Source organism: Thunnus maccoyii, chromosome 3, assembly GCF_910596095.1.
Source record: "Thunnus maccoyii chromosome 3, fThuMac1.1, whole genome shotgun sequence".
NCBI classification, from domain to species: domain Eukaryota; kingdom Metazoa; phylum Chordata; class Actinopteri; order Scombriformes; family Scombridae; genus Thunnus; species Thunnus maccoyii.
In genome coordinates, this window is record NC_056535.1 from 16,718,194 (window position 1) to 16,958,402 (window position 240,209).

Genomic DNA, 240,209 nt, shown 5'->3' on the forward strand with positions numbered 1-240,209 from the left:
AGATGAAGAAAAACACGTACCAGGATTTAAATAATAGCACTCTGACTTAGTAGGCTTGCACTGTAAATAATGTGGGGAAAAACACAAATGCAGAAATTATGTCAGGTGTCAGTAAAATGTGTATTTTTGTATTTACCATGGTTGGAAAATTAATTTTAATAAAGTTGAATAGAAATTTCAGATTATCTCTAGTTTTCACACATTGTTTAAATTTTTGCTGCAAATCACAATGTGCATTTTCTAACTTTGCTATATCTCTAGCTTTTGAGTTTCTTTGATAAATGATACCAATTATAGTTAACATTTTGTGCAATCAGATTATCATCTTGTTATTGCTCCCACATCTGCTTTTCACTCATGACTGATCATGTCGCAAATTGAATTGCACTCAATAAAAAGCTCTACTGAAGTCATTATTGAGAGGATTCTCCCAGTTTGTCATCCTTAAGTTAATCAAATTTCTACTGACCCGCTCATCAAATTTAATCCCTCTGCCAGCATTTGCTTGGTTTTAGCCTTGCTGGAAAACCATGGTTTGTAGTCCTGGTATGACCATGAAACACTCACAAAAAAGAATCTCCTGCCACATAAATTAACTCTGCTATGTATAGAAATATAACAAAACATAAGAAAGAAAGATAGTTGCAATATAAGTGTTATGTTTGTTAAGAAGACTAAACTGTGCATAAACCTAAAATCTCTAAAGAAATGTGTCTCTCCAATGGGAGAAGTATCTTGAATATTTTTGGAATAATAATAAAATAATAAAGTAGAAATACCTCATTTTATGAATGCTAAGATTTAATAATACAGTATATCTAAACTGTCTCTAAATGAACGTGTGGATCATGAGTTCCTCAGTTATTGAATTCAGTTGTCTTCTGTTTGGACAGCTGGCCACAGTTTTAAACAGCTTGCCTGCATGAGACAAGTGTATCACCAGTGTGGTTTCTTGTCTTTGTCATGCATTTGTTCAGAGTATAGTCTTAGATGTATTTCCTTTTAGATCCCCAAGGAAAGGAACACAAACATTTCAGATGGAGACAAACACAACACTGCACAGTGTGTGCTTTGGATCAGTGCGACTTCACCACAATCAGCCTGACAGCATGGTGCACAAAGTCTCCCTGTTTAAACTGATATGATTTACTTAATTTACAACTGTTTGTGCACGTAAACAATGAATAGAGATTTTCCATTGAATATATACTCTCTCTTAAAAGAAAAATGCACGTCCATGCCAAAAAAGTGTAGGCTCTGATGATATCTCCTTATTATAGGCTGAGCAGGGTCAGCAGGTAACACTAAAGATTCAGCCCTACATCACAGCAGCAAGGCTTGAATTACAGCCTGGACTATGCACTTTGGAGGAAACAAGAAGATGCACATGTAACAAAATGCTGTGTTAAGAACTATTTCAAATTATGTGAAATCATGGGTCATTGTGATATTGGATGACAAACAGAGATTCTTTGACCTTTTATACTGTAATGCCATGTAATGCAATTTTCTTACATGTCATTATGTCCCTCTTTTTTATAAAACTTGTATATTCACACACAATATCTTAGTGGCTCAGTTCTTGTTTTTAGCCTACATTTTCCACTTCACTTTACTTTTTGTCATGTATAATTCTATTTACAGTACTGTGACTTGGAAAGAAAACAAAGAATCCTGCACACTGTGGACTGGTGTGCAAGAACTTTGCTTGAATTACATGATATTATCATAGGGTGCAGTTCAGGGATGATTTTATATTTATTCAGATTCTCATGCTCTGGTTTCAAACACATTATTTCCTCTGACTACACAGAAAACTATAATAAAGTCTAGATATAATTTAAAGGACAGGTTCACAATTTTTCAATTCTGTCCTAAAACAATAGTCACTTTTTTCTGGCTGTAATCATTCCTCCTGTTCATACTGGCCATAATTGTTACAATCCGTCCATTGCAGCTGAACAGGAAAACACTGTTTGTTGAAATGCAAAGAGGGAATTTTTTACTAAAAAGACTAATTCTGGGAAATATCCACTTTATTTGATTAACTCAGACTGTTGAAGATTATGTTCAGATAAACCTTTAAATACATTTTTGCTTAAAACGAGGACTGTGGATTTTGTCCCCCATCACTTACATTGTAAGTGCATTTGGAAGAGATCCTCTAACGGTAAGTATGAACAGGAGGAATGATTACAGAATGATTTTGGCTCCTGACTCTTGTTTTAAGACAGAAATGAAAAACTGTTGTTTAAGCCACTTGAGTTTTGTGTTTCATTCAGAAAGCTTTTGTTTAGCTTATAGTTAGGGCCGACCAGGCTCGCCTTGGATCAGCCCTTAGTTATGCTGCTATAGGCCTAGACTGCTGGGGGACTTCCATCTGTATGCATTCATGTAACATCAATGCATGTCAATAATTTTGCTTCTTCCCCGGAGTTTTTTGTGCTTTCTCATCTCACAGGAATCCCTGGGTTCTGGGCCGAGCCTTTGCGGTCCTTCACAGTCCTGATGGCATCCTTCCCTGGCTATTGATGCTTATACTTATTGTTATTGTTATGATTGTTGTTCTTCTGTCCCCCCTCCCCCTTTCCCTCTCTCTTTCTCTCTCTCAACCCAACCAGTCAAAGCAGATGGCCGCCCACCAAGAGCCGGGTTCTGCTTGAGGTTTCTACCCGTTAAAGGGGAGTTTTTCCTTACCGCTGTCACCAAGTGCTGCTCATGGGGAAATTGTTGGGTCTCTGTAAATTAAAGAGTACGGTCTCGACCTCCTCTATGTGAGTCAAGTGCCTTGAGATGACTTTTGTTGTGATATGGCGCTATATAAATAAAAATTGATTGATTGATTGATTGATAGTTGCTCTGCAGTCTGCTGTAGTTAGTGAAATGTTTAAAAAGTAATGTTACTTTATAAGGCAAAATCCATTATATAGGCCATCTCACCTCCAAAGTGGCACAGTAAAAGATGACAACAGTGAGGATTTCAGGTTTGTTCAAGCTGTAACTAATAACCGTGCCTCTTCAGACAGGCGTGCATGGGCCTCTTTCAAGATAATACTGTTTCTAGGACATAAATAGCAGAAATCCTATTAACATCACATTCTCTATACATTTGGGACATGATGTACGTATGCCAATCCCATTCCCAGCAATTTTATTCAGCACAAGTGTGGTTATGCAAAACGGCTTAGTCAACTGACACAGATTCTGATAAGCTGAGCCAGTGCCATGCTGAAAACTGAGTAGGCATTCACAAGTGTCCCAATGAGACAGCAAGCACAGTTCATTTTGTGCAGCTGTATTAATCAACAGGGAGATCAAAGCTGTCATTCTGTCACTACAGGGTCAGTTAATCTGCGCTGTTTGGTTGTCACTCAAGAGGATATCTTGGTGAGATCTGGCATCCTTTCCTTTCCATGCCACCTGGAATGACGCATAAAATCCTGATTGTAGCAATAAGGAAGGATTTCTTCACATAAAACAAGTGGAAATACATCAAATTAACCTATAGCTGCACCGCTGTGATTGCTGCATTATGGCCCGATACCAGTTGATGTTACATTTTATGACAAAACTGATATTTTACTACTCCTTTTTGGTAAACTTTTTTTTGTCATTTTTATCATGTTCATCATTTTTTTTTTTTGTCATGTTTATCATGTTTTATCATGATTAGTTGAAGCAGTTCCTACTATAACTGACACTGCCCCCTAGTGATCAGAATGAGACGAATTTTTGCACTTAAAACTACGGAGGTCGAGAACGGCCATGCTTATTTTTTTAATGCTGAGATTACAAGATAATTTATTCGTGATCTTGAGATGATTTTTTTGTGAGATAATAACTCAAGATATATCAAGATAATGACTTTTATTTTCTCAAGATCACGGGATAATTATGGAGAACTTAAAAATTAGTGTGTGGTTCATTAGATCAAACCTGATTTCAGCTTTCAAGATCACTGTCAGGACTGTCAGGGAGGATTCATCACTAATTCATCAAAGAGTTTATAAAAGTAGTAAGAGGTTAATATAAGCCTTTATAACAAATGACTACTTATCTCCATATATGTTTGTACATCCATGCAGACAATTTTTTGGTAAATAACCTTTATTGAATAAAATATGACAGAAAACATCAAACAGATGACAGCCATGAGTTTAGATATATTTTGTCTGTTTCATGACGTCTTGCCCTGAATCCTAACATATAAAAGCAATGTCAAAGTTGCCTTGCAGATGTCGCCATTTTGACTGCATCAAATGCTTTGAAACAGTGAACCATTTTCAACACAATTGCTTCATATAATTCGCTGCTTCGAAAAAACTTTATTTCTCCCATCACTAATGCTGGTGTGACACTCCTGATCTCTGATAAACATTATAAGTAATAAGAGGAAACAACCTTTTGTTTTCTTGTGAAAACGGGTTGATTATCTGGTTATCTTGAAATAACAAAGCTTGTTTTCTTGAGATAACTAAATAATTAACTTGTGATCTCGAGATAGCGGCATTAAAAAATAATTGCAAGCATGGCCTCAGTATAAAACACCTGAAAATACACACCACATTTAAAAAGGCAGATACTGGATATACTGTATATTGTCCCTACAGTTAAAGGTAAATATAGTGGCATCTTAGCAGGAGAGACTTGGCAGAAATGGAATATAATATTCATAAGTATGCTTTAATTAGTGTATAATCACCTGAAAATAAGAGTCATTGTGTTTTTGTTACCTCAGAATGAGCCCTTTATATCTACATAGGGAGCAGGTCCTCTTCCAGGTTTACACAGTAGCCCAAAATGGACAAACCAAACACTGACTCTAGTGAGGGCTTTTTGCATTTTTTGCAAGTTTCATGGCCACTGTAGGTTCTCCTACACGCTTGGAAGACGAGGGGGAGGGGTATTCAGTTGATTGCAATCTGCAACCTCATTGCTGGATACCACTAAATCCTACACACAGGTTCTTTAAGCCTTTCAACCTCTACTGAAACCTGACTGAATGTTGGAATATCACCAAAAATTACTTAATAGGAATTCTTCTTTCACACAGCATCTTGACAGTCTATCCGAAAGCATTTTCTCAGTTCTTCCAGGAAATAACAGAGAGATGGAAACCAACATAGCAAAGATTCTGCAGGGCATCGTCAAAAACACTGGCAGGTGCAACATGACAGCCATTAAACCCCAGGAAAGAAGATATGAAAGCAGCCAAAGATGGTCTGGCAGAAATAATGGACAGCATGTCTAGTGGTGGTTGAGAGAGACTTAGCAGAACAAGGGAAGATTTTTCTACATGTATGATGGTGTAGAAGTCTCAGAGCTATCTAACACATCATTCTTATGATGAGTCTTGTGTGTCAAGCTGAATCAGGACTGTGACATACAGTAGGTCAGACTAGAGAGTCACCAGGTGGTACAAGGACTGTGAAATCAACCACTCAGAAAGGAGAATATGAACACCACACCAATGTGTAACAGCTAAACCATAGCTTAAATCTGTTATTACTTTGTCCTGATAACTAAATGTTATATTTGGCAACTTGCATCAATATTCTGAACTATAAAATAAACATGTGTTATATGATTATATAAGAATACATGGGAATGGCTGTGCTAGACTAGCCTATACAGCAATCAGACATTGAAGATTGGAGGAAACAAGCACAGAGAACAAGAAGTTCCAGGCTGGAAAATCAAGTCACTATGTTTGCATTTTATCTATTTTGATATCTCAGTAAAACCCGGTTACTGTGAATGATTTTCTAAAAGCATGGATTTATGGGACATACTGTACAACAAAGCCATAGCTGAGACTGAAGCTGTACAGCTCAGAGATACTTAAAGGGAGTTTAAGAAGATGACGTCTCAAATTAACTCTCCACTTTGAGCCTATATCCAAGTCATGATAGAAGCAGACTCAACCGGCAGATTCCAACTGCAACTCTTATGCCACATAAAAGGTGTGGAAGCATAAAAAGATATTGGAGGAATAGAAACTTAATAACAATCACCAGGCACTGTCAGGTCTCCTGGAAGAATGACAGCTTGCTCTTAAGTTCTCAGACCACTATGACCTTTTGATATTGATCTTAGAGATCATTAACGCCAGTCACAGAAGTAGCTCAGTAATTATGACAAAGCCTTTGTGTATCCCTCATGTACATCAACCATAGTAAGGTACTATGAAAATTTTTCACCACATACCACATAACCATTTGTAACCATAAAAAGTTGCATGCCACTCAATCATTTGCATATGTGATAAATTGTACATTTTATATTATGTTATTTTTCTTATGACAGGACATTCTTTTTTAAAAGGGAGAAAACATTTTGCAGACACGTATTTTTGAGCCCATCAGGTTTAATTATCATATTGATTCTTTTGGATTCTCACAGAAACACAACCTCAGAAAGTACACATAATCTTATGTACAAACAATATACAAAATGTACATGTTCATTCGACTGAAAAAAAAACAATGATGGATGATGAAACACTGTATCTAGTTTACATACATATACACACACATATAAAAAAACCTGTATTTTATATACATATTACGGTTTGAAATTGTACATGGTTCTTTTCACTGTGATCATTTGGCCACGAAATTAAATCTTCAGAGTTCAGTGGGGTTACTTTTCCGTCTCCAGTTCACTCTATCTCAGTGAAGCGTGCAAACATGGCCTTACGAACGGCATCCTTGTAGGTGTCAGATGCGGAGAGTTCATATGAGCTTCCTTTAATACCCAGGCCTGTGCCCTTGGTCCTTAATGAAGCCTGTGGGGAGATGTGAAGACAGTTATTAGAGGAGACAGATTGGATACAGGTAGCCCTCGGGTAACAGTGCTAATTGCTCTTTGAGTGAAAAAGAGCACGTTCACATGCATATTCCATCTGTTAGGAGGTGCTGGGGAAATGAGAGTGTTATCTTGAAGAAAACTGTCAAAAGTGCTGTGAACTGTTGTCGAGTTCCTCACCGAGATGGGAGCAGTGATGCCCTGCTGGTGGCGTCCCAGACCTTTGCCTTCTTGCCAGCCCATTGCTTGCAGCATTTTGTTCCCAATGTTATCACTTGTTAGACCATCTTTGGTGGGCTGTTCGTAGTTTCTGATGGAGGTGGATGAGAGGACATTTTAAAAATGTAAAAAGATTTTTAAAAATTAAAATCACAGGTGGTTTGCAGTGCGTGATTAAACTATTACACTTACACTGTTGGGGTTGGAGGTTGATAGAACTTCCTCTTAGGTGCAGGAGGTTCAGGAACACCATACTTCTCTCTTCTCTCTGCAGCTCTGTCTCTGTATTTCAGCTGTTAAGATGAATATGAAACCTTATTCACTCTTCACTTATTAAAAAAAATATACTGAAGGGGGAAAAACTGGTATTACTTTTAACAAAATACCTCAGTCTCTTTTCTCTCCAGCTCCTCCAGCTCAGCTTCTGAGAGTTTTGAACGTCGCTGAATTTCCAAGTTTTGCTAAAAACAATTGAAAGCAAATTAAATCACCAAATCATGGCAAATAAAATACCCCATTTACATGTATATTTAAGACAGTCCAAGATCTATAATTTATGTTCCATTTCGTATTGAAGCTTTATACATTGAACAGATGGCAGTGCCCAGAATATTCATTATGAAACACCTGTGGTTTTATCATCCTCACCTTGTGTAGGTCAGAGAGCTGCTGGTGACGCACAAGAGCCTCTTTGGTGGGGAACTGCCGTCGACACAGAAGGCAAACCATCTTCTTCCAGTCTGTTATTTTTCCTTCGTCGTCTGCTGCTCTATCTAAGATGCCCTCCTCTTGGTCGCTGTCCCCGTTGTAAGCAGGGACCAGATCACTCTGTAATATGAAACATGAAAATGGATAAAGGTGGAGTGTAATGGGATTTGTTTTTATCATTAACTTTGGAGTGTGGAAATAACAACAAATGCACAAACAAACCTTAACTGAAGTCTCCTGCTCAGTGATTTTGAACTGTTCGGTCATAAGGGACGGCATCTCAAAGCCTCCAATTTGCTGAAAGGAAGGAATGAATTTAATCAACAAATAATAAGCTATACAATAATAAGACTGTTCATAACAAGAAGGAGAGTATCTCTTTTTATGTACATTATTATTAAAAAGCTCTGTCAATCCATATTTGTAGTGTTTCGAGTATGCAATGACACTAATCACATACAAAACATACTTGTGCCTACAAAATACCTTCTTTTCGAAGAGGAAGAAACCTGCATCTGCAGCTGCAGACTCTCTCCTCTCCTCTTCCCTGGATGGTCCAAAGGCTTGGAAACTGCTCTTAAAACTTTCTTTTTGCTTGTTTAAGCTTTTCGCCCAACGCTCCATGTCCTTCGCAATCTGCAATTTGATTAACAGTCAATAAATACATCATTTCAAAGACGAGAGCAACACACACACAAAAAACATTTTTTTTAGAAGTAGAGTTTACCTGCTGTGCAGACTTGCTTTTGGGTTTGTCTTTCTTCTCTTTAGGCTCTTTACTGCTTGTGGTGGCTGAGGAACCAGCAGTGCTGTTAGCTGTGGACGTCTGTTCTGTGCTTGTGTCTGATGCTGCTGGCGCAGGAACATATGTCTGCTTCTCACTGTCCCAGTAGAGGTACTGCTGAGTCTCTGAGTTATAGTAGTACTAATAATAACAACAAGAGAAGAGGAACTGAATTGGTTTTGGATGACATGAATGACATAAAAATCCACCATGTTTGGCTTTATATACATACAGTGAGATCACTGGGTACATACTTGGCTGTTGGGATCATAGTACAGGCCAGTCTGTGGATCGTAATAGTAACCTGAGGACTCATCATACTGGTATGTGGAAGTGTCAGGGACAGCTAAAGATACAAAAAGAAGCAAATATGAAACAAATGGTGCTTTCCACATGGCATAAATTGGGCTGGTCTATTCATGCACATACAGAGGGGCTATTCCATTGCAGACTCATCTCACCTGATGTGTTAGCAGTGGGGGCAGCACAGACAGCAGTTGTAACGGTGGAGGCTGTTGGTGTTACCAGTGATGCAGTGCAAATACTAGCAGCCTGTTGTGAAGCATCGGCCGGTCTCACTAATTGATGTGACTGAGAGTGGAGGAGAAAAAAAGTCACAATAAGTTTTGGATTCGCCATGCAATACCCGAGTGTTAAATTATAAATGAGTACTCATGTTTGCAGTACATAAATACCATGTTGATACTCTGCGTACCTGTATGGCAGGCTGCCCGATGATGACGGGTTGGTAAACTTGAGCCGTCTGACATATGACCACACCTGTGGGTGCAGGGATCGCAGTCTTCATTCCTGGAGCAGCTGGAGACAGTTGGCAATGATAAAATTAGCAATCTCAGCCTTAGCATAAAAATCAACCGAAATATCAAAATGACTAACACCTCTTATTACCTCCAAGTAATCCATCGCCAATGACAGGAGCCAATCCTTCAGGCTGCTGCTGCCATACTTGATAATTCTGTCCCTACAGAGGGAAAAACTCAAAGTGAACCCTTGGTCTTTTTGGTTTAAGTCACATTAAAGTACACTGGACTGACCTGTGCTTGCTGTGCGTAGCTCTCTGAAAGAGTCATGTAGTCAGAGGTGGTAGCTGAACCTTGCTGTAACTAAAGGATAAAAACAGGTATGAGAGCAAAGTCAGTGGCAACATACAAGAACCCCAATTAAAAACATGCCAAGAGCAGTAGTATATGAACCAATATTTTGCAAATGTATGTATAAAATGTCCCAAATTCAGTAGCTCTTTTACTATAGCTTATGGGAAAAATGTCCAAAACAATGAATCAAATGATTCTATGTTAAGTCAACAGTTTCTAATATTAACAATCCAACTGAGAATCAACACCCCACTGCAAGCTCTTTGACGATTTCTGGTCCTTTCATCTCGTTATTTTGATTCACAAGTCCCTCCGGCCCCCATATAAAACCGAGCACACAATCTTATATGTGCCAGTTGTACGCTTCCTGTCCAGTGTGAAAAGGAGGATAGCTTAAGTAAGTGGAGGACAAACATCAACCAAGGTGAAGTGATCCGACTATTTTTTCAAGAGTCGCTAATTCTGATTTTGCTATACCACTGAAAACATTAGAAATTTAAAAAGCACAAATATATCTGCATGCTCTTGTCATAACATTTAATTCATTCAGAAACCTAAAATGCTTCTTATCTAGTAGTAAATGGTTGTTCACACATTTATACGCATAAAACCTTTCAGCAAAATCAGGCCACAAGTGTTCTTTGCCTTATTTTAAATATCACACCTCTTATTCGTGGTGATTTTGGGTCAGTGATTGACTGGGACAGAAATTGAAATTATTTAGAAACACAAAAACAGTAGTAGTAGTAGTGGTGGTAGTAGTAGTAGTAGTAGTAAATCCATGTTACCTGGCTGGATGACCACTGAGCAGCAGCGATGGCCGTGCTGGCAACAGAGAGAGCACTGGCTCTGATCCCATCAGGCTGTGCTGAGTCTCTGTAAAACGGCCATGGAGCCATTAGTTACACCTTAATTTTGCAGCACATGCAGGATAAAAATGCCTCCCTTATTTCCTTTAACAATCCTTGCATTTAAATTCTGTCCAGCACCAGAATCTGATCCTGAATTTAAATTTTAGTATAGCTGAACCACTTTTTTATTTAATTCAAGGTGCAGAACAGAAACACATTTTGAAGAAAACAGTGTGTATAGCATATGTGGATTACACTTCCCACATGATGCAGTCCACACTGTGTAGATCCAAAAGATCTTTTATGTACTATATTCTATTCATAGAAAGCTGAGGATGGACTCAAATTGTGCATGTGTGTTTGTGTGATGACTCACTTCCGAGCGCTCTTGGCATAATCCACGCCGATCGTTTTCCCATCCAGTTTTAGAGGTGGCTGAAGGCTCTGGAGAATGGTGAGTAGCTGAGAAGCCTCCTATACAATAAGTGAAAATACAAGATTGTCACATGTGTGTACACTCCCAAAAGAAACAATAGAGTTACATTTTACTATATAAATAACATACCAAGGGAGATGAGAGCTGAACAAAGGCAAAGCCTCTGTTCTGTCCCGTTTGCTTGTCTTTGATGAGGCGGATGTTGCCTGTGGATAAGTTGGCGTAGGGGGCCAATATGTTCATAATACCGTCGACAGTTGAAAGAGGGGCGATGTTCCTCAAAATGATTGCTGTAAACAAAATAAGTAGTCAAAAATGTATGCAGAATATGTGCATTGGAGGATTGTAATATTTAAATATGTGAGGAAAATCACACTCACTGTCCCCATTGTAATCTCCAGTCTGTTGAGACTCTGCATTTAAACCAATTACTCCTGATGACTCCCCATCTATACTCAGCAATGACAAAGTACATTAACACATAGGTTGTCATGAGTCGGTACAAACCACTAATGCAGAACAGGAAAAGGTGGAAGTAAAAACTCACCAACTTTAGCTGCTCCACACCTGAAACACTTCAGCCTCTTCCGGAAATTGTACAAACCACACTGTGATAAACCAGTGACAATGTTTTATTTTTGTTAAAAGCCAAAGCAACACCAATTAAAGCTAAATATGAAATATGCTGGAATCACAGTGTCTTTGGGAATTACACTCACAGCATTGCAAAGCCAGTTTTCAAACTTCTGTCTCCTGTTGCTGTAGTGCACCGCAATGCTTTTCCCCTGGATCACCAGCTTGTTCTGTGAAGTCAAAAGCCACCAGTTATTTCAAATTTTGACATGTTTCGGCCAAAGAAGGCAGGTGAGATCCTGCCGCTAACCCACTCCATGAGTGAGCACAGCTGGAACGGGAAAAGAGTGGCTATGCTTACACTCGCTGCTTAGGTAGAGTGGCTCAGGGATTAAAAAGGCAACAGAGACAGGAAGAGAAGTTCAGAGAGAGAGAGAGAGCTGTAGTTCTTGTGTACAAGGGAATGAGTTCTCATTCAAAATGATTCTAAGTGTTTGGGACCGGAGTGCTGCCAGCTCATTCCTGTCTCACTCCAGTCTTCGGGGGTTAAATGGAGATGAGAAAATATCCAAGTGACTGAGCTGGAGCAGAATGTGCTCTGAAACCACATGGCAGTCAGAACTAAACAAGACCACTTGGGCCATTCTGTTAACGGAATGGCCTAACTGCTCATTAGAAGAGGCAAAAGGTGTATTTAGCTAACATTTTCTGCATTGTGTCCTTGTTCATAATCTAAAAAGATTTCATTGCATTTCCAAAAGCAAAAGTGATTCACAACATCTGTAAACTAAGCAGCTGAGAGACTTTTGTTTTGGCTGAAAAAGTTGCTGTATACTTAGCAAATTAATCAACCAAGTGTGTGATATCAAAAGATATTTACCTCTGATATCACAGTTATACATAATCGAGTTTATGATACATTTCTAAATATAAACATATTTCAGTTTCAACTGTTATCATCAACAAGGTATCGTTTAATTGGGGCTCTAATCTCCAAGAATATATTCTAGACTTGGTGATTGTTGAGGCAACCTGATTGGTCTCCATCCATCGGGTAGAATCTTGCAAGTGATAAAACTCCACGAAGGCGAAACCTCGGCTTATACCTAGAGACAGCATTCAAATATAGACGGGAGGCGTGTTAGTTAGAATGCTTTGGTGCAACATTCAAACTCACAATGGGCTTGTACAGTCCAATTCAAAGTCAAACGGAGGGAGGAGAGTGCTTACAAGGTCAAAGGGATGGTGGTGGATTTTGTATACTATAGCATGGAATGTCTGTATAATAATAATCGGTATAGTACATACAGTTACCTCCTTACCTGGCCACGTCATCGCACCAGACTATTCAATGTGAAACAAATCCTCTGACAGTTGTAATATGACACTTTTTTTTTTTTCAGGGATAGCGGTAAGGGAGGCAAAGGAGGGTTGTCAGACAAGAGACGTGAAGGTGAATGTGAGAGCCTCCACTGAACAGCGACACTCACCTGTCCTTTTCTTCATCAAGCGGATGTCCACGGGCTGCGGCCCCTGCAGCTGCTCAAGGGCTGAGCGGATCTGGAATACGGAGCACAGGGGGTCAAATGAATACAATTGTCCTTCTTTCTCATTATTTTGTGTATCATTTACAAAAAACAAAGCTGTTGATTTTACACACAGACAGCTTCAAAAAAAAAAAAAAGAACACTACTTGATCAAATGCTATTTCTTCATTGTCATAAATTGTATGCCGCCTCAGTCAGCCAGATCATAAAAAAAGCAGCCAACATCAGATGAATTACTTTGACAAATTCAATTTTACAAAGTGCTCTACTCTGTCTTAAAGAAGATTGGGACAGCTTTCCAAAGAAGCTGCTGGCCTTTTAAAAAAAAACACTGTTAGCTTGGGGTTTGAATAGGAAGGATAATCTAAAAATGACCTCAGGACATCAGGGTAAAGCCAGACCAAATGCACCAAAGCTGCCAGGTACTGCACAAACCTCCCATAATCAGCTGCTTGATGGTGGGCCAATTGAATTGTGGTGTTAAATCAAATGCAGTTTCCTACTTGCGTCCATGGTTGTTGTATTTTAGGTGCACAAGTGAAACAGATCAGTGGAGGAGCTGTTTTCTCCAGGGCTAAAATGACAGGTTAACCCTGCATTTTCATTTGTTTTGATTAGACGAGGATTCCAGATTTGACTGGTTACTACTTTGTAATTTTCCACCTTTTCAAAGTTCAACAATTCTGTGCCAACCAGGTACGACACTCACACATGCCTATTTATAGAAAACAAACAAGAAATCAGTAACTCTGCCAAGCTCGCAGCTTTTGGTGAAGCTTTACCCTTAAAAAGCATGAGTAAGATCTGTGAGCATACATCATCCTCTGTGACATGGAGAGAGAGACCCCTGAGCATAATAGTCTTGCTCTCCTCTTCCTGCTCCATTTTGTAGTCCTGCTCTGGATAATCTCCATCGTATTCATCATCCGATCTGTCACTGTTGTGACGTTTTCGACCCCTCTGTTGCAAACAAAGAAGAAATAATGCTGCAGTTATCAAATTTGGAAGCAGAGTGTTTTTTGTATTAGTCTACTAACATGCGCGCTTGCAAATAAATTCCTATTGGCTTACCTCTGGACTTTCTCTGTGCTCATCAAAGCGCTCTCTGTGTCTATCGTCACCCCAGCGTCGATCATAATCTCGCTCTACGTTTCTACTTCGTCTTTCGTGCCAGTCTGGATCATCTCTCCTCCCGTCTGAACCGTATCTCCCACTGCGCTCACCCCGACTGAGCCTGAAATAAAAGATTCAAGAGCTTTTATTGTCACAGGCGCAGCAACACAGCGGGTGGCGAGCTCTAGTTCCAATTAGATTATGAAACAGATATTTACAACTGTAAAAAAAAAAAAAAAAAAAGGAGAAATAGAGAGAGAGAGGAGAAAGATAAGCCAGATGAAATAAAGAATATACAAACAAATATACATTGTATTGCAGTATTGCACATGGGTGATGAATAGATTAATAGCATATTGCACATAAGTGATATGTGATAAATACTTCTGGTAAAATATATATATTGCCTAGTAGGGAAGAGTGTGTGTGTGTTTGTTGGGGGGTTGAGTTAGTGTGTAGAAGAGGAAGAGAGAGAGAGAGACTGTGTCTGTGTGTGTGTGTGTCTGTCAGAGGATACTTGGGGACAAATTTCAGACTAAAGACCAGTTAATTGGGGATGGCTTGTCCAACTGGGGGACAAAAGCTGTGTCCCCATTAGGTAAAACACTGATTTTTGGGTCAGTGGTTAAGGTTAGGGTTAGACAAGCAGTGGTTAGGGTTAGAGTAAGTCTCCAGAAAGTGAATGTAAGTCTACATAATGTCCCCAGAGGTGAACCAGGTCAACATGTTTACAAAGTCCCAGAGTTCAACAGTCTGACGGCATAAGAACATAGAGTGACACTCATATAAATTAGATAAATGCACTGAAACTGTGCCACTCCTGCATTGGATTATTCATTTTACCTTTTATCAGCTCCCATAGTTTAGTGTAGAGGATACACGTTCGATCAAAGGACTCTATAAGAAAATCAAAAGAATCTCTCAGCCATTGAATCACTATTAAGAAGGTGTTTGAGGTCAGCTAGGGAAAACATCAGAGAGCATAACACTGGAACACACACCTTGATGTGTTTTTACTGTGTGTAACGACATCTAGATGAGTCACAAAGCAGATGTGTCATGAACATTTCCTAATGTTAATCCACTCAAAGACATAAAATGATAAAACCTGAAGGCAAGATGTTTTGATGCCTCGCTTCACCACGCCAAAAATCACGTGACCACCCCAAAGAAGCTCACACTCGAATCAGAGAGGTGTGGCGCTGGTTTTTCGATACAGGTTGTGCTGGAGTTGGAACCTACATTCTTTGTTAACGGAATAAATATTAAAAGTCACATTTGTACTAATAAACATGTAAGAAATTATTTCTACAGCAAAAAGGAAAATTACTCCACGTGGGAAAATTTGTATGGAACTCCCATTTTTCTAACATTCAATGGGAAACAAACAATATAGCTTCTCCCAGACACATTTGTTATCCCCAACAAACCGAAAGAAGTACATTACAAAGTTGTGCATAATATACTGTATACTCCACCAATAAATTTGTCTCAAAATTTGTGGATATCAATAACAAATGTGAATTTTGTAAAAATGAAGAAACAACTAAACATCTATTTTTTATGAATGTCAGTACACATCAGGATTCTGGGAGAAAATTTAAGATGACTTTGACACTTAAACTAACCATTCAATTAAGCTGGAAGCCAAGGATGTAATAGGCTACTATACTATGAATACCATAAATCCAAGTTCTCACCCATCATTTGAACTTTTCATGATTGATTTTAGAAAGTATTTTGAGTCTCCAACTTGTTAACAACAAGAAATATGCAGATACAGTTACTATGCTCCAAGATTTTTTTTAAAAGAAATTTGATTGTATTTACTACCTTTTCTGTTAAATTATTATTATTATTATTATTGTTACCCTATGTCCTGTTACCATGGTGAATGCATCAATGTGGTAACAGGACAAAGCTAATATGTTAACTTTATTTCATTATGATCCCTGAGTGTTTTCAATTATTGTCTTAATGTCACACATGATATCTAAAAACAGAGCGTAGACTCTTTTAAAAGTGATCCGTTTTAATAATATAGACTGTAATGAACAAAATGACAACAATGAAAGCTGTAAAACCACTTATGATCTGACTGTTTCATCTCGGTCTCAGATTTCGTTCAGCCATTCTAGTGTAATGCCAACAGCTGTCCAGCAGATGTCGCCATTTTGAATGTATCAAATGCTCCGAAACAGTAAACTATTTTCATGCAATTGTTTCATATTTGTCTCGGTGCTCCAGAAAGCTTCGTTTCCTTATCACTACACTAACGCATTGACTGTATTACTCAAAAAGGCTGACATTTCTGCAGTGACATTATATTCAGTTCAGGCCTGATTTGAAACGACTGACAGACACTTAATACTGCTTCAAACGGTTAACTTAGCTATAACGTTATGCTAAGGTAACCGATGCACGGATCGATCAGTTAACGTTAAATTCTGACTGCAGATTGTTCAGAGACATCCTGGCTAAAACAAGCCCCGGGCCTTTGTTAACACAGGAGTAAAGAGGCCACTGGAGATATATGTGGTTGGCTTTAGCTTTAACGTTTGATGGATGTCGTATGGATCACTTAGTGTAACGGTAAATATTTTAGCTTACGTTAGCCGAACGAAGAAACACAGTCCCAAGTCGTTTAGTGTTAACGAAACGTGTTAAAACAGCTCGTTATATCTGATATTCTGGACGTTTTTTCCAGCTCGTCCGATCCGGAGCTGCTTCTTCTTCTTCTTCGGGTTTATTGGCGGTTTCTTACGGGAGCATTACTGCCACCTACTGGACTGGAAGGTGCAGTATGTATATATATATGTGTGTGTGTGTGTATATATATATATATACACACACACACACACTCACCGGCCACTCTGTTAGGTACACCTGTGCAATCTAATGCAATCCAGCACAACAGCTCTGCCATAAATCTGCCATAAATCCTCATGTCCTGTTGACATAGTCAGAAAGGTGATGATTCTACTTTGACTACTACTTTGACGTTTATTACTGAGGTCGTAGTGGGTGGTGGTGGTGTAGTGGAGTGTATTATATTGAAAAGTGTTCATAATATTTTGCCCCCCTCATGTTTTTTTTTAATGAAAATAAATAACTAAACGGTCTGTCTATGTCAGGATGTGTCATAGCAGAATAAGAATCTCATCTATGATAATACTGTGTAACAAATATTCTTGTATTTTTTTCCTGGGTAGTAAGTGTTATTTCCTAATTGCTCATGCCTAAAAAAGTATAGAAAATGGCTATTATACAGTTCTAACTTTGTTTTTGTGACCAGGTCAGTGATATTTTTAAATTTACTTATATACTGATTTACTTATATATAACGGGAAAACTGGTGAATTTTCACATTTTCATTCACGTAAAGTAAGAAGAAACAACATATGAATCACCAGATACGATGATGGGACACTATATTTTAGGGCTGATTTGTGAAAGTGATTTACAGTAAAATCGCAAATCTCGAAAAACTATTCACTTCTAAATATTTTGTGGTGATTTTTGTATAACTTTAGTATAAATACATATTTCATATTCATATGTTGTTTTTATGACTTTATGTGAATGAAAATGTGTAAATTCGCCTGTTTTCCCATTGGATTTCAAACTATCATTGTCCAGGCCACAAAAGCAAAGCTTGAAGGAAATAATAGCCATTTTCTTAGGAAATAACACAGATAGCTACTGCCACCTACTGATCAGGGTGATTGACAATGAGACGATGTTTAAGTGTAGTCTGGCTAAAAACAAAATCCAACACAGTGGACAAACATACAAACAAATGAATGAGTACTCTAGCAGGAATATAATAACTAAGGATAAAATGATTTACATTACTTGACAACTTAATGTCATATCCTATATTGTGGCTGTGCTATCCATGTGCAATAAATCTGTATCCCTGTGAAATAACTTGGTCAAGACTCAAAACATATACTGTGCTTAAAAATGATGTATATTACCGTTTAATATACAATTGTGCAACGTCATGCATGTTATCTATTACTGTCAAATGTAAATGTATGTACTGTACATCTACTGAGTGTCCATATAGAAACTTATTATATTACAGTATTTATTCCAGCACTTTCTTGCACTATTTCTCACTTTCAGCTTACAGTAGTTCGACCTGTATATCAACATTGTGTGTAGTTGTCAATTGTTGCTTAATTACTGTATATGGATCTATTTTTGCCTGTACATAATAGGTCTGTTTTTATTTTCTTATCTCTTTTTAGCTTTGTCGTCCTTGTTGTAGCTTCATGTTTATGTATATGTTCTTGTACATTGTTCTTGGCACTGTGTGTTACTGTAAGTACATTGAGAGACACTGGAAACCAGAGTGAAATCCATTGTATGTCTAAACATCCTTGGCATATAGAGCTATATAAATAAATTCTCGTTCTTTTGGAGAGAAAATTGTTAAAATGTGTATCAATTTTCCTAAAAATGGTCATATAAGTAAGGCTACTGTTGGCCTTCCATTTCTGAAACAGACATGTTTCTATGTTGTTTGCAGTCTGTTTCAGTGTGACATAACCCTTTAGCCTCTGCATTGTTAATATCCACCACTCCTGCTCTTTATTGCCTTCAATTATTCATAAATGGGTATCCATGAAACTATAATACAAGTGCTCTGAATTCTACACAATGGTATTAATTTCAAACAAGCTTTCACTTTATCTAAAATTCAGAAACAACTAAAAACACATTTTTCATGTCTTTAGCTGCCCAGGAGGATTATTGCCATCCTATATTATTAACTCTATGCTGTTCGCCCCTGGTACTGCCATGAACCAGACATCCTGCCACACTTGAGACATAATTGACAGGATTAGGAGTCTTTTCTTTGTGTGGATATCACCATGTCACTGCTGGGATTCTTTTCCTCAAACACTTTGATTGTAAAAAAAAAAATCATATACAGAACAGCTAAACGTCTGCATTAATCTTTTTTTGTGCACCAAAATTGTAATTAATGTAATAAAACAAATGTACAAGACTTTATTAAGTACATTTCCTCACTGCATCTTTCCACAGACACTTTCCGCAGACACTTCCTCCATCACCGCGGGGTGGCGCTGCAGTCCCGGTGAGTGAGATGCGGATGAGCTGCAGAAGCAGAAATCTGCTCTCATCATCCCTGGATTCAACCACCACAACGCAATGGCCGCGGCAGTGGATGCGAATTGTTAAATATTGTTTAATTTATTTAACTACCTCACGGAGCGCATGATTTGAGTCTCTCGCAGCTGAGAAAAAGAAAACATTGCAAGTTGTCTTCGCTGCGGTGAGACGCCTGCTCCAACACAACTGCGACCCGGGGATCAGGAAGGAAGGAAGGTAGCCAGCTGGCTAATGTTAACATTAGCGCACCACTAGCGTCACTTGTGTTCATCTGTAGCAGTTTCAAACATCATTTGTTCTTGCCTATGAAAAAACAGATCGTTTCAACTTTGTGACGTTGAGCTAAAATGGGTTGTTTCACGCTGGTTAGCTAGCTTGATACTTATGCTACTACCGCTGCTTGCTAGCTAAATGCACTGACAGCCCATCCCTCTGTAACGTTTAATTAGCTTTTGCAGCGTTTTAGTCATTTACCTAGTAATTACAAATAAGCAAGTCTCACATTAATGAGCGCGTTATCTCAGTATTGTGGACGGACTGAAGTTGTGTTAAAACTTGCCTGCTGATAGTCGCTTTTTCTCACGCTGTGTCTTTGATTCTGCAGCCAAGCTACCAGGCTTATGGCTGAGCCGGAGCTTCTGCTGGACTCTAATATTCGACTATGGGTTGTGTTGCCCATTGTCTTCATCACCTTTTTTGTTGGGGTGATTCGGCATTATGTCTCCATCCTTCTTCAAAGTGACAAGAAGTTGACGTTAGAACAGGTTTCTGACAGGTAAGTAGTCTCTAATTGTGAGTGATGTATGAATGATTATGAATGAATTATGAATGAGTTGTTAAAGTTTAATTTGTGTCATGCCAAACATTTGGTTCGTCCCACATGTGATTCCAAGACACCACTATTTTACAAAACATGCATCTACCCAGTGATACATATACAAAGCATATAGAGAACTATGTAGAAAAAGAAAATAAACACAAGCAAACAAATGAAACAATACAAAACAAAAATCCCAAATGAGCTGGTCACAGAAAATAAATTTAAGTCAATAGTCAGTATCTATTTTTATCTTACTAAACAAAGCATTGCACAGTTCCCAACAGAAAGTAGAAAACATCATTTAGATAGCACATTTGACAAATCTGCTTTTCTTCTTCTAGATTTAAATACCATCCAGTTTCAACTGTCAGTGTTAAAATACCAGATCTCAGCTGAGCACATAGAGATCTTTGCTTTTTAGACAAATCATATACAATATAATTCTCAGTGCCATATTCAGTTTTTATCATCATAAATATGAGCAGTTTTGGTTTAGTCCATATATCATCAGCCCATTGCCCTTTGTTCTGATGAATGATTACGTCTGCCATTCCAGCCAGGTTCTTATTCGGAGCAGAATTCTCAGAGAAAATGGAAAATACATTCCCAAACAGGTAGATAATTGAGTTTATGTTGTTTCATTCGTACATTTTAAACCTCTAGTCTTGGTGTTTATTTGTGGCAACTACAGTGTGTGAGACAATAATACTAAAATTCTCTCTTATGTTTTAGTCATTTTTGATGAGAAAGTTCTACTTCAATAATCAAGAAGATGGATTTTTCAAGAAGACCAAAAGAAAGGTTGTTCCACCCTCTCCAATGACCGGTAATCCCTCTGAAGTATTTACCAATATACAGAATGTGATTATGCAATGTCCCGTGTTATAATCCTCAGTGGTCATTTATGAATAAGCTTGTCTAAATGTTAAAAAATGTTAATGAAACAATTCAATATGAATATATGAAAATATTAATAGATAAACTAACTTAACTGAAGAGAAAACATGCCAAATGCAGTGTTAAAAAAGTGATAAAATGATAATACGATGATTGGACAGAATATTGTTACAGAATCTTTTCCTGTGGATACCATCATGCCACTGCTGGATTTCTTTTCTTCAAACACTCTGACTGACTATAAAAAATGCATATACAGAACAGCTAAAAGTCTGTATTACAAAAAGAATTGTTAATGTAACATATCTACATTTTTCGTGCAGCAGACTCACTGCACAGTTGTTATTAACTGTAATAAAACAAATATACAAGACAAATTCATTGTATTTGCTTACTGCATCTTTTCACAGATCCCAGCATGCTGACAGACATGATGAAAGGAAATGTCACCAATGTGCTTCCCATGATCCTCATTGGAGGCTGGATAAACTGGACCTTTTCAGGATTTGTAACAAGTAACGATCTCACTCATCACAGATCTTGCATTATGTGGCTTGCACAAAAATGACTTAGTTTGTCTTCCTACCAGATAAGAAATTGTTTTACGTGGAAATTCTACACTGAATTCCTCTGTACTCTATTTCACACAGCTAAGGTTCCCTTCCCTCTCACTCTGCGCTTCAAGCCCATGCTGCAGCAAGGAATAGAGCTGCTTTCACTGGATGCTTCCTGGTAAACTAATAAAACAAGACCTGTTGCAATATAATATGTTACTCATTACTGATGTCGAAATGCTGAAGATAATGTGTAACCTTTTTGTCATTTGTTCTCTTGTTTGTTTCTATGTGTATCCACCGTCTAGGGTGAGCTCAGCGTCATGGTATTTTCTGAATGTGTTTGGACTACGAAGCATGTACTCATTAATCTTAGGCCAAGATAATGGTAATTTTTTGTTAATTTCAATTATTTTTTGCTTATTAGAATGTAAAGTTTGATAATAAAACAAAACAAAAATGTCTGCACCTGTTACACGAGCAACAAACTGAAAGTTACATAAACAAACTTTAATCACTAGGGGATAGAAAGACTGCAAACATATTCATAGCAACAGAACCATAAAATTTAAGCGTCCACTTGCCAAGGAACTCTTGGCACACTCTTTAGCGTTGGTAACCTGAAGCACCAGATGGTTTGTTACACAGAACCATTTGAGAAGTCGTCTTTGGAAACTATTTGGAAAAGGGCAGGCACTTTCAAAAAAATACTTGGCAGGTGATTGGATGAACCATCTGTCTATCACCGTCTTACCTTGCGAGGCAGCCAGATTCGCGAGATCACGTAAGAATCCTCATTGGATGCTGATCGGTCCGAACCACCGGTGGTTCGGACACAAGTGCATAACTTTAAGAATGACAAGATGGATTCTTGCGAGATTCTTGCAGGATTCTCGCGTGATCTTGCGAATTCAGCTGCCTCACAAGGTAAGTGTGTTGGTGCACGTTGTTTTAAAATGGTAGGTCTGTGAGAGCGGTTAAGGCTCAACCATATGAACCAAAAGCTGCATAGAACTGCATAGGGAGCTGTTGATTCTAAGTGGGATCAGCAGTACTAGAAACCCTTTTCTATAAGTTGTCATTTGATTCAGTGTTAATGATATTGCTAACTATGAACAAGAACAAACTAACTAAATTGTTCAGTTCACACAGTCTGGGTGTTTTGGTTTTACGTTTTAGCAACAGATGAATGAAAAGCATGTGACTTTGGTGAAGCCCATGCTATAGCTTGCATTCAGATAATTATCTTTACATTCCAGGATGCTGATTGTGTTTATGTGATGCAATCCCCACAGGTGCAGATCAGTCGAGGATCATGCAGGAGCAGATGAGTGGTGCCGCCATGGCCATGCCCGCAGATACAAATAAAGCTTTCAAGGTACATATAGCGTCAGCAGGGTTGATAATGAGGTTCGGGCTTTCATTGTTTGTTCATGTGATGTTTGTCCTTTATTTCAGGCTGAGTGGGAGGCACTGGAACTGACTGACCATCAGTGGGCGCTGGAGAGTGTAGAGGAGGAGCTGATGAGCAGGGAGCTGGACTTTGATGGCATGTTTAGCAAGGAGCTACCAACTGGTATCTTCTGATGGCCTGGTCATTTCTACTGGGAGCCTTCACTTTGAATTTTTGATCATTGCAGGGATTTGTTTTTAGTTAAAAACACAGAGATGGGACAAATCCCTTCATGTTATGCAAAGTTTACATTCCCTTATTTGAGGTTCTTGTCACATGTATTACCTTTCCATTCCTGGCGGGGAGAAATTAAGTGGCTTTTCGCTTACTGAAATGCATTATTATTAGCTTGCAACTGTATGTCATCATAATGCCATTAGGTAATAGAGTATGAACTACCTAGTGTGTATTTTTTCTTAGGTCATGCACAGCTAGCGTTGCTGTACTCATTATCACATGTACCATCATGTTTAAATAATAGGATTAAATACCATTTTACAGGTTTGAATGATGTTTATCTAATTATAATTTAATAATCTTTAACACTCCTTTGTGAGATCATAGATAGATCATCTTAATGTCAGCTGCCTGAAGTTGGAAGTAGATCCAGAACTGATTAGGTATTGGCAGAGAATATGTTTTTGTGATTGAAATGTTGTGTTTTTGAAGTATGTAGACGGTTTATTTTGTATTGTAATTCTCCTGTGTTTTGTACAGAATAAAGCCTGTTTTGACTAAATACCTGTACTGATTTGTTGCAGTGCACCCAAACACATGATTCGTTTTTGCAAACTAGTAATTACCAATTTTTTAGTCAGCCCTTAGCGATCATACAGTGTCATTTAGTGCTGATTTTAATGATACCCTAGGAGAAACACAGCAGAACATGGGTCTATTTAAAAAACCCTTTTGGTACACTGTTGGTTATGGATAGTACTTTGCGGATTTGATATTTAGCATCTGGCTGTCCTGTGACTAGCCGGTTTGGTGGACGTGATGACAGAACAGCCACACTGGAGAGCAACAGCACATCTCTCCTCGACTGTGCACTGATCGTAGAGGAAGAGCGTCTCCCTCGCCCAACCGCTCCTCTTCCATCCGCGCGTTCACGATACCGGCGGCACACTCACTGCATGATGGCCGAGGGAGGCGGACCCGAGTCGGGTGGCGCGGCGGACTCCGACTCGGAGCCGGTAGCCGCACAAATGCCAACCCCTTCAACTGAAAGTCAAAAACAGACTATTGGGTCACTTTTGAAAACAACTCTAAGAAAGGGCGACGAATGGTAAGAATCGGCAATATTTCAGCTAGCTAACGCTAGCTGGAGAGAAACAGGAAATGCTAACATGCTAAAGCAACTCTGAAACCCAAAGCTGCTGAGCTAGCACTGATCTTTTTAGCCAGTTAATGTTTAACAAGTTAGCACGCTAGCTGCTAAACAGCCTGAGTTTATAAATTCTTTTAAAAGCAGTGCCTGTAGTAATCGTTATTAGCGTTAGTCGTAAACAATCAAACAAACGAACTAGGCGGCTCAATTGTACGGTATTTAAACGTTAACAAGCTAACGCTAGCTGGCGGTTGCTAACGTTAGTCGGTTGTTAAAATAGGCCCCGGCTTCAGATGGTTCAATCAAACCGGTTCCTTTCTGGATCAGCTGTGATCAGGAAATGGGCCTGTTGACAAGAACATTATGTGATGTCGTTACCTGCTTGTAGGGACATGCCAGTTGAAGTTGTCTGACAAGCTTCTTAACCTGGCTAGCTACTTGTGTTAGCTAACATTGTTTCAGATGTTAAAAGACTATCCAGGCCTGGACATAAATGCAACCGAATTATTAAAGAAGCCTCACCTCAGCCAAACACTAAATCAGTTACAAAATGTCAGATGAGCAGAGGCAATTTTGTTGGCTTCTCTGTTAAGAGGAAGTGAGCACCAACTGAAGAGCAGGCTACATGTAATATGTCAGCTTCCCAGCGAACATATTTCATGACACTGTTGATAACAAACGAACCATTACTTCTTCATCAAATTATATTCAAGCTGAAATGTGTGGTTTTCCATAAGTACAGGCATAAGTCACATAGATTCAGGGAATTAGCTTCAGGTTTAAAGGGCATAGATACACCTTACTTTGTTTGAGACACCTTCATTTTCGTTTTCACGTTAATGAAAGTGAAAATGAACTGCCGTCTTACTATGTGGATTCTTGTTAACAAGCCTATTAACTAAAGGAGATTCTCGCTTGGGATGAGATTAAGTTTAAACTAGCTTGCTGTTACTATATCTGCAAATGCTAAGGCAGTTTGGTGTTGCATAATGTTCTAAGTTGTCATAAGGCTAAGTGCAATGTCTTACCAAACAAACCCCATGTATTTTATCATCTCTTGACCCTTTGCTTGATATCCATATCAGATTACCAAAAATCCTTAATGAAGAATGAGCCTTCAAAGCTCAGGAGAAACTGTTGGAGTGTCACTAGCAAAGAGGGTTATGTTTTCCATGCACTATTACAAGGAGTTTTTTTTTTGTTTGTTTGTTTGTTTGTTTTTTTATAGGTATCTGATAGACAGCCGCTGGTTCAAACAGTGGAAGAAGTATGTGGGGTTCGACAGCTGGGACATGTACAATGTTGGAGAACGTAGCCTCTATCCAGGACCAATTGATAACTCTGGGCTGTTCTCAGGTAAAACTGACATTTTGAGAGAAACATTTATTGTGTGTTAGTTTCTATTACTCTTGAGAAAAGTACAAAACTAACACAAAGTTGGAAGAAGCTTTTCATTCTCAGCCTGTTATCATCTTTTTTTTTTCCTTTTAAAGACCAGGAGACTCAAGCCTTGAAAGAGCACCTTATAGATGAGCTGGACTATGTCCTTGTACCCACTGAAGCATGGAATAAGCTTGTCAGCTGGTACGGCTGCCTTGAGGGCCAGAGACCCATTGTCAGAAAGGTAAATCTCTTAAATGTTTTTTTTGTTGTTGTTGTTTTTTTTTTAAACCATTCACTTATGTACAGGTTCTTACATTATTTATTGATATGTTTATTTTTGTCTAGGTTGTCGAACATGGCATGTTTGTCAAGCACTGTAAGGTGGAGGTCTATCTGCTGGAGCTGAACTTGTGTGAGAATGACAACATGGAAAATGTAGTCACGCGTCATTTCAGTAAAGCTGATACTATAGGTGAGGATCTACTACAATCTACATGGATTCAGCATGTAAATAACCTGATGACTGGCTTCATAACACACAGAAAAATTTGACTGATATCCATTTTTATTTATGAAGTGCATTTCCCCCCTTTTTTTCAGATACTATAGAGAAAGAGATGAGGACACTGTTCAATATCCCATCAGAGAAGGAGACAAGGCTCTGGAACAAATACATGAGCAACACCTACGAGCAGCTGAACAAGCCAGACAGCACTGTACAGGATGCAGGTCTCTTCCAGGGGCAGGTAACGTTGAGCTGTATTATTCAAATAACCTTCAGATCACAGACAAGATTCTCTTCCTCATTTCTATTAAAGAACACCACATCTCTGTAACATACTGGAACTCACTGTGTTTACATAATTCTTTTGCAGGCACTGTATAAACTAACTGGAAAGTCTGAGAGTCGAATGCAGTACAATATAATAACAATAAAATATATATTGTTAAGCTTATAATAATATTACCAACTGTATGGTAATTTTGGATTTTTTAATGGTGTTGTATTGGATGATATTGTAAGGGATTACTAATATTTTTTGTCCCCTTTACATTGGGCATTGCATTAGACTTAACATGTGTTCTTAATCTGTTTTTAACTATTTCTTGCAATTCTAATTGCACATAGAAGTATGGGCTGTTGATAGACCTACTTGCAGCTGCTAAAGCTTGGCAGCATCTGGCGCACGTACAGTATTAAATTCAAGCCTGGGACATGATAGCTCTGACATGAAGGTCAGTCAGTTGTGCCTGCTTGGCTTTCATTCAGCTTGTTTTCCCACAGGTGCTTGTGATTGAGCGCAAGAATGAGGATGGCACGTGGCCCAGACAAGCCTCTCATCCCAAGTAAGGAAATACCTTGTTGTTGTTGTTGTTGTTGTTGTTGTTTTTCAGGAAAAGGAGATCAGCTGTATCCTTGTTCAGAAGTTTTTAGACTATTTGGGGAGACAGCAAATTTACACAGCATTGAATGTTAGAGGTAATTTGTAGAAATGTGCTTCTCTGAAACATGTTCTTGCTCTTGCTCACCAGATCTAGTACAACCCCATCCAGGAATTTCACTACCTCCCCAAAACTGTCCTCCAACTCATCAGCCAGTATCTCCTCAACAGTAACCAATGGAGACAGCAGCTGTAGCCCTGGCTACGCACTTAACAACAGCACGTCCTCTGGCAACAGGCAAGAGTTTGTTTCTAAAATATATCCCCTTTTCTCTGTTTTCCTGCCATACACACACTACTGTCCTTATCCTCTCTTAGGCATTTACTGTATTGTTTATGTGGCACAGGACTGATTTTCTTTGGTTGTCCTTTTCAGCCACGACCACATGGGTTTGTTCCAAACCCATAACAACAACCAGCAGTTACCCTAACTAAATCTGCTTGTGTACTTAGCTCCTGTAGTTTCCAGTTGTTAGGTCTCTAGGGACTCCTAGAGTTTGTACAGTGTTCTAGGACATAATAGAAACAAATAGAGAAAAAAAGTAGTGCTGACACGCATCCTCTACATAAGGTCAGACTATTACTGTATCCAGACACAGGACATTAAACTCTAAAAGGAAAGAAGATTTAATTGCAGACATCTGAATTCAATACAGACTTGGTGAAATGGCTGCACAACAAAAGGCTTTGATGTTCTTTTGTTGCCTTAAATCTTAAAAACTTCAAGTAGCAGTAATATTTTCAGTCAGTTTGAACTGCAGTCTAAGTAGAGTAGTACCATGATTAGTTCATTGCTGAATAGTGCCGTGTGCGCCTGCTAGAGACACAATTGAATATTACACAAAATATAAAATAAAATATGGCAAATTTGACAACTGGTTTAAATAGACAAAAAGCAAATCTGTTATTTAACATGTTATATTAACTGCCCAGGACATCTGGGGTTATATATTTCTTCAGGATTTACATGGCTGAGCTAGTTTTGTTCTGTGCCAGTAGCTTAGCCGATATCAGTTGTTGACAGTTCACAGAGGTATGCATGATAACTGGTTAACATGTTCTCTTGAAGTTGTATTCTGTTTGTCACTCTTGATGTTGAATCTGTGTACCATATTTGAATGTTGTGTTTAAACACATGCCTGAAGTATTAGTTTTATATCAGTACAGGATCTCAACAGTAACAGATCTGCTTTTCCAACAGATTTGGGGGCTATAATTCATACAGCTCCTCCTACAACTACAGAGAGTCACAGTCGCAGCCTGGCCTGTGTGGTCTCAGTAATTTGGGCAACACATGCTTCATGAACTCTGCCCTCCAGGTAAAAAATAATATTTAAGTCATAACTTGTGCCCAACAGTTGAGTTGAAGAGAAAAGGCGAAAATGTGTTTGAATCCTAACATGTTTTTGGGTATTATCTTCACACAATCCACTTTTGTTCCTTCTTCTCCCAGTGCCTGAGCAATGCATCTCCACTCACAGAATACTTCCTCAATGACCAGTATGAGGCAGAGATTAACCGAGAGAATCCACTAGGAATGAGGGGCGAGATTGCAGAGGCCTATGCTGATCTAGTAAAGCAAATGTGGTTGAGCCGCAGCAGTTATGTGGCCCCACGCACCTTCAAAGTGAGTCTTGTCCACCAACCCTGTGTTTGGTTCCAGCCATAATCTTCAAGCTGCAGACAGAGTTTATAACGCCTGTGTTTTTATCTCCAGACCCAGGTTGGACGCTTTGCTCCCCAGTTTTCAGGCTATCAGCAGCAGGACTCCCAAGAGCTGTTGGCCTTCCTGCTGGACGGGCTCCATGAAGATCTGAATCGTGTCAAGAAGAAGCCTTATCTGGCCCTGAGGGATGCAGAGGGCCGTCCGGATGAGGTATAGTACATAAATAGAAATGATTCTGGATTTCAAACAGTGGTCTTTTATGATATAGTTTTTCAGAGGCATTGTATGTCTCAAAAAGATAAGTAATAACGGTATTCAAAGTGAAAGTGAAATCTGTTTTAATTTTTGAGAGACTTACAGAGCTGCAAGGACCACTAGTTTGTGACAAGAAGTTTAGAAGAATTGTTTTAATACTATCAAATGTGTATATAAACCATATATAACAGACACATTTATAATGAAGTTCATTAAGGTGGAATCTAATGGTTTTTTTTTCTCATTGGTTGCGGCACTGCAGATTGTTGCCAAGGAAGCCTGGACGAACCATCGCTTGCGCAATGACTCCATTATAGTTGATATTTTCCACGGCCTCTTCAAATCCACTTTAGTGTGCCCAGAGTGTTCCAAGGTGTCTGTAACCTTTGACCCGTTCTGCTACCTCACACTGCCTCTGCCCATGAAGAAGGATCGTACCATGGAGGTTTTCCTGGTGCGATCAGACCCTCAGTCCAGACCCACACAGGTGAGCCAGAAATCAGCTCCAGGGTTATTCTTCTAGACTTAAACCTACAAATGAATGAGCTCATACTAACTCATGCCAGCATTCCAAACCAAACAAGGCTGTCTTTGTGTCGTATTTAACAAACTGACCAAGATCTTAATGTTGCATTTTTCTCGTTGTTTGACAGTATCGAGTGGTGGTCCCCAAACTGGGTACAGTGACAGACCTGTGCAGCGCCTTGTCCAGACTCTGTGGAATCCCTCCAGAAAACGTTAGACATGTTTTTACACTAGTAGAACAAAGTCAAGTATACTGCATACTTTCAACTTTATTATTTGTGTTTTAGGTTGAAATGGAAGTAATATCTGCTAACTTTACGACCCGCTTCTGTCTTTTTAGATGGTGGTTGCTGACGTTTACAATCACAGGTTCCATAAAATTTATAGACGGGATGACGGCCTCAACCAAATCATGGAAAAAGATGACATCTTTGTGTAAGATTTGTTGTTGACCAAAAAATTAGTTGTCTCATGTAAGTCACTGTGGCTGCTGCTTTTATACAGTACGCGTGTGTTTGTGTCGATGCTCTCTGCAGGTATGAGGTACAGGAGGAGGACAGTGAGAGGATGAACCTGCCTGTATATTTTAGGGAGCGACACTCCAAACATGCCGGAAGCTCCACAAGCACCATGCTGTTTGGCCAGCCTTTACTCATCAATGTGCCCAGACAAAACCTCATAGCAGACGTTCTTTATGACAAGATCATAGAGAGGATTGGGTGAGAACATACCGTGTGGACAGCAAGAATCAAAACTGCATGACAGTGTAGTAACAACGTGTTTACAGCCAGTGTGAAGAGACAGAGGGGGGAAACAAATGCAGAAGCAGATTTAAATGAATGAATATTTGCTTTTTAACTTCTCTCCTCTATTCCCTGTTTCAGACGGTATGTAAAACACTCGCAGAGCCCCAGTAGTGAAAGCAGAGCGTCAGCCTCAGCCACGTTTGCCAGCTGCAGCCAGGCTCCTGAATGTTCCACATCGTCCAGCCTGGGTGGCTGCGGCAGCCCCTTGTCGGACGGGGCCTCCTGCAGCGCCAGCTCCAGTAATGGCAGCAACCACTCAGGGACCTGCAATGAAACTAATGGGCTATATGATGGTAAGCAGCTAACATTATCACAGGAGGTCCCTACAAAACAGTTTTTTATTCTGATGTTAGACACGAAACACCTTTTAAAAATGCAGCTGTGCAACAACATGAACATGATGAGATTTCATGGTTGTCTGTCTGTTCAGGTGAAGAGGAGGCCATGGACCACCAGGTGAGTCCAGAGCCAGAGAATGGTCAGTCTGAAGAGGAGGAAGAGGAGACCTCTGACTTGGAAAATGGGTCTAAAGGAGATGCGGCCAAGCTGTGCTCTTCACCAGTCAAGCTCTTCACTTTCAGCATAGTCAACTCTTACGGAACAGCCAACATCAGCCCGCTGCCTTGCGATGGAAATGTCCTCAAACTCAATCGTCAGTGTTCTTTTAAACTTGAAATTGCATTGATTTGCATTTATGTTTCAAAGCCACTCTGTTTTAACGCAGCCTTCTTCCATCTCTTCTCTCTGCAGCACATTCCACAGTGGCGATCGACTGGGACACAGAGTCAAAGAAACTGTGTTACGATGAACAAGAAGCAGAGGTCAGTAGATTTATATTCATCAGACAGTCCTGTGACAGGATGTGCAAACAGTCTGTTTATCTTTGTGTAAATATTTTTTTTATGTAGGCCTATGAGAAGCATGAGAGCATGCTCCAGCCCCAAAAAAAGAAAGCCACCGTGGCTCTGAGGGAATGCATTGAGCTCTTCACAACCATGGAGACACTTGGAGAACACGATCCATGGTAAGGGTTCACAACTTCAGCCTAACCTGAGTGTCAAATCTCCTTTTTTCCCCCCCTACTATTGTCATATAAACCCACAAATTTTTTTCATGCAGGTATTGTCCCACATGTAAGAAACACCAACAGGCCACAAAAAAGTTTGACTTGTGGTCACTGCCTCGCATTCTGGTAGTTCACCTAAAGCGTTTCTCCTACAACCGATGCTGGAGGGACAAACTGGACACAGTGGTGGACTTTCCCATCAGGTATGCAGGCAGGATTTGTCATTGAGAGTATAGTCAAGGAGTTTAAGGACAGTTATGAGGGAAAACAAGTTCAATATCAAGAGAATGTGGTGAGATCAGTCAACTTTGGTCTGTACAGTCCCACACAGTCCCGAGAAGAGGTCTCATCAGGCAAAAGTGAAACATTTATGTGTGACAGTTGGCTGGAATATTTTCCATGTTTTACATGGAAATTGTGATCACACATTTTATTCTGTATAAAAACAATGAAAAACCATATTCTGTTGAGACAAAATGAGCTATTGAGGCACATTATTTCACTCCATCTTGAGACTAATATTTGTTATGTGGATGTGGTTGTAAAAGAAGCGTGAGAAGCTGCAGTAACAGTGGGACTTTTACACTAGAGGGAGCTGCAGTATGAAACTCACAGAACTGATCAGAGGTCTGAATGAGGAAATATTATTGCACTTTCGAAAAATAGATTCTTGTCTGAGATAACTGATACCACGTTACAAAGAACAGTAACGTCTGTGTCCTCATCTGTTTTGGTTGTGTAATTCAAGCAACTAAATAAAGCAGCTTTTGAACTCTGTATGAGTCAGTAACTTTTTTTTTGCAGCTGGCTTAGTGCAAATTTTACTATGAGTTTTAAAATGGATAAGTAGCATCAGGATTGTGGCGCAACGGCCACCTGCCTCCTCCTTCGCACTGTGTGTGACCTCTGTTGAGGAACTTGATCCTCTGGAAACTAAGAAGCGTTAATCAAATCCTGCTTTGAAAAAAAAAAAAGGCTGACTCATGCTTACTCAGATTGACTTTAACAGGAACTCATCTGTTGTGTCCTTCATTTTAAGTGTGACAGGAATATAGTTTTTATTTCTTGACTGTTGTAAGTTTCCATTGTGGCCAGTTTGTCTGCTGCAACTGATGGTATCTTTTATTTGTCAGGGATCTGAACATGTCCGAGTTTGTGTGTGACCCGAAGGCCGGTCCCTACATATACGACCTCATTGCCGTGTCAAACCACTATGGAGGAATGGGAGGAGGTCACTGTAAGTCACTGTTCGTTTTTTCCCTCCAACACTTTGTTTTCTTCTCGAATGGAAAGCACGAGCCTTAATTACTCCACATAAACAGCTGATAAAAGGTTCCATTAACATTAAACCATTTTCTTTTCCGCTGTTAATAAAAGTTCTCTCTAGTTCTTGTGCAAACAGAGTTTGTTTAGTCTTTAAACACAATGAGTCAACAGATGGTGAATGCTGAATGACTACTGTCTCCATGGACACTGTAGTGGGTTAAATTTTAATGTGCCAAAGTGGCTCACACATAATTGTTCTCTGTTGATTCGAGTCAGTTTATTTTTTTGTATTTGCTTTGTCCATTCATAGTGAACTGGTCCTACAAGATTTTAATCTCTTCCTGGAGTAAATAAACGGCCTGAATATTTATTTAACACTTTGCTTCCTTCTGTCTGACAGACACAGCTTATGGCAAGAATAAAGTGGATGGAAAGTGGTATTACTTTGATGACAGCAGTGTTTCGTCTGCCTCGGAGGACCAGATTGTGGTGAGCTTTCATTCTTCAATGTTCATAAATCTACGTATCCTGTAGTTGAAAGCCCTCGGAGATACAGTATTTGTTTGGTCCCCATGTCCGTTTTTTTTATCTGATGATGGTACCTGATAAGATCCTCTACCTTTTTGGCTCTCTGTCCTTGGTGTTGAGTTTCCCTGTTTTTATAGAGTAACCCTATCCTTGCCGTCTCTTTGCAGACTAAAGCAGCCTACGTGCTGTTCTATCAACGCAGAGACGAGGAAGCCCCCTCCAAACCTCAGCCTTCGGCCTCGCTGGGAGGAGCCCCCGAGGCAGCCGACGACCACATGGACACAAACTGAGGAGCCCAGACGTGAGGGACACGCATCAAAACGCATACGGCAAATAGAGACACTCGGACGCACACACAAAGCTACTTTAGTGACAGAGGACTCCACAGACTTTAACATTATTAACCCCACCTTCCCCCGTATTTTATTTGATTTTTGTCTCATATGTTGTCAACTAGAGCCAACAGCCTTGTCAGAAGAGCGACCTGAGAGACTTCCTCCCTGCAGCAGGTGGCCTACTGATTTCTGAACATAGTTTACTAGTCGGGAACTAAGAGGAATATAAATGGATATAGATCCTCTCACTGGATGAACAGAATGTTAGAAGTGCCCTCAAATGCGTAGATAAACAAATGTTTCTGCCCACAAAGAACAGTCAGAAATATTAAGAAAAAAAAAAAGCCAAATGCACATCTTGTTTCAACCAAAGCATTTCAAGGTATTTAAAATAAAATGTACCAACTGTTAAGACATTAGCAGGATACTGGCATCGTGCCTCGATTTATCTCTGATAATCTTGCTGTGCTGAGGTGAATGCAAATTCTTACAGTGCGTTATGCAAGCAGAACAATGCATGCCATGCTTATTGAAAGAATCCTGTGACCTTATGCCACTTGTGTAGTGTGGATCCATTACTGACGGGGATCTTGCAGCTGCAGGCTAGCTGTGGCAGTTGTGCTCCTGGGCTGCTTGGTCTGTGTTGCAATCTAAACCACAGAGGGGGGATATCTGATTTCAAGGTTTTAACATCTGGGTCTCGACATGAGTTGTGGCAGAAGCTGTTTTTTTTGTTGTTTTGGTTTTTTTGGCCTCGCTCTTGTTCAGCCATCACTTCTTTTTTTTTGACACACAGCATGGGCTCTGCTGTCTCTCGGACCCTAAACTTATGAGAGGAGTCTCACCCTGCTAACATTGTCCCCCCCCCTTTTTTTTTTTTGTAATCACAATGCAAAAGCGGCCTTTTGATTCCTGCAACCTGACTAAAAAGGAGGCACTTTGAATTCTCCATGAATACATTATCTACCTGCTTCTGGTGTATTTAGACATTACAGAAATGTATGCTTCGGCCTTAGCGTTAAGGGTTATGGTCTGTCATACACTTCCAGATCATTTTAATGTGTCTTTTAAGCATATTTTGCTGCCTGATTGGACCCCTAGCTCACCTGCAATGGCTTGTCCTTATTAGTCTTGTACATTAATGCAGCTCTGTATTGAAATGGCTATGTTATTTGATATCTTCAAAAGCACACTGGGTGAAGAAAAATAAACTAGTATAAAAGTGGTGCTTTATTCATGAAACTTGAACTTGCTCCTAGTCATGAGGAACAATCTACATGTGTCATCAGATGGGGGCAGGACAGCAGTACCTACACTTCTCATCTGTTAGGTAAAAAAAAAAAAGGCAAAATTGTTTCTGTTGAAAGCATTAAAAAAAATCCATTAGATTTATCTCATTATAGTCTTTACCAACAAAAAAATGATCCCAGTAAGCACAGTTATAACAGGTGTCTTGTACGAGTGTGACTGAGTATAAAACATTTACTTATACTCTGATCAGATGGCAGATCGCACTGAATGGCTCCATTTACTAGAAGAAAAGATATCTTGTTCTGTGGCATAAATTCAGCACTTTGCATAACAGCATGTTGATATGTTGGTCCTGCCATCATCATGTCGTTCAGAGTACTATTATACTACCTAATCATTTATGCCTATGACTAGAAAAGCTTTATGTCATATCTGTAATCTTAGATACTTAGTTGAAAACAAAATTCAGCTGCCAAATGCAATGAGTCTTGTTTTCTCCCCCCCCACCCCCACCCCCGACCCCCACCCCAAATCATGACAGCAATTCAAAAATAACCGAAGAGATGTAAATAATCACACTATTTTAAATAGGTGTATAAATTCTTGTCCTCATATTTATCTTGCCGATATCTACAGTATTTGTTTTTAACTGAAAAATATTTGAATTCAAAGTACAATAAAGACTGGAAGCCTCAAAAAGGTGGTTTGTTTGGACTAATTGCATGCAGAAAAAAAAGGGTGATGTGAAGTGTGTTTGTCTTATTTCTATACTGAAATCCAACAGCGGAACTGTGATACTCTTAATGTCAGAGGTTGTTAGGAAATATTCTTTTCGGCATTACAAAATTTCTTCCATTTGCAGGTGATGCAACCTTTCTTGCATGCCATTCATGCACTGGCTGGTTACAAAATGGATTATTATCTGTAGTTATGTGTAGGCGGTAGTGGTTAAGTAAACAATGTGAAATCTCAGTGAGAGGCAGTAAGGGGAAGCTTTGAAAAAAAAACATTTATTGGTCCACTTAACACATCAAACCACAGCTGTGCTTTACATGCACTCAATGGAGCTGAAACGTTAAGCCTTTTACATTTCATCAGATACCCCCCTCACAACTAGCTTGGTTTCAGAGGATGCCTTCATTTAGTAAAAGAACAGAACACAGTCATCGTGTACAAGAGAGCACAGGTGGTTGTGAAAAGTGTCACACACCATCTACTGAAGCTGAGGAGTATTCATGGACACGCACACACACTGGCGTAGTGCTGTGGAAGCTGTATGATGGTCGGACAACGTTTTGGATTAGTTTGCCTGGTTGAGGAGCTTCTGGATGTCTCCGTCGATGTCACTGGTGAGGAACCTCCTGCTGTAACGCTTGAACGGCACTCCGTCTGACCCGATAAGGAACTTCTCAAAGTTCCAGGCCACGTCGTTCCTGCAGACCGGGCTCCAGATGATCAACGTTGGGTCGTTCAAAAAAGTGTGTGGCTCATCACTGGGGGATGGGAGACTTTGCTTCAGGAACGCGAACAGGGGATGGGTATTCTTCCCGTTCACATCCACTTTCTCCAGGAGCTGAAACTTTGGCTCAAAGCCGTTTCCAGGACGGACATACTTCAGAGACAAGAGGATTTCTTCGTTCTTGCAGTTCTCCTGCATGAGTTGATGACATTATGTTAAGTCTTGTGATACATGCTTTTGCCTCATCTTAAAAAAAGGAACACCATACAAATGTTACAGCAAAATGAAATCATTAAGAGCAGACAGGTTCAGGTCACTGTAAAAAGGTTCAGAGTCTACCCCAGCTTTGTGATCCTATAGACGTTTATTACTGCAATATAACGGTGTTTTCAGAGGGAATTGAACACCAGATACTGATATGGAAAAGAAAAGTCACAACCTGTGACTAGCACCACTTAAATGGGTTGAAATGTTGACAGTCTGACTTTCTCCAGTCCAGCATTACAATTTCAGCTCCACTTTCCATTAACTCATATTTACAAAAGGTTTATGCTGTCAAGAACAATGTAATTAAATGGGTAATAGATAATTTAATGCTTTACAAACCAGTAATCTGATCAATAAGCCATAATGCACAAACATTTCGGTTACCAGGTTGTGGGACATTATTATGGCATTGATTATGTATATCTTTTGTCAAAGGTGATTGATTTGGATTTTTTTATGTGACTTTTTAGTAATCAGGAAGAACCCCTCCTTTGTAAACTGTTTGACTTCCTACTTCCTGATAGAAGCTTACTGATCATCTGTGCCAGCCTGGTGACATATTAATTACTAACTAATATAGTTACAATGAACAATAAATTACTAACTGACCTAATGTGTATTGCTTGCATCATGGTCGTTAAAGCAATAACCCTCCCCTAACAATCTCAGAACTTACATTATCTGTTAAGTATAACCCGCAAACCCTGCTGCAGGTTCCTCTTTCCTACATATGCAACAATGTTAAAACCGCTTACAATTGTAACATGTAAAATCGAACCTACACTTAAAGGTGTACTTACTTATATAACCATTACACTAGCAATTATAATAAATTAATTGGATTACTGTCCTTGGCTGAGCTTAAAACATGTTAGTAAACTTGGAAACGAGTTGAATGTATAAAGCAGGCCTAAAGTAGCAACATTACTTAAAAAATGTAAAACTGGAATATTATTTCTCAACTAGCAATAGTTCAAAATACATGAATTGTTTCAATTTGAATCGGGACAATTAAAAAACGATGTTAGGAGTTGAGTAAAAGCAATAAAAACACGAAAATACAATGTAATACAAAAAAATAAAGAAAAAAAATAAATAAATAATAGAGCACAAGTGGATATAACTTTAAGTTCCTCACCTGATGGCCGAACTGATTGCAGGGCACTCCCAGAATCACGAGCCCCTTGCCGGCGTACCGCTCGTGGAGCTCGTTCATCTGGGTGTAATCCCTGGTGGTCGTACCTCAGAGAGACGCCACATTCACAATGAGGACAACTTTGCCCTGCAGTGTGGAGAAATTAAACGTTTCTCCCGTTAAGAGTTTGGCCTCGAAGTCGTAAATTTTTTTAGCCATTATTGTGCCACCTATTTCCCTTTCTCAAGAGTAGCGGAGATACCTGTGTTTTCAACGGAGACACCGGACGTAATTGACGTTCACTGTCTCCTTCAGTTACTAAAACCTATTCTTGAGGTATGGACAAAGAGCTTGAATCTAAGTGGACAAGATAGTTCACGCCCTGTAACCTGTGGGACGCCCCAATTGGACGCCTCACTGTACCGTCATATTAGTAAGTATGCCTATATGGAAGCTAATTTCAGCCAGAAAAAAAAGAAAGGCATGATGAAAATAAAAATACTCATAGTAAGTCCAAATGATGACATACTAATTCAAATGTTTGACTTAAGTCAAAATAAAATTATCAACAGAGTTGGAGTGGCAATAATTATTTGCAAGTCAGAGCAGCAATTTTTTGAGAAGGGTGTATCTACAGTCTTGCCGACCTACACGACAGACCCCCCAGACCCCTAACCCTAATCCTAACCATCTCGCTGCTCATGCCTAAACCTAACCAAGTAGGTGTGTCATGTAGTAAAGTGTGTGTGTGGAGGTACTGCGATAGACCGCAGATAGACCTAGTTGAATTTTTTTTTTCACTTATTGCTCTCACTGGCCAAGGGGAAGAGTAAATGTCCATAGTTGTGTAATAACATCTTTGCAGACCAGAAGCCAACACTGCATGGACTGGTTCCAGTTCACACCCTGCAAATCTGTCATTAAATGACATTAAATCCAAAATGTATGCATAGGACTACAAAACAATAGCACATGAAAGCAGCCCACAGCTATAATACATATGACACCCTGCACATGTCCAGGCCAATCATGTTATATGTGTTGTTGACAAAAGGTATGTCAGCAGCACTAACCAGTGCACATTTCTTAAAGGCTGTCATTCATGGCAGCATTAGAGATGAAATGATGGTTGATCATTTTATCAGTTTTCGAGACCATCCCAAACTCAATCTTTTGTTGTTGAATATGATTGGCTGAGGGAGAGAGGGAGACCTGGAGATAGACATGAGTAAGATGAAAGCCATAGAACCACAAGGGAAAGACCTTCGAAGTCCTAATAGCCTGAATGATACTGGATTTTTGAGGTGGAATATCAATATTGATATTTGAGAGTTTGAAAAATTTATTTTTTTTATATAAACACATAATTTTTGATAAGGATTTCTTAATTATTACTTTTTAAAGAATTGTGAGCAAGATATTTAGCAGGACATTTTACAGCTGAAAATTAAACATGTCAGTGCTCTCTGGTGGAAAAACTATTTAATGGAGAGACTGGAATTACCTCAGACATATTTTTGGCATTGTGCTGCAATTTCTTGTTACTTATTGCCCGACATATACACTAATACCCATTTATCTGCAATGAAGCTAATATCAACCAATATATTGGCCCATAGCCCCTAACAAATTACTATATGATTCAAAATTTTGACTTAATATCTAATTCGGATTTAATAAATCTAATAATTTTAACTAAGCAAGGCGAAATCTTGATTTAACATTTCATAATTTTGATTTAATAAATTCCACCTATTTAATCTATTTCATTTTTTCATGTTGGCATTGGCCTCCGTACATTTTAAATGCAGTGAGACATGCAGGGTAATACAGAGAACAATAAGCAATGAATAACAGAAAAAGTAACGATTTATAAAAGAAACAAATTAAAGAACAACAAATGCACTAATACCATGAGTTAATATTGTAAAATATTGCTGCTGTAGGTCAAATGTGGAAAGTAACTGAGGGGACACAGATTTATTTCAGCAGTACCTACTGATAACTGTTTATTTCAGGGCAGGCACAGTTCATTCATTTTGCTGAAAATTATGCTACAACACGTTAGTTTGGGAAGAATATCCTGTTTTCTTGGAAAACAAAATTGTTCGTTAACTTCGTAAATCAAGACGTTGGTAAGTAAACCAGTAGTTATTAGTCAATAAACTAACGTTAGTAAGGCGAAGACGGAGGCAGGAATCAGTGAAGCATCTTGATCAACTGTACTCTCCGACGTGAGTGCACAGGTACAACGCTCTGGGGTTGTGCATGTTTACTGACACGGCGTATACCGGAAAGACTCTGTATATTATTAGCAAGTCCAGGAAGACCTAACCCCGCCCAACAACGGGCAAGTTGTTTAAAAAAAACACGCAGGCCTGAGGCTAGAAACTTAGAGACCGTCTAAAACATGTTGTAACGTTGAACGAAGCGCCCCTTTTAACAGCACAAGAGTGAAACCAGTTATCAGAGTCACCTATAAAGGAGCTACATACAAACCCCATATTTGATTTCTTCGATATTCTCAGACGTATGGGGCATTTATTTCTAGCTGCCATCCTTGTTAGCTTGCTAAACTAAATGAAGAGGATCCCTTACTGCGGTTGATGACGTGCGCAGCACATTGGCGCGGAATTACGTTTTGTAACTGCTGACTGAGGGTGAAGTGAAGTCGTCTGTGGACTCGTCTACCTATAAAAAGTATGTCTCACTCTTATCCTTCTGAATGATCTGGACAGTCAAACAACAGAACCTCGATATAGCACTAACTGTTACATATAAGGGATGTCATGTTATTGTAATTGAATTACTGAGCTAACTAGCTACTGTATGTTTGCTGTATACGTAACATTATGAAGTGACTCGTTACTTATTGAACGTGCAACAACACGTTCGCTTGTTACTGTGGATGCTAACCTTGTCCTTCAATTAAAGTTTTGACCTTTATAATCCATCAGATGATGCGCAAAAAGCGACGCTCATCTGTGGATAAGGGCGAGGGAGCAGCTGCTACAACCACTAGTAAGTTTTATGTCACATCACATTGTTTTGATTTTTTGCCAGTAACGTACAGGGTCTAAGTGATGTCCATCATCTAGCCCACCAGAAACGTTATGTCTAAATGCAAATTAGATATTTCAGGAGCATGACATAGTGTGACAGGAACACTGCATGTTTCATAACTCAGCGATTCTCAAAGTGGGGTCAGGGGACCCCCAGGGGTCTTTGAGGGGGTTCCATTGGGTCCCCAGTAAAAGGGGAATAATTTATTTTCACTATAATTCCATCCATAAGTAACACAATGACAGAATGTATGACGACTTTGGTCATGGGTTTCATACACTTTCTGTAATAAAACATTTAAAGCAAATGTCTTATCAGATGGGGGAACCTGGGACAAAACCTTATCAAATGGGTGTCCGTGGTCTAATTTGTGTCAGTTTAGGGATCCTTGACATGAAAAAGAACCATTGTGACAACTCACTGAGATTAACTTAACAACCAACTTGACAACAACAACACCTCATCCCATTCCTTTCATGAAACATCAACATCCTGGCTAACTAATTTCTTACATGAGAAGCCATGTAGTTGATTTCCACTTGATACTGTTTTTTTGTGAAGGGTTTATTCTCTTCTCTACATAGAAGTAAAGAAGAGTCGCAGTGCTGGTGGGAAGCAGAAGGAAGCTGTTGCAGAAGAGACTAATGAAAGTGTATTTGGCGTGTTTCTGCGAGGGGCAGGTGTCACCTTGAAACAAGGTGCCACATCCAACGAGATTGGTAAATGCCGTCAGTCCAAGTTTTAAAACACACCAGGCCAGTAAATAAAATCAGCCATTCACTTGCATCTGTATCTTTTCCCCCTCTAGCTGTCGATCAAGTAGTTTTCCAAAAAAGGATACAGCAACAACTACAGAAGAGTCCCCGATACCCTGGTGTGAGTATATGCACCATCCCATGAATTTGTTATTCAGTTACTTGAGTTTCATTGCCATTTCATTGCTCAGATTGTACAAGAATTCATCAGCGGTTTGGAGTCTCATATTGAGGATCCTGAGAGGTTTAGAAATTGCCTCCTCCCATGTGTTCCACGATTGCCTGATGGAGACTCCAGGTAACTGTTATAAAGAAAGGCAATCTCTTGCCATACTAAGCTCATGCTAGGAGTTTGTATTGTTTAACAAACTGACATATTTTCCTCTGTGTTGTAGTTGTGTCAGCTCATTTCAGGAAAGTCTGCTCCGCATGCTGTTGGGGATTGAAATGCTACAGGTATGATTGTCTTCATAGATTCTGCTGAACATAACTGCATTGCCGTGTCACAAAGGATGCTTTCTGCTATACAGCATACACGTGTTTTGTGCAAAGTAAAAAAAATTCCACACACATTACATCTGTATCTCAAATCCTTAATCATCTGCTTTTCTCTTTTATGTAGACTTTGATAATTAACACCTTGCTTGAGAAACTCCCTGAATTTATGTTGGATGGGTCAGTATTTCATGAGTTTATTTGACCTTTTTTTTTTTTTTACACAAGTTTTTCCATTGGGTTATTTTTCTAAAGGTGATCTTGTTCTGTCTCTCCTAGTGCTGGCGATGGCGGTCTCAGTGTTCCTTGCATAATTATTAACCAGCTGAAATGGCTAGACAGAGTTGTGGACAGCAAGGTAGTCATTTCTGTGATGATGGGGTTTGTTGCATGTACAGTAGTCACAAACACGACAAGGTGTTTTTATTTTTGCTGATCTGTCACATTTAGCTCTGTAATTATGTATTTCTTCTTCAAATCAGTCACCACCAAATTGTTTATGGTGGTGTGCTTGTTTATTTTCTTTGTGTCCTGTTAATTGCAGGAGTTGGCAGCTAAGCTCATGGAGCTGGTGTCTGTTGCACCGGTGGAGGTTCAGCGTGACATCATCACCAGTCTGCCAGAGATACTGGAGGACTCCCAGCACAATGACATAGCCAGGGAGCTCAAGTATGTACAGTAAACCTTTACTACAGATCTGCAGCTGCCTGTTATCTGTGGTTTCAACGTTGCTGAATATACCATCATTATCTCACATCACATCATATTCTCTGTAGCTCTTTACTCCAGGAGAACACTCAGTTGACTGTGCCCATCCTGGATGCCCTCTCTAGTCTGAACCTCAGCTCCTCATTACTGACAGAGGTAGCTCACACACTCTTACACTCATGTTTGATGAAATATTGAAGGCGTCATGGATGTTACTGTGCTGTCTTAGAACAACTGTCTAGTCTGTTAATTGTGGAAATTAAGGCGTGTTTAATCAAACTTTCTTGCATTTTATATTTCCCCCTGACTGTGGTGCTTAAGAACTAATAATAATAATAATGCACTTGTAACTGATATCTCAGGTTCGTGGAGCAGTTATGACCACTTTGGCTGCTGTGCAACTGGAAGACCTGCCTGTGGTGGTCAAATTCATCCTGCACTCTGTCTCAACCTCTGATGCGTATGAGGTCAGAGCTCCGAGTCATGTCCACAGCATTTTGCATTTAAAAAAACATAACCTATCAATTGGTGTTTTTCTACTGCCTGTTTATATTTTGAAGTCAAGAAGTTTGGTGTTTTCTTGTTGGCAGGTGGTGTGTAACCTTCGTAAGAAGCTGGAGCTGGAGCATTGTGTTCTCCCTCCCGTGCTGCAGGCATCCCAGAGCCGTCTGAAGAACAAAGGAGCGGCAGTGTAAGATGACAGAGATTCTAGTTGTCTCACAGCTATACGTCAATACATGTTGTGGGGAATCTACAGTGTTTTGAAGTAGGCCAGCAGGTTCTGTGATCTAATAAGTCTGGTTTTGTAACAGGTCGGCTTCTACACCAGCAGCTTGCAGCAGCCAGGACAGTATTACATTGATATTGGACGGCATCAAGTCAGCTGTGCGATTCCAGAAAACCATATCTGAAGCTTGGCTCAAGGTGGGAAATTGATTAGTTTTTAAGCCCTCTTTCTTTAATTGATCAATAGATGCTGACACTTTTGAATTTTAGAGAGACCAACAGTCTCAGTTGTAGTGTTGCTGACTATACTTTTACTGTTCTTAATAGGCAATAGAGTCTGTGGATGATGTGGAGGACCATAAGGTGAGTGGCGTCTCCTCTGTTCAGGGTATCCCATAAGAAATGGGTTATTGTAGGTGCTTAGATTCCATTGTGGATGGATGTTTCCACAGTGGTTTATAAAATTTTAAAACATTTTGGCTATTGTGCAGGAAGTGTGGATACTTACAGGAAAATACTGTCTTTCACTTCTCATCCACATAGACATTTGGATTTGATGATGAAAGAATCATTTATTATATGTAGACACACCCAGTTAACAGTTTTATTTCTCAGCCCTTATTGGCATACATCACACTGTACACTGACTACTGTTTTCAGATTTATTCACAAAGTTTGGACTTGGAGAAAATTTGACATTTGAAGATCAAAAAGATGTAGAAAACCTTTTTAATGTATCACATTTGTGTGTATCTGTATATCTACATCTCTTTTTAAAATGTTCTCTGCCATGTCAGGTAATAGATCTGCTGGTGCTGTTCATCCTCCACTCCACCAATGCCAACCAGAGCCGGCGAGGGGCAGAGAGGGTGCTGAAGGTCAAAGTGAGGACTGGACAGATCCAGGAGGCGCTTCTACAAAAGACCTTCAGGGACTACATTCAGGTGGGTTACTCTGCTGACATACAAGGTTATGAGTTTGTGTGAACAGTGAAGTGCAGTACGCTATATTGTTTTACTGATGTGATGATTCTTTGTCGTTACTTATGGTACCGTAGGTCATGCGAGGGTATTTCCCCTCTATCCTGGCCCTGGCTCAGAGTTTGTTGCACTCCCCTGACCCCTGCGTGGTACCTTTTGGTGGACACATGTACCGACACTCATTCACTGCGTTTGACTCTTACTGCCAACAGGTAAGTTTGGGATACATTTTTGAACATGCATAAGTGTGTCTATCTGTTTTTTGGATATTTAAATGTATCTAGGTCATTTTCATAGCATCCTGTGCAATCATTTAGGAGGTGGTGGGCTCTTTGGTGACTCATGTGTGCAGCGGTGTGGGTGGGGAGGTGGACATGGCCCTGGAGCTGCTCTCTGGCCTGGTTACAGAAAAACCCTCAGAAATGGCACTGTATGCTGTTTTTGTCAAGGTAAGGAGGTGATCACTTACCTTTATCCCACATGATTGTCATAATAAGGTGCAGTATCATACCATTGTGTTTGGATTAGTTTTTAGCTGACCTTTATATTTGATACAGGGAATCTTGGACTACATGGACAACCTCACGCCACAGCAGATCCGCAGACTCTTCCACCTTCTGAGCAGATTGGCATTTGGGCAACAGCAGCAGGGAGCTCACATCCAGGTGCACAGTCACACTGTCTTTTTATTCAAACACTGTTCAGGCCTTTTCTTGTCATCATTCCACCTCTGACCCACCTCTGTCATTCATTTCCTCCCCTCAGGATGACATGCACATAGTCATCCGCAAACAGCTCTCCAGCACCGTGCCCAAATACAAGCGCATTGGCATCATCGGTGCCGTCATGATAGTAGGCAGCATGGGGGCCCTCAGGTAAGGACTTTTTCTCACAGGCATTAGATAAACAAGTATTTCTCATGTTTCAATTTAACTCTCTGTCTCCTCCCAGGCCTAAAGCTGAGTCACAGAACGGGTCGTTACCCCAGGAAACACTGAGACAGGTACGTATTAGATGTTAAAATGATCCGAATAAAAAATGTATACGTAGCAGGATCATTTTAGGTATATTTTTAGGAGTTTTTATTTGTACTTTGTTTTATACTTTTATTTCAGTATAATATTCCTTTGAGATTTCAATTGGGATTTTACTTACAGCTGATATCCATAACTTTTGCTACATTCAGGTATTTCATGAACATATTACTAAAAGAATTTCAGAACAGGTTACTCTATTATTGTAATCTGTATTGTCCAATAAAAGATTAAGTTATATTCATTCTTTTCAGATTTTCAATGAACCTGAGTAAGACTGAAAACCTACCTGCCTGTAAATAAAAAAATCAATTTCAAAACAATAGGATTTATAAGAAGACAAGATGGCTTTCTTTCACTTTTTTGCCAATAATATTTTTTATAACTTTGATAATAATGTTTATATGATTTACATTTGCTACCGAGGGGGGTTGGGGTAGGATCAGTGCACCTCAGGGTATATAGTAAGTAAAGAAATAACCCTCAGTTGATGGATGTGGACATGTGTTCAAGCACCTGTATCAACACATATCCATCCTGCTTAAGTACAGAGTCATCAGATACTAGAACACCAGTTGTTCAACCATTGCTGAACCTGCGCTTTGACTTCCCTGCAAAAAAAGGAATTTCCATGTTGCAAATTTCAAAATGTCACATTGTTATTATTAATTGAGCTAAGGTTTGAGGAAAATTATCTCCATTCTAGTTATTGAACACCGTATGATTGCAACTGCAAGTTCCTGGTAGATAAACACATACGTGTGTTGTTTGTTGTAGGTGACGGCCCTGTTGGAACTGGTGCAGTCGAGCAGTGAAAGCTCACCTGAGGCTGCAGCTCTGTACTATGATGAACTGGCCAACCTAATACTGACCTCTATGCTGGACCCACAGGTGCAGGTGTGTCTCAAACTAACATTCATCATGCTTCTTATCTGAAGGCTCTTTTAATCTCTTGTTTTATAACTGCGTGTCTACTAAATTTTTCAATTGAATATAGATACCATTACTGATATGCTGTCAGCTTTACAATATGCAGCTTTACAACTACTGCATGATTAAGCATTTTGGTCCTGTTATCTTCCTCATGCCAACAGGAAATGATTGGAAAGAGTGTCTTGGATGACTTCCAAGAAGACTTTGTGGTGGATCTAGGACCAGACATAACAGGGTTAGTGATGGGCAGCTTGCAGTATTAGAAGTTACTTGTTTCAACGTGCTAATTACTATGAATAGCGTCATTAATTTTTCCTGTCTGTTTGTCTCAGTTCCTTCCCATTCCCAGTCCGTTTGATGTACAACCTGGATGAGGACGAGAGTCAGGGAGGCATTGCCATCAACCTGATGCCTCTACTGGCCAAAGACCTCCAGAACAAAGGAGAGCAGCAGAGTCAAATCAAGAAGGCACACAAGTCAGTCGCCCCACTCCCACCTCCTTTAGCAAGTTTATGTAATCAGGGGGATTAGATTTGTTTCTCACTGTATTTTCTCTCTGCAGGCGAGTGTCACCTCTCTGTCTGTCTCCGTTTTTTCGTCTCCTGAGGCTGTGTGAGGAGAAACGGCACCAGGGAGACCTAGAGGAAATTGATGCCCTGCTTGGTGAGGAAGTTGCACATTTCTCATTGGAAACCAGTTTGTTCTCATTTCTGTGGCTGTAAAATGATATCTGCCTGTGTGTTTGCATTTTCTGGATCACAGGCTGCTCTCTGGTCCTGACAGACATGGATATAGTAGAAAAAATAGAGAGCCTGTCAAAAGCTGAGAGGGATTTCCTCTGTACTTTGCTCTTTCACACCATCAACTGGTTCAGAGAGGTAACTTTGTATGTTTGATTTGTACAAAAATTTGCATAAAAGTAATTTGTGTTGAGAGCTGTGTTTTACTGGTGTGTTGTGATAGGTCATAAACGCCTTCTGTCGGCAAAAAGAAACTGAGATGAAGATGAAAGTGATGACTCGTCTGCAGAACATCACCTACCTTCAGTCACTGTTGGAGAGGGCTCTGGCAGGTGTGTATTTAATCCACCTTAATAATACCTTGAGGTCTCAAAATCTTCCCATTATGCTCTGTGCCCCTGCTAAGAGTTTTAAAATGAAATACTTTGTATACATTTGTGTTTCAGGAACACCTGGCTATGTTCCACCTCTTGCTAACTTTGATGGAGAAAGCACAGATGGGATTATACTTAGTTCCACTGCTCCTGTGAATAAGGCAAAGAAAGGTAACCATAAACCATAGAGGATATTTTATCCTATTTTCCTTATAAAACCAAATACTCTGGATAAGGAAAAAAGCACTAACATAACTGTCTAACTCACATGTGTTGTTAAGATGGCTCAGGAAAGAAGAGGAAGGCTCCTGGTAAGAATTCCTCAGGTAACAACTCTCAACTTGAGGAGGGGATGGAGGCAGATGAAACCCAGCAGGTAAACTTTGACCTCTCACTTTAATCTGTGTCTAATGTTCATTTAACTGAACGGAAAAAGCTGATTGTGCTTGTTCTGAAGGAGCAGCCAGAGAAGGAGAAGGAGAAGGAGAAGGAGGTCCGGCAGGGGGTCAGTCTGGTGTCCTACCGGCAATTTTTCAGGGAGCTGGACATGGAAGTGCTTAGTGTGCTGCAGTGTGGCTTGCTGTCCCGCTCGCTTCTGGACTCTGAGCTCAACACCAAGGTAAGACAAGATTAGTTTTTTCCTGATTAAAGAGCCTACGACCCACTTGTTTGCTAATTTGATTTGAATTTTAAATCAAATTGTGTCCGGGGATTACACCTCAGAGGGTAACTGCTCAGCTAGCCTCTGATACTAAAATTACTTTTTAAGCAGCAGCATTCAAATTCATTTGGATTGTAGTAGAATCATTGTCATTTATGCCAGTGAAGAGTAATAACTAATACACATTTTGAAATCTCCTGTAATAATACTACTTTATGTAGGTGCGAGAGGAGGTCCTGCTGGGTCCTGCTGAGCTGGTTTTCCTGCTAGAGGATATGCTTCGCAAACTGGAGTTCTGTCTCACAGCTGTACCTGCCAAGAGAGCTCCTTTCCTAAAGGTACGGGAAAAAGCAAATGCATATAGAGTGAGCATACAGGTGATAAACACAGATCAGAAAAAAACAAAAATTTCCAATCTTGTGTGAGAATGTGCAAGTCTTTGAAAGGTGTGGCATTGAGAAAAACTGTTGCTCTGTCACATTACACATTTTAGGTTGTCATTGATTTAAACTTATTATAAAATGCATTATTGTTTTCCTAGATTTTCTGATGCAGCAATTAAGGCCTGAAGAATGTAAACTGTCTGAATCTGTCCTTAGTCACCCATGATAAGACATGAAGAAGTTCTTAGTGTCAATGGCATTTAGTTACAACAGTATAAAACTCCAACATGTAAGATTATATGAGCCAAAACTTTGTGAAATATTTTGTTGTGTAGGGAAGGACCGATAAGAGTGTGGGCTTCTCACACCTACAACAGAGGAGTTCCAAGGATATTGCTTCCTGCTGTGTTCAGCTGCTGCCGGCCCTCTGCTCACACTTGGAGAACTGTCACAACCATTTTCAGGTACAAAATTGTTTACCCTCCGGAGTTATAAGTGAAGGCAACATCTTTTTCTTTCAACTCTCTTATATGCTATATTGATTTTTTTTTTTTCTTCACAGACATTGCTGTCTGAGAACAACGGTGTCGTGGATGGACCTGCCACAGATATTCAGGAGCACCAGCTCATGTCATCAGGCTATCAGCTGCTCCTACAGGTCCTGAATACCACCTTCAGCTGGTGAGGAGGAGTAACACCACAGATTTCCATGTCAGATTTTAAATATTTTAGCTATGGAGCATTAGAGCGGTATTCCTTTGTATCAGTGTATCTCTGGCTCCTGTTAAGTTTGGTCCCTGATATGTGTGATATTCACCGGTCAGGTCTGGATTCAGCCAGCCAGGCCAGCGCAGCTTACTGAAGAAGGCTCTGGGAGTTTTGGCTGAACGACTCAAAGAGGGAGGTGCTGAGATGAACATGGAGCAGCTTGTAAAGTGAGTAATAAAGGTTAAGAGTTGGAAAGTATAAACCTCTATATATCATACTTAAAAAAAAAAAAAAAAAGTTATTCAGTTTTTGTGACCTTTTCACTGCAACAAGGCAAATATTGCTTACAATGCTCAAAAAATAACAACTGCAGGATATATCGCACAATTCTCTTAATGACTAAATATCAAAAGAAGAGCCATTCTTTAAGTGCAACTGTAACCAATTCTGCAGTAGTCATAGAAATAAATCTATTATTTAATAATAGATTAAATGGGCCCAGCAAAGAACCAGGCACATTGACAAAATGTTCTAACAGGGAGCACATTTGTGTTTTTGCGCGATGACGGAATAAAATGTATTTATGTCCACTTTTTGCTTTGTTCAGACACAGCTTCAAGTACCTGCTGAACTTCCGCAGCACAATGCCGAGTCTCAGCACAGCGTTGTGTCTCTCCCAGCTTCTGTCCACTGTGTCAGAGAGAGGAGGGAACCCTGCTGCCTACAGAGAGCAGACCGGTCAGTCTGATATGTTGCCCCTTTTAAATCCACTTGTCTACTATCCAGTGAACTGTGGTGACAATTGGCTGGTTTTTCTTCTTAGCTTCCCTTGCACGACGTTTCCTGAGCCAAGAGTGGGTGACAGCCAGCGGTGAGAAGGAGCGAGGGAACAAATTCAATGAAGCACTTCAGACTCTCCTACGGTGTGTCTGCATGACATAAATGCACAAAACAAAGAAAAGTTATATGTATAGTGCAAACAACATGCTTGTGTGTATACATCAAACGAAGTCCGTAGTGTGATGTGGAAATAATTCATCAAATTGACGGATTTAAATGTTTATGTAGAATAAAAAGGTGCTCAGGAGCATCATCTGTATAAAAGCTAGCCTCTGTGTTTATGAGTCTGTTATATGGTTGCATGTGTGGTATTATTTCAATGCAAACTGCTTAGAGAAATTACCCATTGACTATGTGGTGCATGATTCAACAGTGGGCAGTGCAAACAGCAAACAAACAACACATATCTACATTTTTAATCGTAATGTCTGTATCTGTTCTTTGCTCTCTGCAGCGTCTACCTGGTGCATGTCGATGATATTCTGAAGGCAGTGGAGGAAATAGCTGGAGAAGGAATCCCTGAGCTCCTCAATGCATCCAAAGATGATATGAGCTCTGCATCCTGGCCCACTCTCAACAGGTAGATTTCCCCCCATCCTCATCACCATCAGTCCTCTGTGTTTACCGTAGTTATCTTGGGGTAAAATGGAAAGTTGTTTGTGAGTGATTATACAACAGAAGCTTCAGCCAAGCAGATAGATCGATCCATGTGTTCCCACCATCCTGCTTTGGTACTAACAGTAGCACTTAGTTGCATCACCATGTAATTGTAATTACAATAAATCAGCCATAGCAGAGGTATATTCAGCCATATTGTTATTATTCTGTCGTTCATTCTTTCATCACTTTTTTCTCTTTCAGGCAGACATTCCTGGTTTTCTATAAAGTGTTGATGGCAGAGCTGGAAAAAGCTGTCCGGAAGATTCCAGCTGGCAAAATCAGTGACAACACGGAGGTCAGCCACTAGGTGTTGCACTTCACAATGTTTTCTCTTTGTTTGTAACTGCAACTTTCCAGCCTGCAGAGTATTTTGAGTGTGCAGTATGAATTCGTCACGAATAGTCAGTTTCCACAACTGTCTGTTTTTCCAAGTATTGACATGAGTTAGACCACGTTACATGCCCTTCTTCTAGGCCCAGAGTGAGAAGCTGCTGACATGGAACCTGGCTGTCAGAGACTTTCACATCCTGGTCAACCTAGTGAAGGTACATCAGCTGTAAATGTCTAACAAACAGATTTATTTTTTTTACCTATTTCCAGCATTCAGCTACTATTGGGTCAGATGTATGCATACTATTTGAAGGGCCATTGTTATAATCGTCATCATTCAGTTTCATCACTTTTATCTTACCTCATCTTTTTTTCATTAGATTAACAAGTGTTTAAGTGAAGCTCATCTGCTCACCTATTCGTCCTCTAATCTCTTCACACAGGTGTTTGATACTAGGCTGGTGCTCAATGTGTGCCTGAAGGTGAGTTTGCTCTGCATGTCAGGGAAGATTTAACATTCAGGTATAGCTGCTGTGACTTTGTACTAAGGGATTATGATGTTGTTATCGGTAGTACGGCCGCCTTTTCCTGGAGTCTTTCCTGAAGTTGGGAATGCCGCTACTGGACTACAGTTTCAAAAGGCACAAGGTACAAATTAAATTTCTTCTCAGTTACAGTCAGTAAACATCATACTAAGCTGGGTGTCATTGTGAAATTGTGTTTGTAGAAAGTTTAGTTTCTTGACCTCAGTTTTAGTACCTCTGGAAACAACATGCAGTTACAGTAAACTTTACTCATAGTCATTTGCCCTGTTTCTGCTTTAATATAAACAAAAAGTCATCCAACCCGCCCCTCCTGACATTCTGCAGCACTAATCTCATCAATAACACTTACAGTTTACTAATGGTGTTTATACGTGTTGTTATTTAGACAAATATTTAGCCATTATTTTATCAAGACACATTGTATTGTGGCACAACATTATTCAGAAATTCCACAGTGATTAAACAAGACTTTCTCATTTATATTTGAAAAAAAGTATTATTTTTAAATTGTTGTTTGTACAGAAAAAACAGTCTGTGTTTTTGTGTAAAATTAAGTGCTGCCAGTGCATTGACTGTGTGTGATATGACGTCTTTAAGGAGGATGTCCAAAGCCTGCTGAAGACCTTCCAGCTCAGCACCCGGCAGCTGCATCACATGTGCGGACATTCGAAGGTAGCTATAGATTATACCGTTTCTAGCTCATTTCTGTCTATATTTTTAGTTGTAAACATCTCTCTACATACACTAGTGCAGAAGCTACTAATTAAGAAGTTTAAAATATTGCCATTACCTCAGAAAAATAGATATGAGCAGGAGAAAGCTGGGTTTCTGACAGATGAGGAGTAGAGTTTCCTAATGGACCTCACATAGTATAATGTTATTATTTATACTTGTGTAAATGTCATTGTGCAGGGAGTCAAGAGGCAGCAATGTGATCTTTTCTTTTCTCTTATTATTTTTGAAACCTAAAATATCAGCTTCCTACCGGGTAAAGAAGTCTAGACAGTACTGATGATAATGTGCCGGTGTTCATTAACTAAGTAGCCTTGTCATAATGTGTTGGCGCTCAGATTCACCAGGATACAAGCTTGACCAACCACGTTCCCGCTTTGAAGAAGAGTCTTGAGCTGTTTCTTTACAGAGTGAAGGCCATGCTGACACTCAACAACTGTCAGGAGGCGTTTTGGATGGGCAATCTGAAGAATCGCAACCTGAAGGTATCATTTTATTGAAGTTGTATTAATGTGTTTCTGTTTATTTTTGAGCCATGGACTTATAAGAGTGATATATTGTCTGCTGCAGGGTGAAGAGATTCTCTCTCAGAGGTCACAAGAAAGTGAGGAGGAGGAGGAGGAGGAGGAGGAGGAGGAACGTTCATTACCCCCTCAGGAACAGTCAGAGGAAGAGGTACTGTCTATGTCTTCAGAATTTCTAAATTTGTTAAAACTTTTATTGTTTGAATGGATCACAAATGAGAATATTTTATTCATAGTAGTTTAGTTTAATATGAAAAACAAATAGGTTTGGTTCTGTAACATTTTGAGACAATGTGACTTTTACACAATCAGTGGTGAATTGAACAAGAATTAGTTGACAAAACTTAAAATGAACTCAAAACTGCATACACAAATTATTAGGTAATTAGTGCAAATGGTGATGGGTTTCAAAACAACAACCTGGGAAGAGTATGGAGATTTAGGGGCATATAAGAAAATCATGCAATGAGGAAAAAGCTTAAATAATTTATACCAAATTGATTACACCTCTTTTCAAAAACTGAGCAAATATGTAAATAAATAACAGAAAGTGGCTTAAAAGATCGGCAGGACAAGTTTTATCAAGACATAAGCAGCACACAGTAGTAATATGTTAGTTATATAATTCAGCCAAACAGCTTCCTGTCACTGCCGCTGAGTCAGTCAATACTTTGTGAAGTCTTGATATACAGGTCAGTTAACAGGCAGTTGAAAAATGTAGAGGTCAGTGGGCTGATAAGAATAACTGGTAGAGTTCTGTAGCAAGCTAATGATTAGTGGCGGACACAGTTAACAGGGAAACTGTTTAATGTGGTGTCAGTTCCAAGATCCTGTTATCTGTAGTTTTAGGCATTTTTAAGACTTTCTCTTCAACTCTGCTTTATGCAAGCATGTTCATAACTTCAATTTGTCTCATGTGTTTTCCTTCAGGCCCAGGACAGTGACTCTGAGGGAAGTAAGCAGGTCAACAGAATAGAAGATGGTGATCAGGATAGTACAGATGACTCTGATTAACGTTTTCTGATAAAAACATTATTTTAAACTTTTATATTTGGGTCATAAGCCCATTGGTGGATCACTTTTTGAAGTTTCAAATGTCTGAGGGGTTTTGGTGGCTTTTTACATGGACACTTTCCAAATGTATCAAATACTGGTATAGGATCAATTTTATATATATATATATATATATATAAAATCACATTTCTTGTATTCTTATGCATGTGGCAATAATACTGCTGTAAGCACATAAAGGGAGTCATGAGAAGCATTTATGTACTTCCACAGGTTAAAGCATGCCTAATAATTAGGTGTTTTCACAGTGTCATATGTTTTATTCTATTTGTTTGCCAACAAAATAAAGTATTTGTGTTTGTTGAGATTATTTCCATCTGATTTGTCATTTGGTATTAAATATATTCTATTATTATTTTTTGCCACCTGGTTAATTCATTTTAGCCTACCACTGCATAAAAAGCCCCCATAAATGATCATTTAGAGATTTAGAAAAGTGCAGATAATAACCATGAGTTCTGATACTGAAACAAAATGATTTTCCAAGCATCTTCTCAAAACAGTCAAATACTGGTGATGTCTGGGAAGAGAACACCACAGTACACTGATCTTTGTTCCTGATAAATCCCAAAAAAGAGGGACACCACTGATTAGCGTAAACTTAAAAAGAAGGCAAGCAATCTTTGATACACTGAGGTCCTATACATGTAAAAACAGGACTTGATGGTTTAAACTCTTGCCACACAAAAGTTAGGATTGTGAGAAAAGCCTCACTGAGATTAAAAACACATTTTCAAGAGTCAGAGAAACAACACAAGACAGGTAACACAACATATACTGTGTCACAAAATAATCCAAGGTTGTGGTTAGACTGCGAACACTCTTAGAATAAAATTGGCTCATTTTGCTTTCAGCTAATGAATCAAATGAACAACAGACCACTCATCTGTCTCCTTGATGACTCCTGCTAGAGTTAAGGAGATGGTGAAAATCAAGATGTAAACTATTTGGCAGTTGAAAGGAAAATCAACCATAAAACAGCATCTATATGTACTATTCCAGACTATTGAACATTGTCAACATTTCCTGACCGTCTCTCTTATCTGAAAATCAAGGATAAACAGAGATTTATGATACCATTAGGTGCCACTTTATGAAGATGGTATGTTGACGTTGCATTACTGATTGACTGTGGGCTTGTAGAGTATTTGTTGTAGGATTTCCAGGTGTACAATTAGTGAATATCCCCATATCACAGTAAAATCACCACGGCTATGCTATGGGAGTTGTTACATTATTGACTGTCTGTGGAGCAGCTCCTGTATTTGTCTCTAGGTGACATTAAATCACTTAAACAACTCTCTCTGTGTTGATCAAATGCACAATTTGAAACAGAACTGTAGCCTACAATATTATATCAAAAGCATGTTCTAAATCTTCAATCAATCTTGTGTTAGTTTTGTAGGGGTCAAGCAGTGGAAGATCATACTCCTCCCTATAGATGTATTAAGATTATTGTGGGAACACAAAACAGTCAAAGCAGTAATCAGATAACTCAACAGTTGAGAGATGTGCATGAACAGATTTGTGAGTGCAGAGAATTCACTCAGTTCAAAATATGCTCTCATTGTTTTATCCAGCTGTTTTGGCAGATGTGGACGCATACTAATTGTGGGTTGCAACAGAATAAATACCCAACTCTGAGCTCTACTGAGCTTTTTAGCCTCTTTTAGCTCTTTGTTTTGGACTTACATCAAACCTCAAGGGTTATTGAACAGAAAAACAGATCTAAGAGGAGAGTGAGTATTAAATTATTTTTTCTTTCTTTTCTTTTAGTACTGGATTACTGAGGTTGTAATTGGATCCTGTCTTTTTTAAAGAATTGCCACCAAGATCTCTGTAATAGCTATGTAATAGCAACACTGTTTCTAAGTAACCTCAAATTCATATTTGGCACTTGGATTTGGCATTTCTATACTTGAATTTCTCGTTATTTATTGGCCAACATGTACACCAATATCAAGATATCTGCAATAAATGAATATTAGCCGATATATTGGTTTAGCTCTAGTAAGTAGGCAATTGTTTGCTAAGTGTTAGACAAAAGAACTGTGCAATTAAGGTCTGGAAACGATGTGAAGCGGATCCAGAATGAAACTTACCCGACCGTTCTGAATATAATTTGGACCCAGCCTGACTCATGTCCTGTTCTGGTCTTCAACTCATTAAGACCTCTACTGTAGCCTACCATTAAGTGATATGGGGGTAGCTTATTTCGGTGGTCTTCTGCCCTCTAGTGGCTAAAAATCGATCAATGCAGCTTTAAATTTTGCATGTCAGGTACAAATTGACAAAAATTGACAGCACACAGCTTTGAACATTAAATAACACTCCATTGCTAGCAGGACTCTGTCATGCTGATTGAACAAAACCACTCTTTAGCCCGTAACAGCCGCACTGAAAACTGCGTGACAACACTGATAACCTTTAGATTAACCCTTCATATGATTTACAGAGCATAAGAATCAATGAAGAAACATAAAATAATGGTGAAAACAAAGACAAAAGTCGCCGTTTTTTGTTGGCGCACTCAATCTGTCTGCGATGTCTCCTGGGTTGAACCATAAAATAATAAAGAGAGGGATTACTCCGACAGAAACGTGTACACTGTGGTCACTAACTAAAGCATCCATAAATCAAGACGAGTAAGACTCATCAATAAGAAGTGATTATATACATAAGTGTAATATTTTTAACGGGTGTGATTCATATATACAAGCTAGTCATTTAATAAATACATTAACGTCTCCCCCCCCCGTGTACACGAGAATGGTTTATCCAGGAAGCATGTTCCAGTGTTTGGGGAAATACCAACAAACTGTATTTTCTGCCAACTTGAACGAGTGTTTCCTCTGTTGTTACAGGTTATTGCGACGGTGGAAACAAAATTAAACACTTCTCTTTTATACCCCCGTTTTTTGTGTCGTCGTTTGAACCTTACTGGACCACAGTGTCGGTGTTTCTAAGCCAGAAGGAGGACGTTTAGGGTTTGACAGATTTGGCTAATTGCACTGACTGCAGCTGCACCGCTTTGAGAAACCATGTCTGATTTAATCCTGGTGCTCCTGATAGTCGTGCTCCTGGTGTGTTTGCTTGTGACAGTGGGGGGCTTCCTGATGTACTCAGGGCTCTTGTCTGACGTGGTTATAAAGACTGGGCCACCTCCTATCAAAAATGTCACCATTGCTTATAAGTTCAAAGAGGGATCATACAAGGATTGCGGTGCAGCCTACACAGAGAGCTGCAGCATTGGGCCAAAACTGAGCTCCATCGGTGTCTTCTACGATGACCCCAAACAGGTGAGACCCTAGGACTGAGTACACAGAATCTGTATTTACACTTGACCTCATGACATAACCACAAAACCCACTGTACTTTGTTTCCTGATAAGATATTACAGTAAGTAAAGATAGGTTTTGTTTGACCTGGACAGCGTCTTAAAGGTCACTCAGACGTTGATGTATTCAAAACTTATAAGTAAAAGTTGTAGGGCTGCAGCTAACAATGATTTTTCAAATTATGATTCATCTGATCATTGTATTGATTCATTGTTTAGTCTCTAAAATGTGGTCACAGTCCTAGGTCTTCAAATGTCATGTTTTGTCCTATCAACAGACCAAAACCCAAAGATAATCAGTTTACTGTCATAGAAGGCTGTAAAACCCTGCAGATATCCACATTGGGGGAGCTGGAACCAGATTTTAGGCATTTTTGCTTTAAAAAAAACAATTACAACTATTAATCTATTGTCAAAATCATTTCAAATCTGCAATCAGATTAATTTTCTGTCCATCTACTAATCAGCTAATCGTTTCAGCTCTAAAAAGTTTAGTAAAGACATTTCAGTGAGTATCTTATAACTTGTGATTGTCTATCTACTTAGCAACAGTCCTTTTTGAAGGTCTTGGAGATACTGTATGACATGGAAGTGTAATGTACAGAAGAAGCCACGTCAAATTTTATTTTTATAGCACAATATCACAAACCACAAATTTGCCTCAGGGCTTTACAGTCTGTACAGCAATTTAACATCCTCTGTCCTTAGACCCTCAATTCGAATGAGGGAAAAACTCCCTAAAAGACATGTAATTCAGTGTAATTCAGCATGCATGGCTCAAGGGGTTAAATGCACAGGCAGCCTTTTAGAGGAACTGAGCCTGAATGATGAAACCAGTCAGCTGTTCAATGCCACGTTGCACTGTTGATATTTTTTTCCCCTCTCATCTGTGGCTCCAGGGCGCTTCAGCATCAAAGCTGGCAACCAGACTCTGAACTTAGAAGGGCAAATACAGCCTCTTCACATGGGTCTGAAGAGAGCTGACAGACAGCTGACAGTAAATATGCACTTTTTCAACCTACAGTAGTCTAAATGGTTATGTAATTACATTCAGCCGGGTTTTGCATTAGTCACGGTCCATATCTGAGAGGCAGTGAATGTGCTTTTGTCACCCTGATCCTCATCCAAAACTACACTTTGAATAAATGGGTCGTTCCTCAGCTGAGATCTGTGGTCGTCGCTCTCCATTAATTCCACATTCCGCTGTTCATCACGAGTTGTGTTTTTAGTCAACAAGATAAGTCTGCTTAACAGCTGCGCGTTACATGGGAATGTTTTATGAGTGCCCAGCTGATAACGGGAAGAATATACACACACACATATGGTGTGTAGTTTGATAAAATCTCACCAAGATAGAATATAAACTGTTAATAGCTTATTCCATGGCTTAACACTAACTCTACCACTCTTTTGATTTGAGGTTCTGGCTCACACTGTATTATTGAACTGTATTGAGTCAGCTGTACTGACATTTGAGTGCAGAGTTTGTTGTGGTTGGGTGAGTTAAGCTATCTGACAAACAATGTGGCAAAATACAGGTGCTTGACACATCAACCCAAAGTGCATTGTGACATAGTCTGTGTGGATGAAAAGGAGCACAGATTATGGTGTTGATAGTCTATTTAGTATTGTAGACTACTAAGTCTTTTGTGTTTTATGGTCTCTGACACTAAGTTAAGATCACACTGGGTGTCTGTCTTCCAGTTGCAGCAGTCACTCATGTATAAATGTAGTTGTCCTTTGTGGAATAAAGAATGTGGCACACTGGCAGTACTTTGTGTTTGTCTTTCTGCTTACCCCTGCTAGTTTCTCTGTACCACTTTGTCCTTTTTTTTAAATCAAGGCTTTTAGTGGAGTATGAGTCATACTAGTGGAAAGTTGTGGCAAGAGGCACATGGAGGAGCTTTTAAAAACTTTTCTGCTGGTGTAAGAGTTTGTGGAGAATATGGATCATAAGGAGCCATTACAGGATGTTCCGACGTCTCTGTAAGCGCCTGGGGAAAGATATTCTACTGATACGTTGTCCTGGCTTCTTTCTCTATTTTGACTTAATCTGAAGACATACTGACCTCTGACCTCCCTGTGGAGATAAATTATGAATCACAGAAATACATTAAGCATAAAGATATTAAAGAAGAAGAGATATTCAAGCTAATGATATTGATATTCATCAAAGCTTCAAACTGGTTCAAAGTTTGACTTCAGTCCAGAACTGGGGACTGTCAGAAAAAGACGTCTTAAGAGCCCAGTCACTCTAATAGTTCAACATTTCTTCATGTAATACCAATTTAAAGGAAATAGTGGGTGGTAATTGCAAGTAGTAAGCTGTAACTTCTTGACTGGCCTTATCTCTGAGGCTGGAAGGGCTGACGCATTTTGCTGTTTTCCATGTTTGCCTTGTGACATGAGAATTTGTTGACCCCCCTAGTTTACAAAAGCCAAGAGTCTGATTACTCACCACCAACCACATAAGTAAACTCAGAAATGGGAAATGCCTTGTGGTTAAATTTACTGTAAGCTAAGATGGAATTTTTCATAATAAAAATTGTCTTTATGTGACTCACTGCCAAACTCTAATGCAGTAATTAAAGAATAAGTGTTGTGGGCACACTGTTACTCCTCCTGAGAAGTTTTAAGAGGTTTAAGAGTTCAACTCTTTTTACTAGTTTTGCGTGACTTACAGTGGATGTTGCAACTTGCTGTGTTCAGACTTGACCTCCTTACTTAAGGTGGCTCACTAACACCAATGGCCACTAGATGGCACTATTAGCATTGGATTTGGCTTTGAGTCAGGATCATCCCAAAAACTACATATTGATCTTCATACTTATAATTTATTACCCTGACATGAGTAGTGCCTCTTAAAATCAATTCAGTCAAAAATGAGTTTCATCATGTTAAAATAAAATAGGATTTCAAACATGCTCAAGTGGCTGTGTATCAATTGGTCACAGTGGCATTACTCCACTGGTTTTCACAGCTGGTTTTTTTTCAGTCATTTGCATTCACTTTGGATTCAAATTGTAATACAGTCCCTTTTATTGACTACAATGAAAGCCAAGGACCATGATTCAAAACTAACTACACCAAATTATTAAATTAATCACAGAACATGTAAAGAGAAGGCTTCTATCATAGTGACTAAATGTACTCTATATTTAGCAAGTCGGACAGCTCTTTGGACAGTTTTGGACTGTGTTTGACTATAGCGGTCTGCAGTGGTAAAGACAGTGGCTGACACCCTCACCTCACTCTGCTGAAGCATTTGAGACAACACTTAAATAGCCAATTAGCACTAAATCTAGCTGCTTCTCTTAATGCCTTTTTGCTTTGAGTGTGCACATTCATGCGTTCCTGTTTGCATGTGTGCTTGTAATTGCCATAACTTATTAACACACATGCCTGAGGGACTGAACATTTTTGCAGTTTGACTCACAGGGGTCGGCCACTTTAGTGTAAAGGCAGCCAACTGGACGGTGAGCCACAGCATTTGAGGTTATTCTTTAAACTTGCCTAGTCATTCAAGGCAGAGTTGCCTAAGGGTCAACTTAAGTGGGGCTTTGACAAGAGTATTGAACAAATCCCTGACTGGATAATGTACAGACTAAATCATTGAATTTATCTGTTGTGCTCTTGTTGGATGGAAAAGAGTAAAGAATCCACAAGCAGGCTGCCTGTTGGCAAAGAAATCTCCAGAGCAAAATTCATTTAGGACAGTGCTCAGAGGCCAGTGGATGTGTCACGAGGGCTAAGACAATAATCTACTAGAGAATGAGGAGCTTAAAGATGGATGTCATTTATTGTCTAGTAGGAATTAGTAGGTTGTAGAAATGTATGGCTTAATTTCTTTAACCATTGTCCTTCATCTATTCTTCTTGTCTATACTTTTTTCACAAAACAGCAAATGCAGTTGCCTCTGACGCTGTGAATATGTTGTGTTTGTATCAAGGCTTAACCAGAGCTCCTGTTTGGTTCATCTCTGATCTACTGAATTCCCACTTTGTTTTAGCCTCTGAAGCAAACCCACTCACGGCTCCCCATGACAAGCAGGAGAAAATGAAATGTCATGTGTAGACGTATATGGGAGTGGCAGTGAGAGATGAGGCGAGGTGCGGAACTGCTTCAGAAGAGGGGTATAAATTGGTAGGAGTCTGACTCACCTTGAGAGCCTCGCAGTGCTCCAATTCATCAATCGGAATTTCTGATCAGAGCGCCGAGCAGCGCTGCACTCCCAGTCAAATTTATTAGCATTTTACTGCCGCTTGTCTGTCTGTCGACAGCAACAACATGAAAGGGGGGCTTCTGGCAAGGAGTTGCCACTTTTAAAGGTGGATATAAAATGAGAAATAAATACGCTGATACTCTGAAGTCTGGTCCCACAGGTCTTCAAGTCAATATTATGCAAGATTGTGGACATGCAAGCTTTCCCTATGGTAAAGCACCCCGTTAATATTTATGAACATCTCTACTGTGAGTAAGATACTGCAAAATGAGAACGAAGCTATCCAGACAGGATCTATTAAATTGGGAAATGTTCACTGCTTTTTTATCCTGGAACACAACTGTTGAGTGTATTTTTAGGATGCCATTTTCATCCATTTTCACATGTAGAAAAAAGACATTACTTTACAAGCTGACATGTTACGATTAGTTATTAAAACAAGATGAAGAAATGTCTTTAAATCTTATTGCGCCATCAATCCTGTGACATGTATTGGCTTTTCACCCTGTGTTATGATGCGCAGGATATTGGATTACACAGCCTAATATTAATCAGAGCAGCTTACAGAGAGCAAGGAGGTGGAGAGAAAGAGTTGAACATTTGTATAGAAGGAAGTAAGCCTACGCCGAGGAGGAGAGGAATCCATTCATATCTCCTATTAGAGAAGATTATCTCTCTGCTCTGTGACATCTGGCTGGAGGAGTGCCACACTGTGTCCAGCTGGCCAAGGAATGGTGAACCAGCTCCACAACTCTGGTGAAGGAAAAACTGTGTCCTGCCTCCAGCAGGCTGCTTATCCTCGCCAGTAATTATACATGCCAGAACTCCCAGGATGCCATGTGTAATTACCAGCTAAGGCTGAGCGCAGCCTAAAGGGACAGAGCTGCACTTGGTGAAAGAGAGAGACAGAAAAAAAATTTCCACGGGCTCCTCGCTCAAGGGGCCATTGGGGCCCACGCCTCGTCACTGCAGTGGATGTATAATCTGATTTGGATGCTTGAAGGCCCCCCTTCCGAAGGAGGACGTATTGATGTTTTGAACTTTGTAGTTTGAAGAAGTCTTTATTTTATTTCCACAAACCAATTGAGTTGTATTAAATCAGTCAGCATGATGGCTGATTTTTGCTTTGTGCCCAATTGTAAAATGAGCCTCACTGTTTGCTTGGTAATCAGTTTGCTTTAACTGCATTAGTGTAGGTAAGCATACTTGCTTCACTGCTATTCCTAGTCCATTAATTCAGCAGCCAACAGCTCATCACAGCATACCTGTGGTCCCAGTGCAGTGCCGCCCTATTAGTTTCAATTTACCTCCTGGTGACTTTGTCTCTGCTGCTTCGTCTGCCCGCGGGGGGACGAATGGCTTCCAATCAGCTGAGACAGGTTATCGCTCTGACACACTGAGGCGAAAGAGCTCTTGTTGAGAGATTGCTTATCCCGTAGTCTTCTGTTCTTCTTGCTCCCCATGTGTCAGGTTCTTTGCTTGTACATGGAGGAGCCCTAAACACCATCTGTCTCGGTATTCCAGATATAGAAATAAAATGATAGTCCGAACCACTGAACAGAAAGAGAGAGCCTCACCAGCGAAGGCAGTGATGTGTATTGTTTGTGCAATACATTTGCAACCGGACTGTTAGATGAAAAAAGATTTTTGTCTGTTATCCTCTCTTCACAAACTCAGTGTGTTCTTTTATGAATGCTGCATTTGCTGCTTTTCATGCTTCACTGCAGACGTTGATGGTGAAGACGGCATGGAGGTCCAGAGAGGCTCCATATTTGCAGAAATACTGACTGCAGTGCAGTGAAGGACCCCTGTACAATCACAACCTCTTAACTCCCTCCATTCCGTGTCATAGCAATTAACCTCTTGCACTTTACTTCAATGAGGAAAGAGACAACTCTCGATATAGTATTGCCACACTTTCTTTAATGCTCAGAGCGTGGCACACTCGAACTTGATATAAACATAGGAGCTGCTGTAGAGGAGTGAGCCCTGAACAGTGGGGCGAATACTTTTACATCTTTTTCACACCAACCTGTAGGAGTTGTTGTGACTACTCTATGCATGATTATACCCAAACAGACATTACAGGATCAGTTTCAGAATAAACAGATGTTCTTTGTTTCTCTTTCACACAGGAACATACTGTTCAGAGACACAAACATGATTTCTGTGACTGTCATTAAGCATTTTTAACCTTTCACTTCACACAAGCATTTATACATATTCATACAATAATTTCCCTCACATCTGGCATAACAGTGAACCCAGTTTGACAACAAGAGCATGAAGGGCAAACGTGATGATTGGCACCTCACTCTAACATTTTTTAAAATTCAAATACACTTTTTACTTTGTGAGTACACACTACAAGGTTACCTGTAAAAAAAAAATAAACAGAGAAATTAGAAGAGAAATCTTTTATTCTGCCTCAGCAGTGCTGTTATGTTGCCTTTATATGGTTTATATGATTTATTTTATACGCTCTTTCAATGGTAATTGACCCCTCTCTGCCAATTTAGCTCCATATTTTGTTGATTGGTCGCTTGGTAGTTGTGTTATAATGAGCGTGGTGATGGTCCTCGGTCAGGCAGAGTGCAGTACGCTCATTACAATCTTGTCTTTTAAGCCTTTGTGTCAGGCAGAGAGTTGGCTGCTTGCCTTGTTTGTTCCTGTCCTCCCTAACCTGCTAATACATCAGCAATGACCAGCAATTGTAAACGGACTCAAAACAATGCATCCCAAGTGGTGGTAGCCGGGAGGGAAGAGATGCAGGGGCCAAGAGCAGGAAAGATGAGGAGAGTAAATCCTCATTACGTGTCTGCTAATAAAGAATTACCTCTGTCAGCCGTACCTTTTTATTGTTGGAGAGCCCTCATCCATCAAAACTGGCCCTTGTAGCCTCAAGCAAAGAATTGCTTTTGAAATTACTTTTTCTCCCAACAGGTCCTTGGAGACCTGGCTTAAGGGAATCAGGTCGAGATGGGAATGGCACCATTTGTGAGGAGAAGTCGTCTTAAAGTCCCATGGGTCATGCACTCTACGAAAGTTGACTGAATGTCTTTTTTTTCTGATTTAATGAGCTTGCTTATCATAGGGAAAAATGGACATTGACCAAACATGAAATCAACAGAGATGTATTCAAAACTTGTAGACTGCGCCAGTGTTTCACAGTTCACTGCTAGCTGAATTGGTTTTCTGCAGCGTGGTACAGAAACATAATATGTCAGTGTTCAGTTACTGAGATAAAAGCTCCACAGTCTTCCCATTATCTGACACTCTGCTTTTCACCCAGGCCAATCAAAAGCCACAGTCGACTTACCCCCTGCTACCTGTGAGAAATGGAATCACATGCTGTCTTTCAAAACACCGCTTAGGCAGTGGCGGACCTTTAGGAAGCCGCTGCCCAGCGTGGACAGCAGCTTAGAATTTCAACCTTTTGTGGTGTTAGAATTTCAGACGCAAACAAAACAACTGTAGTGGTTAAGACAAGTCAAGTGCATGGAGTGGTGTTCCTCTCTTTCCTAATTGCCTGTAGCAATGCGGTGTGTTATGTGTTATCTGGAGGGAAGCAGAGATGAGATGCAGTCAGGGCTGCTGTGTGTTCTTGCCACTGTGTGGGATGTGAATGATAGCTAGAGCCCTGAATGATATCATTAGTGAACTACTGGTTTGGCTAACACACTCTAGTCTATCAGAGCGGAGAGCAGGAGAGATAGTGAGATGGTAAGATACTGAAGCAAGGCCGTGGGAGGACAGTTGTTGTTCCCTCGGTGTTTGAATGGATATTGTTGTGTCTTATCATAGACCACCAGTGTTGACAGGGAGTACAGAAGGTGTGTTGACAGCCCATACATTTAATACGTTCATGAAAGAAAGAGGGCGATGCAGACCAACACTTTCACATAAATCCAGTCAGACGAGAATATCTAAAATACAATTCAGCCATGGAAAAAAAAGGCTCAAGAACAAAGGTTTTAAACAGTCTATTTAATAAGAGGGCATATTGGGCTGGACGAGTTTTTAAAAAATTGGTATTGTGATGATATAATGTGTTAACATTTCACAAAATTGTGTCCAAACTGTAATATATATATAAAAATTTTTTAAATGTTTTTAAAGGATACAAAGGATTCTGTCATTTATATACTGGTATAATGTCAGATGTGTATGTTAAACATTGGTCAAAGTTCCAAAACTTGAGGTAAATATATGCAAAAATGCTGCGTTCAAGTCAAAAGCCAGGGCTTCAGCCTGCTCTGAATGCTCCATTTGTAGTGTCACCTCTACTTCCCCATCGAACTGACATCAGATTGTTTGTGCATGCTAACAAATGGCTGTTTGTTCTGTAACTCCTTGTTGCTCAGGTTGTATGGACGTATTTGAGAAATTTATAATTCGAGTAAAGAACAGGAAAAATAAGCAAAATCCGATAATGATAGTTTCTTTACGTAGCCTCTGGAGCTGGCGGAAGCCTGCTGAGGGGCAGCTTCCAAGAACTAACCGATCAGAACAGGGTGGGCTCATTGGGAGGGGGGCTTTGAAGAGACAGGAGCTTTTTGAATTGTAAATCATGCAAAAATATTCCAGTAGAGCCCCAGAGTAAAAATATAGACCTCCTCATTAAGTTTTTGAGTTGCATTTATCAAGAGTTTTTTGTCCAATGTAATGTAAACAGTGGAACAAATTTAATTGGAAATTAACACCAATTTCATTACTTTATATGTAGTTTTGCATACACTTGACGTATCATGATATATATTGATGTCAAGAAAGCATGTGCTCTTTTTTTTGACCGAAATGGTTCAAAGAACTAAGGCGCTCCCTTTTTTGCAGTCCTGGCTGTGTTTTCAATGCATTTGAAGAGCCGTGAGATTCGGCAGACTAGACACATAACAGACGGAGTTTTCACACCTGACAAAACAATAACAGAAATGTAATGAATGGATTCAAGCAAAAATTACAAGAAATGTCCACCCCTCATGTTAATTATATTAAAAGAAAAAAGCTTGTTCATTGTTGTTCGTCAGCCTGAGGTTAGTTTCTGGACCCATTTTGGGCCTATAACAATGTGGAAGAACCCTTGTTCTTCTGGTGGAAATGCAGGTAAGGTTCCTGAGTTCCTAAAAAGGTTCCTGGGTTCCTAGAAAAGTTCCTGTGGGGGAAACAACAAGCTATTAGTTCTTAATGTTGATGATTGTATGAGATTAATTTCAACCACACCTCACAGCCCTGATGGAATGGTTATTTCCCTTTCATATCTGTAATGATTTAGTCAAAATAGATGTAATCCTGTTCTAAATATTGACTTTTAGAATAAATATGTTACTAGGCTTTAGAGTGTCTACATTGTCACATGCTGTAATAATTTACTTTGACCATGCTAACACAGCCATTGTGACTGTCTGTGTTTGCAGAGACTCATTGCTGCATTGTAAATAGATCAAGTATATCTCATGCTGCCTTGAATGAATAATTTTCTGTCAAAAGCAGGTGATCTGTGTTCCCTGACTCACTGTTGAACATGGCGGCAAGCGTCTCTGTTAGGTAAAGATTATCTGCTCAGGCTGAACAGGCACTGTCAGTCATTATTACCCACATACTGCAGACATTAAGAGGCACTGAGGGTTAGGGGTGGGGTCATCAAATAGATTCATCTCAGCCAGGGAGTCTTAGCGGCAGCCAACAATGCTGAACTATGGCACAAATGCTACTGTACTAACAAAGTAAGACCGGGGTAACAGCGCAGTGTAGTAGCAGCAGCAGCACAATGCGGTCAAAAAATAGCCCTGAATGTGAGAAATGAGATGGAAAAGAAGAGAAGGTTGTGATGTTTAGATGTGATAATTATGCGAGGATGCCAGGGACATGAAGAGTGTTGCTGGCTCCCATCTGTGCCCCCTCAGTGCCAGCCCTCCACAGACGGCCACTGCCACAGAGCAGAAACCAGCAGCAGGTTTTAAAGGACCATACCAGGCTTTTTGCATGTTTTAATTTATTTAGCCTTCTACAAATCACATATATATTGCATTGGTTGTCCTTCATTTCAGTACAATAAGAGAATAAGTTTGCAGAGAGTTGAGTTGAGTTAGGTAATCTGTTACAGTGAACATCATGTCTGCTTTTATTTGTGTTTTGCAAGCTCATTTTCATGCTTAATAGAAAATAAAGGAAACTGGTAGGTTGTAATGTCACTTGATTTCTGAGGACTGTTATAGTATGGTTCTCCATATAATCTATATATAATTTCTCACAGTTAGATGTCATTCTCATTTCCCTTTTCTTGAAATCGGTGGCTGCCTGGAAGTTTAGAAACATGTACTTACTGTAGATATCTAACATACTGTGGCATGATCTAGAAAATAGTAAGCAGTGATGTAAAGTGTAACCATGTGATTTTCTTTGGTAAATCAACAAAAACTTATTTGCAAAAACGCAGGCATGGTCCTTGAAAGCAGCCCTTAACTCTACATCCGAAGCCATACAGACAGACTGTCTGCAAACAGATGTGAGTGGGAGATTCTCTGTCAGATTCTCTTCTGACTGACAACTCACTCGGTGATTTTGATTCTGTCTCTGTCACATCTGCATGCAGACGTTAGAGACATTTTTTGTAGCAAAGAGGCCTTGTAGTGCAGGAACCAAAACCTTCCTCTCAGCACATATCTGCTCTCCTCAAGTATCATCGAGCAAGACAAACAATCCCTGCCAGTTCCAGGGCTGCTGTTCTGTAGCTGAACCCACAAATATGGTGACAGTCACACTTAATGTCATGTATTAGGATTTACTTATTTTTTAAATTATTTTTAGGTAAGAGATCAAATATGAGAGGCTGAGAACTCTTGTTAATTGATACCCACAAGTAATTTTCATCTCAAGCACAAGTGACTTTGGTAATATGCAAAACCCAGATGATAAAGAACTTGGAGCATAGTTTCAGAATAAGTGAGCATTTCTGGCACACTTGACCAACATGTTTTTCAGCACAGATACAATTTGAACTGCTACATATGTGACCTAGCTGTTGGATATCTGGAGCTGGATGTTCTTCAGAGCTGGCAGGTTTCCGGTCCAGTGACACTTCAGCCTATGTGAAGGTGCAACGTCTCCACAAGTTTAAATCAACAGCTTCTATTTTTACTTCCAAACATGCAGTTTTGTGCTGATACAGAGTCGGTTTATCAGCCACAGAAGCTGCTGCCTTTGTGAATCTTTTATATCAGCTAAACATAATATCTTAAATCGGTTTGGTAGCCTTAATGAGATTCAGACAGATAAACCCGGATTTACCTAATTGTGTTTTTAATGTTGCCTAAGTAAAGAACTGCAATTTCCAATGCAATAAGAAATGATATTTTTAGTATAATACTACTAATTCTTGTTTATAGTTTCTTCTAGTTGAAACTAAATGTAAATGTTTCATATGTATACATTACTATGGTTTATCTGATTCTTTCTTTTCTGTCTTTCTCTGTCTTCTCCTCTCTGTCCCCTCAGAGACCGTCAGAGAAATGTCGCTATGTTGTGGGCAGTATCCTGTGCGAGGGTGAGGAGAAGCCCGATGAAGAACTGCAGAAGCTGTATGAGAAATTTGGCTTCAAGGTGTTTTCTCTGCCTGAAGTGAGCCACGCAGTGACCACCAGTTTCCCCAGTACCACCCCTTTGTCCCACATACTGGGACCTTACAGGGTCTACCCCAGGCTCGCTTCCTACATTGAGGTACAGACACTATAAGAATATATATTAGCACAATGTGGATACACCTGCAATCTCTGGAGTTACTCTATTGCTCTTTTAGTCACATGGTGTCTTATGTTTGTAAAATACTAGCTTTTTTATTCACCTATGTGATTACTGAACCAGATTTTATCCCTGCTGTTATATTGAAAAATGATTCCAGATTAACTCAGTTATAAAGGTGAATACTATATAAAAAAATATATAAACTAAAAACTATAAAAATGACTTGTTTCATGCCCCTCCACTTCATAGCTATGTGTATATCATCATATGAAGAACTAAGACAGGAGTTTTCTTCTTTCTTCTTCCTTATTTTCTTCTATTGCCGTGGATGGCAATCATCTTGTGATCATAACTGTCCTCTTTTCTGCTTCCTGCTTGTCAAGAGACCCTCACTCATGTGTTGTTTAATTCATCACATGAGCAGATGAGGTCTTTTAAAGCAGATTAAGAATAGATGAAGTAGTAGGAAATGAAGGTACGTCTGAGTCCCGCGGCCCATATTCTGGGTTCCATGTCCTCAGGACAGGCCTCAAAAAGCTATTGACATTTACTGATGACATTTACACACATGGATTCATTTAGGGGCATCCCACTGCATGAATAATGCCCCCCGTGTGCAGACAAGTCTGTCCATCTGTTTGTTTAAGCCTCTGTCTCTTCACAGGAGGCAGGAAGACCCACCTCCCAATCAGAAAATGCACCGTTCTAGAAAATATGCAGATTTTTTTCTCAAATTCACTTTTTGTGGGTGGAACAAACTTTTCTCTCTCATATTCATGACAGTGGAAAACAGGGAGTTCACACATACTTTTCTGTGGCAAGAGGGATCACATTTGAGTGCTGAACTTCATTGGTATTCCTCTCTAATTCTGTGAACCTTTTTGCATTTTATCAGCAAACTGCCGTGTTTTGAACTGCCCGCACAAACCCAATGAATCATCAGCATGCTGGAATATGTAGAGATGATGTGAATGGGAGTACTACTTTACTGCATTGAGTTTTCCATCTGTTGTTGTGTTGTGTGGAGCACAGGAAAGTAAAGAGGCAAGGACCCCACCGATGGCATCATTCATTGGCTGTAGTCAGCTCTGCCCGCATATCAAAGCCCTGCTAAAGATAGCCTGTGTGTCGTAGGCAGACCATTTCTGAAAGGTCTCAGTTGGTTGTATTGTTGACTTTCATCCTGGCCTTGTCTTAGAGTTTCCTGGAATAAGCAGGTTCAATTCAGGGCACTGACAACGTTTGGATTTTTTATTGCATTTATTTGTTCAACACGAGTAGCTACGCAATACATAATGTGGGTTCAGCTTGAAAATGAACATCAGCAGTGTATTTTGTCCTCCAAATTGGGATTAACTAATTCACCATACTGCAGTCCTTGTCACTGTAGGCTGCCATGGTACACATGGTCACCAGCTGCTTCTTTTCACCTGCCCTGAGGCCATTACATCCTCTCACCCACTCTTATGTGCACAGGCAGGCTAACCAACCAGTAGGAGTTGCTTGTACATCATCAAGGGAATGATCCCTTGTTGGCTTCACACCCAGTAAACACTACCAGTTATTTTCATTGCTGGCTGCCTGGGCTGAATGTGCTGCAGCCGGGAATTGAACTATAAGTTACTTACTGTTCTCTAAGCTAAAAGTCAAAAAGGCAAGACTCCAATGTGTGATGTTTACCAGTATGCAGTTAGGAACTGCTCCAGGGAGGATAACTGGGACATTGACTTAATGCATTTTTACACTCTACAAGTTTTTATACTTTTTTTTTTTTTTTTTAAAACATATGTAGTTTGCTGTGATGATATATGTCCTGATCTGCAAATTCTAATCCTCAAAGAAGCACTGTCTGGTCAACTTATCATCGTTTACCAGCATTCTCATCTTTTTTGCAGTTTGGTCTCTGCGGCACTATGCATACTGTAGCATCTCACATCGGGGGCAGGACAAACTCTAACATGTGCACTGACACAGACTAAACGGTCTGAAGGCATAGGAATAGCATGCCACAGTGTTAAAATTTAGTATTCCCTTTTAGGCTCTTCTGCTGTTACATAATCATGGCCTGTGTCAGTGTGCATCTTTTGTTTCTTAGAGTGTGCAGCTCTGTCTGTCAGGCTAGCTGATGTCACCATAGAGAAAGCATCCGTTTTTACTCGCTCACACTCGTCTGCCATGAGGCAAAAAATGCTTGTTGCAGTCCATCAGTTAACCTGAGTGCTGTGACAGCTCGTTAAGGAGCTGCTCTTGTACAGAAGATGGGCTAATAACACACTACCATCCAGTTTGAGTTGTGGAGTGGCGAGTGCACTATGCATACCAGCTTACAGAGGGGCTAATGAATAATGGAGCATGGTTTAGACAGGCTTGGTTTAGAGGGTGCTATGTGAATGTGTTAGAAATGTGTGCGTATATACAGTATGTATGATTAATTGAGTAGGTTTGTAGTATGAGGGAATTTGAAAGGAGGGGGACACTCATGTGACGTAGGTTTGTACTCATTATCTACTGTATATATAGTAGATTTTACTTAATCCACTGACATGTTTATGCTAATCTATGCACTAACATACAAATAGAACTAAAACCCTATAGAGCTGTTCTTCACCATTCTGCATACCCATCTCATATTTTTCTTTAAACGATATCATCAGTATTACTTCATATAGAAACTCAGGACTCTCCTGGATAATATAATGATCCTATAGGATTATATAGTTGCTGAATTCACTCAAAAATGACCCAGAAATTAAAAGTAAACTGATTCACTCGCTAGATTGTAAAATCAGTTTTCTCAGCACCACAATCTTTAGCTTCTGCCTGCTGCATGTGACTGAATTTTAGGCTCGGTGAGATCTTGCTGAAATGTACCTTGGAAGTCGTAGTAAATTTCCAACCCAAAATTTTTATGTACTTGTACCTTCAACTTTTTACTAAAGAACCAGATATCTTCTGACACAGTTGCTCATTTTTTGTACTGATGATTTAACCAGGAGAGTTTCTTGCCGATCCAAGCCATAGAAGTGCTCAAACTGTGTGTCACGTAACGTTGTCTATGGGGAAATATGAGTGGGATTTTTACTTGCCTGGAATAGCTCCTCCCACCTCGCATCTATTTGACTGATTTGTTTTTTTGGCCATCTGGGGGCCGGACAACAAGCTGTTTTATTATCATCTTATAGAACTAATATGGCTAACGTATTGATAGCACATCCAGCAGGCAACTAGCAACATTAGCATTCATTTGAAGTTGTATTTTTGGCAACCTAGCAAATATAAATCCAATATTCACTATCCACTTAGCTCTGTTTTGGTCTTCACCATCTCTGGAGGGAAATATATGGCTCCGTAGCTGCTAAATGTGCCACTTGTTCACCAGCTTGTTGCTAACTTTGTCAGCTGTTAGATGCTGAGCAGGTTGCATACAGTGGCTTAATCAGTGTTATTCTTGCTGCAGCTGAAAAAAAGGCTGGTGCGAGCAGTGAGAGTGAACCAAAACAGTAAAGTTGCAGCCTGTAAAACTTAAACAATGAGCTAAAAGACAATAAAATTCTCTGTGTCACTTGGGATTATCACCGGACTCTGTATTACCTGACTAGAGACGCATTGTCATTTGATTAACCAATAAAAAATTCTTTAAGGCTTAAAATCCTCTATCAAATTATGCAAATCAGTGTCACCAGTGAGACTGGAGAGGCCAGACTCATCATGTAGGCTTACTGTCTGACCCTGTGCCCAGCCTTCAGCGAATAAGTGTTTTCTCAGATACTCTGGCACACCTTCTGGCCTCCCATAGTGGTTCACTTATCAGAGAGCAGGTTAAGTGCATAACTGTCCTTTTTCACTTGAACGCTTTCTCTCTGGTCCAACAGCACCAGCTCCACACCGGCTTACCTTTCCTTATCTCTCCCATGCACATCACACAAGCTAACACACACACAGACACACACACACACACACACACACACACACACACAAGGGGGTGTAACTGTAGCGTAAACGATCTGCAGTAGGTTCACTATGTTAAATCCTGATGTTTTCAAAATGCTGTTCATAATCAGGGGTAATTTATGGTATCAGTAGAATGTCTGAGAACATGGTAATTTGTGGTCAGCAGCTTTGTATTCATGTCAGATGGCAAATGAAAGCAGTGGGTGAGGGGGCATGAGCACAGGATGCTTGGGATTGTATCATCTCCCAGTTAAAAAGGCTGATGGTGAAAGAAAGAAAAATGAAAGGAAGAAGACGTAGCTGTCACGCTATATTAAAAGGACTTAGGCAAGTCCTGTTTGATCTTTGTGAAAGTACCTTTTCAGGACCTGAAGAATAGAAGCAAACAGTCATCAGGGTGTTATTTTGGTGACTGCCTCAGACAAAATTCCCAGTAGTCCCTGTGAGCAGAAACAAGATCACAAGCCGATAGCTCCGGTCCATTTAGTAATCCATTTATCTGAATCAAGCATCATAAAAGCTTTATTATTTTTTCTCTCATTATTATTTTTTCCTACTATACTGTATCATGCTACCATTTTGTTTGCCTTGCAGGTCCCATAGCGACTGAAATGTAGATCTATAAACACCCCAGAATATCTTTGGTTTGTATCAGCCTGGGTATTCCAGTATGGCAGAATTTGGATGTATTCTATTTATTGTTGTTCTGTATGATTGCTCACATAGTTTTTATAGAAGAAATATGTTACACAGGGAGGAGGAGGATGAATCATAAGCAGTGCTGACAAAACAGTCATAGTTTCTGCTTATGAACATACTGTGAGCAGAATGGGGAAAACTTAACTCTGTATCAGCATCTCAGCACAATTATCTGTTTTTCTCGGTTTAGTTTCTTGAAACAAAGTCAAGGCAATTTACCATTGTCACAATAATAAAAAACTAAAATATTGTTTTGAGTGCAGCTGGACTTAGTAGTTGCACCATATGGACTCACCACATAGTGTTAAGTGCATGGCTTTGTTGTGTTGCCAGTTGTGCAGCAGGTGAAGGCAAGAACGAAAGGGTTGTCTCTATGCAACCGCAGGAAAGGTCTCTATGGGAGAGGGCCTCTATGAGACACAAATGAATCACTTTGCAAGGCATTGTGGGATTCCAGGCAACACAGGACTGACCAGCAATGCAGAAAAAATAAGTAGGGGTCGAAAGTTAAAAAAACTTGACCTTTAACACTAGTTAGTGGACCTTATAATTTAGGACAAAGACTGATGATCAACTACCATCAAATAAGTCCACCATCAAATGTGCTTCTGTATGTTTTGGACATTCAAGTGAGACATGTCAACTAATCCTCCACCTGGTGGCACAACCTTATCTCGTAGAAATTACATTTATATACTACTAAACTGTAGTCCCAATTACATTGCTTTGACAAATGTAACATGGATAGTTTTAGGCAACAACAGCACTTTGGTGAAGGTTAGTGAACGATTGTGGTGTCGGTTAAATGTGAATACACACATTATAATTCAAGACACTGAAGACTTTTTTTTCTGTGGTAAACAAAGATCCTTATCTTTCCCTAACCATAATAAAGTACTGCTAGTGCCTAAATATAACCATAAAAGCGTTAAATAATGCTGTTGTTACTACGAGCAGATATTGTACTGCAAGACTGGATATTTTGAAGTCGCCACTGAACCTTTCATTCATGTTCAGTATCAACATTTTTGCAACTTGACAAATAAGTTAATTAACAACATTTTTTCATTATGTTGAGAAAGAACATAATACAGCAAGCATTACGTTTCCTGCAAAACGTATTTGCTGTTGTGATTTAGTCATATATATGGGTGATTAGTAGGTGACAAAAGCAGAAGCAGCTGGACAGACACAGTAAAAGCAAACGTGCGTTAAAGGTGATCTGGGAATATTTGGTTCTGGCACCATCAGAACCTAAACTCCCACCTCCTGAGGAATTTTACAGCGTGAGAAGCAGATGGTGGGATTCAGCTGTGCTGCAGAGTCAGGTGAGGGTAAAGTCATCCTGTTTGAACGTGCTCTAAAAGCTTCATGACTACTCATGGAACAAAAGTATTTGAGATTTCTGGGCTGCTAAACTATTACACCTCATCAACTGTACAAACAAAAAAAATATCTTTGTTATCACTATCTTCTAATGGGATGTGGTTGAGTTTTGGTGTTAATAGGTGACATTAAGTAGGCAACACCTTTTTAGTTAGTGGCACCTTCATGTTCTCCCACTGCAGTGTGTTGATTCCTCACCTCCATTCTGCTCATGATTTATTCACCAGCCACTCTTCTCCAACGTCTTTGATGTTATTATTTGTTGAATTAAATATAGAAAATTTGCTTTGCTTGTCCACAGCATCTATATTTCATGCAATGTCCTGATTAGGGGTTAGCCAGTGGAACTGCACTGATTTCAGGTATATCCACCGAGTAAACAAGAACTGAGATGCCCTTCGCTCTGGTTAGATGGTTCTGTGGGTGAATATAAATGTCTCTTTTCAGTCACAGTCAGTCACTGTTTCTGAACCAACTGTTAACAAAATGGATTCTGAACCATGGTGTTTTTTTTGTTTTTATTCTTCTGTACAGTCATTGAGGTTTACTTTTATCAAATTGTCAGATATTCTTGGTTTCTAGAAAACTCTGTTTTTTTTTTAGAATATTGCATCTTCTTTGTCTATATGTCAGCCTTTGTGTCTTGTACCAAGTGTGTGCAGCTGATAAACTATACTGCTGTCTGTCAGTCAAACAGCAGGATAGTGAATGGGGAATTAGGACACTCCTGTTAAACAATTGCGATTCCACTACCTATTATACTGCAGTTCCGTCTCTGTGTTTCAGCTGCTGCTGAACACACACACGCACACATAACTACACAGAAACACACAGACAATTTATTAATGATAATCTTAAATCACGTTACACGGTTATAAAGCCAATTATTTTCCTCTCAAAGACAGGTAAAGGAATCCTCCCACTCCTTTGCTGCACATCCCAACATTTCAGAATAGTATGCTCATGCACAACTGTTTTTCTGTTATCTAGCTGACACTGCTGAGTTCAGGTTGGGGATTTAATTGTTATGCAGATAACAAGTCATTATTTGCTTTATTCTATAGCTAATTGACACCAGACACACAGAACCCTCTGGACCCATAGATAATATAGCCTCTCAAAGGCTCTCAAGGTGTTTTGGTACAAAGGTATCTGATTATCTATTCAGGATTATTTTTGAGGCATTGTTCAGATTTTTTTTTGCTTTTGTCCTGTCTTCTCCATCTGCCACATTGTATAAAGTACATGATAATGCAGTGTGCTAATGAGCTCTCCTTTTCCTTTCCTAATTATTTTGGATGAGGGCTGGTTGTTTTCAGCAATAGAGAGAGGGGACATTACAAGAGACAGTAAACAGGTAATATTTTGACACAAGGAAAGATGGCAGTGCCTCTGGGTGCATGGACTGTAGTTAAATCTCAGAAAGTGGTCTTGCCATAAAATATTTTGAAGGAATAGTTGGTTTTGGGGATTCTTACTGTTTTCCCCTCTTACTCAGAGTCAGACAAACCTACAGATGCTTTGTTACATTTCTGTATGCAGTTTGAAGCGCATGTTATAGATACCTGTCGGGAAAAGGACCTCTTTAGCATATGGTGCCTTCAAACTGCAAGCAGAGAAATAAAAAGAGGAATCTGTAGTTTGTGTCACATGAGGAAAAATAGAAAAAATGCTTAAAATGGTAATCTTTTCCCAAATCAACTAATAATTACCCACTACTTCTTAAACATATATTGTTGTTTTTGCACATTTTCACATAATTGTGATGAAACAGCCCAGAAAAAGTAATACTTTCTGATCACATTTCATCATGCTTCTGCCAGTAGACCATAGACCTAAATGCTGTATTGTTGGTCCACAATTTGTGTGTGCAGTATCATCAGCCATTACACAGTTCTACACTGACCCTCCCTACTCTTTTGTCAGGCAATGTGAAGTTTAAACCGGCCCAAAGGGAAATGGGGGCGGGGCATGGCAGGATTGCACCTGCTTTGATCCTCTTCAGCCCCTCTACATCTTTAATGCCTCCTAGGCTCAGGGCGCAGACTCCCTTAACTGCTCTCTGTTCAGTGATTTCTGCGTGGGATGGTGCACTATATGGCAGGGGTTGTTGCTGTGATGCCATCAAAGAGGAGAAGGCAAAGTGAGAGTCAATAAGTGATGTGCAAGTTTGTGAGCGAGCGTGTGTTTCTGCGACTGATTGCTTGGGAGCTTGGTGAAAATTTCAGTTAGAAGAGGCACATGAACTGTGTGCTGTGTGTGTGTCTGTGTGCTTTAAAATGCAGGCTGTGGTGAGAGCAAGATAAGTCTCCTTCATTATTAATGCTGTCATTCCACTGCATTGTTCCCTCCATTATATTTTATTGGTTAACATGAGGTTCTTGTTTCTTGGGTGTGCTAAAAAATAATAACCTTAACATAACAGAAACAACCCCGTGGCAGTGGCCGCCTCTGACCTGCAATGGTTCATATTATATGTTTACAATTAATATTCCTTGTTATCCCTTCAGTCTGCCGTTAAGTCTGTGGAGGAAACACTGGGCTGTAGATGCACAAGGCTATATTTAGACTCCAATGACGCTGATGACAGTTTCATCACTTTTTCCCTTTTTTTTCCTAAGAGTGGGCTATGATGTGCTGAAACTCTGTCTACATGCTCGGCTCTTCCCAATATTTCATATAAGGCCTGCTTTTTCTGTTTGCCATGCCAGGCGTTCAGAGAATTGCTGCAGCATACTATTATTATTTTCAGTTTTCCATCTAGTTACGTCTAAAAATTGGTGCATCCTTTTTATTCTTCCATAATTGAGACTCAGTGGGCTGAAGGTTTATTTTCCGGAAAAATGTAAATGTCTATTAAAGGTTGACATTCTGGAAAACTTGCTTGCTTTCTTGCCAGGACTTAGATGAGATGATTGATACCACTTTCATGCCTGTGTGGTACGTAACTATGGAGCCAGGGCACCAGGTGTTTAGCTTAGCTTAGCAGAAAGACTGGAAGCAGGGGGAAACAGCTAGCTGGGCACTGTCGATAGCACCCAGACATGATAGTTACAGCATTTTACTCCCTGTAAAAACAGTTTCTGTTTGTGTCAAATGAAACAAACAAGATATATTGTGTGTATTAGTCAAATTTTACAGGTGCTGGTAGGCAGATTTTTAAACTTTAGACAGAGCCCAGCTAACTATTTCACACTTTTTCCAATCTTTATGCTAAGCCAAGATAGACTGCTGGTATGTGTAGATTCATATAGACATAGCATATAGACATGATAGTGGTAATATTCTTCTTATCTAACTCGACAAGAAAGCAAATAAGAAGATTTCGCAAAATGTCAAACTATCCCTTTTAAGTATTTGATTTACTTGCACCCTCTGAAACCGTGTTGTAAATGTTTAAGCAGTCCCAGGCTCTGATAATACTGGTTGTCTGACATGGTTTGTGGCTCCTATAGTTGATGACAATCCAGCTGATATAGTACGGGAGGTTGATCGCAGGCAGAATTGTTTTTTGTGTTCTTATTGATTCCTGCTTCCCTCTGGCTCTGGGATACTCTTCCCTCTGTAACTCCAGCTGGGCATCAAACACCATGCTGCCAATTAGACTCTTTCTTCTGAGTGCGCTCTGACACGTAGTGTTTTCACCACGGTATTTGTGACGTGTTTAAATTTGTCCATCTTCACTGCTGTGTGTGCACTCTATTCCCGTTCAGCTGAAGGTTAAATCTCTCATATTTTTGAATAATGACTGATGATGTGAATAATGATTGCTATGGCAATATCATTCATTCATTAAGGCGTGGTGTATTTGTGTTTTTTGATACTTCCACAAACAGGTATTTTGTGCATATGAGCGCATGTGAAGGTTTTAACACATCGTCAAAATTCTGTTAAATTTTTAAATGTGCCTTTTAACTACTGCTGTGATGAATAAATGCAGCACACATTATGTTTCCTTGATATTCAGCACTGTCCTTTTCTCTCTGAGAAATCGTGCTCTGACCTGCAGGGAACTAATAATGGTCTATTTGAATGTACGGGCCTGCCCTCTTTCATCTGCATGGAGAATGGCACTACCAGTGTGAGACAGAGGCAGCGGGAGTGTTGAAAACTGAAGACTTTAGATGGCAGAAGCTTTGTACATCCACAGAGTATCTGGTCATCGCCCATCTGGACGGACAATCCCTCCTTGGAAGCACTCTCCACACACATACACATGCACACACCAAATCCTGTTTGTGTGTGTCAAGTAGCTTGTTCATCAGATAGCTCAGTGAAGTTTATTGACTTGATTTCAGCTTATTACATCCAGCTAAGTCGTCAAGGACATCTTGGCCTTTAAATAGAAGTTCATGGCCTTTAAGAAGCTATTCTCCGTAGGAACTCTGGCCTCAGTCTAACTAAATATGAGAGGTCCCGGGTTCAGATCCCGGACCACCCCCCTTTGTTACCACCTGGCTCAAGGCTGGCAACAAGAAAGAAGGCCACACACAGACATACCAATCAAAAAGTAATTTATTTAACTCAAACAGATAAACATAATAATTAACTAATGGGGTGTGTAAGTAGGAGAGACATCAGTCATGATAGCAGTGTGTGGATGAGTGAAAATATGGTGTAAATAGTGTTGGCTGGTGCAACAAACCGAACAAAGTAAGAAGGCTGAGGGCCCTGCAGTAGACCCGACTGAGAGAGGGAGACTCCCAGAAGGGCAGACCTTTTATGTCTTCTTAGCCCAGCCGAGATGGGCAGGTGCGAGCAGGCAACCCTCCCAGCTCCACCTACCAGCTAACTCCCAGTATCTGCAAAACAAGCAGCAGAGCAAGGCAAATAAACAGGCAAAGTGGGAAGAGCTGTCACAGTCATTTGAAGGAGGAGACTGTGGAAGATTGGGTTTGTGAGGATTAGGCCTATCTTGTCATCATCATCCGTACAGGAGGTCCATAAGGCAGTACACTTAGCTTAAGCATGGGCAGGCAGCTCTGTTGGCATCTCAACGAGAGGTAGACAAGGAAAGAACAGCACTGACATCATCTTTACTGACCACTACTGGGTCTGTGACAAATCATGTTTTCTCTGAAACAAAATCTCTCTATAGTTCGAAACTTACTGCAAAAGTCTTATTGTCTAAATTTGACCACCACTTTGAGTAAAATCACATAGTGTTCTGGATCCTGGAGTTGAATTTGCATTCAGGTCTCTTTCTGAGGTTTTGGCCGTTAAGAGATCTGGCATCATATACGATTATACATCTTGTATGATTCAATCATGTGGCTCTTCTAGACTTTTGAAATCTGATTGCACTGTATGGATCAAATTCTGATAGTGAAATGAGTCATTTTGCAGGGGTCGAGATGCTCAAAAAAATGTATCTGCTGATTAACAGATGTCTCTTTCATAATGTAAGTCTATGGGAAAAAGTCTTTTTGGGCCCAATAGCATCACATGATGTTGTAATTACACCGTTTGGTCACTATGTTAAATTGGCCTCAAAGCCCGACGCTGTTCCTGGGGGCTTGGTATCAGAGTCGTGTTAAGTTACCACCGATGCAAACCCAACATTTCCTGCTTCACTGCCTCATATTAAAAGCTTTTAAATGACTAATGGGAGACTTTTATTGTGAAGAATTTACAGGAAATTAAACATGTTCATCACTGAATTAGCAGAGCCTCATTAGCGGTGCTAAAAACTGGTCGACACAACAGCATATGGGGATATTTGGAGCTCTTTGTTCAGTGGATCAGTTAAAAATAATGCAGGGAGGAATAGTACAAGAAGAAACAGCCACAGTGTGATGTTTGATGAAGAGCTACAGATGACCAGCACACCTCCAACAGGTAAACAACTTATTTTTCTTTGCTGTGTTGTGTAATGGAAAAACATAGACAGCAAGCCAGCTTGACTCGAGTCATGATTCAGCGTGACTACCCCCAAAACAATGGAAAAACGCCATACTGTCAGCGGAGCAGAGCAATGAATTTGCACACTGTGTGCGGAGCAGATGACCATATAAAGAAACCCGTCATGCGCCAACATCGGCTCGGACTGAAAGTAGAAAAAACCGTTGGAAACTGAGCGTTCAGAGCAGTCTGAAGCCAGTGCTCTTTGCTCACAGGGATTATTTCGACAGACGTTTACCTCATTATTTGACACTTTGGCCATGTTTAATATGAACATTCGATATTGTAACATTATATATATATGTATATATATATATACATATACACATACATACATACATACATACATACATACATACATACATACATACATACATACATACATACATACATACATACATACACACACACACACACACACATATATATATATATATATAAATAAGGAAAAGCATAAAAGGTCCCCTATAAATTTCAAGTAGGAACATAATGTAATATCAAGTGATCAGATGGAGAAAAGAACAAGGACACATAACCTTTGTCATCTATGTACCTCAGTGTACAGAACTCTTAAAAAACTTTAAAAAAATTACTTTTAATTTTTGTTTACAAAAAGCAGGGGGAAACAGCTAGCTGGGCACTGTCTATAGTGCCCAGACATGATAATTACAGCATGTAACTCCCTGTAAAACCAGTTTTTACATTTCTGTTTGTGTATGAATGAAACAAACAAGATATGCTTGTTAGTCAATTAATTAGTTAGTCAATTAGTCAAATTTTGAAATTTTGAAACTTTGGACAGAGCCAGGTTAGCTGTCTCACACTTTTTCCAGTCTCTCTGTTAAGCCAAGATAGTATTATTCTTCTTATCTAACTTGGCAAGAAAGCAAATAAGATCTCCCAACATGTTAAATTATCCCTTTTAAGTATTTGATTTACTTGCAGCTTCTGAGACCATGTTGTAAATGTTTAAGCAATCCCAGGCTCTGATAATTCTGGTTGTCTTGCATGGTTTGAGGGAAGCTCCTATAGTTAATGACAATCCAGCTGATATAGTATGGGAGGTTGATCGCAGGCAGAATTGTTTGTTGTGTTCTTATTGATTCCTGCTTCCCTCTGGCTCTGGGATACTCTTCCCTCTGTAACTCCAGCTAGGCATCAAACACCATGCTGCCAATTAGACTCTTTCTTCTGAGTGCGCTCTGACACGTAGTGTTTTCACCACTGTATTTGTGACGTGTTTAAATTTGTCCATCTTCACTGTTGTGTGTGCACTCTATTCCCATTCAGCTGAAGGTTAAATCAGCCCCTCACATTTTTTCTGACCCACTCAGCCTCGCCTGTATTGATATGTGAAAAATGATTGCTATGGCAATATCATTTATTCATTAAGGCGTGGTGTATTTGTATTTTTTGATACTTCCACAAACAGGTATTTTGTGCATATGAGTGCATGTGAAGGTTTTAATACATCCTCAAAATTCTGTTAACTTTTTTAATGTGCTTTTTAACTACTGCTGTGATGAATAAATGTGGAACACATTATGTTTCCTTGATATTAAGCACTTTCCTTTTCTCTCTGAGAAATCGTGCTCTGACCTGCAGGGAACTAATAATGGTCTATTTAAATGTACGGGCCTGCCCTCTTTCATCTGCATGGAGAATGGCACTACCAGTGTGAGACAGAGGCAGCGGGAGTGTTGAAAACTGAAGACTTTAGATGGCGGAAGCTTTGTACATCCACAGAGTATCTGGTCATCGCCCATCTGGACGGACAATCCCTCCTTGGAAGCACTCTCCACACACACATACACATGCACACACCAAATCCTGTTTGTGTGTGTCAAGTAGCTTGTTCATCAGATAGCTCAGTGAGGTTTATTGACTTGATTTCAGCTTATTACATCCAGCTAAGTCGGCAAGGACATCTTGGCCTTTAAATAGAAGTTCATGGCCTTTAAGAGGCAATTCTCCGTAGGAACTCTGGCCTCAGTCTAACTAAATCTGTCGGTTTGAAGTAGCAGACTGTAAAGGATTGTGTTTGTGAGGAATAGGTCTATCTTGGCATCATCATCTGTACAGGAGGTATATAAGGCAGTACGCTTAGCTTAAGCATGGGCAGGCAGCTCTGTCAGCATCTCAAAGAGCAGAGTGAAGAGAGGTAGATGAGGAAAGAACAGCACTGACATCGTCTTTACTGACTCTGCTCTTACTCTTACTGGCTCTGTGACAAATCACATTTACTCTGAAACAAAATCTCTCTATAGTTTCAATCTTTCTATCTTACGCCCAGCGCAAAGCAACTCCAAGCGTGACGCAAGTGTCTTTGTTAGTTTAAGGACAACGCAGTTGTCATTTTCCCGTCCAGCGCCCAAGTTGTTAAAAGAGCAAATGCACTTGCACCCATCAGAGGGCCCATGGGTGTGTTGGTCTTAAAATGAGGTGTGGTCAGGTGCATTGTTGGTGCATTGCTATCTTGAGGCAGCAGAGAGCGATTGCACTATTGACCAACAAAAACCTGGTCTAAAGTCAATGGTGCAGTGTTTCACTGTTATTTTAAGGGCGCATTATCATTATAGTAATATGCACCTACACAAGCGGGTGCACAACATACACTCTGCTTGTTACACACACAGGAACGCAGCGCACAAACATGCAAAAGATTACAAATAAAAAGATTACAATGTGAAAGTTATTTTTGTGTACATTAACATATTTTAAAAAATACATGTCATAATGCTTAGTCATAATATTTATCAGAATTAACTAATTGCAGTAATGATGGATTAAATAGTCGAATTATTTGACCAAATCATGGCAATACACGTAGGTATTTAAACAGATGGACAACAATGGATCAGACACAGATCGACTTTCCTGCTGCATCAATACATGATGACATGAGGAAATAAATAAGGTGAAAACAATGATTAATCTAAAGAAGGAAATAAATCTGCTCAGCTTCTAGCTGCTGCCAGCAGCAGGATCAGCACCTTGGAAAGTTGATCAAGTACTGATAACTGTGTTGATGATTCTTTACATGATTAAAATTAATGATTTAATTTTTGAACAATGATTTAATTTTTGAACAATATTTAACAAATATTCTTTTTTTTTGAGAGTACAGTGATCAGGTTTCCATACTTTCAGCAATTAAAACCCTGCTGATTTGACCTGTTACTCCATGACTGAACAAAACGATTTAAAAAAAAACCAAAGCTGTAATTAAAATAATAAACCTTAAAAAACCTTAAGAAAATACATTTTCAGCAAATTAATGAACAGGATCTTAAACTGGTGGTCTGGGGCTGACAAGGGTCCAGGAGCAGCAGGGGCCAGTGTGCTCATTATGGATTGTGAGCTTTCACTTTGCGCACGAGCAGATCCGTTTCCTCTGCAGAGAAGCGCTCCTTCTTACTACTTGACAAATGCACCGTCATAATAGCAACCCGCCAAGGTGCAAGCGCACCTGGCATGTTACACCGAAAACACACCCATGATTAATTAGGAGACTATGGACAACCCCTTTGAACCATGTGTCTGGCGCATCGACCATTTTTCTGTAAAATAGCAGAAGTGGATTTGGACACACCCTAAATGCACTTGCGTCATGCTCCTCAGACCATACGCTTTAGATTGTTAAAATAGGGCCCTTATTGTCTAAATTTGACCACCACTTTGAGTAACATCACATAGTGTCCTGGATTCTGGAGTTGAATTTGCATTCAGGTGTCTTTCTGATATTTTGGCCACTAAGAGGTCTGGCATCATGTACAAAATATACAAATTCTTTCTGAACCAATAATGGCGCAACACTTTGATTCACCAAGAGCCCTCCACAGCCCAGTGCTACTGTATCTTCATTAACTGGAAAAAACTCATTTTGCGGTGTGCATTGTGAGAATGCATGCTTACCCTACCTTTTGTTCAGAGGTGTCCTAAATGAGCAATTACAATCAGCATCAATTTAGCTTTGAAGATGAAAGCTTTAAAGTAAATACAAAAGTCAACAATGGTTGGCTTGTGTGCAGATGATAAATGCAAGTCTTGTCCATTATATTTCAGGTAGGAACATAATATCAACTGATAAGATGAAGAAAAGAACAAGGACACGTAACCATTGTCATCTACGTACCTCAGTGTATAGAACTCTCTTAAAAAACTTTAAAAAATTATTTTGAATATTTGTTCACAGGAAGATCCACCATACCTATATAAAAACACCAATGTTATTATAATAACGACATTGGTGTTGTAACTAGCACCTTTTTGTCTGGAATAATGGGAGCCATTTTCACATTGTTGTGTGTACATTTCCTGTGGCATCAGATAAAAATGACAAATGAGAGAGGCAATGCTGTGAATGATCATCAGATGGTAGCAGTTTGCCGGGTGTGATCCCTGGTTTAGCATTCATGCCTGCTTTACAAAAAAGCCCCTCAACATAGTGGCTCTTGTAGATGCAGTGTTATCCCAGAATCCTCACCAAGCCATCCCAGCCCTTTTGGTGAGGAGAGGAATGAAATCTTCTTCACTGTTGTGTTGTATTTTAAATTCTCCCCAAGTTGGCTCCACAACTCCGATTCTCACTTCAATCAAAGGTCTCTATCTTCTCCCACAATTGCCGGTCAGTCCTTGATCTCCACCTCACACGTAGCACTGACCTTCAGGTCAGAGCACATATTGTCCTATGGACCAAATGAATTCAGTCCCCTCCATCAGTCAGTCATTCTGCCTCTCTGGCTGTCCCACAGTGAAAAGGCCACGCTGCCTTGCCACTGTGGGTGCGCAAAAATTAAATAGATGCCGGATTACTGAGAATGACCCCTCTGGGTGGAACATAGGGCAGATAATCCACAACCCTCGGGCTGTGGAGACATAGGAGAAGAGCAGGAGAAGAGGTGTCAAAAGAGATCAGCTGCTGACATTTCCTAAAATGTATTACAAGTTTTGGTTTTCTTTTTCTTGATTTTTATAGCTGTTGTGCAACGGATCTCTCTCTCTCTCTCTCTCTCTCTCTCTCTCTCTCTCTCTCTCTCTCTCTCTCTCTCTCTCTCTCTCTCTCTCTCTTTCTCTCTCTCTCTCTCTCTCTCTCTCTCTCTCTCTGTGTGTGTGTGTGTGTGTGTGTATTTGTGAGGTTGTTTGTTTCCCAGTGGATGCACACTAAGATGCTGAGCTTATATAAAGTAGCCACACAGACACACACTGGCCTTTGGGCACTTCCGCTTCCACAGCAGGGGAAAAAGTAATATTATGGAGGAAGATGGGGTATGCTGTGTTTATGTTGCAAACGTGGTAATATTCTGGTAACATCATGCTGGATGCTGTGTAAATGAAACACTGATACTGTGGTTCTTGTCTCCTTTATTTTGTATTTATGTTCTGCCTGTTAAGCGTATACTTTTAGAGCTGTAACAATTAGTCAACTTACTGATTAGTAGATGGACAGATAATTAATCGCCAACTATTTGGATTATCAATCAATTGTTCTGAGTAATTTTTTTTTAGAAAAAATACTAAAGTTCTATGGTTCCAGCTTCTTAAATGTGAATATTTTCTTAAGTCCTCTATGATAGTAAACTGATTATCTTTGGATTGTGGACTGTTTGTCATGATAAAACAAGACATTTAAGGTTGCTTCTTGGGCTTTGGGAAAAGGTGATCGTCATTTTTCACATAGTCTGACATTTTAAATATCAAGCAATTAATCAGTCAATCAAGAAAATAATTGACAGTTTAGTAGATAATGAAAATAATCGTGAGTTGCAGCTAGTATACTGTTGTCAATGTTGCACACAGGTAGAAGTTATATTTTTTACATATGTTTCTCTTTGATACTTATGAGTACTTGCTACAGTATAACTAGTGTGACAAACTTGTACAAGTCCATTTCACAAAAACAAACAAAAAACATATAGCCTAAGTATAAGAAAATGGTCCTGCAGTAGGCCCTTTGAGAGGTACTTGAATTGAACCACTGATGCCCCAACGGCAGAGGTTATATAACAGCGGTGACAAAGAAGCCCACCTATCCCCAAATCACTGCAGATGACACAAACTGTCTCGCTCACAGAGAGGATGGCAGCACAACTGGGAGATATATCCGAGATATATGAGGGATCCAAGGTTATATTAAATAACCTTACATTTTTGTTTTTGATTGAGCTTATACAATATAAAGCTAAAGCAGCATGTAATATACGGAGCAGGAATAATAAGAGAGGTTGTATGTCAGACAGAACCCACACTGTGGAAAAAAATGAGGCTGTGAAAGTGTGAAAATGCCTCATGTCGTCCACATTTGAAAGCATTTAGTCACAGCACAATCCAGTATCAAAGCGTATTGTGTAGTGAAGCTGATTCCTTTCAAATCCTTAAGTTTCCCTTTTCATATACTGTAACAACCAATTCTTTTTCATGAATGGATTCTCTTTATAAATAAATTTTACAACTGCAGATGAATATATTAAAAATATAACTTACTACTCAAATATGTATTATTTTCTAAAGTCACTTGCATACTACAATCATATGTAACATTGAAACTATTTTAAAAAAAAAACAGTGTTTACATGAATCATTAGTTGTAAATCCTGGTAAACTAATTGGCACTAAACTGTATTTGTCTCTTTTTCAAGCACAATGTGATCTTTTGTGACTGAAGGTGCTTCCAGCAGTGAAGAACTTGCCCTCTATTTTCTTCTCCCACCACCAGTGAGCAGGGGATTCATGTCTGACATGAGGATTGTACACTAGGACAATGTGTGCTGTGTCACCTGGCTCTTGTTTTCTATGAAACACCCCTTGAAGGCAACACTGTTTTAGCTGAGAAAGGTCTAAAATGAAATGGGGACCAATGATGAAAAATGTTCAGGGGCAAATTCACAAAGAATGGATGACGGCCGCTGATGGCACCATGAATTACGCATCACTTGCAATCGCTATCTGCCCTGTCTCAAGGTCCGATTCACAAAAGAAATTGCGCTAATGATGTTAAAACGCAAACACATCCATAAAGTTTTGCAGCTTAGTGCAGTTTGCCCTTGTTTTGCATCTGATTACAATTATCCATGTGGCAAAGTATAAATGTTGCCTTTGTGCCAAAAACACAGTAGGCAGAACAATGGCAGAGAGAAAGAGAAAAATTAAATTTTCAGACTGCGAGCTACAAGTCCTGACTAACGAGTCGCTGAGGTATTCCTCAAAACTTCAGGCAAGGAATTTAAACATGAGAGAGAAACAGCATTTGGGATTTAATTTGTTTATTCGTTTATATAATAACCTTATTTTTTATATTTTTTGCAACTGTCATTGCATCCTGTCACTGCATCCTTAAACAAAATAAATGAGTTTGAGCAGAGCTGTCCATGGTTCTGACACCCCTTATAAATGCGCTTTAGTTTCTACGAACTCCCTGAAAACGCTAATTTCACTCTCACTGCGTGTGGCTATTAGCGCTGGTCTTTGTGAATTGGACTGTTTTTGCAATGAGGGTCATTTGCATATAAAGGGGCCAATTTTGTGCCAAATGCATATTACCTACTTTAAATACATGCAAATAGCAAAGGAGCACCAAGATGCTATTTGCTTGGCAGTGCGGTTAGGGGTGCATTTCACCCTTTGTGGGTGCTTTGTGAATTACACGGTTTCTTTTTGTCTTATTTGTGCAGGTTTAACAGCTGCAAAAGCTGAGCAGTCCTTTTGTGAATTCGTCCCTCAATCTCTTTTGATCAGACCTGAACTTCCATCCTCTCTCATCTCCTTTGTTCTCATCACAGTTGTGCCGTGGCCACTTCTTCAGTGCCAGCATCACTGCCCACTTGCTACTCTGGCATCTTAAGGGGAATTACAGAGCTTCAAAGAGGGAATGTTTTGCAATAGATGTTGTGTTGTCTCATGTGAAAGTAATTGTCAAATTCCTTTTCTGCCACTGTGTCCTTTCTCTTTCTTGTCCCAGGCGGCTTCACAATCCGTTTTACTTTTGAAGCTGTGGTCGGTTCTTGCAGCCTCTATCAGAAAAGGAAATGTCGTAGTGCTTTTAATGGGATTAATAGAAGTTCTCAGGGAAATAATATCAAAAAGACAAAAAAAAAGATAGATAAGAAAATGAAAAAACTGCATAGAAAAACTGAAAATTGAATATGAATATAAGTTTTATCACTGGACATGGTGTTGAGGGGTATAAGATGAGTCTTCACAGCCTCCCTGAATTCACCATTGCTAATCTTTTAGATCCCCCTCCCTGTCTGAAAAGTATACAGTCAATATATACAGATGTGTAGTTCAAAGTGGCCACTTTTCAACTGTTGTGGCACCAGGGGACAGATCTTCAGAGTTTGGGTTTTTTTGCCTTGACTCATAACAGTGCTTGTTGAACGCTGGGACCCGATATATGGTCTTGGATTGGTGTCCCATCTCTGGCAGATTGTTTCCCAAAACTGTGGCCCTGCTGCAACAATACTTGACCTGAAAAGTAAATCTATCTAAGTCATATTGATTCTTCAATGATGATTCTGCGAATGGGAATCCAATGTGCAGTTGTAATTTCAGCCTTTAATGAACTGAGTGTGTAGCCTTCGTTAGAAGCTGGTGATGGGGAGTCTGTATGCTTCAGAGAGCAGTTTATCCATTAACCTTTTAATTAAGCAGGCATTTATTTATGACTCTCATCCTCTCACAGTGTTTGTTGGTGCATTAGTTTGTTTGCCTGTCTTTGTTCCGCTCACACTAAAGTTCCTTCACAAATAGAAAAATTTACTTCTATTTTATTTAATAATTATTGTGGAGAAGGCACTGGCATCCTCATTTAATCAGAGTGCCTATAAACACCTGCTCTAGAGCTTCATATCAACTACAGTTTTACATATAGTGACATGAGGGCATCATATTGGCCTTATCTAATACATGTCACATGCACATGTTGGATCACTGGTGATGTGTATAGATACATATCTTACAAACAGTGCTGAGCTGCTGCAATCAGGCAGACACGCTGCTCTCTGTATTGCTGCAGGATATCTATGCACTGCGAAGGAAACATGTTGGAAGTTTTAGGGATTCTCAAACTGTAAAATGCTTCTTCACCCCTCTCTCTACTTCACTTGTGACTCCAACTTTTTTTTTTAGTTGCTAAGAGTTCATTGTTGTTCATAAGATGTAATTTCTCCTTATTGTGCTTTGTCAAGAGATTAAATAAAACCTATTTCATTCTTGCAATATTTTTATACCTACTTCTTGACAAAAAGTGAAGAAAAAATGTTAAGATGTATTTTTAGATATACTTGTTGTTATAACTAAGTTAGTTTTTGGTAACATTGGACAACGCTGCATTTTCATTTGAATTTATTTATTGTGACGCACACACAACAAGTCTTGAGTTAGAATCAACAGTAGCTTATAGAAAATTATACGGGGTCCAACAGTGACAGTGATGTTTGAGTGACAGAATGACTGCAGGCAAATAGTGACAAATAAGACTTCACTTTATATTATGCACAAGGGATTGCTGTGTTACTAAAAAGTATTACCGGTTGGTTGCAGTGAGTGAATTAATGTAGAAACACTGTCAGGGTTAAGGTGAGAGGCTGGAGGCATCCTGTCCAGGTCACTAGTCAATCGCATCATGACTGACTCACACATATAGACAAACAAATTCACACTCCCTCTCACACCTCCAGACAATTTAGAATTTTAAATTCACCTAACCTTCAGTCGGTCAGGTCAATTTTCACTTGCGTACACATCACCAACTACTTGAGAAACAAGTTGCTGAAACTCATTTCATTTTCCGCAAATGTGGAAAGACATGCTGATGTTGATCACATTTGCCCCGTGTCCATGTTTGCCTGCATGGGGAAGCCTGTTTGCAGATGAACTTGCAAGGCAAAATTACCCATCAACAGCCAGTAAATGCACTAGTACTGCCATACTTTATGTGCCTTCTTCCATTTAAACACCATTGGTTATGCAGCTAAAGCTCAGCTTGCACAACATTCAAACAGCACAATTTGTATACCAGAATTGTTGATAGTTCATGTGCTTCCATGCTTTACCCAGCGGCCATCCAATATTTTTCTGAAGGCAAAAGTAACATTGCCTTGTTTGAAGCATTAATGTTTGACGTAAATGAAGTGTCAGAGATAATAAAGTTGTGTTGTGTGTTGCCTCATACGCTTCCCCGTAGTCAAATCAAGTCAAGTCAAACTTTATTATCCCACTAGGGTTGCAGCCAGGCGTATAAATCACACATTCATCATAAAAAATATAATCACATAATGCAACAATCTTGACAGATCACATGGACAGACAGTACAAATGCGAGATCGCTTCAAAATGAAGACAACAAACAAAAAATCTAAATGCCGACTACATAAAGTGCTTAAATGCAGAGATCATGTGTGAATTCAGGCTACTTATTGCTGTGCTGTTTCTTTTTTGTCCTCTGAGCAGGAAATCTATATCTACGGCCTGAAGGTAGGAGCTCAAACTCCCTCTGCAGGGGGTTATCAGGACAGTCCAATTTGGTCCGGGCCTTCCTTAGGACCCGCAGGTCAGAGAGCTGTAGCTGACTCACCCCAATAATTCTACTGGCCACTTTGACAAGCCAGCCAAGCCTATTCTTGTTGGCCAGATTCAGGTTCCCAAACCAGGCCACAATACAGAAAGACAGAACAGACTCAATGAAACTTCTACAGAACAGTCATCATTAGAGTGCACACATTAAATTAGTTCATTTATCTTCAGAAGTACAGACTTTGTTGGACCTTTTTAGAAAATGCATCTACATTTGGTTGAAAGCTCAACTTGTTGTCAAACATGGTACCCAAATACTTGTGATTTTCCACCAGGTCAATTTCAATTCCCTCAATATCTGTCAATTTTGAGTTGGGTGCCGACTTCCTTAAGTCAATGATCATGTCCTTGGTTTTAGACACATTCAACTCAAGAAAAGTCATCAAGTCAAGTCATATTGGCCCATGAACTAGTTCCTCTCCTTCCAGGAAGCTAAATATAACAGAATTGTCGGCAAACTTTATAATGTGTCTGTTCTGGTATTTACTCTGACAGCTGTTTGTTTAGCGAATATGAAGGAGGAGAGACAGAACACATCCTTCACTCATCCACCAGTGGATGAGTGAAGCTTGTTTGAAAGGACAGCATTAACTCTCACACAGTGTGATCGATCTGTCAAAAAGTCTAAAATCCATCCAATGACATTAATATCAAGATGAAAATCGAAAAGAAGTTTCTCTGCAAGCAAATATGGCTGAATAGTATTAAATATGATCATGATATGAAGAGTAAAAATCAGGATAAGTGATGCATGATAGTGCTATGCTAAAATCTGCTGCTGTTTCTTGCACCTTTACTAACACCGTGTGTATACAGATGTAGTGCAATGTTATCAGCTCTCTTCTTGTATCACCCTGTGGACTGCACACTTACTGTATGTCACATTCTGACTAGTCACAGCCTGGAGCTGCAGTGGGAACAATCTGTGTGTTAAAGATGCCTGCTGAGCCATGCCTCATTAAAAGAGATGAGACATCAGTGGTTTGTACTGTGGAGCCTGGAGAAATGCTTCATGGGTGCAAATATTGATTCTGTTTATTCTCTCCCTGTGGGACGAATGTTGTAGATCCATGTGGTTAAATGTTTTCTCTGATTAATGATCAAAGACTGAAGGCGTTAAGATTTTACAGAACAGTATTCTTACTGTAGGACTCATTATTCTAAATTTTTATGAAATAAAAAAACATCTGTGGTCATTTTGAATATTTTTAAAAAATGGTTCCCTAATATTGGGGGGAAATGTCACATGTATCAAAAACACTGCATTTATTTATGTTTATTAAAAGGGACGCTGGTGCATAATCAGCAGCTCATTTATGTTTTCTTCCCATTTTTCTCTTAATTTTTCTGAGCTGTGCTGTTGCACTACAGTGTTGTTTTAATTGCAGTAGGACAGAGAAAAACCTGCGGATTGCAAGGATACAAAAAATCCATTAAAACTGATCTCGTCATTTATAAAAATCTGGATATTTTTTCTGTGAAAATTATGAAAATCATAATAAACTTTCATGGACAAAATGAAGCTCTACAAAATGAAAAAAGAAAAGGAAATTTAAAAAACAGATGAAATATTAACTGTTGAATGAAAATGACAAGCCTTGAGCATTCATTCGCTGATGTTCAAACAAAATCTTTAGTTGCACTTTAGGTTTTATTCATTCATATTTATTTGAAGACATTGCTGAAATAATTCAGTGGTTGATTTTGCTGAAAGAAAAGGGGATGGGGTGTTAAATAATGAACTGTAGCTCGCTAAAAAAAAAAAAAAAGTCCTTGTTATTCACTGAAGTTATTTGTCATCCCAAGATGAATAGGATAGTGGTGTGTTCGCTGCCTGTCCCACTGTGGAGCTCTTGTTGCCTCTCACCTGCTTGTGAAGCTGCTAAAGGCATGCTTGGGAGACAAATGGTGTTGATTAAGAGACAATGTCAACATCATCTCCTGCCTGCTCTCTTCTTGCTGTTCTACATCTTCACCAACCCCTAATAAGAAGGCAGCGAGCTCCTTGGAGAGGCAGGAGGCAAATTTGTTTATTTGTGGATGTAGTGAAGCATGTCCATAAGGGCATGTATGAATATGAATGCCGGAAAAAGGGTTTATACATGTGCGTGCTTGCAGATGTGTCACTATGCGTGGGTGTGTGTGTGTGTGCCTCTCTGTGTCATAGTGTAGCAGTGCAGCTCATGTTTTCCATGTCACCACGTGTACAAGAAATAAAACAGGGCACAGAGCTGCGTGTGAGCTGCTCGATTAGATTAGGGTAGCAAATTGATTGTAAGCGTGTAGTTGTCTCCATCAGAAAGTGCCACTGATTGCAGAGGCGGGTAAGCGTGCTGGCGCCTAATTTGATCACTCAGCAGCTAATGCAATCTGCGTTACGGCAGCTATTGCAGATTGGGATTAATGTGCCAATAGGCTGAGCAGGAATGGAGAGGTGGAGGAAAAAGTTAGAAGGCTGGAGATCGCACACAGAACTGTGATCAATAGAAGTTACAGAATGACAGAGATCCAATCCATTCCCATCCAACCCCTGTGGCTGACTAGTCCATATGTTCTCAGAAAACACTAGACAGCTTGACTCCAGTCAGGACAATAAGACAGATTTAATTCTTTTGCACTGAATCTTTTCTTAAATGCAATGGTAATAATATAAGGAGAGATCACGTGATCACTATAGCTTAGTGATTAATAAGATTCTTTATCACACCTAAGCTGAAGAGTAAACACTTTACAGAAATATTGTGTGTTGGAGAGAATGTGGATCATGGCCATGTATTCTGGAAATGCCCCAAAATAACCAAATTCTTAGAAACAGTATGTACAGCAATGAAAAGAATATTAAGATATAATGTTCCTATGGATATTTCTCTACTTTATTTTTGTAGTTTGTCAAATGGTCCTGTACAGCGAGAGGATCAATATATGGTTAAAATATTAAGTGTGGCCTGTAAAAAGGTTGTAACACAGAAATGGGGTAAAGCTGACCCACCTGACCCACTCTGGGTCAGTGGACACAGATAGTCGCGGAAATCAATTTGATGGAAAAACTGACACACGTTGTGAGACTGCAAGAGACCCAAATGGAGAAAAAGTAGAAGAAATGGACATTATCTCAAAGAAAGGAAGTGACACTGTAGACTAAATGGAAGGTGACAAAGACAATGACCTGTTAGACATAAATATTTCTGATTTGATTTATGGATGTTTTCCCTGATCTCATGTGTTTTTTTATTATTTTGCATATAAAAACAATTAAAAAAGAAAGTTTAAAAAAAAAACTAAAGCTTGGTGATTTGTAAATGTTAAAACAATGTGATCCTCGTCTTGCAGGTCATAGTTGTACTACTTTGTACTGACATTCTTTGAGAAATTTATAAGGTAGTACAAAGTCAAAAACTGTTCTGCAAAAATACCCTTTTAAGATTTGTAAGTCCACTTGCAACTTTTCAGATTTTTCTCCCTTTTTGTGTGTATGCTGGCTTATCCATTCTTCCTTTTCATCGATCAGTTCTCCACTAGAGGCTAATTACATCATAGAGTAGATGGGCATGTGTGTATTGATTGAACTGTGTTCTTTGGTTGAATTCAGATTGGCCTCATATCAAATGGGTTAGAGAAAGGAAGAGCTGGTTATCACAGTGATAATAAGAGCCCTGTCTGTCCCCTGTCAACTCCCATTATCTCCTGTCACATTCACTTCTGAACCCAAATGCCACATTAGCATGCCTGAGACCCAATCCCACAGTGGCATCACACTGACAGCTCTCATACCTGCACTGCCTATAGATCTCCTATTCAGACAGAGCAGCAGCTTCCATCATGGTTTATACATTTCTTCACTCTTCATGGATCTTAAACCGTATTCAGACAGTAAATGGCATACTGTAGAAAATGTGTGCAGTGCCTGTTTAAAGAAAGATCCTAGGAACCAGATGCATAAACGACGCATACACAAAAAAACCATGCATTTGCCATTTCCCACACATAAACTGGTATTTATAAAAGCATAATGTGCAGTGACAATCTGTGTACCTCACACATTCTTCAGACCAGGCATACACATGTTTTTCTAAAGTGATGTGATGAAGTGGAGATGAAATATAAGGTGAGAGACAGAATCTTTTAGTAAAACGTTGTTTTGTTTTGTTTTTTGGTTGATAACCAGCTGCACTGATTGTGTGATTCTTTCTATGTATTTTATGTATTCTTTTTATTTTATCCTTTCTTATGTCACATCTTGTTAAGTTGGTTTAAATATGAGCGCTGCAAAGATTACATTTCTGAGATATCACTGCTGACAATGTTTTACACGTCCATGTGATGAATTAATGATATGGACACTATAAAGAGCTGCACAGCCATGCGTGATGGTTGCACATAATGACAGCTGTTCTGGCACTGTTGGAGAACCTCGCTGTTGCAACACAATTGGTGAAACTGCACTTTTTCCCATTTGTTTCATGGACAGATGTAAAGACTGGTGGAACAGGTGGCGAACTGATATGAAAACGGCTGGTTCAGGGTGTGTCTTCATCCATTTATGGATAATTGTGGGAGTGGAAATGAGGCTTGTGCATGTACGCCTAGTTCCACAATGACTGAGATATAAAACAGAACCATGCGTACGCACCGCTTTATAAATTTGACAAAAAGAATACATATGCATATTTCTGTCTTTGTGCATACACACAGTTTTAGCCATGAATCTACACAGAGTTTCATGCATCTGGCCCCTGCTGCTGTTTTGTTCTGCCAGCTCAACTAAGAAGATGAGGGACTGTGTAATAGTAAAAATATTATACAGATATCAAGAATAAAATAATACATTTTTGATTATTAATGTTTAAATATATTAATATGTCAAAACACATGAAAACTGAAGGACATTCATGTTGTACTGTACAGGAGTTTTGATGCTGAGCACTATTATAATGTGTCACATCTGGCAAGGAGGGTCTTTGTTCCTGAGAGGACAATAAAAGCTGTGGTTCATCTGTCACCTTTGACCGCTGCAGCTCCGCTATCAAAGCCCAGGCATGATGCGGTCAGCAGGATCATCCAGCTGGGGAATGGGCCGTGGTCATAATAATATTAGATAGAGGCTGTATCAAACAGTTTGGTAATTTTGGTATCTTTCAGACAAAGAGGATCCGAGACTTCCAGTATCGGTCAAGGGAACGGGAAGGTGTGTCCAAACTTTTGACTGGCACTGTATATTCACACCCACTGTGTTTGAAATACTTAATACTTCAACTAGGGGCACACATATTTAAACGTATGTCTTCCTCATCTTTGCTAATGGACTTACATGGAGTAGAGCACGATGATAGGAAGTAGCTGGACATTTTTCAGTTTAGTTTGATGTGTTTAAGTTGAATTAAATGGCTCTAAACTTTTAATTTACCCACAATGCAGACAGAATCCAGTCACTGATATCCCATTTATTTTTTACAACCAGAGAAACATAATGCTGACATTGATGGTAAGTGATACTAAATTGAATAAATGGGAGATGAATAAAACATTAACACTCTATTACACAGCACAGTAGCTCTGCAGTAAATACCAATTTGTTAACGCTTATAATATCTGTTTTTTTTTTTTTTGTTGAGACTCTCAGAGGTGTTCATTCAACTTGCACTGTAAGGAAATGGAAGGCCTGTTACACTGTCCCTTTTTGCTAAAGCAGATTTTTGTGCTTGGTATATGTTGTCATAATTTTTTTAGTCATTACCCCTTGCTAGATTACATTATTTTGTACTTCGGCAAAAACAATCTGGTCTTTTTTGCACCTCTGTAAGTTTCCTTATGCTGCCTCAACTCCACATGAATTGTGCAGCTAAATAAAAACATGTTTCATGTGGAAGGTCTCAAAACTAGGATGATATACAGTATGCCAAATGCAGAAAATCAAATCTGAATAGCCAAGTAGAAACTGTAGTCAGTTCTTGACCCTCGCCAACACTGACTGAAATATATTTAACACAATATTTGTTTAATCTAGATCAAGATCAACACAGTAAACAAGTGTTTACTGAAGGGGTATTGTCCATCTACTGTCCTTAAGGGTAGTGTCACTCATAATCAGTGTCAGTTTATGTTTCTCTAGTGCCACAAAACAAAAAATAGAAAGATTTGCCCTGTATTATGAGGTGTTTCCATTATTTTGTCCATTTCCTGCTTATTGAATGTTCATGCAGCTGAGGTTTCTTTGGTTAAACAGTGAATATGACTCAAATGACGGCTTGAAATATAACAAGAAAGCCATGACACAGATATTAGCCTAGGGATAACATCCAATTAATACGTAAAGATGCGAGCCAAAAAGAAGATAAACACTTATATGTTCCTTTAGTACTCGGCCCTGGCATCGATGTTTGAATCATTTAGCTGTGGGAGGAGAGTGGGAGAGGGGAAGGCTTTTCATCTGAGGGGGAGATGTGATATTTTAACATTCAACATGCCACAGGTTATGGATCAGCAGTCTTAGGCACATCCCTCTCCACCCCCACTAACCTTCACTTTCCTCATAGATCTTTCCTCACCACCACAACCACTGTATGTGTCCTTATTGGCCTGTCTTCCCCTCCCATGCCCACTCTAATTTTCTTGTTTGTCCGCAGGGGCTGGGAACATTAGGAACGGGAGGAAAGGTTAATGTTACACAGGAAGGATGTCAAAGTGTGAGGCCGAGCCAAACAGCCCTGTGAGCCCCCTGAGAGACAAATGATTAAAATTGATGTTTTCACATTTGGTCCATTACCTATAAAGTAAGACTAGCTTACGCACACACACATACACACACACACACACACACACACACACACACACACACAGGCCACATGTACTATATGTGGGATGGTGATGAATACAAAGCAGAAGCAGTTGAAGCAGTTTTAAGACGTCAGCCAACAGTAGCCTTTTAGGAACATCGATGATCGAACGGATGCTGGGAGATGAAGTAGGAGTGGGTGAACTTCCATGAGCTTCATGTACCTCAGAGCCGGATGCAGAGTTGAAGACATGGCGGATGTAAATAGTGTCAAATTGCATCTTCTATAAGAGGAAAACTAATGAGGATCATGTTTACATATCTGTTCTTGCTGTTCACCATGCAGTCATAATACAAATCCAAGTTCTATCATGTCAACAACTGACTACGTACAGACCAGGAGCTGGTTAACTTCAAACTTAGCCAAGTTAAGCATTTACTGAGTGGAGATTTACGCTTCACTAAAAGTGGTTGCACACATCTGACCTGACACTTTAAATTCCACATAAAAAACAAACTAAACCTCAAATTAAAACTTTTTGCCAATAATGATGGACTTAATGACCAAATAATGATGGTTAACTTAGCATAATCACATATTTAAAAAAAAAAGTATTTATTTGCACGGTAAAACAAAGCAGCAGAAACACCACAACAAAACAGGAGAAGCAAATTGTGCAGGTGGGATTTAGAAAACCTCTAGAGGCTTATAGAAGGAATCACACCTCAATAGACATAAAAAGCAAATACAAAAGTCGTGTAATCCACAAAGCAAACATAAAGTAGGTAGCATAAATCAAGCAAACACAAAAAATAAATGAAATAATATAATGAGGGTGTGTGTGTTTTGGCATATGTGTGAGCGTGTGTGTATACGTGAGCGTATGAGCGTGCATGCAAGTGTGTGGGCACGTGTATTGAAGCACACTTGTGTTAAGTCAACCCCTTACGAAAGAGAGAGGCCAATTACAGTCAGATATGATCAGTTCGAATAGTTAAGTTTGGTTCATCAGACAAGTGCTGAGCTTATATTTGAAATTCTAGACTGAAATGCAATTTGAATATAAATGTTTCATAGCTGAGCCCCACTATATCTAATAGAGAACTGACAGAGCCCAGTATTGAACATTGGGAGGTGTAACCATTTGGCATGTCTGGTATTATAATTGTTTACATCACCATTAGGCTGGAAAAATGCTTTAAAAGGCAAGGGAAGTGAAGCAGGCTGATGCAAAATTTTGAAAATAAAAACACAAGTTTGATATTTGTTTATGTTAAAAATGGATAGGATCTTCAGCTGATTGAAGAGAAGGGTTGAGTGGTCAGCCCTCCTGCTAGATGTGACAATTCTGCCAATTTTTTTTTTGCAAAATATAAAACTTATGTAGGTAGGTGGTATAAGGTGATCCCCAAATGATATTGCAATATATGAAGTATGGATAAATTAGGCTATAATAAAGAGACACTTCTGATGAACCAAACTTCAAAATACTTCCCTCTAACTGTAAGCTGTATGAATATTACCATCTCTAAAACTCAATTATTTGTCCAAGTATGCAAATTGAAATAAAACAAAGCCTTACCTACATTCACAAAAGATTAGTAATTACGTTTATTTTGTCCTTTGGTGCTTAAAACTGTTATTTTTGGAGGTTGGATGTTACAACTTGTGATGCTACTGTACAGTGACTTCCTATTTACATGTTACATTGGTGGCTACTTATTAGACAGCGCTACAGATGTTTCTTAGCAACTGATTTACATATTATTCAAGTGTTTACTGGCTTAGACATTTCTTAAATTTTAATGGTACAACCTGATTTAATAAATCACTAGGTTGAAAGTAGCTAGTAGTTAATAAGAACTTTGTGAGCTTAGTGATGGATTTACAAACAGCTGGTGCAACCTAGTCCAGTTTCTTTCTGACATGACTCTGTGAACTATTACTACAACAGTATAATCAGAAATTAATGTAGTGTACAAGCTTGCGCCACACAGTGGACATTTCTCAGTTGATAAAACGCCCCAGACAAACCTACCCTGACCTGAGGTCCCTCATAAATGCCAGCTGAGTGCTTGTTCCTCTGTGAACTGGAGTGAAGATGACTAACAGCGCGACTCATTTTATTAATGCCATTCAGGAAGCTGTCGCTCAGAGGAATGAGGCAGAGCAGGGCAGGGTGTGAAATACCATAAACATCTTCATGGCACTGAGCGGTTTGCTGAGCAGGATGGCAGGAGGTGATGGGATGCACCCGAGTGCAATGAAGAGTACCGTATGAGCAGAGGACTGAATAGCGCATATTTTCATGTAGAGCACGGCCACTAGACATCCTACTCCTCTCTGGTCTCCTGTGTGTATATTTATGGTCTCCTATATGTGTGGCTTATGGTATGTAGCTGACCCACTGAGTTCAAGGATGAAGGAGCAGACACATTTTGCAGCAGGACACCAGCGAGCTGTGCTGCAGATCAAGGAGGATGACAGCAAAGGCAGATCTGAAATGAAGGAAAAGATGAGCCTCAGAATATGTGGCATAGGTTATCTCAGTAAATAATACGGCCACAATTAAAGGGCAAGTTTACTTTTTTTCAAGTCTGTCGTAAAGCAAAACTCACATTTCCATGTGTACACTGAAAGTTGTAATCATTCCTCCTGTTCAAAAGATCCCTTCCTGATGTAAGAGATCCTCAGTCCTTGTTCTATGCAAAATGTTTTCTAAAGCTCAGCTCTTTGAAATCACATTCAGTACAAAAGTCCCTCTTCGTGTTTCCCTGGACAGGGTTTCTTTGCTGAGCTGTGATGGAAGGATTGTAATACAAAGAGGGAATTTGTGCTAAAAAGACGAGGGCTACAACTAGCCATTATTTTCATTATCGATTAATCTGTCTATTTCCTCGATTAATTGATGAGTTGTTTGATCCATAAAATGTCAGAAAATGGTGTAAATTTCCATCACTGTTTCCCACAGCCCAAGGTGACATCTTCAAATATTTTGTTATGTCCAAAAGATATTCAGTTTACTTTCACAGAGGACTAAAGAAACCAGACAATGTTCACTTTGAGAAGCTGAAATCAGAGAATTTGGACACTTGTTTCTTAATGGCTTGAAATGATTAAACAATTATCACAATAGTTGGCGATTCATTTAATAGTTGGCAACTAATCATTTAATCATCGCAACTCTAAAAAAAAAACTTTTACATTGGAAGATGTCCACTTGATTTGGCTACTTTAGACTGCTGAAGTGAAATAGACCTGAATAACTATACATTCAGTGCTTGATGGTCCAGAAAGTGGTGAAATGATAATATCAGATGTAGAAATGGCTTGAATTAATACTGTGTGTGTGTGTGCGGGTGGGTAGGTTGCTTTGCTTTTGCACATGTCTGCTAATTGGAGTGAATGTACTATAAATACAATTTTCTTGGAACCTTTACACATTGAGTGGGAAGACGAATTTCTTTCAGATATGCTCCTCACTTTGTAACTAAGCATGTGCGTATGTGCAGGTGTGCACATGTGTGTTACATCTCTCGTCGCCGCTGCATCTGACAGTTTTAATCAGGCGATGATCAGCAATCCAGCATGCTCCCTGTTTGCTGTACATTAATAACATGGCATAACGGCATCACTCTGCCACTGTTGAGAACAGAACAATCTGCTGCGCCTTCATTCATCTCCCTCCTGTCACCAGCACAGCCTCAGCTATGAGGAATACTTTCATATGGATCCACAGTCCCCTGAGACTCGTTGGTAGCTTATTGTTTTCCATATTTTCATGTCTGGGGAACTTTTTCATATTCCGCTGAAAATGAAGATAAATAGTTTCCCTGGTTTATGTGGAGAGCATGGGGACAAATTTACATTTTCTTCTTTCCCCCAGTCATTTGCATATGTGCTCATTTTCTCTGTTTCTCTGCCCATGAGCAAATGGACTTTTATGTTTTCTGTTTACTTCAGTCGATGCAGTCTAATGATATGGAGAATCAAAAGAGCACTTTTCCTTCTATTGTAAAGTTTCACATTCTCAATTAATGCCACCTGGTGATTTAGCATCCACTTTTATTTTTTAAATCAGGTGTCTCTCCAGAAATATTTGATAAAATGGTGTATTACCAACATATTTTGTCTATTTTATGCTAAAATTCCACAAGAAAAGGCATTTAACACCCTAATTGGAAGATTCCAGCAGAGTACTCAATACAGACACAATTCACTGAAGACTTGGTAATCAACCAGGTAAAATAGACAACATAAGTTTGTTAGCAATCAGCAGTCTATTTCTAAGATAATATGCCCTCTTTTACCTTTCTCAACTCTTCTTCTTCCTCAACTCTCCAGTCTAAAGGTTTTTATGTTGGGTTCTATATATTTGATTTTATGTAATCTGTGTTGTTTGGCAGCAGTCAAGAAGGTTTCTGAATCATCTCTGAAACGTTTCATCATCTCGCTGACATATTTAAAATAATTTGCATCTCTGTCACAAATCCTATTAACAGGATGAAGTTGACTTGGGGGCAAACCTGTTTTTTTTTGAGAGACTGAGAATGAAAGCCATTAGCCGGAAGAATCATATCCTTGTAAGTTGGTTTAACAGATGAAATTATATTTCTTACCATTTTTTCAAAACAACAGCGTCCCAAATAGGAATCTGCTCTTTGCCAAAAGAGCAATTAGACTTCGTCTGAGTTCAAATACTCAACATATTTAGAAAGCAGTTCTTCTGAGCCTGAGTAAATCAACAAATAGTAGGCAATATAATTCATTTAAAACTTAATGTATTGATATAACAGTTGCTCCTGGTATACAAACAACTCCTCAAAGTCACTCATTAGCAGAATACACGACTCTGTCTTGTATCTGTAGGAAATAGTTAACTTAAAAAAGAATATATTGTGGTGTCCTGGTAGCCTAGTGGTTACCCCTTCACTCTCCTCATGTTTCATGTCTGTATCTTCACTGTAAGTCTATTTGACAAAAGTGAAACTGCCAAAAAATGATATTAAAATAGATACAATAGTATTTTTTTTTTATTATTTATTTCGAAAAACAAGGTCAGCTACAGTCAACAGCAGGTCAGTAGATTGTGAACAGTCAGCGCCTCCTGTTCACATAATTCTTTGGTGATAATGGTACAAATTTATGAGGAAAATTTGTTCGGAGGCACACATCCAGTGTCGCAGTTTGCATGGGGTCAGTTTTATTTTTTGTTACAAATCAGATTTATATTTAAGATTTTAAGAAAGCCTGTTAAGCGGTGGGGCCAATATGATAATCCACATACAAGCTGTCAAAACCTGCAACTATAGGCAATAAATAGCAGGCATGATAGCAATTTTTTTATTTAAGAAAAAATCTAACTGGCTTCTTTGTTCTACATTGTTTTGCTAGAATTCTGTTAGCTTCACTAAGTAGCTCCCTACTTTTTTTAATAGAAAGAAAAATAGATATAAGACACCTCTTACAAGTGAGCGGGTGGCATCTCAATAACACACACTATCACTGGTGGCATTCCTTCATCTTTTTTCATTTTATTCTTTTGAGAGAACTGTGCTTCAAAAGACATTTGGCAGCCACTCCACACTCCCCCCACGTCTTCTGCAATCCCTCAGATTATCAAAGTATCCGGTCTCCATGGAAAATGGAGAGGGGGCTCTTTGGCAGAGGCGGTTGCCCTGGCAACAAGCTCAGTTAAGTCAGATGCCCAGAGCAGAGGTAAAACACAACTGACTAAACCAGAGAGCTGAAAGTTGGCAGACAGCTGACAGGATGGAGTACCTACCTGTCTCGGCCCAACGAGAAGCGATAGTGTAAAAAATACTGTTAAAATCTGTCTTAGAGGATAGACTGGCACTGAATAGATCTTTGTACCTCCCTGGATCTGATGAACTGTAAGTTTCTGAAGTATGTTTGAACTGTAAGAGTTTCCTAAAACAATTATTCCCATTTCTCAAAGTTTCTTTCCTTTACCTTGTGTTTTTTGACCTGCACTGCCACCAGAGACAGACTATTGTAGTGCTGTAATGACGACTTCCTCATTAAAAGTGTTGAGATTTCCTTGTGCTGGTTATATACGCCAAAACTTTTGACATCTGCAGTCAAACAGACTTTAGCGGTGCGTTGTCTTGTCTTGCACACGTCCCCCTTTTGCATCTTGTGAACGTGCACTTCCGAGCTGCTGTCATTCACAACAGATTGTGTCGTGGCTTGTTAGGCAGAGCTGCTGAGCGCTTCAGTTTTCTTCACACTCCTGTGCAACGCTGTCTTTTGAGGAAGACTGTCAGGCTGAAGTCAATGGCATGTGTTTCACTGAAAGAAGCAGTCATTGCTGACATTTCCATCATCTATGTTCCTGTCAGCCCCAGTAGAAAATTGTAGAAACTGTACCTGACAAGCTGCAGGTTCTCTGGTGCAACCACGGGTTGGCTGAGACCCCCGTCTCCCTTTCTGATGTGCTACAGTAAAACCATGTACCATTATAGTATGTTTCATTTGAAAAAGCCTTGCCTCCTATAGACTGCCAAAGCCTGATACCTTCACACACTTCACAGCTCAATACATTCTGTCAGCAGGAGAATATTTATTAATTCACTCATGTTTGGAGCATCATTCAAAATCTTTAGGGCTAAATAATGTATGTCTAATGCAGGACTGATAGTACCTTAAGTTTTGACCCAAGCAGGTTTACACGGCTCCCTCAGGGCAGCTGGTGCTTGGTCTTGACTGAAAGCAACTTTGCTGCTGACGTAGACCTCTCTTGTTTCCTGAGGGACCCTACAATCCAATGAATGATTTGTTGACAAGTTGGGAATGTGAAACATGAAAAGCCCCAAAATGAAAATATTTGCCATATCAAATGGAGCAGCGCTGCACTCAAAGGACAAACGTCCATATATAATTTAAAAAAAAACTGTAAAGGAACTGTGAGGAAATCCATTAAAGCCTAGCAGAGTACAAAGCAATATCTTTGATGTGAAGCTTTACTGTCATAAAAGTCAGCAGGTAACTAAAAGGAGAAAGCTCTGTGAGTGACAGACAGTGGAGCGGTGTAAGAAGTTAAAGTTTTACCTCCAGGGACAGCCTATAATGAGCACCTATCAGAGATGGAGTAACTGTAGTCGGAGAGACACTTTGGACTGATGGACAATAATAGTGATAGGAAGCAGTGAAATGGGCATGCTAATAGAGGTGGTTTGCTCTAACACAGGGACTTTTCTGATGGGGATTTTCTTAGCTATTTAAATAGTAATTTAGACTCAGTGAGGTGTGGCCAAATTGAATGGGTTTTAGGAAGGCAGGTTGGTCAAATTTAAGTGCCCTCTGATATGCTCTTTATAGAAAAGAGTTTGGAAAGTGGGAGAAGTATGAGTAGATTAGAGTAATGATGACAAAAGTGAGGGAGGTTCCTTGTAATCAGCGTCTTGTTTTTATATTTTAAGTGAAATGTAACAGATTATTAAATATGTTACATCCCTGGCCACAGACAGATTAAAATGAGCCTTATAGGCTAATTCCATCGCATTCATTTTTTTGTTGCTTTTGATCCATGGGTATTGTCTCTGACAAAGAAACTAAAATATGAGATGAAATGTCGATACAAGAAGTTACAAAATACATCATACAGATCATATCAAATGATTAACTACCGTTAACTGGTATTCATACTGAGCTCAATACTTGCAAAGTAAAATATTTTAAAAGGCTAAGAAACAATCTCACCCCAAGGTCCATTTATTAGCTGTTCAGGAGCTTTCGTTCATCACCTCATCTTCATCAAGAATCTGATGATGATCATGATCATGTAATATGATGAAGAGCTGTTGAATGGACCTTGAGGTGAGACCGTTTTGTCAAATTGCCGTTTCCAAGTACAAGATTGACCTCTGAAGCTTTACTTTTAAGCCAAAATGGAGTAAAGAGCTCAGGGAAAAAAAAGGATTTATAAGGTCAAGATTTTTTGTCGTGGTCATTACAATCAGGTTAGTCATTGTTCTTGACCCACAAAACACTGACTTGATAATGGAGTTTTGAGCAAATCTCAGATGTATCATTGTCTCATTGGTGCGCTTCAGATTGTGATTTGGCAGGTTATTAACTTATCCGCAGTTAGTTAAATGAGCTGAGCAAGAGAGTTTGCATTGCTAAATTCAGCTCATATATCACAAAAACTCATTGTCATCACAAACCTTGCTGTTATAGTTTTCACCCTACATGTCCATGAATCAAAGAGAGAATTAAATGAAGAAAACTTAGACCTGCTTAAATCACCACTAACACTGAAGGTCCAGAAACCACAACAAACATGTTTTTCAGCTGTACATGTTTAAAAGAGATTCACTTTTTTACTACAGGAAGTTACATACATAAACAGAACTTTCTTGCTATTGTACACATCACTAAATTTGACAGTGCCATTGCATGTTAGTAATCATTTTTAACCCCTTGTTTACATGTTATTACATTGAAATTCCAACTGGCACCTGAAAGCGGAATATTGTTTATTTGTTCGTGTAACTAACAACACAAATTAATGACTAATTATTTTAGTAGCCAATTACTGCAGCGAAATCATTGTCAGCTGGGTGTTTGAGTAGCAGAATGTACCAAGTTGAAGTTTGCAGATTGAAGAAAGATGGACTCACGAGATATGAATTTAAATGCTGCCAGACTCACATCTGTACAGAGACAGCCGGTCAGCCTAATGAAGGATAAAACAACATGAGACATTTTTTTCCCCTTGATTTTATATTAGTGTTGCTAGACTCATCACCAGTCCACTGGTCAACTGGTCTACCAGGAAAACTCCCACTTCTCCAGATGGCCTGTCTGCCCCTGATTACCAATATCCATGCAAACGTTATTCTGAATTACTAAATAACTTAAACAGTAGCATTAAAGGGGAAGCACTGATCATTTAGATGGAAACATTAAAACTACTAAAAATGATCACGTATAGAAAACTGATTATCAAAAGAAGTGCAGTTTATTTTTTGTAAGAAGTTAAAAAGCCTAAATAAATTTGCCTCCAAGTCATCTGTGTACATCTGTGTACCTTTTCACAGACTGTGTTTTGATTGAGCAAGAGAATTGGAGCGAGATAGGCATCCAAAGAGATTGGATCAGACAACATAAAGCTGGAGTTTCTTGCATTTTTTCTCAACTACTGTGGGAGTCGCTGTTCTCTGGGGGTCAAACAACAGCAAATATAAGTTTTCAAATCTGTGGAAAAAGGTAAACTTTTTGTACTATTTGTGTCTGACTATTGTTCAGCTACAGTAGAAGTAAAAATAGGCAATCAAATACAACTTATGCTGAAATAATTTTTTTACTGTAAACAAATGTTTTTTTTTACGTAGCTAGAGTTTGAGTTTATCATTGCAAGAAACCTCCGAAACTGAATTGGTTTGCAGTGTTTTTGCCTCCATATTTTCTTGTAATGTAATAGTGCATTTATTCAGTCTTGCAATACCTACTGTAAATCATATTACTGCATACTACTGCTTGTCTAAACCCATCAGTCGCATTCTCTGTTATTTTCTCAAAGCTATATTCACTGTTAGATTTGTCTTCAACTCCTGTCTCATTTTTAGTTGATTTTATCTTTTCTCTACAAATTTGATCATCCTCTATTCGTCACATTCATGCTCCATCATTTTGATTCGGGTCTCTCTTTCACTGCACCCATAAAACACAGTCATTAGGGCAGGATCAGGCTGAGAGGAGCACAGAGGGGGCTTTCAAATAGGAGCTCTGTCAGCAGAAGGGGTTGTTAATTGTAACCATTAGGCTGCCGTTGTGCCATGCTGACAGAGCTCTAATAGAGGGTGGCCTGTGGTTTAAACGTGGCTCTTGCCCTGTGGACAGCAGCAGGGCTATAGTGACGTTAACCCAGACCCAACAGCCTCTGTCTTGTAGCTGACACCAGATCATCCCTCCCGGTGTTTTTCCCTGGTCTTTGGGGATGTGGGCGTTGAGCTAAAACAAATTGTTATCTCTGGTACCTCTGTAAAACATGCTATTAGTCGAAAGATTAGTTCCAGTTTCCTGTTCTCTTCTCTGTGTTCTACTCACAGTGATTGTAGCCATGGAAGTGAAGTTTGTTTGCTTTCTTGATCACTGATCTGCATTGGCTGTATGTGCAGATTATTGGGGTTAATTGAAAGACTCAAACAGAATTAAACTCATATTAGCCACTGTGCTGTGCCCTAAGTAGATATTGGCATTTCTTTTGCTTTGAGGACTATGTGTTGTGATGGGTGTCACATTGGCTCATATTCAGATTTGAGACAGGCGTGTATAGTAAAGGAACATTATCAGAAAAAATTTGTAGCTTGGCATTCAGACTTCATCCTTGTGTTCCTTCCCACCATGTTCTTCACAGACACATGATTTTTAGCCAAAAAGGGGTTGTATATTTCTTCTACATGACATCTCATTATCAGCACTGTGAGGCTCTTCTATTTCAACCCACATTACAAACATTCAAAGGCTGCGTGGATCCATTTGATGATCAACATGACCTGGCACAGCTTATGAAATGCTTAAGATTTAGTTCCAATATCCAGTCCTTAAATCAGCTCTATGGGCTCTCTAGTTTAGGAGATGCCATGTGGAGCTGTAAGACACAAGGAGGATTTTGAGGTCTTAGTGTTCTGCACTGGGGCTTTTCAATCATCCGTGTGCCTGGCTCAGGAGTGGAGAGGAGGAATCGAAAAAACAGGGAGACAGGGATTTTACTCCCAGAAAAAGAGCTGAGACTTGTGACAATTAGTTCTACCAGTTAGCAGTCTGTGTGGCACGGCTTTTGGAAAAGCGTGCTCTGTGGGTCTTCAAACCCAAAGAACTTTTAAAAAAAAATTATGCTCAAGGTTACCAAAGATGCCAAATATGTCAGGCTATATCATGGAGAAATGTTTGTGGGCATAAAATGATGCACACAATGTCTAGAATTTTCCATCTGATGTAATGGTGCTGCTAATGGCGCCAATTAAATATTGAAACAAACTTTTTTCATCACCCATTAAGTCTTCTCTATTGTGTGCAGGTCCTTTCTTTAACTCACAGTTCTTTGTTGTAACGTCTATCATTTGATTTTTTCGGCCAAAACAGTAGATAGAGCTCATTACTGCTACATTAATCACATCGCTGCTACAATAATCACACCGTTTTCTCCTCTTTGGACACAGTACTTTACGTCTGCTGCTGCCTGTCCTAACTTTTAATTATGTCTGGACAAGATGCACGTATTAAAATTGATTGGCTGCTCATGTCTATATAAGGATGCCACAGGGACATAGACACAAGTCTAATGATCTGCCCAAAATTCTGTTTTTTTTTTTTTTTTGTGGAGCTTCATTATACTGCTGAAATAAAATGCCACTTCTGTAGAATTAAGCCCTCTTCACGACAGGTCAGAAATGATTCACTAATAATTTCTCAGCCCCACTAAATGCCTCCAGGTTTACAAGTGCAAAGAGACTGCAGCAGTGTGTAGAGGCTTATTATGTGGCATATATTTAAGGTCCTCGACACATGAGAGGCCTGCAGGAGAAAATAATAGATCGTCCGGTCTCTCTCCATCTCACAGCCTCTGTCCACATCTCCTCCTCCTAATTGTATCTCATTACAATAGAGATGTGAATATCTCTAACATTAGACTCTCAGATTAAGATCTCAATTAGAGGAGGGAATCTGCCTGCCTGTTTAAAATTAATCACTATTCATATCGATGTATTTCCATATCCTCCTCTCCCTGCAATGGTTCACTGAATTTTAAAGCTTTAATGGCCATGACTAATTGACTGCAAACCTCTGCAATGGTTTTCTTAATGGCTTCGTGCTTTCTGTTGAATCAGTTTTCAGTGGCAAATCTCACAGCTACTGTACAGCTTATGTTTGTTTTTTTAGTGAGTATTTCCTTAAGGCCTTAAAGACATATTAAGTTTCCTCCTCAAAGGCTGCTTAAGAGCTCTGGAGGAAATCAGCATCTAGATCAGTATGTTTATGTGCACTCATGTAAACTGGTTATTGTTGTCTCTCTGCATTTCTTAAACATCATGTAAGAGAGAACCTAGGTCTCCTCAAATTGGGTAAGGGATCAAGAGAGATCTGGTTAACACAGCCAGATGTCTTCCGGAGAAACATGTTTTCTTCTACTATATTCTTAGCTGGAACTCAGATGCTACATTAAAGTTATAATCCTTTTAACAACATCACACCCCGTTTTTGATACTATTTATGGTCGGCATGTTTTAGCCATTCGATGTATTTACATTTTGTAGTTACCTCTTTATATTGTAGTTTTCATTTTAAGTGTCGGAGTATGCCATTTTTCCGCTGGAATCTAATAGTCTTCACATTCACAAGGGATTCACAGGAATCAGTGCTTGTATGTAATCCAGTGTTACTGTTTGTAGTCATTGATATCAGCCACATTGTTCACTCTCCAAACAACGTATCAGAGCTGTTTTAAGTTACTGCTAATGCAAACCAACTTCCCTACTGCTGCTGGTCCACATTAAAAGCATTCAACTGGCGAAAAACAAGGTGGTGAAAGTATTTCCACAGTGCCTACAAAACAACCCATGTTCATTTTTGGCATTTTGTAAACAGCGGGTCAGTTTTAAATACTGCAGGGAGTAATGAAACAAGAGGGAGCAGCCATAGTGAGTTGTTAGATAAAGACAGTTGCAGACGACCAAGCTGCACACCTCCAACTCCTCAGCAAGGTAACCAACCAGGACTGTAACTTTAAAAATGCACATATGCATAACAAAGACTGAACTAAACTAAAATTGAAACTGAAGGAAGTAAATAAGGCTAAATAAGTCAGTTTCCACAGATGAATACTAGACTATTGAAATTAAGACAATTAATTAATTAGTTAGATACATGTACACAGCACACAACACAGTACAGAACATGTTCTCCTCCTGCAATATAAAATATGCCTAAACCTGATTTCTTCCAATAGCCTGGTTTCTCTTGTGCATATACAGTTGAAGTAGTACTGGAGTCCATGCATGATGAAAGTATTACTTCCTCAGCAATGATTTGTGAAGCATATGTAATGTAGTGAAACAGGGCATCCACAGTAGTATTTCAAAGTTTCACAGTTAATAGGCATGCTTCCCCCCTCCCCCCCCTGCATGTCCAAAAGCTCCCATGAAGCAAAAGGAAGTGTGTGTGGGGAGGTTTATAATCCACAGTTGGGAGACTAGCTGCTCTTATTGCTTCTCACCTCTTGCCAGCTCACCAGATCAATTGTGGGGGACCTCTGGAGACCACAGCAGCTGCTGACAGAGTCACTATACTTGTAGCTCATCAAGTGTTTCTGCTTATTGATTGCACGGGTGCATGGAGAGGTTGCAACAAACCCATCGCCCTGCCTTCCGCTCCTCCAGCACCATGGCCAATATAGCAATGCCATTTTCAGTCCTCAGATCCCTGCTGCTTCCACCCAAAGCCATCTTTGCACACTCCCACCAGGGCATGGAAGCAGGAAGGGGATGGAGGAGGTCTGGGCTTGCTGAGACGGATGCAGAAAATAACCCCATTGCAGGCAGAATGAAAATACTGTGTTCCGGTGAAGTGTGACCATAAGGGACAGTCTGAATTGGACACCTCTGCAGAGGTGTGAAGTAGAGTTTTTGTCTCTTTCCACAGATATGAAGGGGAAGAAGAGGTTATGGTGGGTGTGAGGAGGGTGGACTATGTGGCTGTAATGGTTCAGTGGGAGTAAATAGACCAGGGGAGAGAGAGAACTCAGGGGACTGTCACCAATTGTCACCATGAATCACCCAGCTTTTGTATTAATTTTCCTTTTTGTGTGCCTGGGGACTGAGGTGAGAAATCATCCACCTATAAATAGATGCGTGTGTGCGTCCATATGTTTGTGTGTGTCCTTGTGCGTACGGATGGGTGTGTGAGTGTGTGTTCTGTACATAACCCACTGTGATGAAGTGGCTTACACCCATAGCTAAGGGCCAGGGTCTTTCTCCATCTTGCCGTGGGGTCCATGCTAGTTGTAAGCTGTCAATGTGAATGCAGGGCTGAATGAAGGTTCTGTCTTCCTTTCATTATTCACCACCACTCCTCCGCCATATCTCATGTCTCTCCCCTGAGAGGAAGGTGCGCTGTCACTGATTCTTACTGCTGGGAAGACAACAGCTTTTTCCATTTTAAGATCAGTAGTTTTCTTAAAATGATAGTCAGGGATGTTTAATGGAGAAATCCACTCGGGGGATAGTTTTTTTTTTAGGTATTATCAACCTGTGATGCTCAATTCAATTCAATTGTGAAGTGTTGTAATTACATTTTTGGGTGTGCCTACTTTCCCTCAAACTGCATTATGAATTTCTATTTCACATAATGATTTCCTAGGAATGACATTGAAGAATACAGAAGCAGCCTCATGTCTGTGACCATGGCCAAACTCTTAACTCAAAACAATGGCTGCTCTGAATTACGGTCAATTGAAGCTATTGTTAGGGTAGAAATTGGTGTCCCTGCCTCTTCTACTGTATGATAGATGTCTCTCTGTTTGACAAATGATGGCTCTGGTCTGAAAAAAACTCTTTTTTTTATTCCAAATGACTTTCACTAAAACCTGATGTTTACTGCTTCTGTCTGATACCGTAACTAAATAAAGTGTTGTCCAAATACATCTAAAGGCAAAAGTGTTTATAGCTTTTCCAACTGGTGACACCCGAAGGGCGAAAAAGCCTGCCGTCATAGAGAGGGGGTGAGACATGATGAATAAAACAAGTGGAGATAACGACACACACTTTCAGACAGTTTCTCCTCAAAGGCATTCATGGTGTTACTCTCAGTTGCACACACAAAAAGTGATGAAAGTAGCTGATGAATGATAATGAAAGAAGAGCTTTGAGAGAGACGTTTAAATCCTGCTTACTTTCTCACCTCCACACACCTGCCCAATCCCCACGTGAAGTGGGTGTGATTGTCGGATTGTTGGTTTAGGAATGTTAATAACACTGCAGGACAGAAAGGTGTGGGTGCAATGGGTTTCAGACACTGTTCAATGATCCGACAAGCCCTTTGTGCAGCAACTGTGCCAACACTGGCTATCCAGTGTCGTGATGCAGCATGATGTTTATTTGTTAGAATATACAAATACACCAACTATTCCATTAAAACAAAAATCATCTCAGAAATGCAAGGCATAAAATGGAGTTGTAAAGCTGTTTTATAGCAAAAAGTCAGGATGTATTTTTCCCAGCGCTCTGCAATGTGCCATCATGGGCTACCAGTCACAAATTGTGTTCAGTCATGTGTGGGACAGTCATTTATAGGCTTCCCTTGTGGCCACTCACATATGGAAGCTACACTAAGTCATTGGTTACCTTTTGGCCATGTAGCATCAGGTTAGTCAGTGTTAACTACGGAGCAGTACTCCAGACCAATGGACCATGGCTTTGTCTATGTTTTCACAATAAACTGGAAGTAGATAGTTGCCCTGCAGCTCCTGTTTCCTGAGTTGTGTGGAATCACAACAAGTTACTGAGATACAGGAATTGTTGTTCTTGTTCATGTCTCCAAGCATTTTGAAATCTCAGTTATGGGAATACCTTTTTGCAGTTGCTCTGATCAATTTGTGACCCTTGACCTAGAGATAGATGGAGAGTAAACACAGGCTCTGCTGACTTTGCTTTAGACAGTGACAAGTGAGAGATTGATGAAAGGACAAGCTTTAGTGGAAAGTAAGGAGAAATGTGTGTTGAGGTCATGCATTTTCACTAGTTGTTGCTCTTGTTGCGAATGACTTACAGTAAAATAGGTAGCAGTGATTCAGTGCCTTGCTCACAACTATTGATGGACATTGTGAGGATCAAATGACCTTCTGGATTTCAGTCAGGGTCTCTAATCACAGTCCCATCCTGCCTCCTTGTCTTAAAATTAAAACGCAGCTTCAGATCCTCTCATTCTCTGATATACTAAATCCTTCATTGATGATGTTCACAGCACTCCAGGGGTTGTAATGAACCGTGCAACTTGCCTTTTTGTCGGCATACACTGTCCTTCAGCCTGCTTTGTCCAATTCTACTTAAGTTAATGATTTCCTGAATTTCCTAGAATACTTTATAACGTCTCCTAGAGAACCTCAGAGGACGTACTGCATCCAGCTGAGAGAGTAATGAACCTAACAAGAGAGGAAATAATGGAAGGACAGTGAGAGTTTCTAGTTGAAACAAATAAGCGTTGGCTTTTTTTCTAAACACTGTGTTGCAGTTTTGGGAGAAGGTGATACTCATTTGAAATTTTATTGAATTTTGGGCTTACTCTCTTGCTGGTATTTCTTTTCCTTCTGCGATGGATTCCTGCAAGTGTGGTTGTTGAACAATAGTGAAAAACAGTGTCTTCAATTCTGAGGGAATGACGCCAAAATCTGATGATCATCATTGAAAATGTTTCTGTAATTAAATTCCACTATAGTTGGGTAACACTTTATTTTATTTCTTAATAGTTTACTAGAAAGTTTCCTGGAAAAAAATAGGTAATTTGGTACTAATTATAGGGAAAATGAGACAAAAAGAATGGCTCCATTTAAACCAAAGTCAATATTCATTTATTACTCATTTATTATTGGAAACTTTATTCTTTGTACTGTATATGTTGAGGTGTATGCTTGCTCGTAGATAAATATTGCATTTTTGCATAATTTGCCGACCTGCCATTTACTGACATAAGACTCTTTGGGTTACACTAGCAAATAATTTGAATTAATTGATTGAAAGTAACAATGGATCATTGTATTTAAAGTATTTACCTATTATTAGTATCACATTCAATAGTTTTTTCCAGGAAATACAGGAAATCATTAAGAAATAACAGACTGGTAAAATAAACTGTTACTCAGTTGTTCCTGGAAATATCTTAGTGTGATGCCACTTTACATCAGCATTTGGACTAAGACTAAGAGTCTACAGCCATGCTAGCAAACACTAAAACAGCTGCAGCGCCTGGGAAAATGAAGTTTCCAAACAGAAGACGGGGTCCTGTTTGTTTGAGGGTGCAACATCAGCATGCTACTGTAATGTGCTCACAGTAACAATGCTAAGACACAAAGTACATCTGAGGCTGATGAGAATGTTAGATTTGCAGATATTTGGTCATAAACCAAAGTATTGGACAAATAGAACTTTTGACGTGATGGTGGAGCTAGATTAGAAGTCAGAGGGTCATAAAAGTTATTACAGTTCAACCTAAGGGGGAATGTGCATACCAAATCCAATATTTGTTGAGACATTTAACTCAAAACTATAAATGTCAACCTCATGATGGCGCTAGAGGAAAATTCAGGGGATAATCATAGTCATTAAGATTCATCCTCTGGCAACCATTAATGTCTATACAAAATATCATGGCGAAATATTTCAGTCTGGACCAAAGTGGTGGACCCACTGACAGACCCATATCGCCATCCTTGGAGCCATGCTGCTAGCATGGCTATAAATACACCACTGAGTAACCTTATGGACTTGGAAAGAAGGATCCAGGCTATATTGCCAGTAGCAAATCCACTCCTCATAAAACATGGCACCTCTGAAAACACGTAGAACAGAGTGAAGTAAAAATGTTCTCTCTGTCTGGGTCAATCTCCAGTCAGACCTCTTGATATTCGCTGTGGTTTGCTTCTTGACTCTTTGCTGGCCCCTTGAGTGTGAGATTCTCCAATATCTCCCATCTCTAATTTCTGACCAGCAGCCAGGACAGCCATTGAGCTGAACACAAACACTGAGATGAGACATGACACATGAAAAGGACAGTGAACCTAACTCACAGATCTTTGAAACTGGCTTCTTGATGTCATGTCTTTCAAGACACATCTGGAAGTGGGAGATTGTTTGTGTCGGGGTTATTCATCAGACCTGAGTGGAAGAATACATTTCAGATGTAAAAGGCTGAAATGTCATGTACAGTGCTGCGTCAGGCATCGGGCTCTCCTGCTATACTTATGGCCCAGTTATGTTGTGGCCATGTTTATATTTCAGAGTTAAGTGATGCAGTAAATCAAGCTCCAGGGGTGTTGTTATCTATGTTTACTTTCCTCTTATTGGTATTTCTATTGGAGGAGGGATGCTGTGTACTCACAGAGAGCAGCTGCCAGAGAGGTCAAAAACACTACAAAGCCCCATGAGACCCTCCCCTATATCTGTCTGTTTCTGTGTCCCTCTGCCCGCCCTCCACACAGACACACACACGCACACAGACAAACACATTATGTCTTTTTTTTCCAGACAACTATCCTTATCATTCCTGATTTACCCCATCATCCAGTTACATCACCATTTAAAGGAACTTCCCAATTAAATAAGGTAGCCTTTAGCAGCACTATTTCTTTTCCTTCAAATTGCTTCCTTTTGTGGTCCTTTTCTTTCTCTAAAGCAAAGTAGTCTGGTTTCACTTAGTCTGATATTTGAAATGCAGTTGGGATTCTAGCTGTCACCTGAGAAGACTCATGAAGATTATGAATCTCATCTTGATTGTTTTAATTGCAAATATACTATTCCTGGGAGGCTGCTTGGTGAGCAATAATAATAAAAATGTGATAATTTTATTGATTTAGTAGGAAGTTACTGCTTTTGTCTTACAAAGAAGATAAAAGGTCAACTGCAGAATAGAGTCTGCAAGAGTCAAAGGCACTTCAGCAGGGCTAAAGTATGAACATGAGCTTTTCAATCAATTAATTGATGGTCTCTCAAATGGCACTCTTCTGCCTATTTTCTTGCTTGATTATGCTCACACCTCTTTCTTACATACTCTCTCTGTCATTCTGTAACTACTATACTGTTTTTTATATCCAGTATTTTTCAACTCCAGCCCAACCTTTCTAGGGGAAGGCTATTATTTGTTTCTTATATAGGCATCAATATAGATATTATAATTAACCCAAAGACAAGGAAACCTGATTTTTCTGATCAGTCACAAAGCAATATTAGAAAGGCAAAGTAATGGATATTATTGCAAAAGAAGTGCTTAATAGTTTAATAGTCCAAATCATCTTGAACCACATATTGTTGAAAAGGTTTTCAGGGGTAGGCTACTGTATTTTTATTTTAGTAGAGAGGAAATTAAACAACTTTCCATATCTTTGAGGCCTCCACTCCTCATACACACTTTCACTGTGTGAGATTAGTACAGTATATTAGTTTGTATTATTATTTTTGTATTAGTTCGAGAAACTATGCTAAACAGTGCTTTAGGGCTGCAACTAACATTTTTTTTCTGTTTATTTTTTTGATTAGTTGATTTGTTTTGTCAAGAAAATGTCAGTTACTGTTTCCCAAATCCCAAGATGCAATCTAAAATGTTGTGTTTTGTCCCAACAAATAGTCCACAACCCAAAGATATTTAGTTTACTACCATAGAAGACTAAAGAAACCAGAAAATATTCACTTTTAAGAAACTGAAACATGAGAATTGTAGGATTTTTTTTCTTAAAAAAATACACAAAACGATTAATCAATTACCAAAACAGTTAGCGATTAATATTCTGTTGATCAACTAAAAAAAGACTTTTCTTGAAAATTAAATGAAAAACCCTTTATAGATAAAATAAATAAGAAGTGTCTATTTATTGCTAATCCATTGAAGTAAATATCTGAAAAAACCCAAGGCATTTCTTCACATTGATGCACAATTCCTGTAAATCCAATGTTCCCGTAAAGCAGATCTGCTCATTGATGTGCAACATCCCACACAATGACCTAATTACACAACCAGCAAAATTAAAAGAAAAGATATCTCAGTATAAACAGTACAACATTTCTGACTGCTGACAACTTTCTGTTGTTCCATTTTGTAATGTAGCCTGACCCTGATGAATACTAAAGACATATATGTTATTTTAAGTGATGCTTACAGTCATCGTTTTACCATCAAGGCACAAAAGTCTTCAATTTGTCATTCCAACCAAACTTTACGCTGTCTGGTTTCTGTAACTAGGATGCTTTCCCACCTTGAGAAGCTGTAACCACAAGCAGTCGTGAAACCAGCTGGAGTAGTGTTTGGTTGAAATGACACAAGAATTGCACATAATTTCAGAAATAGTTTGCACCTTTTGTATATTCTGAATACTTGAAACTGTTACAAACACATTAGTTTTGGGAATATTCTCTTCAAAATGAAGGCGAACAAGGAAAGTTGTATAGTAATGCATCACTTATTCTCATTCACAAAATAAATTCAAATGTTGCGTGATTAATAGACAAAGCACATAAGTGCTGCAAGTAAATCAATTATTAAGAGTGAGGTTACATAACACGGAGGACTGAAAGTGAGCCATTTTGTCAAACCATTATGAAGGTTAGGAAAAGGTAATGGTCTGTAGAATGCATTAGTTTTTAGTGGTGCTGTCATCAATTGGTTGCTCACTTTCTGGTTCTTTGCCCAGGATGATGGATCAGTCTTGAGAGTGTAAGTGTGACTGTGATGATCATAAATGTTGAGTCTGCTCCGAGGCGACAGGGAGGAACGACTGACCTGTTTTTAGATGGTTCATTCTCATCTGCCTTTGTATCCGGCAGGAGAACACATTTCAATCCCAGCAGCTCCCAGACACAGACGCAGGTTAAGTGGATGCATGTTGACTCCCATGATAGGCTATAGGGAAATAGATTGCACCCAATCAGGCTGCAGACATGGAGGCTGGGACCAGAAAAGGGCACTGGGAGAAAATAGAACATCTTGCTTGTCGTATAATTAAAACATTCACGCCAGGAGCGAGTTTTGATTATGACAGGACAGTTAATCTGTCTCCTATTTCTTTATTCATTTCCCTAGTGAGAGTGGAAATGTATGTCCAGAGATGAGACCTCCTTTGAACTGCTTATCATTGGTTAATAATAGATGTTAGTGGGAGATAACAACAATTATTAAGTGGTTAAGGAAAATAATAGAGTTCAGACTCATTTGTATTAGATATGGAACGAGCAAAGTTTAAGGCCTATTTTATGGAAATTTAGAGCAGCATATGACCAGTAATAAAAAACTTTAGATCATTTCTTATGAATTGACAGTTCGCTAAGTTTCTGTTGCTGTGGCTGTCAGTCTTTCTGGTGTCTCACAGCACCAGAAAGTATGTTTTTTTTTTTTTTTCTTTTAATGGGTCTTCGATTTTGCACAGAAGTTAACAAAAGCAGACTTCTCATTTATAGCCGACAGCTGTGGATTATGTCAGCTGAAATGATCGACTACACAGAAAGAAGGCAAAGTTCTTAATTAAAGTTTTAAGATGATTTGAACAGGTCGTACAGCAATTTAGATGCACAGGTTTCTTTTCATTCTTGCAACAGTGACACTGTTTACAAACCTGAAATGCAGGTAGGTCAAGGATGTATAAATTAGCATCTAGTTTTGAGCAATTCCTTATGTCAACCATCAAGGGAGTGATAAGAAAGAAGCTAATATTCACACGTGGAGTCACTGAATTCTTTGAAATACATCAAAGGGCGACACTCTGGATATCAACAGAAAGCTGGGAACTGAAATGAATATTTTAATCACAGATTAAACATTGGAAAACACCTGCGGGGAGGGACACATTTAATTAACGCCTCAGTTTGGAGAAAGTTGGGTTGGAAGGTGTGAATGACAGTTTTTAAAACTCCACTTGATTTTTCAAAATACCTTAACAGCTCTTGCCACAAATCACAGTTGGACTGCGTGTGCACGTTGTATGGGATTCAGCTAAAATATCTCTGATAATTAAAAAAAATTTGATAATAGTGAGAAAAAGATGAAATTAGGTAATAGAATAGATATGCCCAGTGGAGGAATTCAACAGTTAATTTACTTGAAGCACAATTTTTAGGTAGAAAAGTACTTTTTACTCCACTACATGTAAAATTACCAGTTACCTGCTGATTAAGACATTAGACTTGACATCTGTCATCAAGTCTAATGCTTGATAGATATCTTTTTTAAACACTGTGAAGGTGAAGTGAGTGTAACACTCTAAGAGTAATTTACTCATACATTATGTATGAGAATTATACATAATCCAGTGATCCAAAATGATTTGCTGCTTAACTCCAAAAGCCACAGTGATGTCAGCAATGAATATCTTTGACAACATATTTTGCGTTTGTATAGAAATATCCTTTCTTTCTCATTCCCTGTGCTGAAGGCAAAAAATCCACACATACAGTTGGCAAGGTTTTATATTTTCATGGAGTGCTGAGAATTTGCAGGTTTTCATTTCTAGCAAAGATAATAGGAGGCCATTTCATGAAGAGTTCCTCCTCTCTGGCTAATGGTGTGTTAATCAGTAAAATCACCTGATGTCATATAACAAGTTACTGCTTCAACAAGGTAAATGTTATTGTCAGTAATGCACCTATATATTGGTACGCATCTTCCTCACATTGTTTTCTTTCTCTTATCTGTGACAGTATCCCTTGGAGACATGTGTGTGTGTGCACTCATGCCGACAGTATAGTGAACTGTCTTTGTCTCAATTTCCCTGCTCATTATCGAAGAAGGTTCAAGGAGATGGGTGCTCATTTGCATACGCAGCCCCGGGGCTGGAGCCCATGTGTGTAGCAGCCAGGTGATTCATACCAGCTCCTACAGTCTTATTCTGCAGAAGATTAGATTAAAACCAATCAATCAGCTCAGATCACCCTGACCCAGAGGAAAATGAGTCAGGTGACTGCTGTAAGAGCATCCAACATGCTTCTTGCCCTCTCCGAATAGCCCAAAATAGGCTTTTTTGTTGCACAACCATGGCAACATTGCAAGTCGGCACATTCACTTAAATTTAGAGAGTAGAGATTTACGACTTACTGAGAACGTTCACACAGCGAGGGGCAGACCAGTGTGAACATAAAAATTCAAATAAAAGGAGTTATATTGTTCGGTATAAAGGATGTGATCTATTTGTTTACATGTCCACGTGGGGCAGGAGAGAGAGCCCAGACAAAGAAAAGTGTAACACAAAAGTACTATTCAATATAAAAAAGAGATTTATGCAGTTGCAACTTCATAGAAATGAAACCTTCAGGCTTTCCACTTAGCAAATAGGAATAGAGAGAGTAGAGTATCTGTTAAAGAGCAGTGGGGACTTCTTAAAAGGTTGGCAATAGAGCCATGAGAGGATAAAAAGAAGAATTTAACTTGAAGCCTTTCTTATAGTGGAGATGGTATTACATTTGTTATTCTCAATAACAAAGTTTGTAGAATAAGAATAACTTTGGTTGAAAGAGGGATATGTTGATGTCAAGCTGTGTCCACATTAAATATTTGTTGAGATCTTAACAAGGCTTGAAGTCCAGAGCTAAGCTTGTGTGTTTTTGAGGCTGCACTTACCACATGCTGATGTTTAGCAGTTATAATGTTTGCCATTTCCACCACTTCAGTTTTGTGTGTTAGCATGCTAACATGTGCTAATTAGCACTAAACACAAAGTACAGCTGTGAATGATGGAAATGGCATAAGTTTACAGGCATTTTGTCATTAATCAAAGTAGTGGGAAAATGTATATTTTGAACTGTTGATGGCACTAGATGAAAAATTAAGGGATCACCAAAGTGGTTCAACTCATCCTAGCACAGACATGAATGTCTGAACCAACTTTTATGGAAATCTGTCCAATAGTTGTTGGGATATTTTAAAGATTTTAGTGGTTGACCGAAAGATGGACATTGTGATCACTAGAGGCGCGCTATCATGGTTACAATTGTGACAGAAAAAGGGTAATGAGTGATCCATATGATGTGTTGAAGAGTTTGGAATCATTTTTGATCCATAGAAGCAATATCATTAAAAAAAGGGACATCAACCTGCTCAACCATTTATCAAGTTTGATAAAATATTGTAGTTTTTATTCTTTTAAGTGGGTTTAATATTGTCTTGAATGTTTTGTATGTGATTTTTTTCTTCCCTTTTTAGGTTTTTATGAAGTCACAGAACTAATCAACAAATAAAACAGTTAATCAAGAAGTTGGAAACAAGCTGAAGGCAATGTGGTTGTAAATGTTTGAGTAGTAAAGATATTGAGGAAGAGTTGTGTAAACTGTTAATCATTTTGATTTTTATGGACTTGGCAGTGTTTAAGTTTAATCTGTTGTCAAGCCATTTTGGCCAAGTATTCCAGCACAGTGTCTCATACTAAAACATTCATCTGTCACTTTGCGACCGATCATAGCTGAGACCTGCGTGTGCGGCTCACCCGGGCCTCCTCTAGCTGTACTCTGATGGCCCATCAGAGAACGCATTTCTCTACAGTTCCTTGAGAACTATATAAAAGCATAAAGCGAAATTATGCAAGGCTAATGTCCTCTTTAGAGAAAATATGGTATAATATTTATAAACCCTCCACTTTCTACACACCACTGGAGAGTGCAAATGTAGACACATTGATGTGGATGGTAATGCAAGTTTAATGGACTCACATGGGAGGGCATATATATTTATATTAATGTGTCAAAGACATAGTGTTATGTCAGCAAAGTGAAGACATTTTGAAACTACAGATCAGATCTTTATCTGATATTTTCTGCTTGTCTTGAGATATTTTGCCTGTCTAAGTGCATCATAATTATTGACGCTGTCCATATTTTCATTCCACGTTTTAGCAGCATTTGGTCAAAGATCTGTTGCTGCACAGCAATAGATGTGTCATGGTTCTTTGGTCCTAATTTTTAGTTGGATGTGAGAGCTGTGGAGAGCAGGGATCTAAACAGAATGGTTTTGAAGCTGTACCAATCAATTAAATAAGGTAAATTACAAATAAATGTAAAAAGTTCACTGAATGTGTCAATACAGTTTGACATATGATAGATTTCCCATGCTGGAAACGCTGGGGTCTTATTCGGAGTGAATCTGTTTAGTCTTCTTACGTTTGCCAGATTCCCCTGAAACATGTGGGCCTACAAGCAGGATATAGATGGTGGTGGTGGTGGCCATTTTTTAAATGAAAAAGACTACAGGCCTTTTATAGGGCAGGCGTGTCACAGTAGGAAAAGCACAGGTGTAAATAATAAAATGAGTGATGGCTGAATTCCATGTAGCTGCTTCAGTTTCAGGGTCTGGAGCCATTGTTAATGTTATTAGTAATGTGTGCTCTTTCTACTATAACAAGTGAAAAAGTCTTCTGTAAAAAAAGCCTGTTTGGGATTGATCATGGAGATGAATCCACACAAGTCCGTAATCCTGAGTGTGTGAAAATACAGCAGTGGATCAAGCAGAATAGCAAGACCCGCCATGAATTTCTACCTAAATGTTCAGGCTGTTTTGTTCTTGCTCATAGCTTAGAGGTATACTTGTCTCTTTCTCCTTCCACTCCCAGCATGATGTAATAAGAGGGCATTTTTCAAAGTTTTTGAAGTTATGTTGTGCATGAGGGTTCCCTGGTTTTTTATGTGCACCGCCGTACAGAGCAACTCTTTGGCGATACCTTAGGTTATGCTGTACATCTAACTTTCCACTTTCTCTCTCATGTTAACAGGAGAGGAAGCTGTGTGCATTCCCAACTATTGAGATCTATAGTCCAGATGTCATCAACTATATGGTTCCACTGTCTCGCCAGACGGACTTCTTTGTTCCAGAGATGAAGGATGAGGTCAAAACAGATGTGAAAGAAGAGGACTCTGATGAGGACAGAGGGACCGACATTACAGGTAATTTTTTACTCATTCCTATCCAAACGCCGTTTGTACTGTTCCCTGTCAGGAATTCATTGACAGTGTCAGACAAAAAGCTCTCCTGGTCAAGGTAACTCACAATAAGTTTAAAAAGCAGAATCATCACATGACAGTTGAATTCTTTGGTATTCTGTTTTGTCTTCTAATTGCACTCTAATGAAGCGTGCTGATAGAAACATTCAGGTTTCTGCTCTGATGAGACTATAGCATGTGTCAGGAGAAAGAAGGGAAAAATGTGGCAACTTATTTTGTCCAACACTGCACTGATACTCCTCCTGCCCTTGATCACGGAGGACGTGTGATATATGAGACTCTGTAATTGTTCTGTCACTCCAAGTGTGTGTCTTCAAGCGCAATGTCCTCTCAGCTGCTATTACTCTTTCAAACTTGCTGAACCTGTAGGTCCATGGCAGTATCGACTTTGTCATTGTACAAATCACTAGAAAAAGAAAATGATGTCGGGTTGATGGGACAGAGTGGGTGGTAGTTGGCTGATTTACATCAGGTGCTGTCTGCCATAAGCTTAGATCATGTGATACCTTTGTAAACACATATTAAAGGTAGAAGATGTATCAGGAAGAGGGTCCTATGTGATCTTACGGGTTTCAGCATGTTTAGATTGGAGTTGCCATTGAAGTAGAGAGGCATTACCTGAGACGATTAAAGACTGTTCTTCTGACAGCACAACTCGCAGCATCACCAGACGGAGACAAAGTTTTGATTTACTTTGCCTTTCTAACAAATGAGAAAGTTAATAAGGAAGACCTACAGTTCTAGAAAACATTTAGTAAGGTAATTCAGACAAAATTAAGTTGATCTTGCATGTTTTATAATCACGAGTCATTTTGTATTTGTGTCTTCTTTCCTCAGCACACATGCACACACGTCTCCAATTTTGCTGTTTTCTCTTTTGTTTATTAATCATGCTATCATTTTCCCCTCACAAATCTGTTTTCATATTGACTCCTTACCATCTGACATAGTTTGAAATATAAAACTATAAATGAATGGTCAATTAAATATACAAAAAACTTTTTGTCGACTCAATTTTGTGCATTGTCACAAAGAATTAAGCAAAGTGAAGCTGCTGTACAAGCAAACATGATGGATATTGTTCAGATGAGTTGATCAGCACTATATTACAGAGACTACATGTTTATAGGCTTGATTATGTGGGAAAACAGTGTCAACAGTAACTGCTTTGAGAGATTCAGAATGTTAAAGGTGCTATATGTAAGAATAGCCCCAGCCTGCCCTGTCTTGTAATACCACTTTGTACCTCAAGAGGCGATTGTGAGTCACTGACTGTTTCCAAAGTTAAAAAATACACCTACCACCACCTCTAAAGCTCAGAAATAGAAATGTAAAAACAACACATTGTGGTATATAGCCTTCCTGGAGTCTCCACTGGTTGCCTGGCAACTTTACAGTGTCAATAAAATAAGCTAATCTACCAAAATATTGTACTATTCCTTTAAGACATTTACTGCAGTATTAAAAAGCTAATGGTAAAAGTCACATTCATGTTTACCGCACTGACTAAAAGTTATTTTTTTGCACTGTATTAGCTCACCAAAATGAAGGTAGTTAGTTAAACATACTTTAGGCCTTCATGTTGCAGTCGATTGGCTACTTCACATATGTTGTAAGAGCTGTTCAAAGGTATCTAACGGTCTTGTATGCTCCTTCTGAAACACTTAACACCCAGAACCTCTTTATTGTTCATATGAGAGCTGAGAAGAAGCTGTTGTGTGTTTGGTGTTGGTAGAAACATAAATGGAGTTTCATTATTAAGAAAACTGTGGCAGTTTTCTTCCAGGGCTCAGTCCTCATCAGAAGTTCATGAGTTAAAACTAAAGATTGATGGACGATGTATTGAACAGGTTTCAGAAGTAAAATATCTCTGCCTTATTTTAGATTCCCACCTAAATTTTGAGAAGCATGTTAACATGGTGAGCAAGGCTGCAAAAGCAAACTTACATACATTTAGACTCATTAGAGATTGTTTACCATATCATGCTGCAAATAGTTTTGTGCATTCCATGATCTTTAGTTCTTCTTAAGTTAAGTTCTTAAGTTATTGTGTCACCTCTTGGTCACAAGCAGCATCTACAACAATCAAGCGTGTTAAATGATTTATAATTGAGCAATTAAAATTTTGGACAGGAAGCCAATAAGATCACATCACTGCCATGTTCTTAAGAAATTCAACATCATTTCTTGATCATTGATCATTTGATCATTTCTTTATATTTGCTAACCTTAAACTCTTCTATAAATGCCTAAATAACCAGGCTCCTCGGGTGCTCAGTGACATGGTGGTACCTCTCAGGGCTTCAGGCTCAGTAACACGAGGTGCTTCCACTGGGAATTATAAGGTGCCCTTTCATTAATCCTCACTTGGACAGATGGCTTTTTCTGTTCGGGGGATCAACATGTGGAACTTTTTACCCACAGAACTCAAAATGGATCATGACTGGGAACATTTAAACACAAACTGAAACAGCTTTTAAAGAGTGATCAATCATGTAGTCATGAGTGATCTGGTGCTTGTTGTTTTATGAAACTTTTATGGTATGTTTTTTTATGAATTGTTTGTATTTTTGTGCTGCGTTGTATGGACTTTGTTGTTGAGTTTCGTGTTGTAATGTGTGCATATGTATTGTTGAGTTTTGTGATTTGTGCTGAAACATATATATATATATATATTGTTGAGTGCAGTTTCATATATATTTTACTGATGAGTTTTATGTATTCTAAAAAAGCCCATCTGCAAGGGACGGACATTGCAAACTAGCTTAGGCTATAAATGCTGTGATATGTGGCATGAGTTCATGTTACATACTTGTCCCTATACAAATACACATTAAAAAAAGAGGAGCAGAATTTTTATTGTGAAGTGAAGTGGCACTTCAGCTTTGTATTGTGCTTTTGCAGTTCCCACTTGTGAAAATTGGAACATTAAAGTAATCTTGGTTGGTGCTTGGAAAAGTTTCAATAGATGTCTTTAAATCAGATCTTTTTCAGCTAAAAAAGACATTCTGCTCAAGAAAAAGGCAGGTGTGAGTCTGAATGAATGTATTAAGATTTCTAAGCACTCACATACACTGAAAAGAAATTTGTCTTCTGCATTTGACCCATCCTATACACTAGGAGCTGTGGGCAGCCATAGCGTAGTACCTGGGGACCAACTCCAGCTCTTTTTGCCAGTGCCGGTGGTCAGGGGCACTGACTGCCATTGTCAGAAATTAAGGGTGTGTGTGTGTTTATGTTCTCGATCCCAGACACAGCTAAGCTGTCTTAATGAGAGACCGATCAATCAGTAAAGCTGAGCTTTGTCTGACAAGTCAGCTGTGGAAATCCTACTCTGGCTGCACCTGGGAGATTGCGTTCGACTTTTCATGCTTCAACTCCACTGTCCATGTTTTAGACCACCTTGACTGTAACTCTGACTGTGCCCAAACATTTGTCCGGCTTCCACCATCACAGCAAACTGAGAGCAGTAAGCACTCCAACAAAGTGAAAACACTTTTATGATAATCTGGTGATCACAACCACTGTTTGTGCAGTGAGAAGCTTGTTAATCTTTTGAGGACACAAACCAACATCAGTGTAAAAAAGGCCAGTGGGCTTCATTTTTATACCATTTACATTAATGATAAATATTCACTTCATCACAGGAGACTTATTGGACCCAGCTATGGTATATACCGTGCAAAAATTGTAAATTAGTAATTGTATAGGTGCTTTTATTTGTTTATTTGATTCTAATCACCATAAAACTAACATAATTAGGCAATAACACACAATAAAAGTTTGATGATTGTAGGAGGTATTACCATCAGAAGTGGGTGTTGTTGTTGAGTGTTAAATGTGGTTCAGAGCATCCAACTAAACTAAAAGGTCGAGACATTGTTAGATGAACATGAACTCATAGATATCTAAACATGCCAACTGTACAGTAGATCAAGGCTATTGCAGAATTAAAGCTTATTTTATTATATTCATTCCTTGTATTTTATATTACAGTGTTTACTTTGACATCTTGCACATTGGAGCAACAAATATGTGTTCCACCCGAGCTTCCCAAATTAGGAATCAGTCATTAAACACAACAATACATATGCATTTTTTATGACGAGTGTCCTAAACTGCTCCTTCCTCCCAGCCCTCATTTGTAAACAAGACGATCCATCCACTGTATCACTTTTTAACCTGAGTTTATACATTTCCTGTTACGCTTTTCCTCGCCATCCACTCGGACTCTGATTCTTCTAACTCTCAGCATGCCTCAGCCCTGTCTGTGTGTAATTACCTCCTTAAAAATCCTCTTCTCTCTTTCAAACAGTTTGAAGAACAAGACCTTGATTCTCTGCTAATAATCCCAATGGGCCCAATTTAGCAACTAATTTAGGCAAATTGTTATCTAAAAGACTTTCAGAGGCACAGCTGGCTTCAACCAGGGTACCAATTTCAGGGTTTGCTTGCAGTAGTAGAGGAGGTGAAAGTTGTCCACCGTGAGGCTGGGCTCTTGAGGCTCTTCCTTGGGGGCTGTCCACCCAATTACCCTAAATAGACCCATTATTTCCCATAAAATTCCTGATATTGTAAAACTAGTCTCTCTGGAGAAGTCCTTTTTACTGAAACATGCAAATGAAATATAAATCGCTGCCATAAACCCAATCTATATTGATCCTAAAGCAATACCGCTGTATCAGATCACATTCACACCGAGCCTGTTCCACTGACGACTGTTCCCAGTAGTTTTGTTTGGACCTGCTACCTAATCAACAGGATGTTTTTCAGCCCATAAATAGATATTATGAATAACATAAATGGACTTCCCATATATGATTTTCTGCACTGCAGACAGGATCAGATCTGCTCGGATGTGATAATTAGATTGCTGAGTGATGTTGAGATTCTAATGAATGCAAAGGGAAGACTGACCTCAGCTCAGAGCTCGGAGACTCCCTGTTTATTGTATTTTGGTCCCTGATGACACATTTAGGACAAACACACTTTGATGTGTGGATGAGATTTATGTGGAGTGTGAAAGCAGCAGGAAAATGGCTTGGACAATAGTGTTTTAGTATCCTGTGGGATAGTCAAGTCAGATTTTATTTGTGAAACACATTTTATATCGAATCCATTCATTTTTACTTTGCAGAAACAAAAAAGATATATTAAGATCATACTGAAATATGATAAAGCATCAATGTATTGTACAAAAATAGGAGTGCAGAGAAAAATACTGCAAAAATACCATAATAAAATTTTAATTTAGAAAGACTTTACCCATAATTAAAGTCTGCGGCAGAAAATTGTTTGCTCTTTGGAGAGCAAATTTTGGCAGAAGATGATTCTTTCATCTTGATCACAGCTTCAACAGGTATTGTTGAAAACAAATGGTTATGAATATATAATCCTAATTTCACATGAGGGCTTTTTTTCTGAATTTAGCTCACACATTCTTTTCTTTCACCTTTGAAGTCTCTTCTGGAAGACCAACTGTAGAAAGCTCAGTGACTGAGTAATATTTGTTGTGTAGGGAGGTGTGCTTCTTACATCAGTCCCGATGCCTGTTTCCATTTGTTATTTTAGGTAAGCTAAGTAACAAATGCGTCATATCTTTTCATTTGTCTCTCTTATTTTAGATTAGTTAGTTTATATCTTTGACTCACATGGCATGCAGCACTTTCATCATTGGACAGAATTTCACTCAACCTCCCAGTAAGATTTTCATATTGTTTGCTTTTCCTGCAATTACTGTGTTTCTGATCACAACTGTGTGCATTAAAACACATTGGTGCTGGATTTAAGCACACTACAGCTAACACACAAACACCTACTGTAAGAATAACATTAGTTAGAGATAATGAATGGCTATTCGGTCACAGAGAATCATAGATCAAAGGCCAATTAGAATCAGATTTAGTCTGAAAGCATTAGCAAGCAGATCACGTGGGTGAGGAAATCTCCATCAATTAAGCTAATGGACGTTCTTCATGATGATTTCAGATATGTAATATGTGTTGCAGACAGCAGCAGCACGAACATACCCTCCTTGCAAAGCTACAATTTGCTCTGAAGTACCACAGTACAGGAAAATTAAATGCGAATTATGTTTCCAACATGGAAGTAACTGGTCTGTGGCTGTATATAAAAGACCTTCTCTGTCTTAAACACTAATAATCTAGTTTCTCTGAGCTCAGCTGACACATGGACTGCTGATGAGCTTTAATAAGCAGGTTTCATCTGAAGGAAGTGGAATTGGTATTATTCAATTTGTTGAAATGTCTGAGACAGACCTGATGAATTTTAAGTGACCAGAGACTGATCATTATTTTCCTCTGTGATCAAAGGATTTCTGAGAATGTAAATGCATACACATACATCCATACATAAGAGTTAGATGAAAAGGTCAATACCACTCTGTGTCTGTATGCTAAATACTATATGAAGCTACAGCCAGCATCTGCTTATCTTAGCACAAAGATGAGAAATGGGGAAATATATGGAAGATTTAAAATGCCTAAATAAAAACAAATCAAACAAAGAAATAAGTGAAAACAATACACATTGTAACATGCACTGCCCTTATATATATACATTTACTGTGCCGTAATTTAATAAAAAATATATGTGAAAGAACATTTATTTAGCTTTCTGTCTTTGCTTTTTGATTGGATGTTTTTCATTGTGATATAATTTTCCATGTTGCATTAAAATTAAATCACAACACAACACCGTTATTAATTTCCATGTGCAGGTGCAGGTGAGCTTTTTCTTTTTTGAGATGAATACGTACTGTTCGTACCAAAATGAAAAACATCAAATGTCCAATCACAGCTTTTGAGGCGGAACCAAGGGTGGAGCTTATCATCTCTGACATGAGCTAATATTAGCCATGAAAATTAAAACAGTCTCCTGTGGGCTAGCTGGTCAGAGGGGAAACTACTATTGACTGTACAGTTAGTTATACTTGAGATTGAAAATTCTTAAAACTGCTGACAGTCAATCACAAATGTAATGAAATATGCAGCTAGCTCACAGGGAACTGTTTTAATGTGAAACGTTGCTTGTCATGGCTGCCATCAGTGACACTAATCTCTACCCATGGTCATGGCCCCAAGCTGCGATTGGACAGTTGATTGTTTTTCATTTTGGTATGGACTGTGTGTCGCCATCTCAAAAAAGAAAAAGCTAGTTTGCAACTTCGCAAAATAAACTAATACTAACTAATAACAGTACTTTGTATTTAGTATTGACAGGTCTGTGCTGCCCTCTGCTGAACAACACTGAAATGGAACACACCTCTTCACTTTGTTTTGTGATTTGATTTAAATGTGGCATGGAAAATTCATGTCACAATGAAAAACAATTCATTCAGTTATCAAAAACAAAACAAAAAGCTAATCAACGTCCTTTTAACATATGCTTTTCATTTAATTATGACACAGTGAATGCACACATACTGTAAAACAGAAGTACATATAACAGCTGCCAACACTTCATTACTTTGTTTGGTCTGTTTTTATTTAGGCATTTTTAATCTTCCATACAGCACAGCTACCTATCACAACGAAAAATTACCCAAATTGTTGTTTAAGGTCAGAATACTAGTCTTACCCAGATCTTATTTACGTTCAAATCAAAATTTATTTGCATGGTGACATTCAGTTGGGTACAGTAGTAACTATTATCAGGTAAAATAAAAACTATTGCTCTGTCTATTGTTTACAATTCCTCCAAGAGAAATGCATGAAAGTCCTAAGAGGGTCTTGTGGATGAATGAATGTCTGAGGAAGACTTAAAAAAATTCTGGAAAGCGCTAGGCAAGTCATGAGTTAAGTGTACATATTTATACATGAATACACAAGTCTGGAATAGAAGTTTGTATTTTCTGAGGAGAGGAGCAGATGAGTTGCATCTTTTTGCAAAGCTAATCATTCTCAAAAATTTTTGGATTAGGAAAATCTTATTGAGATAAGTGGGACAAACTGTATTACAATACATAATATAAGGATAAATTAAGCTGTCATAAAAAATAAAATACAGGAATGATTAATCAATGAACAAACTCTTCATAGTCTTTTTACGGACAAGTTCAATATGGTGTTTCCATGTCATCTTTTGTGTACTATGACTCCTAGGAATTTAATGTGAGGAACCTGAGTTATTTCAATGTTGTCTATGAATATTTTGGCTGAATATTGATTTTTTTTTTTGGCTTTTTCTTTTATATACTTTTTATTTTTGTTACAAAATATTATAAAATTGATTTTTTTTTATGTTAAGAGAGAGTTTGTTCATCTGAAACCATTTAATATTTAATGTGTTTATGTTGAATAATCTTATATTTAATAGAAATACAGACGGGTGACAAATTAAAGAGAAAACTGGTACAGGTCTGAATGCTTAACCCCTACAGTGAGGGGATCTGGTGGCTCTGTTATGCTGTGGGAAGCATTTTGCTGGCATGGTTTGGGTCCATTTGTTCCCTTAGAGGGAAGGGTCACTGCAAATCAATACAAAGTTGTTCTGAGTGATCATCAGGGGCATTGCTAGGCCTATTTAGGGGGGCTTTAGCTCATGTTTAATTCTTGAATATACTAGTTTCTCAAGAACTTTAGAAAAACGGGGTAAAGCCAATATTGGATGATAGTAAATATGCTGTAATTGCCTGATTTGAACAGCTGTATGACTTAAGCTACTTCAAGGTCACTTGGTACAACAGCTGTTTTTAGGGATAAAGTTCAAACATTGGTGAGTGGCTCAACAATAGTGAAAACTACTCTCTTTGCAGGCCATGATGAAAGAAGATCTAGTCTTGTAGAGGAGTCTCTCATTTCCAGTATAATGTCCTTTACTTCTTCAGAGGTCGAGGGTCAAACATACTTATGCAAGGATACTGCTCCTTGATATTCACCGAGGGATTAATCTGTATTTTAAATAGTTTTTGTCAAGGAAGAAACAATATTTACAAAAAAAGAAAAATTATTGAAACCATTTGTTAGGATTAATGAAATTTCTTACACCATCGGATAATTGAGATGGAATAGGTATAGAGGCCTTTTTCTTGTTCAATATTTCATTGATGAGGTTCCTGTGTTTTTATATCATTACGGCATTGTAGAAATGTTTTTAATTTTTTTTTTTCTTTTGTAGTTTGCAGTCATTTTGTGAAATGATTCTTATATACTTATATATATTTTAAATAAAATTCACTATTAAATTGAGCAGGGCTTACAATACATTTTTTTTAATATAATAGAAGATCTTTGTAGAACTGGAGTGATCCATGGCTTAGAGTTTTCAGACTTACATTTTTTGTTAATTTGAACAAGTGGAAAGCATTTGTCAAATATAGAAGTAAATATATTCATGAATGTGAGATAAGCCAATTCAGCATCATGATGATTGAGCAGCTCCTCCCATGAAACCTCCTCCATCAAGACGAGTCCTCATTTCTCAGAGTGAACTTATGACGTTTCATGCTCACATCAGGTTTTTCTTGTGGACTAGTTTTGGTTAAAAAAAATTGAAATATTGGAAAATGATCAGAAATGTCAATTAACAATAATCGAGAGTTGATTATACACTCAAAATCATTTGTAAATATATTGTCAATCAGAGTTGCAGATGTATTTGTTATCTTACAATAGTCTGTTTGTAGATGAGAGGGTAAAGGTAAGATGCATAAAAATATTCAGGAACTCAGTTGATAAATTAGACTCGAGTCTCCAAGAAGAATGCATGCCTTTTGCTTGTTACTCATCAATTCCACAGTAGAAGACAGAACATCATTAAAGATACCAACATCAGTATCGGGTGGGCGATAAATGCAACCAATTATAACACTTTTCCCACTAAAAGTACCAGAACTTGGAATTTCTATGAAAAGTGATTCAACCTCAATTTTATCTAAACTAATGGCGAGCTCTTTCCTCTCAATAAACTGAACATTGCTGTCGACAAAGATTGAAACTCTTCCACCCTTTTTGTTTTTTCTACAGGAATGCACAGCATTATATTGAAGTACTGAATTGAAAGATATATACTATCATTGAGCTATTTTTCTGATAGAGCAAGCACTGAAAATGTCTGATTTAAAGTAGACAGATATCGGGTTGGATGGTCATAATTTTTTGGTTAATGGAGTATGTCTAGGTGGAGAGTTGAAAAAATATTTCTTTGGCCTTGATCTGGTAAACTACTGAAGAATTTATTAATCTCCTCTTCACTGTTATAATTTCACAGACCTGGGGTTCTTCTTAAGTTGAGAAAGTTTATATCCGGATCAAAGCAGTCATAGTACATCATATCCTTGTTGTCATTGTGGATTAAAGGCCGAATCTTCTAATGAACTAGAATTTGCATCACACATGATAGCTTCACAACAATACCAGTGATAATATATTCTCCAGAGATCTAACTACATAAGAACTTCAACACATTAACTCTTAACAAATCAGCATACAGACACCTTTGGTTCACTCTAATTGAGTTTTCCTCGTCTGTAATCATTTTAATTTGTTAGACTGGTGTTGTACAAACCTCACTCACACAGCCTTTTTCATTTGTGTCTTCTTCCCGTGTTGCTGCAGGTGCAGACTCCCACAGTGATGTGAGCTCAGTGAGCGGCGGCGTGCCCTGGGATAGCAGAGAGACATCCCTGGCTGCTTCCACAGCCGCCTCCCTAGCCTCTTCCCTTCCTCTGAGGGACGTAATGGATGCAAACGAAGACATTAAGCACAGGGACCACAGCGACAGAGGCTCGAATGAGTCTATGGGCAGCGGCTCGTCCTTTGAAGAGCTTGACATGGATCAGGAGGAGCAGGAGCAGGCGGAGGGAGGAGAGAGGGAGGAGAAGGAAGATGGAGAAGAGGAGGAGGTCCCTGAGGGTGAAGATGGAGCGAGAGAAGCTGTTGAACTGGTGGCTGAGAAGAAGGAGCCCTCGGGGGGTGGAGAGGAGTAGGGAGGATGCTGAGGAGATAAGGGATGTAGCCATGTAACACTGGCATACTAGAGAGTCTCTCTTTATTGCTGTTGCTGGTTATCTGTCATGTAATCTTGTTGGTGGATGTTAAGATGTTCATGCCATGACCAACATGCCATATTTCTGCGCCTTCTAGTTCTCTTTTTAAAGCCTGTACTTTTTGTTATACTGTAATCTCACTTTTGAAAAATAAATCCTGATCCTATATTTAAACTACATCAGGATAGAACAACCGAAGAGCCTATAGGGTAAAGTCTTTTTCAGTAAACCTAATTTTCTCTGCACATGGTGTGCCGTAAATGAGAGTCAAGATTTGTTTAATGCCCTATTTCATTTCAAACTGTAATCTTGTTTGACTCACCACCATTCCTGTTCAGATTACACATCTGTTTAAGATTAACATCAAATAAGAGACAGTGACACCAGCAACCCTGGATACAGGATATTTTGGCCCATGTGTGACAATTGATATTGTACCTCACTTTCACTGTGTTTGTGTACATTTCCTGACTTTGATGTCTTGATATAGAGTAATAATCGGGTGAAAATGTGCAGAAGCTAATGCTATAGAAATATTGATGGACCTAAGTTGTTGTCTTATTAATTTTCCCAATATGAAGGATATCTATTAAACAAGGGGAATTCTGAAATCCAAGCAGAGAAAAAAAACTGTATCAACGCCATTGAAGACTTAGTGAAGTAACATCACCCTAGCCTCCCAGTCACCATGACTAGGATTTATGATGCAATTCAAAGATGTTAACTTTTCCCCCCCTTGGACACTGTACAGAACATTTTATTGTAAATCTTTGCTCAGATAATTGCTTTAGTTTTTAACACAATGTTCTCTTTCTATTGTTGTGTTTATCATGTTGTAGCCAGAGTTCACTCACTTCCAGAGACTAGTCGTGACATGTTTGTAGGTTGAAATCGTTTGTGCTGTGAGAGATTTGGAAATAATGTACAGCACATTGCCATGGTTGTCTTTCCATCTGTAATAAAGTTTTTAAAATGAAAAGTTCAGTTGACAGGAATCAGTTGTTGCACTAAGAATATGAAATATTCATTATTCTATAAGGATGTCTGTTGACAACAACCTCAATTTTAAGTTTTATCACACAGTGACACATTATTACTGCTCTACTCTGAGGACTGTTTTCATCTTTTTTTTTATTGTCTGTTTCCCATCAGAAACTGAGAGACGTAACACAGTGTGGGTGGCAGTGGGACACATTGTTGTCCAGATGTTATTGATGAGGCTGTAAGCACCTAGTAACTTATTAAGCTCTTTCTTAATACCAGCTTTCATGATTTCACATTGTAATGATTGCCAGTGCCACCGCTTCTTTTCGAAACATATAGACAAGTAATTAAAAAAACTGGATAAAAGAAAGAAGAAAACATTTGGGGAAGAGCCAATAATGGCAAAATGTATTTTTTCAATGCGAGTTGAGCAAATTAAACACAGCTTTGTTAAGCATGGGTGCTCTTGGGGTAGAAAATTCCCCCTGGCATGCTGAAAATGTTTAGTCAATGTGCACAGAATAATACAAATGGGAAGCATAAACACTTGTAAGAATATTATCACAAAATGTTATTCTATTCAAATTCTGTCACCTCGGCAAGAGCTGCATTGATCTGGTCAGCGTTTGATTGAGCGGTATGGCATTTGTGTCGCAATATCTTTAATCAGCTCTGTGTACAGAGAGGAGGAAGAATGGGTTCCAGCAGACTATTGATATTTGAAGGACATGTGTGTTCTTTAACCAGTGGTTCTTAATGAGCATCATGACCTATACATATAAATGTTTTCTTCCCAATTTAACACCATAGTAGGCATGGTAACACACCTGACACCAAATTCTACAAACTGCTGATACTGCAGATTTCTTCTTTTGGTGCAGCGTTTGGCTTGAATGAAGACCTGACAGATGACAAATTAAAGGAAAAACCTGAATAAATGAGTGGAGAAACATAATGTTAGCCAATGCTTCTATACAGACCATCACTGAAAAGTTTGTATGCAAACTGTGTCCATCATAAACTATGACCGAATCAGTCAACCCAGTTGAACACCTATAGGAGACTTTGTACCAACATGTTAGACAGCATGCTCTCCGCCACCATCATCAAAACATCAAATAATGGAATATCTTTTGGAAAAATCCTCTCCATCCCTCCAGTAGTTTCAGAGAAGTTTGGAAAATCTATTACAAGTAGCATTGAACCTCTTCTTGCAGCTTGTGGTGGAGACACATTTGTCTTCCATCTGTACATTGTTCTGCTTTTGCATGTTACAATATAATACAATGCAATATAAATGCAATATAGAAAATAACATCATATCCTATGTTGTCCATCTAAAAACAATTCACCAGAACATTTACCAGCATATTGTATCTCCCTAGTTGTTCATTCATGGGAGAAATGACAGCCATCAAGCTTTAAAATATTTCTCCTGGCAGTTTGTGGGCAACGTTTTGTTTTCTGATTAGACAATGAGATTGGTAGCTTCTGTCTACAGAGGTGTGATCAGTCTGCAGGGACAGATGCCCTCACCACATGTCTGTTGCACTTGCACTTTTAAATCCTGGCACACCAACCTTTGTCCAAAGGCAAAAATGAAAATCAGTCTGGAAGAAACTGCGATGACACACTGGGTCAACAACTGATTTAATTAATTGTGAAACCCACTGGGGTGTCATGCAGCTTTGAGGGCGCGGAGATTATTGCCTTCCCGTGATATTAATTATTAATCTCATTACATTGCACGTGGAGGAAGAGAGGGCGATGTCTCCACATACAAATTTAGATGCCGACCGTTGCGTGTCTGAAGCTGCTTTTGGCAGGAGAGAGGAGAGGGTCGCAACACATCTCCTCTCAAAGCGCATGTCCCCTGCGCGCATCAGTGCCATCTGGGACTGACCTCACACTCTCGCGCGCGCCGTGTCACAACTTGTTTGCGGATCTCAGATAAAATTTAGACCACTGACGATAAGTAGTCTCCAAAGAATCGTTATTTTAATATACCCCCCTCCTGACCGCTTGAACAAATAGGGGGCGACTCTCAAAGCTTCTCCTCATTGCTATTCACATGCAACCCAACAGCTTTCAAAGCAGCTGAAAGAAATCATTTAGTCGTTTCTATAAAGGCTGTAAATTACATAAAGCTCATTTGACACACAGTTGCGATGAGGCAGACTATCTCCAGGACTGTTCTTGCGTTGAGTAACTGCGCCTTTGTTTACGGTTCAAGTGTCCAAACCTTCTGAGAGTTCAGGCTCTTCCACGTTGGTGCGCTCATCTGCAGCAAGCGCGTTTGTCAGCTGATATTTCTCAAAAATATTTTTGCCACTTAGTTAAGATTTTTTAGGTAGAACTACTCGAGTAACAGGTAGAATTTAAAGTTAGTGTGTTATCAGATTTCTTTCACGCTAAAGCAGATCATCTAGTCCTATAGGAGACTCATAAACCCCTTTTTTTCTAGATTGGTCTTTTATTATGTTTCTCTTCCACATTTGATGCTCAAAAGAGTGAAACATCTTTTTTTTTCATGTGGATAATGAAGTGGGCGTCAGTTTTGTAGTATCCTCTGTGTGTTTAGGGCTGTTGACTTTTGCACGGCTGACAGCAGGAGTCCAGCGGCTCGGTGTGTGTGTTTGGGGGCTTTTTTTCAGCACCACGGACAGCTCCTGGCGCGCCGCTCAGCTGCACGCGGCTCAAACTTCAGGCAGCGACGCTCATCTCCTTCATTCATTCATCCAGCTCCACTGTAGTTCACAGCGACGCTGGTTTTTAGGCTTAAAAACTCACACTGGTGCAAAAGGATATGCGTTGGGTTAACACAGTCCATTCATCTCACGGCAGCGCTGGAAACTGAGGAACCCTGCACAGGTAAGAGATGCTGTGTACGTGTGATTTTTTTTAAATGTCTTGTGCGTTGAATGCCTGAAGGTGCATTTTTTTGTGAACTTCTACGATCTGTTTTGCATGGACGCTAAACTAATGTCAATTCACTCAGGTGTGAATTTGTTGGTGAATTGCTCCCTTTAAAAAAAAACATCTTAATTGCTTACATCCTAATGATTGTTGCCATATTTGTGACGTTTAAAATAGAACATACCTATTTTAAAGTAGTGGAGAAATTTATAAGTGCGTAATTTTCTGGTTATAGTGTTATATTTGTATTATATTGTCAATGATGGGCACCTTTTTGCATCCTTTTTATTTACCGCTGGCTACATGTCTACTTGCTGCACAACCTTCCACATGTGCACGGCTGCTGAGAAACTACTAAACAGGCGCTGCAGCACACAACAACCGCCATATCTCCTCATTTAGCTCATTTGGAGGAAGCACTTTGTCTGATAAAAAGTGCGAAACATTGTCGAGGAGGTCGATTAAAAAGTCAAAAACTTGAGAATTAGTTAGTGTGCCACAGGGTGTTGGAGGGAAGAGGATGATCTCAACACAGACGGTTAATTTTTTTCGTTTGGTTTCTATTTTCGGTAGGAGTTTCCTACCTTATCATACCCCAAAATGCTCAGAAAATGCATAGTTGTCTATCATTATTGTGCTTTTCCTCTTGAATTAAAATGAACATTTTAATAATCTGAATAGCTACAAAGACATCAGTGCAGATTAACATCATATTGTTGTAAATGAACATGAGAACATGGGGACACTGTATGCTGGGATCTACTGTGATGGACTCTGTGTATTTCTCCCATTATCATATAATCAGGAGTTTAAAATACATTTTTAAACACATGAAGAATATGAATGAATGCCCCAAGGCACAAATATTTAGAGTCAGCATGGTTAATAGTGGACAAAGTCATTAATGGGAGCAAAATGTACTGTGGATGCTTCTTTCAGTCCCAGGGGCATCTATGCTGCATGTTCAGCATATAAAAGACAACACTCAGAATGCAGAGTAATCAGTTCAGTAAACACACAGACTTAAATAGAAGCTACATTTTATCATAAACTGTTCAACTGATCATTGTTGTGTCAGACACTGAATTTCTTACATAAAAGAATAAGGCATATTCATAAATCCTCCTCAAAGAATCTGGAATGATGGCGAGCTCAGCACTCACAGCTGAAGATGTTGATTACTGTAAATTATTCAGCTCCTGGCTGACTGAAGAAGACCATGCTCCACTGCCATCATCTGAATCCCGAAACAAAAAAGGAACAGGGGGGTGGGGAGCGGTGAGGCTGTCTGCCCTGTGGTGCCTGCACAGCACGGTGCTATGCATGCAGTCTGTTTCACCTGTTACTTTTGACTTGATGCTGAGGGGACTGGAGGATGTTGAACTCTAATTACCTTGGGTGTGCCGGACAGCCAGAGCCAGAGTTTTGGAACAAACAATGCAATAAGACCTCCTAATCTGTAAGAGAAACCATGCAGTAAAGCCTCTTTCTCAGATATATTCAGTTGCAAACCCAAGTTCCTGATCTCTCTCTAGTCCAGCTGCCTCCATTATTACAACTGTTTCTTTAAATAGCTACTGCTGATAACAGTAATCTACACACAGGCTGTGCATTACTCATATGTTAACATTAGTACTAATGTGTGGATGTTTTAACACATTTGAACATCTAACAGAGCATAACTAAACTTTGTGCAGCCTGCTTGCTGCATCATGGCTTTATGTTAAGAGACATCTGCCTTGTTGTCTCATCGTCACTCAGACCTCTTACAATACACTCACGTTGTATCAGCTCCCAGCTATTGGTGATTAAACTCCTGGATGATGATGGATCATCAGCTTACTCCTCCCTATGGTCACGGACTCACTTAGACACACACATGCACACACTCACACATGCAGGTGAAGTACTGTACATCGCTTGGATGTCTGCCAGTATATAAAGCCTGGTCTATACTGTACACCTGATGCCCATAACATTTGTTAAATGAAATATTTAATGTCCCTCCGTACTATTGTAAATGTGGGTATTTAAATGCTGATTTGTATTCTGTGAGTCGATAATACATCTGCACCAGATTTAATTGTGAGCATCTTCTGTGCAAGGCGAAGGTTAAGTGACCCTGAAATAACAGAAAACAGCCCTGGCCCTAATTTGAGATGCAGTTTCAGACAGAATGAGTGCAAATGTTTTCAAATGTGCATGTTTTAGGGAGGTAATTACATTTTCTGGTTCTGTTAGAATGACTATAAATTGAATTTCAGCTCAAAGTAAGCCTCCCATTCACTGACGATGCAATCTTGATAAAATCCTGGTTAAATAACACATCAAACTGAGAAAAGTTGCCCTACCTTCGATATATTTCTACTCATGTAGAAAGATTTAAGCATGGACTTACTCAAGTGAAGGTGTAGAGAAGCGTACAATTAATTAATGATGTGTGCATGACTCTCAGATTTAAATTAACTGCTGCACTGAATGGAAGTGACTCACTCTTGCTTGTTTGTGCATGTGTGAGAAGTTCCAAGGTGAGTATCCGGTCAGCCACATCAATAAGTTCAATTGGGAGTAATAATGAGCTTCCTTCTACTTGCAGTTGTTACTGAAATAAATAAATGATTAATCAGTCATGATAAAGGGACTCATATACGCAGCTCAAAAAGAGTTAATAAAGATTACAGGACATGTTTCACAGCTGTGGATTAACCATACAAGTTGTTAGCAGCTCAATCAGTGATTTTCCCCACCTGTATTGTTTCATTTTAAGATTTTTTGGGACCCATATTTCACAAGAAAGAAGCAAATAATATAGAAATGAATGAAAAAAACAAACTTAAAATAACATAACTTATGAATAAGGTATAAGAATGTTTTATTCCAATCTTGGCAATCATCCTGTATCCCAAATGTTTCATTTCTTGACCCCTTTTTGTCTTGATCCCCAGGTTGGGAGCATTAAAATATTAAACCTCAAGCTCCTCATTTTTATCCACATTCTGTGTTCATTGCTGTGGGGGTTTTGCTCTGCATTTCCCAGATAAGAAGAAGTTTAAGTCACTGTTTGGTCTCATGATTATGTTATTTTGGGAAATGTAAAACGGATCATGTGTTGGAGAAAATGTAAATCTTTGAATAACTAGCATCGGTTGTTAATGGGAAGAAAAAAAAAAGACACATCATAGATAAATAATGTAAAATATCCCCCCTTTGAATCAGCATTATGATTTGTAGAACTCTTTATTATAAAAGAGGAAACTTGTTACTGTAGGATCAACTTTGCATGTTTATCAGCAGCTCCAACCTCTAATTAAACCTCTGCTGTGATGACCAGCAAAAATCTGTTTTCTCAATCAGCTTCATGAGCAATGAGGTCTTATGTGAACACATGATTGGACAGTTGGAACAGTTTTGGTTATTTCTCTTGATTTCTGTATTTGTTTTTGCTCTTCTTGCTGATTTGAAGTGGGCGGGGCTGTGATGTCACTTCCATGCATCAGTCAGGATTTTGCAATATTTGAATCAAAATGTAATGGCAGTTGTGGGGTCATTTATATATGTTGCCAGGCCACTGTTAATCAATTTGACTGATACTAATAATAATTATATATTGTTATAGAGAAATACTTTGGACTTGAAACTAAGTTTTCAGGGGCTTTAAAGAATATAAATAAGTGCTTTTTTGCTTATGAGAGTCTCTCAATCAAGTCAACAGAAATATTGAAGTACAAATTCCCAAATTTATTTGAGTAAGTGAATAGTGGCGTAAAAATGATAAAATGTCAGAGGAAAAAAAACAGAGAAGGAAACACAGTGACCCTCTGAAATAAAAATGAAAATACCATTGTGTAATCTTGCATGGTCGTGTTATAAACCTCAAAAATATCACAATTCAGTGTGAATGCAATAAAACTTTGATATTGCAAAGCGGAGGCAAGAACAAAATTAAGAAAAATAGAAGCAGCTACTTAAAAACATTTCTGACTGCTTTGCAATATTGTTTTTTAATTATATAAAAGTTGCTGTTTAAAAACAGAGAAAAACTAAATGCTAGATCTCATCTCGTCACATTCAAGATAATGTCACTTAAAATCCCTCACAAGAGCCCGAGAACAGCACTTCTAATGATTTCCTTCCAAAAATGATGTTGCTTTAAGCCAGTTTCTTTTAACAGTGTGGTGGTGTGATGATGAATAATGCAAAGATACAATAAAAAACCTCATGCAGCCCTCTGAAACAAAAGCACCATACATCCATCACCGTGTTCAGACCAATCGTAGGCCTGGCAGTAATGATCTCTGAGAGACAAAGAGAGAGGATGAATGTTTGATGAGGGAGGCAGAATGGGGCTCCTGGGAGGTGAAGGGACCGGTGAACACATGCAAGGGATTTCCCCTTTACAGGTGGAGAGAGAGGAGGAGATGGATGAGGGGGAGGTGCAGTACAGTTGGCAAGCTGTTTGTAAAAGTGAAGAATATAAGCACACGTATAGGTGGATTGTACTTTTATTGTGAGTAGGAACTGAATATGAGGTTCGTTTTCCATTTACTGACTGTCTCAACTCAATGTGGGCACAGTTGTGTGACAGTAAACCTTTACAGTGATGCACTGAGCCACTGCATTGATTTATGTCTTTTTAATGACAGTCTGCTTAAGTCTGTTAAAAACACCCTCAAATCGCCATATCACTTAAATTTCAATGCTCTCCTCTCTCCTTGATTGCTAATTGTATGAATAGCCTTATCAGAAAAGGTCAGTGGTTTTATTTTTGGGGGGCAGTTACTCAATTTGTTGATGTAACTTCAGTGGGTATCATTGACTCAGTCAATCTTCCTCCTAACATTAATTGAACTGGCTTCAGTTGCCTCTAAGTGATTCTAAAAGATAATACATGTAAGATTGTTGGTAAATATCTTATCAGCCATCACTTGTGTTCTACAGATGAGATAGCAGCCATCTGTCTTTTGAGATCTAACAGTCTGACAATTAAATTGGCTTACTATGAAATTAGATGAAAACCTTCAGCACCTCACTGCTGTAAGTAGCCACAGGCCTATTTACTACAGTTGGAGTGAGTCATTATGAGTAACTCCACAGAGGTTCGGTGTGAAAAACCTGTAAATGGTTTGATAATAGATGAAAATGCATTCTATGTTCAGAAAAAAACAACCTCTAAAATGTTGGCAAAAGCTGATTGGATTGTGAATGTAAGCAAACATAGAGAATCTCAAATAGCCTCAGAGAAGCTGCAATGGTCAGACTAGAGAAACTACCACCTACACTACTACTACTACTACTACTACTACTACTACTACTACTACTACTACTACTACTACTACTACCAGTTGTCCACATTAGCCTAAGTGGAAATCAACTCAACATCAGGTCACAAAATAAATAAATAAATAAACAAAATAAAACACTGTCTTGTGAGTCATGTGTAAGTTGAATCCAAGAGCATTTTTTCTTTGCACTCTCATGTATTTAGACGTAACTCTTCTACAACTAGTGGATGCAGACGTGTCATGTAAATCACCATGGGGGACAGAGGGTCATGCCCACCTCAATATATGAAACATATTCAGTGTAAAACCAACTCCAAAACGCACTGGATGTGTAGTATTCACAGAAAACCTCCTGTGCCTCATTTGTGTTCATGTCAACCAGTAGCAATGAACAGCAGCTGTGAGCGCGGTGCCAAAGCTTTGGGTCCATCCTGTAGGTCCTTTGGGCTGCCACTGCCTCAGCCCAGAATGTTTTGAGCCGAGCCCCACATATTTCTGCTCCTCAAAACTGGTAATTTTAATGTAACAGAGTGGAACTTAATGTGGAACAACATAGGGAGGGGGAGAAATATGGTGCTGCACATAACCAGACGCATACAGGCCATGGATGTATTACAGGCAGTCAAGTTACTTTTACAGTGAACGGAGCGGTTTCCAGTGTTTCAGGCTTTCCTCCACATTTCAGTACAGAGACTGGTCCATAATGAAAACTGTGCTGAGAGCACAAAAGCATCAGTTTCTGTGTCTTTAGTTAGCAGAGGTGCACATACACAGAGCTCTCCAAAAATCACAACTCAAATTTCATGTATTTTGCTTCTTCTACTTCTCTAGTATTTTGTATAATCTACTGAAATGTCTGTCAAATTATAGTTTTTAATGTGACTCAGGCAGGTCTGAAAGATTAATGCTAGATTAATTTCTACAACAATAATGTTGTTCAGGTGTGACTGAATGTATCTGGGATTTCACAGAAATATCAGTACTGAGCTCCATCAGAGCTGTCAGGACATTTTTATTTTAAGTGGCTAAAAGTTCAAGATTAGCCTACCACCATACCCACTTGGTCCCCCCCTAGTGTGGATGAATTGGTCAGTTGATCGACAGAAAATTAACAGCTCCTGCAAAGATACATGTGAACATCTCTGCAAACCTATGCAGAGAAAAGTATTATGAGTAACCGTAACTGATGGGTTGATACAACTCCTGTTGGAAGCCCGGTTTGAAACAGAGAAGAAAACAACCTAAAACAAGTTGTACTGTACAAATATGAGAGAAATTGGCATGCACATATCTCCAACCAAAGTGTTCACAATCACCTATACATACAGCCAGAGAGACATGTTTCAGCCATAACTGCAAAAAATCCAAACATTCACTGCTTCCAGCTTCTCAGATGTAAAGGTACCCTGCTTTTCTCTATTTCATATAATGAGAATTATCACTAGATAGGTCACAACACTGTTCACATGCCCTAGTTTGACAAAAGTGTAGGTGATATAACAAATATCTTGAAAAGGTGAAGCTGGAGCTATTCTAAACATTTATTCTTGTCAACTAATTCCATGAAAGAACCAATGCCAACAATGTATTAGTCAGTCTCCCAATACTTTCTTCTCTACCATGTCTGTGGCTCTCAACTCAAAGCACATCGGTTGCTACTGAACATATAAATCTTTAAAAACTGATTCTGAACTGACTCAAACAAAAAAAAAATTCTTTAAACGCTCAGACACTGTGGATTTTAGCAAATGTTAATATAAATGTAAATGCAGTAATAAATGTGGATATGTTGGGGACTATTAGTACATTTTAGTGCACTAGTGAGTATATCCAGTAGCAGAACTGTTGGTGTATGTGGGATTGCCTCAACATAAACTACAGTGCTCATATTCATGGAAATGAAGGAACATGTCTCCCAGTGCAACGGTGTGGCTCATTGATGTTTTTAATAGTTTCTCAACAACAATAGAGCTCTATGACACAGAGGAATAAGACGTATCATACTTTAGTTACACCAATACTTAATAGTTAATTCATTGTTGAATTTGTCTTCTCATGAGCTTTGTTGACAATCAGGAAAATACAGAATATTGTCAGCCTTATTCTTTAATAAGAATCAAGAAATTGAATGAAATATCAAATATTCAGTAATTTCATTTGTCACAGGTGCTTCCAGGATTTAAACTTAATACCTTCTTTGTGCTTGGTAATGTGTATGTGTATGTGTGTGAGTACTCTTGAGCCTTCTTTCATTAGCAGAACATCTTCAGTCTTCCCCCACCCAGGACCATCCTCTTTGTCAGCTGGAAATGTGATTTTAGGAAAGCCTGACTCCCATTACCTTAGCTTCCTCTTACACAGCCTCAGAGTCATTCCACTGGGAATCTCCAACCTGCTCCTCCAGGCTCAGGGCTGCATATACAGTAGATGACCTCCACTCCTCAACACTTGCTATTGCCTGGGGGGATATTACCATATTAATGCTGCATTCCACTCCTGGGGCAAATGAGTGTCATAAAAAAAAAAGTCAGCTTGGATAGCATCTTTCTCAGACCCCACCCCTCTTCCCTCTTTTGCTGCTGCCAACACTGCCATCCACTCCTCGTTTTTGTTTTTTTTCCGCTCTCTCGCATCTGCTATCTTTTTCTGTATTTTTTTTGCCCCCCTCCCACCCATCCACTCCTCCCATTCCTTCGCACAGTCTGGTTTGAAGTGTGTAAGAGGCTGGCAGGCTTTATGCTCTTGAATTAAAAAGGCAATCTGGTGAAGAGGGAAACAGAGATGGCTGCATAGGCGGAGAGAGGAAAAAATGAGAGGCATGGTTTTTCTTTGAAGATAACGTGTAGACAGAATCCTGGGTGGGATATTACATCTAAAGTGTAAATATTGCTCTTAGCATCTGTCATTTATACATACACACAATATTTTGGAATTATATTACACTGATCTAGTGTATGAGTTACGAACAAAGTGATACTCATCAGCAACCTATTGTTATGTCAAGAATCTTCCGGGGTTTCAATAACCCACAGACATAAAATATGTACATTTTAATGCTTCTGAAGTGTGTGCTTATAACCACTCTTGTGCCTGCTGGACAAAGGAATAGTTTTAGGATTCTTTTTGGGATTTTGTAACCTTTGGATAGAACTACGCTAACTCTTCACCCCTGTTTCCAGTCTTTATGCTAAGCTATGCTAAGCAGCTTCTGGCAGAAGCCTCATAATTAGTGTATAAACATTACATTGGCACCAATCTTCTCATCTAACCCTTGGCAAGAAAGTGAATTAAAGTATTCCTTTAAGCTTGATTTTCAATTGAAGTGTCTAAAAGTATGGATAAACATTGCACATATGTCTAAAAGGCTTGAGTAGCATTCTTCATAAAATTGTAGCATGAAAGGAAATGTGGAGGGTACCAACGTTTACTGCTCGTGACTCTACAATGACAACTTGTCTAAAAGTAGGTTTACTAGAAGGAATGTGCATACTATCATAATAGGCTGGGTACTGGAGTCAAGTGAACAAAGACAGTGAGAGATAAAGAGAGTCCACTGGTGAGACGGAGGCCTCCTGTGGGAATGCACGACCGGGGAGGAGACTGACAATGTGTCAGCCAGAAATCCTTTTGTCACCATTCTCTCTTGAGGCTGTGTGCTTAAGTGCTTTACCAGTGTTATTGCCGACATTTTTTTTTTAACTGCAGTATTCTATTCAAAATAAACACATTTAGTCAATCTACAGCGCTGACTTGTAGTTTCGTTCGCCATTTGGGCATTTATGTTTCACACACTGCAGAGCTACAGTACAGCTGAAATACATTCCCCAAACATTAAAATGTTCTTGTTGTACACAATCGAATTTGCAGTTGCCTTTGCATGCGAGGGAAGTAGTACAGACTCGGGCCATATGTGCAGACTGTTGCAACTGACTTTCACTTGTTGACGAGCTGCAGAGGGAGCAAATGGAAAGTCTGACATCCACATGCTTATTTTGTGCAGACGAATAAGGACCTTTTAAGTTTCACTGACGGTTCATCAAATATAATGCAACATGTCACATCTTATTTCTTATTAAAACACTGCAGTGTTTTCTCCAGAAGCGTCTCTAAGGCAATAATTCTTTATCAAACAACTGCTGGACAACGAAGAATACTGATGGATCGAAGATGAGACATAAAAGCAATATCTAAACACATTAGTGGTTTGAAAGAGAGGTTTATTTCATTCACTTGTTGTTTTATTTGAGATGCCTCAATGTTTAAAAGGCAGAACATGAAAAGCTCTGACAGAGGTCTGGGCAGTGTGGTCAGTTCACAGTGCAGGCTTCCCAGTTCTCCCACAGGACCAAGCAGCATGCATGGTCAGACTGGCCCACTTGTCCTGGTCTGTCTTCCACTTCCTCTTCACCCTCTCCACCTACTGGCAAGTTTCCATGGAAACAACAGGGAGAGAGAGAGAGATAGGGAGAAAGAGAGAGGGGGGGGATAGCGAGAGGAAGACAGAGAGAAACAGAGAAAAAACCCCAAAGAATGTGGTTTGCAGTCTGACTCCTGTTGAGAGCTTTATGTTGTTTTAATAGGTAAATCAGTATTTTGAAACGGAAAAGAAAGAAATATGAGTATTAATATCCCCCTGCTTGATTTTCATAATCTTGCTTCAATACAGTTAATTACTACTTGTCAGCCTACTTGAGTTGTTGAGACAATGGACGTGAGACAGATCATTCTGGCTCAATAATTTACTCCGATAAACTTCTCCCACACTCAACACTCTGCTTAATTAACCCTCTGGGATTTGAGGGGACTGAAACCAGCACTGAACAATAACCCTGTGTCTCTTCTGTTGCCAGTCCATATGTGAACTGGATCAGCTTAAACTCCTCACATAGAAGTGTCATAGTAAATCTAGATGTGCACAATACTGATGCCAGATTCACGACAAATTTTAGTCACCCGAGTATCCTATTTTTGTTTTGTTCTACTGATCTTTAATGTTACCATTTCAGGCTAAAGACTTACTGTGTTAAAAGTAAACACATCTCCATCAAGTTCAGTTCAGGATGTTAATAATGAGTGAGTTTTATTGGTACCGGTAAGCAGATTTTGTTACGTTTGGACAGAACCTGGCTAGCTGTTCCCCTGTGTTAGTGTTTAGGTTAAGATAACAGCTGTAGCTTTGAGCAGTATCAATCTTTCCATTTAACTCTCAACAAGAAAGCAAATAAGCATATTTCCCAAAATATTGAACTATTCCTTTAACAAACTGCTAGTACTGCAAAATAGACCCACTGCTCCCCAAAGTATAATCTGCTGCCAACTGTATTTTTCAGAAACTTCGTAGCATAGATGTTGCACTCATTTTTTCTCTCTTCTAGGAATCAATTTTGTAGACCCTACCCTCAGACCTCGCAGATCAATTGTGTATAATTTTTAGTTTAAATGAACACATACAATGCTTTTATAATTCACAAACAGAGCTTAACACCAAAATTGAAATTGCAGAGTTTTTAAAACCGAAACCTGAAATGCCCTGTTTGTCTCAGTATGAGTCACATTTATCTTGCTAACATTTTTTTGGAGTCACTTTGTATTGGGAATAAATAATGTACCACATTACAGACTGCTGAACAAATGAATGAGTTTATGTTCTATAGCTCTTGATAAAATCAAATGAATTCAATTTGTTGGCAAAAAATGAATTTTTATGCTTGAAATAGATTTCAATACTTTATCTCCTTAACTTGCGTGTGGGTTTCGTCTTTTTGTGTATAAACTGTGTGAGTGGTTAATGTGATTTTACAAAACACTCCTTGGGGACATGATTTGTTATCTCTGTAGACTTTCTGTGTACAGAGGCATGTGCATATGTGACTATATAAGAGGATGTACAATCATCTGCCTTAGAAGGGACATAACTTGAGGTCAGACAATGAAAACAGAGAAGAGGAGTTTCAAAATATAAAACCTAGATGCTCTAAATGAATCCTCTCACAATGAGGGGTTGACGGTGTGCTGCTTGAAAACATGAGAAAACCATTTGGAGGATGTTTGTGTTTCTCTCATTGAACTCTGCTCTAATGTTTAACTCTGTCTTCAAATTTCTGCCAACACTTTATTGAATATATCCAGAATGTACACAGTATACCTATTGTAATTTTCCCTCTAATAGCAAAAATAATGCTTATTGGTCAGCATCATGTGCCCTCTAATCATTTCTGTAAAACAAATAAAATAAATGTCTTGTCAAGGTAGACTCTTGTTGATGAATTTACTCCTACTGAACAAATGAAAGGTCTTTATTTTTCTGTCTTTCTTACCACATCCATCATCAATAAGCATCAAAGGATACAAATAGTTACTCACTTGTTCAGATGATTGTGAAGAGTCAGTCCCCTGCAGATATGGTGTGTGTGAGACAAAGGGATCCTTGTACTGCAGGTCAAAGGCTGTGAATGAATTTCTCTCTGTTTGATCTGCAGGCTGTAATCTACGAAAACTCTGAAGAAGAGACAGACGAGGAGGATGGCACTGATGCTGTAAATGGCCTCTGTCAGAATAAAAACACTGGTGCTTTGAGATCTGGTGCTGCTGCGCCTCACTGTTCTTTTCTTCAGTGCCGCCGTCATCAAAAGCTGACCAAGAGCTGACCAGAAATCACAGGCAGAACGGTGACCTTGTTTTGCCCAGGGATATGTCATTGGGGAGATCCCCTGTGTTGGGGGTGCACCCTGTGCCCCGACCCCTCTGGCTGTCCCACCTCAGCCTGCTGTGCGTATGTGTGTCTCTCTTTGTCCAGGCTCCCCAGGGTTTGCCTGTGGTAGGTTATAACACTGACTCCAAGAGGGAAATCACACTGGACGGAGATTTGATGATTGGTGGCCTGTTCCCTGTGCACCAGAAAGGTGAGGGGGCAGAGGACTGTGGGAAGATCAATGCTCAGAGAGGGATCCAGAGACTGGAGGCCATGCTGCTGGCTCTAGATGAAATCAACAAGGATGAGCGCATCCTGCCTGGGATCAGACTGGGAGCTCATATTTTGGACACATGCTCGAAGGACACCTACGCTCTAGAGCAATCTCTGGAGTTTGTCCGGGCCTCCCTCACCAAAGTGGATGACAGTGAGTACACATGCCCTGATGGCTCCTACGCCATCCATGACGACGTCCCTCTGGCCATCTCTGGAGTAATAGGAGGCTCCTACAGTGATGTCTCCATTCAGGTAAGAACTCATGAAAATACATTGACTGGTGGGAGGGTTTACACATTGTACCTGTAACAGAATAATTAATTTTCAATTTGCTATTGAAGTTCACCTTTGTTTTATGCCGTGAAATGAGTTGGTCAAAAACTAAATTAAATTTGGCACAGAGTGCAATTACAAAGGCTGTATTTACATACCAGCAGTTACTGTGGGCTTCGGAGAGAGACAGAGAGAGGAGGAAGTACAAGCATGAGAATGTGATGGATGGTCATATAACTGTCCATTTAGACTTAAGTACCATGTGCAATTACCCCTTGCGAGATGTTAACACAGGGACTTAATGAGTATCGGTTCCGCAAGGAGGATCTGTTTACCTGTACGCCCCTATGCTTGGCTGATCTAATTTAGAAGATCTCTTTCTCCTCCCCGGTAATTCACACTTCAGCAGAGGCCCTGTCAGAGGCAGACACGCTACAGATGTTGTGCTCAGGACGGGCTGACAGGATGACTAGTGATGGCATGATTACTCTCAGCAGCGGTGCTCCTTTCGGCTCAGTCAAGCTGAAGCGATGAAAGCTCTGCTAATTGGGTCTCCAAATCTTCAGCTGTAATATGGCTGCCACATCAATGTAATTTCAAGTCGTTGTGTAAAGAGATAGTATGTCACATGGGCCCCGAGATTTGCAAATATCCACAAATATGCATGCCATAGAGCATTAACTTAAACTCATCAACCTGGCTTAGTCAGGCATAGGACCATGTCTGCTGTCTCAGCTGAAGAGTACAGTTCACCTCATTCGAGACACGCAGCCTCATGTTCCAGATATCTGCTTGTCTGAAGAGAGAAATGTATTCTGCCCATCCAAAAATAATAATTGGCCTCAGATCACGGATAAGACATAGATACTGTAGGAACCACTGGCAGTAGAAGCTGCTGTTGGCTGCTTGGAAACTTTGGTACAATGGACTAATGGTGGCATCCTTCCACACTTTTCAGTCATGATTTGTAGACAACAGTGGCCAGCAGTAGACATGTCAGCACTGATAGGCTATGCAGTGAATCACAGGGAAGAGCTATTTAAGTGATATACTATTATCATAATGAGTAAATGCTAGTATTAAAAATATACTGGGTTTAATTTTTCCCTAATCATATTAGAACTCTGCAAACATCGCAGTTTTCTGTACTTCCAAAACAAATGTAATTGTCTCCTTGCTGACAAAACACAAGGCCAAACATACAGTACAATACAGCACAGTGATACATTATACAGGTAGAAAGCTCATGGGAAATGATGTAAGAGCTGGATTCAGAGCACCTATAAAGGGATTCCTAGTGAAAAGGACAGTTTGGAAACAAAGGATTTGATAAACGAGCTGTAATTTTAGTGAAACCCTGCATCTGGGGCTCCTCAGAGAGTGCCCTTGTCTTGTGGTAATTTATGGATGTACTATTACAAGCCTGAGGTCTGAGGTCTGCCCTAGCTTCTCACTGAATCTTCCTCATCTGCAGGAGTGCACCACAGGACACAGTTTGCTTTCTCACCTTGCATAATCCACTATATTGTAATGCAGTTCAGTTATGAGGTGTGCAAGCTCTTGCTCTTTCTGAGCATCTAATCATGGTAGACAGCTACGCTGTGGTTCACAGACTGAAGAGCTGTACATTTGCTCATACCTTAATTTCTCCAACTAATTTAATCACTGTGATGTTTTAAAGGTTTGCTATATGAAATGTGCCCTTGAAAACAAGAGGAGGTGCATCTGTTTACACATGCTACTGTCCGTTCTGTCAGGGACAATGTTATTACACAAAGATTTGCATTTGGGGCATGTGAACATGTGGCATTTCTCTGCTGGTGCTGGTTGTTCCTCTGCAGATAGCATCTCCTCATAATGTTGCTGTCCTTTGTACATGCCTGGTTTGTGCATAATCTATGACCAGTCAGACCTTTGAGTGAACCAGCCTCGTTGTGTCAAAGGCTACCATGCCTGCCCCTCTGTGTGAATGGCAGGCACTTAAGTCAGATGTGTGCATTTCACCCCAAAGGCAAGACAGTTACAGGACAACTAACAGTATTTGTTCAAAGACCCTTATCGCCATGGCGACATGGTGGAACATGGCGAACTGACAGGTGGTGAGAACGCTGAGTGCTGTCTAAATCTGTCACAATGAAGGAGCGTGTTGCTGTGCTGCTGGTGTTGTGGTGTGACAATCGCAGATATGGGGGTGGGTCTGGCTGCAAGCCTAGCCATGCTGGCGTTACATAGGCACAGATTGAGTTAAGTGTGGAGGCGAAGTTCTATGACGCTATCGCAGGCTAGGTCCTGTCTTCCCCATCTGTGGTTGCAGCCGGGCTGTCTGGTTGTTTGGCAGAGGTGTGCCTGTGCACAGAGGATGTAGAAGGATCAAATGAGAGATCATGTTTCACAGAAACACCGAGACAGTGACAGGCAGATATGATCATGGAAGCAAAGAGATGGAGTGAGTCACATGGCATCATATGGCATCAAACCATTTGACAATCTAAGCCTGTATCTTAAACTGTCACAGGGAAGTCTGTGATGCCATCTGGACAGTTTGATTGAATCTACTATTTATGTGATTCAAGTCTTTAGCCTTGAACATCTTCCCCGTGGTCTATCTGAAGAGCATGTTATCTGCGCAAGGTGAGTAATGACCTTGTGATGACATGTTCAGTACATTCAGCATCTTTATTCATGTGTGAAGAGCTGGGAGGCCGACAAGATGCATGTTTATCTGCAAAATATTCAGAGGGATTGTTGCACACAAACACTGAAAGCAAAAAAATGCTTTAAACATAAAGGATATCCAAGACGCTGTCAGTATGTATCCAGTATATGCATTTGTCTGTGTGTAGTTGCTTTATAGAGGAACATTAGCTTTATTACTCTTCATTGTCCTTAAGGCGTGGGTTAATCAGAGATGTATCATACTCTACAATTACAGTCCAGGAACATCTTGCCTCAGGGTTGGCTTCTGATTAATAGATGGAAGGAACTCCACTTTTGTTACCCCACAGCAGTCTGTGCTGCTAAATATGAGCCACTGGTAAGACAGCATCCCCCAGGCAAAACATCATCATCACCAGGGTGCATTAGAAGACAACACCTCTGGAATGTCAAATACTCAAATGCTCACTAAAGAACTATTCTCTGGTGTGAAACACAGATAGAGGTAATTTTTCGTACCAATCTGAAAACAATGAAAAATAACCTACTGTGATCTTTCAGAAAAATGCCAAAAATTGCTATCTGGAAGCAAAAAGCAAAAACCTTTTCCTTTTGCCAGGGTATTTGGACGAAAGCTCTTATTGTGTAATGGCACCTTTGTGAATTAATTGGAATATTTTATCACACTTTCTGGGATGTGGTAATTTTTACCAATGAATGAGACAGGAGAAGACACACTCACTCAAGAATTCGTGCCGGAATTTAAAGATATAGATCCTGATGTGAACGCACTGCTTGACATTTGCAGACTAAACTGTGTGAGCAGAATAATAAGGTAAATTTATGAGCTTTCAGCAAGCTCAAGAATCTCATTTCTATCATCCGCAAACAACCCTATTTATAGAATTGTCTTCATCTGCAGGTAGACGGTGCCAATCTCTGGAGCATACATGAGTCATACAAAGGATTTAAACATGGATACACACATGACAGAATTCATGCCAGAAAGAACAATAATGATGAAACGTATCAGTAAAGCCATGCAGTGAAAATGCATTATTCATGGGTAAAAGTAAAGAACGTGCTCCCGAAATCGTAAATAATTCACATGTGATTGGATTATTCAGTGGCTTGGCAGAACCCACTATTTGTGCAGTTGCAATACATATCATGTCCTCCGTATAAAGTCAGTGAATGTTTTGCCATATCAGATATGAATGACGGGGATGGTGTAAAGTTGGCTGAACCTCAGTTTGTGGTTTTCATGGATTTTTAGTTGACCTAAAACTTAACAGGTTTCCTGGTGGATCGCACAGGGCACTTATGTGATATCGGTGTGACAGAACAGGACTCAAGATGATAATGCACATGAGTCAAAGAGGGAAAAAAATGAAATGAATGGAAACAAGTACACATCAAAGCTGAGTTACTGACATTGTAAATGAATGACAGCCCAGTCATTCCTTAACATGTGGTGTAGTCTGAATGGCTGCATGAGTCTGGGGGCTCAGCATAAAGGAGATTCATATTATCCAGCAGGATGAGGGGGCAAGACCTGATCAAAAAACATCCTTGCTCTAGGTATCCAACCTGTTTAAGCTGTTGCCAAGCAACTAAATCTTAAGAGATAAGCTAATGACTATTCTGCGCATTCTATACACTATGCATGCACTGTATGTGCGTGCATGTCCACTCCTCGTTTGTGTTTGTATGTGTGTTTTAGAGCGCTGCAGTGGGGCCGTATATGTGTGATACTGAGTGGAGCTAAGGACCTCTGTTCTGGGAATACAGTGTTATTGCTGTAGAAGCACACTGAGACAGTCTTCTGGGAAGAGCAGATGGGCTTTTCATGTAGAAAAAATCATGACATCTCTACAAAGTAGGCCTGATATTTCCTGGACTAGGACACTCTCTCAGTCTTTTATTTCTGTGTTCCTCTGTATCTCTAGCTCTGTTATTTGACTACTTCCCCGACTGTGTCTCTTCTCACATTCTTTCCTAGTTTGGACAGATATGGTTCTGAATTATTTTTTTTGAATACAGATTATGTAGACATTTTAGATGTGCATAAACTCTATAGTAGATGTAGAGAAGATGTGTTGCATTTCCAAAATATCAAAGGATGTTAAATATTATTTAAATTTTGATTAAATATACCAGTTACTGCTATAATTCCATCATTTGTAGGTGAGTCTCATCCACCAACATATTTCTGTACACTATAATGCTGCTGGCACTTTTCTTGGGATATACATATTAGGGTACTTTTAACAAGTTTTTATCATGTATAAAATGTATAAATAGCTTTTCGCTGTGTTATACAACTGTGTTTCGACATTTCACATGGGCAGTCTGAATTATTTTGGCTCATGGTGTTCGCTATTGCTTTGGGGCATCTGTATGGAAACCGTATACGACAGCTGAAAAGAACAATCCTGTTACTCAGTGTCTCGGTGTCAAATGCAGCTACCAGGTCCTGCATGCTCTTATTGCTTGGGAGGAAACCACTTTCACAGTAATCTGCTCAGTACCAGACCCTGCAGTGCTAAGCCACACTGGGCCACCTCTTAATTTTCTTAATTACATCAAGTGCTGTCTTACAGAGGATGATCCCTATAGCTGTGCATGAGCAAGCAACACTATGTCTTAAATCTCAGGCTATTAAGAAATAATGGTAGCTATTTAATATATTATTTCAGTTTAGTCTTACAAAAAAAAAAGAATCTGATCTGTTTTATATGCTAGCAACAGTTCCTGCTTGGTGGAATGAGATTTTGGGAGTATTCAGAATCCCCCTGTGTGTAAACTCTAAGATTCATTTGTAACTCTCTTTCTCCTTCTGTCTAACTAGATAAATATAAAAGGACGAGAAAGGTTGACAATTTGGGCTTCCTTTTAGTACTGTAAACAAAAAACCCCACAGAAATTACAACAAAGAAGTTTTGATATTGAATGGCCTTGAAGCCAAAAGATTATAGGGCATGCTACATAACTGCAACAACCTTGGTATGACTCCAGTAGGGGAACTCTGTTTCATGCCATGCCCCTCTCTCTCCCCTGGATTCCTGTCAGCCTGTTCACTTTCAGCTGTTCAATAAAAGCATATATAGCTTTAAAAAAGTCCTGATATTTAAATCAGTATGGTGTTAATGAGATCAAACCCCTTTTTACAGAATTAAACATTTACTAGAAGTTACAGATTACTTTTGACCAGTGGGATGATTATGTTAACTATAGCATGCATACCATATGAGCACCTGCTGTGGTAACTAATACACCTAACTAATATACTAACTTTGACTGCTAGCAAGGGAAAATAACTCACTTCCTCTTCAGTTCCTCAACACATCACCTTTACTTACTGTGCATCAGCAGAGACAATGATGGACATGCAGGTCTGTGAATGTTGGACCCGCTGCTGTGCACACATATTAAATTCTGTTGCAATCAACAAGATTTGCAAATCAGGAAACACACTGTCACAGCCCCCTGAAAACTTGCAGCTGTAGGCAGAAACACCCTTGAAGCGCATACTGCTGGACAACTATGTTTGTAGATTAAAACTTGCCATAAAAGCCCTTGATGCATTGCACAACCCTTCCTGCTTTGGCACAGCATTTCTGGTGTCATATGGCTTATTCCTCAAACTCTTCTTGTCTGCTCTCCTTAAGCTCCAGACTCTTGTGCTCCTGTGAATCCATCACAGATGAGATTCTTGACAGGGAAACCTTGTGAAGTTGTAGCCAGTTTAGCTGGAAGCTCCCTGGGTAAGGGTTCATCACTTCATCATGGCAAAATAATTAGTTGATCAAAATGACAAAGATCATAAATGATCATAAGTGGTCCATAAGAACATTGTCACTGTCTTGGTCATGGGCTCCATACCTCGTTCCATTTCTGCCTTCTGATATGTACTATAATGGTTTCAACACTTAATCTACCACATGTTAAAATGTGTTAGTCACAGGCTTTGGCAGGTGGAAGGGTCTTGCCTTTTCATATAAGCCATTTGATTATCTATATAATGATTTCCAATAAGCCCATTGTATTAGTGACATGTTTGGCACGGTGCTTTATAACCTTCCATAAGCCACATGTAAGGGGATTACTAAACTGGCATAGAGCTCCTTTAATACCCTGCAGCAAAATTATTCATTCACTACTGCAAACATAGCCAAATTTAAGTAGAATAGATGAACAATGTTTTTCTTTTCTTTTGTACCTGTGCAGATAAAATTATGAAATTAAAACAACTATGCCAAGCACTCAATGCAAAGCACTACCAATGTAGCGTTGGTAGTGTGGTAGTGTAGTGAATTAATTTTAAGCTGCACATCAAGGTTTAGATACAAAAATATGTTGTAAATGTGGACTTTCTTTTCAAAAACATAATGTCATCATCATTATTTGGTAGTTGGTTTGAATGTGCTAAGTCCTACCTAAACTTAAATGTACATCTGCTGATTTGTGTTCTCTGCCTTCTTTGTCTAGAAAGACTTAGTGCTCAGAGATGGTAAAGACCTCAGCTTAAGAATCACATGTAGTCTTACTGGCCTGGATTCAAATCCCACCAGAACCTTTTGTATCTTCCCTACAGGAGCCCTCTCAGCCTTTCCGATTGCCTTTGTGTTCAAACACACCGACGCTAGCCAGAATGTGTCCACATTCCTTTAAGTGAACAAAAACGTCTATCACAGCAATTTATGAGTAGTTATTAACTTATTTAAAGCCTCTCACAGTTTCAGTCAGCATCTATCTAACTAATCATCCTCGAGCAAATAGCACAGGCTTTAAATTATCGATACTACCTACAGAGTAATTCATGTGTCGGCTCATGTTTCTTTCCCTCCTTTTATATTACACTTGAACTGCTGCTGTGTGTGGAGATTTTAACGTTTTATTTTGGTTGCATATCCTTTTATACACAAATATTAGTTATTGTTACAGTAATGCAGAAAGGCATTTCTTTTTATTTAGCTAGTATTCCTCAAACATACTGCTTTTTTTTGTTTCAACACATGTTGGAGGCGCCTGTAAAATATAAAAAAGGATGTTTTTTGAGTGAAGTTACATGGTGACAAACTTAATGTCATTAATTACAGCAACCTGCCATCGAGGATTACCGTTCTTTGAGTTTGGATTTGAAGCATTTTCACTCATTAAAACTTATTAACTCATAACTCATTTTTGAGTTATAATGTATGCAGTACATATACAATTAGCAAGTGGCCGTTTTTCATATACAGTGAGTACTCATGGGTCAGCAACATGCTGAAGTTTTCATATGCAATTATGAGGGAATAATGGAGAAGACACTCATGAGAATGTATCAGAAGGGGAATCGGTGTTGCATTTTTTAATAATGAATTGAATGATGTGAAAATTATTAATCAGACAGTGTTTACATGTCACTTGCCACTTTAGATCAAAGTCTGATTTCTTCCTAAGAGAGCAGGCACACTGCTGCCAGCTGTCTCACCACATGTTAAGAAAAACTTTCAAGGTGGTTTAAGGTGCAGTGTGTAGAATTTAGTGGCATCTAGCGGTATGTATGTTTTAATTAGTGTATAATCACCTGAAAATAAGAATTGTGTTTTCGTTACCTTAGTACAAGCCCTTTATATCTACAGAGGGAGCAGGTCCTCTTCCATGGAGCCCGCCATGTTGCACCGATGTTCCTACAATAGCCCAGAGCAGAGAAACCAAACACTGACTCCAGAGAGGGCCTTTCGCATTTTTTGCGAGTTTCGTGGCCACCGTAGGTTCTCCTACATGCTTGGAAGGGGAGGGGGAGGGGAGCGGTATTCAGTTAGTTGGAATATGCAACATCACTGCTAGATGCCACTAAATCCTACGCACTGGTTCTTTAAGGAGAGAGAGACAATTTTGTGTAGAAATGTGATTATTAGCCTGTCTTCATAGTTAGAGTTTCTCCAGCTGACCTGAAAATCTCAGGGGAAACCAACCTTTGAACTGATATGAAATGCTCACTCATGTCTTTCAACCACCTAAACTTTCATTCCATTTTTCAATTGATACACCCTGGATGAATCAGAAATATCTCTAAAGTTGAATTGGTAAATGAGTTCAGCATTGCCTCTGTGTGACATTGTTTAGGTGGCAGTACTTGATTATGCTTTTGCATCTCATTTTTGTGTGAAACATGCTCTCATTAATTCCAATAAATCTAGTGGTCTGGGAGTCACTGCCATTGGCTCACTTAATATTCATCCCTCTGATCCTGCAGAATAACAAAGTTCCCATGATTAAAATCCATTGAGGCACATCACACTAGATTTACTGTAATGTCACAGCGTCCCCTCTTTTTCACTGAAGACATATTCTAAACAACAAAGTATCTGTAATTCTGTTTTTAAAGTTTGATTTGACCTTTCTGTTCCTCTGTGCTGGTTCATCTGGTCTATGTTTAAAATGACTGTTAGACTGTTCTCTCTCCAAATCAAGTAATGTAGTGATTTTTGTGACCATTACAACTGCAGGTTTCATACTTGTTACAGTAAGGAACTCTTTTAATTGTGGTTTAGTTACTTCAGAGAAAAAGTTTTATTTTGTCCACCCTAAAATGTATTTAAATTGTCAATATATTTCATTAATTATATCCCTAACAACCTGCCAGTCTGTTAGTCATCCAACTGTATGACTAAGAGTATATAAAGCATCACATGATGATTAGCAATATTTATAAGCAATACAATTATTTCATTTAATTGTCATGAGATTGCAACGCAGTACTGCAGTCAAAAATGAAACCACATATTGAAACGGAAACTATTTTCAATACTTTTATACAGTAAAGATGTATGAAAGATTGTGGGCTTCATAATATTTGGAATATTTGGAATAATTTGATCTGGCAAAAAAACAAATGAAAAAGCTACTTGTATATAGGCACACTAATTTGAATCAATCTTATGTCATAACAACATGAGAATTATTGGGATTTAAAATTAATGATGGAATGATCCCATATTCTTCTGTCATACTTATGAAACTGCAGTTTTACAGTTAGAAGTACACTGTTTTCCACTATTTGCATAAAACATGTCACTTTCACTACAGCTATAATATGACAGTATAGGTATGATAAATTAAATTCAGCGTGGATGCTTGTGAATTTGATTTTCCTCCCTGACTTTCTCGAGAATTATTCATTGGCATTCAAGATGTTGTGCCAAGAGTGTGTTGGTGTGAGAGCTACCATTAAAGTCAACCAGATTTAGGTAGGCATTCTTTTGACTGATCAGACTGCCCACAGAACAGCCTGAAGCAAAACCTAGTCAGTCGCTGCTTCTCCACATTGCATGTAGTGCCACGACACTGACAAATCCTATTACTCAGAAAATGCAAAGTTTCAAGATTCTTTGACTCTCTCTCACTTCCCAATCCCTGCCCTCAACCTCTCTGCCTCTGCCTCCCCCTGTCTGCTTCTCTCCTCTCTCTAAAGCAGAGCAAGAACTTTCTGAAAATGTTAGCATTTCTGCAGTACAGTAAATTCTATCTATTGTGAGTAAAACCTTAAGCCATTCCGTATATTTTATGTTGTTGACAGCTTTACAGAACACAAAAGATGAGTCAGACAGGCAAATGTTAAACGCACACTCAGCTATGGCATTTAAAGGGGACCTATTATGCTTTTCATTATTTTCAGTCATATATATAATGTTACAATGTCAGATGGTCATGTTAAACATGGTCAACGTGTCAAATAATGAGGTAAATGTATGTAGAAGTCCCTGTGAGAAAAAAGCACCAGCTTCAGACTGCTCTGAATGCTCGATTTCCAATGTTTTTTTCTACTTTGAGCCCGAGCCGGCCTTTTCCATTGTTTTGGGGATAGTCACACTGAGCCATGAGTTGAGCTGTCACGCTGTGAGTGTTTTCCATTACACAGCAGGGCAAAGTAAAATAAGTAGTTTACCTGTTGGAGATGTGCTGGTCGTCTGCAGCTCTTCATCAAACATCATCATCACTGTGGCTGTTTCTGCTTGTACTATTCCTCCCTGTATTATTTCTAACTGATTCGCTGAACAAAGAGCTCTAAATATATCCATATATTGTTTTCAATTGGTTTTTAGCGCGACTAATGAAGCTCCACTATTTCGATGAGGAACACGTTTAATTTCCTGTAAATTCTTCACAATAAAATCTCCCATTATCTAGTCATTTAAAAGCTTTTAGCAGAAATTTGAAGCAGAAAAGCAGGAAATGTTGGGTTTGCATAGGCGGCAACTTAACACAACGGATACGGCTGCCCCTTGGCATGCCTCCTGAAAGCTGGCCAATCAAAACAGAGTGAGCTCATTAGGAAGGGGGCCTTAAAGAGACAGGAATTAAAACTACCTGCATGTATGAGATAAATGATGAGTTTTTTGAACTGTAAATCACGCAACGCTACTCTAGTGGAGTCCAAAAATAAAAATATAGAGCTGGAAATGAGCATAATAGGTCCCCTTTAATTAACTTTAATTTCTGCTCTGCATGCACAAATGCAGTCCCGAGTCCCGAGCTCGACCCTCTCTGTGCACTCGCAACTGCTCAATACGCACTCACTCATCAAGTGACTTTTGAGACTTTGGAGGCAGGGATGGAATAGACAGTCCACTCCTGGTCAGTCACTTTGAATACTGACCATGACCTCTGATTGGCCGTTTGGTTTGATCACTGACACAGACGATTCTCTGTTTTTTTAACACTTACACCATGCATTTGGGCACGCGGAGCAGAAATGCTCCCTCGCTAGGATGGCTTTCCGCTCATGGATACTGTTCTATGCACTTATATCACGTGCATGTGCCTGGTTTTTATATGCACAGGTTTTGGAACTAATTAAACGCCATACTTAGCCAGCAGGAGAGTTAAGTTGTGAAATGCCCAGCAGGGATCCAGTGAAGACATGAGAGACTGAATAGGGTGAGACTAATTGCATCTACAGGGGAAAAAACATGTAATGTAGCCAATTTCATTAATTTATTTAATGATGAGCAATTAAAACAATCCCCACAGTTGGCAGGTGTATGTTTTCTGTGTGAACTGTAATAACTTAATTACCAGTTTTCTGGGTAATACATCAGAATGTGTATATTTATATATACAGTTCTCTTAATTAAGGGGTATTGATATTGTGTAACGACTGATTCAATCAACAAACGTAATAATCCTGGTGACTTTCTCTTATTCCAGGTGGCCAACCTGCTGCGACTCTTCCAGATTCCTCAGATCAGTTATGCTTCCACCAGTGCCAAGCTCAGTGACAAGACCCGCTATGACTACTTTGCTCGTACCGTGCCCCCTGACTTCTACCAGGCCAAAGCTATGGCTGAAATCCTGCGCTACTTCAACTGGACGTACGTATCAACAGTGGCATCAGAAGGTGACTATGGTGAGACTGGCATTGATGCCTTCCAGCAGGAGGCTCGTGCCCGCCAGATCTGCATCGCTACTTCAGCCAAAGTAAGCCGCTCCATGAGCCGCTGGAGTTATGAGAATGTGATCCGCTCCCTGCAGCAGAAGTCCAATGCCAAGGTGGTCATCCTATTCACACGCAGTGAAGATGCCCGTGAGCTGCTGGTGGCAGCCAACCGTATGAACGTCACCTTCACCTGGGTGGCCAGTGATGGGTGGGGAGCACAGGAGAGTGTGGTGAGAGGCAGTGAAGCTGTCGCAGATGGGGCATTCACCATTGAACTGGCTTCCTATCCAATCCCCCAGTTTAATGATTACTTCACTGCCCTGCACCCGTACAACAACACCAGGAATCCCTGGTTCAGAGAATTTTGGGAAAACCAGTTCCAGTGCAGCCTCCATGATCTGGGCTGTGGGAAGCACTCACTGCGTGAGGTTCCGTTTCAACCAGAATCCAAGATCATGTTTGTAGTGAATGCTGTTTATGCAATGGCTGCTGCCTTACATAATATGAGGCAGGCCTTATGCCCCAACTCCACCAAGGTCTGCGATGCTCTTAAACCTGGTAATGGCAGAAAGTTCTACAGGGACTACATTCTCAAGGTCAAGTTTGATGGTGAGTAAAATCTTAATGAATTTTTTCGATGTTGCTTAAAAGATATGAGTTTTCATGATTTAAAGCAGCTTCTTCTTTTTAATTTTCCCTCTATAGAAAGCCTTATACAAACCTTGATGTAATGTAATTTAATCCGCCCATGTGCACTCTGCACATACACTGCCAAATTTGGTTACATCAATTTAGATCCGTTTTACCAATTCATATAAAATGCTGAATTAGTGCAAGCGCAGTTCTACATGTTTATACACTACAGCTGCAGATACGCTCTGTAATGATTCAATTTACAAAGCTGAAACTATTTCCACATTCTCATGCTTGGAGGCTTCTTTTTTCATGCATCTTGACTTAAATGTGAATTGAGAGAGGGTTTTTCAGTTTGAACACTGCACACACAAATCACATAAACATCATTTCTTCTCTTCATGCAGAGAGAATATTTGTTTTCTGTTTGTCTACACAAAGCTGCAACACCAAATGTGTAACAGTATTTGCATCAATATATCCACACATCACAGATGACAGACCCACCAGTTCAAAAGCTCTCACTTTCGCAAATGAGCTGTATTGTCTTATCCTTCGATTTATGGAAATACTGACATTTTCATTGATGGGAGATAAAAGTAGACCAGTGTGCTCTCATCCAGCTTTGCTTTTCTGCTCTTCATGATTTGTAAAGAAAAAATGCTAGAGATGCACTGATGGGGAATTTCGAGGCTGATAATGATAACTGATTAACTGTTTGTTGTGTCCGATACTGATAGGTGGCTGATAATATCAATATTACGAATGCAAAAATGTGAAGAGGGCAATAAAGATGATATTTTTAGTTTTAAAAAGATATTTTTCTAATACATCATTAATGTTTTGAGAGCCTCCACCATCCAAAGAAGTAAGAAGAAAATACATTTATTTTTTGGTTTAGAACAACCTCAGTTTATTTATTTTCATTAATGCCAGACCTTATCTTCTTGTTGACAAGCATGTATAGGTTACAAAAACCATTAGCACAACTTCACAATCTATTGGACTGATTGGTAGTTACCTAAAGGCCTTGGACTCCACTGTTTATAAAGGGTACCATTTTTTAAAATAAACTAGCTAACAGCCCTGTTGCGTCATTTGTCCTCCCTCTGCTGCTGATAGTCAGAGACTCTCTGATGGACAGGTACCACTGGTAAGGAAAAGGGGCCGATCCGTCTTTTAAGATAGACAGATAATTAGGCTAACCTGACCGTAACATAATATCAGTGTTTTAAATGACTAAATGATTTAAATATGGCTTTTTAAAAATACCGGCTGTGGATTAAGAAGGGACAGAGAGTCAACTGCGGGGAGAGCAGCATTTTTAGAACTTTATGTTCTGCTTGTAAAGAGGCATTTGATAAATTGTGTTAGCCTTGCCCTTGTGTGAACAGGCACCAACACAGAGAGCAAAGGAGAGAAAGACAGAAAGGCACAAAAACGTAATTTAAGGCCAGTTTGCAGTTCGTGTCTCTAGTTCACAGCCAAGGTTCTGCATTATTGGACATAATTATCAGCTAGAATGTTATTATCGGAACAATAACAATAAATTTGTTTTCTTATTGATTGGCCAATAATATATCAGCTACCAATACATAAAAAGTACCAAAAGAACTTTACTATCCAGAGACTTAAAACCAGATTAGAGTCCTTACATTAGCAAATCCCTGCATGTAACATCCTAAGGAGAAAACAAACTGGTAGACCATTAATCTCTCCATAGATTTTAAACTGATTAGATATAACAGATCAAATGTAAATAAAGATAGTGCTGCATAATAAGGCTGTCTAATTCTGTGATATATAAATAGCTGTTTATACTATCCATGCTTGAGAGCTTTCAAGTAAATTATACAAATATTATTAGAGCTGGAAACAAGACAAGAAAATTAAGTAGCGACAATTTTAATAATTGATTCATTGTTACAGTCATTTGCCAAACATTAATTGGTTTCAGCTTCTCAAATGTGATGATTTCATAGTTTTTGGTCATATGTATATAGCAAATTGAATCTCTGAGTTTTTAACTGATGGCTGTATAAAACAAACAATTTCAATATGTTTCTTTTACTATTTGGAAAAAGAGTCCACACACTTACTCCAAAGCCAAAAAGCATTTTGATCCAAGACAGATCTTCATCAGGTTGTCATTCTTCACTATTTTTCAACATCTTATGGACCAAATAATCAATTGATTGAGACCAATAATGAAAATAACAGCCCTAAATATGACCTTTTACTGTACAAAACTATACTGCAGTACACTACGCAATCTTGCACTGCTACTGCTATTATAGTCAATTTAAATAAGATAATGAGAAGTGTTTCTTAAAATTTTGAAAATAGTGGTTTATTTCATCTTTGATTTAAGGGGGAAATTGAATATTATTTTATATAATGTACCATCTGTCTGGAATTCCAATTGCAGTATTCAATCCAGCAACCATTCATCAAAGTAAACAGACTCAAACTGTGGCTTCCATCATGTAAATTAACAATTTGCACCTGTGTCCTGTCACAGTCATTGTTCAGTCTATACTGTGAGACAAACAGAATGTCAGAGACACATAAATAAGCAAAGAGATACTATATTTACATTTACTATGAGACTGCCCAGGAAAACATGCTTTGTAAGATATGAGTTCATAGTGTGAAGTCCACTGTCTTCATGCTCCAAAATAATGATTTCTCAAATTTTACAAACAAATGTTGATATTTATGCTTTGATATCATTTTGACAGTTTTCATACCATAATGGTACTTGCCATAAAATTACCCTTTCTAACACTCTCTTGATTTCTTTTCATCTTTAGCACCATTTCGTCCACCAGACACAGAGAATGTAGTCCGTTTTGACGCCTTTGGAGACAGCCTCGGCCGTTACAACATTTTCCACTACCACAAAGAAGGTGGACACTATGTCTATCGCAAGGTTGGCTACTGGGCTCAGAGCCTAACCCTGAACACCAGCTTGATCCCCTGGGCTGGCCAGGCTGCGCCCACCTCCCAGTGTAGTGACCCCTGCAGGAAGAATGAGGTGAAGAGTATGCAGCCTGGAGATGTGTGCTGCTGGATCTGTATCCCCTGTCAGCCCTACCAGTACTTGCAGGATGAGTTCACATGTGCTGACTGCAGCTTTGGACAGTGGCCTCTGGCTAACCTGACAGGTTGTTACGACTTGCCTGAAGAGTACATCCGCTGGGAAGATGCTTGGGCCATTGGACCCGTCACCATTTCCTGTCTAGGGATGATGTGCACGCTCTTCGTCATTGGCCTCTTCCTCAAACACAATGAGACACCCGTGGTGAAGGCCAGCGGACGTGAGCTCTCCTACATTCTTCTGCTGGGAGTGCTGATGTGTTATAGCATGACATTCATCTACATCGCCAAACCTTCCACAGCAGTTTGCACACTGCGCCGGCTAGGTTTAGGCACCTCCTTTGCTGTGTGCTACTCAGCCCTCCTAACCAAGACAAATCGCATCGCTCGGATCTTCAGTGGGGTGAAGGACGGTGCCCAGCGGCCTCGATTTATCAGCCCAGCCTCGCAGGTTGCCATCTGTGGTGCTCTGATCTCCTGCCAGCTGGTGGTGGTGGTGGTCTGGTTGCTGGTGGAAGCCCCAGGGGTGAGAAAGGAAGTAGGTCCGGAAAGGAGAGATGTGGTCACTCTCAAATGTAACAGCAAGGACTCCAGCATGCTCATGTCTCTCACCTACAACTGCATCCTTATTATCCTCTGCACGGTCTACGCCTTCAAGACCCGCAAATGCCCTGAGAACTTCAACGAGGCCAAGTTCATTGGGTTCACCATGTACACTACCTGCATCATCTGGCTGGCTTTCCAGCCCATTTTCTATGTTACTGCCAGTGACTACAGGGTGAGTTAGTATGTTTGGTTATACCCTCTTCATGTGTTTTCACATGCAGTCATTTTATTGTAAGATAATCATTGTGCATGTTTATCCTATCAATGAAGAGTTGATTTGATGCTTTCTAAATGATATACATGCTGATCTAATGATCTGTACTAAATTTTTGATCAAATGGCTTTGGGTTCTAACAGTAATCTGAGCAGAATACATATCAGATAATTACTTCTTTTGGGGTTGAATTGGGATTTTATAAGCATGAAATCGCAAACTAATGTCAGTTAGTATCGATTCAGCCGTCGGCCATGTCTGTGTTGTCTGTGGCTCTTAGGAATATATTTTTTTTATTACTGCATTGCTTTAATTCTTTATAATTATCTACATACTTAAGACTCTCAGGTGATATTGAAGATAAGAACTTTGACAGCCTTATTTTACCTTTAAAATGTAAATATTAATGAACTTAGAGTAAATTATAAAACATGGATGCTCGAGTCATGGAGCAGTGTAACATAATATATGTCCACAACAAATCCCTAGTTCTACTAGTGGTAGGCTAATACTTTATTAGTGTATTCTAGGCTTTTTATCAATAAAAGACACACAGCATGTCCTTCACATTTCTCCTTCACCTAAACCTGACCCTGGTAAAAAAAACAAACAAACAAACAAAAAAACCCAGAACAAAACAAAACAAAAAAACCCTGGTTATAAAATACACCATTTAACATGATGCCTACATACACAGAATAGATAGAACTTCAGAGAAAAGGGTGACCTGAGTTGTGGGGGTATATCCCTCTGGGATCTGAACAGAGTGCAGCAAGAGGGAGGCAGAAGGGAGAAATAGAGGAATCCCCAGACACAGTTGCCTCTGTAGAAACATGGAGGAGGCAGGCAAAACCATGAGGGCTGAAAGGGAACTGAACGTCCCTGTGCGTCCCTGTGCGTAGCTGTGTGGAATGGAGTGTGAAAGACTAGGATGCTGAGTCCCAGCTGTGCCCTCTGTCCTGGGACTTCAGTGATGCTCAGAGGAACCCTTCCTCCTGGCCCTCCAGGCAATGTGAGCAATTCACAGCCAGAACAGGCTCATCAGATAGACACAAAACTCCCCTTTGACCGATAAATAATTACTGAAGCAACTGAGTTGGCACAGTGTCTCTAGTTTTTCACAGGCAGGGACATATTACTAGTGTTCTCCTAGTTTTACACCACTTCGAAAATTGTTGTCACAGCCTGATGCAAATCTCCAGCTGAATAACTAATACAGATTTGATTGTGGTCTGTCATGAAATGTTAAAGCAAACTAAATACAATCAACTGAGCCATGAATAACACATTTGATTACAATATGAAATATTGAAGATGTTCTCTGCACCTTGAGGGAGAGGGCTCTCCTCATATCCCAGTGCTGGTCATCTCATCTCAACGGCAAACACAACTGATTAAACAGCCACTGCAGTCAAAAGTCACAGCACTTCTATTTAAACACTGAGAGACAGTACTGGGAGACGGAAAAGTATTGCATGTGATCTTTACAACTACTGCCCATCACATTAACTGATCCTTTCAAGATCTGTCTTGAAACAGACCTTTCTTAAGTCATGTCTTTTTAATATTAATTAAGCTACTTTGACTGGGATCAGATCAGTTCAACACCTCTGTATTTTTGTCTATAGAATGCTATAGAGTCCATTGATGGTGCTATATAACACATAGTGGATAGAGTACAAGCATCAGGGTCCTTGAAGGGGTTCTGCTGCCAGTGAGAACCACTGCCTTGGAGGAAATACAGGATTGTTTCCAGCAGTTCAGCATTAGTGCAAGAAATAAAATTACAGCAGTACACTATCTAGATCAGCTGATGAAACTAGTTGGGATCAGGTATTGCAGGTATTTTTTCCATTTTTACTGTCATATGTTTGTGTTTGTTTGAGTCTGATTGAAGAAGTTAAAAAAAACAGGACAGATTCCATCTAGGGCTGGGCGATATGGACAAAACCAAATATCACAATATTTGTGATCAGATACCATCAATATTGATATTGCAACAATATTGTAGGGATACTTTCACAAAATATTAACAAGAGATTTTTGATAAATAATCATCAGTAATGATGTAGTAATGTAAGTTCACTTCATTGTAATGCAGCTACTTTATTGTAACACAGCCTTTAAAGCCAGGAAAAGACAACACTTATGCCATATCACGATATTACGATTATTACTTTTGGGCTTTGTCAATTCAAGGTCCATGCCAGCCTACCTAGACTGGCATGTAGCTGGTTCATCTAATAAAACTTTTCAATAAACATACAGCACAAAGCCCAATAAAAAGAGGAAACTCATCTCTGCTGTGAGGTTCTCTGGAGGAACAAAGCTACCTGAACACAGCTGACATTATTTATATCTGAAGCACTGGTGCTGTATTTGTGAAATAAAATAATGCCTTCAAAGGCCAAACACAGTAAAAACAACAGTAAACAGAGACAAGCAGAAACCTTAGTAGCTGTGCTCTACATCCTGCTCTTCATACTCGAACAGAAGACATCTGGAAAAATATTACTGCAAAGGCAGATTCCTTGTCCTCTGCTTTTCCTAAGCAACATCTTGTGAATTATTAAAACCACTTAACAGGTCATTCCTATGCAGAGCTGTCTGCGGGTTTATTCAAAACTATTTCTGAGTTAAGTAGAGGACATTTAGCTTTTGTTCACCGTGGTATTGCTTAGATTTGACAATTACTTTGCCTTTGTATGTTCCCCTTACTCCATGTATTCAAATATACAGTACAGATATAGGGAAAATGGCAACAGTAGGTTCTTGTGAATTTACATCTCAACCCAGGACATGAGCCTGTTAGTATGTGTGCTGTATTTCAGATACTGCATGAGGTGAATCCTAATTTTGAATTCATGGAACATGACAACCCACAGTACATCTCAAGATAGAGATGAATTCATGATAGAATGGTAAATTTCACAGGACATAGTACGCTATGACCTTTAGTCAGTGAACACATAGAGCAAAAATATATATATATATATCAAATATATAATCAGCAAATCATCATTGTACAGAACTTTTTCTCTATTATACTGCCATATCATTTATTATCAGTTGAGGGGTACTTTTGAGGTAATTAGTAATTATGTATTGTAACAGAGTAAGAAACAGATAAAGATTCATGGAAGATGATCAAACAATGTTCTGTAAATAAAATTGGGTAAATTGACTTTGTACATCCCTGCCTAAACTAATGGATGCTGTATATCTGCTATTATCATTTTATCTTTGTTGCCAAACTGTGTGTGCACAGCATAATACTTGTTGCCCATATTATTTTAATACCAACATTAGCATTCACAGTGATGACAGACACGTACTGTGCCTTGTGAAAATGGGATGCACCTGCCACACGGTGCTGAGCTGTATCCCGTTATCCAAGAATAACAAAAAGAAAGCTGCAAGAACATTAGAAATAAAGAAGTAGACAGACAGATGACACGTATAGCGAGATGTGGGCAGAGTGAGGGGAAAGAGGAACAAGGGTTAAGCATTTGATTGACAGGCAAATAAACAGATCGTTAAACACCTCTCTTTAGCAGTCCCAGCTGATAGCGTCCTCCTTCCTCCTGCCTTGGATTCAGAATTTTGAAAAATGGCTTTATCATTTCTTTTACGATTTCTGAGCCCTTTCCTTATTAAAACGGATATTCTTGAGCAGCTAAATGGTCCTCAACACTCTGCTGATGCTTATATGATTCCACACGAGTGGAGTTAATTTAACACTGTTTGGATGTTTTAAATCCTCAATTCTGAGCTGGATAAGCTCTATGGTTGAATAAACAACACTTCAATAAACATTTTTAACAACCAAAAATGTGGCTGAAAAAAAGCAACATTAATTAACACTGGGACATTAGTTGTATGTCCACATGAACACTGGCAGTGTTGAATTAAGATTGGCAATTTTCAGAGCACCCTGGTAGCTGAACACTTACTACGCATGCCATATAAATGCAAAATCCCCTGTTTGATTTTACCTGGGGACCCTTGTAGCCATCTCTCTTCCCATGTGTCATGTCTGCAACTTCATGGTGACTGTTCAATAAAAGCAAAAAAACAACATGATTTTCAATTTTGTGGGGGTACATATTAGTGTGTATAACAGAAAAGTAAACTCAAAATCACTCAGTATCAGTGAGTAATCTCCATAAAATATACTGTACACCCAAGTGTACGAGTCAGTGTACCTTTTGTCTTTTTAAGTGAATTTCTTCCCTCTCTTTCATCCTCCAGGTGCAAACCACCACCATGTGTATCTCTGTCAGTCTGAGTGGGTCGGTGGTGCTGGGCTGCCTCTTTTCTCCCAAGGTCCACATCATCCTGTTCCAGCCACAGAAGAATGTCAGCACCCTGCGGGTGGCCACCACTCGCTTCAGTGTCACCACTGGTCCAGGCTCCAGTTTCTCTCAAGGTACCACCTGCTACACAACAAAATCACTTTAGCTAGTGCTGAGCTCACTATAAACAGTAATAAAATACTCATAACTCAATTGAAAAGTGATGTTATTACATGATTCATAGCTACTTGTATAACAAACTTGTTGCACTACTCACTACACAAAGCTGCCTTTCTGTCACACATCTAAAACTGACGCTTGTATTTTACCTTTTTAAAAAAACTGCATGAGTCCTTCTGCCATTTCTCTAATTAAATAACATCTAATTGGAGGACAGATGGCACCCAGGGTGATTAATTGTCATATTTTGATATTAAATGTCATATAATCTGAATGATCTCGGATGTATTTTTGAATGTTTTGCAGCATCAGCCTCCAATGTTGTTCCTACAGTGTGTAATGGACGAGAGGTGGTGGACTCCACAACGTCCTCTTTGTGAAGATCAGCTGAGTTCCTCTGCCAAGCATTGTAAACAGAGTTATATAATCACTAGTCCTGAATCAGGTGTCTCAGATATTAAAGAGGACGATCGTCCTGACTTTGTTGTCCTCAGAGTGCTGTGAGTACAATGTCCCAATTATTTAATTTTGTTCTTTGACTCGTAGCGATTTTAAACGAGATGCCAATAAAGTTGCATACAGTATTGCCCTTGTTTTTATTGAAGATTCTACTTGCAACAATGGAGTAAATTATAGTAAATCTGTTAAATGTAATATATACAAGACATTTTTAATGTAGATTTTGGTGAACCAGTTTGTGCTTTCTTGTAATTTATGTAAATAAAATGTGTTTTTTATTAATACCAAATTGACATGTAGTCTGACTATTTCTTTCCTCATCATCATGAGATGCAAATTTCACATCTACAGGACAACATATGCAAACATGCTGCAGTTCTGAGATGTGAATTTGCTTAGTTTGACTTACAGTAAACACTGAGAAAATTGGAATTATAGTCTTGGTAATATGCATAAATCTGCCAAACATACTGTCATACTATATTGTTACATACTAGATGTCATTTACACCCTTGCTTTGCTGTCTTGCGACAAACAGCTAAATATCTATAATGTATTGTACTAATATAGCACTTCTCACCCATTCACACACACACAGACACACACACACACACACACACACACACACACATGCTGGCAGAGCTGCCATGCAATGCACTGACCTGGCCATTGGGGGCAATTTGGGGTTTAACGTCTTGCTGATGAAAACCCTGTGATTAATGGACATCCTGCTCTTCCTCCTGAGCCACAGCCCTAAAATAATGATGTGTAGAAGTGCAATTCAGATAGTCATGTTGCCTTACTGTTTAAAAAAATATGATGATGTAGTGCAAATTAAATTTGGATTCAATTAGAGTTTGAAATCTGAGCTGTCTAATATTAATCAGCTTCAATCTAGAGCATCTGCCAAGACCAAACAGTCTCTACATGAAAATTACCAGCACAAATATCATCATCTGCTGATATGGGATAAAATCCACCAAAGCTGTCCTAGGAATATACACAGCAGTTAGTACTCCTATGTACATGAGGCAGATGCTTTTGAAAAAAAGACTACAGTATCTGTGATTTAACACTGCCATCTTGTGTCCAAATTGTTTGATCTAATCTCATGAGAACACGCAGGCAGCCCTGGGGCTTGCTGTAAATAAAGTATTTGCATATGGAGGAAGCGGACTCAGAGCATTGTCTTGCTTTATTAGATCTGCTCAGTGGCCATCATCAAATTACTATGATTATATAAGCCAGATACAGCACTTACTTCAACAACTCCTTGCTGTAATAGTAGAGATGAAATGTCAAGTGATGCGCACACGCTAACAAACAAGCCCTCCCGAAATATTTAGAGATTTAATTATAAAGTTGTTAGTCATCCTCATCTTAAAAATCCAGTGTGTCTAAATAACATTTCCTAAAGGGGAGAACACTCTGTCCTGAACAAACATTGGTCACTGCAATGGAAATTGTTGCCAACACTACCTATGATAGCACTTTCTAACATGTAATATTAGTCTTTATCATGTTGAGTCCTTATAAAGTTTAACCTTTAAATTGAATAGACACACCTTGCACATACACACACAAGGCACACACTACTGTGTAATTATTCTACATCATACAGTACTTCTGAGTTGTCTTCTCTGTTTTTGTGAATTTAGCACAAAAATAGCTACACAGTAGAGAGGAGGTAACATATAAGGAGTTGAGTTTTGTACTGGAATTAATAGTAATTGTTGTTACTATGAAAGCAGAAGGACGAAGAGAAAAAAGGGGTGCCTTTCTTACTTTCCTATTGGGACCTTTTTGTTTGTTTTAGGCTATTTAGTGGTTTAATGCCACTATAACATATGCACAGTGGGCCACAATGTAAAAATAACAAAATAGTCTGGAAGGTAAACTCCTCAAAGATTAATTGTTTTAATACCATTAGTGGGGGTTTCACTTTAATTTATCATTTTCTTTCATTCAGACAGCAAGCTCTTTTTTTTTTTGTAATGGACGCATTTAAGTTTAAACAAAACTTTAGCCAAATAGCTGATGGCTACTGTGAAATTAGCGCTAGTTAGCTAACTAGATAATGATAGAAAATTGTGGACATTAAAACCGTTGACATGGTAATTTAAGGTTGGATTTCCGTCCGTTTATAACCAGCGCTAGCGTTAACTAAACGTTTGTAAATAACTAAATAAATAAAAAGGGCAATAATAAACCTTATTAATTGGCCTATTTAATTGTTGTTGAACTTTTGTCTCGCTCTCATTACTTCTCATTGAAGTTGTTGGAAGGCAGAGAAAAATACACACCGGAATATTAGCTAGGTGGCAGTATAACCGTTAGCAAGCTCTGGTAGTGCCATCGACGACTCCAGCAGCAGCAAGAAGAGGAAAAGAAGGTGTACAGTTCAGCCCCGCCTCTTCCCCTGACTGTCAACAGTGTATAAACTTCGCCAAAATCTGAGTCGGACAGTTGCCTTCAGACAGCTTCCTGACGTCTTCACCACCGAGGGGTCCCTGACTATCTGTCGGCCTGCTTTCCTCTCTCTCAGCCCGGCTATCTGCCTCTCTGTTTACAGTTAAAAGGTGAGTTCTCAGCTGAAGGAAATTTAGGTCATCTTCGGGATGAACCGGTGAAGGCGGAGTTTGTGGCTGCTTTCCTCCAAAACACATTAAAAATCACTGTTGCATACAGATTAATTGCTATTACTTATGGCAACATACAGTAGCTTAGTGATAATTACATAGAGATAATTAGTACATGTACGGAAATTCATTAATTTGTTTTGATGTACAGCCAGAGAGAACTTGCTGTCCAGTCGTGTAGACATGTCTGAGCATAACGCCCAGATCACTAACATGGCAGATATCTGTGCAAGGTTTTCAGCAAGCAACATGGCACCAAAGAGACGGGCTGCTTCTACTGCCAATGCGGGCGGCAAGAAGGTAAAAGAGGAGCCCGAGACACCAAAGCCCAAGGATGCCTTCACCTCTACAAAAGAGGCCCTTATGGCTGCAGGGCCACAGGTAAAAGGCAACAGGAAGGTGGATGAGCACTGCTCACTGCCAGCTGCTGGAGAGGTAAGAGGGGCACTGTATGGCACTGGGTATCCCCACAGTATTTATTCTCTTACATCAAGATAAATTCATTATTTTTATGCAATCATATTTAAAGAGAAAAACACATATTGAAAAATATGTCTGTATTGACTCACCAGGTATATGAAGACTATGACTGCATGCTCAATCAGACAAATATTGGACATAACAATAACAAGTTTTATGTCATTCAACTTATTAAAGCAAGCAACAAGTACTATTCATGGAACAGATGGGGCAGAGTGGTAAGCAACAGATTCCTACTACACTACCTTGTTTACTTTATTCTGTTTTGTCTGTTATCTCTTTAAATGTATAAATATTAGCAACTGTATTTGTACTTTAACACGGATGAAAATTAGAAACACATTTTCCTGATATTTTGTTGTATATATATATTCTATGCATGGTCCACAGTATTCAAAACAAATGTCTGTAATGCCCTTAGTGGATCCTTAATGAGTTAAAAGTATTAATGCACACATTAAGTGAAGACAAGTGTGTTGACATTAGTAGTATTTGCAAATAATATATTTATTATACAAATTAATGGAATCATTAGTATAACTTTTAATTAATTAATGTTTAATATGCTGTTATGATCATGGTGGGACTTCTGACAAATTATTCTAGTGTATTTCATTTTCCTATATAAAACAAATTGCCCCTGATTGCCTCATCTCTAACCTAAATTCAGGGGGAAGTGGGACAAAGCAAACTTAACGTGTTCGATAAGCTTGAGACTGCTGTCAAGGACTTTGAGAAAAAGTTTAAGGACAAGACAAAGAACAACTGGAGCGATCGGATGAATTTTGTGTCTCACTCCGGGAAGTACACCCTGATAGAGGTGGATGGAGAGAAGGATGCTGAGGTCAAGGTAATGTGATTGTACATCTCACTGGAGCAAGAGATATGAAACCTAGAGGAATCATGTCATAGAATCAGTTACCACTCTCCATGGCAAATAGTTGAAGGGGTTTCAAATATTTGAAACCTCTGATATATAAGTACCAGCCTTAACAAAAGCTCACTGGGTGTACTTTTTGATATTGCAGGTGGACAGTGTCGATGGAAAGACTGCCAAAGTCACTAAAAAGACCCTACCATGCATCCTTGATGAGGCTACAAGGAGCCTCATTGAGCTCATTTTCAGCAACGACATGTTCAAGGAGGCAATGGAATGTATGAACTTAGGTGGGTGTGTCTCTGTAAACCAACTAATACCAACTGGTTCTTGGAGGGTACAAATGTCAATGTGCATACATACCTGTTCTGTTACATGCCTGTCGGACTGGAGTGCCTGTTGCACTAAATGGGGTGCTAGTTTTTAAATAATCTCTGAACTTTGTCATACAGTATTTGTCTCGACTTTCGGTGTTGCTTGGAAATGTAGGACAACTAGGAGATCAAAGAGTGTAGAATGTGGCATGTAAATGTTTGACCATTGCTACAAACAAAGGGTGAAGTCTGCATTTACACACCGAATCTCCCTGTCTCAGCATCTCGATAACGTCTTATCAGTTTCTTGGGCTTAGGAACAAGGGGCACCTCAAAATAAATACATTGTGTGATATTTCTTTTTGTAGCAGTAAAAAGAAAAGAAAAAGAAAACATGCAATAACTATTGTGGCTTAGATTTGTGGTTTTGTGTGTGTGTGTGTGTGTGGATGTTATACAGACATCAAGAAGATGCCTTTAGGCAAACTCAGTAAGATGCAGATCGCAAAGGGCTTTGAAGTGCTGGAGGAGATTGAGGCAGCCATGAACAAAAAAAGTGGAGGAGCACGCCTCGAAGAACTTTCTTCAAAGTTCTTCACCACAATCCCACATAACTTTGGCCGGTGCAGACCGCCTACCATCAACAATAAAGAGATTGTGGAGAAGAAGAAAGAGATGCTTATGGTAAGATTCACTTAAAGTCGCATTAGCTGTTCTCCCTTTGATGTTTTGTCAGTCCTGAGTTTCCTTTCCTTTCCTTACTTTGCCTTCTGAAGGTGCTGGCTGACATTGAGCTTGCCCAGACACTGAAGTCAGAAACTGAGAAGGCTCAGGAAGAGATGATAGAGACAGTTCCTCACCCTCTAGACCAAGACTACAATTCTCTCAAATGCAAGCTCACTCTGATGGACAAGGACACAGAAACATCTAAGGTACTGTGTCATGGGTGATAATAAGGTTCAGTAAATGTAATGCACTTGTTTGCAATTGTCAATATTTCAGTTTGTCTTCCATTCATGTTCTCTTGTCCACAAGTATTAACATTTTTTTTCTTTGCATTTGAAGATCATAGAAAAATACCTGAAAGAAACTTCATGTGACTATCGTAAACCAAAAATTGTCAATGTTTGGGAAGTTGATCGAGCGACAGAGGTGAGACCTAGAGTCAGTCTTGTTGAATATGACACAGAAGACTGAAGTCCTTTGACCTAACACATACGTCGTACATTGCAGGGAGAGCGGTTTAGCGAGAATGATAGTCTGGAAAACCGCCGTCTGCTGTGGCATGGTACAAACATTGCGGTGGTAGCAGCTATCCTTAAGAGCGGCCTGAGGATAATGCCCCATTCAGGAGGCCGTGTTGGTTGTGGTATCTATTTTGCATCTGAAAACAGGAAGTCTGCAGGTTACGGTGAGACTGTATGAAGAGACAATGTTTAAAGAAGATGATGATGACTGATGATTGCAATCATAATAATAATAATGAATCAGTGTTTTCTGCCATGCATTTTTAGTGCGCACCTCTAAAAATACTGGAGTGATGTTTCTGAGTGAGGTAGCCCTCGGCAAAGAACATACCATCACCAAAGACAACTCTTCCTTGAAGAAGGCTCCTGCTGGCTATGATAGTGTGGTGGCACGAGGATCAGTGGAACCAGGTACAATACTTCCACGATACTTGTTCAGTAGTTTTATCTTGCTCTCAGCCTTGTGTCTTTGCGTCTAAAAACTAAGTAACTAGATAATTCTATTTCAATAAAATTAAACTTGGCTCATTTTGTTACAAGTTTCTCTAATATTGCTAACAAATAGCATTTGAGAAACACTGTGTTAAAGGATATCATGCAGCACCTTTTGTTTGGCAACTCCTTTGTTTTCAGACCCGTCTAAGGACATCTTCATCACCCTGGATGGCAAGAAGGTAGCTGTGCCACAGGGTAAGCCCATAGATCAGCCCCAGTTCTCAGAGAGCTACTTCAGTAACAGCGAATATCTCATCTACAAAGAGAGCCAGTGTCGCCTTCGCTACCTGTTGGAGCTAAACATGTCGTGCTAATTCAACTTGAGGATAGGGGCAGGTCCCTTGAAAGAGAAAAGTTCCTCCATCTATATGATGGGCTTCCTAAAAAGCGTAACTATGCTGTTTTCTTATATTATTATGATTATTATTGTCTTCATTCTTACAGTTATTGTGCAGACAACCTACAAGATGCATAAATGACTTCCCTGTGCCTTATATTTTGCACACTATAACTGGTCTGAGAGTGATAGACTGCACTTCTGTTAAAACACTGACATACTATATTTATTTTATTTACCATGAAAAACATGGCATCCTTTATCAGTCTCTTACTGGTATCTTTTCATCTTTGTTAAATGTCTGAAAGGCCTCTAGATATCTATACAGTTCTGTTTTGAATTACATGCTGCACATTATGTTTTATTTTGCATCTCAATCGTGTACTTTGACCTTTTAGATATTATTTACACTTGATTATTTAATTCAAGTGATCATGCAGCAAAAATATCTTTGATATGCAGGATAAATACACTGCATGCCTTTGCAATTATATAGACATTTTTAATGTTATTTAGTAGAGTAAAAATGGTACCAAATGCAGAAATGTTTACAGGTATAAGAACTATAAAGTACAATTTTGTGATCTGATATTTTGTTGAACTGCTGATTAATATCCTGAAAGTACTTTTACAGTGCAAAGTAATAAGTGGTAAACAGATGGGTCAAATTTTTTGCCCAGTTGGTTTTCTAGATAGGTTACAAATGCCACCACATGGTGTCAGGAAGGAGCAACTCCCTTTGGAATGTAATGTTCTCAGCATTTTTGCACTATGACAGAACTTGAACCAATGATTAGTTAATAAACTTGAGTGTTCCTCTAACTTGTTGCAGTGTTTTTCCTTGTGGATACTTGGCTTAAAGGCTTTCATTTTTTTTTATACTTGCTAATTTAAGTATTTTCCAAAATTACAGGAAAGCAATATAATTTATCTGTATGGATGTGAAAAAATATGAACGGTGCCACCACTTTTTTTCCATTATGCACACAAATTATCTCAAGAAGGCTGCTACAAATATAAGCCAGAACAGTTAGACATATTGTTTGAATTGACCCAGATGAAGCCTTTTTGCAGGGATGAAATTTGACAATTCTGCACTGAGCACTAAGTATTTAATAAGAAAAAATATTCAGGTGAGATCCTTGGGATGTAGTCTTTCTTTGGGGTCATTAATATAAAAAAGTTAGGGAACTGTTGCTATGTAATACAGGTAATTGAGGTATAAAAAACAATTCACCATAAAATAATAGCACAAAATAGCATACATTTTGCTGTAATGCATATATATTCAAATATGACAACCAGTGAATCCCTTTATTGTCAGTCAAACAGTTCCATACTATTATAATGCTATGGTTTAATCAAATTTCAATTGCTTGTGCAGATATACAGCGCTGGCTTCCTCAGGTTCAATATCCCTTTAAACTGGTGGTAATTAGGACCCAGAGAAGACTGGGCTCTAGAGGGGGACAGTGGAGTGTGTGTCTATTTGAAAGAAGAAAAAAAAAACACAATCACACACAATACAATGTGTGACAGTCACTGCCATACACAGCACAGGAATAAATGAGAGTGTTACTGAAGGAGGGGTGAGGAGAGAGAGGAAGCATCATCTACCATCTAAAATAACGGAATCAGTGATCAGTTTCTTTCATTGGGAATATACATGTGTGATGAGTCTGGACCTCTGGAGTGTCTCTATCTCATACACTGACTTAACATGGATTTTCAGCTGGAGGACTGACTATTTTACTTTGTGGGAAAAAGAAGAGAAGAGCTGGGCTGTGTCTGGTTTGGGCCTATTTAAACAATATGTGGGATTTCAATTGAAGCTTTGTCAAATCAGAAACCTGGTTAACCTGTTCAGTCTGAACTGTACTACAAACACAGACAGTGGCTCATGGGTAGGTAGTTTACACATTTCCATCCTCTTTATTTTTCATGCTGCATGTATTTTTTTATTGTTGGTGATGAAAATCTAGACAGTAAACGTATTAAAATAATGTAAATTATGTTTCTTATATTCACATTTCACACTGTAAATAGGATGAATGTCATGTAGTGATTTCCAAAACCATGTTTCCAACCTTGTTCTATATAGACTTTTTGGAGCAGAACTTCATTAATGTAAGTTTTCTGATTTATTTCCTGAAAAAGATTCTTACAATGTGTATTTTGAGGCAAAAAATGGTCTTCAAAATGCATTATGCATAAACACTGTGAAGATGGAGCAGACGAAAGATTTGATTGCCTTTTAAGTTGCCTGAACTTGGCACTTTGACAGAAGTGGTAGACTTGCATTTCTCCCATACTAGTGGGTTTATAATATAACAATACATTTTTACCCGTATGTCCAACACAATCTCACATGCACATTTGCTTTTGTTCACTCACAAAAGCTGTGGTTGTATAAGATAGCATTTATATCTGTAGTGATAAATATAATTTGTAGAATTTGTGTCATTCCTTCATTCAATTTTCAGAGTCAAGGACATCTTAGAGTGACTAAGAGGACAATTAGCAGAATGTTATATGAAACAAAATGTATTGGACTGCAGTTGGAACTAAACAAAAGCACTTTGGAAAACCAAGCAAACAGCACAGACTACTGGAGCAGCTCATTGCTTATTTTCCTCACAACTCTTATCTTTACCTACACAAACAGTGTAGAATAGACCTCAGTGTCAGCGGATACTGATTTTACATAAACAAGACTATTCATTGCTATGTTTTACTGTAAACAGTTTCTAATGTATCTGTTTACACTTAAAATATGTAAACCATTGACTCAATTTACATGCTTAAATTCTTTCATCTTCACAGTTAGAAGTCAGCAGTCAGCAGAAATGTAATTGTAACAGCTTTTTCATTTATTTTATCACATTAAATATATCAAAATATTCATATATATACATATATTTCTAAATAGGCAAAGGGAATAACTGAACATAATATATCTGGACTGCCTTAAAATTGGTTGTTTTCTTCCATTTACAAACTGTTTCTGTCTTTTCAACACAGGACGTCCAGACATGCAGAAAACTGAGATACAAAATGGAGCAAGTTGTGAATGAATAATGGCTGAGAAGTCTGGTCCCATGATATCCTCTGTGCCAAATCAGTCAGTTATAAACCTTACAACTGTCCTATGGGAGCCAAATCCTACGGTTCCTGCCGATGTGGGTGTAGTCACAAGCTCCCAGTCACAGATCAAAGACCTTTTTGGCTTGTTCTGCATGGTGACCCTTAACCTCATTGCTTTGTTAGCCAATGCTGGTGTAATGGTGGCCATTGCTCGTGCTCCTCACCTGAAGAGGTTTGCATTTGTGTGTCACCTTTGCGCAGTCGACCTGCTGTGTGCCATTCTCCTCATGCCTCTGGGTATCATATCCAGCTCGCCTTTCTTTGGTACTGTGGTGTTTACTGTTCTTGAGTGTCAGGTTTACATCTTTCTCAACGTTTTCCTCATCTGTCTGTCCATTCTTACCATCACAGCCATCAGTGTGGAGCGTTACTTCTATATTGTACACCCAATGCGTTACGAAGTCAAGATGACCATCAACCTCGCTATTGGTGTAATGCTCCTAATCTGGGTTAAGTCAGTCCTCTTGGCTTTGGTCACACTGTTTGGATGGCCAGCTTATGGAAATCAAAGCTCTATTGCTGCAGGTCACTGCTCTCTCCATGCGAGCCACAGTCGTCTGAGAAGAGTATTTGCTGTGCTCTTCAGTGTGGTGTGTTTCCTGGTTCCTGCAGTGGTTATCTTTGCTGTTTACTGTGCTGTGTACAAGGTAGCCCGTTCCGCAGCTTTACAGCAAGTCCCCACTGTGCCAACATGGGCAAATTCAAGCCCTGCTAAGAATCGCTCTGACTCCATTAACAGCCAGACTACCATGATCACCACCACCCGCACTCTGCCCCAGAGACTATCTCCAGAGAGGGCCTTCAGTGGGGGCAAAGCTGCCCTTACCTTGGTATTCATTGTGGGCCAGTTCTTGGTTTGTTGGTTGCCGTACTTCATCTTCCACCTGCAAATGTCTCTGACTGGCTCCATGCAGAGCCCTGGGGATTTAGAGGAGGCAGTCACCTGGCTCGCTTACTCTTCTTTTGCAGTTAACCCATTCTTCTACGGCCTGTTGAACAGGCAGATCAGAGAGGAGCTCATCAAGTTTCGACGCTGCTGCCTGACCCAGCCTATGGAGTTTGGGGCTTCCAGTCATGAGGGCTCTCTTCAGGAGAACTTCCTCCAGTTCATCCAGAGAACCAGCAGCTCAGCTGAAACCCGGTCCAGCTGTGTTAACTCCAGTCCCAGAAACACTATGGACCAGGGAGTTAAGATCCCTGGACAAATACCTGAGGAAAATGCTTAGACATTGAGCAATATGGACTGCAATACTAATATGTAGGCCATAGCTTTTTATGGTTGTGGGACATTTTTCCTTCATACTTTTTAAGTGTCCAGTGACTTGTGTTGTTTAATTGCAATACTCCATTCAGGAAGGCTTCTCACTTTAGGTCTAGGTGCTTCTGACTGTAATATTAAAATATTGAAATTGTTATAAACACTCTCCTGTGTATATTTCCTCCACATATATTTTAATGTGATGTTTGTAGAAATGTTTTTTTATATCTTTGTAAATTTGTGAATTTGAAGTGTAACTACAATAACATGGAGATGCCTGGATGGATTTGTATATGTTTTATTGTTAAAGTTGTATTTAATTAGGAACTATTTCTATTCCATATGAATCAGTTCAACAGTGTCATTTTTCCATGCCAATTACAATATACTGTATACTGACTTTCTTGAACATTGTAAAGTATTGGATGTAAATGTTGCCATGGTGTAACTATAATAGCATGACTCCCATACATCACTAAATTATCCCATTGCAGCACTAACATGGTGGCCTCGGCAGTGTGAGGAGCTCTCATGAATCTGAGGGACAATACCTCAGAGTTCCTGTGTGCAACAGATATGCGGATAGATGGTGAATGTCACCTACCCCTGTCGTCATGGAAATTGAGTGAGCCTGTGACTCACATAGCAACGAGGACCTTTGGGCTGGATATATGCTTTACCTTTATACCCTGATTGGAGTCTACTAATTCTGGCTCATGCCTGCTTTTCACATGCAGACTGATTACACAAGACCTATATGTTCAGATAGAGGCTCATTAGCATGTGAACAGAGGCTGAGGGTAGGTATTACAAGTCTCTGCTAATATGGACTGCTACAATAGTGACATGGGTACGGTGAAGCAGAGATAGTGAATTTACAATGGAAATCATTACTGGGTATTGATAATGCTCTGAGAGTGGTAACAAAGTGCTATTTTATGGCAGCTGCTGTTTGTATTAGTCTTTCACAAACAGAGGGAAAGACAGAATAGTGTGGTCACAGCAAATAACGGCAAACACCATTTTGCTGTATGGCTGTCACAAACTGTGTATGTACGCCATTCTTACATAACTGTGACTGTGTATCTAATACTTTGAGCTACATACTGTATTAGCTTTCTTACCAGGTGGATATGGATGCTACTTAAACAAAAACACTGTACAAAAACTTGCTGTGAAACTTTTTCATGCATACAAAATGTATGAATGTCATCCTGGATTATTGATTTTTATTATATTTTTTTATCTCCACATCTGTCTGTTTCTCTCTTTAATGCTCGTTTTCCCGGTGTCTCCTCTCATTTAATTCTCTCTTCACAAATGTCTCTCACATTTCTCCGCACCAACAGGGCAAATTTTATGTTATTAATAAGGTTTTTCAGAATTCAGGACATCCCAGCTACTGACATCATAAGGTAAAAAATCGACACAATTTTCAGGCTTGCACACTGAAATTGTAACTTCATGAACCCTTGTGTCCATACAATAATAAAAACAGAATTGGACCAAAACATCAAGTGGATGCAAAGACGATATTTTTACAACTAAATGTCAGTGAACACAGATTAGGACACAGTCAAGCTCACCATCATATCGTGACACATCTCAAAGACTTTGGAATGACCATCTATCAAATGGAAGCCATTCACAATATTCAAATCTCTATATTTTCCACCTGAGTTCAGACATAATAGTTTATTAATACAGATTAGAAAGACATAAGTATGTTGTTCCAGAAACACATGGAAGAACAGGTGTGACTGTTAGAGCACAGCAATCGAAGTTGTACAGTATGTGGGTGAATAGAAGAGGGGAGTGTGTTGTTATCTAGTGTCATTTTTTAATGGTACCTGTTCAAGCAAAAAAAATTGGCAGCTTGCTAATATACATTCTGTGTATGTATTTAACACTGTTTCAATCTGAAATTGTAAAGTAATTCCACATGTTCATCATAATCTCATCAGGCTGACAAAGCTGCAAAGGAGAGAGCACTTCAAAATCAAAAAGTCTCAAAGGCCCAATCTGGGCTGAGTTGATGAAAGACAACATAGACAAGATTTATGCATGGCAGCATACTTGTGGTTGGCAAGAAAAAAAAAATTAAGTCATCAAGTGTTTGGGTGTATCCAGTCAGTAAATGCCTACATGTTTAAACTGTTATCAAGGACAAGACAAATGGATTAAGGGACATATTACATGGAATAGAGCGAATAATCTTTTATTCAATCTTATTGACAAGTGATTGATAACATAACAACAATCCATTTCATCTGGACCTGTGACCTATAAGGACAGATTCCATCTCAGGCTGGATGTTTGAGAGAGTTACTATAGCATAACTCCTACCAGAAATCATAGCTGGGCATGCACAACATGTTCAGGTTTGACATTATACCGTCTTGATATTTATGTTCATGAAAGATTTGGAACTTAACATGTGCAATACCATAGTACATTCCACTGTGACAAGTAAAGTTTCATCATCCATACTAGCAGTTCAATTTATTATTATGAAGTTTTATTTCTTCAGGAAATCTCATTTAGATTAGGGTTGCGATAACAAGAGACAATAAGATGGTTCATTCACATCACAATCACAAAACAATCATCATACACACTCACAGACAAACTACTTAAAACAATCACAAACATTATGAAGAATGTCAGCTTGTAAAACTTTGAAGTCCCTCAGAGGAACCAGTGTCTTTAACTTCTAGCATATTTAATATTTAATATCAGAGTAATAAAATGATTAAAGCTTCAGTGTTTGGATAGGGATTGGATTGGACCAAAGTTGTGTTGAACAGTTTTTGTACTGTATATCACCATGAAAGTCATACAAAAATATTGTACACCAAACCACACTAGTAGAAACACTACAAACTGTTTACAGTAGAGGGAATATAAAGTGTATAAAGATATAAAGGAGTAACCAGTGCTTAGATATTTATGGTCTGCTGGCTCATGCACTGACAGAACCTCATCCGGATAAAGCACACTTTTTCAAATCAGTGAGTTTCTTTTGTGTTGCCTTCATTGCCTGAGAATTCCAGTGTAAATTGCGGGCTGTAATCTAAAGCATTACCGTATTCCCTTTACATTAGCATTTTTAAAATAGGCAACCTTAGCAATTGTTATACTTTGATTTTTCCTCTTTTCTGAATGGAAATCACTTTTGATTAAAATTAGTATTTTGCAAACCAAGAAATGTGTCAGATGTAACCAAATTAGTATTTATTAAGTAGAGTATCTCAGACAATCACAACACAATCTCTGGGGCTCTTCATCACCATGGTTTCCACACACACCATTAATCATCAGCTAATCAGACCCTGCCAACACTCCACTACCACTGCTGCTGTGATTGGGAACGTAAGTAATTTGGTATCATTGCAAGCATTTTGAGAGTATGTGCTATTTGAGCATGTGTGAGTGGAAAACACAGCTGATTTAAACATCAGTAAATTATGAGGATTTATCCAAAATAACTACGAGTACAAACCATGGCCAACAGAGTGCGCTATATACCAGTGAATTCTCCTCCCTTCTCTCCCTCCTCTCTGTTTGAGCATCTCTGACAGGAAGGCTCTAGGAATTTTCAACAAACGATGAGATACATGTTGTCTGCTGAGTGTCTGGTCACTTTTTTTTTTTCTAAATGTGAGTAACGTGTCAAGGTACATTAGATATTGGATCCAGATTGCTGTCTGTCTGTGGAGTGTTAATGGCCAAGTTTATACTGGTGTAAATAAACGACATGTTAACAACCACAATATACAAAGAAGAGACACTTGAAATATGTACAGTATGTATGAACAGATACACTTTTCCTAATTCAATTAATCAGGAAAATATAACGGTTCAGTAGTTGACATAGTGACAAGGCAGGGCATCTGGGTGAAGGAAGAATGTTTGTAGTGTGTATATAGGGAGTGGTTCAGCAGTACATGTGAAGCAATTTGATTAAATGACATTTGCATGTTAAAACAAACCAAACATAAGTCTTGAAAGCATAGGGTTTTAAAGTAAATAAACTTGGAAGAAAAGTAAGTAATGCAATGCAACAAATGCACAAATTTATCATGCTTATATAGCTGGAACATAGTTTGGGGATGACAGAACCAACTGAAGTTAAATGGCATGTTTTTTTATTGTATCAATCACATGTCCTGTGTTCTCCTATGACAAAAAAGAAACAAAAAATCTATACTTTTTGGTTTCATGATTGTGCCCCTTATCTTTGCATGAATTCACTGGAATACCTTTAGTTCTCTGTCTATGTAGATGGAGAACTTTTCCATGCAGCCAACACTGTCTGCCCATGAATTATAGGTTACTGAGCAAGTTTGTTTACATTGTCTGTCATTCTTGTTTTCACAAGCTCAGCCTACCAGCTGCTATCAATCAAACACAGACACTAACACGCCTCTCCAGCTTGCTAAGACAAAAAGGAGCATTTCTAATATTTCCCCTAAGATCCTTTCTCTTCCCTTTTCCCTACACAGTGGGCCGCACAGTGGCTCAGTGGTTAGATCTGTTGCCTCGCAGCAAGAAGGTCCCTGTGTTTGTGTGGGTTTCCACCAGGTGCTCCAGTTTCCTCGTTTCCTCCCACCATCAAATACATGCATGTTAGGGTCAATACTCCTGTCAGTGCCCCTGACCAAGGCACTGGCAAAAGAACTGGAGCTGAGGCACCGCACTGTGGCTGCCCACTGCTCCCAGTGTGCTTGTATAGGATGGGTCAAATGCAGAAGATCAATTTCCCCACAGGGATCAATAAAGTATATATAAGTTTCTTCTTCTACACATTTTAAAACATTTATGACATTATATTAGACTGTAAAAATGGATGACTAAATATGATTTCAATTGGACTTTATAAAGACAGTGCCTGGAATTCAACAAAAAGTGGACTATAAAAGCAAAATCGGCAAGGCTGGATAAGGCAGGCAACTGTTCCAAGGCCTCAGACCCTCAGGGTTCATTTTTTGTCATTTAATTTAACTGCAAATCTGTTGAGGAATATGCACCACTAAAGCACAATATCAACTGACCTGATAAAGGCCTAAATTATAAACTAATCATAAAGTCCTGTACTGTCAAGGGGGTTTGTGTCAAAATCATCATTTATTAGTTGATATTGTGTTTATTGTGTTCATATTCCCAAATGAATTCATAAATTACAGAGTAATTCATCATTAGACTGTTGCACCTGTAACCACGCCCTACAGTGATGTCATGGTGTACTGACCACGCCCTGGTGTGCATTTTGTATCACTACAACAGGTGAGAAGTTAAACCACTGGGGAGCAGCAAAAACAAGATTTTCAGGGGACATTAAGTTGCAGTGCAAGTATTAATGCCACATTAGACTGTAACTCAATAGAGTGAATACGAGAATGAGTTAGGCTGCAGTCACTTTGGGGCTGAGACTGTCAGCGCAGAGGAGCAAAGTTCTAGCTGGGATTGATGATTAGGAGTACACCTCTTGGCAAGAAGCTGCTGAAGTAGTGAGTAGTCTCTTCTTAATTGACTGTATAATAACTACATTGCCAAAATACCCCCACAGGTCATCATCCCTTCTCTGATTTTTAAGGAGTAAGTGAAGGCTGATTTTATGTAATTAGCCAGTGGACATTTCTCATGCAGGTCTAAATGAGTGTCATGTAGTGTGTCTCATGGAAAATGTCATTAAAGAGAGGCCTGTTAGAAGCCAATAAAGGCATTCCTCAACAAGGAGCAAGGCAGTCAGCAGGCCACTATGTTCCACCTGGGTGTCAGTGACAAGCCTGCAGAGGTTAGAGCAGTATATGGCCATCCTCCAGCTACAGCTACGCCTTGCTCGTCCTCCATGTTTCCAATGACATGACCAAAGCAGTCAAGCCAGCTCATCTTGGTGGACATGGAGAAGCAGGAATCTAAACAAAAGAGAGCTGCAGGGGAACAGATGGACGTAATAGTGGAAGTACAATCTGAAGATCTGCATTCCAGCCAAAGTGACTTGAGGCCCCTGACTCAAGACAGGGATCCCAAAGGAGTCAACAAGTGTCTTAAGGTAATTAATGTGCACCTTCACTGGGATTTAACCAACATAACACACATAAGCCTTCACAAAGAGCACACAGCACAGGCCACCAGCTGAAGTACAGTGTATTATTCCAGTCTGGAGACAGAGAATTTGACAGGTCGGTAAAATAAACAAACCCGCTGCACATGATCTGCATACCATCACTCCTGTCTCACAGATAGCACTGAGTATGCAAAGCTGAACTGGAGCAGAAATCTATGCATGGTTTCATCCTAGAATGGAATTTTTGTAGATGATTCATGAGGATGATAAATACAATTTACAAATGGAACTTTGTCAGTGAAGCATTTTGTTACATAAAGAGTAAAAATTTATCTTGCACCCCATCAATTACATGGCGCTATGTTTTGTTCTTACAAAATACAAGACTACTAACTCAATGTGGTATCACTAGTTGAATATCAATGTGCTGCACGGTACTGACCTCAAGTGGACATAATCATGCACACAGTTCTATTTTTGTTTCTCTTAAGATCCTACAGTAAGTACACTGAAAAAACTGATAGAAAAAATGTCATTGTTTGCAACAAAAACACCTCTTTTCAGTAAATGACCCATCATTTTCATCCTGTACAGTAGGTCATGATATTGTAATATACAACTTACACAGCTACATATCCCATTCTCCCAGTGCTCAGTATTATATTTTACACACTGGGGAAAACATGTCTCCATCAATCATACACTTACAGTGTCTCTGTGTGTGTCTTGAGGTAACGTTTGAGGATGTGATTGCAGAGCCTCCCTCGGTGAGGAGCTTTGATAAAGTGTGGCTGTGGAGTCACGCCCTGTTTGAGGTGTCCAGACTGTGGTGTTACCGCTTCATCTCCCTCCTGTTGGCAGTGCCGGTCTCGCTGGCAGCAGGGCTCCTCTTCGCTGTGCTCAGCTGCCTTCACATCTGGTAGGACTGCTGTTACACTGAATATGAAGTAGACTTACAGGCAAGGATGAACAGCTTAATTTCTATCTGGTAAATGCACAGTCAAAGGATAATTTGGCAGATGGTTACATTAGAAATTGTGACTTTACCTTTATTCTAAAATTGTTTTTTTATAGAAGGATTTCTGTTTTTTTTATTGACAAGATGAGCTCATGTTTGTCCATTTCCTTGTTTCTCTCCAGGCTGATCATGCCCTGTGTGCAACTCCTTCTCATCAACATGCACTGGGTCCAGACTGTGTGGGGCAGCATACTGAACATTCTCATCAGCCCCTTCTTTGCCAGTATTGGAAAGTGCTGTGGTCAAAGCACAATCCATCTGGCTAAAGACGAAGACAGACACACAAGACTTGAGTGAAAAACACAAGACAGAGAGGGAAAAAAAGATTGGTAACAGATTGCATACTAATTCCTTACAGGTAAATTATGATCTGCATCATGATTTTCTGATGTTATTTAGAATTTCTGCTCACTTTTAATAGTATTTTCCATGCTGACATAATGGCAAGATGTCCCTTTTGTAATGATGATGATGTGTGATGTATAAAGTACAGTAAACCCTAAGCCAGGATCTAATAAGGACAAGACTACAAGTGTATCCTGTGCAGATACAATATGTGATAAGTAAATTTCCATGCCTGTAAGTCAGGAGAGATTAACAGGAATTAAGAAAAGGTGAAAGAGTTGAGAGCAACTTAACAGTCTCACAGATGGTTTGGTGTGTAACTTTGAAAAAGGCTGTAATGATATTGATATTGATGTTATGACATTGTATATATGTTGAATGAAATCATATTAATGAATTTGTAGAATTTATGTTTGTTTTTGATTGTAATGGACATACTACTCTGTGTTGTTTGTGGCGATAAGAGTAGAATTCAGCTACAATATTTGTTGTCCCACATGGCCAAAGACTGTAATATGGGTTGTATGACGAATGTAATTATGTCACCTGGTAAAGGAAATTACCCGGAGCCAAAGACAAAATAACAGCAATAATAAAGATGCAAAGGCTTCTTCACATTCAAATCAGCTCACATCAAAGCAGCAAGCACACAGTGCAAAAAGCACATTTTTGCAGATATCAACCAATTTTTCTCTCTGAAATAAATTCAATTTACTTGATTTTAAAAGATAAAAACATCTTTGTAACAGTAACCTCAGTGCTAACATCATCAAACACTCTTGTACATAAATATGAATTTAAATGATATGAAATGTGTGTGTAGTATGACAGTGCGCTGTGCTATTCAATTATTTCACAGGAGTCAAACACAAAGGTAGGTTAGACAATATCTTAATTTACATTTAAAAGACTCAAAGAGTGCTTTTAAGAGTTAAATCATGCACAGGTGAGGCTTATTTCCAGGATACATTTGAGAATTTAATAAAAAGTGCACATAAAAACCCTTCAACAAATGACTGCTCTCAGGAATTAAGGTAAAAAAGTAAGAATATTACTTCAAAATGTATAACAAATCATAAAAGCATTTTGTTTATGTGTTGAGTAACACACCCAAAACTCATTTCAAAGGAAGCACCATCAATATTTGTGCACCCAAGTTACTGATACCTACTCTCACCATTACATTCTATATGACTCTAAATTTAGGCCTGAGAGCCCTGCATGTCTGTCTACATTAAATGGAAGACAGGAGCCGATGCAGTCTCAGCTGATTGCATTGACAGCCATAGGGGCAGAGGTATGCCCACCACCACTCTCTGCTGAGCTATTTCTGTCCCACTGCCTCCACGCCTAGCTGGCCTCCACTCTACCCACTGCCACGCCAAGAATACTCCTCTAATTGGGTTGGCTCCTGATCACATGCACTCTGATCCCATTCCACGCCGCCCTCCTCGTCCCCTTATCTGCCACCAGGGAACTGGGGCAAGGAATGCCAACCCATGTGTCTGTGTCACACTTCCTGTACTGCTGTTACACCCCACTGATTGAGATAAATACCAACAGAGAGACGGGGCCTTTTACCAACTTTCATAGGGGCTATCTCTGCTGCTCCACCTCCTCTCCTTCTTTTTTGGCAGCACAGCGGTGTATGAGTTTGTTTATGCAACACGCTGATATAGAAATGTATGACTGATAGCAACAACTGCACAGCTTAAGGAAGACTGAATCAGAGTTTTATTTTGGGGGACTATTGAATTTTATGTGTCCAGCCTTGATAAAATCTGAAATATCTGAAGCGACTTGGAACCTGCCCTGAACACTCTTTATTGTGCACCATTAATATTGTGAAACATTTTAATTACCGAACCATTCATTGTTATGACTGCAATTATGAACATATGAATCATGTTTTCATTTTCCTCCCTCAGAGTGCCTCTGAATAGATTGCATTTTCTTTAATGTCCACACAGTTCTTTCATAATTTATTGGGGCGCTGCATCCGCAAAGAAATTAGCACTTGCAGAGACATTTAGCATCCAATAAAGGAAAATGAAAACATAATAATATTGGGTCAATTTTACAATAAATACAAGCTGATGAATAAACATTCAGAAAAACTGGTGCTGTTTACATTTCAAAATGTAGCACAGCACTAATACTGGTAACACTTTATTTTATAGTTCCCCTAATTTTATACTCATTTCCTACAAATTTTTTAAGAAATTTGCAGGTTTTTAACAGTTAATTTTTAGAACATTTGGTACAAATTATAACAGAAATCTGGAAAAAGAGTTACACTTGTTTTAGTTGGTAAGTACCCACTCATTATTGGCTATTTGGCTTCATACAATTTTTTGTATGAACCAATTAAATTAGACAATTCTAATTGACAGAAAATATTTTGTTTTCAGTGTGTATTTATGGTGCTTTTTCAATAATTCACTAAAATTAGCTGCTGTGTAACTGTTAATTCTCAGAACCTTTCTTTGAAAGGCATATGTAATTTGGTAGTACACAGGAAATGTGTTCCTTAAAGAGTTTTTAAGAAACAACCCAATATGCTAATATGTAGTTTAACACACAAAACACTGAAAACGAAAGTATTTTCTGTCAGTTAAACAAATTAAAATTTAAAAACTGTTAAGCCAGCTTAACACTTTTTAAAGTTTCTTATTATTTGTACCAAATTGCACTTGCAATAAAGTCTTGCGTTAATACTCTGCAGAGTGTTTGTCAACTGTAGGTCTACAGAGAAAAATAAGGTGAAATATACTCACTTAGTTACTTGTTAAATTAGATTTTAATACCCATTATTTGAACAACTGGCTTAAGAAATTACAAGGCCACCTCTCTACCTGACTTCAAGCATAATGAAGATGGTGAGTTGAAGGATCCTTTGACAGTGAAGTGTATTTTAATGTAAATCAAAATGCTCTGTCTAAATGGTAAATTAGAGTCATAGTGTGAATCCACATTAACAGCACACGGTGACAATTAATTTACTTTTTATCTACGTTTGTCTCCTCTGCTGTAAACACATTACAACATTTTTTTTCTTTTCAAATTAAATTCAGTGTAAGAACACAAAACATTGCGTCCCAACTGGAGGGTGTGTTTGTGTGACAGTAAGCCTCACTCTGTGGTGGAAGTTCATGCCACTGTGCAAACCCTGCCCAGCTAGCCCAACAACCCTATGTGAAATGTGACACAGCCCTGGGTTCTCCTTTAAGGCATGCCTTTTCTGCAAGTGTGTATTACAATGTGTGTGTGAGTGTGCTTATGTGTGTGTGTGTGTGTGTGTGAGTGCCTATGTGTGTGCAGGGTGGTGGTCAGGCCCCCATTTTTACCAGGACGTCTGCAGCAGCTGTCCACTGGCATGTCAGCGGGAGCGTCACAGTGGTGATACAGGGGTCCAGAAGTGAACTGAGGCGGCTGCGAGTAGTTTGATCCAGGAAGGTTTACCCTCACTGTCTCCAGCCTGTCCAGGACCTGCAGCCTCACCATGGCGGATCAGTACCAGTACAACACCAACGAAGAGAAGATTGTGAAGGACAGCCACACCAAGGAGATCGATCTCATTAACAGAGACCCAAAGCAGATCAATGAGGACGTGGTGAAGGTTTGTACAGCATGGAAACCCCACCCTGTCACAGTCAGGATTAAGAAAGTAACCCAATGTCTTGGCGTGTTTGGAAGCGTGTGGAGAAAATGTGTTTGCTAGGAACAAAGACAGGAGAACAGGGTATTACACTGTCTGGAAAATCCCTAAATAGACGAAGAGCTATTCCTGTTGCCTGTGTAGAGCATAGGGTTTATTTTGGGAATGGGGTAGAAGAGCGTGAAACTGATACACTGTGCCATCATGTTTTATTTAGGTCTGACAACTGTTTATCCTGAGATTGTTGCCATGCATCACCACAAAACATTTTCTGTGAGGAGAGAATCGAATATACGATGAAATTATTTTTTGTTTGACCGAAGGGGATTTCATGTAAACATGGTCAATAAGGATCGTAAATCATGAGTTATGAGTAAAGCAGATGCTTAGTGTCTGCATGGCTCAGCTTGAAATGATATACAGGTGGCTGTTTTCAGAAAACTATGAAGAAAATGATAAAGATTTACGGTTATGTATTTTTAAACTCAGGCTTTTTAGCCTTACTCCCAATAGTCTGGTCTACGGTAGAAAGTAAGTGATAAATTGGCACTTGCATTTCTAATCCATGCAATAATTTTCTGCTTACATTTCCTAAAGAGTGGATTGCCAATATCTTTTGAAAGTGTCCTTAATTGGATAAGGAATCTTATCGACTGAGTAATCAGATTTACAAGCACAACCATGGCTGTCCGTCTATTGTGGCTGAGAGAACACTGATGCTGTTTTGCAGAATCTGACTCTAGCAATCCCCTCTCAGAGCTGAAAGAGGCCAGAGAAAATATAAAACAGTGCATGTCCAGCCATTCATTCAGAGGATGATCTGCGCCTGCTATCCCTACAGGAAGCGGACAGCAAGTCGTTATTTCCCATACAGATCCTATCCAATGGTCTGGAAGAAAAAAAAAGGTTTTGAGATGTGCAGTGCGTCTGCCTGCCACGATTACTGACAAGTTACTTAACATTTTAATTGCTGGGTCTTAGCTGAGAATGTGATGGCCAGCTTTTTCAAAAGACCAATTGTTCTCATACATTTTACATGAGGGGAACTTTGGTTACTAAAAAAATGTCAGAATGGAGCTTTTAGAATGATTTGGACTGAGCATTAAAAGCCACTCCATAACTTCTCCTGTATGCCACTACATTAAGTTTTTTTATTCTATCAAGTGCATCAGATAATTTGTTTCTCTGCATAAATTTGACCCAAACACTCTGCAGCTTTAATAAGCATAATCTTTACACTTAACATTGGCATGCATGTATTACTTGGAGCACACATGGTGAATTAAAGAGTGTGTCCTCAGTGATGTGTAGTAATGAAATGCTATTTTAAATTTCTTATTAGGTGGAGTTTGAGGATGTCATTGCAGAGCCAGATGGTACACACAGCCTGGATGGGGTGTGGAAGCTCAGCTACACCACCTTCACTGTGTCCAAATACTGGTGCTACCGCATCTTGTCTGCTGTCTTCGGGATCCCTGTGGCTCTACTCTGGGGCTTCCTGTTCGCCTGCATCTCTTTCTGCCACATTTGGGCTGTGGTTCCCTGTATCAAGAGCTGTCTGATTGAGTCACAGTGCATCAGCCGCATCTACTCTCTCTGTATCCAGACCTTCTTTGATCCCTTCTTCGAAGCCCTGGGAAAGATCTTCAGCAGCGTGCGCGTGGCACTGCGCAAAGAAGTCTAAGAACGCATAAGTGTGGTATCTTTTTATACACCAGAAATCTGGCATCTTGCTTACTCCCGGTTACTCCTCCTCTGGCCTTCATAACATGCTGCTACCCACCCTCCCATCCTCAAGCTCAGAGCTCTAAGTCCTGACATGCCCAGTGTTTCCTTTTGCCACCAGAAGCTCTGTGACAGCTGCAGTAGGCAGCGTGGTTTTCTGACAGCTCTGGCACTCCTGGAAGGCTCAGTGTTCCTCACTGAGGGAGAAGAGGGCCCCCTGCCATGAGGAGGATCTGTCTGCCCTCATTTGCTTGTATGACAAAAAGCTCAGACAATGGCCACACCTTCACAGCAAATGAAATGGACTCCTCAACACTGCTGCACCTGTGGACGATGCTGCTTATGTGCATTACATTTGGTTATCCTCAAAATTATACTGATGCTGTAATGTTGCTGTGTCTGGTATTGTTTTGCTTCATATTATTTTAATTGAATTTGACAATTCTACATGTGTATAAGTAACCTCATTAGAAAAGCCCTGACAGAATGACAGAAATTTTAAAAGTTTTCTCTATGTTATTATTTTGTCAAACATTGTCCAATTTCTTCTAAAAAGATTTGTGACGACTCTGAAGTAACGTCAGAGTAACTGATGTAACTGAAGTAACAGACTTTTTGGAGACTTGCAGATGTAAGAAATATGTTTGCAGATAATCTACTTCCTTTTATCAAATGGATATGAGTGGAATATTAACCAACCTTTTTGTATTTTTCAGTCAAGTATGTGTATACAGGTATGGACCTAACTACTAAATGGGGTAAAGTAGGAGAACCTTCAAATGTTTCATAGTGTTGTTTTGATTTGTTATTAAAGTGTGAAGCCTTTTGCTTATATTGTGTACCTGCAGTGAAGAAGGGCAGGGCTGAAACCATCAGACTGTCCCTTTAATGAGTGTATTTCACCACTGGAGCGGTGTTTGAGTGAAAGTATATTATGTGTGTTTGTCTTTGTGAGAAGCTTAGGAAATACATTTCTAAGATTCACCAAACATTCAAACCGTGTGTTAGTGATATTATTGGTAACTTCAGCAGTGATCTGAGAACTGTGACCCACTAGAGGTTGCTGTTGTGCATCCTTCAGTTGCAGTCTTCAGTCTTTACTGTCTGGGATCCATTACTGATAATTCAGTGTCACCACACCCCTACTTGTGAAGCCTCAATATGTTCCACTCCAGCTGATAAATTGAACTCATTTATGCCACTAAAAGTGCTAGAAAATGAACAGAGTTTAAGGTGCTGAACAGCACACTGTATTAAACCATTATTCTGATTAATGAACTGTGTTAAACTGTGTAATTAGTGTGCCTGATTTATTCGTCAGGTTGTGTGGTCATTTCATTAAAAAATAACATTAAGAGCCTCAATCACTTTGACTTCAGCAGATTGTGGGCAGTAATAATTCTCTCTCAATAGACCACACATTTTGTAGAAAAACCAAAGCTTTACATTGATGCTTATATCAATCTTCATCCTCATTTTACAAGGAAGTTTCAAGTTAAGTCATCTTAATGACAATTAATAACTGCACATAGACAATAATTTAAATGTTTTACCCTCGAAAGAAAGTTTTCAGAGTTAACTAATAAACGTATTTAGATATAAACTTAGCCCAGAAATTATACAGAGACAGTGAATATGTAGAAAATGTGAATATGTTTAATGTAAACAAAATACAAAACATTTTCCACAAATACTGATCTCATAATTTTGTTGATTTATATTCCTTCCTTGCAAATAATTAATGGAACTTGTGCAATTACAGGCATACATCTACATATATAGTATATGACCTCCACATCTATTTTGAACAACAGATAAATTATCTAAGTAATACAGTCAAAATTTTTTTATCATGAAATTCATAGCAAATGTGTTTGATGTGATCTGTTAAGTATTTAGTGCCAGCTGTTGCCTTTGAATGATTTATGGTTTTCCAGCATTTACCGATATGGTATGTTCCACTCAAATAAGATCGTCTTATAAAACGTCACAGTATCAATGCTATAGGGGAAGTAAATCCCCTCTAAATATGAATCTAAAATACAAAACAATTTATAATCTCAAGATGCAGCGGCGGTACAGTTGTTCAAGTCAAATATTGGAAAAGTATAATTTTGTTTTCATTTCATTAATCAATCCTGTAATCTGCACAGTAATAGAGCTGAAGCAACAACTGTGCAATAAAATGCAGTTTAATATTTCTGAAATAAATAACCTGTAGGAAGTTTCATCATCCTATAATAATATCTGAGGCTTTTCTTTGTAGTGTTGTTGCACTTTGTTGTCTTATAATGATTTGTCGGTGTAAGGTGGCAGAGAGACAACATATCAGTATGAGCTCAATAATAGTTTTAATTGAATCATCATCTGGTTCACAGTGTCTCAACTGAAGTTCAACACTATAAATTTCATCAAGTTAGTATTAATTGCAGAGTTATTGCACCAGGTTTTTTGTACCTTACAGCTTTTTCTTTTATTCAGATCACTCCTTGTAACTGACAATGACAACTGATGTGCTTTAATTAAAATAACAAATACCAAACGATTCACAACTGAGATGGCTCATATACTTGAAACACTGGCAATGAAGATAAATAGAACTGACTAAATAGCAGCCTTAGACTTAATTAGCTTTGCAACAATGACTGACAGAGTGAATTCATGGCCACAGCTTACCTTTATTATCACTTCCTGCTGGATCATGCACCGTGTCACTGTTGCCGCAAGATGTTTCCAGAAACATAAGTCACTTTAGTTCACTCCAGTGGGCTGCACACTCTTCAGATCTCATCCCGATAATGCATTTTGGGGCTGTGATACAACAGGATGTTCAAAGTTTAAATATGCTGCCAAAAATTTGCAGGAACTCTGTGATTGTATTGATTCAGTGTGGACAAACATCCCTCTGGAACACTTCCAGCGCCTTACCATGGATTTCTTCACACTGTTCAGGAGGCAAGAGGAGCTCTAATGAGTGTTTGCTAGGTGTAAATAATGATGTTGCCGCTTTTTTGCTGCTTTTGCTTTTTATTCGCTTTTTAAAGCTTTTTTTTAATCGTTACCAGTGACATTTATGATATCTCACATCTAACAATATCTCAAGTAACAGTTTACATGTATGCAATCCATTGCAAATGTAACAAAGTGAACAACATGGCACACAATATTTATTACAGATGAGCAATTTCATCATAACACAGACAAGCTTTCAAAGTGACAAGAAATGAATCAATAGTGTGGTTGGCTGAGGTCGACAGTGCTTTAAAAGTCATTTGAATATGTTCTTTTTTCCTTTCTCTGCACTGCAAATATGTAAATATATACTGTACATCTGAAAAAAAGGAAAAGAATTAAAGACAAAAAACAGAACAAACAAAAAAGATTCAGTTGATTGCTCAGCTTAATCTGTGATTATCTCTTAAGTATTTATTAACAAAATATTGCCCTCAAATATTCTGTACATTTTTTCTATTTCACAATTCCATTTTTACTTTACACTGTAAAGTACTGTAAATAAAATAATTAAGACTTTTGTTTTCCCTCTTCTGGGCTTTGACAGATACCTCAGGATGAGAGGTATCTGGAAGAGTTGACTGCTGTTTATTTCATGGGTGACGGCATGTGGTGAAAGGCAGGGTGGGCAGGAGAGTGGGGAAGTTGCTCATGTGGTTGAAGTCTGTGTGATGCTCCTCTGACTGCTAGTGCTTTTAATGGCAAAGGTTGAGGAGTTGCTCTTGTGACTGGAGTCAAAGTCACGCTCACAGCGGCACTGGGATGACTTGAGGTAGCGTGCAGAACAGCACAGAAAGTTCTGCCTGAGATCCTGAAACAGATGCCCGGCAAAGCACATGTAGATCCAGGGGTTGCAGCAGCTGTTGAGGCTGGCCAGCAGCATGGAAATGATGAAGGGCATAGCTGCAGGTGATGAGAGAGACAGGATGTTTACTGAGTTGTGACAACGGAAAATGAAGGAGATACACCATGTCTGAATAGAACCAGGAGCTTGTTTTCTGTGTGTCGGTGGCTGGTTGATTGTTTATCTACAGCCATCCCTTCAGTGACAAAACATATATGAGTTTTTGCACACACATTTCGTTTTACTTGTGATGATTTACAACTTCAGCTCAATTGATGCGTTTTGGCCATGCTAGCAGTGTGGGTCTAGGGATTTCAATGTCAGCTGAAATTTCTCAAACGATTGGATGGATTTTCATGAATTTTGGTACAGATATCCATGGTACCCAGAGGATGGCTTCTAATAACTTTGGTGATCCCCCACTTTACATCTAGCAGAATTATCAAAATTTTAAATTGTTTAATTGGTGTACAACCAAATACCTGCATCGACATCAGCTGTACTTTGTTTTTAGAGCTAATTAGCAAATGTTAGCATGCTAATGTGCAAAAATAGGATGGTGAACACCGTAAACATTATATCTGCTAAACATAAGCATGTTACCACTGTCATTGCAAGCATGTTAACATGCTGACTTAAGCATTTAGCTCAAAGCACTACTTTTTAGAGCAAGTGCAGCCTCAAAGAGCTGCTAGCAAAGCTGAAGACTGTCTTCTTTCCTTTATACCCATTTGCCATTTTCTGCCAAAGCACAAATAATTCAATTACAAGTTTCAATCACACAGTAAACTGTATGATTATAGCTGAAAGGCTATCAGTTTTAAAAGAAGTAAAAGAGTTCAGGGCAGCAGCCTACACCTTTAATGAAAATGAATTGTGCCAATGCATTTCATACATTTCTGAGGAAGGAGACAGTAATGACGACCTGTTTGAAAAAAAGAAGGAGAGAGCATTCTCTAAAACAAAATAGAATTCCTTCAAACACACTTTCAAGGTTCAGGAGAGAACAAGGCGGAAACATTGCTCACACATCATTGTGGTGATACATCACAGCAAGCAACATGCAGTGGCATGCTGGATGACATTTACGCTATGTCAACTCCACCACCCAACTGACATTTGGCAAATGAGTTTTGGATTCATGTAATTGGCCTGTATCCCGTATTTAACCTCTTCATGCTGATTGGTAATCTTTCTCTCAGCCTGTCTGCACTTCTGCTACCCTCATGTCGTCTCTAATGACGGTTCCTGAGCGCTAACGAAAAAATTGTTCAGTATTGTTCAGTAACGATCTCGGGAAGGGCACAAAAGTCACACATGATTAATAGGAATCGATCATCAGCCATTAAGGGTTTGATTTATGAGACTAAAACATGAGTTTAACGGAGTGTAGATCATCCAATTACCCTTCTACCACGGTGTCATAGGTTTTATAATCTACTTTAGTCTACTCTGCTAAGGCAAATTTATGAAATGTTCTGCAAAAAGGCAAGCAAAAACGTGTATGAGCTGATATGTAAAAGCAATGATAAAATAAACATTCAGCCATGCATTAACTTTCTGCAGGATTATGTTGCTAACATGGACGGAGGAATACGCTTCATTGAAGACTGTGCAAAAGACCAACTAGTGGTTATCAAGCATTCTTATCAGGGTGGATGAGTGCAGAGCCTGGATGTAATTTAAATAATTGGGGGAACCATCACAAAAAAGTCTTTACTGAATCAGCTCACAGTGTCTTTCACAAGCGAGTGATAAATCACACGGTAAATGAAAAGGCAGAATAATCATCCCTTGGGTGGTACATCTGTCTGACTGTCAGAGCTGATAGTGGCCGGCCCAAAGGACTCATCAGCAATTCATTAACATGAGCCTGTAATGTTCATTCTATCTCCATGAAAGTAAACAAGAATTGGATTTCACATGAAGCGATATTGCTTTAAGAGGTCTCTCTATACATATGACAATGTTCTGAGTCTCTCACTGCTTGTCAGGGCTCTATATATGACATCTTTTTTTAAAAAAATCACGTTTGGAGATTGAAGACTGGGCTTTGTGTTCATCAAGCACTTAGTGCAAATCAATATGTGAGTCAGCAGCAGAGGGCACAAGGCTCAGCAGAGGGAGATGTTTGTGTTCACAGATTTTTTTGAGAGCTTGTGTGAGTGTCAACGTCAGGGTTTAACCTTCAGGCGTTTTTGTCCTCTACATAATGAAATCTGTCTATCTGTTGAATGTGAAATCACAGATGCCGGTGGTGTCGCTCTGACAAATCCTGGAGGAGCATTTTACTGTCTTGTGACATTTCCAAAAATCGGATCGATAAGCCTAATGAGGTGCTAAAAATGGTAAACTTCCTAACTGTGAAAGGTTCCAGGGTCTACACAGTGAATCTGACTTAAAGTGTGTGATAAATTGGATATCTCAGCTTTGATGAAACTGGGAGGGATGATGCAATTTGGCTCTTTGTTCATGCATTTAAAAATTAGACTGATTGGTATGATGAGGACATTGCAACTAAGGTTCAAAAATATCCAACATGCTGCATTGATCTAGCTTTGATATAACCTGGACAGATCATGCAGCTCAAGGGATTTCTGCATCACTTGTGGCAGAGGACAGGCTTACTTTAACTTGGATTAGGGTGGGGAATTTCTGGGAGTTTGTATCAAGCAAAGAAACCGCTGCTTGCACTTCCTGTGTCTGCTAAGAGTGGCCTTTTAAAGACAGACAGTGACCTTAGTAAGTCTCCATTTACAGTAAGTGTCAGCTTGACAGATGTTGAAAATGGAAATAAATAAAGAAATAAAGAAGTGACTTGTCTTCCAGTAATGTTTCATATAAAATGTTATGGATATATTCAGTGGTAAACATAATAAAGTTTACTATATGGAATGAAACATATAATGTCATAATCAATGTTTGAGGTCTGTTATCTAAATATTTGCCAAAGGTCTGCAGGTTACCTGCCATAAGCAGGAATTACACATTAATAGTCTGTTTTATTATGCTATTTGTTACTGCTAATCTTTCCCGACAATACACGTTTTAAAGGTGCAGTCTGTGATTCCAGTCGTCCGACAATCAAAATTCAACATACATGAATAAAACCTGGTCTTACATCAAACAATCATTAAATCTGATTTATGAACCTACAGTAATGTTTGTTGTGGTTTGTTCATATCATGAATGTTTGAAACACATCTTTGTGATGTTTAGAGGTTCTCCCTCTCTGTTCTAAGCTGTCTGGCCGAGCATGACTCTAATGGACACTTTGTCTCCACACACACATGCAGGTGACACTCCAGCTATCTTTTGTACACAAACACTGGCACGTGTCTGCCAATTCTGGCCTTTCTGAGTGCTGTTCACGTGGAGGAAAAGCCAGCAGACATCAGTCTCCTCCCTGCACTGATGGCTCTGAAACAGAAAAGAAATTAATCACTTTTTTTCCTTTCAAAAGCTGGAGTAGTTAGTTACTCTTTTCTAACTGCTGTTATTTTAAATATCGTCATGAGAACATTAGAGCCGATTTTTATTTCATCAGTGCCTTAAAAGAAAGTCTCCTCTTGTAATGTACCAGTGACCAAGTCTTGGTTGAGTGTATTGTGTGACTGTTTAGCTCCAAAGTGTAAATAGCTGGTGTGAACAATGCAGCTTGAGGAAGGTGACAGCAACACAGAAACAGTCAGCTGGAACCTTTGACATCAACCAACAGAGCCAAAAGATATGGCCTCTGACACCAAAGTATGTTTTCTTCCTGACATTATTATTTATTTTTAGCATTCTATTGTTTGTATTATGTAGTAACTTTATCTCTTTTTACTTTTTGTCTGAGGAAATACCGGTAAGGGATAGAAATCAGTTTGGAAAATAAGGTTTATACTGTCTTTGTGGTAAAAAAAAAAAAAAAGCTCCCTCCTTTCACAAGAAGATGCAGACATTCTAAGCAGTCTTCAAATAAATGGCTCTAATTAGATTCACCTTTCACTTTCCCAGTAAAACAAAGGTCCCCACAACAAATTGACAAATTATAGCCTCTCTAGGATTAAACATATTTTTATTTTTTGTTATCAAGGTAATACATATGTGTGGCTCTTACTTACCTCTACCTAAATGCAATGGAAAAATGGAATGGCGCAGACTTTCACATGTACAAATACAACATGCAGTCAAATTGGTACATTAATCTTCTGTCGTTGCATGGGTGTGGCCATAGTCTAGAGGATCGATAAATATAGGTACCACATACAGTCGATGGCTACTTAGAAGCCTATTGTGGTTAAATGTCAACGACGCACTCCAACGTGCCCCACAGGCACAAATAAAGCTGCTTGGTGCGCTGTGGCGCACACTAATTTGATTAATGATTAGCCGTCAGTCGCTCTCAGGGTCAGAGGAAACTTGGGAAATTGTGTGTGCAGCTTATTGCGCACTTTAAAAGACTCAATCACTCATAATTGCAACCAAATACATAAAGGTATATTCACAAATATAATTATATAATTTGACAAAACAAAATATGTCTGTATCCAGCTGTGTTCCATATATTTCTGATGTAAACAAACCAGAAGTTAGATTTGAAAGTTTGCATTGTAGAGACATTTTTCATTAAACAAAAATCCTATTATTATCAATTTGCCATAACGACTGATCAAACGTCACAGACACGCACCTCAGGGGTGTATACTATACCAGCATTTGTAATTCAACCAACAGAGGAAACAATCCAAAGTTTCCTTTTCATTTTTGTTTACGCTTTCAAGGTATCTTGAGATTTAACATCCTGCGCTGAGCTTCCCCACCCTGGCTGGGTTGTTTACCCGAAGCAGCAGAGCCCGGGTCCCCCTTGAGTCAAAGCTCCGGTGTCTAAACCACGTGAATGAAAAAGACTGAATAAACACAGCTGAAAATTGCGTTTTTGTTGTCTCAGTAGGCCCCAACTTCGTGCGTAAAAACCACCGATGCGCACAGCAAAAAGGATCCCATATGCCACGGCGCAAACTCCATTTTCAGGCGGCAATATTGTCAGGAAAAAGGCGTTAAGAGGGTGTGGGACTGTAGAGTGTATGTGTGTAAAATGTGTAAATACATTATAGGCACAACAGTTTTTGCGCAGCAGCTGCGCGCCCTCCGTATAATACTGAACTTTAAATTTTAACCTACCCTCACGGGGCGCTGCTGGATCCCACGCAGACCACATCTGAACAGAGAAAAAGGGGGTCCAGCAGACAATATAAGCCACGACTATGACGAAAGTCATTTTCACTGTGGTTATCTTCGCCTTGGAGATGAGCTTTACGCTGCTCACACGGGCCAGCGTGTTGCTTTTGGAGGTTTTGGGCGTCAGGCTTATGCACTGCTCCCGCCTGGTTTTCAGTTTAAAGTTTTGCCAAATTTTGAAGCTTATCAACCCATAGCAAATGCTCAGTATGGCCACTGGAATGATGTATATGGTGAGACTGATCCATGTGATGTAAGCTTTGGCTCCCCAAGGCATAACGAAGTCACCCCAGCAGTCATACACTCCTGATCCGGCCGACCCAACCTCTCTCAGGGAAAAGATGAACATCTGTGGGATACTGAAGAGCAGGCTCAGGACCCAGGAAAATATGACATAGAAACGGTCTTTTCTCCTGTGCAAAGAACGAAGAGGCTGACAAATAGCCAAACACCTGTCTACGGACATCAAAACTAACATGTAAGTGGAGGCGAACATCCCAACGACTTGTAGGTATTTCACCAACCTGCATAAAATGTCTGGTCCATAGAATCGAAATGTTATGTCCCAGATAAGTTGGGGAAGAACTTGAAATATCGCCACAACTAGATCGGCGATGCTCAGGTGCTTCATAAAGTAATACATACGAGACTGGCTGTGTTTGGTGGTGTGGATGGCCAGCAGGACGCACAGGTTCCCCGCCAGCGCCAGAAACAGCACCAGAGCGAGCACAGTCACCTCCACCTTCGCCACCTCTTCATTCCGCTTCAGGGGGTTCGTCTGATTGAACCCAGCGGTTCCGTTAACGAGACTTGAGTTCCGCCAGGATTCGTTGAATTGCCAAAAGTCACTTTGGTTTGAGATACTTTCCATTGTCGCAGGCTTGTCCTCTGCAGATGAGTCAGGGCTGTGCAGTCATGCAATAGCTGGAACAGTCACCTGAATGGTCTTAAGTGATAAAGTCGTCCGTGCGTCCTCACAGGTGACGAGACGAAGGGTGAGATATGATGAGGCTCAAAACATGTTTCTGAAATGATAAAAAAACGAGTCACTTCTTTGCTGAACCTCAATCACCCATTCTTTCTTAAATCAGAAGATGCAAGAATCCACAGAGGAGGAGAGCAAAAATTCCCTTATCTAAAAAATATGAAACACTTGGCAAAAATAAAAGTAAACTTAAGGCACAGATGGCAAAAAACCAAACCAAAACAAAACAGCAGAACTCGGATCTAAAAGGTCACTGATAAAAGGTAATTCTAAAAAAAAACAACAAAAAAAAAACTAACTAAATCATAAACTGAGTAAATCCCAAGAATTAGCAGGTTTATTGTCCACAAATATTTATATGCCTTTAAAATACAAATACGGAAATAAAAATATTATAAGAGAAAAATGCTGCAGAAATTGAAAGCTCCATCATCATCTCTGGCAACGTCAGGAATGACCAGCACTACAGCATACAAGCCCCCGATATATCTGTCGCCGGTTCAGTAAAAACAGCAAATAGTCCTACCTATCAGCACCACTAGGTGGCCATGTGCACCAGTCACACTACCTTCACTGTCCAGCTCTGCAGCGTGGAGCTCCAACCCCTATCAGAGCACGAACCACCAGATCTGCTCTGAGTCATGGATCTCTGTTTTTTTAATAACCAACCCCATCTGAGAAGATTCCTGTTGTCAGATATGACTTGGTGTAGAATTACAGAGTCTACTGAAGAGAGAGTAATGGCTACATAGTGAGGCCAGTGATGTAAAAACACCCTTGTTATTGTAAGATATCTCTATATTGTGGTAAAATCTGGGGAGGAAATGAGAATTAATATTTTGCTGGAGACTTAAAGGAGTCTTAGGGGGTATTCTGGCCTCAGTTTGCTTTGAACTGCTGTAGTTGTAAATAAGTAAACTGCTAATTACTGTAATGAACAAATGCTCATTCATACCTTTCAAAATCACTGTGAGCCAAATATGAGTTAAAATAATGAAAAGTTACAGGTAAAAACCATCATTAAAATTAATTTGTAAGGGAAAGTGCTAGAAAAATACTCACACAAACATAGTTTTTCAATTTTATAACTCAAAGAAATGAAAAATGGTCTATATATATAGCACGTCAATAAAATGTGCGATTTTTTTCAAAGGAAATGGACATGGACAAGGAAATGTGACATCATCAAGGCAACATATTCTGATCTACCGATTATGAATGGGAGGATGAGTTTGTTGGCAAATGAAAAAAATATTTGAGCCATAGGCTTTTCAGGAGAGGTACTATGAAACAGAGACAGCTCTGTACACATGTTCCTAGAAAATCACCATAGGTGCTGCCAACATGTGTTTTTTATTGTACTTTTATTTATAGTTAGACTGGATTCATGACTCGCCTGCTTTAATCTTTAGGAAAGTCTTGGAGGATTCAACCAAGCTGCCAAAGATGACAGAAGTACCACAATTCTTTTTAGAGCTGATTTTGCTTTAATGGCACAAGAGAGTCAGCTACCAAGTGTTGTTCTGTTTATAAATTATCTTGAACTGAAGGTCATCTGGTCATTATGACAGACAACAGGTGACAGTGGTGAGCAGATACATTCCCACATACTAGAAGTAAAGCAAACATATGCAGCTGAAATTTTATTGGCAATGTTGTGCGATGCCATTGTTAATGTCCATGTGCTACATTCCAGTGATTCCTCTGAGCACACATATCCTCCTTCTTTCCATTTGTGTTGCTCAGTACGAGCCTGCTACGGAACTTAGAGACTAAAATGAATATGATGACGATTTTTAAACTGATTGATGGTGGTGACACATTACTGAAGAATTTGAATTTTGAATGTGGAAACCATAATACATTTTGAAAAATTCCTTATATCCAAAGTTACACAAATGGTAACAGCACTGAAAAGTGGGATTTGTCTGCTACTGTGTGGCTCCTTAAATTTCCAGCAACACACAGTTGCAAACCCTAAGGGAAAAGGCTTCTGGTCCTATCTACGCCACAAACCTTTTTTGTGGTTTTGAGCTTGGAAAATGGCAGATCCACTGGAATTTGAAAGGAGTAACATGATGGCTGAAGGCTTTTTAGCGCTGACTGGAAATTAAAAAGGACAAGGATGAAAAAAGGATAATGATAAATTCAATCTAATGATGTAACTCGTGAATTTGTAGTGAAACTATTTAATGACCTCTCTAAAAACTAGATTTTTGGTGAGCTACATGAAATGAGCCAGCATGTGAATAATGAAGCCTGAATGACAATAACAAAAAAGAAGGAAAAAAAAAGCGCATTTGGTGCTGAAAATTGCAAAGTTTGGTACAGCTAGAACATTCCTGGAGTTCAGCAGAAAGTAATTAGTGGATTAATGAATGCTCGCCTTTTCATGGAAGTCGTAGATGTGGAATAAAGTGATGGGTTTTTCATGGTTTTATGACGATGAAAAAGAAAAGAGTCAGTCAGTGCTGCAGAGCTTTGAAGGAGTTTCACCAGATAATGTTCACTTAGACTATTTGATTACAGAGTAAAACTGAAGTCGAGTAATCTCAGTGTCAAGAGTTTGGGCCTTCTGAGCAAGTGTGCAGTATGCATAATAAGATGTAAGCGAGATGTGAAAGGATTGATGGTTAAAGTTAGGTGGATGTAGTTGGATAGTCTGTCAATACTCAACTTTGCATCAAGTGACTCAAATATGTCAGTAAAGCATTTTGTGAGCTTTAGTAAAATAATCTGTAGATCTTATGTGCAAATATACTTTGGTTTAGAATCTGTTAGAATATTGTTAGTAGTAAGCTGTGTACTATTTCAGGGACTAGATCCTGCTGAGTCTGCATAGACCAAATATTTCATAACAAGTTGGCATAGTCTGTCTCATTTCAAAGATTCCTCCAAATGTGGCTGAGAAATACAGCCTGAATTCAGAGCACACAACCCATATTTACTTTGCAGTCCTCAGTATCCTGCAATCCACTCTGTCTTCATCGATGTGTAAAATCCAGGAAGCTCCAGTGGTCATCAGTCAACAGTAAATACAAACTAGACCAATGAAAAAGCCACTGCAAGAGGTAAATAAATAAAATATAATAAACTCACAGGCTGTTTACAGAAAAATATTTATATGGATTTGCAAGTTGTCCATCATATGTTGAAGTTAAATGTCACACCTTTTACCTTAAACCTACACTGGTTTGAGTTTACTGCAGGTATTTATTTTTCACTACAGCTGGGGGGCAACTTCTTGACTTTAGGAGTTGCAGGAACTCCTAACACACCATTAGTTCTGGTCTCTGTGAGGATAAAGTTAAACCTTCTCATTTGGAGAGGAGGTGCAGGTTCAGCCTGGCCTGCAGGTCTTCTGAAGGGCCCACCTTCGTGTTCTGAATCCTTTGAAATATCCAGATTCTGAACTAGGACACAGGTGCAGTATAGGGCAAAGTGTTTTTATAGGTTTAATAACGGCTCAGCAGTTATTCTGCAGAGATTTGGTCAACTTTGGTTAAGGATGAGTGCTAAATTATAAACATGGCAGTAATGTAAATACATGTGAAGCACTGTGAATTCAGGTGAAGAGGTAAACAGCATGAGGTCTGGCTTAAAGTTCCTGCTGACAGATCAAAGGACGGAAAGCTGCAACAGTAGAAGCCTAATAGACTGCTATGAATGAATGCTAAAGTGGAAGGGAAGTACGGAAGACTTTTCCTGCCATGAAAAAAGCAAATCAAGATGACAAGACGGGGAGAAGTCCAGGTTCCTTGCGGTTAAAATTAACTGTCAAGGAAATAGGGTGAAAGGAGGAGAGATTACAGATGGAAAAAATGATGCTGTAGGAGAACATCTTCAGAAAAGAGAGATTTATATATATATATATATATATGTATAATACCAGGCCCAGTTCAGAGTGATGATGAACTAGAAGATGGAAATTAAGACTGCACACATGTAATGTTATAATTTAAATTGAAAGATATTTGATGGGTGAGTTATGGTGAAGTCAAATTTTATTTTAAAATTATGAATTAATGACTAATTAATTAATCCAGTGAAAATGAAAAATACAGTGTTGCTCTGTCCCCGCGTTCCCTGTCTGTCTCTACTGTCAAAAATCAACAATGTGGCTACAAAACATCATAAAATACAGAAGATATAACTATATCTAATTGGCAAACGATAACTTGCATGTGTAGAAAGAGTGTTAGAAAGAGTTTTTTTGGGATATTTATTTTGAGTTGACAAATGTATATTGTTTGTCCAATCATATATTAACACTGATACATTTTCTTTAATTTGCTGGTGATTACTTTGAGTATTATAGTAATAAATTGATATTTTCACTTACTTCTCCAGCCGCTGAACCCTGCACAGCCCCCGCCCTGCCCCGGCTGATTCCAGTTGCTCAGCAGTTCCTTCTGCCGTTCCCACAGATATTGGGCTTTGAGTTGACAGATCTAATTAGAGACAAGGTTCAGGACCGAGCCACTGATGAAGTAAGAGACAAAGGATCTGCACGCTAATACTTTTGGCTCCTGCTGCTTATGTAATCACTCAGTACATGGGGTTCTCAGCCTACCATTTTCCTCTTGGTGATCCCGTGTCATGAGGTGCATGCAAAAAGTAGACCAACGCGCTGTAGGGTGCTGTCACTTCTAGATCAGTGGGTGCGTGATATATTCTGTGTGCTAACATCACTTAAAGCACTACACTGAACCATTAGCTTCATAGAAGACAGGGAGCCGGTGATTTCTGAGATTATAGCCACACATTTCAGAGGCTTGCAAGCTTAAAGATTTAAGTGAGTGTCCATAAGCAACCTTAAGTCATACATCACAGCAGCTCGAGACATATCTCACTAAAGCATAGAGCTGCAAGTTGTAACTTGCAGAAGGCAATAACTCATTCTCTTCTGAGTCCTTCAGGTGGGCCTCACTTCTGAGAGAATCCCCTGCTTCATTACAGGAGCTTCCTGAGTTTCTGCGTGGGCTTTTTTTAAAGTCAGGATCTGAGACATCTGCTTCCAAAACAATAACAGGATAAGGCCTCCTGTGGTGCGTCTGGAAACGTTACTAATATGCTAGATTGCCCACACTGAAGGGCATTTGGAGGAAGTGGCAGTGAATTCTGAATGAAAATAAAACAAACAAGTGAACAATACCCCTTACCTAATGCTTGTTTTATGTTTGTGGGACAGAATACACGTTTCACTCAGTGTGGCAACACAAGCAATAACCCATAAATCATATTTGATGTTTTGCTGAGAAAAAAAACCTGAAGGCTATATATGACTCATGCCACAAAGGGGTGAAGATTGGAAACTTGGTAGAACATAGTGATTAAAGACATGCTATTGTGAATCACTTCATTACAAACTGTGGTAATGTCAGATAAACGTAATTGGGTTTTCCACATTCACATTGCCTTAGTTTATAAAAGCACTGAAATTGGGCTTATCATACATTATGACCAGTAAACTGTAATCCTCTTCCTGGTGCTGTTATTGGTATAATAAATCAGGGATGTCATCTCTATGAATAATATCTCATTTCTTATATTTCTCTTTTTCATTTTATGAACACACCATGTTGTGCTGATTACTGTAGCTGGAAAGTGTGTTGAAAATTCATGGTAGTGGCTCAATACATCGACCAATTGAAGATACACAAGTACTACTCAGAACTATATGACTTGCCTGACTACTTTTTCAGTGCTTTTGTGTTTGTGTGTGTACACTTGAATGAAGAGACTCAAAAAGAGATTTCCAGCTTCAGAGTTGGTGGAAATGTAAAGCTGACATTGCAAGCAGCGAGACAAGTGATGTCAAAAAGTGTATGCCACTCTGATGGCGATTCTACGCTGTGACTTGAAGCAAAAATAAGAAAAAAATACATTGACAGCTGTCAGGTACAGCGGTTGTTTGATAAGCCTGCATTTTATTTACATGTTTACATGATTTGAAAAAGCATTTAATGTTTTAGATTATCAAATCATCTGATAATTAACCTATTTTTAACAAGGTTGTAATCATTTGATACTTTTCTTCCTGAGTAATTCTCAAAGCATTTGGTGTAAAATCAACCCAATGCAGCAAATAAGGATCATGAAAGACATAATGAATAGAGTGCAACCATTTCCACTGTGACCTCAAAGCCTTGAAATTCAAGGGTATGATGAGAACAGAGAAAAAAAGTCTGTGTGATATTGACTAATAGGCAGAGGTTTGTTTGGATAGCTGAAACAGAGGAGACAGCGCCTCAGCTCATCAGTGTCAGAGCAATGGACACATTGACAATATATCACAGCCTCAATGTGACATTGTTTAGAGTCTCTTATGGGTGTTCGGAGCAAGGAGCAGAATATGAATATAAGAAGATATCTCCTACCTGCCACACCATGAGCAAATATCTGTGTCTCACAAATCCCCTTTTGTACTCACATTTTAGTGTACTTATGAGATAAGGCAAAACCAGCTTTTACTGCACATACACTGTGTGCTGTAGCATTTAAACATGCAGAAAGCAAACAAAATAAATAAATACTGAACACAGAACTGCTTGTGATAAATCTTACTGCATGGCATTAAGTTGAAACAAAATAGATAAAAAACTACATCTCTTATCTCTTAGTTTGGAGGAAAGCACAAGTTCTACCTGGAGTTTTGCCCAGAATGTTATCAAGACACCGTTGTTGTAATCGTGTAACATACTGTGTAGCCCACCTATCACCTACTGATCAGCCCACCTATGCATACGTATTGTAAGACAAGTCTTTTAGTTTGCATCATTTAGGCATTATGACATTTGATTTATGAACAAATGACCAACTGTGATAGATGGATGGATGGTTATTTTTGGACTAATGGGACACATTCAATGCCTATTCAAAGGAAAGGGCTAATACTTCATCTTGAAATGTGAAAGTATTCTCTATGACAGACATGTGTATTTGCAGTCAAAAATACAAAAGAGGAGTGGGTAAAAAAAAAGAAGCTAACTTGCTCTGTGTTTTTTTGTCAAAAACATGATTCACTTTTGTCAAAAACAAAACACATTTTCTATTTATGCTGAATTTCTCTTTAACAATCAGGCTTTTGTGATGTATCTGTGCAACAGGAAGATAGGAATCTGAATCTACAAAGAATTTACCTGTGGTATGTGAAAATGAGATTGAAGCACGAGCTAATTCACATTTCTCATATGTAGTCCTTGAATAAACGTAATCCTGTTTGCTACAGTAAAAAGTCTTACAAATAAACCCTTGGATGTGCTTGAAAATTGAACAAAAAATACTTTTTATGGTTTGAAACAAGCGTTGCTTTTAAAGTAATTATACAACCTCAGACACAGAATGATAAGGGATACTTGGTTGTAGGACTTTAAATTTCATCAAGACAAGCAGGCTTGCCACAGAGCTGTACGTGAGGGAGGATAATCAGCGCTCTTGCTCCCCTCTCTTGGACCATTACCTCCAAATACACCAGTTAGCTGCTGCCATTGTACTGTTTGTTATCCTTTGTGTTTGTGTGTGTGTGTGTGTGTGTGTGTGTGTGTGTGTGTTGCTGCGGGAGGTAAGGGGTTTTTGAGTTTATGGCACTATTACATACACCTGAAAAACTGCATCCTTGCATCTAAAATCTGCTCAGCAGTACGCCTGTGGCTCTCATTTCTAATGTAGTTCATGTCAGATTAATTCTGCCACCAGCCACTAAGTCACAGTGATTTAGAAAACCACTTAGAAGCTGCCATCAGTAAACCAGACATGCTCACGTCTGGAGAATGTGTCAGTGCATTTTGAAGCTTTTAAGGGAAGTGTTGGGTTTCTGTTGTTTACTCCAACAATGACAAATCTGAAGTGTTCAAGTTTACTGGTATCTTGAATAATAACTTACACCCACCTCTTCCTTCAAATACAACATTGCTGTTAAAGTCTGAATAACAAAATAAATACAGAAATACAATCAATATGCAAATGAAATCAGTGGATAACGGGCAAATAAATAATATATAATATGTGACAGAGAAAGGGGTGTACGCCTCTATAAACATATTTATATTATATGCAAATCCTGACCTGGCAGTGGGTGGAAATAATACATTGTATATTAAAAAATATATTGTGAAATTACAATGACTGGTCTTTGCAAACATGAAAAAAGTGGTTTCACCCCATGGTACATAACCTTCATTTCACATTTACACTGTAGTCACACCTGTGGAGCGACTGCAGTGACCCAGATACACACTTCAGCAGGAGGACCCACAAACAGTTGGTCATTTCAAGAATCATTTTTTGAAATGTGTCTGATCTCAGCAGCTCCAACACCCACAAACAAACAGTACAATTGCTTTGTAAAAAGGGGCTCCATACCTGACATATCTTCCATATTTTACTGTCTCCAGGCTCAGAAATATTACAATATCATCCCAAAATATTTTCCTGTGTTGTACACGTGGACATTGAACACAGTGAGGGATGTTTTATGTTTGGTTTTTTTTACAACAAAAAAAAATCTATGATGTGGTGAGGGATTTGTCATCTACTATTGTTGTGGGCTGTATGTCTGCTTGCTTTTGTGTGTATCTAATAAAATAAGCCATATAAAATCAGATAATGAAATAAAGATAGAAAATAATTAAATGGAAATAAATGTGAATGTCAAAAACAATCTCAAACAATATACATCGACATAAACTCTTTCACATCTACATATAGCCCTCTGAGTTTGCTATTTTGTAAATTCGTCATTTTATAAATGATCATTTTCAGCAGGACATGCTGTAAACAAAACACTAACACATAAATACAGAGCCCAGGAGGTGTCAAGGGGAGGGAGGGGGGATTCAGGTGCACGGCTCAATTATTAGGGCCCTTGATTTAATACTTCTTGTGCATTAATTATATAACTCATTCTCTCGATTTAATCATTTGCACACATGAATTCCAATTTGTGTTCTTGATTTAATATCATATGTATTTTGCCTCTACTGCTCGTGTAGAGGGCAGCAAATGCATTTGGCTCAACCCATTCAGTCAGCCAGAAGTTTGAAGAAGACAAAGAAGTAATTTATGAAGCGCTCCAAAACCTGTGAGCTGAGTTTTTATGAACTGTATGATATCCACAGTATCTTCAGAGTTATTATGGCAAAACAGTCTGTAATCCTGTCAATTTTATTTGAGGGATCTGGAAGATAACATAATGTTGTGTTTAACAGCCAAAACTCTGTGACTCAAGTATATCCATATATCTCAGTCCAAGATCAAAGTCAAGGGACAAATGGCATGAAGGTGAAAAATTATGCTAAATTGAGAGTGTGAATTAATTCTGGAGCATAAGTTACTAAATCATGTGCACAAATTATTATTTTGAGAGCATAAATTACTAAATCCTGTATATTAATTATTAATTTAATATAATCAACTCTGGCTGTGACGCAGTTTTGTTCTGTCATACCACACTGGGAGCATTTCAGAAGTGGAGTGTTTTGTTGCAGCAGCGCCAGAGAGAAGAGAGCCACCCCTGTACCTGGAGAGAAAACCAGGGACAGGGGCAGTCATGGCTAGTCTCACGATACCAGACAATCAGAGATCTCCACCTACTGGAATCTGGGGATTTCTAAATGCACGGTAGTTGTTTGAACAGTGGCGAGAGTGGCCTCTAACAAACCTTCGCCCCTTACATTTTGTAAAGACACGCCTTACTTGAAATGACGCTCTCCCCCCATTCTCCTCCATAGTGAACTACATGTCACTGTCCCAATATGAAGGGCTGCCTTAAAGACTTCGGATTGGTTCTGCGATGTAGGATTTTTTTTTTTTTTAACTCTCTAATTGTTTCCACCAGCTTTAAAAGTGAAACCTGGAAGGCTGTCCTCAGATTTTCCACTACCAAGATGAACCTCTCGTGGTCCATGGTGAAAAATATCCTCTGAGCGGTTGACTTCTGGCCTGTTGCCACCGGATATAACGTAATGTTGATGTAGTGATGTGATATACGATTGGGAGTCTGCACAGGGTGTTATTTTGGAAAGTGACCCGATGATCTATGCCGTTCTTGTGTCTGGCTTCCTGACCGTCCTCGATCTGCTCTGTGCAGCTTGACGCGGCTTCTGTCAAAAATAGACTAGGCATGTATGTTTAGCGCAGCGCCACTCCTGGGATGCTTCTGAAACTCGCTGCAGTATGTCTGGTGGGATCACAAGCATTGACTAGAGTGGCCGTGATCAGCACCAGCAGCCACATCGGAGCCTGGAATGCAGACACAACTGGTGGGATCAAGACGTAAGTCAAATATTAAAGGAAGAGTGTGATTTATATCTAGTGATGAGGTTACACATTACAACCAGCTACTGTAGAAACATGGCAGTGCACCACGGCAGCCTCCGTGGAAGGGGACCTGCTCCCTATGTAGATATAAAGGGCTCATTCTCAGGTAAAGACAACACAACGGTTCTTATTTTCATGGGATTATACACTAATTAAAACATACTTATATTATACTTATACATACTTATATTATATTGGAATATTATATTCCAAGTCTGTTCCACTAGATGCCACTAAATCTTACACACTGGTCCTTTAACTCCCCTTTTGGCTTCGGTTTGGTTTCCAACAACTATATCTGCACCAAAAATATTTGGCTCTTTACCTGCTAAATGCACCACTATGTTCACCAGCTAGTCAGCAACTTTATCTGTCAGCCATTTGGGCTGTAAAAACAAAACAAAGAGCTGAAATACACTAATATGCATTATAGAGCTGAGGGGAAACTGCAGACTCTGATAATTCTCTTAGGGTTCGTCACTATGAGTCATTTGATCCATTTTGTAATAACAGAAAATTTGATTAGCACAGCTTTAGCAACACATTTTGTTTACATGGTTAGATATGGTATAGTTGGTCTGATCATCTCACCTTTCACAAAACTGTTTTTTTTTAATTAATCTTCATTATGACAGCAGTGTTTATGTACAGAGGAGGAACAATCCTCAGACTGTTTAAATATGTCAGATAAGAGACTGGCAGGTTTATAGTCCTGTAATATGTACATGTACTGCATACAGCAAGTATTACACTATTCAGAGATCATGCATTGCATTAGAAATCAAAACTTAGTCACAAATGCACTTATAAAACTTCTCAAATCTAATAGATTCCTTGAGATTTTGCAGTGCTTACTTGTATTAGATTTATGTTGATGGTTATGTGACAGTCCAATGCTTCTGTTTCTACGACTACTGTTCATCCAGATTTCCAACTTCATGCTTCAGCAGTTGTTTGAGTATAATAATGTTATTGTTAGACAGTGGGTGAAAATCATGTAAGCGAACTTCTGCCCAGCCATCCTGCCCAGCACCAAAGAGTATGGAATCAGTGGTTAATAATCCCATTTAGTTGAAACAAAACATAATCCTCTTAGCAAGTGAAACTTAGATTATTAGTCAGTCCTCTATCACCCCATTAAGAAGAAGACTGAGGATTATGCTCACTCTGCATTAGTGTCAAGCTTTCCATTTAGTCCAAATAGCCGAGTGTCCATTGTGCTGGTGATGAATTTCACATCATTTTCCTTCATTATCTTCTATTGCAGATGGGAGAATACAAAGCTAAAATGAGCTCAATCAAATTCAAACTCAAATGTCAGTAGAATAGCTTAAGTCAGCTTACAAAGCTCATAGGGCTTTTTTTTTTTTTTAGAATACATAAAAAGCCATTTTATGTGTATGGACCTAACAAATCACAGTCTTTAAAACTGTACTTTTTGGATTAACAATGGACCAAACAATATGTGTAATGTAACTGTAGTGATGGACCCTCAGCTCTATGGATATTTTTAGTACATTTGAGCTCATAGTTTTGGTTTTACAGCCTGCACCTTTACTGTTTTGGTTCACTCATCAACCCACTTTCTAGACTCGGCAGGCAGCTGTTTTTAGAGAAAAAGCTCTGATAAATCCATTGCATACAACCTGCTCAGCACCAAACGACAGTGAAAGTTAGCAACTTGTCTGTACATAGTGGAGCATTTAGCAGCTAAAGAGACACACAGGAGTTGGTGGAAACCAAAACAGAGCTAAAAGGAGAAGGAATATTGGACTTACTTTCACTGGTGGGCCAGAAACATGACTCCAAATGAATGCTGATGTGACTCTGTGTCTGCTGGATGTGTAAGTAAGCAACAACTATGTCAACTTTCAGTGTTGTGAGTACAGCTTGTTTCTGCTGTCCCCAAGTGGCCAAAAATCAGTTAATGCAAGTTTAAATACCACAAGCAATACTTCAAAGTTAGGGGAACAATTGCCAAAATCTTCTATAAGTCTCAGTTTGTTGCCATCTCCATACTAAGTGTGTTTATTCTTTTAAGGAGAAAACAAAAAAAATATATGCTGAGGATAGTTATGATGGCCCCTTAACCAGTTGTATTCCCAGATTTCCATAAAAATATCTTGGAATACTTGTGTTGCTGTTGACAATATTGAACAGCTCTGATTGAGAGGAAACTCAACTTAGAGCTTGGCCATTTGTCGGTTTATTAATAAACTGGATCCAGGCATCTTGCTCTCATTCAAATGGAAATTCTTCACTCATTCAATCAATTGTGGCAATTTTGCACTGAGCAGCAACTGTTTGGCCTCTCTCTTCAGTCTCAGCAGGGCTTTGGTTGTACCTGCATCTGGACACTCAAAACCTTCCTCAGAGGAATTTTAAAGAGCAACAAAGTCATCTCTTAGGTCCATGGTGAACTCATTCTTCATCTTTGAGCTTGCTTATTGCATTTTGTCTTTCATATATGGATACTGCTAAACACAGTTTCAAGGACCATGCCCACCAGAAAAGTGGTGATTTAGTTTGTGGATATTTTGATGTGAAGTATACACTCACCAGACACTTTATTAGGAACACCTGTGCAAATATAATACAATCTAGTACAACAGCTCTGCCATAAAAAAGCTTATACATTTTCAGTTTTTGTTGACATTGTCAGAAAGGTGATAATACTACTTCATATTTATTACTGAGGTCGTAGTGGGTGCTGGTGGTGTACTGGAGTGCATTATACTGTATTCAAAAGTGTTCCTAATATTTTGCCCCCCTTATGTATGTTAATGGAGTGGACAAAATATTAGGAACACCATTCAATATAATGCACTCCAGTACACCACCACCCACTACAACCTCAATAATAAACAGAAAGTAAAATTATCACCTTTCTGACAATGTCAACAAAAGCTGATGTATGAGTTTTGTAAATGTAGAATTCATGGCAGAGCTGTTGTATTGGATTGCATTAGATTGCACAGAAGTACCTAATGAATTGGCTGGTGAGTGTATATATCTATACAGAGCAAAGTCTGCAAGTCTTTCACTATTCTCATTAATATTTTCATGTCCAGGATTCCCTGATACTTTCTCACACAAGGTTTTCATGAGTAATTTATGCTCAAATGATCCTAAGCACAAAGGGGATAAATAGATACGGTGGGTCACCTTTTGAAGCTGCTAGTAGCACTTGTCCTTCACATCCTCTCTTGTGTGTTTGTGTTTTGACTTTGGTTGTATTTTATTTTGCTTTGTAGATTATTCAAGCTATGTTCAAAGAAGTTGTGAAAACCTCAAAGCTCTTGGCACAATTAGCCTTGCCAAAAAAGTCTTGGATGAAAAGCCAGACAAAAGTGATGTCCTGTCTGCATGTGTTGAGTTGTATTTGAATAAAGACCCATCAAGGGGCAAGTGTTGCAACCTATCTGGTATGCAGCACTGGTACAAATGTGGCCATTTGTGGTCCTTCAAGGGGTTGATATTTGGACATGATGCTAGTAGCACCATCACCTAAAAACTCCCTTACAAGACTCCAAACAAATTAGGTGCTTTGATCTGAGATCAAATGGTCAGATTGAATTTATGAACGCAACCATTTAAAGATTTTGCAATTTTTTTGTTAAAGTTGCAGCTACAATGAACCAACCCACTCCTCCCTCTACTACTGCTGGTCCAAGCCAAAGGCAAGCCCAAATCCCCTTTAGCTAGTGGGAGGATGACTGAGGAGAGAGTGAATGGGTGCCACCCAGCGGTGACCCAGTTCATAGTGAAATACCGAGTATGGTGTAGAAAAGGCCAATGTGATCACTGAGCTGAAGGACGTGCCAAAGCTGGCCATCACATCAGATGGATGGACCAGCCTCAGTCAGGACCACTATCTTACTGTTACAGTGCACTACACAAGCCAGGGCAGTGTAGTTTGCACTATCAAAGTTCATTCATGGTCACAAAACCACTACCCTTACTGACATGGCCAACATTTACACTCTGTCAGCACTTCAACAAAATCCAGTTCAAGTTGGACATCCTTGATGTCAGTGAAAGTAAATGGACAGGTTCTGGTCAAATGGTGACAAGCAATGCATCAACCTTTCTCCTCTCAGCAAAAGACTCAAAGTCATGTCTCTTATTTTATATAATCTTGCTGCCAAACCCTTCACTGAAATAAGAAAAAAACACCAGTGACAGATGGAGTTCACCATTTTCCTCTTGTAAATTAAAAATCTCGTGATGCTATGGCCCCATCAAGCACTGCAAACACTAAGGATATTGATTTTCTGTTTTTTCACAGATCGAGTAGTCATGTAATATACTTGATTCCAGATCGAGTAATCGGACACAGAGAAGAAATCGAATAGGGGAAAAAAAAGATGCCCGATGTGTAATGATTCAACTATTACTTGTACCCATCCCTAACACAAATGATATATGTACAAGGACATAGAGATGTTTGATCATTTTATCCTTAAAAATGCAACAAAACTGTTAAAAATGCAGTGTACAGATTATACAGTCTGGTCAAGATCACATTTGAATCACATGCAGTATGTTCTAAGAGGCTCTGTTTAGTTCTCTAATGCTGATTAATGGATGTCTTCTGCCTCTGCCAGCACCATGGAGCACAGAACACTAAATGGATTTGATTTTATATGTTATTTAATTTCCTGTCGTATCCATGCTAAGTATCATTACAAACAATGTTTTGTCTCAGCCGCAGCTGCAATAAACATGCATCACTGGACTGATTGAAATGATTGCCAATAATATCAGTCCAACTAATTTCGAAACAACAGAGGAAATCTTTTACACAAATGCAATGAACAAATTGGCAATGGCAGAGATTTTAATCACTTTCATTTGGTTACTCACTGTACCCAGTCGCACTCAGAGTTTGATCGGAGCAGTGTTGTGTCCATCTTAACCGTAATGCATTTGTTCTCAAGCTTGGGCCTAATTTTGTGCAGAGGTGTGATCTCGACCACTATGATCAGACTCTCTTCATGTTTTACAACTAGCTATATTGGTAAAGATGCCCTGTGGGAAACCACAAAGTAGATTTCCTTCTAATGATTTCATTAAACATTAAGTCAAATTAAGTCACAGTATAAACGATGAACTAGGCCTTAAATAAGATTACACATTATTCAACTGTGTGATAATTAATTCCAGAAAAAATGTAATAATAATGTATCCTAATTACAGGAAATGCAACCTTCAGATATGTGGAAAATTAATGATCCTGTAAAAAACATGAAATAATACAAATCATCAGGGATACACATGAAAAACATCATCAGGCTAGATGATAATCAAATATAGATAATTTAATAATTGACAATAAGACTGAAGCCTGCTATCAGAAGAAGTGGAAAACATTTCCCCCTCAAGAGCCTGTTCATGCACTGGAAAGTAATACTTAAATATTTTAACATGCCATTAAAATGCACTTCAACACAACTCATTGAAGGTTAAAGTTTAAATTGCAGAACACTTGATATGATTGACTGAATATTACACAGTAAAATTAAAGTGTGAATTTAAACAAACCACACAATTAATCCCAATTTCAATCTAATGTCAGACTGCATAAATATATGTGTACATGCATTGAATATGAGTAGTTTGATGCCATAACATCAAAATCCATTTGAAATCCCAACGTTGTGTACAAAAATGACTGACTGAGAAGAACATGGACATAGTGCCACATCAATTATTGATGCTATTCATTTTATACAATCACAAAATACAACTCAACACCACGCTTGATAGAAAGAATACAACAGAAGCCAAAGTGACCACAGAAGTTCTGTGGTCACTATGTATTTGGGACAAGACAAAAGTAAAAACAAAAAATAAAGAAATAAAATAAAACAATATATTACTTCCTCATATGGAAGACAAGGACCTTTAAGACATAACTGGTCATTCATTTTGCTGGAGAAACATAAGGTCATGACGTTCCACCCGAGCCTGCAGTGATGGATGAGGAAAACTAATTTCTAAGCTATTCCATTACTGTCTCAGTGGAACTGGGCCTGTTGGACTGTGCAAAGGAGGAGTTATATCATCCATCCTAAGCATGTAAACAAAGAACTCCAGCATATGTGCCTCTGCACACAGACCTGAATCCCAAAAGGAAGAGTACATCCTCTTGGTTTCGTAAAATAATGTGTGACTAGGAATGGGTACTGACACCCGGTATTAAACGGGTCCCTGGGTTAAATTATTAAAGACCGTAGTATTGATAAGCTCTGACGTTATCCGTTCTGCTCTCAGTATTGGAGAAATTAGGAAATAGATTTCCTATTTATTTAGGCTACATAAATGTTATCTTGCACCTTTTATCTCCAACTCCGTTTCTAATTTGCAATAAGATTAAGATTTTCAACTGTGATGCATTTTTGCTATTCCCAATGCAGAGGAGAGATCTCTCTCTCAGAGCCTGTTGTATGTGCAAGGGGCGAGGGCCAGCTCTCTCTGCCTCTCTCTCTCACATGCACACACACACACACAAACAGACCTTGTGGCGATGAGAACTAAATGCATAAAAGTCTGATTACACTTCCTAGAGTTGATGCTGACAATGTTCATTGTCAATGTTCAAGTCTTTTGCATGTAGCAAGGAAAAACAAAAGCAATCTTATGAAACATCTAGCAGAAGTGCATCACATACACGCGGAGAAATGCGCAGTTTTCGACTGCCTAGCTTGTAGTTCATCTCTTGTTGCCCCATCCACCTCTGGTATGTTATGTATGCCAGCAGCCTAGAGCCCACACAGAGTTAACTAAATTATACAAACATGGGTTAATGATTAAAAGTAACAATTAGCCAGCTGATTATTTAGCTATAAACATGAGTGTGTTCATAAATTCAATCTGAAATGTTCAGAGCATCCTTCAAACTGTCATTCAGAAATTCACAGCTCCAGTTGCAGAGCACTCAAGCATCCTTTGGACACTCAGTCTGGACCAATGGAGCGGTCAGGTCAGATTGTTAGCTAACATTACAGGCTATCAATAACATTTTGGCAGTGTAGTTGCTAAGTTACCAGCCTACAACGAATGAAGTAAAAAAGTTAGCTATTTACCAAACTACTGTGTTATTTTTGGTCAGGGTATAATCAGGAGCATACCTGCAGATTTGGGTCATTCATAAATTTCATTACAGTTCTACTATCTATGACACTCTGTCCAGAGTGCTCTGATCTCAGATCAAATAGTCAGATCGAATTTATGAATCATTTAAAGATTTTGCAACTTTTTTTGTTAAGGTTGCAGCTACAATGAACCAAGCACTCTTCCCTCTACTACCACTGGTCCAAAGACCATTCACAATTGCTGCAAGTGGGAGGATGACTGAGGAGAGGGTGACTGAGTGCCACCTAGCTGTTCATAGTGAAATACTGAGTATGGTGTAGAAAAGGCGATCACTGAGCTGAGGGACATGCCAAAGCTGGCTATCACATCAGATGGATGGACCAGCCTCAGTCAGGACCACTATCTTACTGTTACAGTGCACTACACAAGCCAGGGCAGTGTAGTTTGCACTATCAAAGTTCATTCATGGTCACAAAACCACTACCCTTACTGACATGGCCAACATTTACACTCTGTCAGCACTTCAACAAAATCCAGTTCAAGTTGGACATCCTTGATGTCAGTGAAAGTAAATGGACAGGTTCTGGTCAAATGGTGACAAGCAATGCATCAACCTTTCTCCTCTCAGCAAAAGACTCAAAGTCATGTCTCTTATTTTATATAATCTTGCTGCCAAACCCTTCACTGAAATAAGAAAAAAACACCAGTGACAGATGGAGTTCTATCTTACTGTTACAGTGCACTACACAAGCCAGGGCAGTGTACAAATCGTAAACCAGCGAAGTAGTGGCAAAGAAGATCTCTGGGAGTTTGAGATAGAGTTTAGCAAGATTGTAGCTGTGACTGTTGATAATGCTGGCAATATGGATGTTGCCATCAAGAGGCTACACATCCTAAAAATAGGATGCTTTGTGTACACATTGAATCTGACAGCATCCCAAATCAGAGCAGTGATCATGTTGTTCAAGAGATCCTTGATGTCCAGAACAGTCTTGAAGGAAAAGCGGCAGCTCCTTGGTAAGAAGCCAGTTCAACACATTGAAGTATTATTTTGAAATTCCCAAATTTAACAATTTAACTCAATATTCAACTGTGCGGTAATTGAATTTATATTGCATTTTGTTGTTATTTCAGGCCTTTCGCAACACTCACTCATATTTGATGTCAAGACCAGATGGAACTCACTTTATCTAATGATAGAGAAGTTCATGGAGCAGTATCCAGCAATCCAAGCAGCAGCCTTGGACCCATGACTGCAAAAGGCAATGACCAAGGACAACCTGGACCACCTGAAGGATGAGGTCTTCCATAAGGCTGAGGAGATTGTCCAGCTCATGACAATCCTCTACACATCCACACTGTGTGTGTCATGTGACAAGAATGACATTCTCCATTCAAGAATGGCCATTCTCCAAAAACTGGACGAGCGCTTCATTGTGAGGCATAAAGATACAACATTTCTGGCAACTGTCAAAGAAAAGATGTGGGGGAACCTCTCCCAGGGCTCTCAGGATGAGGACATTCAAGCCTTCCTGCATGAGGCCACAGCAATAGACCCCAGATTTAAAGGGAGGCCGGTGAGTGATGCCACTTGGGACAGACTGAGGCAGTTGTTGAGGCCAACGTGACAGTAGCAACACCAGTCAGAGACAGACAAAGAGCAGCAGTAACAGGAGGAGGAGTCTGAAGGAGAAGGAGGAGAAATGGAGGAGACAGACTCTCTATTGTACAAAACAAGGAGTGCCTTGGAGGAGTTGTTCTCAGAGGAGGACAGGGAGTTGAGGTTGACAGTCCAATAGAACACCTTGTCCCTCACCCTCAGTGAGCGTGTTGACCCAGAGTTCAGGCTCTACAAAGGCCTGCCTCCCATCCCCATGGCTGAAGATCCTGTGACGTGGTGGTGGGTGAGGAGAGCTACTCTGCCCCTCCTCACTAACATTGCAACAAGCTAAGTTTGTGCTCAAGCCTCCTCCACCCCTATTGAAAGGGGATTTTTGGCTGCAGGGAATGCTTTGAGCCAGGAGAGGTCCTGACTTCTGCCAGAAAAGGCAAACATGTTGATCTTTCTCCGGAAGAACTGTTAAGAACTGTTAGGCCTTTTGCAGCCTACCTGCATGCCACACCCATGTTGCTCTATAGCACTGTATTTTCTTTTAAAGGAAATAATTTATTTTACATTTCCATCATGACAACATTATAGAGTCTATAACAGTGATTTGTTCAAAACATTGCTTCATTGTCTCTTTTGCTGTAGATAATTGTTTATTTTATTTATTTTACATTTCAATGATCACATTATGGTCTGTAATAGTGAATTTTTCAAAACAGTGTTGCAGTTGACACTCCAGAATGTTAATTTATATACAGTACATACGAAAAAATAAAGCAATATTAATTCTGTTGTTAATTTGTGTCCGTTTTCTTTTTACTCTCTCTTTCGATAAGAAAAATTGGATCAGATTGGATTGATAAGCAATATCAGTAAGAGTAGCAGTGCCGTTAAAATCTTAACAATACCCATCCCTATATGTGACATTAGTAAAAAGGAACCAAAGTAATTGTGTGATTGTCTGTAAAACAGAAGATAAGTGCCAACATATGCGCAACATCTCTACAGGCACAGCGCAATTAACTCCTAACTCTATTATAGAAGAATACCCCCCAAAATCTGTGTGAGGCATGGTGGCCAGTTGTGCCATCAGATTGACAGTCTGTCTTTGTTGTTTTGTGTTTATGTGTAACTCACAGACTTGGTTCAGAGCTGCCACTTGGGACTGGGGCTAGGAAATATTTCCAGGCAAGTGTAATGTGGGGTCCTAATTAGTTCCACCGAGGTTAAGATACTATCCAGTGTGGAGAGCGGATACCAGAATTTGAAAACATCATTTTCTGAGTGTCTGGTTCCCAACAGATTGGAATTATTTTTAGCCTTAGTGCTTTTTTATTTATTTATTTTTTAACATCCTGCACTCATGAAACTCTTCAATTTTCAGTAACTAACGCTATTTTCCAAAATATTACAAGATGAAAGTAAGGGCCAAATGCCCTGTTCTTTGGAAAACTTTTAACTCACACAAATGGATAAATTGAATTGCAACTGCTGTGACTAAAAGCGGATGATTCTTGTCTTACAGATGGCAGATAGGGAGGGTCGTGTAGATCTTGATGAATGAGAATGAGAATGAGAATGAGTGGCAGGCTGGGCCCTGGGGTCTGAGCTGTAATGAGCACAGGTTTACACAAACAGAGCACTGCAAACATACAAAAAATGGTTGTTTTGAGAATATTTTCCAGGATTTTCTTTCCTCGGTGATCAGGTTTTGTAGCTGCAGCAAACAACTGTCATCCTATAATTAGTCCTGTTAGTATTCATTGCTTGATACACACATGTTTAGTTACTGAAGTGTTTCCTGAATTATATCGCTAACTGGGTACCTGCAGGCTCTTTTTCTCTTCAAAGTGAGTCCCTGAGCTCAGAGGCTCCTTGTAGCAGAAAGGGATTGTCATATCAGAGAACAGGAAGTCAGACAATAAATTGCCCCCATGGTTTAGCCCATCCAGAAATCCCATGACATTGCATTCCACAGCATCTTAATTGAAATGTTACAGCCAACCTACTCAAAGGGGGTGGCTGTAGTCATAGTTTGTAGAAATTACAAGAACACCATGGAAAGTAAATTAACTCAATTTGAAGAGAGGATTTAATGCCAAGAGAAACTAAATGAGAATGCAAATGTTCTTATGCTATTTTACATTTTCAATAGCCAGTTTCTCATTTGATGTCCACAGCTAATGTCTGCTCATACTACACTGTCAATAGAAAATGTGCAAAACAACATTTAATAGCTTTCAGTTAGACTGTACTCAAGCTGTATGAGCTAATTTAACTGTCAAAGTTTTAAGAAAGTAAAGGAGTAAGAATTGCTCCTCAGTTCCACATTTTTTATTTTGGTTTCACATTTATGAGGAAGTCTCTCATTTATTTTTAGCATGTTTGAAACTAAACTCTGTCTGCTGAGCAGCAGAAGGCATTGCAACAATTCTACATCTCATATCCATGCATAATGGATGCACTTCACAACAGTTTAGTTGAGAATGATGTAAGAGAGAAATGATCTGAGTGGAAATCTCACACTTTTATTTTCTGTAAAGGGAAAGGAATATATTGTTACAGTAGAAGTACTAAATGTAAGCTAAACAGTAGATGAATGTACTGGCAGCATCATGTGAACAATGTTATTTTCAGGGCAAGGTGGCAGCTAGAAGGAGTAAGAGGGAGTTTATGGATGTAAATGACATCTGTCACCCTGAAGCATCTGTCAGTACAGGCAGCAGAGCATATTTCCTTTTAAAATGTTTCTTCCCTGATCCTGCAGCATGATGAAACACAGTAGAAAGTACAAAACGTACATCAAATAACACACAAGGTAACTGTGGACAGTTGCAATGTCATATACTGTGGCACACACAGGATTATATAGTTGGCCCCCAGTGACAAGCCTCTTGCAGATAATAGATTTGACAACATGAACACTGTGTGCTGTCTCCAAGGAACCGTTTAATTTACAAGCAGTTGAAATGATTACATGCACAATGTTCTGAACGTATTAACACAGAGCTGATGTTTTCTTTCCCCCCATCGTATTACGCTATTTACAATCCCCTTGACAACTGAAAGCGCTGTGATCCGGCTCTATTAAAACACATTGTCTATCTATTTCACGCTCTGACAGAGATCATTCAGGGGCACATCACTGAGGCAGCCAGATTTCTGCAAATGGCAATGCATGAGTTAATAAAATCAACTCAGTCTAAATGTCAGCAGTCTAGAAAAACACTGAGCAGTGATTCACTTTTCACTCTTTATAAAGCCAAACCTACAGTAAGCTTATGACCAGTCTCAGACTCAGTCACTCTGCAAATCTTTTTTTTTTCACCACATTCACACATTATTAATATTTTTTAATCTTAAATTGATTTTCATTTTATTAAAATAATCCTGAAATAAAGCTGATGTTAATGTTCTGTGGGGTTTTATTGTTTTGTAAATCTCACATCATCCTTGCACAGCAGCTAAGAGACGGATCACTCTTCCATCCCACTGAGCCTCGATCAAATGGCAACAAAAACAAATACATTATTTGTTTCAGCAGATGAGAGGAAAGCAAATGAAACATTGCCCTCTGGAAGGACAGCTGGGTTTCTCGCTACGGTAAATCTGCTGCGTGCCGTGTTGGAGATGCAGGGAAACATTGGTAGGCATAGCATGCCTCACCACAGGTCTTTACTCCTACAATAATGTGATAGACAGGCATTACACTGCTGGAGTATCTAGGAAAAACAAACAAAAGTACCGTGAGGACAAATACTAAGAGAGAACCTCATAAAAAACATCCCGCAGAGATCATTGCTCCTCTAAAAGAAACGGTTTCTCTGACCTTTTACATGACAGCCTATAACAAATCCCTTCAAAGATACATCTGTTTTTACTCTCCAATTTCAGTTTCTTTTTGAGTTTTAAAATTTGGAGCTTATCCATTATCAATAATAACTGACATTATTGCACGAGTAAACATTAAATATGAGTCACCACTGCTGCTCAGTGTACCTAACTGAACCAACATTAATTCTCCTCAATATAAAGTGTAATGGTGGCTCTTTGGCTGTAACAATAACATCATGGACGAAAATCCAGCCAGGACACATCACCAAAATCTCTTCTGTATCCACTTTTGACTCTAAAAAACAGAATATGACACAGAATAAACAGTTAAATCTCCTTATTGGGTTATATTAGAGGACTAAGCTATGACATTCTTATATGTTATCGTTGTCTTATTTGATGATACAGTAAAGATTAAAACACACCAATGCATCAAACCCAGTCTGAAAATGTTCTAATTTACTGCTGGTAACACACACCATCAACAGGTTTTACCTCAGGAAAATCATCTGGCACACAGGAAGTGGTTACTTTAGTGTTTAACTCAGTTGTTATCATGAGCAGCAGTATTCACAGTGTCTGACAGATGTTGAGGCTGGCACCTGGAGAAAATCATCAAGGAAAACTCAAGAAGGAAGACTCCTCACACTGTTTGACTGTTGAATGATTTTTGAGAAGGATACAAAAATACCACAGTTTTGCAGATCAGTAAAGATTGTTGTTTTTTATTAAATAAAAATGTTCTTTACTTTGTCAAATCCTTTCATGTTTCATCATAGCAATATAACTTTCTACTTCATAAATATAAATTGATAATGTACAAGGAGATATATTTTATGTTCATCTAATCTCTGAATGTCTGTGTGTAATGGTCCAACCGTCCACCAAGGAATCATCACAAACATGAAAAATGCCAAAAATGACACAAAAAAGAAGGGTTAGTCAGTAAGTGGGACTACTGAAAAAGAAAAGAAAAAAAAAATCAATCCCATGACCTCCACCCAGAAGGGCTCCAGTACTGGAGGGCATGCATGGTTGTCCTGGTGTTTTCAATTTCCTGCTGAGTTCCCCAATATTTATTTTTATTTAACCTCTATTTCTGTTTAACCTTTGCATAATGCCAGACAAATACATTAAGAACAGCTTCTGACAGCCAGCAAAGAGGGAAACATTGATGATAGGGTGGCAGGAGAGACAAGGAAAAACAAAATGTTTATAATATATGGGGGAAAAAAACTACAGTACAGAAGCCCTGGCAGAGACGTTATTTGTTGAGAAGCACTTGCATGTATGCCAGGAAATGTCTCGTAAACAGACCCAGTAGGCAGAGATAGAAATGAAATTGTCCAATTCCAGAGTCTTTTGCAACTCATTCCAGTCACTGTGAGACACAAACTGGAACTGGGAGTGGCTAAGAGGCGTTTCAGGCAGATGTTACAGCAGCCTGATGTGATTTGTAATGATGTGGTGTGTTCTATAAAGAGTGAAGGGAACATTAAAGTCTGATAAACATCAAGCCACAACACCCTTGCAGGCAAACATTGAAAGGGATGATTTTTTTTTTTTTTTAACTGAGGGGAACAGCAACTTTTTTCCTATGTGTCCTAAACAGTTTTTAAACCAGCAGCTGTTGAGTGTATAAATGTAAGTCTCATTGATAATCTACTCATTTAATTCACAGACTTGTCATGATTTGGAAAACCAGTTCTCCCTCCGGTGATTTCCCATTGCGATTTACTTCCCCTCTTGCTAAGATAACACTACAAGAATTAAACTCTGCAGACCCAATTCACTACCCTCTATGGCTCCGCGTGTTCCATCTTATCCTCATACTAACCTAAATAATCGACTCAAATGATGAGAATGTGTTTTGATCAAGAACAGTTTAAAAATAATCAAATTTCACTCCAAATATGAAGATAGAATGGAAGTTATGTTAAATCATTAAATCGTTGATAAATTGATACACTACAGACTGAAGCCAAGTGCACCACTGATTCTGCACATGTAAAGCATGATGGTTGATGCTGCAGGCACATATGCATATTTCAAGGTGGTGGTACAAGAGATTATAAGATTATCCTCTCATGCATTGAAACAGTGCAAATATAGCAGAGAAAGATGTGGCAATGCAAGACTATTGCATGAATTAAGCTAAGCTTGATTTTGATGATTTTAATATCACAGAAGGACCTATGTATTATTGCTTGTTTTGCAATACAATTCATTATATTCTGAGGAGGTCTCTGTGTACAGGGTTATAGAAAGAAAGTTTCACTGGCAGTACATATAGTTCACAGAATAAGTCTTTAGTTAGACCACAATCACAATTCAAAAATTAATTTTCAGTGCTCACATACCTCATATTAACAATCGAGATGAATCAGGGAAAACTGTGCTAATCGACACAGCAGGAAACCTATTAGGATGACAGTGGAGAACACCAACAGTGTGACAAATTGCAGCATGTCCAGCTGCATGGACTTATGGGAAGACAGATGGACGGAGGAATGTATTCATCTTCTGTAAATAAAAATCATCAAGGTAAACAGTGGCTACTTTGGGGAATCTAAAATATGAAACATATTTTGATTTGTTTTAACACTTCTTGTTTACTACGTGATTCCATGTGTGTTATTTTATAGTTCCGATGTCTTCAGTATTGCTCTATAATGTAGGAAAAAGTAAAAATGAAGAAAAACCCTTGAATGAGTAGATGTGTCCAAACTTTTGACTGGTACTGTGTATCTTTTATTTGTGAAGCGTGCACAGTTAAGAAAGGTGCTATGTAAGTTAAGTTTATTATCATTATGTATGTGTTATTGTGATGGAAAACACCATATCAACTCAACTGTGTTTTAGTGGTAACCTGGATAATCTGTTTTTCTGCTCTGCTTTGCTATTGTGACTCAGCAGTTATCATCACTGCTCTGATCAGTGGTCAGGTCAACACATAGAATAAAATCATATCCAAATAATATTACTAAATGGGTTTGCAAATTAGTTAAGATTTTATGAAGTATCAGCAAATATGGTTTATTACTACAGGTCCCTGAATTGTGGAGGTAGCGAGCGCTCCTTGAGTTGCGACTCTGTCAGAAATACAACAGAAGGGCAAATGGTGTAACTGTTTACAGCACGACCAAACACACATTGTTTTAATAAAGAAGTCAGTCAACAATAATTGCATCTGAGGTGTGAGTAGTTTTCCACACATCAGTAAAGTTGGTTACCTTGCTGAGGAGTTGGACATGTGCAGCCTGGTTGCTTGCAGCTCTGTAGCTGCTCCCTCTTATTCCATCACTCTCTGCAATATTTAAAACTGATCCACTGTCAAGATATTCAGGAAATATCCTTGTCATTTGTTTTTTTTTTTGTTGGTGAATGAATTTGTAGTAGATTTGGTAGAATCTTTGACAAACGATTGTGGTCAGCAGTAACCTCAGTGACAAACACATGACAAATACATAAATACTGCAGCAGAAGGAAATGTTTGATTTGCATTAGCAGTAACTTAACACAGCTCTGATACAGCATTAGCAGAGTGAACAGTGACGCTGATATCAATGAGATAAAATTATGCTGGATTGCCCTGTGAATCCATCATGCATGTGAAGCCAATTTGAATCCAGCACAAGAATGGCAGACTCTGCCACCAACAATGAAAATTACTATATGGAGATAAGGTAATTATTGAATATCAATACATCAAATGGTTATTGCTGAAAAAAATGCAGAGCATAAATACTACCTGGTTGGGTTTAAGTTCATGAAAATTATGACTTTAAGCTAAATAAAGCAGTAAAAAACCAACTACGTTATCAGAAAAACTATGACACAAAGTGGAAAACAGGGCTGTTTTTCTTAGCTCAGGAAAGGTTTATGTTTTGGAGATACATGGTTTTCACAGGAGAACAAAGCTTATTAATGAACAGCTTTAACTGCACTTGATATGGATTTAATACACTTTACAGCACCTGTCGGGGTGGGATTCAAGTAAGAGGCTCGATACATGAGGGCTCATCTCAAAATTAATTATGATTATAGGAGGTAAGAACCGGTCATGTTTCAATTAAAAAAAAGCCTTGATGATAATGTTTTTCACCTCTAATTAACCTCTCGTCTGGAGGATGTCTCTCAACATGATATTATCCTTGATAACAAGCACTGACTAACCAGCCCTGAACGAGAAGATAAAAAATATAAAGAAATAAAAAATGTTCTAGTGGTAGAAGATTTGTTTAACCTTCGATTGAATTTGCAGTTAAAACCACAACACACATGAAAATGTGAGTTTGAATGCAGGGTTATTCTATACTGCTTCAACACTCCAGGCATAAATACACCAAAGGGAAGTGATCTGTAGTTATATACTCTATTGATCTCTGTAAGTTCTCTTTTTTGCTTGCTTTTCTCCATACAGAGGTCAAAGCACAAAGTCGGCTACAGCACAACAGAACCAGAGCAGATGGGTATTCAGTGTCCTGCCCAGATGACACTGAAGTGCTGCAGGATGTTTGTGTCTACTTTTCCAGCCAAAAGGAGGTCTCTCAAATGATTACGCAACCTGCTGTTGAATGACCCATTCACATCTCTCTAAGTCCATAAACAAAAATGTGGGTTTATAATTCTATTGAGCAAACTTTTACTTCTCCCAGAGGAGCAATTAGATCTGAGCACTCATTAGGCTGACTCAGATATCACAAAACTAGGCACCAGATGCAGTACACTGGCTTCAATAGTATACAAGCAAGGCTTGGAAAAACTACAAGATTATTTTAATTGCCCGGAAAACTGACTCTAGTATCTGTATCAATATCAAGATTTTTTTTAACAAAATTCATACTATTTCGGTGACGTAATCTCACTATGAGCACAGTTTTTGGCATTCAATGACATACCCAACTCCTACTGAACCAATGCTTTACTCCAGTGCAGAACTAAAATGACTGATGCATGAAGAATATAAATTCAAAATATAATCACATCTAATGCTAAATGAATGCCACTCAAGAAGAACACAAATGCAGAAGAGCATTTAAGTGAATTCAAAGGGATTTGACAAACATCGATGGCAGACTTTGTTTTTGTTATCTAAGGGAAAACTGCATAATCGCACTTCAGTATGAGGGATCCTCTAGTGTATTCATGCAAATTTCTCAATACTGCCTGTGTAACAATAGTCATTTTGTTGCAAAAACCTACACAAATCTCTGAACAGTATCCTGTTCAGGATTGATAGAGGAACCTAATAGGATCATCTCTTCAAACCCACACAAAGAAACCTGCATATTAAATAGGACACATTATTCCAAGCGGTGGTGTACGTGCAGCTAGGTTTCTTCACCTTGTATAACTTCTACAGTCATCTACACATAGTTTAATTTAGCCATGTAACATTACAGTGGGGCATCACATTATGTTACATTAATAGGAACATTAGATAAAGGTATGTATCTGTTCTAAAAGGTATTTATGTGCTTTGCTCTCAAACCCACAACAACAGATTGAATTCACCAAATCACAGACATATTGTGTGTTTGTTCAACAGTTTGCTCGAATCCAGCATCTGTCAGCCCACATTAAATCATTAAAACATGCCTGTGTTGCAATTGCACCATTGATGGGATCCTACCCTTACCTGGAGAACAATTAACTAAATTGCCATGCTCCCATCTGGCATGGTAATTAAATGCATAGATTCAAGTTGTGTGACGCAGTGAGCATTTTATATCAAACTGTAAACTCATGAAAGGAGAACTGGGATCCTTCAGTTGGATGGCCATGTCAAAACAATTCAGACTGAATGTTTTATTCTCATCAAATGAAAGGCTTTTGAACGGAGCTCAGTCAGTGCTCACAGTAGATGACAAGGCTTAAACACAGTGAGGAAGGTGTGTCCACATACTTTGTAGCTTGTCCAGTTATCTTAATGCAATCTACTATTTGAACATCTGACAATCAAAGTTTGAGATGCCTTAGACTTCTAAGTGGAATTAAATCAAACACTGAACTCAGAGCAGAAGAATTTAGCCAGCTTTGACAGGAAGACACCGGTAAATACTTCAGTCATTTTTAAAATACATCAAACAATATACATTCTTTAATAAAATAACATAAGTAACCAGAAACACTATATGTACAGTATATGGCACAGATGAATACTAGAGCTGGGCTACTTTTTAAAAAGCTACAATTTTCTGATGTTTTATCGTTTGCAGCTTTTGTGACCAATGATTACTGAAGTTGCAAATAACTATGAGCTGTTTCCACAGTATATAATATAGCACCCTGTCGCTGTATGTAGCAAACAAGCTATTTGATACTGTAAATGACTGTAATTCAGTCTGTCAGCCCAATATAGTAGCATTTCTATCTTTCTGACAGCAATGTGTTAAATCCTAAACTTGAATCATTCTGTCGGTGTTGTTCTAGACAAGTATATGAGGGATTGCAGAGGATTTGCATCTCTCTATCAAAGTGCTCACTCTTTGAAAGATGACAACAAAGTGTTCTCAGGAGGGCTCTTAAGGTCTATCATTATTTTGCATACTTTGCAACTGATCGATGACATTCATTAAAGTTACCACGGGCAAAATATAAAGCAGGTATACACTTGACTTAAGCATGACAGAGGCCTGCATATTAGTCTGATTTTTAGTAGTAAAACCAATCTCTAACCTATTTGAAAACTCTGCAAAGATGCTGGGAGCTGTCAAATAGCTCAATAATGGCCAAAGTCAGCATAAAGACTGTACAATGGGTCCTTCCAAAACAATAAGATGTCAAAGAAAGTACAGGATGAAATAGGAATGTGAACAGATCAATTCAGTCTCCCAAATAACACATCTGCTGATGTTTATTATGGACAAAGTCTGTCTGGCGAGATTCAGTTAATTATAGATTTTGGCAGATTTCTACAAAAACTCCTTTATCTGTGTCTCCTACTGTGTCTTCAAGTCTGTTACGGTGAACATGAACTTGCCAGTGCTGCAGGCGTTTCATTCGACCAGGTAGTTATTTGCATTCATTTGGCAGAGATCTCCATCATCATTTCCTTTTCGATTGAAAGGATGAAAACAATCACAGCTCTGCATCCTGAAGAATGGAGCTGGAAACTACTGCTTTAGTTGAACGACAGTTCAAGTTAAATTATATTTCATACTAAACTAAAAAACTATTATGTAACTAAAGTTCAGTAAGGTTCAAGGAAAAAGAGACCCACAGCCTTGCATCTTGTTCAGATTAGATCTTTCTACAAAGGTTTGGATGTGCCACAAGTTTAGAAAGAATACTGTAGTGCTGATATAATCAGCAACCTGGAAGTAAATCTCATAATGGAACATACCTTTCATTTTACAGCCTGGGTTTTGTTTTGTTTTGTTTTTAGTTCAGGTCATCATTCTTACTAGTTTTGGTGATATTTCAGTCAATGAGGTCTGGTGACATGGCCGCACCAGTGGCCACAACTTTATAATAGAGACCAGTAGACCAAAATATTGATGCGAAGAAGATGAACTTTAACCAGATCTTAATGATCATTGTTTTTGGTGACCTCAACAACCCCAATGTCCACATACTGTGTGTTTTGCCTTGTTAACCTGTCCTGGCCTGGGGTCACCTTTGCAAAGCATGTGGTAGCAGTAAATACAGCACATCTTCAAGACATTTGATTTCCCAGGCTCAGCTCAGGACTTGTTATCCATTTACAAAATTCCACTTGACCATCTCAAGTATTTCCTCACATGTGATGTGACAGCATGATTCTACTTCGTCTGTTGTCTCCTTCAAACTATACAAACAAACAAAACCAAAAAACTGGTGGTAAACAATAACAATTCATGGTTTGACTTGCAAGACTTTTTTGCAAGATTTCAAGAGCATTCTTGAAGTGGTACGTGAGTGAGTTAGTCAACTGGAAAACTGCATCCACAAAAGACGGCAATGAGATTGAGATTCAGTGTAGAGGATTTTATGGTTAAGCTGATATTTCCAAGATCAAGAATGAACCTTCAGTCTCAACATTCTTGTTGATGTTCATTTTCTTTGTTTTGCTTGTGTTTAATTTGAGTTTTTCCTTATCATTACTAGGGTCTATGTTTGGATACAGTGGTTTTTATACACTATCTCATAATGTGGGCATTATAACGCCCATTGAGACTATAATTGAGAGATATAAGCTTGACTAATAACATTCAGTTTCAACAACTGCAGGCCCTATTTCAATAAATTCTAGTTCTCTGTGTTCAAATTTCTATCTAAGCTATATTTGACAAGTCCAACATATACAATATCCTGCCAAAACCATTTTTTGGTTTTTCCAATTGGTATAGCAGATGGAAAATCTTTTAAAATATGCAGTTACTTTACACATACTAGGTTTGATGTTGCATTTTAAAAAGGAAAGCCAAGGTAAAATAGTAGCATTGGATTAAAATGTCATGAAAATTAAAAAAAAAAAAAAAAGTGCAGCACACTTGTCAAAAAAGTTTGACACGCAGCCAAATGTGTGCCTGGATTGAATCAATTACCATGAATTGTATTTGTTATGTCTCTTCCTCACATATTATTTTGAATTTCTAATTTTCAGCCAAAATGAATAGTTTTTGAAAAAGAGAAATAAGAATAGGTGGTAGATTTTCAAGAGAATGTGTCACATACAAAAGTAAGTTGCAGTGTTCTATATTGGAAGATAATGCTTGACATCTTCACTTGCTTTTAATGAAAGTAAAACCTATTTTCACAAACCTTCCTTTAATTATACCAGTGCAGTGTGCTGCTTGTTTTAAGCTACACTGATCAATCAGAACAGAGAGAAGCTGTTTTTAAAGTCCTCCTCCACTCAAAAATGTCCAACAATTTATCATTCCAAGCAGAGGATTTTTATGTCCTAAAAAATGTCTGGAGGAGAGCTTTAAAGATTATAATGAGGTAATCGAAACCTTTCTTCTTTGGAAAATCCATATTAGATAAATTATTATTCAAAGCAACAGTGTTTTATATAAATCTTAAACATGTTTGAATGTCTGGAGATTTTGTGTGTTTTGTTTTATTTACTACCCAAGAATTGTTTCCTTTAAAATATTTTTGGGCAAAGAGCCCCTTATAAGCCCCCTAAGGTGTCATTTACATTCTGCACAATTGTGTTGTATTTGATCTATGTCCTTTTTTTGCGCAACTGAATAAATATGAATATAAGAGCAAAAGCATATGATCCTTTGATACCACAGTAATTCTCATTTGTTATTTTTACATTTAAGACTATAAACACCAAAAAAAAAGGAAAAAAGAAAATGCACTCAGAGCGCAGATCTCCACCAGGTGTGTGTGGTGGCATGTATTGTCTCAGTTTTCTTTAAGATGCATAGAATAGTGTAATGGTATTGTAACTGAGCATCCTCATGGGTTCACCTAACTGTATAAACTTAATAAGGTAACAATAAATAGGAAGATAAGTCCAAACTTCTCACTTGCTGCCCCAAACTGGCCAGTTGAGAGGAGTGAGGAGTCAGCAGTCAATGGTGGTATAAAACAGGTTTTTCAACAACTGTGAATCACTGCGACCACGAGAGGTCCTTGAGCATACAGTCATAAATGTGCACAAAAAATATTGGGCTGATGGGTCTGGTAGTATGCGACATTAGCTGCGGACAGATGGACACATGGACACCACACATGATCTCCTCCAGGTTTATGTCTGGCAGAGATAATGAAGCAAAAATGAAGAATGTTTTTGGTCTCTATAACTGGGCAAATTGCTTCCTCCAGAAAAAAAGAAATCACTGGCATTTCTAAATGTGAGGCAACTCTACATACTTGCCTCTGGGTAATTCCTCATTCAAGTGAAATTAGTCATTTCATTTGTTTTAAGAAAAAAGGTTTTTAAGCCTAAAAGGCTTGTTAACACTGCTGCCATTTTGTCCTTGAGGCTGAGCTTAATGAGAGCTGCAGTCAGAGAAGTTCATGCAGAACAGTCGGTTCTGTGGGTTAATTTGCCCTGTTGGTCTGCTACTCTGCCCTCTCGAAACAGTCTCACTGATCCCTCACCATGACATTCAGATTGGTCATCCCTTCTTAGGAGGGGTTTTGCCGGTCACAAAAGGCTGTCACGGCTGTAACAGGGCATTTGGAAAACGAGCAAATGTAGATAAGGATCAGAGAGCGGTATCATTACACAGATTTATGAGGTTTAAAATTCATTGCACTTTGTGTTGGACACATGACAAATCTCTCTTTCAACATTGTCACCCAGACAGACAAAGTGAAAGGGTACAGTCTCTGTGGATCTTTCCCAGAGACAGTATGTGTATAGAATCAATGATATCACTGCCTGCTTTACTGCTTTTAAGCCAGGGATCATTATCCAATTGGTACTTTTCTGTGGTTTCAAGCAAGAC

General features: G+C 39.0%; 12 protein-coding genes and 2 long non-coding RNA genes across 24 annotated transcripts; 9 read left to right on the top strand and 5 right to left on the bottom strand.

Annotated features, from left to right (window-relative positions):
- Window positions 1-6,352: 6,352 nt before the first annotated feature.
- LOC121894789 (RNA-binding protein 5-like) lies at window positions 6,353-19,926 on the bottom strand. 2 transcript variants are annotated; one of them, XM_042407637.1, is made up of 25 exons: window positions 19,858-19,926; window positions 14,997-15,050; window positions 14,112-14,274; window positions 13,857-14,000; window positions 12,984-13,053; window positions 12,526-12,599; window positions 11,640-11,723; window positions 11,468-11,528; window positions 11,301-11,369; window positions 11,050-11,210; window positions 10,861-10,958; window positions 10,422-10,509; window positions 9,574-9,642; window positions 9,428-9,500; window positions 9,234-9,337; window positions 8,980-9,109; window positions 8,773-8,864; window positions 8,462-8,659; window positions 8,221-8,370; window positions 7,957-8,031; window positions 7,675-7,854; window positions 7,413-7,487; window positions 7,219-7,319; window positions 6,988-7,117; window positions 6,353-6,787 (listed from the first exon to the last, which is right to left on the bottom strand). In XM_042407637.1, the coding sequence occupies exons 2-25, from the start codon at window positions 15,011-15,013 to the stop codon at window positions 6,662-6,664; spliced, it is 2,532 nt and encodes an 843-aa protein (XP_042263571.1). In that variant the 5' UTR covers window positions 15,014-15,050; window positions 19,858-19,926; the 3' UTR covers window positions 6,353-6,661. The 2 variants fall into 2 exon arrangements, with proteins under 2 accessions (XP_042263571.1, XP_042263569.1); XM_042407635.1 differs by lacking the exon at window positions 19,858-19,926 and adding an exon at window positions 16,764-16,912.
- Window positions 19,258-23,761, top strand: emc3 (ER membrane protein complex subunit 3). Its single transcript, XM_042407638.1, has 9 exons — window positions 19,258-19,514; window positions 19,903-20,073; window positions 20,675-20,732; window positions 20,851-20,944; window positions 21,426-21,530; window positions 21,666-21,747; window positions 21,878-21,957; window positions 22,865-22,947; window positions 23,028-23,761. The coding sequence occupies exons 2-9, from the start codon at window positions 19,919-19,921 to the stop codon at window positions 23,154-23,156; spliced, it is 786 nt and encodes a 261-aa protein (XP_042263572.1). The 5' UTR covers window positions 19,258-19,514; window positions 19,903-19,918; the 3' UTR covers window positions 23,157-23,761.
- Window positions 23,762-24,056: 295 nt separating this feature from the next.
- usp4 (ubiquitin specific peptidase 4 (proto-oncogene)) lies at window positions 24,057-34,846 on the top strand. Of its 2 annotated transcripts, XM_042407634.1 has the most exons (23): window positions 24,057-24,307; window positions 25,578-25,705; window positions 25,843-25,973; window positions 26,078-26,204; window positions 26,333-26,478; window positions 27,018-27,079; window positions 27,266-27,412; window positions 28,376-28,493; window positions 28,628-28,801; window positions 28,892-29,050; window positions 29,358-29,582; window positions 29,749-29,832; window positions 29,961-30,055; window positions 30,157-30,339; window positions 30,505-30,719; window positions 30,857-31,078; window positions 31,177-31,247; window positions 31,335-31,450; window positions 31,546-31,695; window positions 32,626-32,729; window positions 33,159-33,247; window positions 33,454-33,587; window positions 33,744-34,846. In XM_042407634.1, exons 1-22 carry the CDS (start codon window positions 24,156-24,158, stop codon window positions 33,574-33,576), a joined length of 3,021 nt encoding a protein of 1,006 aa, XP_042263568.1. In that variant the 5' UTR covers window positions 24,057-24,155; the 3' UTR covers window positions 33,577-33,587; window positions 33,744-34,846. The 2 variants fall into 2 exon arrangements, with proteins under 2 accessions (XP_042263568.1, XP_042263567.1); XM_042407633.1 differs by having other exon boundaries at window positions 24,058-24,307; window positions 33,454-34,846.
- Window positions 34,847-35,861: 1,015 nt separating this feature from the next.
- On the bottom strand, window positions 35,862-38,091 carry gpx1b (glutathione peroxidase 1b). Of its 2 annotated transcripts, XM_042407640.1 has the most exons (3): window positions 37,996-38,091; window positions 37,737-37,880; window positions 35,862-36,523 (listed from the first exon to the last, which is right to left on the bottom strand). In XM_042407640.1, the coding sequence occupies exons 2-3, from the start codon at window positions 37,812-37,814 to the stop codon at window positions 36,173-36,175; spliced, it is 429 nt and encodes a 142-aa protein (XP_042263574.1). In that variant the 5' UTR covers window positions 37,815-37,880; window positions 37,996-38,091; the 3' UTR covers window positions 35,862-36,172. The 2 variants fall into 2 exon arrangements, with proteins under 2 accessions (XP_042263574.1, XP_042263573.1); XM_042407639.1 differs by having other exon boundaries at window positions 37,737-38,091.
- A 1,992-nt stretch (window positions 38,092-40,083) lies between these two features.
- On the top strand, window positions 40,084-54,305 carry fancd2 (FA complementation group D2). 2 transcript variants are annotated; one of them, XM_042407215.1, is made up of 44 exons: window positions 40,084-40,433; window positions 40,691-40,754; window positions 41,381-41,515; window positions 41,605-41,672; window positions 41,743-41,849; window positions 41,947-42,007; window positions 42,174-42,226; window positions 42,326-42,404; window positions 42,591-42,715; window positions 42,823-42,910; window positions 43,117-43,221; window positions 43,345-43,445; window positions 43,567-43,678; window positions 43,808-43,843; window positions 44,278-44,424; window positions 44,538-44,672; window positions 44,778-44,909; window positions 45,018-45,125; window positions 45,226-45,335; window positions 45,412-45,463; window positions 46,272-46,391; window positions 46,589-46,662; window positions 46,760-46,903; window positions 46,990-47,090; window positions 47,190-47,305; window positions 47,391-47,499; window positions 47,614-47,712; window positions 47,823-47,917; window positions 47,999-48,160; window positions 48,424-48,540; window positions 48,921-49,049; window positions 49,148-49,266; window positions 49,410-49,520; window positions 49,901-50,031; window positions 50,117-50,216; window positions 50,588-50,713; window positions 50,995-51,088; window positions 51,267-51,338; window positions 51,567-51,605; window positions 51,697-51,771; window positions 52,266-52,340; window positions 52,739-52,885; window positions 52,971-53,075; window positions 53,855-54,305. In XM_042407215.1, exons 2-44 carry the CDS (start codon window positions 40,691-40,693, stop codon window positions 53,936-53,938), a joined length of 4,362 nt encoding a protein of 1,453 aa, XP_042263149.1. In that variant the 5' UTR covers window positions 40,084-40,433; the 3' UTR covers window positions 53,939-54,305. The 2 variants fall into 2 exon arrangements, with proteins under 2 accessions (XP_042263149.1, XP_042263150.1); XM_042407216.1 differs by having other exon boundaries at window positions 48,005-48,160.
- Window positions 54,306-56,773: 2,468 nt separating this feature from the next.
- tex264a (testis expressed 264, ER-phagy receptor a) lies at window positions 56,774-136,260 on the top strand. The gene is made up of 4 exons (XM_042407463.1): window positions 56,774-57,294; window positions 69,049-69,270; window positions 124,051-124,222; window positions 134,857-136,260. Exons 1-4 carry the CDS (start codon window positions 57,037-57,039, stop codon window positions 135,225-135,227), a joined length of 1,023 nt encoding a protein of 340 aa, XP_042263397.1. The 5' UTR covers window positions 56,774-57,036; the 3' UTR covers window positions 135,228-136,260.
- Window positions 136,261-148,669: 12,409 nt separating this feature from the next.
- On the bottom strand, window positions 148,670-150,915 carry LOC121892376. The gene is made up of 2 exons (XR_006094402.1): window positions 150,833-150,915; window positions 148,670-148,889 (listed from the first exon to the last, which is right to left on the bottom strand). It is a non-coding gene; the product is annotated as an uncharacterized LOC121892376 (long non-coding RNA).
- A 231-nt stretch (window positions 150,916-151,146) lies between these two features.
- Window positions 151,147-173,356, top strand: grm2a (glutamate receptor, metabotropic 2a). Its single transcript, XM_042405374.1, has 5 exons — window positions 151,147-151,688; window positions 163,566-164,403; window positions 167,241-168,304; window positions 172,598-172,775; window positions 173,128-173,356. The coding sequence occupies exons 1-5, from the start codon at window positions 151,161-151,163 to the stop codon at window positions 173,199-173,201; spliced, it is 2,682 nt and encodes an 893-aa protein (XP_042261308.1). The 5' UTR covers window positions 151,147-151,160; the 3' UTR covers window positions 173,202-173,356.
- Window positions 151,659-175,671, bottom strand: LOC121892363. Of its 5 annotated transcripts, none has more exons than XR_006094398.1 (5): window positions 175,584-175,671; window positions 173,943-174,033; window positions 172,552-172,785; window positions 172,342-172,399; window positions 151,659-151,739 (listed from the first exon to the last, which is right to left on the bottom strand). It is a non-coding gene; the product is annotated as an uncharacterized LOC121892363 (long non-coding RNA). The 5 variants fall into 5 exon arrangements; XR_006094393.1 differs by lacking the exon at window positions 151,659-151,739 and adding an exon at window positions 151,746-154,055; XR_006094394.1 differs by lacking the exon at window positions 151,659-151,739 and adding an exon at window positions 167,952-168,034.
- Window positions 175,647-180,491, top strand: parp3 (poly (ADP-ribose) polymerase family, member 3). Of its 2 annotated transcripts, XM_042405360.1 has the most exons (12): window positions 175,647-175,859; window positions 176,153-176,354; window positions 176,492-176,617; window positions 177,070-177,249; window positions 177,428-177,566; window positions 178,051-178,274; window positions 178,367-178,522; window positions 178,656-178,742; window positions 178,824-179,001; window positions 179,105-179,248; window positions 179,471-179,527; window positions 179,777-180,491. In XM_042405360.1, the coding sequence occupies exons 2-12, from the start codon at window positions 176,169-176,171 to the stop codon at window positions 179,809-179,811; spliced, it is 1,512 nt and encodes a 503-aa protein (XP_042261294.1). In that variant the 5' UTR covers window positions 175,647-175,859; window positions 176,153-176,168; the 3' UTR covers window positions 179,812-180,491. The 2 variants fall into 2 exon arrangements, with proteins under 2 accessions (XP_042261294.1, XP_042261289.1); XM_042405355.1 differs by having other exon boundaries at window positions 175,660-175,859; window positions 179,471-180,491.
- Window positions 180,492-182,746: 2,255 nt separating this feature from the next.
- gpr61l (G protein-coupled receptor 61-like) lies at window positions 182,747-184,164 on the top strand. The gene has a single exon (XM_042407497.1). It carries the CDS (start codon window positions 182,747-182,749, stop codon window positions 184,037-184,039), a length of 1,293 nt encoding a protein of 430 aa, XP_042263431.1. The 3' UTR covers window positions 184,040-184,164.
- Window positions 184,165-189,973: 5,809 nt separating this feature from the next.
- LOC121891408 (caveolin-2-like) lies at window positions 189,974-191,567 on the top strand. The gene is made up of 3 exons (XM_042404115.1): window positions 189,974-190,126; window positions 190,873-191,060; window positions 191,282-191,567. The coding sequence occupies exons 1-3, from the start codon at window positions 189,974-189,976 to the stop codon at window positions 191,454-191,456; spliced, it is 516 nt and encodes a 171-aa protein (XP_042260049.1). The 3' UTR covers window positions 191,457-191,567.
- Window positions 191,568-194,845: 3,278 nt separating this feature from the next.
- cav3 (caveolin 3) lies at window positions 194,846-200,199 on the top strand. Its single transcript, XM_042407643.1, has 2 exons — window positions 194,846-195,123; window positions 196,505-200,199. Exons 1-2 carry the CDS (start codon window positions 195,007-195,009, stop codon window positions 196,844-196,846), a joined length of 459 nt encoding a protein of 152 aa, XP_042263577.1. The 5' UTR covers window positions 194,846-195,006; the 3' UTR covers window positions 196,847-200,199.
- Window positions 200,200-200,287: 88 nt separating this feature from the next.
- On the bottom strand, window positions 200,288-207,386 carry oxtra (oxytocin receptor a). 2 transcript variants are annotated; one of them, XM_042407641.1, is made up of 2 exons: window positions 205,910-207,386; window positions 200,288-200,802 (listed from the first exon to the last, which is right to left on the bottom strand). In XM_042407641.1, the coding sequence occupies exons 1-2, from the start codon at window positions 206,835-206,837 to the stop codon at window positions 200,549-200,551; spliced, it is 1,182 nt and encodes a 393-aa protein (XP_042263575.1). In that variant the 5' UTR covers window positions 206,838-207,386; the 3' UTR covers window positions 200,288-200,548. The 2 variants fall into 2 exon arrangements, with proteins under 2 accessions (XP_042263575.1, XP_042263576.1); XM_042407642.1 differs by having other exon boundaries at window positions 200,712-204,163.
- Window positions 207,387-240,209: the final 32,823 nt, after the last annotated feature.

Coding starts and splice junctions, on each gene's coding strand:
- fancd2 (XM_042407215.1), top strand. CDS start 40,691: ATGATGCGCAAAAAGCGACGCTCATCTGTGGATAAGGGCGAGGGAGCA. Junction 48,541..48,920: donor AGAGAGCTCCTTTCCTAAAG/GTACGGGAAAAA, acceptor TTTGTTGTGTAG/GGAAGGACCGATAAGAGTGT. Junction 49,267..49,409: donor CTGAATACCACCTTCAGCTG/GTGAGGAGGAGT, acceptor TTCACCGGTCAG/GTCTGGATTCAGCCAGCCAG.
- gpx1b (XM_042407640.1), bottom strand. CDS start 37,814: ATGAACGAGCTCCACGAGCGGTACGCCGGCAAGGGGCTCGTGATTCTG. Junction 36,524..37,736: donor GCAATCAGTTCGGCCATCAG/GTGAGGAACTTA, acceptor CAACTCATGCAG/GAGAACTGCAAGAACGAAGA.
- LOC121894789 (XM_042407637.1), bottom strand. Junction 10,959..11,049: donor TTCAGCTCTCATCTCCCTTG/GTATGTTATTTA, acceptor CTTATTGTATAG/GAGGCTTCTCAGCTACTCAC. Junction 9,110..9,233: donor TCGGGCAGCCTGCCATACAG/GTACGCAGAGTA, acceptor CTCCACTCTCAG/TCACATCAATTAGTGAGACC.
- gpr61l (XM_042407497.1), top strand. CDS start 182,747: ATGGCTGAGAAGTCTGGTCCCATGATATCCTCTGTGCCAAATCAGTCA.
- oxtra (XM_042407641.1), bottom strand. CDS start 206,837: ATGGAAAGTATCTCAAACCAAAGTGACTTTTGGCAATTCAACGAATCC. Junction 200,803..205,909: donor TCCAGCAGCGCCCCGTGAGG/GTAGGTTAAAAT, acceptor CATCACCTGCAG/CTATGCCCTTCATCATTTCC.
- usp4 (XM_042407634.1), top strand. CDS start 24,156: ATGATGGCCGAGGGAGGCGGACCCGAGTCGGGTGGCGCGGCGGACTCC. Junction 29,051..29,357: donor CAGAGGGCCGTCCGGATGAG/GTATAGTACATA, acceptor GCGGCACTGCAG/ATTGTTGCCAAGGAAGCCTG. Junction 33,248..33,453: donor CCTCGGAGGACCAGATTGTG/GTGAGCTTTCAT, acceptor GTCTCTTTGCAG/ACTAAAGCAGCCTACGTGCT.
- cav3 (XM_042407643.1), top strand. CDS start 195,007: ATGGCGGATCAGTACCAGTACAACACCAACGAAGAGAAGATTGTGAAG. Junction 195,124..196,504: donor TCAATGAGGACGTGGTGAAG/GTTTGTACAGCA, acceptor ATTTCTTATTAG/GTGGAGTTTGAGGATGTCAT.
- tex264a (XM_042407463.1), top strand. CDS start 57,037: ATGTCTGATTTAATCCTGGTGCTCCTGATAGTCGTGCTCCTGGTGTGT. Junction 69,271..124,050: donor GGCTCGCTTCCTACATTGAG/GTACAGACACTA, acceptor TCATGTTAACAG/GAGAGGAAGCTGTGTGCATT. Junction 124,223..134,856: donor CAGAGGGACCGACATTACAG/GTAATTTTTTAC, acceptor GTGTTGCTGCAG/GTGCAGACTCCCACAGTGAT.
- grm2a (XM_042405374.1), top strand. CDS start 151,161: ATGTCATTGGGGAGATCCCCTGTGTTGGGGGTGCACCCTGTGCCCCGA. Junction 151,689..163,565: donor ACAGTGATGTCTCCATTCAG/GTAAGAACTCAT, acceptor CTCTTATTCCAG/GTGGCCAACCTGCTGCGACT. Junction 164,404..167,240: donor TCTCAAGGTCAAGTTTGATG/GTGAGTAAAATC, acceptor TTTCATCTTTAG/CACCATTTCGTCCACCAGAC.
- parp3 (XM_042405355.1), top strand. CDS start 176,169: ATGGCACCAAAGAGACGGGCTGCTTCTACTGCCAATGCGGGCGGCAAG. Junction 176,355..176,491: donor CACTGCCAGCTGCTGGAGAG/GTAAGAGGGGCA, acceptor TTGACTCACCAG/GTATATGAAGACTATGACTG. Junction 178,743..178,823: donor AAGTTGATCGAGCGACAGAG/GTGAGACCTAGA, acceptor CGTACATTGCAG/GGAGAGCGGTTTAGCGAGAA.
- emc3 (XM_042407638.1), top strand. CDS start 19,919: ATGGCTGAGCCGGAGCTTCTGCTGGACTCTAATATTCGACTATGGGTT. Junction 20,074..20,674: donor TTAGAACAGGTTTCTGACAG/GTAAGTAGTCTC, acceptor CTGCCATTCCAG/CCAGGTTCTTATTCGGAGCA. Junction 21,531..21,665: donor CTTTTCAGGATTTGTAACAA/GTAACGATCTCA, acceptor TATTTCACACAG/CTAAGGTTCCCTTCCCTCTC.
- LOC121891408 (XM_042404115.1), top strand. CDS start 189,974: ATGGAGAAGCAGGAATCTAAACAAAAGAGAGCTGCAGGGGAACAGATG. Junction 190,127..190,872: donor GAGTCAACAAGTGTCTTAAG/GTAATTAATGTG, acceptor GTGTGTCTTGAG/GTAACGTTTGAGGATGTGAT. Junction 191,061..191,281: donor CTCAGCTGCCTTCACATCTG/GTAGGACTGCTG, acceptor GTTTCTCTCCAG/GCTGATCATGCCCTGTGTGC.